A 262,916-nucleotide genomic window follows, 5' to 3' on the forward strand; every position below is an offset into this window, starting at 1 on the left:
AGCTCCGTGGGTGGAACGAGGCATGAACAATGGCTCCAGGTTGAGGGTGCAAAATCCCCAAGGGGCCCTGCCATCTGGGCACCGCTCACGAGCGTAAAGTTGGATATACCTTCACTGAAATGAATCTACACGAAACTGAAGAATGGGAAGAGGTCTTACCGCCTGGGTTGCGTCTGAGAATATATCTTCTGGCTTCATCGTAGAGGAAGATGAGGAGGGAGTAGGGGAAGGCGCAGAACCACCAGCACGGCCTGAGGAAGGAAAGAGAAGCAGAGGGTGAGCCACAACTGGATGAAACTTCAGAAAACTCAATGAAAGTTACGATTTGAATGAAATCAAAAGCAGCATACGGGACACAAGTTCGAAAGTCTTCATGTTTTCAAATGAAGTTTTCTTTCTGTTTTTGAAAGTCCGTTTCCATGACGACCAGGTTGGAGCCACTGAAAACGCAACTCTGTGTGCATCTTTTTGAAAACAGCTCACAAGATGGAACTTTTTGAATTTCTAACCTGCAAAAATGACGAAAGCAGTGGACTTTTTCTGCCTGTAAGACTCCTCAGATCCTGAGGGCCAGATGATATAATTTGAATGCATGCTACATAATCTTGCTGCAAACTTGAGTCAAAAACAGGAATTCTGTTTATTTTGGTTGTTTCAACAATTTATGGATGAGCTATATGCTACTTCCCGAGCATTAAGTAGCTAGCTTTCACTGCAGATTTGTGTCCTTGATGAAAAATTAGTGTTTATCCCTGGAACCCCAAGCTGAAACCAATAGATTCAAAAAGTGAACGTCATCGTTTGTAATTTTGACACAGATTGCAAGGTGCATGTTTGGCACCACTTATCCAAATGACAGTTTTATATAAGCTTTTAACTGCACCAGTAGATTGTTTGAATAAACCTTGTACCATTATCTATAAAATAACATGGATTTTTAGATTTTTCACTCTCTAAATTTATATTTTAAATCATCAGTTTGTCCTATTATTCCTCAAAACTGCCAACAACATTATGCAGACGATTGCATAATTTACAGCAGATGCTGTATTTGTCTCGGCAATCTGCATCCGGATGTAAACAGAAGCAAAGATGAAAATAAGAGAGAAAACAAGACAGAAATAGGTGGGAAGGAGAAACCAGAGTTAGTTAAACATCAGCAGACACCAAGAAGAGAGAGGCGAGTGGGCGGGCGATGAAGGTGAAGAAGCAGAGAGGAAGAAGAAGTGAAGAGATGAGAGGCGAGTGGAGAAGAAAGGAAAAGGAGGAGCAGAGGAGGAAGATGCAGAACAACAAGGGGAGGAAGAGTTTTGTGCTGGATGTGAAACTCCTGAGTTAATGAGCTTAACGTGTCCTCACCGCTGACTATTTTATCTCTGCTGGGCAAAGAATCTCATTAGTAAACTCGGTCTGGCTCTTCAATCTGCCTCTGATGTGGAAATTATCAGTGACACCGGATCGTAGCCACCTTTTAACACATCTTACAGAAGACTGACCTAAATTTCCTCCCCACATCATAACAAGGGAACTGTGATTGGTGACAAACCCGAGGTCTTATTTCCCTGCGGAAGAATCCCAAAATGTGTTTCACTCACTTGAGAGGGAACATTCTGAGGGCAACATCCATGCCCGGGCAGTATGACAGGAAAGCAGCCAGAGCTGTTTCCTCAAAGAGTCCAAAGATGAGGATACGATTCCTGAGGGAAGAAAAAGAACAAATTTCCATTACAAAAAAAAAAAGTCAAGGTTATTAAATAAACTCTGATGATGAAACTGAATAATCTTGACCTCAGGGTTATTGACCATAAGGCCCCACTGACTATCTTTTTACTAGTTCAGTCCAATTGAGATCAATTGTTTTTATTGGACCAAACAACCAAATTACACCCTCATCACACTTGTATAATCCCTGTTTGAGTGTGCCCAGTACTTTTGGGTGAATGGGATCTTGCAAATTCTAGATCCTTAAATGAATGAATTTTTTGGGTTTGGAGTTAATGTTTCAAAATACAATCTTACACAGACATTCCATCGCTGGAAAATTAACAAAATGCATAAGATTGGCAGATTGTGATGGTAAAAACCTGATTTCAACTGTTTCATTGGGCAAATCACTGAAAAGCGCTTCATATGAATACTCTCGAGATCCCATGTGTTTAATTGTGTACATACTTCATTCCTTGCTGGAGAATGGAGTTCCTTCTGGTCTTGCAGATGATCAGATCGGCCCACTGCACGATCACGATACTGGCGAAGAAAGCTGTATGGCAGGTGAACTCTACGATCTTTCTGCGTTCGTATGTCTGCGGAATAAAAAAAAAAGAAAAAAGTGCTTAGCAAGTCTTGATGTAGTTTAGACTTAATGTAGTCACATGATTGGGACTTACCCACTGCTGTCCGTAACTGTCTTCCAGGTCATTTACATATTTGTTGTCCCAACGCATTCGAAGACCCAAAAGGTCCATGGGGAGGAAACCATTTTCAGCCAGGATGACAAAATATGTGAAGAAGCCAGCTGTGGCTTGCATCATGCCTGACAAGAGGAAAAAAACAGCAACGCTTGAGAGAGGCTTCATTACACACACAGTGATGTTGGTTTCCTGAGAAGTATCTTCTTACCGATCTGGCCGTAGGCTATGCTGATGAGCCTCTCGTTTACGAGTTTGTCTGTTTTGGGGTTTCGGGGCTGCCTCTTCATGATGTCGCTTTCAGCTGCTTCATAAGCCAGGGAGATGGCGGGGACCTGGGAGAGAACACACTCGTCAACAGAGGTTGATTAAAAAGGCCAAGAAATCAGTTTTAAAAAGCTCTGAATCCTCACCATGTCGGTTCCCAGGTCGATACAGAGGATGGTGACGGTTCCCAGGGGAAGGGGGATGTTGGCGATGATGAAGAGCAGGAAGGGAGAGATCTCGGGGATGTTACTGGTCAGGGTGTAGGCGATGGACTTCTTCAGGTTGTCAAAGATCAGGCGGCCTAAACACAGCAATGTCAGTATCCGGAGGAGGGAATCCAGCATTTAGAGGTATGAAACTTTGATTTCTACCTTCTTCTACTCCGGTAACGATGGAGGCGAAGTTGTCGTCCAGCAGGATCATGTCGGCGGCCTGCTTGGAGACGTCGGATCCGGCGATACCCATAGCGACGCCAATGTCGGCCTTCTTTAAAGCTGGAGAGTCATTCACACCGTCGCCAGTCACAGCCACGATAGCTCCCTGTCAAAAGTAGGAAGTAACTTTAGGATGTCCCCATTAAACCGATAGGCGAAACAAATACTTTTTTTGCCATTTCACTCAGTTGCTGACCTGTCTCTGGCAACCTTCCACGATAATCAGCTTCTGCTGGGGAGAGGTTCTGGCAAACACAATTTCAGTGTGGTATTTCAGGACATCGTCAAGTTGATCTGACGTCATGTCTTTCAGTTCGCCGCCGTGGACAACGCAGGCCTTGGCATCCCTGGAAAGGAAAAATGAGAGTTAGGAAAATAGACGGTGACTCAACATTTTCTACATTTGAAACTCAACCTGCCGAGAAGGAACTGGCGAGTCCACTGGCTCAGACACACATCTAGATTTATTTGTCTGCAGTGAATTAACGGTAAAAGCTTTTTTGGCTAAGTAGATTGGAGGAACCTTGTTAGCCAACAGTGATTTAATCCTGCACTTATCAGCACTGATAAACGGCAGATTGACAGTTGTGCCACTTAAGAGCCGCATTTTGAGAAAACGTCTTATACTTGTGCTCAGAAGCTGGTCTGAATAGGCGAAAGATGGCGACTAACCTTGGGTTGACCTCCGATACTGGAACATTTAGGCGTGCGGCGATGTCTTCAACTGTCTCGTTGCCTTCAGAGATGATTCCCACACCTTTAGCAATAGCCTTGGCGGTGATGGGATGATCACCTGTGACCATGATAACCTGAAAGGGGAAATGGTAAGACTTAGTAACAGGAAGTGAGAGAGATCAGTTTCCCAACATTCAAAAGGTAACATTTTCCTACTTTGATTCCGGCGCTCCTGCATTTGCCAACGGCATCGGGCACGGCGGCACGAGGAGGGTCAATCATGGACATGAGACCGATGAAACACAGCTTCTCAGTGGGGAAGTTCACTTCGTCAGTGTCAAAAGCAAAGCCCTCGGGGAACTGGTCGTCGGGCAGGTGGAAATGACAGAAACCTGAAGAAAACAGACAAAACGTGGTCATCAGGAACTCAAATATTCCCCGAAACTCCATCGGGTGACTCATTATCCAAGCGTGAAGCTGTCGTACCCAGTACTCTCTCTCCAAGTCCTCCCAGCTCAACGTAGGCATTCTGGAAAGCATCTTTCATCTCTTCATCCAGGGGCTGCTCTTTTCCCCCGAGCATGATGGAGGAGCAGCGGTCCAAGATCCTCTCTGGGGCTCCTTTCATCACCAGCAGGTGCTTTGATTCTCCAGGAGTGTTGTTCTTATGGATAGAGAGCTGTGGGGAAACAGAAAGATTGAGTCTGAATGTTGATTTTTCAGATTTCTTTAAAGGTACCTAATCAAATTTGTGTCAGTCATGTACGGACCTGGCCACTAGAGGTCCTCGTTTTGCAAATACACTTAGCTTCCCAAACAATGACACATGTTCTCACTATGCGTGGGTGGTGTGGAAGCTAATTTTAATTGCCCCAAGCTATGGATGTGTGTGTAGTGCCTCCACCCATCGTGAGCTGGATGAATCGCTAATGGAGATGGACGGATGGACTCCAGCTGTGTTCCGTTGGATATTTACCTGGTATTTGTTGGTGGAATTGAACGGGATCTCTGCAATCTTCTGGTATTGATCTCTGATGGCTGAAACGGACCCGCAGCACAGTTCAATACACTTCAGTAAGGCAGCTTCCGATGCATCACCCGCCACGTCTCTCTGTGGATTTCAAGGAACAATACACAGCTGGATTAATGAAAGTGAAATCATGCATGTAAAAAAGTGTTTTTATATTATCCTGCACTAGAATACTTTAGTAACACATTTAATTCCCCACATTCCTTATTGATAAAGTAATCCACTAGAGAGTTCTCCGTTTATATGACAAATCAATGGCTCTGTCAAGCTTTTGCAATAGCTGCAGCCATATATTTCTGAGGTTGCCTTCAATTAAGTTGAGTGCTTTTTATAAAGATTTACAGTACAGTTTGGCTGCTTTTGGAGTCTCTTGGATCCCAAAATGCCTCAGTCACTGTTCCTCATGATTAATTTATGTCCAGTATCGAATTCAACTGTTTTCGTGGGCACAAAAGATCCCACAGAGTAATTAGCTGTGTGTTTGTTTACACCCAGAGAGGGGGAACACCAAATGGATAATGTTACTGATATGGTTTTCGAGTGATTAATTATTAAAAGTCTTTATAAAGGATTAACTAGAGCAAAACGGTTGGTGCTTTGTTAAAACTGGTTTCACCTTCAGAATGGGGACGTTGTTTTGCTCGGCCAAGAAGACGGCGCGGTTGCAGAGCCCGGCGATCCTGGCCAGGCCGGCCCACGTGGCCGAGCTCCTGTCGAAGGAGGTCCCGCTCTGATTCTCGGTGGTGTCGGCCTCGTGGATCTGGTTGTCGAACCACATGTGAGCCACGGTCATCCTGTTCTGGGTCAGGGTGCCGGTCTTGTCTGAGCAGATGGTGGAGGTGGAGCCCAGGGTCTCCACGGCCTCCAGGTTCTTCACCAGGCAGTTCTTCTTGGCCATACGCTTAGCGGTCAGGGTCAGACACACCTGGAGACATGGAGAGTGTCAACACATGGCACCATTTCTGGAACCTGGATTGGATTTCATGTCAAAAACCAGGACTCACAGTGACAGTAGCCAGGAGACCTTCAGGCACGTTGGCGACGATGATACCGATGAGGAAGATGACAGCCTCCAGCCATCCGTACCCGAGGATGAGGGAGAGGATGAAGAAAGAAACACCCAAGAAGACGGCCACTCCGGTGATGATGTGGATGAAATGTTCGATTTCCTTGGCGATGGGAGTTTTACCGCCCTCCAGGCTGGAAGCCAGGGTGGCGATACGACCCATGACGGTGCGGTCTCCAGTGTTGATGACGATTCCTTTGGCAGTACCTGGATTTAGAAGAGACATTTTGTGGGTAAATGAACAGTTTAGACTACATGTTTGGTAAAACATATTTCCTTCACTGTTTCTGTTTACTGTTGTCTTGACCTCTGACTCATTGTGGTTTTCCAACTGTATCAAACATCTTCCCAAAAAACAAAAGAATGGATCTCCCAAACACAAAATTCCTAGCATAGTTTCTCATCTGTTTTCATCACGAGTTGTTTGGTACCTTCAACACAGTTGGTGGAGAAGAAAACAATGTTCCTGGTCTCCAGAGGGTTGTCATTGGAGAAGTCGGGAGTTCGAGTCTGGGGCTCGGATTCACCAGTCAGGGAGGAGTTGTCCACCTGAGAGAGGAAAAAAAAGCAACATCAAACTAAAAGATTGAGAAACTCTAACTGCGCCATTGTGATTGTGTAATGTTTGAGCAAACGCTGAGAAAAAACACACTTTAAAACCAAACTTGGATATTATTAAAAAGTGAACTCTTCAAGGACCAGACCTTGCAGCCGTGAGCAGAGATGATTCTCAGATCAGCGGGGATCCTGTCACCTCCTTTCACCTCCACCAAATCTCCAACCACCACCTCCTCGGCGTTGATGCTCTTCTTCTCGCCGTCGCGGATGACCAGGGCTTGCTATGACATGTAAGACACCAGTTTGCTTTATGAGAAACTTTTTGGGTTCAAGAGGTCAGATGACAAATGGAGAACTGTGCCGAAAGATACTCCTTAACATTGTGCAACACGTTCTGGTGTTTCTCACAGTTTCAACATATAATGACCTCGACATGGAGTTTCTGCAGAGAGTGGACCATTCAGGGTTTGGAGATCTCACCTGCGGGACGAGGTTCTTGAAGGAGTCCATGATCTTGGAGCTCTTGGCTTCTTGGTAGTAGGAGAAGCAGCCAGTGATGATGACGACAGCAGAAAGCACAACGCCCAGGTACAACTACAGGACGAAAGGTATTTGTTTTCACTCGATTTTGACATTTTCCCTTGAAAACAAGGTCTGGCGTGCCACGAGCTCCCTTACGTTATCATTTGCGGGTTCGTCTTCGTAGGCAGCCTGGATACCGTAAGCCAAGAAGCAGAGGATGGCGCCGATCCACAGCAGCATGGAGAAACCGCCAAACAGCTGGAAGCAAGATCAACAAGTTTCAAGCTTACAGAGAATCTTCAGGTTTGCATTTTTGAAATTTGACTATTCAAAAACAGTGTTTTTTTGCATTGAGCGCGTCGCTGCGAGTTTCACCTGTTTGCAGAACTTGACCCATTCGGGCGTCGTCGGGGGAGGTGTGAGGGCGTTGGGGCCGTCTCTGGCCAGGATCTCTTTTGCCCTGGAGGCGGAAAGACCCTAAAAACAAACACAAAAGACAAAAAGAAACGTGCTCAGCTGTGCACATTCACGGGAGTTCCTGAACAATAAATCACCACGTACGCCGACGATGAAGGTCTGTGTAAACAAAGACAAACCAGCTTCATACCTGCTCTCTACAAATGTCTCCACACTGGATAAACAGTTTCATTTAGTAAACGGGTACACTGCTATTAGGTGGATTAAAGGAAACCACCAGCACAGGAAGAAGGATTTTTAGTAATCCTACAATTACAGCCTCTTCTTTTCTCTCATACGGTTCAATTTGACAGAAGAAAATACAACTTTTGAAAGTGCGTGTATCTTGATTTTAAGATCAGATTTTTCTGCAGTGCATGGAAAGTGGAACTGGAGTTCTTTTAAGGGGAATACCTAAATTTAACACCCTGTATTTCTACTTTTTTTTTTTTACTCCTGCTTCTACTTTTGCTCAGGTCAATAAGACCAGTGTTCCTGTGTGAATGTATAAAGCCTTTGTTTTGGGGCAAACTTAGACAGATCAGATTTCAGCAGATAATCAGCATCAGTCAAGCATTTGGCTGCTGTGTGGGTTGCAATGAGTTGTGTAATGAGATTCAGTGTGTGTGCGGAGTTTTATGAAGGCCAAAAGGGGCAAACTGTACATTCTCTGGCCTCGCTTATACAAAACACAGCAACAAAACTGCGTAACCGTTGATCCAGCTGGCCCAAGATCCACACAATCTGAGTTTTAAAACAACTTGGAGCTGATTTAATCTCTTATCAAACCTCATATGTAACCGATTCATCTAATTTACACAACATTTTATTGTCGAGTAAATGTCATTTGAGCCCTTTGACAAGCCTGTGAGCATGAAGTATTTAAGTACATTCAAGAAATAGCTGGAAGTGCATGTCTTTTAAGTTTTGTTGAGATTTTTTTAACCAAATCAGGCTTTTGCATGTATTATACTTGTTTTTAAATTATTTACTTCATTTCAAGGGCTCACAGGCTACATTAAAAGAAGCATAATTTATGGCAAAAAAATTTAAATTTTTAATGGTTTTAAGTATGAAAAACAAAGAAAACTCATCACAAATGAAGCAGGTGTTTGCACACAAATGCTAATAATATTTGCAACCGCTCCTCTTTGAAATCTGACCCTTTTAAAAGTTTCACATGCATCCAAATCAGAAGCATCTGTGTTGTTCTGCTCTGGGATTGTTCACTTTAATGCACGAATAATCTCCTCGCTGCAAAGTGCATCCCCGCTCGTGTGCAGCTTTTAACCCTCCAGGCTTTGTACTGTACGATCCCCCCCCCTTCTCGTTCGTGGGCTTATCTGCCTCCGTGGCCGGTTTCCCAAAGTTGGCGTCACATGGAGAGACTCGCACTCCCCTGTGAGTAAAGACAACACACCCACACATGCAAACACACACACACTGGTGGTAGTAGTGCTCACCCTTGACAGGTCGGTTCCATATTTCCTGTGAAGTTCATCCAAGGTTAACTTGTGATCATCCTGTGGAGAAAGAAAGGTAGAGATTGTGTAAAAAACAAGCTGAAATCCTTTCAAAAGTGATATTATCTCCCCTGGGGATTGAATTAATGTCCTCCAGCGAGAGAACGTAAAGATGACAAGGTGGAATTCTGCATCTGATTGAGATTACATGTCTGAGAATTCACATCCATTCGATATCAGGGCTTGTTTGCAAAAAAAAAAAAAGCAGAAGGTGTTTTTGGTGAATTTCTGCATCCAGATGACAGGAAAATGTAAACAGAGGTGCTCCAAAACATAAAAGCTGACAAATCCACGGGCCTACGCTGTTTTTCTTTTTAATATCGCCCACACCGAGTGACTGGTTCTTCTAGTGCAATTTCACCGATCCGCAAACAATATCTGACTCCCACTTTTTTTTTCTTCAATTATGCATCCTCGTGCTGGACGCGAGAGTGTGACACATCGCGTGTAAAGATGCCCACACTGGCGAGAACAGACTCTTTTTTTTGTGCTGGGTACAATAAAGGATTGTGCAACGTCTGAATGGCGAAAGCTAATGTTTGGAATTGTTATAATGGTGTGAAAGCAGCAACGGTTCAATTCACAGGATTCCACTTATCGGGGGTTTTTCGTGACATTAATGTGACTGTGGCTCCAACCGACACCCACATAATGGAATCGTCAGCGTAACGGCGCAGATTTGCGACTGCTGGAGTGGACCGTGCCAAACGTGGCATGCATGACGCGCCGTCACATGTTCCCAGCTCCTGCTGTTAGACAGGAGTTCTCTTCACGCCGGGTTTCCACTGTCTACATGAAGACGGATCCCGAGTGTTGCATTTTTCCAGCCGTTTCCATGACGACGGAGTATAAATGGACTCATAAAAGGTAACGTTTTATGTTTTCACTTAAAAAAATGTGTAAATTCATTCATTAAATTGGACTCAGTCTGCTGCGGGAACCTTCGTCATCGTCTCAAACTGAACTTTGATGTCTCGGTTAAACTGCAATATAATCATTAACACACTGGCTCCACATAGGTCTGCCGCCACTTTTACTACTGTTTCACCTTCTGATTATTATTTAACTATGAAAATATGATGATTTCAAAGCCCGTCCAACTTTTACATCACGGAAAGAGTCCATGAAGACGGGTGTTGACCTTTCCGCGCCGCATTACGCCCGACGGCGGCCTTTAATTGCGGTAAAACAGACCGGCGATATGGTTGCTATGGCATTGAGACGTCCTTCAGCGTTGGACTTTGAATCCCAGTTAAGATGTACAAAGGACAATAATCATTAATGTGTCACCGAGGTGAAATTTTTATTACCTAATGACCTGCCTGATGACTTTAGATAGAGATTTTCTCCAAGATTTCAAAGAAACTCGCCGCGGTTGGAGTATTAATTAACTGGCATTGAACCGTCGCGTTAATAAGATGCAGTTTGACCTTCTGAAAGTCATATAAATCCTTCATTATGTAAAATAATCCACAATCAGCCCAACATTTGTGCAAATTCTTGGATTTTTTTCACTAAAACTTGTTAGATTGAAGTTTTTATAAGTTGTCTTGACCTTGTCAAGGACTTTTTATGATTTCCAAAGACGAGCAAAGGAAAAGTTTTGGAAATTCTTTCAGCGTATATCATCAAGAGGGTTGATTAAACTTATGCTTCCCCAACCGAATCCATCATCGTGCTCAGTTATTTGGCGTTGAGCTCAGAACAGGAGCCTCGCTGACCTTGGGAAATGACCTCAGCAGAAAAAAACAAAACAGCTGACACCAGTGGAAATTAGTTTATCTACACAAAACTTCAAAACTTAACGGGAAACGATCGGAGTGCAAAAGGAAGCAGATTTCTATACGTAAGAAGGAGAATCGACATGTGTTTTCTTTCTTTTTCCGATGACACCAGAGTGAAACGCCCGACACTTGTGCGCTGGAACCCAATCTAGATAAGCATGGCTTTGCAGGTAATTACAGCCGTGCGGCTCCTTAATAACATGTGACGGCGGTGGAAGCAGTAATCTTCACGAAATATGGGGTAAGACGGCCACATCTCATGTGAGCAAGGCCATGAGGTCAAAACAAGACGGTCACCGACGGGACCGGGGTTTTTCGGCGTACTCACCAGGTCCACTTCTTTCTTCAGGTCGTCCATGTCCTTCTCGCCCTTCCCCTTCTTGCCTTTCTTGTCGCCGCCGTCCGAGGTGGCCGCCAGCTTGTAGTCATCTTTCCCTCTCTGGGTTGGAGAAAGCGAGACAGGAAAGTGAGCGCGGACACGTGCGAGGAGCCCCGCTCGGCGGGTTTCCTCATTCTGACTCGACGGAACCTCACTGTTCAAATAACGACACTCCCGTTAATCATTGTAAGAAAGATAAAAAAAAAGAAAAAAAAGAATATAACTTTTTTTAAATGCTCACACGGAAGGTAGAATAGCGTTTTCAGGAAATTCACAAAGCTCTTTTGCTTTAAACCGGTAACTTGTGACCAATGCTTGAGCTCAAGAAATGAAAGAACATAAACAGCCTCGGCTTAACGCTCTTAGGAAACCAGGCCAAAGCATGTGACAAGAAAGAAAGAGAAAAAAAGTTCCAATACTTACTCCCAGCCCCATGGTCGCACTGCAAGTCTGGGATCAGTCAATCCAATTGTCTTTTTAAATTGAAACTACTCCGCCTCTCTCTCTCTCTCTCTCTCGCTCTCTCTCTCTCTCTCTCAGCCTGGTGACTTCCTCTGTCCTCCACACTCCCCCAGAGAAGAGAAGACGGCCCGTCTCACATTGACATACCTTTATAGAGGCTGTGGGCCTACCTGCTGCTGCTCGGGGGAGCAGGGGGAGGAGTTTCAGGGGGGAGGTGGGGGGGTTGAAACTGGACAGGTGAGTAGTAAAGTTAAAGTGGAGGGTGGGGGGGGGGAGGTTACAGCGTGAAGGAGCACCGGCTGAGAGGGAGGGCCCAGTCTTGCTTAACTTCCCTGTTCAGTTCTCTGCGTTTCCTTTCTCTCTCGCTCTCTTAGTTCCCCTCTCTCTCTCTCTCCTCGTCTTCAATACGGTTCCACAGTTTAGACGTCTTTAAAAGAAGAGAAAAAAAACAACAGCTGTTATCTCATCGAACGCCGCTGATGACGCTTTTCTTGTGACTGAGCAGAAAAGAAGGAGGCGGGGGGGAGGAGTTGGTAGAAAAGTGTAGCTGTTAGTAGAGATAACATGTGGAATGTAGAAGGGAGTAATCCAGCGAGCTGCGAGCTTTGCCTCGCCGTCTGGGGTCAACGTGCCCGAAACAAACCCGCCTCGCAGCCGATTGAGAAAGTCTGACACATTGTTTGAGAAACGTTCCCCAACGGAATCAAAATATGTCAATGATTTACAGAAAACGACTCTTTTTGTCACCTAAACTGTGGCCAAGGTGGCAGGAAACGCATGTTTAATTGACACAAAACCCAACGGTTGAGCAGATTCTGCACAATGTGTCCTTGAGCAAAGTGACCTCCCGGTCGTAAATTAAGACCAAAGACTTCCAGACTATTGTTAGGAGGCTGGACATGTCTGAAATGACACCCGTGACCCCGATGCCCTTCCCCGTGAAGTGCACTTCCTGTTGGTTCCAACCGGCAGGGAGGAGGTAAGACTGTCCTTGGTGGTGGAGGGTGGGGAGGGGGGAGGGGCGGGGGGGCTCGGTGTGTTTGTAGTAAACTCCTGGCTGTTTGTAGTCGCTCCACTATGCAGGGAGGAAGAGGAGGAAGAGGAGGAGAAGGAGAGAGAAACATGAGAAATTAACGCGAGGCGAGATCAATCAGAGTACACTGAACCCAATTCTGCTCCGATCGTATTAAGATCCGGGAAGAAAGAGGACGGTGATGTAAGAGATGGAGAAAAAAAGAGAAAGATGAGAGAAAGCCAAATGAAAGCCATTTCCTCCACACGCCATTGACACACTTCCATTTCTTTTGAAGTTCAAGACCTCTCGTGACCGCTCCTTCAATTCAAGCACCCTGAGGATCGCTGTTTGCACGGGATTTGTGACTCGAGTAGGTTTAAGTCTTCGCCTCCCACGTCGAGACAGTCATTCATACATCAATAAAAAGGCAAAACCGGCTGAGTCGGAGTGGCTCCCCTCAGGGTTTTTACCTGATGGAGGACAAGGAGGTGGTAGTGTTGAGGGTCAATGTGTTGCTTCATTCATTGTAAAGGCGACTCGACGGACGTTAGCATAACAAAAGCTCGCCCCTGTTAGCTCAACAAACAACGGAACATCACAAAAGCGGCGTCTCCGATCATGCGGCTATTGATCCGCTTGATAAAACATCGTAGGGAAGCACCCCCGTCATGTAAACGTGGCCCGTCCCCCACGTGGCCCTGTACGTCCGCGGTGGTACAGTATGGCTTCTTGTTTAGCCCCAAACAATGTTGTACTGTCTGTAAACAGCGTAGGGAGCTGGAGACCTTTGGAATGTGGACGTAGTAGCCGGCACAGGGGGTAATAGTAATGTTATTAGGGGAAACACACGGGTGGAGGCCTTTTCAGAACCAAACCAAAGACAGTTCTGACATTCCAGGCCTGCAGAAAGCCTATTGTAAATGTTTCACCGGCTGCCCTTGTCAGACTCGCACCGTCCTGAACTTTGGACCAAGAGCGGCGGAGGAGCGTTTTAAAAAATGTTTAATGATCAAACCAACTGGGCGGAGGGGGGGGGGGGGGGGGGGGGGGGGTGGCTCACTCTTAGGACTGTCGCCGTTCGACGGGAGTTGAGCACCAATTGACCAAAGGAAAAAACCGGAGAAGGGCAAACAGTGTCTTTCCGAGCAAATAAATTAGCATTCAAATGCCTCATAAGGGGGGTTTCTATTGTCGTCCTGACCCCGACAACAATCTCACGCTTATCTGGTGAGGGAGAGTAAACACGACTGAGTTCGCCTGATTTGCGCCTCCGTCCTGTTGCCGTGTGTGACTCTTTTATTGCCTTTTGGCAAACATTCTGAATTGGACAGGTAGAAAATGGAAAAAACCTGAAAGTGGTGCCACAAAGATCAACAAAATGAGACTCAATGAAGAGGTACAAATCCATTACTCCACCAAAATGCCACAAGTATGGTCAATTTAAGAGCAGTCGTACTTCAAAGTCCTCTTCCTTCATTGCCATTTTGGTGGTTGAGTTGGCGGCGGAGCTTCAGCGGGGGGGAAACTTTGCCTTGTTAGGTCATTCCTCGTCCTTCGGAGGAGCCTGAACGCACAAAGATTTATTGTTTTCCTTGCAGGATGATCACAAGACTTCACTGAGACGTGGTTGCTACACTGTATTCTCCCACTGAAATAACTTCAGCATGGTCAAAAGGTACATGAACATTGTGTTTCTCATCCCACTCAGATTGTACTGTGACGTCTAAAACATGCTTTTAAACCCCCATATCAGCTTTCCTACTTCCTATCTAGTCTAATTCCTGATTAATGTCATATAATGTAATTTGCTCCTTTAAATAAAGCATTATCTGGGAAAATACTGACCGTAATGACGCATTTCCGAAATCTGAGCATTCGGAGCCACTTAAAACGCAACTTTTTGAAAATATTCTAACTCTGTCTCCATAGAAACGGGAGAATACGAATCTTTACAGACACATTTTGTCAACTTCATTAAACAAAAACATGGCCTTAACTTGAAGTGCTGTTGTGTAAAATTGCCCTAACTGAGGGAGACAGTGCCTGTGTTGTGTTTTTTCTTTTGTGGGTGGGGGGCAGTTTTCACACTTCTAATTTACCTCTCAACTGAATTCCCTTCCCGCAGACACCCGGGGATTTATCTCCTCCTGCAGCCACCGCCAGCCTAATAGAGCGGGAAACCACAAAAAGAAGAAGATGTCATCTCTGGAAATGTCAGAGCCGGAGTCGACCAATTTGGAGCGACCGCGGTCGAAAGCAGAACCTGTCAGGAACAGGCGGGGGGGGGGGGAACGCCGTCGGACGAGAATAACTCCGCCGAGCGCTCGCTACCTGTCGGAGAGGTGCGACTCCGGGTTTTTTTTATTCTTTCCGCACTTGTGGAAGTGTGCCAAATCAAACAGCGTGTAACTGACAGCACCCAGAAGTTAATTCTGCTTACGCTAGTGCCTTTCGTCAGACTAAACCATTTCTGAAATACTGTCTTCAAGAGGGCATTTTCTCCCTTGATGAGGAGGAGGGCTTCACACAGTGACTCCAAATTTCCAACTTAGGTGTTTTTCTCCAGCTTGGAAAAAAATACAGAAAAAAGAAACGACAGAAGGAATACTCTCAAACTAAACAGCAGATACGAAATGCCTCAGTATCATCACCGACTGTGTCAAGGCCGAATCTCCATCTATCACAAGAAGATATGAGGCGACAACAAAAAGAGAAATATCATGCTCATTCTTGAGATTGGAGAGTGTGATAAGATGTTTTTCTCTCTTGACTTGATTTACATCCTTTTTTTTTTTCTATCTGCAACAAGCTGGGGTCAGATAGAGGAAGCAGTGTTACTAAATGCCACCAAGCTATTTATGGACATTCCTGAGGAAAACTCAGAGCTAGTCATTATAAACTGACCAGAGATCAATGGAAGTGGGGAAAAAAAGAAAAGAAAAGATGAAGGTTACAAGTACATTTTTATGTTTCTGAGTCCAATGTGTCTTTTTAGAAGCTTTGCAGTTAAACGGCTACTGTGAAACAAAACTTTTCTGCTGTGCGTGCAAAGTTTGAAGCTCATGATTCAAACGCATTGTGCCTGCTTTATTCATTGACCCTTGGATTAGTTTTTTTTTTTTGGATTTGAAAGGTGCAACATGTACTGATATAAAGATACAAGTAAAAGCACGAACAAACGATGTCACACAAACTGCCTTTCTAATGATTGGAGCCTTTATTCCATGGACAATAGCTGGCATCTGATTGATTGGTGGTGTAGTACGCAAGCCTGGTCTTGCTCTCGAGACCAAATTTTCTAGGTCTTGGTCATGACTCGGTCTTAGGCCATTAAAGTCCTGGTCTTGGGATTGTCTGGTCTTGGTCTTGACTCAATTTTGGCCCCTTAAAGTCTTGGTCTTGGGATCGTCTGGTCTTGGTATTGGCTCAGTCTCGGCCCCTTAACGTCTTGGTCTTGAGATCCTCCGGTCTTGGTCTTAACTCGGTCTCAGGCCTTTAAAGTCTTGATATTGTCTTGGTCTTTAGATGCTCTGTTCTTGGTCTCAACTCGATCTTGGCGCCTTGGTTTTGGTTCTTTCTTGGTCTTGACTGGATCTCGGTTTAGAAACATACTTAAAATTTGAGAACTTCCTGTCAAGATGAAAACATATTGACTTTTGGTGATAACAGTGCTTTACACAGACTATTAAGCACCATATCAGGATGACTTACAATATCTGATCGTCCTCTCAACAAGTCTGGCTCCCAGAGAGGCAGGATTCAATCATGCATGGAGATAGAAACAGTGTTTACATACACTCTCTATTTCCCATGCACGGCTCTTACGAGTTGGTTGTCTGCTCAAAGCGGAGGATCTCCTGTTCGAGTCCAGGCGCTTAGAGGCCAGCATGAGTTTTGCTTCACCGGGAAATCTGGTATTTCCTTACATTTTAACAAAAATATATACAAAAATGTGCAAATCGGCTCCATTAAATGGAGAAAAACCGATGACCAGCCAATGACGATGTCTCTCTTGCTGGTGAATTTGGTGACTGTGATCGTTAGCGACCTCGCCGGCGACCTCGCCACGGTTTACACATTACAGTATGTGTGCGTAGCTGCGTGAGACGGGCCGGGCGGAGACAGTGGCTCTTTGTTGCAGTTGCCAGACCTCTGGATCAGCCAGACTGGCAGTGCCTGCAGTCCTTCTCTTTATCCTTTCCCTGGTGCTCTGCGCCGTATGATGCAGAACTTCAAGTTAAATATAGGTTTGTACGTTGAGGTTTATTTATTTCAAACAGGTTTCCAACATAGCTCCAAGCAAAACTTCCCAGCCAACACCCAAACCTGCTTTTGGAGAAAGTGTAATTATCAAACTAACAGCGACTGCATGAATAGAGTTGACACATATAAACCCGCTGTGCCCGCGGCTAAACAGTCGCACGTGTAATTTTACGAAACATCTCATCCTCATTCCTCTAATTGCAGCCGTTAATCCCTCGCCAGATTATGTGTCTATGTGTGTGTGGTCTGAATGAACGGCATGGAGATCCGAGGGGGGAGATTACACGATCGCTGTCATCATCGCACGCGCTGAAACTGACAAGAATCCCAAATCCAATTTACTCTCTGGTGACATGTACGAGGAATGTGATCCGGCAGCCCGTGAAGCCGCCTGGGCCAAACAGCCCGGTGTTTACTTCACACTGTGGTACGTGTTGTTTTTTTGTGGGCTCGCATGATCACAGCTTGGAGCAGTTGGTTAAAAACTGCTCTCTGACTCAACATAATCTCCATCTTACATTCAGAGGCTTCGTATGTCGACGGTCACCATGTGGGAAATATGTCCGCGGCGGTGTGTCAGCACAATTCTACGACAACGCTAAGAAATTGAATGTAGACACTTAAAAGAGGTCAGTTAGATCCAGTGCTGTACTCAAGACCACTACTGAAATGGTCTTGGAAACCAAGACCAGAACACTACGCAATCTAGACAAAGACTTTAAGGGACTGAGATCAGGTCAACAACAACAGAGCACCCTAGGACTATGAAAAAATCATGACTTTAAGGAGTCGAAATGGACTGAAGACCAAAACCAGAGCATCCCAAGACCAAGACTTTCAGGGGCCAAGACTGAGTCAAGAATAAGAGCAGAGGATTCCAAGACAAAGACTTTAAGGGGACAAAAATGAATCAAGACCAGAGCATCCCAAGACCAACACTACCACATCTCAAGACCAAGACGAGACCAAGACTTTCCTGGGCCAAGACCACAACCAGATGATTCCAAGACCAAGGCTTTTAAGGGTCTGAGATCAAGTCCATACCAGGACCAGAGCATCTCAAAACCAAGACTTTTAAGGATCTGAGACCAAGTGCAGACCAAGACTAGGGCTTCTCAAGACCAAGACGTTAAGGTGCCAAGACTAAGTCAAGACCAAGACCAGAGTATCCCAAAACCAAAACAAGACATACTTTACTTTAAAGGGACAGAGACAGAATCAAGACCAAGATCTTGAAAATGTAATCTTGAGACCAAGACCGGTCTCACGTACTACAAGACTCCCTTTCCAGTGACAAATTTAGCATCACGTACCACAAGAAATCCTCCAAAAAAAGCCTTCAGATGAGTTTTATTAAACATGTTTGCTGTAAAAATTGATTTAGCTGAAGCCGCAAAGTTTCATACGACGGAGACAAACTGGCTTGATTCATTCAGGCAGAATGAATGTGAACGTCCAGATCTGTTATGACCGGACAGAACAGTACGACTCGTGAGACGAAGTGACAGCATAACTTATGAATGAGTCACTTCATTCCCGTCCTGACCACTCATGCAGTATTCACGCTGGAGGGGGGGTGATTAAAAGCTCTGCCGGTCACTGCCATTCACACCCAAGCTGTTTTCATTCCCGTTAAAAAAGGGAAGCTGCAGCCGGACCCTCGTTCTGGCAAATGGGTCAAAGGTCAGCAAGTTTGCAGTAACTTTTTCTAGAGGTCTTCGACTTCCAATCACGGTTTCTGACGGAATTGTTTCACTTCGGCTACATTTTGAGGAATCTATAATCTGAATGAGCTCATTTCACAACGCCGCTCAAGATCCTGCAGGACAGAGCGCTACCGCCGGTCCTTCATCCCCACCGCTGTCAGACTGTACAACTTCACTGTGTAGAATATGAGCAATAACCCTGGACATTATAATATCCTACAACCATGGTCACTTTAACGCCTTAAGAAATTCAATGACACTTTAAATCCATTCACTCTGCTAAAAACATATTCTATAGCTCCTGTTATGTTTTAAGATTGATGTTGTACATACAGTTAGATGCTGTGTTTAGTGTTCTGTTATCATCCTTACTACAATTTGCACTGTTACCTGTTCTTCATTGCACCTTTCATGACTTCATGCCCCCCCCCCCCCCCCCCCCCCCCCGTTCTATGAGCCTCTTGTACCTGTAAATTTCACCACTGTGAGATTAATAAAGTCTATTCTATTCTCTTTTTTTTTTTTGTTCACTAGCACAGTCTTTTGGATTTCTTTACGCTTCCTCATGATCAAAGGAGAAAAGGCCTCAAGTGATGCATGAAACTCTGCATGCCTCCAAAACAGCTCTGTTCTGATGCTCTTCCACTTATCTACCAACTAGTGGTGCACATAAAAAAAATCAATTCTTTTACGATGTTAATCTCTGATTAAATAAAAGATGCCAAAAAAATTTAAATAAAAGGAAAAGTTCATTTATTTGAAATTTTAAGAAAAGGTCAAGTTTATTTTGGCACTAACATGTTATTATTATGAATAATAATAATAATAATAATAATAATAATAATAATAATAATAATAATAATAATAATAATAATAATAATCAGAGTAATTAAAACTTGACCACTCTAATTAACTAAACAAACAAATAAATAAATAATAAACAAATAAATATATTTGCTTTGAATTAATGTTTTGGTGAAAACTTAACTTGACCTTTTTCAAAATTATCATCATTTATCTAATTATATGTCCATTTATTTATCTATTTATGTGCTTTTTACATTTATGTTCTTTCACAGACACAAACACACACGCAAAATCACCTACTAGTTAAAAATCACACTTCACTGGTTTTTTTAGACGCTGCTTTAACTCTCCTGCATTGAATCTACAGTTTACTAATTAATATGAAAATACTAATAAATAAATAAATACATACATTTTCATACCTAGAAAATACCAATTCAGATATCCTCTATTTCTTCTGTACAGCTGTCTTCCAGACCACATGCATGGTTTCACAGCTGGAAACAGTAAACAGACAATTTATGCAATAAAATTAGGGGCAGTTTCTGAATCACCTGAAAACCTTTTATGATAGTTTCTAACTTTCAGCTTCACCTTCTCATTCACCTTCACTGCTCTCTGCAAAGGAGGAAGTCGAGGGAAAACTCAGAGCAGGAGGAGGAAGAGGAGGAGTCGAACCCGGAGAGGAGGAAGAGGAGGAGGAGGAGGAGGAGGAATCCTCACATGACGAGAACAGCATGTCTGCCTGTCCTTGGAAAAGGACAGGGCCGTCTCATAACAAGACGTCTCTTTGTGTTTTACTCTCCTTCCTCCGTCCTTATCGCTCATCTGCTTTCCCGCCGTCTCTACCCACACACACACACACACACACACATGCATGCACACATTCACACGAGTGACAAACACACACACACACACACAAGTGACACAAACACACACAGCTCCTATGCACTTTGGAGTTTTCAGCCTTTTACGCTCCACTGCAGTTACTGCCCAATAGGAGTGAACACACACACACACACACACACACACACACACACACACACACACACACACACACACACACACACACACACACACACACACACACACACACACAGAATTCCTTTGCTGACTCCTCCCCCTTGTGAAGACTTTCCCCTGGGGCCCTCACTACCTTCCCTCATGGAAAACTACCAGTGCACACAGAACACACACACACACACACACACACACACGCACACACAGCGACACAAAGTAACATCTATGTTCCTGGTGGAAAATCATGAGGCAGGAAGTCGAAAGCCACATCTTGCGACCCTTCCATCGTCCCCTCATCTGGTGAAAACTTGTCGAACATAAAAGCAGCTTCTGCTCCGTGCACGTGCACGCCGTGCACACCATGCACGCCGGCGGTGAAACATTTAAATGGACACGGCCAATCCTACGCAACACCACCCCCCGATGGACTGATCCTCCACTGACCCGGCTCTGCTGTATTAATTACCCATTCCTACTGGATTGACCTCCCTGTCATCAGCAAGCTCAAACGCTTAACTTTAAAGTCTAAATGATAAAAAAAAAAAAATCTATATTTTAACAAAAAAATTAACATTTGCAACCGAAAATGATGAAAAACTCATCACATAGCCAGTTTTAATGGCGTAAAATGCAATGAAACCATCAAAGAACTGTTGCATTGTGGGTGTTTTTAGATCCTGACAGTGTGGCTTTTAATGCATTGGTAGTTTCTTGACACAGAAAACTTTTGGAAAACCCTCCCCTCCATCAACACTTTTTACCTCTGTAGATCGTATTTACCTCGCTGTTCGATAAGGAAAAAGTGAATTAGCATCGGGAAAATAGTGTAAAATCTGCATTTCCATGATGCCTGCGAGTGAAATCGCGAAAAAAAAAAAAAAAAATTGTTGCATTTTGGGTGTTCATTGATGCAAAAATGCTGCTTGGAGCCACTGAAAACAACTTTTTTAAAACTTATTGATTTCATACTTATTTTTGAATGAATGAATGAATGAATGAATGAATGAAGGAATGAATGAATTTATTTTTCGAACTTGTAAAAACGTATGCAGCTAATTTGTACATACAAAAGAAAAAATGATAAAAAAAAAGTTAATACAAATCAAAGAAAACAAAAGAAAACATCAACATAGTTCGAAAAAAGGAGTAAGAGGAAGTAAAGACTTTTTTTAAAGATTCCTAGCCCTTTTTAAGTTTTAAAGTCATACTTCAAGGAACATCCTGTAATATAATGACATAATATGACCAAATATAATATGCATAAACCGTGCAGATATCCTTATAAATACACAAAATAATTTTAATTAGCAAACTGCAGAAAAAACACAAAATTAGGTTTTTGAAGGACTTTAAGTGTTTTTTTTTAACACGTAAAGGACCAAAATTGCTAAATAATCAGTTGTTAAAGGCTGTAATTTTCTGTTTCCTTCACTATTTTGAAGAAACCGTGCGTCTCGTGCACGTGTCTCCATATCTGCCGCCGCCACGTATTTTAAACCGGACTCGGCAGAATTCGACACCAGCCACAAAGGACATTATTCTAACTATATTTAGATGTAATATTTTAATTCCTGATTGTTCCCGCTGGTCGTCTTTGCGCCGTAGCGTCGAATCCACATGCGTGGACATGTGGCGCTCTGAGCTGCACTCCGGAGCTTAAACCCTAGGATTACACATTGTGGGAAATACATAAGGAGCATTGTCCCGCCTCCCTTAGGATCCACTCACGTAATCACAGCGTGGAGGATTCACTCATTTTGACATCTGGAGTCCAGGAAAAGACAGAAGCGGGTTTGGTTTGGTCCATACAGGCAGGTGTCGTCAGTGAAAGTGAACCGCGTCAATGCATGAAAAAAGTCTTTAAGATCCCGTCTCACTCAGATGTTACAGGAATCAATGAAAGTACAAAGAAAAAGTCTGTATTTTAGAAATATTTAGACGTTTTTTCCATTGCTGCTCTTAATAAAATGTCACTTTAAGTCCTTTAAAAAAATTCATTAAAATCTATAAATAATAACAGTAAAAATAATAATAATAATAATAATAATAATAATAATAATAATAATAATAATAATAATATTGATGATAATAAAATTAATTGTTATTATTATATTATTATTATTATTATCTTTATTATTCAAAAACATCATCTTCACTTAAAAAAGCCTGAAAATAAAAATATATTAAAAAAAAAATTGTAGCATTGTATTAAAGTTAGAAAAGTCAGCCTTTTAACTGAAAAATTCATAAACAGATATTTTGTTTAAAATATTTATCATTGAAATAATTTGAAGCTAAAATTAAATTTAAAAATTAAAAATATGCAGCCTTGTATAGTGATGTGTATTTAATAGATAAATCAATAGTTTTTTGATTAAATAATATTTTTTTCTCTTTTTTAAGATAAACTAAATAAGTCAAATACTTCAAAAACCAAAAAAAAAAAAAAATTTCTTAGTTTATTTCTTTCAAACTTCTTTTTCGAAATGTAACTTGACAAAAACTGAGAAATAATTGCGCCGGAGTATGATTTTGACTATTTTGTGCCAAAAACAGGCTGAAGAAGAAATCAAAGCGAGGAAACACGCGAACAATGACTGCAAAGAGCTGGAAAAAGAAAACGCGGAATGTAGAAGGAAACGTGGGACAAACAATAAGAAATTAGCAGTGGAAGTTGTTGGAAACTGGCATAACTTCAGTCAGAATTAACTTTTATTTTAAACCAACATCAGCGTTTCCACCTTTTCATATTGTTATCCGGTGTAGTTTAACCTTATTTAGCTGCGATTTAAAGCAAACAGAAAACTTTAATTGCACTTGTCAAAAAAGAAATACAAAGAAACTCGGAAGGTAAAAAAACATGAATTATGAGACTCCAGATTGAGCACAGGTGAGATAAAAGATGGAGGAAGTAGGGAAACTTTGAGTGTGTGTGTGTGTGTGTGTGTGTGTGTGTGTGTGTGCGTGTGAGCGTGTGTGTGTGTGTGTGTGTGTGTGTGTGTGTTGTAACTTTTCAGTGAAAGAATGCAAGGAGGAGAGGATTTGAGGCCCTGAGGGGCCGAGCAGATGGACCCACACACACACACACACACACACACACACACACACACACACACACATACACACGGATTTGGAAACCTCCGGGGGCCGATATGATGCTGGACAGAGTGAAATTATCCCAGAAAGAGCACAAGCGTGGATTTGAGAAAGAAAAAAAAAAAGAAAAAAATAAATGGAGAAAAGGCCTGAGGGAGCCGTGTGAGCCTCTTATTGATGACAGAGATGGTCAGATGGATTTACTGGACACACTCGATGGACACTTGTCCTTAAAAGACAAAAAAAAAAAAAAAAAATCAATAGTCATCTTTCTCCACACACACACACAATCCCTCGCCATCTTAGCCCCATTACTTGGTTGCCATGGCAACAGTCCACACCCCATCGACCGGGCCTCCCTGACGCTGTCGTGTGCGTGTGTGTGTGTGTGTGTGTGTGTGAGAGAGTGGGATTAGCGGCGTCCATATGATGGCGAGATTAAGTCCAATCTGAGCAACCGGAGGACGAGACCTTTGCTTTGAGGGCGGCCATCCGAGGAACGACCGGCAACACTGGCGAAATCTGCTTCCTGTCCAACGGCTTGACTGGAGGAACCCGTTTCCACGACGACGTTTTGGAAAAACGGCGTCCGTTTACACAAAAATGGCAACAATAAAAACAAACCAAAAAAAAACAACAACTCAGAACTACAGTGAGCCTGCCGGGCCACCAGGAGGCGCTGTTGGTTTTTTTTACTGCCACTCCTGGAGGCCGCCATTGTTGTACTTTCAAAAGGTTCCACCTTGAGAGACATTTTGTAAAAGTTGTGCTTTCAGTGATGTGAAGCACTGCTTTCATATCAATGGACCAAAACAAAAAAGTTTTGCTTATTTCTGTAAAAGTCTTTAACATTTTCAATGAGGATGCGGAAACATCTTGTGCCCTGAAGTAGAATTGAACATTTATCAAGACCTACGCTGCAGAGAAGTGATTCCCCGGGTGTCAAACATAAGGCATGTGGGCCAAAACTGGCCCGCAGGAGGCTCCAAATCAGGTCAAAAATACAAAAAAAGAAGGTAAACTGTAAATGTTTGTAAGAAAACGGAAACTTTTTTGTAGCATTGTGAGGGTTGGTTTACACCACAGCGCTGCTTGGGGCTGCTGAAAGCGCAACTTTTTGAAAATGGCTCCCAAAGTGGAACAGTTGCCATGGAAACATGGGAAATTGACATTTTTTTGAAACGCTACTGCTGTAATAGTTCCTGTTAACATGTGAGTAGCATGAGCGTAGGATATAAAAACATCCATAATGCAACAGTTCCATTGACATTTCACTGTATCTTAAATTGTTGAAATACACTTTATATTGAAATTGTCATTATTTTTACAAAAAATATTGACATTTTCCTCAGATTATCATTATTCAGGTTATATCATTATTTTACTGGTTCAATAAATTCAGCTCCTGAATTAGAACCAGTCATGCAGTACCGCCTCATACCACCAGGTGGGATCATGAGCAGTGAGCCACAATGTATTTATCCTAATCCCTTTGAAAACGAGGCAAACAAAACAAAACAAAACAAAAAAAAACAAGACGACATTGGTGGATTACCACTGCCTGTTTCCCAAAAGCCTCATTTTTTTGGAAAACTTGTCCAATCTGATCATCGGCAGGATTTATGGGAAGCTTTTGCAGCTTTATTTGTTTATTTATTTATTTATTTTTCACTTTAAGGGGACGTTTAATGAGGAGTGAACCTGTGTGTGACACTCTGGATTGATTTTTAGTCCCTCCCCCTCCCCCGTGCTCTACTCCCATCTGCTTGTCTGCCTGTCACTCTCTTCACACACACTTGTGAATGAACACACACACACTCAAACACACACACACACACGCGGCGTATCGCTGGGTGTGGGCAGCTGACATTTCACTGCGAGCAATCTGCCAGTCAGAGTCGGATGAGCACACACTCGCTCACACACACAAATCTCATCAGTGAATGAGGGATTTTTACTGTCCCAGATCAAACACACACACACACACACACACACACACACACACACACACACACACACACACACACACACACACATACACTGTGTGTGTGTGTGTGTGTGCAGACATTACATAACTCCTCACATCCCGCTCTGACTTGATGCCATTTAGTTCTCCATGTGTGCGATGAATCAGTTTCATATAGCAACACACGTGTGAGGCGTTACGTAACAACCGAAGTGCCGTGCATGCAAAATGAAGCATGCACGCGCACACACACCCACACACACACACACACACACACACACACACACACACACACACACACACACACACACTGATTTGACGCATGCATGCATTGTTGCATGATTTCGCTCATGGAAACTTCCCACGATGCATAACATCTGGAGGATAGTTTCCATATTGGAAGTTCGAATTCTTTCAAAAAGTTACCTTTTTTCCCCGCCAGAGCATTTTTAAAAAGATGTGCCTCGTTGGCGTTTCCAAAAAAGCTGCTCCAAGCTCCACCAGCGTTCAAACGGCATTCTAACTTGAGAACGATGGTGTGTAAACGTCGCCATGGTGACGCAGAGCTGTTGAAACTTGACTTGTGGTTTCCTTTTTTCTTTTTCTTTTTTTTTTTTTTTTAAATTCTCCTTTCAAGCTCATGAATGAATCCACTCTGAAAGTTACCATGAGGGATTTAGGGCTAATCTGTGTGAGATTAAGATATTTAACGGAGATCAGTGGAAGTTTAATCAGAAGGAGCGGCTCGTTCGTTCATTCATTCACTCATTCACACCTCACCTCCATTCAGGAGAAGGAATGCCATTGCATCACTGCAGTCGTTTTTAACAGATCGGGGTGTGCTGCATTGATGCAACACAGTAGATTTATGAGTTCAGAATTTTTCTGCACATGCATGTAGTAAAAGTCCAACTAAAGCATCCAGGAAGTAACTTAAGATGTGCAAAATATTTGCAAAGCAGGACTTTAATTTCTGCATTTTTCACTATTTTTTCACATTTCTTTTTTTTTTTGTTGCATTTTATACTTTGTAGATGCTTTTTGTTCATGCTTTCACTAAAAAACTTTTATGTTAATGCAGTTTTTAACTCATTTGTGCTCAATGATTTGATTGTTAAAGAAGGATTTCACTTATTGAATTTTCTTTCCCTGTTTATATCGACATATTCGTTTTTTCCCATTTTATTTGTTATTTAAAGAAATTCTTTAAGTACTGAACTTTTCTTTTTTTTTTTCAAAAGAACATAAGTATTTTTCCACTTCGGAGTTTTATTTATATTTCTTCTTATACTTAGATTTTTTCAGAATTTTTCCTCTTATGTATTACGCTAGTACTGAATCTTATAGTTTTAAGATTTGTTTACTGAAGAATTTGATATTTTTCATTTTCATGTTGCTCATTAGTCACAATATAGAGAAAACAACTGAAACTCAAACTACATTTCTTTTTTATTTACATATTTTTTGGCCATTTTGGGGGATTTGTTAATGTAAAATTTAAAAGGAACTTTTAAACAAATCAAGAAGAATAGAAAAACTTTTTAATAAACTTTAAGTATTTCATTGAATATGCTCGACTAGAAAAAATATATTTAATTAAATATAGATTTTTAATTAATTATTAATTCAGAGTAATTGTAACCCTGTTTCATCCAAATGACAACAGAACTCGATCAGAGGCCAAGTTTGGGGGGTTGACGAGCTAAAAAAAAACCCAGGATGTTTGTTTCTCAGGTCTGAGAGATTTGAGACTGTGTGTGTGTGTGTGTGTGTGTGTGTGTGTGTGTGTGTGTGTGTTGTGTGACAGGCGAGGAGGTAACTTCGATGCTGAAAGATGTTTTTAGAAACCGTCACCTGCAGCGATCTGTCCTCGTAGTGGAAAGTCTGATGATGCTTCCATTCATTTTTCTGCTGATTGAACAGTTTTCCCTCAGATTGCATCAGTTCACATCATCAACATGTGCGTTTCCCTTGTGTCAGAGCAAAAATGACGACAAGGCCATGTGTGCATGTTTAACCGCAAGACATCACCGAGAAATTAAACATTTTTCTCCAGATCTCGAGGTGTTTATTTGATCTCATTTTAAAGTTTTGTCTTTGTTTTGAGCAAATAGCTACAAGTAGATTCCGAAAAATTACAGTTTTCAGATAAAAATGGAAAGTTTTCATTTGTATTTTGGGTGTTTGGAGCCACTGAAAATGTAAACTGTTTGAAAGTGGTTTCCGAGGTGAAGCTTTTCAAAATGCTGTGACTCCGTATCCATGGAAATGGAGAAAAATGCAACTTCTTGAAAACGTGGATTTCGGGAGGAGGAGGAAAACGTAACTTTCTGAAAATGCTGTGACTCCGTCTCCATGGAAACGGGGAAAAATGCAACTTTTTGATGCACGAGGACTTTGTGGGAAGGATGAAAATGTAACTTTTTGAAAATGCTAAGACCTCATCTCCATGGAAACAGGGAAAAATGCAACTTTTCTGAAATGCTCCGACTCCATGCAAACGGGGAAAAAAAGCAGCTTTTTGAAAACACGTGGACTTTGTGGAAAGGAGGAAAACGTTACTTTTTCAAAATGCTCCGACTCCATCTCCATGGTAACGGGGGAACGGGCAATTTCTCTGAAACGGTCCAACGGTCCATCAACCAACAGCGTCAACTGACCCCAACCTCATTTTCTGCATCCCGCATAAACAGACATCGTTTTGAAAACGTTGCCGTGAAAATGCAACACTTTTCTGAAATTTGCACTTGAAATGTTAAGGGCTCAATCTTCACACAAATACTACGAAATCTGAACAAAAACCACGAAATTTCAACTTAATTCTAATTTTTGAAAAGTTGGTAGTCCTGTTTTTTTGTGACATGGGGTGGAAATCCTGCAAATTTTCCAGTTCCTTTTGTAGGTTTTATCACATAGACTCCCCCACAAAAACAATATCCCTCAATTTGTAGTCTTATGTGGAATTTGCATGTTCTTCCTGTGCACATCCACATTTTCTTGGACTATTTTGAGATTTTTCTTGCTGGAATCAGTTTGGAAGCCAGACACTGCAGCACAAACACTTGAAACCAGCTATTTACTCTCGCTCACAGACAAAACTGAGTTCACTTTCAGAGCGCTGTGTCCTCTCAGCAACCTACGTCTTTATCAGGTCTGAAGTTAAACTTTGACCTCATGGCAAAAGTCTTAAATCCGATAAGAAAAATGTCGTCAAACATGGCTAAAAATACACAAAACTCATCTTTGCTCCACATTTAGCCTCCCGGGTTACCTAAGTTCAAGCTTTTCTACTTGAATTTTAACTATTTAACTAAAAAAAAAAACATTATTTTGGTTTGTTTTGTAACAGCAACCACTTTTTTAAATTTACTTTAGAATCGGTTTCTCCAACAAAGGACATATAAAGTGAAACGGGGTTCACGAGGAGGACACGTGCACGCTCGCCCAAATCGGTTGCCACGGTAACAGTGGCTCCGGCATCCGGATGCGAGCCTTAAATAACCCTCGCCTGTCTGCATCCGAGACGCTCAAACACGCTCCGTCAATGCAAATCAAATCAAAACGTTTGCAGCGGACCTGACCACTTCTACCTGATTAAAATGGTAATATTCTGATTTACAACGGGAAGGGGGGGGGGGGGGGGGGGGGGGCTTGCAACCCGGTTTATGATCTGAAAATGACTCAACAGATGTGAAGTTAGGTTGACTTTTGAGGTGAGTCTGAAGCCAAGAAATGAATTTGGATCGTCGGATTGACTCATTGGATCTGTTTACATGAAAACACAAAGGTTTTGGAGATCTGTTCACATGATAATGGTGCAAGAAGAAACTGCAAACGCGCCTAAACCCGCTTGTCAGTCAGATGAGGAACCCCTGCGGCCGGTTAGATAACCCTCCACTAATTAGAGACGCTGGTTAATTAAGGCCAACTAACCCACATGAGCAGATGTGCTGTGATTGGCATGGGGGAGGGGAAGGGGGGGGGGGGGGGGGGGGGGGGGGGGGCGACCCGTTGACCGAGTCGGTGAGAGCGTGAAAGAGTGAAGCCGTGGGTCGGCGTGTATGGCAGATGGCTGCCAGCGGCGACCCGGTGACGTGACGGCATCTCCCGTGTGTGTGTGTGTGTGTGTGATCATATGCAATTTACATCCACATCTGCCGCTTAAGCCCGTCCTGAACGTTACGTGACTGCTTTTAAATCACTCTCATCCCTGAATCGCCCAGGACTTCCACAAATAAACGCTCTATTTACAGCTGGGTGACATCAAGAGCAACGTTATTATCCGGATAACTAAATAGACTATATCAATCGATATACAGATGATACGCCGCTCTTCGTTACATGCTTCACTTCCACAAATAAATATTCTATTTACAGCTGGCTGACATGGAGTCATATTATTATCTGGATAACTGAAAACACCATTTACCGTATTGGTCCGAATATAGGACGATGTTTGTTTTCCCAGAAATTGTATTCTTCAAAAATGGGGTCATATTACGTAAATCTATGGTCACAGTGATCTGATGAAAAATGGAGGAACGTGACATTCTGGAATGAAAGGCCTCGAACGCTGGACAAGTGAGCAAACAACAGAGGCGAAGTTTTGATGCCAACTTCAAACTGATGGTTCAACGCAGCCGAGTCAACAGACAACTGCCAAGCAGCCAGGATATATTAGACTGAATTATTAATGTTCATGAAGTTCAATAGAAGTTGAATGTTTGATGGTTATAAAGTTATTTACATCATTAATGCAGTCATTTAACCTTTGAGGCTACTTATTTGTTGCTGATTCAGAGTCACAGCCTCAGATTTTGAGAAAGGGAATATAGTTTTTTTAATTTAATACTGCAGTATCGCATTAAATGTTATCTCTGTTGCGAGTTATCCTTGAACAACTGTACAATGAAAAGTTGTTTTATGAGTAACCTTATTGTCTTCAACATATTTTTATTTTCACAAAATGATATTTGAAAAACAGGGGTCGTCTAATAATCAGAGTCGTCCTATATTCGTGCCATTATGGCTAATCAGTCGATATGCAGATGATACACCGTTCTTAGTTACATGCTACAAGCTGAGTGTAGACATTTTTTTGACATCTGGACCAAATTATAGTCTGTATGTAACTCTGCTCACACCAACCATCAGCACTTGAAAATCAAAGCTTGTCTCGCCATCAAAATTCATGAACCGTTAACAGAAATTCAACTTTTCTCAGGGAAACGTTCAACTTTTTATCAAAATTTTATAGAGTAGCCTTCCTCCTGATCCACGTTCACCGACTTAGTCTGTTTGAAATGTTCATGAAAGTTAATTTCACACGTGAAACGGGAAAAATAATGCAGTGTATTGTGCCTGTAAATCATCATCTCTGTTTCTTCAGTAAAAGTGTGTCTGCTGTCTCATCGGGGAGCCATTTCTCTCGCCCCACATCTGCTCCCGATCATGAACCGTAACGCAATATTTATCCCACACAACATCTGACTCACATTATTAAAACAAATACGGAGCTGAGAAGGGCCCAGATCCAGCTCTGCGCTGGCCAAACACTAAAAAAAAAGGCCGGAGTTTACACACGATACAGACGAGGAGAGGTTTGGAGTGAACAAACGCCGGCGTATCTCTGACATAAACCACCTCAGGTTTAGGTTTTGATGAAAAATAAAGACGTGTAGATACTCTTCATTGATGTAGAATGAAGCAGTGGGAGGGGGGAACTGTTCAGGTGGAGCTCAGGGACACTGACTTGGCTCCTGAAGGTCACCGGGTGGCGCTGTAATGGAACGCCAGTGAACTAACCTCCAACTGTTCAGCAGTTTGAAGAGTTAGAGATGGATGATCGAGGTGAGATAAAGAGGAATAACCTTCGTTGTTATTCTCTTCAGCATGGGATAACATCTGTGTGTCCCTGCATAGCAATTAAAGCCACGACACATCTGATAAAATCCCTTTAAAACACACACGACTGAAGGCAGCATTTGGAAAATGCAAAACTTTTGCAGCATTTTGGGCCGTTTTGCTTACAAGACAAACACCCAAAATGCTACAAAAGTGCTCAGAGTCACTGAAAACACAAACGCTAAACTCAGTTTTCAGGTTCAAAATAGCATTATTGAAGGGTTTGATTTGAGAAATGTGTGTACACTGCAAAAATTCAAAATCTGATCAAGTTTATTAAACTTGTTTTGAGTGAAAATGTTGAATTTTTGCAGCGTATTTTACTTCATTTTTTTTTTAATTTAAATTCTCCCTTCCATTTTCACCATACCTTAAGCTTCAACTGTCCATTAAAATCTGCCTTAGCATGAAAGTTTTCTACTTTTGAAACCCTAATTCAGCATTATGCATAAGATTTGAATTATTTTCTCTCATTTACGCATCAGAGATCTGCAGTCACTCAGTTCCCTTCCACTGTAACAGTAAACGCTCCTCAGGCGGGAGTCGCTACAATTAAAGTCTCGCTCTATTTTCAGCCGAGAAACGAAAACAAACATGGAGTTTTTTCGGTGGCAGAAGTGTGTGGGAGGAGGATGACAAGTCGGCATATCGTGTTTGTCGGGCTATAAAAAAGTAACGACAGCGAACAAAGGAGACGAGTGACGAGAGTTCAAAACCGTCCCCGTGAAAAGTCTCAATAATCTCATAAAAATCTGGTCCTTGAATGAATCCTCCCCACATATGTTGTTTTTATTGACAAAAAGAAGAGAAAAGCCCTCCTCCTGTCTTTCCCAGAATCCCTTGTTGTTTCTCCCAGCATGCTCGCAGGTTGCCTGAAGAAGGAGGAGGAGTTAAAGGGTCAAAGATCACCTGTTTGATCTTTTCTTTCCTCCCTCCTTTAAGTCCCCATATCAACTTCTACAAGTCTCTGTACTTCTTTATCTCCAAGCGAATGCAATCTATTGCACTGATTATTGATTACAGCACTTCATCAGGTTGAGTTATGAAACCCGGGTTCTGATCACACAACACCTGAGTGCTATTGACTGATATATGATGCAAATACTCCAAGCTTAAAGCTGGTTTCTTGTTTATGTTCTGCAGGCTGAAGGGCTCTAAACTCTGCAGATAAATCTCCAGCTCCATCTGGTGGACAGCTCCAGATACCAGCAGTGTCAAACTCAGTATTGAGTGGGTTTAAGAGTGCAACAGTAACTTCTGAATTTAAACTATAAAGGTTTTTTTTAAGAGTGCACATGGTCAAAAATGTTAATTTCTCAAAAAATAAATAATTACTCCGGAAAATGACGACAATCTCAACATAAAGCCAATTTTCATGATCCGAATTGCAGTGAAATGTGGCAAAAAAACTACTACAGCTGTTGCATTATGGGTGTTTTGCAGACTAACAGCATGGTTTTCAGGCTTCAAGCCCATTTAAATGACAACTTTTCAACTTTAGTATCATTGTTTCTGAAAAGTTGCGCGTTCACGTCATCATGTTTTTGAAAGCGATGTCAGAAGTGATTGTAGTTATTCAGCATGTTGGTCCACGAGTTGAACTAGCTGTATTAGTAATAAAACACACACACAAGCGCGTGCAGAAAACCAAATGCTACCATCATTAAAAATGATGAGTACACGGAGAAGTTGGATTGTTGTTACAGACTCTTATTTTAATGAAATTTTTAATGCATTTTCCTCTGTTTCCATGGAGATGGGTTTGGAGAGTTCTTAAAAAGTTGCATTTTTACAGTGTCTGAGCACTGTTGTAGTGTAAACAAATCAATTTTCTTTGAAATTTTTACAAATAGCTTGGTGGTTTTGGCCGGATCGGAGTGTACTCTGGGCTGGTTTTGGCGCACGGGCCTTACGTTTGACACCCCTGCAAACATACAGTCTTTAAAGCAATTCTCTCATACTTGCATATTTATAATAGAACATAATGGAGTCATCTGCAAAGAGTGAAAAACATCACTTTATCCAACTCAGGGGTCTGCAACCTTTATGACCAAAAGAGCCATTTTTATGACTTTCTGCCCAAATCAAGTTGATCTAGAGCTGCAAAGCACATTTAACCTATAAAATGAGGCCAATGCAGCTCATGGAGTTTAATAATAATTTTGATGCACAAACAAAAACTATATCTAATGATGTATTAAAGGTTTTAACTTCAGTTAAAATGATGACGGACATTTTTTTTCTACGTGATTTTAACAGTTTCGTTCATCTTCTCAAGCATATTTTTTTGTAGACAATTTTCAAATTTTAGCAGTTTTAACTCTTTTAAGTAGTTTTGTATGCACTGTCTTCTTTCAGAAATTTTAAACATTTATGCTTTTTCAGCCATTCTGTAATTTTTCACCCATTATTTGCAGTTTTAGTTTCACTTTTACCTTTTTTGAATCCTTTTTGAACCAAGAGTGACAATTCTTTCGTAAAAGTACTCAAATATTTATTCAGATTTCATATTGTGAAAGCTTCATGGAGTCGCTACACAGAGACTAAAGAGCCACATGTGGCTCGAGAGCCACAGGTTGCAGATCCCTGATCCAACTCAGTGCTGGAGTGAAGAGAAGCTCAAAACCCGCAATATTAAGTCTTTTGGACTAAATGGATCAAACTCAGATAAAACCACCAGTCACCTTTCAGCCGTACAATCGAGCTCCCACTAACAAGCAGAGGAGACAGCGTCTCTTCTTTCCAACAGTTGCTCGCCTGCAGCTGCCAGTCGAAGTAAAACAATTTCACCTCAGCAGCAGGAAGGATGCGCCGACCGAGGAATGCGAGCTTCCAAAAAACCCACTCAGGGTCACCTCAGCGGACTCTAAAATGCTTAAAGCTCTGCTTCTGCGAGCCTCAGACCCAGAAGAAGCTCATCATGGACTCATTTTGTTGAAGGTATTCTTCCAACCATGTGTCGAATCCTCCGCGGCTTTTCAAGCTGAAACCTGACCGGAGGACAAAAGAGCGGCGGCGCTTTCCCACTCCCGCTGCGAGTCGTCTCACCGAACAGCTGAGGGATGACCGCCCGGATGAGAATGTACCGGCAGACACCGACCGGAGCCGGCAGAGAGCCCTAACTGTGACTCATCAACAACATGTGATCATCGGCATACAGCATTTGTGTTTGAAAGTTAAATTTTCAAGAAGTTTCAGGATCCAAAGGTCATAGGTCAGATAGTTCACTAGCTGGAGCTGTGACTGTTGGATAGAGTGAGGCAGAATATAGACATATGGATGAAAGACACAGCTGTTAAACTAGGAGTGTCAAACATAAGGTCAAAAACTGGCCTGCAAGAGGCTCCTATCTGGTCATGCCACCTAGAACATAAGAAAAAAAATTCAAAGAACTTAAATAAATTTCTAAAGAAAATGGACACAACATTTCGGTAATTCAGCCATGACAGCTAGTAAGGTGTAGAAACACCCATAATGCAACAGTTATAGAAGTTGTTTGGACATATCTCTGCATCATTAAAATTGATGTTAATTTTTTTTCTACCATTGCAGACCATACCATTTTTTTTGGTGGCAATTGTTTTATTGTATTTATTCATTTATTTATTTATTTATTTATCTATTTATTTTTGGTAGTAATTGGTTGTTTATCATCTGAAGTCAGTTTTCAGTCCAGAACGTAAAGCCTTCATCAGTCCAATCAGTTCAAAAGTTGAATTAAAAGTCATTGTTGAAGTTTTAGCCAGGCGACTTCCTGACTTCAGACACGGATTTGTTACCAGTGCGTCTTGATTGGGAATAAAACACAGAGAAACCATTTCCTTTTTCCCTTTTATGTTGGATGTTATTTCAAAATGAAAGCACCATGTAGACCAAATCAATACAATGTCTGTGTTAAAAACACAGTTTTCAAACTGAAAAAAGTGTAATTTTGTGATTAATCCCCATTAAAAAAAAGTATCTTTAGTCATCCCTACATTAATTAATCACGAATAAAATGATTAACTCTGACAGGCCTAGTTGTAATACCAGTTTGTACCACAAGAGGTCATCATGAGTAATAATTTGAAGATCAGAGGTTTAGAGTGACAAAATAGAAGTATGTAAAATAACAATATGGCTATTTGACATTGTGTACCTGTTCATATTACCTTTCTCCGACTTCTTTCAAACACATAATGACCTTTCTTGTGGTCTTTAGTGTATATTTTTTCTTTGTTTGCTCTTTTCATGTAAAATAAATTCCAAAAATCATCAGATCATCTCACAAGTATTATCAATAAACCAAACTTTCTCCTTGATGGTCATTTACTTTTGAAGTGCCGTAAATCCTGTCTGAAATGCCAATGTGACATTAAGCCTGTTTCCAAACAGCCCGACAGCGACGATTTCCCCCCTTTCCAGATCGTAATGACCTGAAATGCTTCCAGCACTCCGGTAATCTTTTCCTTATCAGTGTCAAATATATCACCAAGAACCGTCTGGAACCAGACGCATGCCGGCCACCCAACTGGTGTGGCGTGACTTCTCCACTCAGTCTGTTAAAAACATTTACACAAAAGGTACTGGAAAGAAAGACGGCATTACATGCTAAATATACAAATAAATCTCTTGAAAAAGGGGTTGAAAACTGATCAAAATCAATTAAATTTGAGCATTTCTGGTTCAAAATTTCATTAAATGTGTTACTTACTGAAAAATACATTAGATAATATGATTGTAAGTATATTTAGAAGTACATCCAATTCATTTGGAAGATGTTTAAGAACAGTTTTTCAAAATAAATCCAGAAAAAAACCCCAAAAAGAAAAGGTTCAACCCAATGGAGTTCATGCAATTGGGAGCAATACTACAAAACTTAAAAATATCTCAATAACTACAAGGTAATTATTTTATAATTGTGGGATATGTTTAAACTGACAATTGCTGTGAAGAAAATACGCTTAAGTTTAGAAGTATGGCTTGATAAAAGGTAAATCTGATCACATTCAACACAAGTCATGCTGTTTGTCTTCTCTCGATCACAGCTCAATATAAACCATTTTCTCATGCTGTTGTGACAGTAATCTGATCGTATTCCTAATCCGCCATGACTCATGAAACAAGGAGCTCCGGCAGGCGGCGTGTCCTTTCTCTCCTGAGGTTGAGCTCAGGATATCTGTTGAGCTGAGTGATCCATCGCACTCCCCTCTCTCTATCTTTAGTGAATGGAGAGCCCTGACTTTATCTGGCCCTCCGTCATTGAAGCTCGGTGGTATTTTTAGGGGGTGGCTTGCTGTGGCAGCAGCTGTGAAAGCAAGTCAATGCCGTCCCCTCCTCCTCTTCCTCCTCCTCCATACAGCCTGCTTTCCAACTCCTGAACTGTTGGACAATGATGCACAAGCCCCCTCAACCTTCAGTCCACGACCACTGAATGGCATCTGTGAGTACAAACCACCTGAAGTGAATGGAGTATCCAACTTTACCTCCGACAAAATACGAGGACCAGCAAGAAACCGACACCTGAGATCTCCAGAAGACCAATGTAGAGAAAAGTCAAAGGACGTCCGAGTTACCTGATGAAATCCTTGAAGTAGAGAATGCTTTAAAGAGGATAATCATTGAAGAGAGAGGTGAGTAAGTTTCAGAAAATGTCTAATGCCATGGTTGGATGGTAGCAAAATCAATACAGAAGATCTCTGTCTCCCACATGAGGAATCCAGTCTTAGATAATGGGTACTGTTGGATATATCTGCTCCATATGTTCACGTATTTGTGGGTTAGTTTGATCCCAGAGTTTGGGTGCTATGCAGCACATGGAAGCCAGCGTCTTTTTTTGGACAGACTACTTTATAAATACACTCTTCAATGAGTTACAGCACCAGCTGGGAGACAACCAGGAGTGGTTTCGGTTTGCTGGAAAACCAAATTCAGTGAACAAACAAAAACGCATTTAGTTCGGTTCAGGTTTGGAAAACAACCTCCATGATCCATGTGTTTGAATTCAAACACTGGTTGTTAGAAAGAGGAATTTGTCATTATTAATTTGTTTTTCTTCATTTTACAGCTCCTTCATTGAAGATCAGAGGTTACTTCTAAGAAAGAAAGCTTCTTCATTACCAGCCAGACAAAACTCGTCATCGCCATGGATATATTTGGTGGTGCGCCTCGTGTTTTGGGCTATCCACGCCCCGTACTGGCACAGTGCGGCACCAACGCAACCCTGAGGTGCCAAATCGGTGGGGACCCTCGTCCGGACGTCATCTGGGAACGTAAAGGCATCCAGATTTTGTCTGATGGACGCTACAAGCTCTCAGAGGAGGGAAAATCCTACATGCTGACCATTACTGGAGTGACTGAGCAGGATGCGGGCCAGTATATCTGCAAGGCTAGAAATAGCGTTGGCGAAACCTACGCGGCAGCCTCTCTGAAAGTGGAAGGGGAGGCCCTGGCTCAAAATGGGGAGCCGAGGCAATTAGAGGTCAACGGCGTGAAGCAACCTTCGAAGGAAAATGGAGAACTGGTAGAACATATGAATGGCTACAGCAACGAGCAAAATGGAGGAGACAGGAAGGTAAACGGGGAGGTCACGGGCGGTGAACGCAAGTGGAAGTTAGAGGACGATCTGACGACTGACGATAAACCGCGATTCCTCATCAAGCCCTTGTCTCTGCGAGTGGATCGGGGAGAGGACGCGGCCTTCTCCTGTAAAATCTGGGGCACGCCTTTGCCTGAGGTGACCTGGGAGAAGGATGGGAAGAAGCTGAACGACATCTTCGAGAGCTCACACTTCAGCGTGGGTATTCAGGATGGAGGCTGGTTCCAACTCAAGGTCTACAGGACACGCATGCCAGACAAAGGCGTCTACACCTGCAAGGCGGTGAACCGCCACGGTGAGGCCCTGGCCGGGGCAGTCCTTCTTGTGGAACCTGTGCCAGAGCGGGAGGACAGTAAACGGTCTTCGAGTGGCCACACCAGCAGCCAGTGGTCACCCAAACACCGGGGACGGCTCAGTCTGTCCCGGCTCGCCGAGGAACCATCTGTCAACTCAACCAAAGTCAAGAAATTCGCCGTGGCAGAGGGAAAACACGCCAAGTTTCGCTGCTTTGTGACAGGGAAGCCGAAACCCGAGATCATCTGGAAGAAAGACGGGGTTCCCCTGGAGCCTGGCAGGCGTCATTTGATATTTGAGGACAGAGAGGGCTACTACACGCTGAAGGTCCTGTACAGCAAAGTGCAGGACACAGGGCTGTACGTATGTGCGGCATCCAACACACTTGGAAACACCCTGAGTGCTGTTCACCTGTCGGTCAAAGGTAGGTGATGCTTTCCAGCAAAAGTAATAATCTATTCTCAGTTCCAAAGTGATTCCCTTTGCAGTCAGTACCTCCGATATGAGCTCGTTTTACCAAAAACAAACTACATCAATCAAAGATGAAGATCTTGAGCCGCATTTACAAACGGTGAGATAACGACCTGCTCTTCAGCACTCTAATTGGATTGCATACATGAACCGAGTGCCTGGCGTCACCTTTAAAGTGGATGATTACTTTATCCTAATCCTTTCGTAATGGTCGGATAATTCTCAGATTTACATGGTGGTTTCATGTGTGCAGTTCCTCACCGTTCCAGCTGCCTTTGCCACGAGAGTCAATTTCATGTTGGGATCAACATGCCACCAACTAATGGACAGATAATATGGAACAGATTTAGGGAATGAACACAGCTTTCTTGGTACTTAGTAGTGCCAGAGGAAGAAGAGCTTTCATTACGTTTCATTTGATGCCTTGGTGGCAAACTTGTAACAGATGTTTGAAGCTGTACTGATCAGCTAACTGCGTTGACTTGCTTTATAGGCCCGACCGTTCGGTTCAGACGTCCGTTAAAAGACATAGAGGTGAAGGAGAGGGATGTCGCTGTGCTGGAATGTGAGGTTCCCGATGAGTCGGTCCCCGCTGCCTGGTACTTGGAGGACCAGAGGCTAATGCCCAGCAGTAAATACGGAATGGAGCAGAGAGGAACCAAACGGAGACTCACAATCCAAGATGTGGGGATGGACGACGACGGTGTCTACCTCTGTGAAATGCCCGATGGAGGAAAGAGTATTGCTGAGCTGTCGGTTAAAGGTAAACTGATGTTAGTCAGTGTATCCTGTAATGAAGAACACCATCCACCTTTTTGATCATGCTAAGCTAAGCTTAAAATTTCAGGTACAATCGTTCGTAAACTACCCCGGAAACTGGAAGTCCTCGAGGGTGAGAACGCGGCATTCTGCGTGGAGGTGGATAACGACGACCTGGAGGTCCACTGGTTCAAAGACGGCTTAAAGCTACACGAGACGCACCAAACCATCCTGAAGTCCTTTGGTAAAACTCACATTCTGGTCTTTGTCAATGTGGCCTATCACGACTCTGGAGTGGTGACGTTCGTCACGGGACGATCGAAGACTTCATCACGCCTCAAAGTCAAAGGTATATAAAAGAAAGAGATGGTTACAGAGTTGAGTCTTTGAGAGTTTATGTTTTCAGGAAACCTCAAGAGACAAATTCTGAACTAGTATTGCCTCTCTGCCCTCAAGCCGCACGACACTGTCCCCCGATCTGTCCCGTGGGAGTAAAAATGGACGTTGACAGGCCCAACAGCGCTCTACTCACTTGGGATCCAGCCCCCAACAGTCAGACCTCCACCCGCTCCTTCTTTGTGCTGGAGAGGCAGGAAGTGGGATCTCAGGAGTGGCAGAAGTGTTTCACCTCGGAAACGGCCACATCGGCGGAGGTCACCGGTGACAGCGTACCGTGTGAAGGAAACTATCGCTTCCGTGTCTGCTGCATCAACAAGTACGGGCGAAGCGGTCATGTGGAGTTCCCCAAAGCTGTTCATCTGGGTGAGTGAAAACAAAAGTACAATTATGTCTACTTCAAGTTTCATCAAGTAGTCTGTTAACTGATATATCTTTATTTTAGTTCCTGGACCCAAGATCTGCACTCGCCTACGAAGCTGTGAGGTCATGGAAGGAGAGGAGGCTCGCTTCGCCATCGAACTCTCTGCCAACATGGTCGGTACATGGTTTTTAAACAGTGCTCAGTTGCAGAATGGTGAACGATACTTGATACAACACACCCAAACGAAGCACTCGCTGGTGATTCGAGAAACCCACACAGCCGAGGACACAGCCGAGGTCACGTTCATAGCCAACGGTGTCCGGGATTCAGCTGTGCTCAAGGTTAAACGTAAGTAAAAATTTTTTTTTTGTATATGCAAAGTAGCATTCATGGGAAAATCCCTTATTTTTGTGTTCATTTTCTTGCAGCTGCTGTGATAAAGTTCAACCCTGTGTCAGAGTTGGACAGCAACAAGAAGGTGGAGACAGGCGACGCCATTGTGCTTTACTGTGAGGTCTCACACCCGTCCGCTAAAGTATCATGGTTCAAGGATGGAGAAGAGCTACATGTAAGAGAGGGATTCAACATCCAATCAGAAGGCAACATGAGGAGAATAGTGATCCACTCTGCTGAGCATTGCCACTCTGGGGTTTATACGTGTGAAACTTCGGGAGACGTCATCAAATACAATGTAGATGTCGCAGGTAAAAGACATTTGAAGAATCCTTTGACTTCTTTATTGATTGTTAGACATTGTTGAACCTTACCCACTTCCTGTTTCTTCCAGGTCCTCCAGTGGAGTTCAGTCCTGTTCGAGAGGATGAACTTCATAAAAGCAGCATGGAACTGGACCCCGTGGTGTTGCTCTGCCATGTGTCTCGAGAAGATGCTGAAGTTGTTTGGTAAGATGACAAAAAAACAAATCCATTTTCATTTGCCAGTCCTTGACTTTTGGAGACACGTCAGGACATTTCTCACTTGTATCTCAGGTATAAGGACGGATGTGAGATCCAGCCCGGTGACAACATCACTCTGCAGGCGGAGGGAACCATGAGGAGGCTAATCATCCGCTCAGCAGAAACCTGCAACGCTGGAACTTACACTTGCAAGGCAGGAGACAACAGCATGGAGTTCACTGTCAATGTCAGAGGTACGCTGACCTTTGTGCCTTCTGTTTGTGTAAGTATTATTTAAATACAAATGGATTCGCATTGAGAGAAATTCCTCTAGAAACAGTGGAGTTAGGTCAACTGGACCTGGTCATATGCCTATGAAGACATTTCATCTCTTATCTACCACAGAACCACCAGTAACCATTGTGGAACCAAAAGATGATGTCGTGATGGAGAGAAGTATTGGCGAGCAGATCGATCTGCAGTGCGAGTTGTCCCGTTCTCGAGGGAAGGTGCGCTGGTCTAAAGACGGCCAGCAGGTGGAGGAGGGTGGAAATGTCCAGCTGATATCGGAGGGTCCCTACAGGAGGCTGACCATCCTCTGCGGCTCGAGGGAGGATGGAGGAGAGTACGTCTGCGAAGCCGATGGAGACTCTGTCTTTTTCCAGCTTACTGTTAAAGGTGAGACCTTAGTGTTCATCCTCGTTCGCACATCCAATGATTTTTTTTGTCAATTAAATTGTTGTAATTTTACATATTCTCCTCCTGGACCAGAGCCACCGGTACGATTCATTTCCCCCAGTGAATCAGAAGTGGAACTGATGCATTTGGCTCCTGAGAGACTTGACCTCAGTTGTGAGATCTCACAGGCAGACGCTCCAGTCCGATGGTACAAAGACAACTTAGAGGTAGAGGAGTGCTGTAATCTGATCCTTGAGGTCGACGGGACTAAACGCCGCTTGATTATACCCATGACAACGATTGACGACACTGGGGAGTATATATGTGACACGGAGGACGACTCAGTGGCCTTTCTGGTCACTGTTACAGGTTAGCAAACCAAAATTTAAAGAAACCATTAATTGTCTTGATAAACAAGCACAAGATAAAGTGTTTTTTTTAAATCTCCTCTTCCCTCAGAGCCTCCAGTGACACTAACTCGTCCTGAAAATATACCTGGCAAACTGGAAAGTGTTGCCGGAAAACCAATCGTCCTGGAGATCGAGGTGTCCAGGCCGACTGCAGAAGTCAAGTGGTGCCTAAATGACACTGAACTAGAGCAAAGCAGCAACATAACCATCACAGAGGATGGGCTCATTCGACGTCTGACCATCCATTCCCCCACTCCAGAGGATTCAGGGAAATACACCTGCGATGCCTTTGATGATCAAATAGACTTTGTGGTTAAAGTTTCAGGTAAGCAGGCGAGAGGTTTGAAGGAGGGTTTTTTTAAGTCCAAAAAGCAACTTTCCAAATTGATATGAATTTTTGCCATTTTTCAGAGCCACCAGTGAAAATCTTAAGGAAGTCAGAGATCAACACAAATTTGAAATTCTTGATTTGCGATGACATTGTGCTCGAGTGCGAGCTCTCCAGAGCCAACGCTGCTGCCAAGTGGTACAAGAACTGCTGCCGTGTTGAGGGCGAAAGATTCTGCGAAGAGGAAGAAGGGGCTTTCCGATCATTGGTCATCCTCAATGCTGAGCTGGAAGACTCAGGAGAATACTTTCTGGATGTTGGGAATGACAGCATAAGCTTTCAGGTTACAGTGGAAGGTAAAATCCAATTTTCCCATTTTATTTTTGAAAGAATTCTCTCCAAGCTATAAATCTAAATCTGTCATTTTCATTATTTTCCCTCAGAGCCTCCGGTGAAAATTGTTGGGAATTCAGGTGACGTCGACTACCAAGAGATGATGGCAGGAGATGAATTGATCCTGGCCTGTGAGGTGTCCCGTGCTAATGCTGAAGTTCACTGGTACTGCAACGACAAGCTGCTCACCAGTGATGACCGAACGAGCATAGAGAGCGCCGGGACTCTGAGGAGAATTACGATCTCCTGTGTGCAGTCCTCAGATTCTGGAAAATACGTTTGTGACGCTGTCGATGACAAGATGGTTAGCATGATCCGAATTCAAGGTAGTTGGAATTCAAGACAGTTGGAATATTCAGAATAAAAAGTGAGATCATGAAGCCATCTCAACATGTGTGTCTCTTTCCCTTCCCATCAGAGGCTCCAGTTGCATTTGTGAACAAGGAAGAAGACATTGTGATGACTGGTTATGAAGCAGAGAGCATAACACTGACAAGCTACGTGACCAAGGAAAGTGCTGTGGTACGGTGGCTGAAAGACTGGACGCCCGTCGAAGGGGAACGTTTCCGGGCACTCATGGAAGGTCACAAACGCACTCTGACCATCGAGCCCTTGAGACGCTCTGATGCGGGAGAGTACACCTGTGATCTCAACACGGACCAGATGCACTTCAGTTTACTTGTAAAAGGTTAATTTCTAGCATTTTACCAAAGTCTTCTCAGGAAACCACAATTTTGCCGATAAAACTCAATAAACATTTATTTGTATTTCAGAGATGAGGATAAAGTTCGTGAGCCCCCTCAGAGACACCGTGGCCCACGCTGACAGCATGGTAACCATTCGCTGTGAAGTGTGCAAGCCCAAAGCAGATGTCCAATGGCTGAAGAACGGCACAGAAATCGTTCCCAGCAGAAGGTTTACCATTCGTGCGGACGGAATCGAGCGGAGTCTAACCATCCACCGTTTGACCAGAGAGGATGCCGGAGAGTACGCCTGTGAGTCAAGAGACGACCGAACTGCCGCAACACTCAGAGTGGAAAGTAAGTAAAGCTTGAAATCAGATTGTAAAGATGCCTTTCACACTGTGTAGCACCCTATTAAGTTCCATCCGTTTGTTAAGTGCCCCGAGTGGTGGAGTTCCTCACTGAGCTCCACAACACGACCGTGCTGGAAGGAGAAGACGCCACCTTCAAGTGCGTGGTTTCTCCCGATGACGTCCAGCTGGTGTGGCTCATGGACAATGAGCCGGTGACGCTGGGGGATCGTTTCCAGGCGACCCAGAACGGCTTGTGCCACACACTGGTCATCAAAAAGTGCCAGATGTTGGACTGTTCGAGGATTACGGCAGAAGCGGAGGGGAAAATAAGCAAAGCTAGTCTCAAAGTTCAAGGTAATATGATGAATTAAGATACAGGTTCATTTGTCAGATCAGTAACTGGCAACTTCTCAGTGGGCAATCGATGGACACAGTTTTTGTCATTACTATCCGCAGAGGCTCAAATCATGTTTACAAAGAGGATGGATGCCGTCATGGCAGAGGAGTTTGACGATGCCACTTTGGAGACGGAGATCAGCCTGGAGACAGGAGAGGTCCAGTGGATGAGGCAGGGGGTGGTCATCCAGTCCGGACCCCGACACACACTGGGCCAGGACGGCCGCAAACGTAGTCTGACCATCCGCAACCTGACGCTGTCCGACCGGGGGACCTACCGCTGTGAGACTCTGCACGACCGGACGCAGGTCAAACTTAATGTGGAACGTAAGTGGCGAAATACACATTGGAAAAAAAGAAATCAACACGATCAGCCAACGGAGTTATTCTTGCACCAGTGTGTCACTGCCATATGATTGACGTAACGGTGCACATCGTATGCGTTTTCACAGTATGTCGCAGTGCAAAGCTGTGCTAAGAATAGATGGGCTAGACCTGAAGTGTGAAAAGGTTTTTGAAACACAGCCACACAATAGCATACTGGGTGACTGTGTTGTTTTTCCAGTGTGAATAACCGCACCGTGTCTATATCTGAAACACCTTCACTTGTCCTTGAAACACACCATTATATCTCTGAGTACTTCTGGTCATTGGAAGTGGAGCCATCGTGTCAAAGATGAATAGTGTTGCAGTACTGATGTCTTTACAAAACAATCCTTTCACTCGATTTCATCATCAGCCCGTAAAATCTCCATCAAAAGAGGCCTGACAGATCAGGAAACCTTCGAACGGGAGACGGCCTCCTTCGAGGTGGAGCTCTCCCACACTGACGTGGAGGGCGTTTGGCAAAAAGATGGCATCCGAGTGAAACCCAACAACCAGTGGCGGGTGAGCACCAACGGACGAATGCACGGCCTCACCCTGTCCAACCTCACGATGGAGGACACGGGAACCATCGCCTTCTCGGCCGAAGGGGTGCGCACCACGGCAAGACTCACGGTCAAAGGTAAATACCGACACATCTCGCCGGCTACCGCCGAATCACAACACATTGATGACATGGATGTTTGTGACTGGCAGAGACGCCGGTGTCCATTCTGAAACCGCTGGAGGACGTACGAGTGGAGGAGGAACTCCCCGCCACTCTGGAGTGTGAATTCTCCAGACAAAATGTCGAAGTCAGATGGTTCAAGGTAAAACAGAAAAGCTGAGGCCATGTTTCACAACATTTTTTAGTAGTGCTGTCAGTTTTAATCACATTGATCGCAATTAATCGGGATTAATTCATGGAGAGCTGTCAACAGTTAACTTTTTTAAAGTTGAGATTAATCGCAATGAAGAATCTAATCCTTTTTAATCAGTCCCAATGTCAGGAAAAAGACTATTATCCTCTAGTTCTTTTCTTTGACCCAATTGGCAGACCTCAATGGATTAATCGCGATTAAAACTGACAGCACTAGAAAATAGAAAACTTTTGTAGTATATTGTGGTTACGTTTACATGACAGTGATGCTCAAAGCTACTGGAAAGGCTATTGATTCTTTTCCAATGTGCAAAGAAAGTCGCGGTTTTAGTGGAAATAATAAGAATAGTACCTGTTTTTCTTTTTCTCCCTCTTGTGGCTCAGAATGAGACGGAGCTGAAACCGGGGAAGAACTGCCGGATCTACTCCATGGGTCGGAAGCGGTTCTGTCAGATCCTGCAGTGCGCTCGCACTGATTCGGGCTCCTACACGTGTGACGCAGGGGAAATCAAGACGTCGTGTTCACTGGATGTCTATGGTAACTCATCAAAACCTAGAAAACTATTTTTAGAGTCCAGTCTTGCTAGTCTTGCTAGTTTTTAGGGTCTATTTTTTTTTTAGCATTGTATAACTGATTAGCATTGCTATGATCTTGACTTTTTTAGCAAATGGGTTCCGACTTTTCTTGGCATTCCTCAATTTCTTCAATTACCTTTCAGAGCATGAGCTGGAGATCGTGCAGGACCTGGAGGATCTTTACATCCAGGAGGACCAAAACGCCGTCTTCATGTGCGAGGTTTCTCTGGAGGACGTGACCGGGGAGTGGTACAAGGACGGCCACAAGATCCGAGCCAGCAGCACCGTCAAGATCCGCACTGAAGGTGAGAAGTGAAGACTCATTAGGGACAGCAAGTCAGCGAGAACTGGACAACCATATGGAATTAATCAGGAGAAATGTATCCCAGTCTAGTAATGTGTGAGTGCCTCTGGTGGACAGATATAGAACTACAGGGCAAAATGTAGTCAACTTCTTCCACAAGTAGCGACTTTTCTTAGATCTTACAAGTGTCTCCAAATATCCTTCTCCTCTTCCAGGGACCAAACACTTCCTGCTGATGTGTAACGTCAAAGCTGAGGATGCTGGAGAAATCCGCTTTGTGTCCCGGGATGTCGAGTCGACAGCCTACCTGGAGGTGGAAGGTGAGAACAGTCTCTTTACCTGGTCATCACCTGAACACCTTCAAAACGTAAGATGTCAAATTTTCTCCACGCAGAGCTCCCAGTTTCCATCGTGAAGCCCCTTCGGGACCGGACAGCCCTGGAAAAGCACCGGGTGATCCTGGAATGCACCGTCTCCTCTCCTCACTGCGCCGCCACCTGGTACAAAGGCAAACGGGAGCTGGTCTCCTCCGATCGGGTGGAGCTATCAGTCGACGGCTGCTCCCACAAGCTGGTGATCCAGCAGGTGTGTGTGGAGGACGAGGGTACGTACCGGATCGAGGTCGGGGAGCATACATCAGAGGCCAAACTGCTGGTGGAAGGTAAATCGTTGGCTTTAACACTCTTCTTTGAATCGAACTCTTGTCTAAACGGCACCTTGCCTTTCCTTCCTGCAGCCCAGGCACTGGTGATGGTCAAGGACCTGGAGGACGTGGAGGTGATGGAGTCGGAGGCGGCGACCTTCCAGTGCGAGGTGTCCGTGGCCATCAACAAACCGCCCATCTGGATGCTGAACGGAGAGAGCCTCGTCCCGGGGCCCGCCGTCCGCCTGGAGGACCACGGGACGGTCCACAGACTCACCCTGAGGGACACCAGCCCCGGCATGAGTGGGACGGTCAGGTTCACCATGGGCAAGGCCAAGAGCAGCGCCACACTGACCGTCACCCAGAAGTGAAAGAGCGGAAAACTGACGAGAAATCCCAGGATGAGGCACACTGAACATTTTCCTTCATTTTTTTTTTTTTTTTTTACAGTGTAGGATATATTTATTTATCTAGTTCAGTTGACTGTACGTTCTTGTATTGTTGACTTATTGGTGCAAAAAATGCAAAAATAAAAATTAATCAAATCAAGCTTGATAATTAATTTGATATGTTTGAAAATATATGTTTTTGCTGTAAATGGTTCAATGTGCTGTTGGTAGTGTGTTCGTGAAAATTGGGAGGAGGGAAATTTAAGACTGAAGCATTCCAGAGCATTTCATTGGAATTCTTTTTGATGCATTCCACAGTGTTTGAACCAAATTTGGAGAGCATTTCTTCATAAAAGGAAAAGTGGGAAAATTGCTGATAATCCCAAAAACAAACATGGCAAGTTTTGGAGGGATTCCACTCCAAAAATGGGAAATTTTACAAACGATCTCGCTACAAAGGAGGGACATTTTGAAGAGCATTGCCTTTTGGGAGTGGGAAGATTTGGGAAGGATTATGAAGTCTGATGTTTTGGGAAGCATTTCAGAATAAAAGTAGGAAAATCTTGGAGAGTGTTGCATTCCAAAAGTGGGAACCATAACTCTACAAAAAACAGAAAAGCTGCAAATCATACAACTTCAGAAGTGTGAAAAGTTAGAGAACGTTCTTATCGGGAAATTGGAAATTTTGGAGAAGCTTCCCAACACAAAAGCGGTAAAGTGTTTTTTTTTTTGTTTTTCTTTTTGTTTTTTTTTTTGGACACATCCATGTTGAAACTTGGAAATCTTGCTCAAATCCAAGCAGTCGAAGTTGAAATTTTGGGATGAAAGTGACAAGTTTAAGAGAGCGTTCCATTTCCATTTCACAAAAAAGAACGCATCAAGCAATGAAATTAGGAAATTTTGCTTAGAATCCCAACGGCACAAATGGGAAGTTTCAAAAACACTCAATTGCAAATATGGAAAGTTTTCAAAATCATGCAACTACAAAAGTGAGAAATTTTTAGACAGTGTTCCACTGTACAAACAGGATTTTTTTTTTTGATAATTCCAGCTGTGGAAAATCGAGAATTTTGGGAAGCACTCTCAGACAAAAATGACAAATTCTGGAAATTATCCAACTAAAAAAAGGGGGAAACTTATGGAAGTTTTCCAGCTACACAAACTGGAGATTTCACAGAGCATTTCAGGGAACAAATGAGAATTTTCCAGAGTGCATCCCAGTGTGAAAGAATATCATTTCTCCGAGGATCCCACCTGCTAGTTTAGCAAATGATTCAATTGGTGAAGTAGGAAGTCCCATCCTTTTCAAAATAAATTTTTTAAATTAATTTTCTTGCAATCTGTGCTCCTAACTTGTCAGTAATTCACAAGTAGTCATTTTTAAGTGGTCAAAAACAATGAATGACAAAATTTAATTTCCCAACTAGGTCTATTTTATCCTAACAGGCTTCCTCTAGAAACATTCACAATGTTATGGCGCACCCATGTGGACAAACTGGTGTACTACAAGAACAAACCTAATAACTGATAATGATCATAATAATAACAATTAGAAAATAAGCATCATTATTTGCTCAATTATGTCACTTTTAACAGAATAAACCTAATTTTCTAAGAAATATCCAAGAAACCAGAACGTGGATCATTTTTCATTAACATTTATGGGGGGGGAAAAATGACATTATTACATACAGTTCATACATAATTTGGTATGATAAAGGAACAAAACAAAACAAAAAAAATTAGGTTACATCTATTGAATCATGATTACAGTAACATGAATATTCCATATATTAATGAGAATTTGCTTGCTTTTATTACTGTGCAAAACAACATATACAAATCTACTGAATGTGTAAGAAGTACAGTATCAGTGAACGGCCCCCCTCCCCCCCACGGTGACACAATACTTGTCGTAAATGCTAAATGACTGAATGTTCCTATAAATACTCGCGATGATGGCTTCCGTATAACATTTTTTCCAAAATCCGTTTAGTGCTGGTGTCTCTGCTCTACCTAATGTACATGAGGTAAACGACCTGGCATGGAAAAACAGCAATGTGGAAAACACGGAAAAAAATCAGTAAAATATCTAGAAAAGAAAACGAGAAAAAAAAATAGATCTGATTGACTTGTTAAAACGTGGAAAAGAAAATGCGGTCCAGGCTTTCAGTCGAATCTGTCGTTCATTCGTCGGGCGGGTATTGTCGAAGCAATGGGTGGGGGGTAGGGGGATTGGTGGGGGAAGCAGGCCCCGTTTACACGACAACGGCGCTCTAATCCACTGAAAATGCAACTTTTGAAAAACATTCCGTCTCTGTGGAAATAGGTGGGAAAACGCCAGTTTTCAAAAAAAAAAACTGCTCAAAATCTGTCTTCATGGAAACAGGTGAAGATGCAACATTTTGATAATGTTCAAAATCTGTTCCCATGCAAACGGGTGAAAATGAAACATTTTGATAACGCTCAAAATCTGTTCCCATGGAAACGGGTGAAAATGTAACATTTTAATAATGTTTAAAATCTTTTTCCATGGGAAAGGGAACATGCCACTTTTCGACATCACTCCGACTCCGTGTTCATGGGGGCAAAGAGCAACTTTTTAAAAGCACACCAAATGTGTCTGGTAGAAATGGGTAAAAATGCAACTTTTGGAAAACACTCCAAATCTGTCTTCGTGGAAACGGGTGGAAGCGCAAAAGTTTTGAAAACGTTCAAAATCTGTCTCCATGGAAACGGGTGAAAATACATCTTTAGAAAAATGTTCAAAACATGTCTCCACGGAAACGGGCAAAATCAACTTTTTAAAAACGAGCGACTCCCATCTTCACCGAAATGGGAGAAAATGCAACTTTTCAACACGGTCCGTGGAAACTGCACCTTTTGAAAATACGCCGACTCCGTCTCCATGGAAACGGGGGGGTGGGGGAAACATAACTTCCCCCAGTAGCTGGATAATAATAACATTCACCTTGAGGGTCAGGACTGTTCTGGACTCGGTAGTTTTAGAACCGACAGAGACGTCGTGTGAACGCGGCGAAACCACAGCGGATTTGGAAAAAATGGGGGGAAAAAAAAAATCCACCCTTTATCAGTCTTCAACGGGAAATTTTCTACTGGCAGTGGTGAATTCCAGCCTGTGTACCGCTTGGCGGGGAGAGAAAGGACTCGGACTCGGAAGTCTTTCAAGGCAGTGAGGAATCCCAGGCAGGGGATTGTGGGTAAGGCTTCACAGTCGCTCTTCCTACGTCCGGTATTCTTCCGTTAGTGTCATCTTCACTTGGCAGCTTCATTAAGGCTTGTCGTTGTTGGATTCAACCATATGTCTCTTGTCAAAAATGGAACTTAAATACCAAAAAAAAAAAAAAAAAAAAAAGCAAAAACACCCAAATAACAACCCAGAATCATTGAGACTTTGTATAAAGTATGTGCTGAAATCTACAAACCCACTGCGTGTAACCAAAGACTGCGTACAGAACTGGTAAAGTGCCAATCATTTGTTTATTCGAGTCAGTGAGAAAAAATATTTGAGCAGATTTTACAGCTATGAATTGAACCATTTGTTCAATTTTGAGCATTTAATTGAACCATTTGCTAATTTTGGAGCTATTAACTGAACCATTTGTTCAATTTTGAGCTTTATTTGAACCGTTTGCTCATTTCAGACATTTTAATTGAACTATTTGTTGAATATAAGAGCTTTCATTTGAACCATTTGTTCATTTAGAACTTTTATTTGAACCATTTGTTCAATTTTGAGCTTTTATTTGAACTATTTGCTCAATCTAAGAGGTTTTATTTGAACCATTTGCTAATTTTGCAGCTTTTATTTGAACCGTTTGTTCATTTTAGAGCTTTCAATTGAAGCATTTGCTCAATTTTACAGTTTCTGTTTGAATCATTTGCTAATTTTACAGCTTTCATTTGAACCATTTGTTCATTTTGGAGCTATTAACTGAACCATTTGTTCAATTTTGAGCTTTATTTGAACCGTTTGCTCATTTCAGACATTTTAATTGAACTATTTGTTGAATATAAGAGCTTTCATTTGAACCATTTGTTCATTTAGAACTTTTATTTGAACCATTTGTTCAATTTTGAGCTTTTATTTGAACTATTTGCTCAATCTAAGAGGTTTTATTTGAACCATTTGCTAATTTTGCAGCTTTTATTTGAACCGTTTGTTCATTTTAGAGCTTTCAATTGAAGCATTTGCTCAATTTTACAGTTTCTGTTTGAATCATTTGCTAATTTTACAGCTTTCATTTGAACCATTTGTTCATTTTGGAGCTTTTAATTGAAACATCTGATCAACTTTTAACATTTAATTGAAGCATTTTGCTCATTTTTGAGCTTTTAACTGAACTTTTTGTTCATTTCAGAACTTCTGAACGCGTTGCTCATTTTAAGGGTGCACATTATGGATGTGAATGTCAATTTCAACAAAAAAAGAAACTTTTCTTATCTTTTGTATATTAAATCTGTTTAAAATGAATCCAGAAAGATTGTTCCTGTCTTGATCAGTCACTGACCCCCACAGATCCCGTACGTTTTTTTCTTCAGATTTACCCCCAACACTGGTCTCATGGACCATAAACACCTCAGATGAGTGTGGCAGAGAGATCTCTACCTGCGGCAGGCGTACGCCGCCTTACCGTCGGTGAAACCTCTCCACGAGTCTGGAGTCTAAACGTCGAGTCTCCCGGACAGCGGCGCCGAGGGGGGCGCTCCAACATTCATTCGTTCATCCTTTCGTGTGTTCGCTTCGTTGGCAGTTCTGGAAGGAGGAAGGAAGGTACATCGAGGAGGGAGTATGGGCGGGCTTTGTTCGGTCTGCCGGCGGGAGGGGGGGCGCCGTTAGCTGCTGGTGGACTGGTGCTTGAGGACCGTGTAGACGTTGTCCACCTTGCTCAGCCTCTCGAAGAAGGGGATGAGGTCCCGCAGCTCGGTGTCGTGCATGTCGTCGAACCACGAGGCCACGGGAACCTGGAGGGCGGCGACACGCGGCGTCAACGGAACCGTCAGAACCGACCGGTGTCTCATAATTATCAAGAAACGAGAGACGCACCGATGTTGGTACTGAGTCAGACACTACAGGGCGCATTGGTAGAGGGCTCACACACCAGCCATGCTATATGCTACTTGCTCAAGGGTTTCATATATCGTATCACTAGCGATGCTACCTGCTAGATACCAGAGAGTTTCAAGGCTCACACAACAGCAAGGCTACGAGCTACAAGCGAACGGTGTCGGGTGTCACACAACAGCAACGCTACATGCTAAAGGGTTTTGGGGCTCACATACACCAATGATGCTACATGCTAGAAGCTACAAGCTAAAGAGATTCTGGACACGCACACCAGTGATGCTACATGCTACAAGCTAAAGAGATTCTGGACTCTTACACCAGCAATGCTACATGCTACAAGCTAAAGAGATTTGGACTCACACCAGCAATGCTACATGCTACAAGCTAAAGAGATTCTGGACTCTTACACCAGCGATGCTACATGCTACATGCTATAAGCTAAAGAGATTCTGGACTCTCACACCAGCGATGCCACTGTTGACAGTCGTATTCTGGGACCTACTATTGTGGCGGAATTGTGCGTATTATTGACATAGAGGCTGTGCGAAAGTGGTTTTTGGAAATGCGTATCCTTCAAGTATCTTCTGGAGTACAAATTAGACTTTATGGGATTGATGAAGTACTCGGTATCAACGACAATCTAAAGGTTAGAACTCAAAAGTTGAACCCATCCTCGGTCATCGGTGCATCCCTACTTGAAGCACTACACTCTTTCTCCTCACCGCATTGTCGGGGTGGAAGACGTAGGAGGCGGGCGAGTTGTCCACGATGATGACCTTGTTGAGGTCGCGGCCCAGGCGGCTCAGGTCCTTCACGTAGTTCCCCCGGTGGAAGACGCAGGACTCCCGGAACAGGCGGCTGCGGAACGCCCCCCACTTATCCAGGAGATCAGAGACAGGATCCGCATACTATGGATGAGAAGATTGGATTCACTGAGGCTCCATTTAAATGATGTTTTGGGTGTGGCGTCACGTTAACGGGCAATGTCACCTTAGCTAAACTGGCAGTGAAGAGGACGCACTCAAACAGCTCCCCCATCCTCTTGAGGAACTCGTCGACGTGCGGTCGCTTCAGGACGTACACCTGGAACGCACAGCGCCGTCTGAGCTCCGCACAACAAGTCTCCACAAGGCTGGCTGCGTGCTAACACACACTTCAAACCATATTCGACACTTGGAGGTAAGACTGATGTTCCCCGTCCTCCGTCGCTGAGGGCAGCGTTCCTGAACCAAGTCATCCGGAATAGGCTGTGCTTGTCTGAACAAACCTATCCTGGATTACTTGAATTAGGCCCGGGCCCGAGGTGCGCCGTCAAATCTGTCAGCAAAGAAACGGTCGAGCAGGAGTGTTACCTGGTGTACTGTTCCATCTATTTCCACAGGAATGATGAAATCTGCATTGTTCACAGGCTGGAAGGGAAGTGAAGACGCAGATTTTAATCAAAAGAGGCCGACGCATGAACCTTTCCCGTCGCACATCTCCGCAATCCTCACCTTGAAGGAACTGTGAACTAACGTCTCGTCCAGATCAATCACCACGCAGATCTTTCCGGAGTCTTTCGACTTGACTGGAGGCAGAAGTGGTTTCACCTGTATCTTAAAAAAGAAGGACGTTCAGGTTTTGGACACGTTGGATCGTTCCGCCCATATCAAAATCCGTCTGAACTCACCTTGGAGATGGTCCCGTTCTCCTCCACTAAGAGAGGTGCGTTGTTGTTGACCGGCTGTGGTTCGGCCTGCTGGTCCCGGCACAGGCAGCAGAACAGGCTGGAGAAGAGGCCTCCGCTCCGGGGCTTCTTGGACGACAGAGAGGGGGACGATCCTGCAGAGGAGGGGGGGCAAAAATATGTGTAAGAGATCAAATATGTCAAACTATCTGTACCAATCAACCCCTAGAACTTTAAACCCTCACTGAGGAAGATGGGGGCAAGAAAGACCAAGACGAGAGCAGCCCAAGGCTAGTCATCCCAAGGCCATGACAAGTCCAAGACCTGAGAATCCCGAAACCAAGACAAGTCCAAGACTAGGGCATCCCAAAACCACAACAAGTCCAAGACTAGAGCATCCCAAAACTATGACAAGTCCAAGACTAGAGCATCCCAAGACCAGTACAAGACTAGAGCACCCCAAATCCAAGACATGTCCGAGACCTGAGCATCCCAAATTCAAGGCAAGTCCAAGACTAGAGAATCCCAAGACCATGACAAGATCTAAACATTACTTTAACGTTCAAAGAACCGAGTCAAGACAAAGATCATAAAATCTCGAGACCAAGACTAAGGATTCGAGACCCAATCAAGACCAGGACCAGAACACAAAAACACCAAGACCTGCTCAGTTCTCACTACCTGCTCAACTTTGTAAGAAGTGAAATGTGAACTGTCAGGACAAGCAGCCGTTTAAGGGCCCTGAGGCCGAGTCAAGACCAGGACCTTGAAAATTCCATAAATAACCCAAAAACCTAATTTCTTAATCACGATTAATCACATTAAGGATTTCATGTTTAGATTTACATCATGTTTTTCATTTTTTCAATCCATAATCTGAAGCATTTCTTACTAGAGTGTCTTAATCCGTAATAAAATAAACAAAGAATGCACTTCTTGTCAGACTTTTCTTAACTGCTGCGTTCACTGTTATTTTAGTTTATTTGGTGTCGGATCTTTCTCTTTGTCCCGTAATTACCGAGGCGTCGCTCTGTAAACAGGTTCAAAGCAGCACGCCGCCATGTTTCAGACCCTGTGGCCACACAACACGACTCGCTTCGCCTCCATTCAGGACGGACCGGTTTTTCTTCACCTCTGGAGGGAAGAAGCTCCGCCCGCTTCCCGTAGGGCTTTCAAAATAACCACGGCACCTGAAGGAGACACAGGACGACGGAGGCTCGCAGGTTTCTCACCTCAAAAAAAGATCGACTCAAAAAACACACCTGATGACCCAACAGGAGCATTTCGATTCAAGAGGAATTCAGAGAGAACTTACTGCTTGATTCTGTTTGACTGGAACAGAAAGATAAACTGTGTGACACAAAAACAATCTACTTTTCCCAAAATATGCACATAAAAAAATAAAAAAATAATTAAGAATAACATGCACAAACAATGTCTTCTTGGAATTATTTAAGGTAACAAATAAAAATTAAATAGTCATAAATAGGATAAAAGCAGACAGAAGAAGAAGACGACGCGCGATTTCACAGACATATCTATCATATATATGATGTCTGTGTGAAATTTCTTCCTCCTTCTTCGTGTCTGGTTTCTTCCGCAGTGGATTGAATTTGCAGCGTTTTTCGTTTGCACTTGTTTTGTGATTTTGCAAGTCTGCCTCTGCATCGTTTCTGTGATTGCAGCTTTTTTTTCTTGCATGTGTTTAATGTTTTTGTGAGTTTTTGGGGTTTTTACATCATTCCTGTGTTTGCATTTCGTTTGCACCTGTCTGCCACTGTAAAACATCAATTAGAAAAACCAAAAAAAAAAAAACAACATGCGTAAGAACAAGGATGCCGATATAAGTAAAAAAACTCAAACATCAGCCCGATGCGTCGGTCTATCCTGACTATTCAGTCATAAAAACATAAATGCTCCTAAAGCAGCGTTCTCCACAAGCTATTAGGTTCATTACGAGGGTTTGTGAGCAGCTGCACAACTATGAGGAGAAATGATCATCCTTCTGATCCAAAGTCCAAAAACATTCTCCTGTGTCCACAGCGCCCCCCTCTGACCGTGTTACCAACACTCGTCCTATGTTGTCCGTCTTTCACTCCCCCCGTCCCCCCCACCGCCACTCGGGCCAAAACAGGAAGAGGAAACAGACGGAGGAAACCGTCACACTGCCTCCTTTAGAACGCTGGAAGCCGGTAATTTGACACCAGCATCACCGTGCTTCCGACGACTGCTGCTTCAGATCAGTGTTGTTCTTTTGCCACGTTTACGCAAAGTTTTTCAACTAAAAGCGCACAACTTCCACAGTGTTTTAGGTTTGTGTTTACTTAGCGACGGAGCTTGGAGCGAGTGAAAGTGCAACTTTAGAAAAATAGCTCAGATGGTGGAGCTTTTTGGAAACAAAAGTGGAAAAATGAAACTTTGAAAAACTCCAACTTCTTGGAAGTGCATTAAAAACAATTTTTTTTATAAATACTCTGACTTCAATGTGAAAAATGGGGGCTAAACGCAACTTTTTGAAAATGCTCAGATGCCATCTAAATGGAAACACGGGAAGACGCAACGTTATAAAAACACTAGAACTCCATCCCTGTGGAAAATGCAACTTCTTGAAAATTCCTCGTCTTCATGTAAACGGAGGGAAGCAACTTTTTGAAAATGTTCCGTCTCCATCAAAACAGAAGAAAACACTACTTTTTGGAAATGCTCCGTTTTCAGGGAATCCTCCGTCTCCCAGGAAACTGGGAAAAAAGCACAACTTTATGAAAACCCTCTGTCTCCATGGAAACAGAGGAAAGTGTAACTTCTCTGAAACGCTGCTACTGCACATGCTCAGTAGAACCTTCTGTACTGTGTAGTTTTGTCGACCGTCATTATACCATATTTGCCCTAATATAGGACAATGTTTTTTTTCCAGAAATTGTATTCTCCAAAATGGGCTCGTACTATAATCGAGGACGCTACACATCTGCGCCGCTAGAGGGAGCCAAAGTACTGGTGGCCAGGTGTAAAATAAAAAGTTGTTTTATGAGTAACCTTATAGTCTTCAGCATATGTTTATTTTATCAAAGATATTTAAAGCATCAAAAGCAGCATGAGTGTTGGTTCAGCTCATCGGGCAAACTGATATAAATATTTTCACATGATTTAATTATGAGAAAACTTAAAAAAAAAAAAAACCATGTTAGAATTCTGCCGATTGAGCTCAAACAAACACGTCCGGTCTCGTCCTGGAGAGAATCAGAAATGAATAATTTTATTTCAGTTACTGAAATTGACTCAGAGCTACAAATGAAAGCGAAGGCAGCCTGGAAGGAGCAGAGATTGTTCTGTTCACGAGGATCTGAAACAGCTGCGAGACTTTCATGTGACTTTTAAGGTCCCTCCATAAAAAACAGTAGAGAGAAATTAAGACATGGTAAAAGCAGAGATACAGAACGGCGAGTCCTGTGGGTTTCTGACATTAAATGACTTATTAAACAAATAAAAATAAAAAACAGACTGGTCTGATAATGAAAGTTTGGTGTTTTCACTGAAATGGGATTCCTGTTTGCCTTTAAAAAATGACAATAAAGTGTTATTTTTAGGCTATTTTCAGTATAAACAAAACATTTAATTATGACCAAAAAGGGGATTTTAGAGTCATTTGCAGTTATGAAAAAAAACAATAAATAAATAAATAAATAAATAAATAAATAAATAAATAAATAAATAAATAATAGTGTGACCAAAAGAGAAATGCAAGTTTTAGAGGTATTTGTACTGGGGGGAACAAATTCTTAAAACAATAAATGAAGAAGAGAAGTCAGTTTTAAAACCTATTTGTGGTTTAAAAACTGTTTACGAAAAAGTTGCCATTTTTAACTATTCACAGATAAACAAAAAACAAAAATTAAAATAATGTTGTGACCAAAAACATGCATTTTTCAGAAATATGCATGGCAAGAAATGTTTTCAAAAATACATATAGACAAAGCAGAAGGTGGTTTTTGTAACTGTTTGAAGCAAAAAAAAATTAACATATATATAGTCATGGTTGAAATGATGTGTAATGAAAAAAAAACTGTGACAAAAAATATTTTTTTTATGAATGAAAGGAATAAATGAATATATAAATAAAATACAAAAATTAAAATAACAATGTTGTGACCAAAAACAGGCATTTTTTTTACAAATGTGTGGCGAAGAAAATATTTTGAAAAATACATATAGATGAAGCAAAAGGTAGTTTTCATAATCGATTGAAGCAAAAAAAAATTAAAAATAAAATAAAATAAACATATACAGTAACCCTAAGATCATTGTGGAAATGTGTTATGAAAAAAAATTATTAAAAAAAATAATGTGGCAAAAAACGTTTTTTAAACTATGCAGTACAAAAACAAAATAAATGAATAAATATATAAATAAATAAAGAGCCAAGACTGTCAAAGAAGTTATTTTAGAAATGGCATAAGAAAAAATTATATTGAGACCAAAAAGTTAAGAACTGTTCACAGTATTACATAGATATTTTTTTCCCCTTTTCGGAGTAAATAGATACAGTAAAAATGTGTCGGAACCAAACAAAGTCTTCGTTGTACAACTATCTCCAGTGAAAAACAAACAAAAAGTCATAATATTGAGTCTAAACAGGGTCAGCTGTTTGTAAACTGTGGACCTTCATGACAGCTCACCTGATTACTCAGTAACTTCTGCGTGCGCGCGCGCGTCTGCGTGGGCGTGAATGCGTGTGTGCGCGCGTCAGACCCACAAATCCATGTGTTTATACGCACAAAGTGAAGTTTTCAGCCACAGGATTGAAAAAAAAAATGTTTAAAAAACGTGCACGTCCGAATGTGTCAAAGCCAAAACAAGTCACGTCATTTCCTCGACGTTCGCCTCGAGCCAGAAAGAGGGCCGCGGCCGCGCGCTTCGTCCCACTAAACTGACAACTTCTGTGGCGCTTCGCTTTTTAACGCATTTTCCTCGAAACTTGTGCGGTTTGATCAGCCGGATCGGCCCTGGCGCGCGCGCGCGCGCGCGCGTGATCGCCGACTGATCCGTGACTCCCGTGCAGTAAAAAAAGTTTAACTTTCTTTTTATGTTTGTTTTTTTTAAAGTAGAAAATGAAGAGACTCACCCCTCTCCGCTGAAGCTTTCCCCCCTTCTTCATCCCGGCTGACTTGTGTGATTATAGAGGACGGATTGTCCATCACATCCAGGTCTGGTCCAGAGCGCGTGCTGACACACACACTTTTTGTGTTTGCAGGAAAAAAAAAAAAAAAAAAAAGTTTGTGGATTTCTGCGCTGGGATTGCTCAAACCGAGTTTACCGTGAAGGTGAACCGAGCCGAGGCGCTCCAGGAAACATCGCAACACTTTCTCCACTCGTTCACGCGTCCATCTGAGCCCCCGATCCGCTCCTGGGAGTTGGAAAACATTTGGTAAAAGGAGTTAAAGGAGTTGGCAACTTTGATTCAATATGGTGCTCGACTCCGCTCGCAATTTCAAGATACAAACATGGAGGTTTCAAGGCTTCCCCTTTTTTTCCGCTTAAAGGGATCGGCGTCGCGCTGCAGCGACGCTTCCCTTCTCCTTGGAGGCGACGAATTTCACCGCGGTCCCTAAAGAAAAAAAAAGTAAGCCCGGCGTCAAAGTTGCTGAAAAGTCGGCGGAAACGCGGCGGATTTGCGTGGGTGTGGGTTCCCGGCGCGGCCCTCGTCGTGTGAGACGTCCACTCGTCGGAGAGCGCAACTTTGTTTTTTTCTTTCTTTTTCCGAGCGGCAGCTCAGAAACGCCCAGTTCGGGTCTCCTTGAAACCGCCCCGCACTGAGGGAGCGTCGCGCAAGTGTTGCCCTGTGTGTGTGCGTGTGTGTGCGTGTCATCTCTTTGGAGGTGACATTTAAAAAAAAAAAAACAACAACAACTTTGGATTAAACAAAATGATAGTCCACGACAGCTTTAAAATAAATACTGTCAATCCGTGGATTTTTTTTTTACTTTTGAAAATGTTTCCATTGTTCATGGTGTTTGTTTAAAAATGTTGAACGTTGAATATTTTCACATCTACTATGCTTTTATATACCATATAAAAAAAATTCCAACTTTAATTGCTAGTTTGAGTGGTTCATTTTTTTCATTAATATATTCCAGACATGTCAAAAATATTTACAAAATAGAGGTACATGTATTTATTTATTTATTTATTATTATTATTATTATTATTATTATTATTATTATTATTATTATTTACATGTCTGTCAATATTATACAACTTATAATTATATCAAATTATTGTAGAATAACATTATTTATTAAATCTTGAAGAACATGCAAACAAATGTATATTCTGAAAATAAAATATATTAACACAAAAATCAATCCAGTATGCGCATGCCTATCAAGATTATATAGATTCTCATTCAATTTTACATTTATACCCACATACACATTCTTCTAGAAATTGCCAGATGAGACAGTAATCTTATGCTGATTGTACATTTTTTAAATGAATTTTAATGAATTGTGTCATTTTGATGAATTATTTTTCATGATTTTATTCCAAATTGCCTTGATTGAGAGGAAAATCCATATTAAAATGAATAATAACGTTGCACCCATAGGTAAAATATTCAATAGTAATGTTGATTCAATGATGTTATGGCACAACAGTTTGTTAATTTGAGTAAAATTTTCCTTTTAGACCAATTTTATTTATCAATGACACTGAAATATAAGAATAAAAAAAGTATTATCTACATGAAAAATGCAAAATTCAAGATTCATTATTTGTCAAATACATGTTCAACACAGAGTCGACAGTGCAATGAAATGCTTAGGATAATAGAACCGTTGACTCACTGAGAGTAAGTACTAATACCAGGATAGTGCAAAAATCAGGGTACATGGCTTGGGTGCTGGGGGGCACTGGCCTGGAGTGGGTAGCTGCCCATGTGGGCTAGTTCTTCTGGGTATGGTTAAGACCCTCCGCTTGAGTGGGTGGGGGGAGGGGGGTTGGCTCTTGGGCTCTTGGGTCATGGGCTCTTGGCTCTGCCCGCCCTGGGCGTCGGGTGCCCGGGGGTGGGGGGCAGCTCCCGGCCGGGGCTTTCCTTTGCCCTCTTCTGGACCGACGCAAGGTTGTCTGCCTGAGGGAGTGGCTCAGATCTGGGCTCAGGGATGGCCGCCGGTTATCTGGGCCCTGAGGGCCTCTCTGGCCTGCTTCTGGTCTTCTCAGGGGTCAGAGGTCATATATGCGTGATCACTATCACTATCACTATTACATTTGCATGATCTCATGATCTTTAATGACTGTTGACATTCTACCTTTGAACTCAGTTATCTTTTTTTTCCTGTGGTGGGTTAAACTAATGGTGATCTGTAGGAGGCCTCTCCTGATGCTCTGCTGTAATTTCATACTTGAATCCTTAGCTTCAAGCCCCAGTTCACTACCAGCTGTATTCTCCAACAATAAGTCCGTAAGATGCCCTCTGTCACGTCTTTATGTAGCTGTAGTCGCCCATTGTCTGGAGTTAAAAAAATAAATAAATAAAAATAAATAGTGCAGCAGTAAACATATAGTGCCGGGTCGTTTGGTGCAGTGTGGAGAATCCAGTTTTATTGGGAGTATTGTTGGGAGTTTAGTAGTCTGACAGCTTGGGGGTAGAAACTATCTTTGAGTCTTTGAGTCCATGCTGGAAGGCTCCGGTACCGTCCACCAGAGGGCAGCAGATGGACAAGTCCTTGTGCTGGGTGAGTATGGTCCTTTATGCAGACCCCTGCTGAGGTAGATGTCCTGGATGGAGGAGAGACTGATGGCAGACCTGTCCTCTGCCGCTCGCACCACCCTCTGTCGTGCTTTTCGGCTCTGAGCAGTGCAGTTCCTGTACCACACTGTGATGCAGCCCGTCAGCAGGTTCTTGATGGTGTGCCTGTAGAAGTTTGTGAGGATGCTGGTGTTCATACCAAACTTCCTCAACTTTCTCAGGAAGTTTCGTCTCTGTCGGGCTTTCTTTACCTGATATGAACGCCGAGGAATTTGAAGCTGCTGACCTGCTAAGATGGTGGTGTCATCAGCAAACTTGAGGATGACGTTGGGGCTGTGCCTGGCAGTACAGTTGTGGGTGATAGTATAACTACAATTGGCAATGTTATCTTATATATTAGTGAAGTTTATGGTGCAATTTGCATCAGGAAACTTTTAAAAACCTTTAAAATTAACACAGATGTACAAAAAAGTCATTTCTTGGCACAAGCTTGTTGTTTGCTGGTAACCCAAAAGACACGGACACGATTAAACACCCCGAATCGTTTCAATAGTTTTATTTATTACATACTATCTCATAAAAACATCTGAAACTGTTTTCTGACATATAAACACCGCAAATTGGTACATTTACAAATCTCCAACCATTCGAATCCATACAAAAAGAGAGGAAACACTGTGAGAGAGCAAGTAACACCAGACGGCCTATTGTTACATGTGAGTGTGGCGATCGTGACGTCCAAATACCATCACCGGATGTTCGCTTTGAACCAATGGAGACACTTTTACAAGATCAGGGGTCTGATTGAGGCACTAGCTGGGCGATCTGAGAAATATTGACGAAAGTCATCTACTTTACAGACTGTGTTTTCGTAGCTGCTGTGCTATAAAAATCCTAGCTCAGCCATGTGACTCCCAACACCGACCAAAAGAAGACACTCCGTGCACACTCGCGTACGCACGCACACATGCAAATAAATTAACATTGAAAAAAAAGTAAACAATCGCCAAAGAATTTGTGTGTTTTGTTTTTTTTTGATTTTGAGTTTTCAAAACGTGTCGACTAAAATAAGTTAGCAGCGTAAATCGTCATGGTACATTCACGTGACCGATACACATGTTCCAGGCTGATCGTGCAAGAGCGGAGAGACCGACGGACGAAATCAAAAATGTGCAGAATTCACCGTGTGACGGAGGAGTTGTGCAATCAAAGGAAACCGAAGAACATCCCGTGTCCTTTTTCACTGGGTTTCGAGGATATAATACACTCGTGTTTTCAGTCTGTATGTGTCTCCCTGTGCCGTTAAGCCACGCCCTCTTTTTAGGAGGAGTTGAACTTCAGCTCAGGCCTCGTTTACACGACAACGTTTCGAATGAAAAACCCATCATTTCAGAAAAGTTTATACACAAAACTGCAGAAATGCTGCAAAACAATGTAGTTTTCATATGGGGCCACTAGAGGGCAGTGTTGGTTGTTTTTGTAATGAAACCACACACGGGAGAACAAAACAATACCAATAGGGTTAACACAGACATTTGTATTGACAGACGACCAAGTTGCATTGCTATTACTACCAAATCCAGGAGAATCTGGACCGGGAGTCATTACAACCTGAAGGAAAACATTGGTATTGTCTATCTACTGATGTGCAGAAAACTATTTACTTTGTCGGTAGTGCGCACACAACAGTTGCGTTTTCCCATGTTTCCACGGAGACAAAGTTGGAGCATTTTCAAAAAGTAGCTTTCCCCTCGTTTTCTTAGATTTGGAACTTTTCCAAAAAGTTCCACCTTGGAGGCCGTTTCCGGTGGTTCCGAGCAGCATTGTCGTGTAAACACTATGAGACTATGAGAGCTTTGCGTAATTTTTCTCTCGGTTCCCGCCACCCTCTCACTTGTGGACGTGCGGGGACTGCGGCGAGCTCTGGTAGGTGCGCAGCAGCACCTTGTGCTTGGTGGCATCCTCGGAGCGGCAGCACTGCCGCTCCACCAGAAACTCCTTGAGCCGGCCGGAGGTGAAGGTGAGCGTCTGCCTCCGGAGCTTCATCAGGTAGGAGTCCTGCAGCCAGGCGTTGGTGAAGCAGTCTCGTGTGGTCGGACGGGCCCTGGAAGCACACATTCCAAAGAAATTAGCATTTCATGCTGTTGTTGCTCCATTCTTTCATATAAAACATCCGTTACCATGGGTAACTGCTCAACATCTTCTTGAGAAAGGTGGAGGCACTTTGGGACACGTTGGAGTAGAGTTTGGTCGGGTCGAACTTGGCCATCAGGATTTTGGATTCAACTCGTTGAGGGTCTTTATCTTCGAAGGGTAGCCGACCGCTGAGCCTGGTCACAGAAGAGAAAATGTCAAGAGGATTGAAGAAGTAACCTGGCTATTTTATTTTAAGTGGTGTGGGTCTGTGGGATGAGCAGCAGAGCTGAGTATGTGGGGCGCTCTGGACCTTCACCTAGAGACAGTCAAGTCTCTGGTTGGCATTTCACGGACACAATACACTGACCTCTGCTGCTCTTTCCACAAATTACATTCCTAAATAAACTGTTCTCTCTAATGATACAGGAGTTGCTGCCAAGAAGCATCCTGAGAACAACGATGCCGATGTGTAGGCAACAAAACTCACATGATGTAGACGACGACTCCGATCGACCAAATGTCTGCCGGTGGACCGACCACTTCACCTTTGACCATCTCAGGAGCTGCCAGAAGAAATGTCGATTAGTTATGAATTCTGGGTTACCAGCATGGTACAACAAGGAAATAGGCTTTTTTTTAATGTTTCTCAAATTATTAAGGATTTTGCATTTGTGGGATGAGCAGGACACCTTAGAATTTGGTTCCTCGCAATAAGCTGAGCACTTCTACAATTCTGCTCTTAACACGGCATTGTAGCTCATCCCACAAATGCATGACCCAATAATCCACCTAAAAGTCTTTACCCATGTATTCCAGTGTTCCCAGTCCTGAGTCCTGGTGCTTGAGACTGAGGGGGTTAAAGCTCTGAGCGCTCCCGAAGTCCACAATCTTGATGGCGTTGAGGTTGGTCACCAGGATGTTGTCAGGCTTCAGGTCCAAGTGGAGGACGCGGCGGTTGTGCAAATACTCGACTCCTTGGAGAATCTGGACCAGGTAGCCCACCACGTCATCCTCTGAGTATCGGAACCTTTTGGGCACGAGAAAACTGGTTCAATCCACGTGCTGAGGGGTGTACTCTAAGAAACTGCTGCCTATCCGGCACTGTACCTGTCTATGAGGCTGTAGAGCAGCTCCTTCCCGGTGCAGTACTCTGCCACCAGCACCAGGTACCGCGGTGTGACGTAGGCCTCGTGCAGAGCCATGATCTTCTCATTGTGGAGGGACTTCAAGATCTCGTACTCTTTCAGGATTGCCTGCTTGTTTTCCTGAACGTAGGGAATGATCTTTGCCATGTAGATTTTGCCCGTCGAGTTTTCTCTGCACTCCCGAACGACTCCAAATCGGCCCCTGGAGATACAACACAACATACAACTGTGTAGCTGCAATCTGCGGCTGTTTTGTGGTACTTCAGAGGGTCGCACGCCGTCTCACCTGGCTTTCTCATCGAGGAACGTGTACGGTTTCTGAGGGACTCCCTGTCGGAGAGCCGTGGTTGTTCGCCCGGAAGGCGTTCCCCTGTTGGGAGTACTGGCTCCATCACCGATGGGGCTCAGGCTGGAGGTCTGCAGTACTTGCGGGGAGAAGGACACTGGAGTCGGAGCCACGCGTGCAGTGGTCGTGGGGACGTACGTGGGCACTGAGGCCACCACTGGTTTGGTGGGAGTTGGGGGCGGGGTTACAAGGAGTGGAGAGGGTAATGTGGGTGGGACCTGGGTCATTGGAGTCACCACATTTACTGGACTCTGCGGTTTGGGGAGGATGAAAGGCGGAGATGCTTTCAATGTGGTTGATGACGGCAGAGGGGAAACTGTCGCTGGGGACACAGGTGCAGTTTGAGGCGGGGGTTCAGCATCTTTGACGGACGTGGTCGTAGACACCGTGGTCGATGGGGAGATAACCGCTCGTTCTTGTGGAGTTGGAGCTGTTTTCACAACTGCAATGGTGGGTGAAGCTCCCCCAGCTGCAACAACACAAAGATGGGTTGAATATTTTTCAAGACTCTGAGGCTGGTGCCAAATTACACATTTTTTGTTAACAGCACTTGGGGTACCTGTTGAGTCCAGACGGATCACATCAGAGCAGTTGCTGTACGGTCCCTGTCCGGCCTTGTTGACACAACACACCCGGAACTTGAAGGCGTCCCTTGATGGCAGGTCTGTGACATTGTAGTAACAGTCTGTAATGCCCGTGGCAACTGTCAGCCAGTTTGAATCACCTGCAGGAAAGAGGGGAGATAAAACATCCGTCCCTGGAAGTGATTGTTGATGGCATACTGGTGAAAAACCCAACGTATGCACAGGAAGAACACGAAAAATTTATCAAGAAAAGGAATCTCAAGCATGAATATGCTTGCTAACCACTACACTACAGTGGTGATGTCTGTGAAATAAAGCCTCTAGTTGTAGTTCATATACTGAACAGCAGATGGCAGTGTTGGAAAGCTCAAAAGCAGACGATCTGGCTGCACAGATGGAAAACTGAATGCTGTAAAGTGATCTGTCATAGCCTCTCTTTTTCCTGTGGAGGCATGATGAGACAGACCAGAACGAAAGAAAAATGTAAATCAGGCAGCAACACAGTGTTTTTTATCCCTGCTGAGCCCAGAACGATGTCTATCACATCAGAAAGTTTTAAAAACATTGACTAATTCTGCCACTTTAAGCCTGTGTGACTGTGTTATAAGAAATGATGATTCACTCTGCATAATGACAGAAGACCTCGCTGGTCCAATCACAATTCCCACGTGGACTGACTCATTTTCTCTATCCTGGTAGTGTCAATGGGTTTAACGTCTTATTTCCCTTGAGGATACTTCATCGAAGTGAAGTAGCTCAAAAGCCCTCCAGATAAAATGGGACAGAGCTACGAACCACAGTGGGTATTTACTCACCCTCTGTCTTTCGTTCTAGGGTGTAGCTGCATGGGGATTTGTTTTCTGCTGGCTTCCACAGCACCAGGGCCGTGTTATTGTAGGTCTGGGGGACTTCAGGGGTCCCTGGACGTTTTGGGATACCTTGAGCGGGATTAGAGAGGATAGAGGAAAATGACAAACCATGTCTAAAACAGAGGGCAGGTCAAACACATTTTAGTTCAGCCAATTTTCATCTTGAGTGGGCCGGACCAGTAAAACAGTTTCAGATAATGAAAATCTCTCAAAATGCTGCAAAACAACAAATAACTATGACCTAAAATGACTACAGTCTCAGCGTAAAGTCAATGTTAATGATATTATCTTGTGCAAAATAGAGTTAAATTCCTTGCATTATGCATATTTTTCCAAACTCACTCTGACAGCATAGCTTTGCTGGTGCACATTTAAAGTAGCAGCATTTTCAAAAACTTGCATTATCCCCCGTTTGCAAGGAGATGGAGTTGGAGCATTTTTAGCTTCAACTTCTGCCAGGTAATGGGTTCTAAAGCTAGTTTGATAGCAATGAGGGAAATATCTTTCATGGAAGCGTCATCAATATCTTGGCTCGTGTCTCAACATTGTGTTGTGTCCACTACTCCTGAGAAAGTTTTGACAAAGAATCTTTCAAATTGGATTGGAGCCTGCTTGTGGTCCGGTTTTGCCCAATGGGCCTTATGCTTGATAGACTTGTGCTAAAAAGTCAATGCATTATTGTGTCTGTCTCTACCTACAGAGTCACAGCTGCCCCAATGTGAATGTTTAAATATGCCACACACTGTCTGAATTTGCAAGGAAAGAGAGACAAACTAAAACCAGATAATGTGTCCGAGTTCTGTCAATCCAAAGCAAGCCTGGTCCAAACCTCGCCGTTCTCCAGTTTCACAATGTGTTCCCATTTAGCCGAGGCGCTGGCACGGTCAATGAAGACAGAGCTCCAGGCAAAAAAACAAGCCGTCTGAAGTCATTTTTCAAACTGTGCGGATCAAGTGGTAACAAATGGCAGCAGTGCTTAACGTAAGTAATGGTACACGTCCGGAGACATAACAGATGCAGCTACAAATCCACTCCATTGCACCTGACACCTGAGAAATATATTATCCATGCGAGTCTCGGCAGGCAGGATCCCAGCATTACACAAGGCACGCTTCAATATGACGTACTACGACTATAAAGCTGCAGGAAACGTGATTTGCTCCTATTAATTTAGAAATATGAGAAAATCTCAGAAATCCATTAAGCTAATCTCCTGCAAAATGATCCTCGTGACATTAATATTAATTTTCATTTGTATTAATATTAATTCTTGCGGCAGTTAAAACTCAATCATGTAAAATTCATCACAGAATGAAAACCGCTGTGAAGGGAAAATTGCGCTGATGACTGTAGAAGGATTTTGTCTTTTTTGTAAGATAAATACTTGAGCAAGTAAAGGTAAAAGCAGAGCAAACTACTTACAGGCAATGGAAAGTGTGCAGGAGGTAGTGATGGTAGCTATGGGGTTGGTGGCGACGCATTCGTAAACTCCGGCGTGCCTGTGACTGGATTTCACGATCTTCAGAAGCTGCCTGCCGTCTGTGTGGGAGATCAGGCTGATCCAATCATCCTCCAGCGGTTTCTTATCTGGAGTACGCACAAGTAAGAGGCCAAATTAGCGTCAGTTTTTCTGCGATTTGGCGTTTCGCTCCAACGAACGCTACCTTTCATCCATGTAATCTCTGGATGCGGGCTGCCAGCCGGAAGGCAGCTCAGGGTGACGGGTTCCCCCTCCAGTAAGACGTGGTCTTTCAGTTTGATGTGGAACACCGGAGCGAAATCCGAGGCTGAGCGGATAAACTGTTGGGATTTTGTCAGAGCTTCTTCTTTGGGGACAGCCGAGGGCAAATCGGGCTGCGAGGGGGTTTTGTCTTTCTTGCTCCTCGTTAAGCCCCATCGGTCCCACCTGGACCTCCTCTCGCTCTCTGTGGCTTTCTCGGACTGGATGCTCGAAGTGGATTCGATGGACTCTTTCGACGCAGTGGTGCTGGCTTGCTTGGCCAGCTGGTTCTCAGGGATGCCCATTCCTTTGAGCCCACGGCCTTCCGATTGGGAATGACGGTGACGGGTGAACAGCGGCGTGCTCTTTCCCTCCCCATCTGCTTTTCTTTCCTCGGACTGACTGCGGATTTTCGCAGATATTCCCGCCACTTTGTTCTCGAACTTCTGTCGCATGGCTACCACGGGGGAATCCGTGACCTTCTGTAAATCCTTCTGACTCCTCTCTGTGTCTTTATCCTTTCTCTCTTCAGACTGAGTCCGTATTTTGGCAGAGATGCCCGCCACTTTGGACTCAAACTTGCGCCTCATTGCAGAAACCGATGACTCCTCAGCTTTTTTCTCTTCCAGCTGCTTGCGAGCACCGTTCAGCTCTTTCGTATCCAGAGACTTGCTGCGGCCCAACGCCCATGAAACTCTCTTGCTCGCAGCTGGCTCCTGTGCCTTCATCTGCTTTTCGTCCTTTGATTTCTCACTTTTCTTTTCAGTGGAAGTTGACCGCCTGCCTCGCAAGGAAAACCTCCCGATCAGACCCATGCCGGCTTCTTGATCTTCTCCTCTTAAATCCTGAACGGACTTGGATTTCTCCTGCAGTCCTTTAGATACCATTTCAAGAGGTGCCCCCCTCGGTCCTGGCCTGTAAATCTCTTCTCCCCCTTCGACAGCCTTCCGGCTCAACACCGGTGATTTTTCCTCTGATTTGTTCCTGGTCAGTTTCCGAAGCCCGCGGGTCAAAGATGACTCGCGCTTTTTAAACCTGGCCTCAAACACTTCCTCGGAGTCGATGTCTTTGATGTCGGTTCTGAGGACTGGCTGGCGAGGCATGGCGGGAAGATCGGGGTTCGATGCCGAGGAAACGGAACCAGATCGGTCAGTAGTAGCTACTTTGGCAAACACCGCCGGGTGTTTAGGTAACGTAGGTGAATCTGTCGTGTCACTCGGTTTTTGCTTCAAGGTTTTGGATGCAACACTCTGAATGATACTTCCCCCATTTTTTTGTGGTTTTTCATTAGGTGGTGCCTGGTTTTCTTTCCCCTCCTCTTCTTCATCATCATCCTCCTCAATTACAATGATAGGAGTAATAACAGAAGGAGATTTCCCCTCAGATTTTTCTCCCTTTTCGATCGGGGTTTTGGTCCTGTTCTCTGTTTCTCCACCTCGGTCCTCATGCTTTTTCACATTATCCTGTTTTTGCTGTTGGTCCAGTCTCGATGGTTCAGGCAGGACAAAAGAAATTCTCTCCGTGGGTGACTCCAGAGTTGTTTGCTCCGTTAATGCAGACATGGATGTTGCCTCCTGGAGCTTCTTCCCCTCCATGCTGCTGTTACCACCAGATGGGATCTCCAAGGGGGCTCCGAACCGGCGGTGCAGAGGCATGGGCTCCGAGTCCTCCTGGGTGAAGGAGGCACTCTTGCGGAAAACTTTGGTCTTTGGCGTGTCCTCTCCGGGACTCTCCGAGGACGCCGCTCTAGTGAGTGTCGACTGCCCCGCTCTGGACTTCCTCAGATTTCGATCGAGAGACCCAGTCTGCCTTTCATTCTCCATCCCGAGCGTTTCAAACAGGGGTCCTCGCAGGCCGCTCATCTTTTTGTCCACGTTCCCCCCCCTGAGCAGCCGCTGCCTCATCAGTTCCAGCTTCAGGGCGTAATCCTCCTGGCTTAACTTTGCAGCTCCAGGGCTTGGGCTGCGATTGGGTAGCTCCATAGAAACAGCCTTTTTCAGAGTCTTGCTACTGTTTTGTGTTTCCTCATTTGCATTTCCCTCCTCTGGGTCAATGTGGAGAAGCAGTGCTGAATCAGCAGAGCTGCCTCTCCTCATTGTGGCTCGACGGCTTTTTGTCTGAGATTCTTCCGTCTCCACACTTGATCCCTTTTTAAGGGGCGCTCGCTTCACTTCTGTTTTCTCCTCGCTCGAAGTCTCCTCGTCGCTTTTCGACCTTTTACCTGCGATGGGCACGGGGCTCTTCCTTGTCCCATCAGTAACAACGCCGGGCCATCCAGTCCCGTCGTCGTCCCCGGGGATCTCATTAAGCGAGACCCTGGATCCAGAAAACACCATGGACAGAGGCATGGGAATAAAAGGAAGCTCGTCCACGTCCGCATCCGAGTCCGATGAAGAGGAGGGTGGTGGGGAACCTTCCTTGAGGTGCCGCGCTACAGCAATGGAGACGTGGCTGCAGGCGTCATTCAGGAGCTCTGGGATGGAGCGCATCACCATTTTAGATTTGTAGTTGACGAGAGACCTCTAAAAAGAAGACAACAGGGATGATTCCGATTAATATTGGCAACTTTTGTTAAATCTGCTTTATGCTTGGTTTGTCAGTGCCTCTTAGTCTTTTTACTAGAGACTGGAGAGTACCTATAAGAGGACTTATTAAATGATATTCAACCTAATTAACATTCCATATGCAAATGAAATGCAAATTGTAAATCAGCTGCTGTAAATTGCTTCAGCACAGCATCTAAGTTGACGATACACAAACCTCCAACAGCTCGGCAAAATAGCTGCAGGGCGCATAGTGTGGATGCAGTGGCAGCCTTGGGATGCAGGACTGTGCGCTGTGCACACTCTATAGCTCGCTGCTAATGAGCGTATCAGTCATTATCTTTAACATGTAGCATTGCTGGTGTGTGAGCCCTGAAACTGCAGCACATAGCATTCTGGGCTAACTATCCTGGGCTAAATGTCATTGCTGGTGTTGTGCGAAGTAGCTTTTGCCTCCTTTTTATATTTTGGCAGAACATAATTTATAGTCCATTTTGCTTTTGTCATTCTCATTAATATTGAAGACTGTCCAAACGGCTGTTAGTATTAGTTTGTCAACCTGGCTTACCTGCCATCGCCTTCTTGACAAGACTTGCTTCAGCATTGCTGTGCTGATACTCTTGTTGGTTGGTGACTAGAAGACAAACAGGGCATCAGCACCATGGTTCAGGAATATCTACAACCACAGGTTGAACTTCTGAATGAAGGCTCACCTTGAACCAAGGATGTCGCAGGCACTCCACGGCGCTCGGCCTCCTAAGTCGCCAAGATTTCAAAAACATCAGACAATCACAGGATGACGAAACGGATCAAATGAAGTGTATTTGGTTGGACGCTTACAGTCTATCCACGACCAGAAGCTTGATGACGAATCCCTTCGCTTCTTTGCACAGGTCAGAAAACATGCTCTCCTCGAACGCCACGTTGTAGTTGCGGATGTTCAAGGCCGTGGCTCTGTCATTCTCCCCAGCGAAAGGAGACACTCCAGTCAGGCTGAAACGCAACATATACCGTCACCAGCTGCAGAATCATCCACACATGCATTGTTATTTATAGAAAAACATACCAGAGATAAGTGATGACGCCAACAGGCCTGCAGAAGAATGACATAGATGAATTTCCATTAAAAAAAGACGGAGATTTGATTTTTTTTTTTAACCCTGCCTGCAGGATGGACCCACTCCTGCATGCTATTTAACAGGTGGCTCACCATATGTCTGTTGCCGTGGAAACAGGAGTTTGGTTAACAATCTCCGGCGCGACATATTCTGGCGTGCCGTATTTGCAGTAGTACTCCTCCGACTTCTCCAGTTTTAACGCGTTCCCGAAGTCAGCAATGCGAATGTGGTCGTTTTGCGGACTTGACATGAGAATGTTTTCAGGCTACAACAAAATAATAATAATAATAAAAAAGAAGCCTTTGAGGGACTCATACTTTTGGTTTTGTGCTCATGCTGGTGTGGATATGTACCTTTATGTCGAGGTGAGCGATGCTTTTTTGGTGCAGATAACGAAGACCCTCCAGAATCTGCTGCACACTGCTGCGGATCTGTAACGGGAAACATCAGGAGGCTGAAACTATAAAGTCCCGTTACGTAATGACAGCGCAGTGCAGTCAGCAGAAGCGCACCAACCTCCACTTCCATCACTGTCGTCTTCTTGGCGATTCTCTCCAGCAGCTCCTCGTGACATCTTCACACAACAGTTGAGGAAGAAAGAGGAAAAAAAAGAAAAGGTGCTGCGACTCGACTGCATCGTCCAAGTGGTAGATGCATGAGCAATGAATTATAAATGAGCAACAACTCCCACACATTCGAGCTCTCGCTAATTCCACTAAGGGGGTGATGAGTCAGAGAGAAAAAGCTGTGCTGCTTCATTCATGCCTCCAGGGGAAAAGCAAAAAGACATTAGGATTAATGCTTTGGATCTTGTCCTTGAGATGCATTTGAATGCCTAATGTTTGGAAACGGAGACAGCTGCGATCAGCATGGAGGAAGGATACAGCTCGGTGATGAGCACCACCACGTTCTTCTTCTCAAACGCGTCGTGGAAGTAGAGAATCCTCTCGTTGTCCAGATCGGACAGCAGATCCATCTCCCGGATAGCCACGGCTTTCCTTTTCCCTCGGGCGCTGATGAACTTCGCCGCAAACTCGGTCTTTCCCTTCTTAAGCGACACCCTCTTCACGTATGAGAAGGCGCCCCTGCACAGAGATTAGGTTTCAGTACAACTGATTCTTCTTCTTTCCTGATGGAAAATAAGTCTTAAGCTTTCATCTGATCTCTACTCTTTCTTCGGTTGAGCACGAGTGGCCCGAACAGACAGATCCTAGAGTCACAAAGACTACCCTACCTGTGATCCAATCAGGATCAATATTCAACCAGAGACAATTCTTACTGAAACCCTTCTGTGCAAAGTATTTTTTTCTCTTTGGGTGCCTTTCTGTCACATTTGGAAGATGAAATGAGGACATGAATTACACTTTGGCGGGTCTTGTTTTGCTCCCTGATTGGTAAACAGATTTTCCCGTCTGCCCGATTCGCGGCGAAATGCCCATCTCCACCCAGACGGACCAAAACAAATCATTTGCCAGGATCATTTTTTTCTCCATTCTGTCCTCTCTGTCACCTTCAAACAGCGATCAGTGTCTGAAGCGAGGCGCGCTCTCACCTCCCAATCTCTTTGTGGATGTCGTAGTAATCGGTCAGGCGCCTCATCTTCCTCAGGATGGTGCCCTCGTCCTCCATTGGCTCCGCCGTCTCTTTTCTCTCTGCGGGGAAAACACCCACACAGGCAGCTTTACTCTGCCTGCCAGCATAGTGACAGATGGTTTCATATTGTGGCTTGTGCTCCCACACATATGGCATGCCCAAACAAGCTGATATACTCTTAACTTGAAGACGAATGTCAGCAAATAGACAAACTGGAGTTGGCTGTTGGCGTTCTGTTGAACTACGCACCTGTGTGAACCGTAAACTCGGCCTTGCAGGAGTTGGAGCCGGCCAGGTTCTTGGCAGTGCAGGTGTAAACACCGGAGTGTTCGGCGTGGGCGTTGAGGACCACCAGGGAGTATTCCGGGTCGTCGTACACGAAGGTGAAGTGGTTGCTCTCAGAGAGTTGCAAGTCATCCTGCGACGCACAAAACTGGTCAACCGTTCAGCCAAGGTGTAGATCCAAGAAAATTACGTTTGCATGATTGATGAGCACACCTTATACCAAAAGATATCGGGGTCTGGCTTCCCCTCGACGACAACAGCGAGTCGGGACGTCTCCCCAACGTCCACGTCCACGTCCTCCATGATGGTTTCAAATTTAGGAGGCACTACATGAGAAGAAAACAACGAAGATGGTCTATGATTTCAAGTGAAAACGCAAACTTTCAATGCATTTTAGGGGCCCGTTTACATGAGAACAGAGCTTCAAGCCTCTCTGGAGTTGCATGACTTCCAGTCCATGTTGTAGTTTCATCATCCATATTAGTAGTTTTAGAGCTGGAAGTCACCCATAAGAGAATGAATTAGTTATTTGTCCAGACCAGGGCCCTAGAGTCATATGTGGCTCTTTAGCTCCTCTGTATTGGCTCTCTTAAAATAAGAACAATTTTCATCCTAGTATGATCTTTTTTTTGCATCCCTGACTTATTCTTAAAAGACTTTCCTGACTGAAACGGTTAAAAAAAATGTTCCTATAAAAATGGCAATGTTCAATTACTTTAAAAAGCCAGATTGCCAAAACCAGGTCAGTTAAAGAACAGCTAAAATAACTAATAAATAGAAACAAATGACCAAAAGTCAAAATAGTTATAATTAACTGAATAAAATGGCTAAAATGGCTTCACAATCTGAAACAGTAAAATGAATTTGGAATTGTATTCGGGAAACGTCTTGAATGCATGTTTAGAAAAACTACATAAAAACCTTCATCAGCTGTTATGATTAAATGTGTTTTGTATGAATTTGGTAGAAAGTGTAAAAAACGGTTCTTTGATTGGACATGTTGCAGAGGCCTGGTTCGGGTACTTGCCACTGTATTATTCTCTAAATGCATAATTGTGGTTTTGCTAGAAAAAAATAGTCATGGTAGTGGTCTGGAATGGTAATATCATTTTCACTGTTTCTCCCCTTGCCAAAATGGACAATGTTTTCAGAAATCTGCCGTGTAAAGATGAAACTCTTCTATTTTAAAAAAAATCTAAACAGAGCCTTCGTCTAAGACTAGCTGCCAGGACTGAGCTGTATGTCCTTTGGATTCTCCATAAAATTCTAAATTTATCGTGTGAGCCGACCTGCCATGGCCAGCTGCAGGGTGCAGAGATCGCTCCCGAACTGGTTGCTGGCCGTGACCACGAGCTGCCCGACGTCGGTGCTCCGGACGCGCTGCAGCTTCAGGGTGTGCTGGTCGTCGTCGGGCATGCTCATCTCGTACACCCCCGGCTTACTGGCGAGCGCCACACCTCTCCTGAGGAGAACACACAGTCTGAAACCTCAGAGGGAAACTCATGTTTCATTACTTCCTTTCATTACTAATCTTACTGACGATTTAGCATCCCTTTCATTAAAAGTTAAGGTTATACGATGATGATCACATGTTTTACAGGACTGACCTTTTCCAGGTGACCACTGCATGCACGTGGTTCAGAGTGATGGTGACACTTGCAGGCTGGTTCTCAACCACGTACACAACATCAGGTTTGTCCAGAATGACCGGTGTTTTCCTCAAATATGGCCCTAAATTGAAATGACACATAGAAATAAGTATATTTTCCTGAGTGGGAATTCTTATGGCTCTTCTGTCCATGAGGTACCTCTGTCCAGGAGCTGGACTAGGTCAGTGGATGGCGATGGTTTGCTCAGCGTCTTCCCGGTGGAGGAGAGCACTCTGAAGGCGTAGCGGACTCCTTTGGAGAGTGAGGTGACGGTGTAGTTGGTGTCCCTCAGGTTGGACGCCACAACGGACCACTGGATGGACCCCAGAGGCTGCTGCTGGACCACGTACAGCAAGGAACCCACATCTGCAAATACACAAGATGTTCAATGACGTGCCAAACAAAGGCGACGGATAAGAAATCTCAGATAATCGAAAAAGCTGAATGAATACGGTGGTGAACACTACCATGTGTTTCAAGCTTCTTTGGTTTCTTCCAGCTGAGGCTGATCGTCTTTCCTGTAATCGCCTCGATCACCGGAGGGCCATCAGGAGGGTCCGGAACGATGTCTGTTTCAGGACGTCGGCAGATGGTGAACATCTCATCATGGATCGACGACAGTGTCAAAAATCCGGCGTCTGTACTGACCTGTGACGTACAGGTGAGCGTAGCACGCGGCTTTGCCCACCTTGTTGGAGATGACCGCCTTGTAGACGCCCCCGTGAGCGTGACACGCGCTCCGGATGGTCAGGTTGTGGACATCCCTGTCTGGAGAACAGACATAAATGTCACATAAATCCTGCCGAAGACTTCTCAGCGGGGTTTGTAATGTGTGCTTACGCTGAGTCATTTTCCGCTCCTCGCTGCTCTCAATGCGTTTGCCCTTGTGGTACCAGGCGATGGTTGGGTAGGGCAGGCCCGTCACCCTGCACTTCAGGACGGCCTCTTTGCCTTCAATGACTTCCACGTCTGCCAGGGGTTTGACGAAGTCTGGCATGGTCCTCTTTTCCATCTCGCTCTCCAGCACCTCAGGCTCCTCGGGGATGGATGGCATCTTCTCCAACTTTGCCCTGAAGGAAGTTGAGAATTTTTTCTTATTATTTTTTACTTCCTGTGATTATAGTGTTATTCATCCTCTTTGAAATCACTCGTCCTACATGTGCGAGGCGATGGCAGCCCGTGGTTCCTGCATGTACAGCTCAGCGGTGCATTCAGCCTTCCCGTGAATGTTTTGGGCGACTGACGTGTAGAAGCCTTCCGTGTCGCCGCTAACGTGGGCGATGACGAGCGAGTGCCGACCCCCCTCCTGAAGGATGCGAATGTTATCGCTCTCCTCCACCCGTGTCTCTGAAAGAACATGAAAGAATCCGTCGTGAAGAGCCCAGAAGAGTCATTCACTTGGGAAAAAAAAAAAAAAAAAATCCCAAACGCCCCCGTGCAGATTCTTACCGAAATGCATCCATGTGACTCGCGGAGCGGGCGATCCGCTCACCTTGCAGTCAAAACGCGCGGTGCGTCCTTCGATCACTTCCAGGATGTCCAGCTTACGAGTGAATAGAGGCTCTTTGGAGGGGGTGACTTTTAGGCTGGCACTTGAGGTCAGCTCCTCTGTAAATCCAAAAGAAAATGTCTCACTCATAAACCACTGTCTCTCTTGTAGTCTTTGAACTCTCCTGATCTTGATCCACCTGCTTGAGTGGATCATTGCTGAGTTGATACAAGACCTTTATCTGTCTGTCCTATCTCTTTCTATTCCCTCACCACAACCGGAACAGCAGAAAGCCGCCACCTCTGAGCCTGGCTCTGCAAAGGTTTCTTCCTTTTGAAGGGGAGTTTTTCCTTTACACAGTTGTTTATGCTTGCTCATGTGGATCTGTTGGGTTTTTTTTTACAACGGACTGTACTCAACATAGTCCTAAGCTTTACTTCTTGCTGTCTCATGCAAGCTGTTGCCAAAGCTGTCTGTCCCTGGGAGTGGGATCCCTCCATACTGTGGTTCTCCCCAAGATTTCTTCTTTTCCCACTGTGTTTTTGGAGTTTTTTCTTGCCGGATGTGAGGGTCTAAGGCGGTGGTTGCTTCGTTTTGTCTCGTTACTGTGAATTTGACATATTAACATTATGCTTATTCACTGTTTTTATTTTTACCAACCAATGTAACATCTTGAAGCCCTCTGAGGCAACTGTTGTTGTGATACTGGGCTATACAAAAATAAATTGATTGATTGATTAATTTTTTATGTTAAGATCAGTAGCGGCCGGTGGTGGAAGAGCTTGTTTCGTTCGCCTACACCATCAGCGGCGGGCGATGTGGCGTTAATTCACTTCCGCATTGGCGGAGGCGCTCGTTTCCATACCCGCGCATTCCAGGCGGGCAGTGTTGAAGAAACCAGTTTATTAAAAATAATCGTTGCCTACTTTTTGTGTTGTTTGGAATGCGCCTTGAATGCGCGGATGTGGAAACGAGCACTCCCGTCAATACGGAAGTGAATTAACACCGCACCGCCCGCCGCTGACGGTGTAGGTGAACGAAACAAGCTCTCCCACCACCTGCGCCCCGCTCCACCAGCCGCTACTGGTTAAGATGTCTAGAAAATCTGGTCCAATACTGCAGCGTGTAATTGTAAAAGATCCCCAATGCAGGGATTACTGTTCATGGAATTTGGCAAGTACTCATATCAATACTTAGTTTTGGCAAGTAGCTAAAGGGAAGCACTTGTCCTAGCATCGGTGCATCTCTAGTTATTAGCAGTGTTAGTGCTTTACCTTTAGCAGTGCTCAGCTTGCAGGTATATGTCCCGCTGTCATCCTCGTGAACGGAGTTCAGCATCAGACGGCACCTGAAAAATGAAGCAAAACCTTTACTTTTCATCATTCAGATACAGAAACAATGTGGGAATTACAGTGCACGAAGAGCGTGTGGGTGGCTAGCTTTTGATGCATGCGGAGTCGGATTTCGGTTGAGATTTGCCTCCGAACCCTGTCAAAGGCTCTGTTGAATCACAAACACCTGAAACTCCTACAGATGCAGCTGAATCTAGTGCACATGTCATTGTAGTCTTTAGTCAAAAACAGGGAGCTATTTCATCTTTGGAAGGTTTCACGATCAAAATATTTCTCCAGCATATCGAGGAAGCTATAAGGCCAACATCAGAGAGAACGTCTTGGAAAACGAGGCAGATTTCAAAGCAATGAAACATTTATGCCGCACTAATTGATGGCAGAGATTTTCGGAAGTATTTAAAGTGGAGGACCACATGGAGAGACTCCTCGCTCAGTGAGGACCTCGTTTCCAGCTTGGCTCCATCTTTAAGGAATTCAAACCCCTAATTTCCCAGGAACTCCTCCATTAGAACGCCTTTAAAGCAACCACATGACGTCAGCCCACCTCCTCCCGTCGAAGTGCATCTTGCAGTTGAGCAACGCCGGCTGGATCAGCTTCCCGTTGGACAGCCAGTCCACGTCCATGTCCGGAGGTCCCGTGACATGACACTCAAACGTGGCAGACTCCCCGGCCCTCACCGCCACGTCTTTCACCTGCCTGCTGATTCCCAGAGCCGTTTGTGCTGCAGCTGCGGAGGTGAACAGAAACCCGCGGTTTATTTTCATCTCGGCGATGAAACCCGACGGATTCGGTGGTGCTTCACTCACCTCTGAGCTCCACTCTGCACTCTGCCTGCTCACTCCCGTACTCGTTGACGATCTTGCAGACGTAGCGGCCCGTGTCAGATCTCTGGGCGGAGCCGATGACGAGCTCGCTGGTGTCGTCCTCGATCTCACGCACCGCGAAGCGGCCCGCCATTTTCACCGGGACTCCGTCCTTCGACCTGGGTCAGCGCAAAGTGGCTGTCAGAATCGATTACGCTCCAATACTTGAAGCATCCCCGGAGACTTACCAGTACACCATGGGTTTGGGCTGCCCTCTAACTTTGGCCGATATGACAACATCTTGACCTTCAGGCACCAACTGGTCACATGGCGCCACCTTGAAAAATGACACAGCATTATTAGTGATTTTTGTAGTTATATAGTGGATCTGTGGCTCAGTTGGCAGAGTCTCTCAATGAGAAGGTTGTAGGTTTGATTCTGAATCTTGTCCTGTCCACATGTCAAACTGTCCTTGATCAAGTCACTGAACCCCAGACTGCTCCTATTGACCACCTTATCCATCCAATGAGATTGGGTTTTCCAGTCTCATTGGTTTAAAGAATTAGGACCGCAATTAATAATGAGATGCACAATTAAATTTCTCAATCTGTGAGGAAAATTGGGATAAACAAGCAAATATGGACCCAAACAACAAGTTACTGCTTAAATATTTAGTCAGTTCAAGATCAAGATATATCAAATGCTTCAAAGAAACACTGAATAACTTTTTAAAAGTTTTAACAGTGAAATGATTTGCTTGTAAAGTCATACAGCATCTGCAAATTAACAAACGATGCATTGATCTCACGACCTGACAAATCTGTAATTAAATTCACTTTTATCAATACCTTGTTTTAGAGTTTGTTTCTTGGCCGATGACACACTAATATATATTTTAGGTCAAAATTTAATTAACTTCCACAACAAGACTTGAAACTGAACATTTCAACCTGATTGTGTTCTTAATTCTTGATAACTATTATATTGAAGAAAATCTGTTCGATGTGGAGCAGATCTATGTATAGCTTGAATTTTTCTCAAGATGCCATAAATGTGACTTTAAATGCACATCAGGGACATGTTAAAAGCAATGAACCATGACTGGATCTTATCTGACTCGCACCTGAAACGAAGGAGGCTCTTTGAAGTGGACTCTCTTGCTCAGAGATGGCGACTCGCCGAGCTCCATGACCTCCTGCTGAGGGCTCAGGCAGTCCTCATCGGACTGGACCGGCGCTGTTTTCCCACGCCGTGTGATGGACGGCTCTGGAAGGAGAAGAGAGCAACGCTGACAAAAGTGCAAGAGAGATAGTTTTTTTTTTTCTTTAAAAAAACCTACAAACTGCTTTTATATGCGTTCATCTTAATCTGGGTAATTAATAACAAATGAAAGATGGTCAACGTGGCACCAGGGTAGCTCGTAAAATCCGGCTATAAAAAAACAATCTGTAAGATGTTTACAGCCTTCCTGACTGCTTCGGTGCCAACACGAGCTGTTGGCAACACGGAGAGGTGGGCCACGTGCACACACATGCACTGAGCGTGCTCTGAAGTGACCAAAATGAACAGATAATCGATTAATCCCTCGATCCCCAACCCAATCATTCACTTATTCCCATGAGTTGCCAAGTAGACAGTGCGTCTGGACTCCTGGAATCCAGGAGTTAATATAAAGCAACCAAACGCAGGCAGAACGAGGAGAAGATACAGTAAAATCCATCCAGTATTTTCAAAATCCAGATAGGAGAAACTCAACGTGGATGTGAAAGGAGTGACTAATCGCAAAAATAAAAAAAATAAAAAAACACCTTGGGTGCCTCTGTACAGAAAAACATCATCCGTGCCAAATCATGAAGTCACGTAGGTGGATATTAGGTTGATATTTGGCACTGAAAAGGAAACACAAAAAACAAAAAAACTAAATAACCTACCTAGAGTCACATCTCTGAGCAGCGTCTGTGCACCGGGGGATCGCTCCCCCGAGTATTTATATGTAAACCTGCCAACTCTTACACAACAGCCAGAGCCAGCTAACCTTCCTCTTCAGCTTCTCCGACAACGTGTGCATGAAAATTTGACAGACTTGGGAAGCTTGCAGTCGCAATGAATATGGGATCTGTAATATTGAAGTGTTACAATATAGGCTTGATCTCCTTTGAAGCCTTCAAATCAATCGCTCTCCCACAATTTTGCTTTGCCTTGCCAGAAAAAAAAAAAAAAAAAAACCTTCTCCTTTTCCCAGCTTAAATGACTCACATGATCTCCCACCACATTTCACGGCTCCATCTCTGAAGCCTGTAAGCGTGAAATCGCGGGGTGATGAAAAAAAAAAAAAAAAACTCAAGTAATCTCACAGAGGGACATAAAGCAGACGGCAATTACCCGGGAGAACAAGAGGACGGCTAAAAATACCCCCGCAAGTTGGACTCCGCTGGCCTAATATGGCAAGAGAGGCCGCGTGTGTGTGTGTGAGTGTGTGTGCGACAGCGTGTTGCTGGTGAGACAAAACCGGGGAAGAGCAAGCCGCTGAATCAACACGGCGTGCGGTATAAACACTTCCCTGTGTTGTTCACCCCGTCGTTCTTAATGCCACAGCTGCCTCCGAGACTCAGGAGACCTTTGTGTGACGGGGCAGGACTCCATTTTTTTTTTTTTTTTTTTTTGATCCCCACACCGAAGGATGCTCGGCGCCTTCAAGAATTAATGGGTTGCCATGGCAACCATCGCTGCGAGGAGCCGGGGCCGGGATGCTGAGCATCCAGCAAGGCCTTTGTAGTCATTAAGACAGAATGTCAGGCGGAGGAGGGCTGGCAGCAGATTAAAGCCAGTTTTTGAGTCAATGTGTTTTTTTTTTTTGTTTTTTTTTCCAACGTTGTACCGGGGCGCTCTCCTCGGCTCCGGTCACCTGATTGGATGTAGAGCGTGGCGCCGCGGGACGCTCGGCCCGCGGCGTTGACGGCCGTGACGCAGTAGGACCCGGCGCTGCTCGGCCTCATCTCCTTGACCACCAGGCTGTGGTGCTCGCCCTCGGATCTAACCGCATGGAAGGCGTCGGTACGGATCTCCACGTTATTCTTCCTCCATGTCACTGAGGAGGCGGGAAGAAAATGGAACAAGTGATGCTTAGCAGGGATTGATTCAGTTTTTTTTTTTTTTTTTTAAGCGAACATGCGGATCGCACATGCACGAGTTCAACTATGATCAAATCTGAGGGCAAAAATGAGCTTGTGTGTTCACTTAAATTACCACAACCCTAACCTTAACCCCGTTTTCAGTCTACTTTAAAACATTTTGAGATGGCTAAAGCATGAAAAAAATGTGTATATGAGTAAATTCCATTGACGTTATACCAATGAAAGCAGCAATGAAAGAATCAGCATTTACCTGTCGGCGGTGGACTGCCTGAGACAATGCACCTCAGTGTGACCTCCGACCCGCGGGGTGCTGTGGTGTCCTCGGGAGCCTTTTTGAACCTCGGCACTTCGGCCGGCTCGTCGTCAGACGAAGCTCCTGAACACAAAAACAAGTCGTGGTCCTGTTTATGTGGGACTGGGTGTCATCCGCTGCCTGCTTTTAGCAAATGGGTCAAAACCCAAATTTACTCCTGCGTTCCCTCGGGTGAGTCCGGGAAGTCGGACAAGATCAAACCCCTTAAAATAAAACTTATTAAAGAGGAACTGCAGGTTGCGTCAACTATCGATTCAGTTTTTATCGGCAATAATTATGAAATACCTCCTACCTTCGTCTGGAGACGCATCTTTCTTGCTTTTATGGACTTCCCCCTCCTTTCGTCTACTCTTCCTTCCGTCGTTGCCCCTCTGCGCTATGCTCTCCTCTGCCTCCATCGGCTCGTCCTCCACCAGGATCGTGGGGACGCTCACGGCCTTTGAGGCTGGAGACGTCCGCCCCCCTTCGGCCTTCCTTCTTTTCAAGAGGGGGCTGATGGAAGGGACGGGGGAGGACGAGAGCCGCGGGGGCTTGGCGGGACACTGGAGGACAGATTCTCTGGCTGATACAGGGGAAGCTCGCTTCGTTGAGGTGTCTCTTGTGTTGTCCATCTTTGTGTCTCTCTTTGAATCAATGCCCAGGTCAGTGGACAACGTAGAGGATTTGCTTGATGTAGCAACAAGGACTTCCTTGTCAGCTTCCCTGTGTGCAAAGACAATAAATCTGTTTCGTACACGGACAAGAAATACAATTTGCCTTCTGTGAGCAAACTCAGATATTTTGCTTCCATGTGGTTCTAAAACGTGAAAATCAATGAGTCAAGATATTCTCCAAACCTGCCGAGGCCCGTCCTTGTGGCTGTTGGCAGTGGTTGCCCTGGTAACTGGTGAACTGGTGCTGTCTCCATGGCAACAGAGATTTTTCCTGTGCCTCCTGGTGATGAGCCGTCCGCCGGTTTCCCCGGTGAATCCGACCGTGTCGTCTCATTCCTCGCGGGCCGGCTGCTTTGATTCCCCGGACCTCTGCCCTGAGCCTGCGGGGAAATTGGCAGCATCCCGTCTCCGTCTTGCTCCCCGGCCCTCTTCCCCTCCAGGGCTCGCTCCCTCGCCTCCAACTTCTGAACCACTTGCGGAGGGATGGGCTCCAGCTTCCCCGTGGCCAGCCTGTCTCTCTGCGACAGCTGCTCGGTGGAGAATGCCTTCTTCAAGCTCGGCTTGCCCACCAGCTTCTTGATCCTCTGGAGCTCCTCGGCGAACTTGCTCTGATAGCCCTGCAGCCTCTGGGAGTAGCTCGTCTTGTCCTCTAACGAAGAGGCTCGCTGCTTGAAAGCCCCCCTCTTCTGGGCCGCCCCCCCTCTCTCATCCGAGTCAAAGGAGGCTGCCCCTCCGGGCAGATCCACGCTGGCCCTGCGCTGCTCATACGCCCGGACCTTCTCGAAGATCTTGGGTCCGGCACGAGCCAGTTTGGGCGTCATGGTGACACCGGATGATTGGGGAGCTGTGGCCTTGGCTTCATCTGGGTCTCGTTTTGGGGAGTTGATGCTGTTTCTGTGTGTGCTGAGAGGCGGATGGGGAGATTGGGAGGATTCATCGACAGTTTGAGTCCTAGAGGGGTGAGGATTGAGGGGGAGATGGAGGTGTGACGTTAAAACTCGGATGGGCAATGCACGATGCAGGCGAAGGTCCATTTGTGTGGATTTTTTGTCTCGTTAGGTGAGTTCCTTGTGTTTGTCTGTGCTCTTTGTGTCTCGTGAGCAAAAACACATCAAATGAAATGGAGAAACAAAATCGCAGATTTTGTACAACAATAGAACTCCTAGAAAATGCCAGAAAAAAGTCCCCTTCATATACAAAAACGTCATGCCTAAAAAGAAGTCATGAGAGCACTCATGCTAAGCACCACATGCATGCCAATGCAAACCTATAAAGACGTGGCGTTAATCCAAAAAAGTGAAGGGCTGCTCTAGAAAAACATGCAGTGGAAAGGAAACAGTTTCCAGAGGTGGTTAAGGATAGATATCAGCGGGTAACAAAACCTCTCTCTCATGGCTAAAAGATAATTGTTAGAGATTGAAACCACATCCACAGAAACACAAACCGAGTCAAAGGAAAGTGTGGAATAAACCGGGAGATGATATGGATGAACAAAAATACAGTTCTCGTGAGCTTGATCTATGGAGGATTTAATGTCTTGCCATGTGAGTCTTGCAATTTTGGGTTTGCGGAGTCCTGGAGAAACGAAGCCATGTGCTATAACGGCATGGAAAATGTTCTCCCTCTGTAGAGGCTGAACATGCTCCCATAGTAGTCGCTGCCTACGGAGACACTTTCCTCTGACCCCTGAACAGGCCGGGCCAGGTTAGCGTGAGATGCCCGGATCAGTGGCTCCACACCCAGGTGACGGACGGGAGGGGCCCCCTCGGCGGCGGGACCCCCACCGAGGGCTTGCCTGGCCGGGTTCGCGGGGTCCAGGTGGGACCCCGGCGGGCGGGAGCCCAGAGCGCGGAGCTCACGCTCCACCACGGGGTCGTAGGAGCCCGGAAGGGTGGCCCGGCGATCCGGAGCATCCGGGTTGTAGTCCATCATCCGTCCTCCCTCACCTGAGAGACAGGAAGAGAAACTTTTTGAATCTTAAAATCACTCTTTTGTTGGTTTGCTTCCACGACAATGATGCTCGGAGTCCCTGACAATGCATCTTTTTAACAATGTTCTGACTCTGTTTCCATGGCAACGAGAGAAAATTAAACTGAAATTTGTTTGACGTTTGGTTGAAATTGTTTTTTTTTTTTTTTTTTTTTGTCAATTGCAGCAGTTTTTTGGAAATTACTCAAAGAGCGAATGGCTCAACGGCTAAACTATTGATTTCATGAGTAGAGGAATTGAAACAGGGAAGGCTTCATTTTAAAGAGGGGTTTTGGGATTGAGATGAGCCACTTAAGGAGATCCTCCCCCACCCTGTGGCGAATCGGGCGGTGATTGACGTTTTAGTGACGGGGGGTTAGTGCTTCGACAGCGAAAAGAAGGTCGCAGTCAGCATCTGGAGTTAACGGAGGAGGGGGAGGAAGAGGCCTCGGAGCGTCGGATATAAAACTGATGCGATTGAACAGAGGCTGAGTCAGCGTCGCCAATGAGATCCGTTTCGCCGGAGAGGCTCCGAAAGACCGAGCTTCCCCGCCGCCATCCGCCTCGCAGGTAGGTAGCAGATGGAGCCGGCCCGAGAAAAACAAATGATGTATCACCTCCTCCCCTCCCTCCTCTGATATTTTCTTCTCGGTTTGGTCTCCGGTGGGAAGCGACGAGGGCGCAGTCGGCCCGCCAACACGGGGAAACTGCAAAAGCACGAAGCGGAGGGAAGAATCCGAACTGTCTTTGTGGCGGAGGAAAAGGAGCGTCGATATTTCTGATCTATATTCAGACATCCTGTTGCCTGCAGATTCTGTGTCTGCAGTGCACCAACAGCACTTTAGCAAATTAGCAAGTGCTTCTTTTAGCAATGAAAAAAAAACCTCTCCGGGGGGTCGGCGTGGGCCAATCAGGACCGCGTCTGCACATCTGTACGTTTAGAAATCGACAACGTGTCGGACGGTTAATCCTTCGGTTAATTTTAGCTGATGAGAAATGTCAGCTTGACGCATGTGTGTTTGCCACAAACAGCTTTGGAAAGATTGAAAATGTCAGAACCAACCATGAAAAACCTTCATCCGGAGAAAAAAAAGCAAATTCTTTATATTTAGGAAGCTTCAGGAGTTCCATTTTTAAGGACTTGTGTCATCTAAAATAAAAGACCTTTGAGACCTAATTGCCTTTTGTTTTTTTTTGCAGATGACACCAAACTATATTGGAAAACCTTTGCATCTCATTTCAACTGATTACTTTATATGTTTCAGATTCTGTGAATGCATGATTGGTAAAATGTGATGTGAAACATTTTAACTCCCTTGAAAATACATATTTATAGTATATTTATTGCAAAATACTGACCTTTCCAACTAAAAATGGTGAAATATGTCAAATTCTGGTTTGTATAGTGCATTTCTGTTTTTTTGCATGCATAAATGGAGCAAATATGGATTTTAACAATGTCTTCTGTGAACAATCTGCATAATTTCAGTGTATTTTTTGGTTCAACAGATAAACAATGAATAACAAAATGGCCTTAAACTGATGGATGCTGTGTGGTATCAGCCCCTGTTCTCCTGCTCGGAGAGATCCAGACCTGAGACAGGTTCCCCACTGGAAACTGGGGCAGTGTGTCACGCCGGTTACATCACGTCGCGAGCTGCCATATCGGATTTCAGCCAGCGCACGTCTGGAGCCAAGCTGATAACCACCTCCATTAAAATCCGTCAATCAACACCCTGATCACGGTTCTGCGTTCGGTATGATGATATTCTGGCTGCTGCAGCGAAGCATCCTGGGAGAGGATTCTGCCCCATAATGGCAGAAAGGAGGAAAACGCTGCAGTTTTCATGTTGGGGCCACGAGATGGAGGTGGTGATTGTTTTTGGAAATGAAAATATGTTTTTTCAAAAAGTTGCCTCCCCCCCCCCCCCCTTTCCATGTAGATGGAACATTTTGAAAAAGGGGCATTTTTCCTTATTTCCACAGAAACTGAGTCAAATTTCAAACAAAAAAAAATGCATTTGTCCACATTTCCATCGAGGAGGAATCAGAGCATTTTCAAAAAGTTGCATTTACCACCCATTTGCACGACAACAGAGTCGAGTCATCTTCAAAAAGTTCCACCTTGGGAGCCATGTTCAAAAAGAGTAAATTTCCCCTCCATGGAATATTTTCAAAACATTGCTTTTGACTGCATTTCCATCAAAATAGTGTCAGGCTGTTTTCATAAATTTGCATTTGCCCCCATTCCCACAGAGGAAGAATCAGAGCATTTTCAAAAAGTTTCATACACCACTCATTCACATGACAACAGTCAGAGCATGTTCAAACAGTTCCACCTTGAGAGCCATTTTCAACCCCCCCCCCGGTTTCTATGGAGACGGAACATTTTTTTTAAAAAAAATTCCCACATATTTTCAAAAACTTCCATTCTTCCCCATTTCTGTGGAGGAGGAATAAGACAGTTTGCAAAAAGTTGCATTTGCCCTACCCCATTTGCACAACAACAGAGTGAGAGCATTTTCGAACAGTTCTTGGGATCCATTTTTAAAAGTTGCATCCCCCCCACACACACACATTTCATGCAGATGGAACATTTTCTGCATTTCCATGGAAACAGAATCAGACTGTTTTCAAAAGTTTGCTTTTGTCCCTCCCTATTTACATGACAACAGAGTCAGAGATTTTTTCTTTTTTTAAAACAGCTCCACCTTAGAAGCCACTTTCAAAAAGTTGCACACGCAGCCCATTTCCATATAAATGGAACATTTTCACATTACCCGCATTTCCATGGAAACAGAGTCAGGCTGTTTTCAAAAAGTTGCATTTACCGCACCCCATTTACACAACAACAGTCAGAGCATTTTCGAACAGTTCCACCTTGGGATCCATTTTTAAAAGTTGCATTTTTTCGCCCGTTTCCATGCAGATGGAACATTTTCTGCATTTCCATGGAAACAGAATCAGACTGTTTTCAAAAAACATACATATTCTTCGCCATTTCTGTGGAGGAGGGATTGATTTTTTTTTTTTTTTTTTTTAAGTTGCACCCCCTCATTTACATGACAAGAGTCGGGGCGATTTTAAGCAGTTCAACTTCTAGAAGTTACGTTTCTATGGAGACTGAATCTTTCATAGAGTTCCATCCTGTTTTTTTTTTTTTAAGCGATTCAAGCACTGTTGTCATATAAACAAACCTCCAAAGCGGAACCAAACTTCCGCGCTCCTCTCACCTGGGGGTGCTCTCCGTCCGGCCTTGTCCTGGTGCCTCCCCGACCCCTCTTTGGTTTCCATCTGAGGCTCGGTGGTCTCATCCTCTGTGGTCTCAGAGTCTGGAAGACAGACGACAGAATTGGCGATCAGATCGGGGGAGGGGGGAGAAGGAGGACGAAGACAGACTGTCATGGAGGACGAAGTGGGAACGTTTCAATGCCCCCCAACGGTGGAACAAATGGGTTGAAGCTGGAGCGTGACATGAAGCCAGCTGTGGCTTAAAGAAATACATGGCGGGAATGGGAGGATGCAGCGACGATCTGCTGAGAAAAGAACAATTTTTTTCCGTTTAAGTTTGCAGGAAAACATCAAAAAAATGGAAAGAGGACAAAATAAAGCACATCTCTTGACGGATGGGGGATTTAAAGAGGAAAAGCAGGCAGGTTTACCATAGCTTTGCTTTCGGCAGGAGCGGAAAACTTCGCTTCCATAGTGGCAGCAAGAGAGGGCAGACGGGAGAGCACCGTTACTATGGAAACCAGCATCCCTCTCACCCACACGACCAATCCTCTTCGTACCCATTAGAGTCTAAAGAGCCGGCAGCCGAACTGCCGGGGCGGCTGACAGATATGTTTACTGGTTAGAGAGAGAGTGGTGGGGGGGGGGGGGCATCTAAACATCCAGACAACAGCCAATCAGCAAACAGCGTTAGTCTTTGGCGGGCGCGTGGATCCGCCAGCATCAACGTCCAATGAGGGCCGATCTATCTCATGTGACGCACATGCTTTTCCAGAAACCACGAGGCTACGGTGGAGTTTTTTTTTAATTTTTTAATTTTTATTTTTTGAAAGCCAGAACAGAAGAAGATACAGAACTGGAGTGAAAAGCTCATACTGACAACACACCATGGGTGAATCGGCCAAAAGTCCGCGTGGAGTGCCCGGTCCTCTGAAACAAGACACAAGAGTACAATCCGTTATTGAAATAGAAACGATAATCTGAGATGGCTCATTTCGGTACTTTTCTGTAAAAATTGTCATATTTTTCAATTTTAATAGAATTTCCCTTGAGATTAATATTTCATTAATAATTTTAAGTAATTCTGTTCTGTTCTTGACTCCACATTCCCATTACTTCTTCAATGGCTTACTTTAGTCTCGACCATGGGTGTCAAAAATAAGGTACGTGGGACGAAACAGGCCCACAAGTTGGCCCGACGCACCACCATATGTAAAATAATCCCACAGGTTTTTCAAAAGAACGCCACAACGCAAAAAAAAACTGAGATTTAAGTTGATGTGTTGGTGATGCTGCTAGGAAAGCTAGCTACCTCGTTGCTAGCGAGCTAGCATCAAGCCTCGTTTGAATGTTTTCAAGTGAAAACTGGTTTGAAAGTGAAACTTTTGGAAAAAAAATATGCACCAATTCTATCTCCATGAAAAAGGTAGAAAGTGCTACTTTTTGGAAAAAAAAAGTGCCAACTCCATCTGCATGGAAAAGGTGAAAAGTGCAACTTTTTGAAAAATGTGCTGACTCCATCTCCATGGAAAAAGTAGAAAATACAACTTTTTGAAAAAAATGTGCCGACTCCATCTCCAGGGAAAAGGTGGAACGAGCAACTTTTCGAAAAATGCACTGATTCCATCTCTAGGGAACAGGTAGAAGTGCAACTTTTCAAAAACCCGCTGACTTGGTCTCCATTTAAATGGTGGAAAACAACTTTTAGAAAACGTGCCGACTCCATCTCCATGGAAACAAAGGAAGATGCAGCTATATTGAAATGCTGCTGCTCATTTGGATTGTGAATGCTAGCTACTACTTTACTAGCAAATTAACCTCATGCTATCGGAGTATAAAAACACTCATAATGTAACAGCTATAGGAGAAATTTACTGGACATTTTACTATATTTTGCACGATTAAAATAGCAGTTTTAGTAGAAAATGCCTGTTTTTTTTGTGATATACAGAATACGTCATCATCTGCATAAACTGAAACTTTAAAAGTTTAAATGTAAAGGTTCTTTTTGGAAGTATTTCAAGATGGAATACAGCCGTAAAATGTGTTTGACACCACCGGTCTGTACTTTACGGTGGCGTTCGGGATTATAAAGAGAGATCCATAAAGAGGGAAGAGCGGCGTCTGACAGGCAGCGCTGATGAAGCAGATGGCGAAGCCGCCTGTCAATCAGGACGGCGCTCTTCAACGGTGACTCACTGCTTTGCAGAAAAAAAAGTCGCAAAAAGTGAAGTGAGTCATTTCGATCGGGCCAACTCTCGCCCGCCTTTTAGGAAAATTTGGCAGATAGTTTAAAACAAAAACCATTCAAATCCGACGAAAAAGAGGCGAAAGCCACTGACAGAAAATTGGCTTTATGAGCGTCTGCCCTGATTCTCAGGTCTCCGAGGACCGTAGCCTACTGACACACTTCTGTGAGACATGAATTAGTTATTATACGACAAAATAAAATCTACATCCAGATATTACAGGATGTGAGATTCGCCAACAGAATTCAAGTCAACAGATTAAAAAAAAAAAAAAAAAAATAGGGTGGGGCATTTCATCCCAGAATGGAAGCAAACTCACCTGAAATCGCTTCTTGGACCAGATTTTCTTCATCTTCCAGCTTCCTGTCAGGAAATTACCTGTGGCATGAGCCGAGGAAAAACAGCCCTGGGGTGTGGCGTCAACAGCCAGGAGACGATGGTGGGAGAAAGAGATCTGAATTCAAAAAGCTGGCGTTGGAGCGTGGGTGTGTTTACTGTCCAGTTAAAAAAAACGGAGAGCGGAAGAGAAGAAAGAGAGAGACGGAGGATGCAAATAAAGCCAGGTGTCTTTGTGTCTGCATCCGCTGATGTGAGCAGCATCCGTCCGTGACGTAGAGGCGGAATTCAGACTCGCTTCTCAGCTGGTCGCTCTTAACTCTCAGAGCGAGGAGAGAAGGAGAGAAACGGGGAGAGAGAGAGAGAGAGAGAGAGAGAGAGAGAGAGATGGGGGTGGGAAGTCTGAGCCGGTCCTGATTGCAGCGATGAGAGAGAGGAGGAGGAGGAGGAGGAGGAGGAGGCAGAGATGGGAAAGAAAACAACTGGGTAGGAGGAGGAGGAGGAAGAGACAAAGAGATGAAGATTCACGAGGGAGGAGAAGAAATAACAAAAAAAAAAAAAATGGGAGAGAAAGCCAAGAAACCCTCGATGTCTCGTCTCTTTTACAGTCCGTGAGCTTTGATAGCAACAATCTGGTCGATTAAATGAAATAAAATGACAATATGCATGAGAAAAGGTCACAGTTTTGGTGCCAACTCCGAGCACAAATTATATAAAATTTGAAATTGCAGACCGAGGTCAACATCACTGATTAAAATATAGAAAAGAGCAATAAGAATCACGTTTATCTCAATTTTTGTAGTAGAAATCAATTAACTTCAAATATAATGCTGAAATATAAAAACAAAAAAATAAGATGAGTAAGTTTTTCACTGAAATATGAAACAATTTTGGAAAAAAAAAAGGCAAAAATGTAATATTTTTGAAATTGCATGACTAAAATGAATATCAATATGTTTTCAGACCAGAAATTGGTTTGGTTTTGGTTGAAAAATGAAAGACTGCTTTAAAATAAGGTTTAAAGATATGATATTTTCTAACTACATGGATAAAAACAGCATAAATAAGGGATGAAGTAGCTCTATATTCCATTAAATCGAAGTGAAAATATATTAGAGAATCTAAGTACAACTGCAAATGTCAAAACATTTTTTAAATATTAAAAAAAAAATCATTCTTCCACTCTGATTTTAATTAATTCAAGGTTGATTAATTTGCTCTTGATTTTTAAACATCTTCATTTATTCTGTTTTACAAGCCGTTTTCATCTTTTTTGCTCTCATAACTGTTGTTTCTCACTTTTTCAAAACACACAATCAGTCTTGAATAAAAATTTATCACATGAATGATTCAATGAATCGTCAACATTTTTTTATTTCTTTTTTTTTTTACACAATTTCAACCTAATAAATGCAGAGTAAATCAAACTTTTTAGAACTGTTTAAACCTCAGTGCTGTTGAATTTGGCATGTATACAACTCATAACTCCAAGATTGTTGATGATGCCTGGAAAATTCTGGATCCACATCTGGACCAACGAAAACAGTTTTTTCCTTTTTTTTTTTTTTTTGCAGATGATGAAAATGTCTATATTTTCACAAAACCAAACGATTGCTTCCTGAAATTGACGACAATCTGAACATAAAGTCAATATAAATTATACTTTCTGGTGAAAATACAGTGAAATGTGAAACAGTTGCATTATGGGTATTGTTACAAACTCACGGTTTTGAGGCTTACGCAGCATCTACATCGCTTTCATTTCAGAAAAGTTTCACGTTGATGTGGCACTGCTTTGAAAATGATGTCAGTTTGCAATTGGTGTCGTGGGTTTGCTGGTCCGCTAGAGACCGCTGTATCATTTCCATGGAGACGGAGCGTTTTCAAAAACTTGCATTTTCACTGGCATCCATCATGTAAATGAATCCCCAATTCCTAAAGTTTTCTATTTTCGCTTAAAAATGAGGCCTAAAGCTAATTTTGATAGCTACCTTTCATGGTAGCTTCACCGAAATCTCAATTTTTAAGAAATTTTATCCCAAAGAAATCTGTGTAATATCTTTTAATTTTTTACAATTTGCTTAATGGTTCGGCAGGCCGGATTTGACACCACTGATTTAACCTCTTCTGTTCTCCACCTGATCGCCCCCATGAAACTTTTCTTCTTTCTAACGGCTCCATATCCAACATTTATCCAACCGGACTCCTTCAGCTCCGTCTTCCATTACTTTCAGACGTTTTTGTGAACTCTGCACTTCTCCCAACACACAGATCTTTATCCTCAACATGCTTTCACCAGACATGCCTTGTAAACACAATCGATATACGAGATTTAGTCCCTTCTCTGATTGTGGTCCGTAGATTTTTACTTCCTGCAAGAAATGAATAAATCTGAATAGATACTCTGTATTCCCCCTTCGCCTGCCTCTTCCATCCATCACCAGTGACAGGCATCGCCAGGAGACAGTGAGGCGATCAATACCAGTGCTTTATGTGTGATATGGGATACACCCCCAAGTAATGGTTCAAACACCCCCCACCTGATCAATAAACCCATCATAACATCAGGTTCCATGACCACCGTCCAATGAAAAGCCAAAGACATCCCTTTTTTTTTGGGAATAAAAGCCATTAGGAAAAGATGATTCAATTTGATCGGTGGACGTCGTTTATCTTCCATAGTCTGGAGTCTTTTCACGCATCGGGCGGCCGCAGACCTCTTTGACTGAAGCCCCGGTTCGTCACGCGTGGATTAAAGAGAAACCCGAGCAGCAGCAGGAGCAGGTGGGGAGCAGGACGTAGTTTAATTAGCCCCAAAACAACCAGAGACGTAAGCAGGCTTCACGGAATGCCATCGATTTTGTGACGGAGGCAGCTTTCAGTGATGGATGCCTTCCAGACACACGGCTTTATCAGCAGGGAGTCGGGCATGAACAGATTCTGCTGCCGCTCGATCGCATGGTTTCTATTGGTTAGAGGCCGACCAGCACAAAACAGACATTTCTGGACTTGTATGGTTTTGTCGTTTGCTTTTAACCAAGGTCGTTCAAGAAAAGCAGAGAACTGTGAGACCGTCCAGTGAATATCTACCTTGCCTTGGCTTTGCGATCATGATCTTGGGTCGGGTAAAGGGAGCAGGTATTGATCTCAGAGGTTTGGATGTGGGGGTGGGTCTCCTCTGGTTTTTGTGTGTCGATTATCCTCCCTTTCCTTTGATTACCATCCAAACGTGTGTTATGTTAATTGGCTCTGTGTGTGAGAATCACAGGCCGACCTGAGAAGCTGAAACCACACCGTTCATGAAAAACCCTTTGACAAGCAAACGGCGGCATTTTCAGTTCGCATCGCCGAGGTAGTTCTGGAAATCCCGAATGACAGCGGCCAGTGTTGACAGTCACAAGGCAACATGATCCTAGCACCTAATCCCAACCAAATCCCCAGAGGGTTCCTGTGAATGACGGCGTACCGCAGCAAACACGCCGTCCGCCAGGCCAAACACTGGGGAGACAGCGCCGGCCATACGTGTTGCCTCAGCTGTCTCGTGAGCCCCCGACGACTCAATTCATCGTCCCTAATCCACTTGAACTTAATGTCTGGAGAATGTGAAATCATCAAGCGGCTCCGCATCGACGAGGGGTTCGCGTTTCGTGTTTGGTTTTGATACCAGATTTTCCTAATCAGGCGCTATCAGCCTAGGCCTGAACTCCGTTACCTGACTCTAAGTCCCAGTACTCTCAATCCCCACCGCAGAGCTCTTCAACAAACCGCAGCTTTCTGCTGTCATGACACACACTTTGTGTTTCTCCCAGCTCCCACTCACCTCTCTGCTTCTTGCTTCTCGGCCCACTCGCTTCTTCCCTGACGCTCCTCAAAGACTTCCGAACGTCGAGCAGCTCCTTCCTCAACATGCCTGGTGTTTTTTTCTTTTTCTTTTTCAAATCCCTTTTAAAAAGCAACTGGATGACTGATGACTACCCCCCCCTCCCACCTGCGCCAGAGAGCTACCCCACCGATGTGGCCAGGCAGAGATCTCGCTCGGGCAGAGTACGAATCCCGGCCTCATCGTGACACGAATCAAGGATCTTCAACCCATGTCTCGGAGTGTTTTCTATTTCAAGTCCTGTAGAGTACAACCCCTGCAGGAGTACCGTACTCTCTCCTCAGCACCCCCTTTCAGTAAAGCCCCTCAGTCCCCCACCCCCTCCTCCACCCTCCTCGCCCGGTTATAGCAGGAGATTAAAACCCGCTGTGGCACAGAAACCAAACGACCTTCGCTGTCGTCTCTGGGTCACTCGGCTTGGACCGCGGGGGGAGTTTTGAAACTCTAGCACAAGTGTGATATGTTGTAGTAACGGCGCTGGCGGTGGGATTGAACGTACGTGAACAATCGGGCCGGCCTCATTTCAGAAGGTAGACCTTGGAGCTACAGCAGCCGAATGCAGCAATTTAAGATAAAAATAAAGTCCAAAATGAGGGGAGGCGCTGAATAGAGATGAGTCTTCAGTTTGAATCTGATTAAAGATCAGGGACATTGATTCAGACGGCCTCATGAATAAAAATATTCAACATATTTCTTTCTCTCTCCACGGCCATTACCATCTGGCACCATCAATATCCTGACGATAAAACTGGAGATCATGAACTCAATGAATCAATTGTTAAATCTCCACAAAATCTGCCTCAAGTCAGAATATAGGAGCGTAGCTTTAGGGCCGACGAATTGGAGGAAGACTGTGCTTAAAAACAATATGTTACATCATTTTGTAGGCCTCTTTCAATGTATTGCTTTTCCTCTACATCATTTCGTACCAGTTTGACACCCCGTTTGTGTGACATTTCAAAGGGAAAATGCAAAAACTTTTGCTTCCGTGACAACGGTGCCACTAAAAATGCAACATTTCGACTCCGTCTCCTTGGAAACGGGTAAAAATGCAACTTTTCTGGGACGCTGCTGTACGTGCACAGCATGGCCACAGTAAACAGTTCTTCCTAAACCTACAGCGGGATTAAATAAAGGCTGATAAACATGTTTCGAAGCCTATCTGTGGATATACATGATTGGGCCCAAATGTTCGTTGCTGCCGACATCCTGATCGGACCCCCCCCCCATCCCCACCGTCACAGAGATCTCCCTCCGCAATGCGTCAAGAATGCACACATCTTATTTTAAAATCGAACGAAAACGGAGTCGAGTGTCAAGTTCGGGTGAGAACTGCTTTTGAAATAGCAGAAGGGCTGGAATACCGCGGCAGATACAGGAGCAAATATCCAGGGAGCACGAGCGCTTGGGCCGTTCTGAGTGGAGTTTGCATGTTTGACTGGTTGATTTGTGATTCCAGCAGTGAGTTTGAGAAACGTTGAGTCATGACAGTTCTCACACTATCCGTCACAAGAAGGCCAGACTGAAGATTGGAAGACTTCTTACAACGGTAAATCTATCTTAAAAGCCTTTTCCTTCAAGGTTTCATAAAAAAAAAAAAAAACGCTGCCTCTCTGGCCTTCTGATATGCTAATCACCGGAGGCTGACGTCAATAAAGCTGTCTGGACCCGTGACACAGCAGAAGTCTGGTTGGTCTGATCCCTCCGCTTGATATCTTAAAGCGACAGTCGGCGCTCTAAAGCAGCTATTCGCACAAAACACACACACTCTCACACACACACACACACACACACACACACACACACACACACACACACACACACACACAATCCCGCGGAACCCGTCTCTTTTCCACCGGGCCGGTGGTTGATTGAGTGTGACAGTGCCTCGTCTTGACCGCGGCGGTGCTATAATTATCCGTGATTTCGGTTCGGTGCAATCGGAGAAGGGGGGCCGGCGGCATCCACACACACACACACACACACACACACACAAACACACGCACACGCACGCACGCACGCACGCACGCACGCACGCACACACACACACACACACACACACACACACACACACAAGTGGAGCACGAGCCCCGGGGCTGGCATGGCACATACCGGGGCCATAAATAACCGCAAGGAGAGCGAGACGTAAGAGGAAGGCAGAGGTCAGGAAGATAAGACAACAAGTAGGAGCTAGGAAAAAGACGATCGACGCTTATCTAGGTTCTGACCGTATTTCAAGTGTATAAAACTTTAAAAAAATGGCGACGGTTCCTGAAATTTGCTGAGACAAGGTGGAAGAATAGGTGAAAACAGATTTGCAGAGGTGCTGAGTGATTTGCCAGCTGGACCGTGCCGTGTGAGAACTGGTGACATGAGAGCTTAGCTCTCTCCACACGGCGGAACGATGATCTCACTGTGGGCCATGATGCAAACCACCACCGGCGGTGTTGAGTTTCCATTTTTTTTTTATTTCCCCCCCTTGTGTGGTTTGTTGGAGATGGTTTACCTGAATAAACCTGAGTTTTCACATTTTGACAAAGAGGTACGTCCAAATTTTTTAAGGCACCCCATCGTTTCTCGGCAGTTCTCGTTTGAGACGTACCTTCGCCGAGGTCCATGACGGCCAGCACGGCACTGCAGCTGGCCTCCCCGACCTCGTTGGACGCCGTGCACGTGTACAGGCCGGCGTCGTCGGTGCGGCAGTCCCGGATCCACAGCCCGCCGGGGTCCTGGGCCTCCGAGGGGGGGAGCAGCTCGTCGTTACGGAACCAGGCCAGCGAGGGTCTGGGGTGTCCAGACACCGACACCCTCAGGCGGATGTCGCAGCCCGTCCCCACCGCCGCCTTGCGGAGCTTCCGGGTGAAAACCGGCGCCGAGGGTTCGGGACTCGACCCCGGACCGTCGGCCATCTTAGTTCCCTTCCTTCACGGTCTGTCTTGTTGTCTGGTCCCGGATCAAATGGATTTATTGAACGCCTCTTCCAGAGGGTTCCATCGGTGAGGCTACTGCAGGGCGGAGGACGTTCAACCCGGGTCCTTACAACAGGAACTGAAATCATCAAAAAAACAAACAAACCAAAAAAACGTCAAGACCAGTGATTGAAATAATTTGCCCAACATCAACACATACGATGACTCAACAAATCCATTTTCAGCTTCATTTAAACAGAAAAATACAGAAAAAGATTAAAAACTTTAGAAAAAGACTTCAAGAACACCGTCTGACTCAGAATGCGATCACATTTTCACAAATGTCATAAATTTTAACAAATTGCATTTTTTTTTTCTATTAACTCTGCAATAAACATGCTTTTGGTCTGTTTTGTGCTTGTAATTTGTTTTTTGTTACATATAAATGACTTTAATTTGCATTTTACCTTTAACTTTATAAGCACAGAAGTGAAAAAAAACTCAGTTAATAACTCAGTTATATAAAATATTCTAAAAACATTCTTGAAATGAAGGGGTTCAATGGGATTTTTTTTAGATTTCCAGATTAATCTTCTGCGTGTTGCACTATTTTAAGAAAAATCTTCAATGAAAGTTTGAATTGTGCGAAAAGATGTATGAAAAATTACTCAATTAGACGTTCAGCTTAAAACAATTGAGGTTCTCCATAATTTTTGAAGGTACTGATATTTTATTTTATTAAACGAAAGGGAAAATGACATTTTCACATTATAATTTAATTTTTTTTTTTTTCTTACTGGTTTAAACCAGTTTGGCTCAAAATTGGGGGAAATTGATCGATCGCACTTAAATGACGTTTCACACTTTAGTTGCAGCAGAAGAAATTCAAACTTTGGATGAGCTGCAAGTTTTGGCAGCCACAAAGAAAGAAAAAAAAAAGTGATGAACCGTGGAGACATGGAGGCAGGAAGGAGACAGATCCTGACACCTGAACCCATCGTATCGCATGCTAAAGACGTCCGCTGGAAGCAAAAAAAAAAAAAAAATCTGCTTCTTGGTGCTGAAAAAAAGTTGAGGAATAGAATTGGAGCTTAAAATAGACCAACAAAAAGACAAGCGACCTACCTCACTTCTGCCCCTGAAAGGAACCCCTGGACGATCCCCGCAAAGCCCAGGTGACAGCAACCGGATCCGGGGACCCAGAATCCTCATCTCAGATGGTTCTGAGAGTCTCGCCGTCCTTTCAGCCGGAGGTGTAAAGTCCGCTCCGGATCAGGAGGCGTTAGCGGCTCCCGCCATGGTCCCTTCTCCACGGCGGTCCGCCCTCCCCTAAAAGGTCAAAGTGCACGGGGCCTTGGTCTCGGGAGTGTGAACAGGAACGGGGTTTTCTGAAAACTCTACTTCTGGCGTGTTTGGGGTTCCCGGAGACTGGAGGAGGAGGAGGGTGGTATCCGACGAGTCGCTGCCTCACCCCCACCGACAGCTGCACCGCTGCAGATAGGTCGCATTCCTCGGCCCCGCCATGTATGACCTATTCTGGCACGCGCACGAGCCCTCGTGCACTAGGAAGCACTGACGGAGTGGTCTCAGTGTGTGTGTGTGTGTGTGTGACATTCAGCACTATTAATTTCTTCATTATGGACAATCTGTTAAAGTATAGACTGAGATTAGAGCTACAAAAGAAATTTGAGGCCAAAAAATACAAACTTAAAGGCCACGGAATAGTAGTTTAAGGTTACAGAATAGTAATCTGTCGACACGAAATTGTAATTTGAGGCCATGAAACACTAATTTAAGGCTACGAAATACAAATTTAAGAGCATGAAATGGTAATCTGTAGCAACAAAATAGTAAATTGATGTTATTAAATAGTAAGTTGAGTCTATGAAATAGTAATTTGAGGCCACAAAATATTCATTTCAGGCTATGAAATTGTGATTTTAAGCTACAAAATGGCAATTTGTATCAACAAAATAGTAATTTCAAGCCACAAAAAAAGTCATTTCAGGCTACACAATACTGATTTAAGGCCACAAAACAGTCGTTTAAGGTTACAGAATAGTATATCTGTACCCATGAAATTGTAATTTGAGGCTATGAAATAGTAATTAGCATCCACAAAATAGTAATTTTAGGCCAGAAAATAGTCATTTATAGCCACAAAATTGTATATTGAGGCCACAATATAGCAATTTACAGCCACAAAATAATAATTTGAGGCTATGAAATAGTAATTTAAGGCCACAAAATAGTAATTTAAGGTGACAAAATAGTAATTCATAGCCACAAAAAACTACATTGAGGCCACAAAATAGTAATTTGAGACCACAAAATAGTCATTTAAGGCTATGGAATAGTAAACTGTAGCCACAAAATAGTCATTTGTTGACACATAAGACTAATTCGAGGCCACAAAATAGTAATTTATAGCCACTAAATAGTAATGTAAGATCACAAATTTATAATTTGTAGCCACAAAATACTTATTTAAGGCCACAAAATAGTAATTCAGGGCTAAGAAATTGTAATTCAAGACAATAAAATAGTAATTTGAGGTCATAAAATCACAAAGTAGTCATTTGTGGCCACAAAGTCCAGTCTGGTTTCATGTGAAGCCTGAATACTTGAGAATATCCACATTAATTAGGGACCGAGCCCCGGAGGGCATGGTGGCCGCAGGCCACCATGCCCGTAGGGCAAGGTCTCTATTGTTATTCGTTCGTTTATTGTCGTCGTCGTTCTCTATTATTATACTAACGCCCAAATAAACGCGAATTTGACCCCCTAAACATGCACGAAAACTCACCAAAGTTGGCACGCACGTCATGACCGGCGAAAAATTTTATAAAATGGAAAAATTGACCCCATCTGCTCTCTAGCGCCATCTAGAAACAGTAAAACAGGCGCCACGGCCCACAGGAATGTCGCAGAGAGATCAAACCAACGTCGACGCGTTCGTCTCATCGAGATCTACATTTCACGCGCTGACACCTCTGACCTAAATCCAACAGGAAGTCCGCTATTTCCCTTTCAAAGTAAAATTTTGCTCAAAATCACTCCTCACGAAAAAATTATCTCCTCCGAGACCGTTTGTCGTACAGACATAAGAGTCACACGACGTGAAAGAGGACAAATTTCTCTACAAAAGTTGTGAACAACTTTGTCAAAAGTCTAACGGTATGGATTTTATTAGCGTACAAAGTTGGAAGTCTGAAATCCTGCCTTGCTCCGGCCCTCATCCGTTATAATGGGGAAAAAAGGAAAAAAGTCGCCTTTTTTCAGCACCTCGAACAAGTGGCGACTGTGGCTAAACCGTGACTCCTATCAACAAACCGAGCACACGCAAAGTTCCAGCAGGTTCTCCCGAACAAGATGATGTAACATAAGTGGGGAAAATATCATGTTATATGTATGTTTTCACAGGTAAGAAAAGGTGTGCGCTCTGCATTTTTTGTGCTCTCAGTTATAATGGAGCCGGATGGGGAAAAATCTCGCGCTTCTCACAAGCTGAGGCCTCTGGGGTCCAAACTAAAAGTCTGACTGCTCTGAAAGCCTCACCAACTGAAAGACAACAAATTTTCCTATCAAACGTGATATTTTTGGTTCAGTTATGCCAAACAGCAAAGGAACAAGGAGCAGTTGTTTCCCCAAAAAATACTTTTATTTTCTCCTCTCTCCACTCTAAATCACATTACCATATATGGGCATGCATTGCAGTTACACAGCTGACAGCAGCTGCCAATCAAACTCTGACACTGATTGCCTTCATTCAGTGACTGTCAAAAGCAGCTGGGAGAAGCTAACAACTCCATGTTATTTGATGACTGATGCCACCAGCTCCATGTTAATGGATGGAACATGCTAACAACTCAATGTTAGTGGATGGGAGATGCTAACTACTCCATGTTAGTGGATGGGAGATGCTAACTACTCCATGTTATTGGATGGGAGATGCTAACTTCTCTATGTTAGTGGATGGGAGATGCTAGCTACTCCATGTTAGTGGATGGGAGATGCTAACTACTCCATGTTAGTGGATGGGACATGCTAACAACTCCATGTTAGTGGATGACTGATGCCACCAGCTCCATGTTAATGGAAGGAACATGCTAAGAACTCTATGTTAGTGGATGGGAGATGCTAACTACTCCATGTTAGTGGATGGGAGATGCTAACTACTCCATGTTATTGGATGGGACATGCTAACTTCTCTATGTTTGTGGATGGGAGATGCTCGCTACTCCATGTTAGTGGATGGGAGATGCTAACTACTCCATGTTAGTGGATGGGACATGCTAACAACTCCATCTTCGTGGATGACAGATGCCAACAGCTCCATGTTAGTGGATGGGAGATGCTAACTACTTCATGTTAGTGGATGGGAGATGCTAACTACTCCATGTTAGTGGATGACAGATGCTAACTACTCCATGTTAGTGGATGGGAGATGCTAACAGCTCCATATTAGTGGATGGGAGATGCTAACAGCTCCATGTTAGTGGATGGGAGATGCTTACACCTACATGTTAGTGGATGGGAGATGCTAACTACTCCATGTTAGTGGATGACACATGCTAACTACTCCATGTTCGTGGATGGGAGATGCTAACAGCTCCATATTAGTGGATGGGAGATGCTAAGTACTCCATGTTAGTGGATGGGAAATGCTAACTACTCCATGTCAGTGGATGGGAGATGCTAGCTACTCCATGTTAGTGGATGGGAGATGCTAACAACTCCATGTCAGTGGATGGGAGATGCTAACTACTCCATGTTAGTGGATGGGAGATGCTAATAACTCGCATTATAGGGGTTGGACGTCTCAGTCCTGGGCCAGCAAGGAGGCTCGGTCCCGACCAATGCCGCTTGCGGCTTTAATTAGGGACCGAGCCCGGAGGGCATGGTGGCCGCAGGCCACCATGCCCGGAGGGCAAGGTCTCTATTGTTCTTCGTTCGTTTGTCGTTCTCGTTCTCCTCCTCCTCTATTATTATACTTACGCCCAAATAAACGCGAATTTGACCCCCTAAACATGCACGAAAACTCACCAAATTTGGCACGCACATCATGACCGGCGAAAAATTTCATGAAATGGAAAAATTAACCTCATCTGCTCTCTAGCGCCACCTAGAAACAGTCAAATTGTCGCCACGGCCCGGAGGAATGTCGCAGAGAGATCAAACCAACGTTGACGCATTCGTCTCACCGACATCTAGAATTCACGCGCTGACACCCCTGACCTAAATCCAACAGGAAGTCTGCTATTTCCCTTTCAAAGTAAAGTTTTGATCAAAATCACTCCTCACGAAAAAATTATCTCCTCCGATACCGTTTGTCGTACAGACATAAGAGTCACGCGACGTGAAAGAGGACAAATTTCTCTACAAAAGTTGTGAACAACTTTGTCAAAAGTCTAACGGTGTGGATTTTATTAGCGTACAAAGTTGGAAGTCTGAAATCCTGCCTTGCTCCGGCTCTCATCCGTTATAATGGGGAAAAAAGGAAAAAAGTCGCCTTTTTTCAGCACCTCGAACAAGTGGCGAGTGCGGCTAAATGGTGACTCCTATCAACAAACCGAGCACACGTAAAGTTCCAGCAGGTTCTCCCGAACAAGATGATGTAACATAAGTGGGGAAAATATCATGTTATATGTATGTTTTCACAGATAAGAAAAGGTGTGCGCTCTGCATTTTTTTTGTTCTCAGTTATAATGGAGCCGGATGGGGAAAAATCTCGCGCTTCTCACAAACTGAGGCCTCTGCGGTCCAAACTAAACGTCTGACTTCTCTGAAAGCCTCACCAACTGAAAGAAAACAAATTTTCCTATCAAACGTGATATTTTTTGTTCAGTTTTGCCAAACACCAAAGGAACAAGGAGCAGTTGTTTCCCAAACAGAAGCTTTGATTTTCTCCTCTCTCCACTCTAACTGAAATGACCATATATGGGCATCCAGTGCAGTCACACAGCTGACAGCAGCTGTCAATCAAACTCTGACACTCAGTGCCTTCATTCAGTGACTGTCAAAAGCAGATGGCAAAAGCTAACTACTCCTTGTTAGTGGATGGGAGATGCTAACTACTCCATGTTAGTAGATGGGAGATGCTAACTACTCCATGTTAGTGGATGGGAGATGCTAACTACTCCATGTTAGTGGATGGGACATGCTAACTACTCCATGTTAGTGGATGGGAGATGCTAACTACTCCATGTTAGTGGATGGGAGATGCTAACAACTCCATGTTAGTGGATGAAAGATGCTAACAGCTACTTGTTAGTGGATGGGACATGCTAACAAGTCCACTATTACAGATGCTAACAGCTACATGTTAGTGGATGGGACATGCTAACAACTCCATGCTAGTGGATGGGAGATGCTAGCTACTCCATGTTAGTGGATGGGAGACGCTGACTACTCCATGTTAGTGGATGGGAGATGCTAGCTACTCCATGTTAGTGGATGGGAGATGCTAACTACTCCATTTTAGTGGATGGGAGATGCTAACTACTCCATGTTAGTGGATGGGAGATGCTAGCTACTCCATGTTAGTGGATGGGAGATGCTAACTACTCCATGTTAGTGGATGGGAGACGCTAACTACTCCATGTTAGTGGATGGGAGATGCTAACAACTCCATGCTAGTGGATGGGAGACGCTGACTACTCCATGCTAGTGGATGGGAAATGCTAACTACTCCATGTTAGTGGATGGGAGATGCTAACTACTCCATGTTAGTGGACGGGAGATGCTAACAGCTCCATGTTAGTGGATGAAAGATGCTAACAGCTACATGTTAGTGGGTGGACGTCTCAGTCGCTGGCCGGCGGGGAGGCTCGGTCCCGACCAATGCCGCTTGCGGCTTTAATTAATAATTTATAATTTAATAATTAGGGACCGAGCCCCGGAGGGCAAGGTCTCTATTGTTATTCGTTCGTTTCTTTTTCTTAGCTATTATTAGGGACCGAGCCCCGGAGGGCAAGGTGGCCGCAGGCCACCTTGCCCGTAGGGCAAGGTCTCTATTGTTATTCGTTCGTTTGTCGTTCTCCTCTATTATTATTAGGGACCGAGCCCGGAGGGCATGGTGGCCGCAGGCCACCATGCCCGGAGGGCAAGGTCTCTATTGTTTTTCGTTCGTTTCTTCTTATTATTATACTAACGTCCAAATAAACACGAATTTGACCCCCTAAACATGCACGAAAACTCACCAAATTTGGCACGCACATCGTGACCGGCGAAAAATTTTATAAAGTGGAAAAATTGACCCCATCTGCTCTTTAGCGCCACCTAGAAACAGTAAAATAGGCGCCACGGCCCGCAGGAATGTCGCAGAGAGATCAAACCTACGTTGACGCGTTCGTCTCATCGAGATCTACATTTCACGCACTGACACACCTGACCTAAATCCAACAGGAAGTCCGCTATTTCCCTTTCAATGTAAAATTTTGATTAAAATCACTCCTCACGAAAAAATTATCTCCTCCGAGACCGTTTGTCGTACAGACATAAGAGTCACGCGACGTGAAAGAGGACAAATTTCTCTACAAAAGTTGTGAACAACTTTGTCAAAAGTCTAACGGTGTGGATTTTATTAACGTTCAAATTTGGAAGTCTGAAATCCTGCCTTGCTCCGGCCCTCATTCGGTATAATGGGGAAAAAAGAAAAAAGTCGCCTTTTTTCAGCACCTCGAACAAGTGGCGACTGCGACTAAACCGTGACTCCTATCAACAAACCGAGCACACGTAAAGTCTCACCAGATTCTCCCGAACAAGATGATGTAACATAAGTGGGGAAAATACCATGTTATATGTATGTTTTCACAGGTAAGAAAAGGTGTGCGCTCTGCATTTTTTTGCCTCTCAGTTATAATGGAGCCGGATGGGGAAAAATCTTGCGCTTCTCACAAGCTGAGGCCTCTGGGGTCCAAACTAAAAGTGTGACTGCTCTGAAAGCCTCACCAAGTGAAAGACACCAAATTTTCCTGTCAAACGAGATATTTTTTGTTCAGTTATGCCAAACAGGAAAGGAACAAGGACCAGTTGTTTCCCAAACAGAAACTTTTATTTTCGCCTCTCTCCACTCTAACTGAAATTACCATATATGGGCATACAGTGCAGTTACACAGCTGACAGCAGCTGTCAATCAAACTCTGACACTCAGTGCCTTCATTCAGTGACTGTCAAAAGCAGATGGCAAAAGCTAACTACTCCTTGTTAGTGGATGGGAGATGCTAACTACTCCATGTTAGTGGAAGACAGATGCTAAGAGCTCCATGTTAGTGGGTGGGAAATGCTGAGAACTCCATGTTAGTGGATGGGAGATGCTCACTACTCCATGTTAGTGGATGAGACATGCTAACTACTCCATGTTAGTGGATTGGAGATGCTAACTACTCCATGTTAGTGGAAGACAGATGCTAAGAGCTCCATGTTAGTGGATGGGAGATGCTAACAATTCCATGTTAGTAGATGGGAGATGCTAACAACTCACTGTTAGTGAATGGGAGATGCTAAGAGCTCCATGTTAGTGGATGGGAGATGCTAACTGCTCCATGTTAGTGGATGGGAGATGCTAAGAACTCCATGTTAGTGGATGGGAGATGCTAGCTACTCCATGTTAGTGGATGGGAGATGCTAACTACTCCATGTTAGTGGATGGGATATGCTAACTACTCCATGTTAGTGGATGGGAGATGCTAACTACTCCATGTTAGTGGATGGGAGATGCTAGCTACTCCATGTTAGTGGATGGGAGATGCTAACTACTCCATGTTAGTGGATGGGAGATGCTAACTACTCCATGTTAGTGGATGGGAGATGCTAACAGTTCCATGTTAGTGGATGGGAGATGCTAACTACTCCATGTTAGTGGATGGGAGATGCTAACTACTCCATGTTAGTGGATGGGAGATGCTAACAGCTCCATGTTAGTGGATGGGAGATGCTAACACCTACATGTTAGTGGATGGGAGATGCTCACTACTCCATGTTAGTGGATGGAAGATGCTAACGATTCCATGTTAGTGGAAGACAGATGCAAAGAGCTACATGTTAGTGGATGGGAGATGCTAACAACTCCATGTAAGTGGATGGCAGACGCTAACTACTCCATGTTAGTGGATGGGAGATACTAACTACTCAATGTTCGTGGTTGGGAGATGCTAACTACTCCATGTTAGTGGATGACAGATGCCAACAACTCCCATGTCAGTGGGTGGACGTCTCAGTCGTGGGCCGGCAAGGAGGCTCGGTCCCGACCAATGCCGCTTGCGGCTTTAATTAGGGACCGAGCCCGGAGGGCATGGTGGCCGCAGGCCACCATGCCCGGAGGGCAAGGTCTCTATTGTTCTTCGTTCGTTTGTCGTTCTCCTCCTCCTCCTCCTCCTCCTCTATTATTATACTAACGCCCAAATAAACGCGAATTTGACCCCCTAAACATGCACGAAAACTCACCAAATTTGGCACGCAAATCATGACCGGCGAAAAATTTTATAAAATGGAAAAATTGGCCCCATCTGCTCTCTAGCGCCACCTAGATCCCAAAAAACGTCTAAAACAGTCGCTACGGCCCGCAGGAATGTCGGAGAGAGATCAAACCAACACTCATGCGTTCGTCTCATCAAGATCTACATTTCACGCGCTCACACCCCTGACCTAAATCCAACAGGAAGTCCGCTATTTCCCTTTCAAAGTAAAATTTTGATCAAAATCACTCCTCACGAAAAAATTATCTCCTCCGAGACCGTTTGTCGCACACACATAAGAGTCACACGACGTGAAAGAGGACAAATTTCTCTACAAAAGTTGTGAACAACTTTGTCAAAAGTCTAACGGTTTGGATTTTATTAGCGTTCAAAGTTGGAAGTCTGAAATCCTGCCTTGCTCCGGCCCTCATCCGTTATAATGGGGAAAAAAGGAAAAAAGTCGCCTTTTTTCAGCACCTCAAACAAGTGGCGACTGCGGCTAAACCGTGACTGCTATCAACAAACCGAGCACACGTAAAGTTCCAGCAGGTTCTCCTGAACAAGATGATGTAACATAAGTGGGGAAATATGATGATATATGCATGTTGACACAGGTAAGAATTGGGGTGCGCTCTGCATTTTTTTAGCTCTCAGTTATAATGGAGCCGGATGGGGAAAAATCTCGCGCTTCTCACAAACTGAGGCCTCTCCGGTCCAAACTAAAAGTCTCAATGCTCTGAAAGCCTCACCAACTGAAAGACAACTAATTTTCCTATCAAACGTGATATTTTTTGTTCAGTTTTGCCAAACAGGAAAGGTACAAGGAGCAGTTGTTTCGCAGAAGGAAACTGTAATTTTCTCCTCTCTCCACTCTAACTGAAATGACCATATATGGGCATGCAGAGCAGTTACACAGCTGCCAGCAGCTGTCAATCAAACTCTGACACTCAATGACTTCATTCAGTGACTCAGCAAAGCAGATGGCAAAAGCTAACGACTCCTTGTTAATGGATGACAGATGCTAGCTACTCCATGTTAGTGGATGGGAGATGCTAACTACTCCATGTTAGTGGATGGGAGATGCGAGCTACTCCATGTTAGTGGATGGGAGATGCTAACTACTCCATGTTAGTGGATGGGTGATGCTAACTACTCCATGTTAGTGGATGGGAGATGCTAGCTACTCCATGTTAGTGGATGGGAGATGCTAACTACTCCATGTTAGTGGATGGGAGATGCTAGCTACTCCATGTTAGTGGATGGGAGATGCTAACTACTCCATGTTAGTGGATGGGAGATGCTAGCTACTCCATGTTAGTGGATGGGAGATGCTAACTACTCCATGTTAGTGGATGGGAGATGCTAGCTACTCCATGTTAGTGGATGGGAGATGCTAACTACTCCATGTTAGTGGATGGGAGATGCTAACAACTCAATGTTAGTGGATGGGAGATGCTAACAGCTCCATGTTAGCGGATGGGAGATGCTAACAGCACCATGTTAGTGGATAGTAGATGCTAACAGCTACATGTTAGTGGATGGGAGATACTAACAGCTACATGTTAGTGGATGACAGACGCTAACAGCTACATCTTAGACAAAGGGAGATGCTAACAACTTGCATGTTCCTGGGTGGACGTCTCAGTCGCAGGCCGGCGGGGAGGCTCGGTCCCGACCAATGCCGCTTGCGGCTTTAATTAGGGACCGAGCCCCGGAGGGCAAGGTGGCCGCAGGCCACCTTGCCCGTAGGGCAAGGTCTCTATTGTTATTCGTGTGTTTCTCGTTCTCGTTCTTCTTCTTCATTATTATACTGACCTACCAAGTAAACGCAAATTTGACCCCCTAAACATGCACGAAAACTCACCAAATTTGGCACGCACATCATGACCGGCGAAAAATTTTATAAAATGGAAAAATTGACCCCATCTGCTCTCTAGCGCCACCTAGAAACAGTAAAATAGGCGCCACGGTCCGCAGGAATGTCGCAGAGAGATCAAACCTATGTTGACGCGTTCGTCTCATCGAGGTCTACATTTCACGCGCTGACACCCCTGACCTAAATCCAACAGGAAGTCCGCTATTTCCCTTTCAAAGTAAAATTTTAATCAAAATCACTCCTCACGAAAAAATTATCTCCTCCGAGACCGTTTGTCGTACAGACATAAGAGTCACGCGACGTGAAAGAGGACAAATTTCTCTACAAAAGTTGTGAACAACTTTGTCAAAAGTCTAACGGTGTGGATTTTATTAACGTTCAAAGTTGGAAGTCTGAAATCCTGCCTTGCTCCGGCCCTCATCCGTTATAATGGGGAAAAAAGAAAAAAAGTCGCCTTTTTTCAGCACCTCGAACAAGTGGCGACTGCGACTAAACCGTGACTGCTATCAACAAACCGAGCACACGTAAAGTCTCACCAGATTCTCCCGAACAAGATGATGTAACAAAAGTGGGGAAAATGTCGTGATTTATGTACGTTTTCACAGGTATAAGTTGGTGTGCGCTCTGCATTTTTTTTGCTCTCAGGTATAATGGAGCCGGATGGGGAAAAATCTCGCGCTTCTCACAAACTGAGGCCTCTACAATCCAAACTAAAAGTCTGACTGCTGTGAAAGCCTCACCAACTGAAAGACAACAAATTTTCCTATCAAACGTGATATTTTTTGTTCAGTTTTGCCAAACAGCAAAGGAACAAGGAGCAGTTGTTTCCCCAAAAAAGACTTTTATTTTCTCCTCTCTCCACTCTAACTCACATTACCATATATGGGCATGCATTGCAGTTACACAGCTGACAGCAGCTGTCAATCAAACTCTGCCACTGATTGCCTTCATTCAGTGACTCTCAAAAGCAGATGGGAGAAGCTAACAACTCCATGTTAGTGGATGACTGATGCCACCAGCTCCATGTTAATGGATGGAACATGCTAAGAACTCCATGTTAGTGGATGGGAGATGCTAACTACTTCATGTTAGTGGATGGTAGATGCCACCAGCTCCATGTTAGTGGATGTGAAATGTTAACTACTCCATCTTAGTGGATGGGGGATGCTAACTACTCCATGTTAGTGGATGGGAGATGCTAACTACTCCATGTTAGTGGATGGGAGATGCTAACTACTCCATGTTAGTGGATGGGAGATGCTAACTACTCCATGTTGGTGGATGGGAGATGCTAACTACTCCATGTTAGTGGATGGGAGATGCTAACAACTCAATGTTAGTGGATGGGAGATGCTAACAGCTCCATGTTAGTGGGTGGTAGATGCTAACAGCTACATGTTAGTGGATGGGACATGCTAACTACTCCATGTTAGTGGATGGGAGATGCTAACTACTCCATGTTAGTGGATGGGAGATGCTAACTACTCCATGTTAGTGGATGGGAGATGCTAACTACTCCATGTTAGTGGATGGGAGATGCTAACTACTCCATGTTAGTGGATGGGAGATGCTAACTACTCCATGTTAGTGGATGGGAGATGCTAACTACTCTGAGTTAATGGAAGACAGATTTTCAAAGCTTCATGTTAGTGGGTGGACGTCTCAGTCGCTGGCCGGCGGGGAGGCTCGGTCCCGACCAATGCCGCTTGCGGCTTTAATTATTCTACTCACCCGGTGTTTCAAGCCAAATTTGACCCCCTAAACATGCACGAAAACTCACCAAATTTGGCACGCACATCATGACCGGCGAAAAATTTTATAAAATGGAAAAAAAAAAAACATCTGCTCTCTAGCGCCACCTAGATCCCGAAAAACGTCTAAAACAGTCGCTACGGCCCGCAGGAATGTCGTAGAGAGATCAAACCAACACTCACGCGTTCGTCTCATCAAGATCTACATTTCACGTGCTCACACCCCTGACCTAAATCCAACAGGAAGTCCGCTATTTCCCTTTCAAAGTAAAATTTTGATCAAAATCACTCCTCACGAAAAAATTATCTCCTCCGAGACCGTTTGTCGCACAGACATAAGAGTCACACGACGTGAAAGAGGACAATTTCTCTACAAAAGTTGTGAACAACTTTGTCAAAAGTCTAACGGTGTGGATTTTATTAGCGTTCAAATTTGGAAGTCTGAAATCCTGCCTTGCTCCGGCCCTCATCCGTTATAATGGGGAAAAAAGGAAAAAGGTCGCCTTTTTTCAGCACCTCGAACAAGTGGCGACTGCGGCTAAACCGTGACTCCTATCAACAAACCGAGCACACGCAAAGTTCCAGCAGGTTCTCCCGAACAAGATGATGTAACATAAGTGGGGAAAATATCATGTATCTGTACGTTTTCACAGGTAAGAATAGGTGTGCGCTCTGCATTTTTTTTGCTCTTAGTTATAATGGAGCCGGATGGGGAAAAATCTCGCGCTTCTCACAAGCTGAAGCCTCTGGGGTCCAAACGAAAAGTCTGACTGCTCTGAAAGCCTCACCAACTGAAAGACAACAAATTTTCCTGTCAAACCTGATATTTTTTGTTCAGTTTTGCCAAACAGCAAAGGAACAAGGAGCAGTTGTTTCCCCAAAAAACACTTTAATTTTCTCCTCTCTCCACTCTAACTGAAATGACCATATATGGGCATACAGTGCAGTTACACAGCTGACAGCAGCTGTCAATCAAACTGTGACACTCAGTGCCTTCATTCAGTGACTGTCAAAAGCAGATGGCAAAAGCTAACTACTCCTTGTTAGTGGATGGGAGATGCTAACTTCTCCATGTTAGTGGATGGGAGACGCTACCTACTCCATGTTAGTGGATAGGAGATGCTAACTACTCCATGTTAGTGGATGGGAGATGCTAACAACTCAATGTTAGTGGATGGGAGATGCTAACTACTCCATGTTAGTGAATGGGAGATGCTAACTACTCCATGTTAGTGGATGGGAGATGCTAACTACTCCATGTTAGTGGATGGGAGATGCTAACAACTCCATGTTAGTGGATGGGAGATGCTAACTACTCCATGTTAGTGAATGGGAGATGCTAACTACTCAATGTTAGTGGATGGGAGATGCTAACTACTCCATGTTAGTGGATGGGAGATGCTAACTACTCCATGTTAGTGGATGGGAGACGCTAACTACTCCATGTTAGTGGATGGGAGATGCTAACAACTCTATGTTAGTGGATGGCAGATACTAATAGCTACATGTTAGTGGATGGGAGATGCTAACTACTCAATGTTAGTGGATGGGAGATGCTAACAACTCCATGTTAGTGGATAAGAGATGCTAACTACTCAATGTTAGTGGATGGGAGATGCTAACTACACAATGTTAGTGGATGGGAGATGCTAACAACTCCATGTTAGTGGATGGGAGACGCTAACTACTCCATGTTAGTGGATGGGAGATGCTAACAACTCTATGTTAGTGGATGGCAGATACTATGAGCTACATGTTAGTGGATGGGAGATGCTAACTACTCAATGTTAGTGGATGGGAGATGCTAACTACTCCATGTTAGTTGATGGGAGATGCTAACGACTCCATGTTAGTGGATGGGAGATGCTAACAACTCCATGGTAGTGGATGGGAGATGCGAACAACTAAATGTTAGTGGATGACAGATGCTAAGAGCTACATGTTAGTGGATGGGAGATGCTAACAACTCCATGTTAGTGGATGACAGATGCTAACAGCTACTTGTTAGTGGATGGGACATGCTAACAAGTCCATTATTGCAGATGCTAACAGCTACATGTTAGTGGATGGGACATGCTAACAACTCTATGCTAGTGGATGACAGATGCTAACAGCTACATGTTAGTGGGTGGACGTCTCAGTCGCTGGCCGGCGGGGAGGCTCGGTCCCGACCAATGCCGCTTGCGGCTTTAATTATTATACTAACGCCCAAATAAACGCCAATTTGACCCCCTGAACATGCACGAAAACTCACCAAATTTGGCACGCACATCATGACCGGCGAAAAATTTGATAAAATACAAAAACGAAAACCATCAGCTCTCTAGCGCCACCTATATCCCGAAAAACGTCTAAAACAGTCGCTACGGCCCGCAGGAATGTCGTAGAGAGATCAAACCAACACTCACGCGTTCGTCTCATCGAGATCTAAAATTCACGCGCTCAGACCCCTCACCTAAATCCAACAGGAAGTCCGCCATTTCCCTTTCAAAGTAAAATTTTGATCAAAATCACTCCTCACGAAAAAATTATCTCCTCCGAGACCGTTTGTCGTGCAGACATAAGAGTCACACGACGTGAAAGAGGACACATTTCTCTACAAAAGTTGTGAACAACTTTGTCAAAAGTCTGACGGTGTGGATTTTATTAGTGTTCAAAGTTGGAAGTCTGAAATCCTGCCTTGCTCCGGCCCTCATCCGTTATAATGGGGAAAAAAGGAAAAAAGTCGCCTTTTTTCAGCACCTCGAACAAGTGGCGACTGCGGCTAAACCGTGACTCCTATCAACAAACCGAGCACACGTAAAGTTCCAGCAGGTTCTCCTGAACAAGATGATGTAACATATGTGGGGAAATATGATGATATATGCATGTTGACACAGGTAAGAATTGGGGTGCGCTCTGCATTTTTTTTGCTCTCAGTTATAATGGAGCCGGATGGGGGAAAATCTCGCGCTTCTCACAAACTGAGGCCTCTGCGGTCCAAACTAAAAGTCTGAATGCTCTGAAAGCCTCACCAACTGAAAGACAACTAATTTTCCTATCAAACGTGATATTTTTTGTTCAGTTTTGCCAAACAGGAAAGGTACAAGGAGCAGTTGTTTCGCAGAAGGAAACTGTAATTTTCTCCTCTCTCCACTCTAACTGAAATGACCATATATGGGCATGCAGAGCAGTTACACAGCTGACAGCAGCTGTCAATCAAACTCTGACACTCAATGACTTCATTCAGTGACTCAGGAAAGCAGATGGCAAAAGCTAACTACTCCTTGTTAATGGATGGGAGATGCTAACGACTCCATGTTGGTGGATGGAACATGCTAACAACTCCATGTTAGCGGATGACTGAAGCCACCAGCTCCATGTTAATGGATGGAACTTGCTTAGAACTCCATGTTAGTGGATGGGAGATGCTAACTCCTCCATGTTAGTGGATGACAGATGCTAGCTACTCTATGTTAGTGGATGGGAGATGCTAACTACTCCATGTTAGTGGATGGGAGATGCTAGCTACTCCATGTTAGTGGATGGGAGATGCTAACTACTCCATGTTAGTGGATGAGACAAGCTAAGTACTCCATGTTAGTGGATGGGAGATGCTAACTACTCCATGTTAGCGGATGGAAGATGCTAACAACTCCATGTTAGTGGATGGGAGATGCTAACTACTCCATGTTAGTGGATGGGAGATGCTAACAACTCCATGTTAGTGGATTACAGATGCTAACAGCTACATGTTAGTGAATGGGACATGCTAAAAACTCCATGTTAGTGGATGACAGATGCTAACAGCTCCATGTTAGTGGACTGGGCATGCTAACAACTCCATGTTAGTGGATGACAGATGCTAATAACAACTCCCATGTTAGTGGACTGGGCATGCTAACAACTCCATTTTAGTGGATGACAGATGCTAACAACTCCCATGTTAGTGTATGGACGTCTCAGTCGTGGGCTGGCACGGAGGCTCGGTCCCGACCAATGCCGCTTGCGGCTTTAATTAGGGACCGAGCCCCGGAGGGCAAGGTGGCCGCAGGCCACCTTGCCCGTAGGGCAAGGTCTCTATTGTTCTTCGTTCGTTTGTCGTTCTCCTCCTCCTCTATTATTATACTTACGCCCAAATAAACGCGAATTTGACCCCCTAAACATGCACGAAAACTCACCAAATTTGGCACGCACATCATGACCGGCGAAAAATTTTATAAAATGGAAAAATTGACCCCATCTGCTCTCTAGCGCCACCTAGATCCCAAAAAACGTCTAAAACAGTCGCTACGGCCCGCAGGAATGTCATAGAGAGATCAAACCAACACTCACGCGTTCGTCTCATCATGATCTACATTTCACGTGCTGACACCCCTGGCCTAAATCCAACAGGAAGTCTGCTATTTCCCTTTCAAAGTAAAATTTTGATCAAAATCAGTCCTCATGAAAAAATTATCTCCTCCGAGACCGTTTGTCGCACAGATATAAGAGTCACACGACGTGAAAGAGGACAAATTTCTCTACAAAAGTTGTGAACAACTTTGTCAAAAGTCTAACGGTGTGGATTTTATTAGCGTTCAAAGTTGGAAGTCTGAAATCCTGCCTTTCTCCGGCCCTCATCCGTTATAATGGGGAAAAAAGGAAAAAAGTCGCCTTTTTTCAGCACCTCGAACAAGTGGTGACTGCGGCTAAACCGTAACTCCTATCAACAAACCGAGCACACGAAAAGTTCCAGCAGGTTCTCCCGAACAAGATGATGTAACATAAGTGGGGAAAATTTCATGATATATGTATGTTTTCACAGGTAAGAAAAGGTGTGCGCTCTGCATTTTTTTTGCTGTCAGTTATAATGGAGCCGGATGGGGAAAAATCTCGCGCTTCTCACAAACTCAGGCCTCTACGGTCCAAACTAAAAGTCTGACTGCTCTGAAAGCCTCACCAACTGAAAGACAACAAATTTTCCTATCAAACGTGATATTTTTTGTTCAGTTATGCCAAACAGCAAAGGAACAAGGAGCAGTTGTTTCCCCAAAAAACACTTTTATTTTCTCCTCTCTCCACTCTAACTCACATTACCATATATGGGCATGCAGAGCAGTTACACAGCTGACAGCAGCTGTCAATCAAACTGCCACTGATTGCCTTCATTCAGTGACTCTCAAAAGCAGATGGGAGAAGCTAACAACTCCATGTTAGTGGATGACTGATGCCACCAGCTCCATGTTAGTGAGTGGGAAATGCTAAGAACTCCATGTTAGTGGATGGGAGATGCTAACTACTCAATGTTAGTGGATGGGAGATGCTAACTACTCAATGTTAGTGGATGGGACATGCTAACTACTCCATGTTAGTGGATGGGAGATGCTAACAGCTTGATGTTAGTGGATGGGAGATGCTAACTACTCCATGTTAGTGGATGGGAGATGCTAACTACTCCATGTTAGTGGATGGGAGATGCTAACTACTCCATGTTAGTGGATGGGAGAGGTTAACTACTCCATGTTAGTGGATGGGGGATGCTAACTGCTCCATGTTAGTGGAAGACAGATGCTAAGAGCTCCATGTTAGTGGATGGGAGATGCTAACTACTCCATGTTAGTGGATGGGGCATGCTAACTACTCCATGTTAGTGGATGGGAGATGCTAACTACTCCATGTTAGTGGATGGGACATGCTAACTACTCCATGTTAGTGGATGGGAGATGCTAACAACTCCATGTTAGTGGATGACTGATGCCACCAGCTCCATGTTAGTGAGTGGGAAATGCTAAGAACTCCATGTTAGTGGATGGGAGATGCTAACTACTCCATGTTAGTGGATGGGAGATGCTAACTACTCAATGTTAGTGGATGGGAGATGCTAACTACTCAATGTTAGTGGATGGGACATGCTAACAACTCCATGTTAGTGGATGACAGATGCTAACAGCTACATGTCAGTGGATGGGACATGCTAAAAACTCCATGTTAGTGGCTGACAGATGCTAACAACTCCCATGTTAGTGGATGGACGTCTCAGTCGTTGGCTGGCGGGGAGGCTCGGTCCCGACCAATGCCGCTTGCGGCTTTAATTAGGGACCGAGCCCGGAGGGCATGGTGGCCGCAGGCCACCATGCCCGGAGGGCAAGGTCTCTATTGTTATTCGTCCGTTTCTTTTTCTTAGCTATTATTATTATTATACTCCCCGCGCCTTTGACCTCAAATTTGACCCCCTAAACATGCACGAAAACTCACCAAATTTGGCACACACATCGTGACCGGCGAAAAATTTTATAAAATACAAAAATAAAAACCATCAGCTCTCTAGCGCCACCTATATCCCCAAAAACGTCTAAAACAGTCGCTACGGCCCGCAGGAATGTCATAGAGAGATCAAACCAACACTCACGCGTTCGTCTCATCATTATCTACATTTCACGTGCTGACACCCCTGGCCTAAATCCAACAGGAAGTCTGCTATTTCCCTTTCAAAGTAAAATTTTGATCAAAATCACTCCTCACGAAAAAATTATCTCCTCCGAGACCGTTTGTCGTACAGATATAAGAGTCACACGACGTGAAAGAGGACACATTTCTCTACAAAAGTTGTGAACAACTTTGTCAAAAGTCTAACGGTGTGGATTTTATTAGCGTTCAAAGTTGGAAGTCTGAAATCCTGCCTTTCTCCGGCCCTCATCCGTTATAATGGGGAAAAAAGGAAAAAAGTCGCCTTTTTTCAGCACCTCGAACAAGTGGTGACTGCGGCTAAACCGTAACTCCTATCAACAAACCGAGCACACGAAAAGTTCCAGCAGGTTCTCCCGAACAAGATGATGTAACATAAGTGGGGAAAATTTCATGATATATGTATGTTTTCACAGGTATAAGTTGGTGTGCGCCTTGCATTTTTTTTGCTCTCAGTTATAATGGAGCCGGATGGGGAAAAATCTCGCGCTTCTCACAAGCTGAGGCCTCTGGGGTCCAAACTAAAAGTCTGACTGCTCTGAAAGCCTCACCAACTGAAAGACAACAAATTTTCCTATCAAACGTGATATTTTTTGTTCAGTTATGCCAAACAGCAAAGGAACAAGGAGCAGTTGTTTCCCCAAAAAAGACTTTTATTTTCTCCTCTCTCCACTCTAACTCACATTACCATATATGGGCATGCATTGCAGTTACACAGCTGACAGCAGCTGTCAATCAAACTATGACACTGATTGCCTTCATTCAGTGACTCTCAAAAGCAGATGGCAAAAGCTAACTACTCCATGTTAGTGGATGGGACATGCTAACTACTCCATGTTAGTGGATGGAACATGCTAACAACTCCATGTTAGTGGATGACTGACGCCACCAGCTCCATGTTAGTGGATGGGAGACGCTCACTACTCCATGTTAGTGGATGGGAGACGCTAGCTACTCCATGTTAGTGGATGGGAGATGCTCACTACTCCATGTTAGTGGATGGGAGACGCTCACTACTCCATGTTAGTGGATGGGAGACGCTAGCTACTCCATGTTAGTGGATGGGAGATGCTAACTACTCCATGTTAGTGGATGGGAGATGCTAACAGCTCCATGTTAGTGGATGTGAGATGCTAACAACTCCATGTTAGTGGATGGCAGACGCTAACTACTCCATGTTAGTGGATGGGAGATGCTAACTACTCCATGTTAGTGGATGGGAGATGCTAACACCTACATGTTAGTGGATGGGACATGCTAATAACTCCCATGATAGGGGTTGGACGTCTCAGTCGTGGGCTGCCGGGGAGGCTCGGTCCCGACCAATGCCGCTTGCGGCTTTAATTATTATTATACTCCCCGCGCCTTTGACCTCAAATTTGACCCCCTAAACATGCACGAAAACTCACCAAATTTAGCACGCACATCATGACCGGCGAAAAATTTTATAAAATGGAAAAAAAAACAACATCTGCTCTCTAGCGCCACCTATATCCCCAAAAACGTCTAAAACAGTCGCTACGGCCCGCAGGCATGTCGTAGAGAGATCAAACCAACACTCACGCGTTCGTCTCATCGAGATCTACATTTCACGTGCTGACACCCCTGGCCTAAATCCAACAGGAAGTCTGCTATTTCCCTTTCAAAGTAAAATTTTGCTCAAAATCACTCCTCACGAAAAAATTATCTCCTCCGAGACCGTTTGTCGTACAGATATAAGAGTCACACGACGTGAAAGAGGACAAATTTCTCTACAAAAGTTGTGAACAACTTTGTCAAAAGTCTAACGGTGTGGATTTTATTAGCGTTCAAAGGTGGAAGTCTGAAATCCTGCCTTTCTCCGGCCCTCATCCGTTATAATGGGGAAAAAAGGAAAAAAGTCGCCTTTTTTCAGCACCTCGAACAAGTGGCGACTGCGGCTAAACCGTGACTCCTATCAACAAACCGAGCACACGTAAAGTTCCAGCAGGTTCTCCTGAACAAGATGATGTAACATAAGTGGGGAAATATGATGATATATGCATGTTGACACAGGTAAGAATTGGGGTGCGCTCTGCATTTTTTTTGCTCTCAGTTATAATGGAGCCGGATGGGGAAAAATCTCGCGCTTCTCACAAACTGAGGCCTCTGCGGTCCAAACTAAAAGTCTGAATGCTCTGAAAGCCTCACCAACTGAAAGACAACTAATTTTCCTATCAAACGTGATATTTTTTGTTCAGTTTTGCCAAACAGGAAAGGTACAAGGAGCAGTTGTTTCGCAGAAGGAAACTGTAATTTTCTCCTCTCTCCACTCTAACTGAAATGACCATATATGGGCATGCAGAGCAGTTACACAGCTGACAGCAGCTGTCAATCAAACTCTGACACTCAATGACTTCATTCAGTGACTCAGGAAAGCAGATGGCAAAAGCTAACTACTCCTTGTTAATGGATGGGAGATGCTAACGACTCCATGTTGGTGGATGGAACATGCTAACAACTCCATGTTAGCGGATGACTGAAGCCACCAGCTCCATGTTAATGGATGGAACATGCTAAGAACTCCATGTTAGTGGATGGGAGATGCTAACTCCTCCATGTTAGTGGATGACAGATGCCAGCTACTCTATGTTAGTGGATGGGAGATGCTAACTACTCCATGTTAGTGGATGGGAGATGCTAGCTACTCCATGTTAGTGGATGGGAGATGCTAACTACTCCATGTTAGTGGATGGGAGATGCTAACTCCTCCATGTTAGTGGATGACAGATGCTAGCTACTCTATGTTAGTGGATGGGAGATGCTAACTACTCCATGTTAGTGGATGGGAGATGCTAGCTACTCCATGTCAGTGGATGGGAGATGCTAACTACTCCATGTTAGTGGATGGGAGATGCTAACTACTCCATGTTAGTGGATGGGAGACGCTAACTACTCCATGTTAGTGGATGGGAGACGCTAACTACTCCATGTTAGTGGATGGGAGATGCTAACTACTCCATGTTAGTGGATGGGAGATGCTAACTACTCCATGTTAGTGGATGGGAGATGCTAACTACTCAATGTTAGTGGATGGGAGATGCTAACTACTCCATGTTAGTGGATGGGAGATGCTAACAACTCTGTGTTAATGGAAGACAGATTCTAAAAGCTTCATGTTAGTGGGTGGACGTCTCAGTCGCTGGCCGGCGTTGAGGCTCGGTCCCGACCAATGCCGCTTGCGGCTTTAATTTTGATTAATTTCACTGACACTAATTTCTAATCTGATTGATGATTTAAACACTCTTGTTTCTTTAGCTTTGATCTTCTCCACATCACTCCACATTTCACCTCTTCTCACTAAAACTTCTTGGAGCCGTTGCCATGGCGACGGCCTCGGGAAGACTTCAGTCCCAGTTGTGATGAACGAGTGATATATAATAAAAACACATGTTATTGAAAAGTCTGTAAAAGCAGAAAACCTCTTCTCTTGGGTCATTTCAGGCAAACATACAGCATTATTATTATAATTTTTTTGTTTTTTTGTTTTTTAAATTCAAAATGAGTGAAGTGTTTCCACACAAAATTCATACTTGCTCATTTACCCTCGTAAAAAGTCAATTTAGTTTGGTTTTTTTTAGGCATCAATGCTGTTGCAGTTAAAGATTCATCGTGAAATTCGCACTTAGAAATTCAGCGTCTGGTGGCAAAACAATGAAAAAGGAGTGGAAGAATCAAGGCCAGACTGATAAGCGTCTCCTTCCTCCAAACAAAGACTCCTGTTCGGTGGGAAAACAGGCGTGTGTGAGAGAGTGAGCGATGGCGTCTGGCTTGGTCCTCGGTCTTCTCTGGGTCGCCGTCCTGACCCGGGTCTGCGGGGTAGAGGATCTTCCCCACGGCGTCCTGCTGATCCAGTTCAGGGAGCGGGTTCTGGACGGACTCGGGCTGGACGGGCCTCCCCCCACCGTGCGGGTCCAGAGCCTGGAGGTCCTCCATCGCCGGGGTCAAAGGGCACGGAGGGCAACCGGAGAGGATCGGCCAACCGGGAAGGAGGATCAGGATGAGTCCGAAATTATTCTGTTCCCCAGTTCAGGTGGGAGGCTTTTCAATCAAATGCATTAAATGCATCCAAGGTCTGATGATTTTAATGTATACGAGCCTCAAAACAGCACTTCAAAACCACACATTAACATTTAGGGGCATTAAATCAATAATTTGTGGTGAAAAACTGAATTTATTGGCCACGCTTTGGAATTTTGTGATCTTAAATGAAGATATCATGACAAGAAACTAACATTTTTTTGCAGTAATTTATATTTTATGACCACAAATTAACATTTCATAACATGAAATTTGTTTTTTGGCCACACATTAACAATTGATAGTATTAAATTAGTTTTTGTGACCACAAATTAACATTTAATGGAAGTAAATTAATATTTTGTGGATATAAGATAAAGTTTTATGAATATAATTAGTTTTTGGTGGCCCCAAATTAACATTTAGGGACATTAAATCAATTTCTGGTGAAAAAACTGAATGTAATGGCCACATTTTTTCTTTACAACTACTTTTTTAGCCACAATTTGGAATTTTGTGATCTGAACTTAAGATGTCATGACAACAAATTAACATTTTATGGCAGTAATTTATATGTTGTTGACACAAATTAACATTTCATCGTATTAAATTAGTTTTTTGTGGCCCCAAATTAACATTTTATGACATTAATTTAGCATTTTTTGGCTACAAATTGACATTTTATGACACTAAATTTGTTTTTGTGGCTAGAAATTAACATTTTATAACATTATTTTAGCACTTTGTGGGCATCAATTAACATTTATAACATGAAGTTTGCTTTTTATGGCCTCAAATTGACATTTTATAACATTAATTTATAATTTTGTTGCCACAAATGACCATTTTATGACATGAAACTCATTTTTCCAAAAACTTATATTTTATGACATTAATTTTGCATTTTGTGGCTACAAATCACCATTTTATGGTATAAAATTTGTGTTTTGTGGCCCCAAATTAACATTTGAAAATGCAATAAATATAAATGAATATAAATGTATGAAATCTAGAAACTAACACTATTTCAGCTGTTTTTTATTGCAAGGTTAACGATTTGACTATTTATAGGTTGCTATTTGAAGTATTGAAGATATTTTTGTGTGTCATCGCCATAAAATGATGCTCACTCAGTGAAATATGTTCGAAAGAAATATCTAAAACTGCAAAAAAAAAAAAAACTCAAAATTGCATAAGCAGGTAGCCAGAATCAGACTGAAGTTGACTCACTTCTGCCACCGAGTGCACTCCTGTGGTATTGCTGGAGTTGTGAGCATTTGCTGGTTCGATTCCTCTTAGGTTCACCCTGCGAGTCCTTCACGTACGGCTTCCATCCATCTGTCGCCGTCCGGGACGCCGCCGTCACGTCCGCCCACTTCTGGTTCCCCTCCAGCCAGATGACGAACTCCTCCTCCTCGCTCTTCATCCTTGCCGCGGCGCGGCGCCTCCTGGCGGCCGCCACTCCGTCCGCCTCCGACCCGGACGGGTGGATCACCTTCCGCCTGGACGGAGCAGCGTTGGGCCTCGTGGCCGAAGGTCACTTCCTGCTCCAGGTCGTCTGCGCTTCCTGCAGTTGCCAATGCTATGAAGACCAGACGCCCTTCCTCCACCTCCTCCTCATCCGCCATCGAGGTCAAGCCCGACTCCCACGGACCGCCGCCGTCCCCTGGTCGCCCTCGGCGGTGGACGTCCTCCAGCGTCCGTCTGGGGAAGAGCGGCACTGCCAGCGGGCCGCGGTGGACATCAGCTTCCAGGAGCTGGGCTGGGACAGCTGGATCGTCCAGCCCGAGGCGGTGGTCTTCCACTACTGCCACGGGAATTGCTCGGTCCAGGATGGCGCCGCATCCCCGCTGGACACCGTCGCCCGCTGCTGCGCTCCGGTCCCGGGAACCATGAGGTCCCTGAGGGTCACCACCACGTCCGACGGCGGGTTCTCCTTCAGGCATGAGACGCTGCCCAACATCATGCCCGAGGAGTGCGCCTGTATCTAAGAAGTCTAAACTACATAGTCTTCATCTCATCAGGCCTTGCATATATATATATATATACACATATACACACACACATATTTGAGATTGTCCAACTTATTTTGTTCCTTTAGATCAAACCATAACTGAATTATTCTGTGTAAACCATAATTGAGTTCATTCTACTCATTTTTTGTCAAATATGTCAAATAAATTGGCCGCCCACTTGTAAGTAGTTCAAATGGTTAGTTTTTATTAAACCTTAATATTGCGATTATTTGGAAATACAATACTGCCATCGCCCATGTGGACTGACAAACCACAAAACCAATGTTCAAATCTTGAACATCTCAAAATAAACTCCCATGATGCATTGCTATTCATTTTGGGTTGAAGAGCGGTACAGGGGGCCCAGTGAATTACTGTTAGGTCACATTCGAACATATTTAGGCTTTGTTGGATATAATCTGCTTTAATTAGGGAAACAAAACGTTAATGTGTCAACTCTAAGAGGGGCTTGAATCCGTTTGAGTTTATTTAGAGTGTGCAAATTAGATTTAGAAATGCCGATTTTCAAACTATTTCAACACATGCATAGTTGATGCATAGTTTTGCCCTTGCACATAAATAAAAGTAACTTTTACGGTTTGATTAAAAGCCTTACTTCATTTGTACACTGCAAAAAGTGTTGCCCAATTACAAGGTATCAATACTAAATTACTAGTGAAATGTGGTATCCATGCAGCAAGTACATTTTGAGAGATCCTGACAAGAATTTTAAATCAAGAAATTAGTCTCTTATATTCATTTTAAATCAAGTGGGATGAGACATTTTGACTGAAAACAAAATGAACTTGGTAAAATTGAATTTTTGCAGTTTTTGCAGTGTAAACCTTCATGCATGGCAGATAACCATGCAATTGTTTACGTATTACTGAAGATCCCCACAACACGGAAATTAAAAGCTCCTACAAGTATAATTTTTACTCGAATGAAACATTTGAAGTATTGTAGGAAGAATTAGTGTAAAATTGACCCCAAAAGTCGATTTTATCTTAAACATAACATCTGGAGGTACATACTTGCACAGCCTGACATGTTTTACCTATTTACGGCCTGTAGAGGGCAGCACAGCTTCACTTTTAAACCAGAACTGTCATGTTGGGAGGAAGAAGACCTCAGGTAGGCTTGTAACTTTCCAGCTCAGGTCAAAAGGTCAATTAAACTCACTTGAATAGAAATAGCCTCATTCTTCCAAATGCAAATTCAAGAGAAACTCGCAGCTTCATTCAAATATATTTATTTACTCTGAAGACAAAATAATCTCTACAGTTACAAAACTACAAAACTTGCAATACAAAAAAAAAAAAGAAGCATGAACCATTGAAGGAGTACCATATTCAGAACGGAATGTCGTACCTTTGCGAGAAAAAAAAAAAAAAAAAAAAAAAAACTGGAAGTGAGATGAATACAAGGATACAGCATCGAAACGGCTCGTTCACTGTTTCCAGAGATGTGTGCGAGCGCTGACGGATCCAGAGGGTTTTCTGTTTACACGGCGCTGGGCCGTGCGTCAGCATCTTTTTTTTTTTTTTTTTTTTTTTAAACTTTTCCTTTTACAGCCCCAGGGAGAAACACGAAAGGCGTCCGTGTTCCGACACAGAAATGAGATGGAAAACATGTCTCACTGAGCAAGAATGTCCATTTCTGAAAGCCGGGGATGGAATTTAATTATTGATCAGAGTCCAGAAAACTAATTTAAACTTGGAAAAAAAACAAAACAAGATGAAAGATCTTGAGGAGGGGGCGTTCAAACAGCTTCAGGAGCACGGATTATTGGTCGATGAGCAGTTCAAGCATTTCCCAGGTAAAGATTTGGGGTGAACGTACAAGGCTTCAAATAATCTCTGAAATGGCAGGACCTTTGGCTAATCCCTAATCTGTTTAAATTAAACATCTAGCGCAGGTTGAAGCCCCGAGACGTTAACAGCCACTGACATTTTAATAAAAGAGAGAGAGAGAGAGAGAGAGAGAGAGCGCGCTGAAGGGAGGAGGGCGAGCCGACAATAGTCCTGAAAGGGTCTGAAATGGACACAGATTTTGTTGCACGGGCCACAAAGGAAAAGTGGGATTTAAGCCGGGGTTTGGCCGAAGGCGCAGTGAGTCGGGTTTGTTTGCTTTGTTTGTTTGTTTGTTTGTATGTTTGTATGTAGGTCAGCAGGCAGGGGGAGGCTAGACACGTGGCGGCCTTTCAAGTCCAGAGTCGTGGAGATGAACCATTTGTGACAAAAAAAAAAAGAGAGAAAACACGTAGCGCAGTCAGGATTTTCGGCCGACCTTGAATACTGAAAGGCACGTCGGTTTTTTCGGGTGGTTTTTTTTTCTTCTTTTTACCCCCCCTCCCCCTCCCCTCTCGTCCACACACACACACACACACACACACACACACTCTCACATGCGCCGGTCTCCCTCAGTGGTCTGACTGCATTCCCATATGTGCGTTCTTCTTCCCCCGTGTGTTTAAGGCCAGCAGGAGCGGGAGGACAGACGGTTTGAGGCAGGAAGCACGCTCAGGCATGTATTCCTGAGGAGACAGCAGAGGCACAGGCTTCAGTTTAGACGTTCCACTTCAAAAAAAAAAAAAAAAACATCTGCTGACTTTATCACGTACAAATATGAGGCACTGAAAAAGGATGTTCACTCTGATCAATCCCAGAATTCAATGGATGAGACGCTGATCTTGGAAGTCCGAACGTTTTTGGGCAGAACTATTTACCCTTTTCCATGGAGACAACACGTTTTCAAAAAGCTCCAAGCACCACTGTCGTATAAATGGAAATTCACAACAGGTCAAAAGTTTTGACTTGTGCTAATTTGCATGTAATGAGTTAAACCGTAACCACTGCCCGATAGAAACTCGGGACGTCCCGATCTGATCACGTGTTTGCCGACTCGATCGGAATCAGGCGCTACCTCCCGATCCGGACTCAGATATCTGGAGAGTTATTTACAGCAGCTAGTAGCGCGAGCATGTCTAATCGGATCGGGACTCGGTATTGGTTCAAAATTAAATGAATCGCAACTGGGGGCAAAAAGAACCCGATAGAAACTGCACAAAAAGTAGTAGAGATACCTTCAGGGGGACTTCCTGAGGTGAAACCATGCAGGATTTCTCAGTGAAACTTCACTGCTACAACTCCACCCGCTTTCCGATTGGCTACTTTAGCTGCAAGCTTCTGATTCGGGAACAGATCGATGGGTTCTTTACCTTTCTCGCTCGCCTCTCCCTGCTTCTCCTGGGCGAAGTTGAGCCGGTTCTGCTCGGCCGCCGTCTGCGCCGCCGCGTTGACCTCCGGGCTGCTGCTGCGCGACGGGCTGCCCTCGTCCAGCTGGTAGGCCAGGCCCAGGTGCTGCTGCGCCAGCTTCAGGTGCCTCCGGAGCCGCTCCAGCTCACGGGACGACGGGCCCTCGTCCCCGAAGCTCTCCCGCCCGGAGTCGCCCATCGGCAAGTCCCTCATCTCCCCCTTCAGTTTCTCCTTCTTCATGGTGGCGTGGTAACCCGGCGGCGCCGTGGGCATGGCCCGGGCGGACGGCGGTGGTGGCGGAAGCGGATGGCGGCCACTGCCGCCGCGCGAGCTGAGGGCGGCCCGCCGCCGGAAGGCGTCGCGGACGCCGCCGATGCCCAGGTGGATGATCTCCAGGACGGTGAGGAGCAGGCAGAGGAAGGACACCACGTACATCACCAGGAGGAAGATGGTCTTCTCGGTGGGGCGCGACACGAAGCAGTCCACCATGTGCGGGCACGGCGAGCGCGAGCACTCGTACAGGGGGATCACCTCGAAGCCGTAGAGCACGTACTGGCCGAAAAGGAAGGACACCTCGAAGGCCGAGCGCCACAGCAGCTGGCACACGTACACCTTCATGAGTCCGTCGCGGAGGATCCGCCGCCGACCGTCGTGCTTCTTCTCAGAACCTTGAACGTTGAAGGAAATTCACTCAGAAACCATCCCAACGCCGTCTGGACATTAAATCTAGCCAACGACGTACCTTTCTCGGCCTTGTCTGGCTTGTCCGGTTCGATTTCCTCGGCTATCATGGGGTCTTCCTCGCCGTTGTCCTCAGCCTCCTCGTAGTCCCGCACGGCGCCGCGGCTCACGATGGGCATCCTCTTCTTCCGGTTGCGGATCGGCCGGTACTCGCTGTCGTCCATACGGGCGATTTTGTGCATGGCGAAGCCCAGGTACATGATGGTGGGTGTGGTGATCATGATGACCTGGACAAAAACACGCCAACATGACCATCACGGCCATGCACACGCCTCAAGGTTTAGGCATACAACGTCATTGTTCTTGGTTTGGAAAATGCTGAAAAAAGTCAAAATCTGAGCAAGTTTTTTTAATTTGTTTTTAGTGAAAATGTCTCATTTTTCCCTGATTTAAGATAAATTCACTTAAAAATTCTGTTTCAGCAAGATAAAGACTTGATTTAAGAGAAGTTCTCTGAAATCAAGATGATTTGCACTTGTTCTATTGGCAATTTGTTTTTTTTTTTACTTATTTCAAAGCAAAAGTATCATTTAAGAAAAAAATATTGCCAATAGAACACGTGAAAACTGTCTTGATTTCAGAGAACTTCTTAAGTCTTCCTATCATAATGAAATATTTTTTTATAATTTATCTTAAATCAAGTAAAATGAGACATTTTCATTCAAGAAGTTTTAAAACTTGCTCAGATTTAGACTTTTTTGCAGTGAAAGATCCAAGTTTACACGGCAAATTTTTGAAAATGATGTTCATTCCCATGCCAATGGCAAAAACTGCCACTAGTGGGTGCTGTTGAACTACTTGGGACAGTTTTCAAAAGAGAGTTTAGCATTTTCAGTTGAAGATGTTCAGAAAACTAAAAACTGACCTGGAAGATCCAGAATCGGACGTGGGAGAGCGGCGCGAACGCGTCGTAGCACACGTTCTCGCACCCGGGCTGCTGCGTGTTGCACACGAACTTGCTCTGCTCGTCATAATAGATGGTCTCGCCGCCAACGGCCGTCAGCACGATGCGGAAGATGATGAGCACCGTCAGCCAGATCTTCCCCACGAAGGTGGAGTGGTTGGAGATCTCGTCCAGCAGGCGGGTCAGGAAGCTCCAACTCATGGTGCCGGGGTTGAGCGGAGCACTAGGTCAGCTCTGAATCCACAAAACCACACCAGAGAGAACTTTTGAGAACTGTTTTTTCCAATTATGTCTGGAGAAAACCATGCTGTTTGGGAAAGTACACTCTTAAAACTGCTGGGTTAAAAGGAACCCAAACTGGGTGAAATTGCCAACACAGCGCTGGGTCCAAGCCAATGTTGGGTTATTTATACCCAGCACACTGGGTTGAAGGGCTGACCCTGCGTACTGCATCAAGATTTTGACTCAAAAACGGGTAAAACTTACTGGAGCTGGGGAGTTAAAGCTACCAAGAAATGGGTTATCAGCAGGGTTAGGAAGGTCACAACAAAAATGTAATCCCTTACAATTCACATGCCAGTGGAGGCATCTGCCAAGGCGGTCAAACCACCCTGACTGGGGTTCAATGTCTTGCTCAAGGATACTGCAGCTCATTGACGGGGGGAAGCTGGAGAATCGTACGAACAACCAAAAAAATTGCAAGACAACCCGGTCTACCAACCGAGCCACAGCCCCTTTATTAAAAAAAAAAAAAATAAAATAAATCCGATTACCACATTGGCCCGAATATAGGGATTTTTTTAAATTTTTTTTATCTTAAATCACGTGAAATGTTCTGTTGTGAATTTTCCTACAATAGTTGTACAAATAGAAAGCCGTTTCCTTATCGTCTTCAACATATTTTTATTTTCACAAAACGATATTTGAAAAATAGAGGTCGTCTTATAATCAGATTGGTCCTATATTCAGGCCATTACGGTACCTGCCATCTCTAAAATGATAAAGATGTCAGATGGAGAAGGAGGTGTCCAAAATGGTGATTCTTCTCATCTCTTCAGCCTGGGAAGCCATCAACCCAATCTGATGGGTCTAAATAATTAACCCAATTTTAGGTAACAGTGACCCAATCTGCGCAAAATCGAGGGCTACCCAGAAAGTTTTTAAGAGTGTAATGAAAAGTCTTCATGACTAATTGGAGACACTCGGACTCGTCAAGAAGTGTTCGGCGAGGTTTTACGCCTACCCCGAAAAATGCAAGTGAAAACCAGCGAGTGCAAAGACTTCGAGGTAAACCTCAACCGCAGGGGGATAAACAAAGCCACATGTCGGCTTCTAATCGGACACAGAGCTCCCAGACCGTCGGGTCGAAACCCAACCTGCCCGTCCAACCTGGCAAGTCGCAGCATCCAACAGCTGGGTTTTTGAGGAATGCACTTCCTGTCAACTGGTGTTCAGACACTCATTTAAATTCTTCAGGTTTGCCAAGGTGTCTAGATTTCCTCTTTTTTTAAAAAAACAAAACAAAAAACGTCTGTTGGACTCAAACCAAAGGCATCTGGAGCCGGTCTGCTTCAGCGCCGGCGTGGATCCGTTCCCTCGGTAAAAACCAAACCCATTTAAAAGGGGAAGTAAACGACTTGAAAACAAATTACACAACAACACACAAACCAAATAAAAAAGAACTCAATGAGTTTTCTTTTTTCTTCTTTTTCTTTGGTGGACAGGGTGGAACTGAGAAAACAAACCCAACGTTTCATGACTCAGTGGAACAGAATCGAGCCCGTCTCCTCCACCGACGAGATCCGACGCCCTCGTGAGACAGGTCGATCGGCCGAGATGTCGGGGAAACGGTCAGGCCGACGAAACAACATTCCACTCAAAAAAACATCCACCTGGAGGAAAATCACAGACCTGGAAACACTCCAAACCAAGAGGGACCAGGTGAACCGTGGGGTTTGGATCGTGGGGAATGTGATGGAGCTAGTACAGACGTGAAGAGTACGTCTGTTCTGGCCCCAACATACAATTACAGCACTGCCTTTTCACGTTTTCCCCCTGAAGGCTGGGGAATCTGCGAAGATGTGACATTCGACCCTCGACTTTAACCGGCGACGGACGTCAGTAGAATTAACCAAAAGCTTCAAAAAGACGCCGCAGAGCCAAAAGAGTCATTCAAGACTCCGGGACCGGTCCAACTTTATCGGCTTTTTAAACAAACTGCTGGAAAAGCGAACACACGCACACGTCATGGAGCAAACCCCACCACATCACACACATGCAAGAAATCAGAAGTTGTCTGGAGTTTTTCGGGTGGAGGGTTCTAATCCCTAGACACTTTGAAATCTGCAAAAATCAGAAGTTGGGGGGGGTGGGGGTTCGGCCACTGTTTCAGCTCCATAAAAGATGTCAAAACAGACCAGATCCTTGACAAAACGTCCTCATCTGAAAAGCTTTAACCCCCCCCCCCCCCCCCCCCCCCCTTGTTAAATGCCACCGCAAACATTTCTCCAACCTTCCCAGCTGACCAAAGACAGCTTTTTAAACAGTAGCTTATTTGCTCGATCTGATTTAAAGGCTTTTCTGCTTGAGAAGCCACTTCAGGAAAAGTGGGGGGGTTTGTTGGAATTAGGAGTTTTTTTTCGAGGGGGGGTTAAAAAAAAAGGGATCAGGACAAAGCTAAAGGCGAGTTAACATTCCTGTCTAACCAAAAGCAGAAAGCTTTGGATTTTTCGGGTTCACAGAGCAGACAGGAGGGCACATGATACCCCTGTGTAGTCTGCGCAAGGAGAGGCACGCGATCAACCAGAGCCACGCTGTCACATCCGAACCCCTCTTCAGATAGTAATCACAAAAAATAAACAATAAAAAGACATTTTTCAGGAGCGAACACGCTCTGCTGAGTCAGACTGGACTGTTTTGGAAATTGTGGCGGAAAACAAAGTGCTGCCAAAAAAGGAAAGAAAAAAAATATTTTTCAAAACCACAATTAGTAAAAAGAATGAGTGATTAAAAGATAGAGAGAAAGACAAAAGGGCGTAATGCGTAAATATTTTGTCTCTAAGCATGAAAACTTGAACTTTTCTGGACTGACGCTGCTTTTTTTTATTTATTTATTTATTTTTACTTTTTGGAGTTGAAACAGAGGAAAATAAGAACGACTCACCGCTCTCCGGCACGCACGCTCCCCAACAACAAAAAAAAAAAAAACAGAAAAAAGATAAAGAAATAAACTCTCCACGCACTTTTTCTACACTCAAACTCGTCTCGAGCGGAGTTTCGGGACGAATCCTGCTTTTTCTCTCCCTCAGACCTTCTCTTTTCTTTTCTTTTTTTTTAAGAACAAAAAAAAAAAGCGCCTCACCTTCTCCAGTCCTCGCGTGCTAATTGCTTCACCAGGTTTTCCTAATTAGCGCGTGCTCTCATTGGCGTCTTGCGTCCGCGTGAACCCATTCACAGCCCGTGTTGACCCCGCGCGTCGGGGTCCCGAAAAAAAAAAAAAAAAAGAAGGGAGAGAGAGAAGAAGGGAGGAAAAAGATCCCGCTGGCTCCTGGTTCTCCTCCTCCTCTTCCTCCCTCCCTCCTCAGGAGGAAGGTCTGAAACATGACACCTGAGACTACCGTTCTGCCCTCGCGACTAAACACCGTGACGTCACAGCCCAAACTCAATATACATGCACTATCTGGATCTCGTCAATAAACCACCTCCCCTTTAAGAGTCGACATAAAAAGTTACGGCGCACAATAAAACGCGTCCCTTCCAGCTGCACGCGCCCCTAATTGCCACTGTTCCGAGATTCCACGCGGCTGTAATGTTCGCTTCTCCTGCTCCATCAATCCCCACTTTACGGTGGTGGAGGCTCAAAGTGCGGGGCGGGGGCCGCGCGGAGGGCGTCAGAGGGGTTTAAAATCACGGAGAATGCAAGTTTTTGAAACGGCTCAGACTCCGTGTTGGAATGGAAGAAATTGCAGATTTTTGAAAATGATCCATCGCCGAAGAAATGGGGACGTAAGTTGTTTAAAACGGTCTAACTCCATCTCTGTGAAAAAGAGACAACGTGGATTTTTTTTTTAAATTGCTCTGACTTCATGGAAACAGGGAAAAACACAACTTTTTGAAAAAGTTCTGACTCCGTCTCCATGGAAACTGGGGAAAAATGCAACATTTTGAAAATGCTCTGGCTCCAAGTAAATGGCTGAAAATGTAACTTCTTGAAAATGATATATGATAGATCTCCAAGTGAATGACCGAAGATGAAACTTTTTGAAACTGCTCCTACTTCACCTCTGTGGAAATGAGACAACATCCAACTTTTTGAGAATGCTCCACAAGGAAATAGAGAAAAAAAATGCAAGTTTTTGAAAATGCTCTGATAAAAACGGGGGAAAATGCAGCTTTTTGAAAATGTTCCAACTCCATCTCTGTGGAAGTGGGAGAAAATGCAACCTTGCAATTTTAAGAGACCTGTTTCCAACTCCAGGGAAACAGGGGGGTGAAACTTGTGGAAAATGCTCTGTCTCCATGGATGTGGTGGAAAATGCAACTTTATGAAAGCGCTCCAACCCTGACTGCATGGAAACGGAGGAAAATACAACTTTTTCAAAATGCTCCAACTCCGTGGGAATGGTGGAAAATGCAGCTTTTAAAAGTGCTGCAACTGCAAGTTTCTGAAAACGCTCTGACTCCCGTTGTTGTAGAAACATAGAGAGAATGCAACTTTTTGAAAATTCTCTATCTCATAGAGATGGGAGAAAATGAAACTTTAAAAAAACAGTGTGCTTTCATTCCATTAACACCTGTGACAACACATCATTTTCAAAATGTTTCCATGTAAACGTGAAACTTTTCGAAAATGACACATTTCCACCTGAAACGTGGTGGAAATAGGGCTTTTAAAAACTTGCTCACATAATCAACAGCAGGAGAAATCTCCCGTTTTCCCAGCGAGAGCATGTTTTGAGAAAATCAACACGACATCCACTGAAGTTGATTAAACACAGAGCCCTTGCAGGTGTTTCTAATCTTGCGTGCGGCGGATTAGAGAACTCAGAGGCCGAGATGTCCTGAGTCAAGTTGCAAAAATGTGGGTTGCGTTGCGTCTTGATAGGATCTGTCAGCGGAAAGATCCTATCCCTTCCTCTCGGACATCACGCCCAGTTTGAAGTTGGAAAACTGTTTCTAAATCAGTCACGAACGCTTTTATCTGTTTACATTCCTGCGTTTCCTATATGTACGCCTGAACGGTTGCCCGACAACAACAGCAGATTTCTCACCCGTCGTTCACGGCGGCGCAGCTGTATAAGTTGTGTAAACGAGCGAACGCGTTCTGTCTCCCTGGCAAGTAGTTGAAAAGCAGCTTTTCAATAATGCTCTGAATCTGTCTCCATGGAAAACGTGTAACTCAACTTGTTGAGAAAGGGCTTTCACGGTGAAACTTTTTTGAAAATGTGGAAACGGGAGAAAACTCAAGTTTTTGAAAACAGCTTTGATTCCGTCGTGAGTTTTTCAAAATGTGACAGCGCGAAACTTTTCTAAAACGCCGTGGAAACAGGCTTCAAGCCTGGTTGAGTAGCCCCGCCCACTCCATATATGGATTGTGGAGCTTCGGGTGGGTCTGTGGACAAGGCTATACAAACTTCCTGCAAGGGGGCGTCGGCTAGTCCTTTGACTGACAGCGCACTTCAGCCAATCAGCACTTCAAAACAAAAACGTCATCAACACGCGCTAGCGAAAACATCCTTTCCTGTTAGAAACTCAACAAGCGCAGACTCCTGCTCTTGCTTGATTGTTGGAATACTTGGTATTTTGGCTACAGACTGTGGTTAATCTTCATCATGTCCGCCATGTCTGTTTTGGAAGAAGCCACGCGCAGTGACGGCATCACTTCCGGGTTTTTGCCGCCGGAATTCCCCAAAGAAATTTGAAAACAAAAAGCGGCAGTGCCGATTGGCTCCGTCCCATTCTCTTGCGCTGTATTTCCACCGGACGCGGCGAACGCAAATTCATTCACGCTGCAAATGAAATCTTGCCGCGCTACACGCTTGCTGGTACAAATATGCAAAAAAAAAACCAACAACCTTTTGTCCAAAGCGTCGTACAACACAAGCGCGAATTCAGATATAAGGAAAAACTTTTAGTAAGTGCAAAAAGTGCTTCAAGTGCGACTGGTCAAAGGTGTTGCCATCAAGTTGCAGAAGAAGTGCCAACCACCACCTCCCACACACTTTTTTTTTTTTCCCACCCCCGCCGCGAAAATATGAACTCCCGCCCACCTGTGAGCTCTGCAGCCTCTTCCTACCGAACAAACCCATGTTGCGGTCACGCTTTAGCGCTCATTTCCTCCCCAAACGTAAAACTTTGCGACACAGATTCGGAGTCAGGATGACTCATGAATTTTTCAAGCCTGAGCGTCGGGGATCATTCATTCCGCCACGTTTCTCCGTCCCAGACTGTAAAGGAGTTAACGTCCGACAGAAAACAGCTTCCACATGCAGAGAGACCCTAAAAAAAAAAAAAAGGAGAAATGCCGCATGTGAAAGTGAGAGGAATGGCTGCCAGACGGAGAATTAATGATCTGCATTATACTCCGCCATTAATGTTTTATGTGCCTCCTTTTCTCTGCTTCCATGAACACTTGATTTAAAAAAAGGAGGAATGATGATGTCATTTTTTTTAAGAACTTCTTGAACCCGCCTGAGCTCTGACCTTTGACCTTGTTTAACAGCTCAGATTGAGAGAAAAAAGAAAAAACAAAGAAATAAAAAAATCAGGAACAAAAGGAAAAAATGAAAAAGAAAAACAAGAGAAAAATTAAAAAGAAATGAGAAAAAAAGGGGAAAAAGAAAAAAGAAAAAGGAAAAAAGAAAAAAAGGGGAAAAAAGGAAAGAAATGAAAAAAATAAAAAAGATAAGAGAAAAAAGAAAGAAAAGGAAAATAGAAAAAGAAAAAAGGGGAAAAAAAGAGAAAAAATAAAAACAGCTCAAATCGAGGGAGTTGTGTGTTTGAGCAGCGGCATGTCTTCCACACAGTTGAATCTGGCAGGGCAACCTGAGCGTGGTCGAAAAGAACGCGCTGCAACCAAAAAAGCGCAACTTAGTTGCAGCGCGTTCTTCTTTTCGATCGGAACGAGATGGAATGTAGCAATTAGGCTAATCTATTAAAACACATGCGCCGGTTTAACCGGAACCCCCTCCATTTCACAGTATTCTGTCACAAAATGTGAAACGTGACACTTTTTATCAACACACAAATAAACCATCACAAAGTCTGTTTTTGTGACTGTCATTTGACTCCAGTCTCACTTTGGTCTCTGTCTGAGTTGCTAATTTAATAGATTTCCCTCCCCAAAAAATGTGAAAGGACACATTTTTATTTTTACCACTGATGGTTTTGGTGGGCTGGACTGCAGCCTCTTGAAGACCAATTTTGGCCCCCCGGTCTTATGTTTGACACCCCTAGATTAGATCATTCCTTTTACAGGAACACTGACTGGTCAGATTGATATGTGGGTTTATAAATGAGTGGAAGACCGCACGACTTTTGAACCGGATTACACTCCTCTCAGTCAATCAGATCCAAACTAATCTGATTAAAGTGTTTACATGACACACGACTCCAATCAGATTCCATTAATCAGATTAACCATGAATCAAAATCACACTTCCTTTCTTCAGATTTTTATTGTATATTATGTAAACGGTTTACAACAATTTCAACAAAACAAATAGGCCATTCAGATATTTCTCGTAATTTGACACCAGCCTCATCATACTGTGAAACCCCGCCCCCGAAAACAGCCGAGTACGAGTCACACAGTCGTTTTCAATCATCCGCCAACATCTGCTTCAGTTCAGACAGATTCAAGTGGCATGGAGCAATTAAGCTAGGGGTCAGAGGTCACCAGGGGAGCCCCGTCCACAGCTTAATGTGGATTTGTTTTAAAAACTATACTTGACTTGAAACTGCAGGTTTGCAAGCTAAATTGATGATCAGAAATTTAAATGTTCTGCAAAAAACACGTTAGCATCGCGCGTTTGTATAAAAATAAAGAGTTCTGCGTGAGTGGGAACAGAAAAACAGCAAAGAATTAAAGCCGCAAGCGGCATTGGACGGGACCTCGCCCTCTGGCAAGGTGGCCCGACTGAGGTCGTCCTCGTACCTTGATGACCGAAGTCCAAGTCACTGGGAACCTTGCTCCTGCATAGACTTCCAGCACCCTCTCACCCACTAACATGGAGTTGTTAGCATCCCCCATCCACTGACGTGGAGCTTTTAGCATCTGTCATCCGCTAACATGTAGCTGTTAGCATCCCCCATCTGCTAACAGGTAGCTGTTAGCATCTCTCATCCGCTAGCAAGTAGCTGTTAGCATCTCTCATCCGCTAGCATGTAGCTGTTAGCATCTCCCATCCGCTAACATGTAGCTGTTAGCATATCTCATCCGCTAGCATGTAGCTGTTAGCATCTCCCGTCCGCTCACATGTAGCTGTTAGCATCTGTCATCCGCTAACATGTAGCTGTTAGCATCTCCCATCCGCTAACAGGTAGCTGTTAGCATCTCCCATCCGCTAACAGGTAGCTGTTAGCATCTCCTATCCACTGACATGGAGTTGTTAGCATGTCCCACCCACTAACATGTAGCTGTTAGCATCTGTCATCCGCTAACATGTAGCTGTTAGCATCTCCCATCCGCTAACATGTAGCTGTTAGCATCTCCCATCCGCTAACATGTAGCTGTTAGCATCTCGTATCTCTCACCCGCTAGCATGTAGCTGTTAGCATCTCCCATCCGCTAACATGTAGCTGTTAGCATCTCTCACCCGCTAGCATGTAGCTGTTAGCATCTCTCACCCGCTAGCATGTAGCTGTTAGCATCTTCCATCCGCTAACATATAGCTGTTAGCATCTCCCATCCGCTAGCATGTAGCTGTTAGCATCTCCCATCCGCTAGCATGTAGCTGTTAGCATCTTGCATCCGCTAACATGTAGCTGTTAGCATCTCTCATCCGCTAGCATGGAGTTGTTAGCATGTCCCACCCGCTAACATGTAGCTGTTAGCATCTGTCATCCGCTAACATGTAGCTGTTAGCATCTCCCATCCGCTAACATGTAGCTGTTAGCATCTCTCATCCGCTAGCATGTAGCTGTTAGCATCTCCCATCCGCTAACATGTAGCTGTTAGCATCTCCCATCCGCTAACATGTAGCTGTTAGCATCTTCCATCCGCTAGCATATACCTGTTAGCATCTCGTATCTCTCACCCGCTAGCATGTAGCTGTTAGCATCTCTCACCCGCTAGCATGTAGCTGTTAGCATCTTCCATCCGCTAACATGTAGCTGTTAGCATCTCCCATCCGCTAGCATGTAGCTGTTAGCATCTTCTATCCGCTAACATGTAGCTGTTAGCATCTCTCATCCGCTAGCATGTAGCTGTTAGCATCTCCCATCCGCTAACATGTAGCTGTTAGCACCTCCCATCCGCTAGCATGTAGCTGTTAGCATCTCCCATCCGCTAGCATGTAGCTGTTAGCATCTCCCATCCGCTAACATGTAGCTGTTAGCATCTCCCATCCGCTAGCATGTAGTTGTTAGCATCTCCCATCCGCTAGCATGTAGCTGTTAGCATCTGTCATCTGATTCAGCAGGGGCCACGGCAATGGATTGCAGTGCGGGAAGCTCCATTGCCGTGGCCCCCGCTGAATCGGTTGGATTTAAATAACTTCTTAAGGAATCCAAGCTGCACCATGTTTGTCTGAGTGAGTATATGAGCAGGCACACACCTATAAATAAGGTCCAGGTATCAAAAAAACGGGAGTTGCCCTTTAACACTGTTGAATTTGAAATTATCCCTGTGCTTTGTTAAAAATGTCATATTTTGCAAAAATATGGGGTGTGAGGCTCTTATTTTGATAGTCATGTCTGCTCCACTATGTCAAACACCAATATATCCATGTGAGTGTGATTCCATACATTCATTTGCCTGTTTGAGCAGCAATCCATCACTCGTGTGATTTATGGTCACGGAGCGCCATCTACTGTGGAAAGCAGGGACAACATGCAGAATGTTTTACAGCAGCTCTCAGATCAGCCTAGAGGCTCAATGCCCATATATGGCATAAGTAGGTCACATGATGTTAGAGTGTGACTCGGCAGACACACAGTTTCTCTTTGGTTAAAACAGCTGGGGAAATGCATTTCCGTGGACCAAAGTGAGCAAACAATGTCAGAAAGTGATAGGAAATTTAGTTGTCTTTCACTGTAGAGCTTTTCAGAGCAGTTAGACTTATAGTTTTGAAACGGGAGGCTTAATTGATGAAGAAGGTGAGATTTTTGAGCAAAATTTGAGCAAAATTTTGAGCAGAAAGTGTGAATGACGGACTTCCTGTTGCATTTAGGTCATAGGCACGAGTGAGAAAGTTGTAGATCTCGATGAGACGAACGCGTGCATATGTTTCTTTTCTCTGTACGACACTGTGAAGGGTGAAACAGTCCATATTAGTGGTTTTTGAGTGAAAAGTGTTTTGAGGCACATTTGATTTGACAGGAAATAGCGGACTTCCTGTTGGATTTAGGTATAGGTATGTCTCTTGGTAAATTGTAGAGCTCGATGAGACGAACTCATCCATGTTCATTTTATTTCTCTGCGACATTCGTGCGGGTCGCACTGTCCATTGTAGTGTTGCAAGTGCGTTTTCAGACTTCAAACTTTAAGGGTTAATAAAATCCACACCCTGAGACTTTTGAAAAAGTTTTGAACAACTTTGTGAGAGAAACTTGTCCTCTTTTATTTGGCACTGCTCTGACGTCTCCACGACAAGCGGTCTCGGAGCAGATAATTTTTAAAGGAGGAGTCATTTTTTGCCAAATTTTACACTGAAAGGGAAATAGTGGACTTCCTGTTGGGTTTAGGACATTTTTGTCAATGAGAGATTTTTAGATCTCGAGGAGACGAACGCATCCACATCGATTTGGTCTCTCTGCGACATTCCTAATGGTTGCTGTGGCTATTTTACTGTTTCTAGGTGGCGCTAGAGAGCCAATTGGGTTATGGGGTTAATTTTTCCACTTTATAAAATTTTTCGCCAGTCTGGATGTGCCTGCCAAATTTGGTGAGTTTTCGTGCATGTTGAGGGGCTCAAATAAGCAATTTACTTCCGGGCAGTAAAATAATAAGAAACAGACGAAGAACAATAGAGGCCTTGCCCTCAGGCAAGGTGGCCTCAGTTGAGGCCACCTCGCCCTCGGGCTCGGTCCCTAAATAAATTAAGTCAGAACAGTTGATGTGAATTCTCATTCGTAGTGGCTGCACGGCAGCCGCAAAACCATGATGCTTCCACCACTGTGCCGGGAAACATTACATGAAAACTGGGAATTTCACGGTTTTAATGCAGAATCAGTGCAGAAGTCGGACTTTCTCCATTGACATGGAAACATCCAGACACTAATCGGATGGCGCCGGCAGCAGATTTCCAAACATCTCTTTATTTCCCCTCCATTAAGGTGCATTTTAATAAGAAAATAAACAAAAGAAAAGAAGGCACGGTCCATTTCCTGGAGGAGAAATGAGGCAACCAGTGCTTTTAGAGGCTGCTGGGTCCGAGGAGTTTTTGTTTTCCCGTCCTTTGTGGCGCTCCGGCCCCGTTACGCCGCTCCGCCCTGCAGGCTGGTGTGCAGCCGGACGGAGAACATGGCCTCCCACTGCGCCCGGACCCAGCACAGGAGGCCCTGCAGCAGCTCGCCGCTGTCGGAGCGCACACTCCACGTCTGCTCCTGCTTCACCGTCTGCACAAAAGAACACAAAAAGTACAATGTGAGGAGGCAGGGGGAAGGACCTGTCGCTCCTCACATCCATGAAAGTTTCAGAAAATGAGACTGAACTGAAGATTTTGTTTGATTTTCATTCACAGCTGGTCTCATCTCGATGCTACAGACAGCTGAAGAAGGTGAAAAAGAAGAGATGGGTTTGGTAAAAATAGAAATACGTAGATTAATAAAAACTACTGCCAGCAGGTTTTCATGAAAAGGGGATAAAAGGAGAAAAAAAATGTTCAAAAAGACAAAAACTAGAAAAAAAAGGGAAACAGGAAAATTATTAGAGAGAAAAAAGACAAAGAATAGAAAAAAGAAAAAAGTAAACAAAAAAATTACTAAAAAGACAAAAAATAGAAAAAAGGATAAACGAAAAGTAAACAGGAAAATTATTAAAAAAAAGAAAAAAGAAAGAACAGAAAAAAGAAAAAGTAAACAGGAAAATTATTAAAGAAGAAAAAGATAAAGAATAGAAAAAAGTAAAAAAAAAAGTAAAGGGGGTTAAAATACAAAAATTGAAAAATGGGAAAATAAAATATGAAAAAGAAAAAGAAGGAAAAACTAAACAGGGAAAGCAAAAAAAGAAACTGAAATTGATGAGAAAAAAAGAAAAAATACAAAAAGGAAAACAGAGAAAAAGAAAAAGTCAAAAAGAAAAAGAAAAAAAAATACAAAAACAAAAAAAACAAAGGAAAAAAATTTGAAAATATTATTTAAAAAGAAAATGATTAAAGAGAAAAAGGGGTGTATCCAAAAAAAGGGGCAGGCAGCTCAAACAATTCAGTGGTTGTAAAAAAAAGCTGGAGTAAAATCCATGTTAAATCTACAAAAGTAATAAAATCAATCTAAATTGTACCTTCATGAAAGCAGCCTCGGTGTCTCTGTGTACAACTATTTCTCTAGATTTTATTATTATTTCTTTTTTAATTTCAGATCAGTAACGTGTTTCTGACGAGGACCCGGCGGTTTCCCCACCGACCTCGTCGTACAGCCTGAAGTCGAGCCGGCGCCGCTCCTCCGGCCACAGCAGCACGGAACTCAGGCAGCTGATGGGCAGCGTCTCCAGGATGGCGTGGCAGCCGGCCGCCGGGCTGCCCCGGCTCCACTGGTGGTCCTCCTCCAGCAGGTGCAGCGTCTTCCGCGTGGCCAGCACCGTCAGCGGCGCCCAGGCGCCGTCTGGAAGGACACGTCCGAAGTCAGGCAGATCCACGCCCGGCCACACGGCGGCGCTTCACATGCCTCCAGTTGTTTTCCTGCTCGTCATCCCAACATTGTTTTTTTTTTTGCAGAACAAATATGAAGCGCATGACCAGTAAAAACATCTGTCTTCGCCATCTCCATGGAAACAGAGCCCAGGAAATTCAGAATAGTTCCATTTTTGCCCCGTTTCCATGGAAACAAAGTCGTGGTGTTGTCAAAAAAATGGCATTTTCTAAAATTTCCACAGAGATATTTTCAAATAGCTGCATTTTTGCCCTGTTTCCATGGAAACGGAGTTCTGGCGTTGTTGAAAAAATTGTGTTTTTATCCGTTTCCATAGAGTCTTAGGTTAAATAGTTGCGTTCTCCCAAGTTTCCATGGAAACAGGGTCAGAGTGTTTTCAAAAAGTTGAGCTTTCTTCCCCCCCGTTTCTATGGAATTGGAATTTTCAAAAAAGATATGTTCTCATAAATTCCCACAAATGTTTTTAAAAAGTTACATTTTCTCCCGTTTCTGTGGGAGGCGAAGTCAGAGTGTGTTCCAAAGGTTGCCTTTCAAAGTTGTGTTTTCCGAAGTTTCCATGGAAACAGTTGGAGTTTTTTGTAAAAAGTTGTGTTTTCCTCCATTACCATCTAAACAGGGTCGGACTGTTTTTCAAAACCTGTCCTTTCCTAAGTTTTTGCGTCTGCATTTGAACTTGTTGTGGCATATTTTTCCTTTTTTTCCCCCAACAACTGGCACACAGTCGTCCCGGCCCAGCGTGACGGAGTCGGATGCTCTCCAGACCCAGGTTCGAAAACCTAAAGAAAACAAAAAAAACGGTCCTATGGAAAAACGCTGCGTGGTTAAATCGGCGTCTCTCCTCGGATCACCTCGCAGGACGAAGGCCAGGATGTAAAAGAACTGCAGCTGTCCGTCCTCCACGTCCGCCTGGTTGTCCTCACACACTAGAGGCCTGTGGAGACAATATATATATATATATGTGTGTGTATATACACACACACATATATATATATACACACATATATATAAAAGCATGGCAGAGGAAGCATCATGGTTTGGGGCTGCCTGGTACCAGAGGTGGTGTTCGGGGGTCAGCCTGGTGGTGGAGATGGACTGCAGCTTGCTGTCGGATTTGTGTGCCATCTTCCGGACGATCTCTGCAAGAAACGACAACATTTAGCCACTTTAAAAACAAGTTTTTATCAACCATTTTTATTTATTTTTATTATTAATATTGCTATTATTATTATTTATTTTAATTTCTATTTTTATCAACATTTTTTTAATTATTTCAAAGTAAAAGCATTTTAATTCAAGTACAAAAGTCATCCAATAGAACAAGTGAAACTTGTCTTGATTTCAGAGAACTCTTAAATCAAGCCTTTTTATCTTGATGAAATATAATTTTAAGTGAATTTATCTTCAATCCAGTAAAATTAGACATTTTCACTCAAAAGAAGTTTAAAAAAAACTGGCTCAAATTTTGAATTTTTGCTGTGAAGTTGGTCAAAACGTTTCACCTCTACGCCGATGACACCTTTGTATATGCATAAAGTTTTTGACACTGCAAAAAATCAAAATCTGAGCAGGTTTTTTAAGCTTATTTTATATGAAAATGTTTGATTTTTACTTGATTTAAGATAAATTCGCTTAAATATAATATTTCATCAACATAAAAAAGTCTTGATTCAATGGAAGTTCTCTTAAATACAGACAATTCCCACTTCTTCTATTGGCAGATTTTTGTACCAATTTCAGAGTAAAAGTATCCCAATTAAGTACAAAATTCCATCAATAGAAGAAGTGAAAACTGTCTTGATTTCAAATTTCTCTTAAATCAAATGTTGATGAAATATAGCTTTTAAGTGAATTTCTCTTAAAGTAAAAATAAGGCATTTTCAGAACAAGTTTAAAAAACTTGGTAAGATGTAGAAATTTTTGCAGTGTGTCCCGGTGGTTTCTCTTTAACTGGAATTTCACACAAAATCTCTACATTCCTCCTGAAAACGACGGCAAACAGACGTTCAGAAGGGAAGCCCCGCCCCCTTCCCTGAGACATTCATTGGGGTCAAGCCCCACACGGGAGGGACGGAGGCGGGGGAGGAGGGTGTGGTCACCTGGAGAGAAGGTCGCGGCAACAAAAGAGGAGGAATGGGAGAAGAGGAGTGAGGAGGAGGAAGGCCTCCGGCGGCGGGTGCCAGGTTTCATCCCCATTGAGAGAGAAGGGTGGGAAGAACGGCGGCGAGTCATCGATCGCAGCGTGACGACAATGGGGGGCTGAATAGACGGGACTTTAAAGAATTTAAAGGGACGGTTCTCCTCACACAGCTTGGATTTATTGTCTTTACAAAACAGGGTCGTTTTTTTTTTTTAAGTTGCCCTTTTTTCTGTTTCCATGGAAACAGGGTCAGATTTTGTGTTTTTTTTTTTCTTCAAAAGTTGCCTTTTCCTCTATTTTTGTGGAAACAGGGTTGGAGAGTTTTCCAAAAGTTGTGTGTTCCTCCGTTTCCACTGAGATGCTTTCAACAAGTTGAAATTTTCGTTGTTGCGTGAGTCTCAGTATTTTCCCATTTTCCTGCATTAAAATATCATGAAAACACATAATATAAGAAAAAAAAAAAGATTAAACTTATTTAAAAATAAACAAATAAATGCAGCAAGGACTCAAATCAATGAAATGTGTTGAAAAATCTTTAAAAACCTTCAAATTAAAGATCATTTTTGCTGATCTGTGAGGGCTGCGAGATGCTAAGGAGAGTTTTGAACGATCAATTTTACGCTTTATTTATAATTAGAGAAGATTTCTCCTCAAAATGGGGCAAAAAATAAGAGAAAACTTCAAGAAATCACTGGAGCTGACATAAAAACCGAAGCACGGCGGAAGAAGCATCATGGCTTGTGGTTGCTTTGAGATCGAGAAGGCTTTTTTCACCCCATGCTGTAATAAAGTAAAAATCACACCCGGTTTTTTAAACTTGTTTTGGGTGGAAATATCTCAATTTGACTTGATTTAATGATAAATTCTCTTAAATATTATATTTCAGCAAGACAGAAAGTTTTGATTTAAGATTTTTTTTCTTAAACTGAGATACTCTTACTCTGAAATATGTAAATTATACCAATAGAACACGTGAGAATCCTCTTGATTTCCCAGAAGTTCTTGCTGAAACATAATTTTTAAGTGAATTTATCTGAAATCAAGTAAAATGAGACATTTTCACTTAAAAAAGGTTAAAAAAAAATTGGTTTGAATTAGATTTTTTGCAGTGCAAAAATGTGTAAAAAGACCACCATGTGCAGGATGAAGCACGGTGGAGGAAGCATCACGGTTTGTGGCTGCTTCCGGATCGGGGTTGAAACCCCGGAGTGACCCGCGGCTTCAGTTAGGTAACCGAGAAGAAAGAAAGAAAGCCAGGAGCGGCGGCGCTGGACGGCGATCAAAGCGGCGGACGCCAAGACAAACGGCGGGGCTGACGCACACCAGCCGCCCGCTTCCAGTCTGGAGGCCAAAGGCCGCCACTGCATTACGCTTCTCACGGTTTCCACTTTTTCCCTGTCAAGCTTCCGCTTCTCACTCGGGAGCCTGTTATCTCTCACGTTTCAGTGACGGAGCTGCAGAAAGCCACATCCTCTCTGCCTCATTCCACTGGTGGCTTCTCCAAAGCCTTTCAGGAAGACAGAAAACTTCAAGATTTTCTTTGACGTTCAGCTTTTTTCTTTAAGCGTCGCTCATCTTTAATTAAGGGAACTTTGCGCAACCTGGGAGCCAAATGAACTGTGGCAGAAGAGGACAAGAAAGTAAATGAGCTGTTTATGGGGTTGACACCGAAAGGAACAGGGGGTTGGGGGGGGGGGGGGACGCTTGGAGCAGCTCGAAACATCTGTAAAAGAGCTTCTTCTCCTCCTTCGTCTTCCTCTTCGTCTTTCTTGACACACTCAATATCTGAGCAAGTTTTTTTAAACTTGTTTTGAGTGAAAATGTCTTGATTTTACTTAATTTAAGATAAATTCACTTAAATATTATATTTCAGCAAAATAGAAAGACTTTTCTCTGAAATCAAGACAATTTTCACTAGTTCTGTTGGCAGATTTTTAAAAATTATTTCAAGGTAAAAAGCACGTTAATTTGAGTCAAAAAAACTGAAATCGAATCTTTCTATCTTGCTGAAATATAATCTTTAAATGAATTTATTTTAAATCAAGTAAAATCAAACATTTTCACTCGAACAAGTTTAAAAAAACTTGGGTCAAATTTGGATTTTTTGCAGTGAAGTTAGTCGAAACGTTTCACCTCTACGCCGATGACACCTTCGTCTATGCATCGAGTTTCTATCGACGCTGCAAAAAATCAAAATCTGAGCAAGTTTTTTAAACTTGTTTTGAGTGCAAATGTTTGGTTTTACTTGATTTAAGATAAATTCACTTAAAAATTATATTTCATCAAGAAAATAAGACTTTATTTAAGAGAAGTTGTTCTATTGGCAGATTCTTTTTTTTTTTACTTATTTCAAAATATCTTAATTTAAGAAAAGAAAAGAAAATGAAAAGAGAAAAAGAACATTTTCTTGATGAAAGAAATCAAATCTTTCTATCTTGATGAAATAGAATTTTAAGTGAATTTATTTTAAATCAAGTAAAACGAGACATTTTCAGTCAAAACAAGTTTAAAAAAACTTTGTTGGATTTTGAATTTTTTGCAGTGTTAAAGGGCTGGAAATCCATTTTCCAGATTTTTCCAGACATTCCAGGCAGTGGACGAGGAGCCCCTCCCCCCCTCGTCTAATAAAAAGCCTTGGCAGTATTAGAGTGTGTGTGTTTGTCTGTGTGTGTGTGTGTGTGTGTGTGTGTGTGTGTGTGTGTGTGTGTGTGTATCTCTACCTGTGAGGGTGGAGTAGAAGCGTTTGCAGCGGGCGCTGTCCCGGACCAGCAGGGTGTAGGCCACGCCCCCCTTCTGGCCGAACTCCATGTGGATGGTCTGGGAGGCCAGGCCCACCTCCAGGTGGCCCAGCTCCAGGAGCGGGTAGCCGGCCCGCTTCTGCAGCCGCTCGCCCAGGTGACCCCTGCAGGGGGCGCAGCGTTTGAAAGCTCAATTTTAGGCCAAAGAAAGACTAATGTGAGGCCATAACATACTAATTTACAGCCTGCAAAACTACTTTTTTGGTCACAAAATACAAATTTGAAATGATATACTTCCATATGTCTCAAGTTGGCCCGTCATGGGTGGCGGGCGATGTGGGCCTGACCTCCGGCGGACCCACCACCCGCCGAGGGACCCGTCGGGGCCGGACGCAGCGTGGATTGGGTGGCAGCCCAGTTTAGATTTGGTTGGCACAAATTCATATTTTTTCGCATCCACAAATTAGTATTTTGTGACCTAAAATTAGCGCTTAGTGGCCAAAGTGTACCTCAAATTCAAATTTTACAGCTGCAAATTTGTATTTAGTTCCCTAAAATGTACATTTTATAGCCTCAAATTCACTTTTATAGTCACAAATTAGTATTTAGTGGCCAAAAATGTACATTTTACAGCCTCAAATTCATACTATACAGGCACACATTCATATTTTACAATCACAAACTCAGATTTTACACCCAGAAATTAGTATTCAGTGGCCAAAAATGTACATTTTACAGCCTCAAATTCATATTATACAGGCACAAATTCATATTATACAGGCACAAATTCATATTTTACAATCACAAACTCAGATTTTACACCCAGAAATTAGTATTCAGTGGCCTAAAATGTATATTTTACAGCCTCAAATTCATATTTTAAAGCCATAAATTTGTACTTAGTGGCCTAAAATATATCTTTTGAGGCGTCTTATTTATATTTTGTGGCCACAAGTTTAGATTTTTTTGTGGCCAGATGTTCGTATTTCATGGCCTTGAATGAATATTTGGTGGATTCGAACTTTCGTCTCTGTTCTGATTATGGACTTCAGTTGTTTCCAATTTCAGAAATTCAATGCAAAGCCTTAGCGAACACCATGTTTTGGTTTTCCAGACACACTAAAGCTTGGAAGACACGTTTATTCTTCACTTACGTTGCGTCCGAGGTCATCTCCAGGAAATAGATGCGCCGGTTCGACACGACCAGCAGCGAGGGGATCTCCCCCGGCTCGCCGAACTTCACCGCCGACATCTAGACAGAAAGACAAACACGGCAAATAAACAGGAATATAGTTTACCGAGAGGATTTAACAAGCATTATACACTCAATAGGTCATTATACAGATAAATACTTAATCAAAAGTCACATTTTCTAATCAGAATTTGCCGTATTTTTCATAATAATTAACTCAAGATATTAAATATGTTTTATTCTAACAGTTATGGCACAAACAGACTGGATATTAACAGACGTTAGCAACTTTGACATAGATAATTTCAATAAAAATAAGATTTAATAGAGGTGAATTAAAATGTGGTAAAAATGAAAACTGTGGTCACGTTTTCAATTTCTTGTGGAAAAGGGAAAAATGAAAAGAAAAAAAAGAGAAAAAAATACAAAAAGAATTTGAAAAAAATACAGAAAGAAAGGACACAGATAAGTGGAAAAAGGAAATAAGAAAAAAAAACATTTTAAAAATGTAAAAAAGAAAAGAGCATATTGGAAAAAAAAAGAAAAAGAAGAAATAAAGAAAAAAGGAATTAAAAATAAATTAAAAACAAAAAAAATTAAAAAAGGAGGGCCAAGGAAAAAGAAGATACGGAAGAAAACTATTTCAGAAGAAATAAAAAAAGAAAGAAAGTCTGTTTTATTGTTTTTTGTTTTTTACTGTTTCAGTTTTCCTGTTAATCTCTGGGGAAAAAACAGAGGTTTGAAATAAGTGAGCGACCTGAACTGTCAGAAAACTACCGTGACACAATCTGACGTCTGATCTTACTCATTAAAAAGTGAAATTATGGGATGTTTTTGTGGGACTTCTTGCAAACACACCTTGAGGAGGCAGCTCAGCTCCTCGTCTTCATCTTCAAAAACCTCCACGTCCAGGAAGAGCTTGAGCCGGTGGTCCACCGCCTCCGAGTCCTCCGACAGCAGGTCCAGGAGACCTGCAGTAGATTAACAAACAAACAAACAAACAAACAAACAAGGAATCGTTTACAGACATTATTGATCCAATCAAGTTACATTATGCAATAAAATCACTCATTAGAATCAGCAGCAGGAGGACAATTACAGATTTATGACTTTAAAATCAATAACTTTCAATAAAACCAGCTTTAATTCAGCTGAATTTATCTGAGAAGGTAAAAAAAATGCAAAAGAAAAAAAAAACTATAGTGATGTATTGAAATTGTCTTGGTGTTTTGTTTTGTTCGTTAGAAAAAAGATCAAATGAAAAAAACAGAAGTATAAAGAAAAAGGGGAAAAACAAATGGAAAAGGGACAAAAGAAAACAGGGGAAAAAAGTGAAATGGAAAAAAATGGAATACAAAATAGAAAAGGTGGAATAGAAAAGGAAAAAAGATAAAAAAAAAAAAAAGGAAAAAAAATTAAAGGAAAAAAAAGGAAAAAAAATAGAAAAAAGAAAGGAAAAAATGGAAGAAAAAAGAAAAAAACAGAAAAAAGAAAAAAGGGAAAAGTGAAAAAAACAACGAGGGAAAATAAGAAAGAAAAAGAAAAGCTAAACCACAGGGAAAGTTTTTAAACGGCTGGTTTAGTTTAAGAGCAGTTCGCACGTCGGTTTGACCCTGAAAGCCTCCATCTGGACCCGGGGAAAGTAAATACATTGTTTTTTTGGCCGCTTTATTGATTCTTAAAATCATATCTTGCATTAAACCGTAGTTTCTTGGCAGAGCGGCCGCATTTCTTGGCCGGACGTTTCAACCGCCAGCAGAAAGGCATTTACAGAGCAATAAAGCCGCCGGCGGGCTGCGGCCGCTCGGACGTGACGGGCCGAAACTAAGTGGGTGTATGTGTGTGTGTGTGTGTGTGTGTGTGTGTGTGTGTGTGTGTGTGTGTGTGTGTGTGTGTGTGTTCTCTCTGTGATCTATGTGAAAGTGAGCACGCTCCTAAAATTTCGCGTTCTCACTTGAAAATGTTAAGGCTGCGTCAGAATCGGCTTCACGCCGGGCTCACGCTGCGTCTGCGGTCCGCTGGAGGAGGTTGCCAGATCTGTCGTGCTTTCAGCCAAAAACCTCATTTTAAACCCGCCCAACAATAGAAAGCAGCCCAAACCTCCACCTCTGTTGAAAATGCACGTCAAAACCGTATTTGTCTAATAAAAATCACGTCAAACGCGTAACCATTTCATCAACCCGCCCGACGGGTTCGAAAGAACCCTGATTTGGCAGAAACCCGCTCAATCTGGCAACACAGAGCCGCTCCGGTCAATAGAGCTGTTTTTGGTGTATTCTGACTTTCCTACAGTGACCAAGTACAAAATCATTTATCCTTGTAACGTGTAAAATGATGATATTGCGTTGTTTGTTCTGTATTCTATCAGAAGAATTCAAAAAAATCGAATGTTAAGGCAAAAACACGACACGGATTTTATTTTGGAAAATGTATCGACGTTCGTTTCGGCATTGATTTTAATGACTACTGAATGGTTGCAGTGTCCCGACCGGAGCCGGATCGCGGCCTGTGCCGGAGCCGGATCGGAGCTGCACCAACATCCAGTGTGATTCTCAAGCTTTTAAAAAAAAAGTGGGGAAATGAAAAAGTCTCACTGTCAGGGCTGGGCGGTGCCTCCGGCTGGAGGGGAGGCGGCGTGCCGTCGGCGGCGGCGTAGCTGTAGCTTCCCGCCAGCTCCTCCTTGCTGAGGCTGCTGCCGTCGCCGATGAAGAAGGAGCTGCCCTGAGCAGTGACGAACTCCGGCTCCTCCTCGGCGGCGGCGGCGGCGGCGGCGGCGGGGTCAGCGGTATTTTCTCGGACCGGGCTGCCGCTCACGCTGGCGGTTCGGGGGAGGTCGTCCTCGGACGATTGATGGACGGGGGTGCTGCTGTACGGCGGAGCCGACTGCAGCGCCACCTGGACCACGTGATCGCCGCCACACTCTGGACAAATATCAGCTTTTTCTGAAAGACACAAACAGAAAGATTTCCTTTATGCAGATGATGAACTTGTCTATATTTAAAAAAACAAACTTAGAGGATTCCAATGTAAATTGAGATGCTTTCACTTTGAAATAAGATAAAAAATCTGGCAATAGAACAAACACATAAATGTATATAAACTAATTTCAAGAAGTTTTGCTTGAGTTGTTTATTTTAAAAATAACAAAACAGCTACAAACTGCAAAAAGTATGGTGACGTATGGAAATTTTAATCATTTTTAAAACTTTTTCTTTAAATAAAAAAATGACAAGAAAAAAAATGGAAATACAGTAAAAAAAACAAAAATTAAAGGAATGACGGGATAAGTAGAAAAAAAACAAAAATTAAAAAGACAAACGGGCAAAATGAAAAAATTGAAAAAGGGAAACATTAAAAAAAAATAAAAAAGGATTTAAAAAGTATGGAAAAGAAAGAAAGTCTTCTTGATGAAATATCATTTTTAAGTGAATTTATCTTATATCAAGCAAAAACAGACATTTTCGCTTAAAACAAGTTTTAAAAACTTGCTCAGACTTTGGCTTTTTGCAGTGAATGAATTATTAATAAATTATTTCATCAAATGTCACATTTTCAGAACAGAATCCATTGGATTTCTAAAGCAAGACTTGTAACAGTTACAGACTGTGTACGGAGAGATATTTATCATTTTTAAGTTAATTTCAGGAAATTTTGACTGAGCTGTTTATTTTGAAATTATTACTTCAAAATTATTTAAAATATAAAATTATTTCAAAAAGTTGCAAACAACAAAACAGCTACAAAAGTGCAAAAAGTAAGGTGATGTATTGAAATTTTCATTATTTTTAAAATTTTTTTTTCCTTAAATAAGAAAAAAAGCAACAAAAAAAAAAAAAGAAAAAAGTAAGAAAAAAATGTGAAGATTAAGGGGATAAGCAAAGAGAAAAAAATACAAAATAAAGAAAAGGAAAAAAACTAAAAAGACAACGGGAGAAAATTAAAAAAAAAAAGGAAAAATAGGAAAAAAAAAGGATTTAAAGCATTATTGAGCATTTTTTCAGGGGTCGGTGGTTTTAAGTCTGGTCTGTTTTCCTCTTAACTTTTCTGTTTAGAGTAAATCCTGTTTAACAGAAATAAATGGAGGCTGACACTACTTATCCTTTCATTCTTCTTCAAAGCACATTTTTTTGACTGCGAGTACGTGGAGCGAAGAGAACACTTCACCCTGACGTGAAACAAAAAGCACGCCTGTTTTATTTCATGGACGTTTTTTTCTTTTTTTTCTCCTCCTCCAGGCGTGTTTTCCTGTCAGCCGCTGAAAAACAAACCTCACTCCAGGCACGTGGGGATGAACAAAAAAAACAAAAAAAAAACAAAAAAAAGAAGAGCCTGAAAAGTCTCAAACAAAAGGAGCAATTTGAGAAACAAGGAAAAAAAAATCCACCAAACGTGTTGAACAAAGCCTGGTGTGTGTGTGTGTGCGTGTGTGTGCGTGCGTGCCCGGGCAGGTCGGTCTAATGTGGGGTTTAGATGCGGGGGAGGGGATTACTGTCTCCTGCTGATTACAGAGTATGTTGGTGTGTGTGTGTGTGTGTGTGTGTGTGGGCCGCAGTGGAGATGATTCACAGATAGAAATCTCCTTCACAGTTGTTTTTTTTTTTTTTGGGGGGGGTGGGGGGTGGAATTGTGAGAAAACATGCAAACTCCACACAGAAAACCCGCCGAGGAATGCTGACTTGAAAATAACACCTGCAGATTAAAAAGGGAACGATTTGGTGCAATTTGAGGGTCCGTTCACGCGACGTCTCCGTGGAAACGGTGGAAAAAGCAACTTTCTGAAAATACTGGCGGTGTCTCTGTGGAACAATGCGACTCTTTGAAGAAAAAAAAAAAAAAAAAAATGTAGGAAACGTAACTTTCTGAAAATGCCCCGCGGTCCGTATCCTCGGAAATGGCAGAAAAACTGCACTTTAAAACTCCCAACTCCATTTCCGTGGAAACAGCGGAAAATTTGACATTTTGAAAAAGCTCGGACTTTGTTCCTGTGGAAACGAGGGAAAATTTAAATTTTTTGAAAATGTCCCCACTCGGTATCCACGGAAACAGCAGAAAAACGTAACTTTTTTTTTTTTTTTTTAAATGCTCCAACTCCATTTCCATGGAAATGGCTGAAAATTTTACTTTTTGAAAAAGCTGACTGTTTACACGGAAATGGCTGAAAACAAAACTTTTTGAAAACGCTCTGACTCCGTTTCCATGGAAACAGGGATATGCAACGTCCTGAAAACACTTTGAGGGAAAAAAAGGCACTTTTTGAAAATGTTTGAATCCGTTTCCTGTAGAAATGGTGGAACACGGAATTTTTTGCAACACTGGGCTTCTATGAAAACACTCTGACTCCGTTTCCGTGGAAACGGTGCAACTTTTTGAAACTGGCCCGCTTCAGTGAACACAGCGAAACGTTGAACTTCTATGAAAACACTCTGACTCTGTTTCCATGGAAACAGCGGAAACCTTGACATTCTGAAATCACACCGACGCCGTCTCCATGGAAAAGCGCAACTTTTTGAAAACGCTGCGACTCTGCCCCTCAGGAAACGGGGAGAAAACGCAACTTCTGGAGCGTCCATTTGCAGCTCGGCCACAGCAAATAGTTCTTCTACCCATAGAGCCGTGACAGCTAGCTTCCCCGCTGCTACCCAGCTAGCCTCGGCGCCGTGGCGTCACGGCGGAGCGATGTTTTGGAAACGGCGGTGTGTTCTGCACCAGAGGAGCATGGGAAGGCAGAAAGAACACGGCGTAACCAAAAGGCAACATGCTGCACGGAATCAAAGACTCCCTCTGCTTTCAACCAGAACCAGATGGAATGTAGCAGTTTGGCTAACGTTAAAAACACTCACTGGGTGAACCGTTTGCAGGGAAGAAAATTCAAAACTGCTCTTCAGATTAATACCTCTGTTGTCTGAAATGTTATTTTCACAAAAACCCAAACCATTACTACTATAAACAACTAAAATATCAATATAAAGACAAATTTAAACGGCAGAATATATTAAAATGACTAAAAAGCTTCTGTAACTGTTGCATTATGGGTGTTTTATGTTTGCCAGTTTTCAGAATGTATCATGAAAACACAGATTTTTCTTTAACTTTACCTTAAAGGTTTTCTTTAAGTTGAATATGTCCGACCTAGAGAGTAAAAATAAAAGGCTTCGCTTGTGTTTTTCCTACTTTTGTTCAGAGTTTCTACTGAATTCCAGTAGTTTTTACAGTTCTTTCAGTGGACTTCATAGTGCTAGTTATTAGTTTCACAGCACTTTTGCTGGATTTTTATCAGGCTTATAGTGGATTTTACAGTGCTTTAAGAGGACCGATAATGATTTAAGAGAATGTTACAGTGCTGGAAAAGGATTCGATGATGCTTTTGGTGAATTTTACAGTACTTTAAATGGATTTTACGGTACTTTAAGTGGATTTGGTCATGCTTTAAGTGGGTTTTACAGTACTTTAAGTTGATTTTACAGTGTTTCTAGAAGCTTTTATAGTGTCTTCCGCGGATTTCACCGTGCTTTTACTGGGTTTTATGTGGATTTTCGTAAACTTTACAGTACTTCAAGTGGGTTTTACAATGCTTTCACGGTGACTTTATTTGATTTTACAGTGCTTTAAGTGGATCTGATGGTGCTTTTGGTGAATTGTCCAGTACTTTAAGTCAATTTTACAGTTCTTAAAAATGATTCGATCATGTTTTTAGTGAATTTTACAGTACTTTTGGTGAACTTTACAGTGCTTAAAGATGATTTGATAATGCTTTTAGTGGATTTTACAGTACTTTTAGTGGCTTGTATAGTGCTTTTCGTAGATTTCACAGCACTTTTCCTGGATTTTCTCAGGCTTTTAGTGAATTTTACAGTGTTCCAAGTGGATTCGATTGTGCATTTAGTGAATTTTACAGTATTTCCAGTGAATTTTACAGTACTTTTAGTTAATTTTACAGCGCTTCTAGTGGCTTTTATCATGGTTTTCGTAGATTTCAGCGCACTTTCTGTTGGTTTCTCAGTGCTTTTCAAGGATTTCACAGTGCTTCTGGTGGATTTTATGCATTTTGCGCCGATCGGACGGCAGCTCTGATGTTCTGTTCCATCTGCCTCAGGTGTGGATCGGTTCAGAGGAGTGTGAAACATTCCTGCTCAGAACGGTTCTCTGAAAGTTTATTTTGTTCCATCCATGCAGCACAAGCCTCTTCTTGACTTCCTCTGCGTTGGCGGAAAGCTCTGAATCCCTCCGTCATCGCCCTCACCTTTCCTGTCCTCTTCATCCTCCTCCTCCTCCTCCTCCTCCTCTTCCTTCCCGGCTCCCTGGCGGCTGAACTCCGCCCGGCAGCGGAGACACTGCAGCCGGACGCGGCTGGCCGACAGCTCCGAGTCGCGCCGCCGGTTCTCCTCCGCCACGCTTGACAGGATGTCGATCAGAGCCTGGGAATCGACGACGACGACGACAACAACACAAAAACATCACTTCATTCAGCTCATTCTGCTGTTTCAACACAGAGTGTTGCACAACACGAGACCGAGATCATAAACAAGGCCGTAAACATGGTACAGACTGTACCGCTGGGTGTGTGTGTGTGTGTGTGTGTGTATTTGTGTGTGTGAGCTCGCCTGCAGCGCCGCCGGGTCGTCGTCCAGCAGGACGTAGCGCCGCCGCTGCTTCTCCCTGCTGATGTAGTCGAAGCCGAGCTCCAGGGCCGGCAGCAGCGTCTCCCCCGAGCCCTGGGGAGGACAGGAAATTACAGATATCGACCGGAATCAACCGGACTTAACGACGTCCGTTTCCACGGAGTTTTGCATTGAAACGGCACGCAAACGTGCACAGAGAACAATATGTAAACAGTTGTTGTAAACATGGCGGCTAGAGCCTCTCCACATCGGTGTTTGTTTTTTTTGTAATTTTTGCAAATTTCTTTGTCTTTTTCCTTCCCTGTTCTTGCACGAAAAACGTCAAAGCTAACCGAACATACAGCAACTCGGAACCGTATGACTGCCAGACCCCTGTTAGCAAGCGAGGAGTGGGTTGGCAATGGGCTGCCGCGTGGGTTGTCGGCTCTGCCGATCAACGGAAGGAGCGTAAACAGAAGCAGGGCTGCCAATCAGGTCAGCTAGCCCGGCTACAAAAGGCAGCCATTCCGACCTCCGCTCAACAGCGTCTTCCTTCGCCAACGCACGGTCATCTGTCGACAAGACCGACGGACTGGATCCGCTACTTGCCGGACGCCCGCTCGTCCGCGATTGCTGCTGCGTCCTGAGATCCCTTGCAGCCTTGATGCTAGCAGGCTGCTAGCAGATGCTAACGCCGGCAAGAGCATCGACGCCCACAACAACCGGTGCCCTGAACGGTAAGACCGTCGCCACAGTCTGCTCCCCGGACCGAGAGGCAACGTCTGTGATGTGCAGACCAGACGCTAACGTTAGCACGGCGCTAGCCCAGTATATATCACCATCATCACTGAATGCTGCGCCTCCATTGTCATGGAAACGGACACAAAATTTTGGATCTTCACTTGTGAACGAGGTCTTATTTTTGTTTTTCAACATCTGCCCCCCCCCCTCGCGGCGTCCTCACCTCGCGGCTCCACGCCTGCTCCGCCCGCTCCACCCGCAGCAGGCTGTCCAGCTCTAGGCGGCGCCGCTCGCGGCCGCGCTGCACGTCCAGCTCCAGCAGCAGGCCCTGCTTGACGCGGAGGAAGACCTTGCCGTGGCCGTCGCCGCTGCCGCCGCGGCGGCCCGGCCCCGCCGCCGCCTCCTCCTCCTCCTCCTCCTCGCCGTCAGGGAGAACGGCGGCGAGCAGCGGGTGGCACAGATCCACTGAGGAAGGAAACAAGAGATATTCAAGGGATCTAATCGATCAGGTTGATCTGATTTTCTCGATCGCCTCACCTCCCAGATCCTCCTCTTCCTGGTTGGTTTCTCCGCTGGCGGCCCGGCTGGACCGCCGCGACGCCGGGCTGGAGTTCTTCTCCTCCTCCTCCTTCTTCGGCGCGGCGCCGTCGACCGACGCCTCCTCCAGGGTGGAGTCGGTGAGCTGGGTGTTGGAGCCGGGCCACTGCAGGGTGGACTCTGTCTCCAGATCGCCGTCCTTCTCCGGTATCGCCTCCGTCTCGTCGATACCGTTGGCGATAGTGGGTGGCGGCGGCGGCGGCGCCGGGTCCTCCAGGTGGTGCTGGTACCGCAGCCAGTCCTCGCCCAGCTGGTCCCTGAAGCTGGACATGCGCTCGATCTCCTGCTGGTGCGGCAGAACGATGGCTGCCGGAGGGAATGGACACGGCTCAGCGTCTTCAACGCCCGATTTCAACGTCCGACGGGAAATTTAACCCATACCTTGAGAGGATGAAAACGATCTGGGGACGTAGTCCGTGTCGCTGGGCTCCGAGATGCTCGCTCTGCGAACTTTGACCTTACTCTGAAAAACAAAAATTAAATAAATCGCATTATTTCCTCAATTTTAACAAACCGTCAAGAATAAAGCGAAATGTTTCTCTTACTCTGGATTTCTTCTTGCGGAAACTCGACACCGCCGCCTCGCCGTGAGACTGGCTGTCGCTCAGCTCCCCGGCGCCGCTCGACGCTTCCTGGTTACCGCGCTCGGTCGCCGTGGCGACCGGGGGCGGGGCGTAGGCCTGGACGACGTGCTGGCCGGGTTTAGGCAGGATCTGCGGAGAGGTTTTGTTTCAGAAAGCGGATGGAGATCGTGCGAAATAAAAGCGATGTCAAACATAAGGCCCGTGGACCAAAACGGGCCCAGAAGAGGCTGAAAAATGGCCCACTAAAGCTTAAATTTTGAGACCTTTTTTTAGAACGCTGACGTAAAACAATTTTTTTGGGGGGGAGATTCAAGTGTAATTTGTACCAATAAAAGTGTCTTTTAGTTGAACTTGTGGCCATTTTCAGACATAAATGTTTAGTTTTTTGTAAAACGCTGACATTTTCAACACGTACACTTTTGAAAGAGAAACTTTAAAATGTAAATTTAAAGTCTATTACGACACTATTTCATCGATACACTCTACTAAAGACAGAACTCAGCTGAACTAAAATGACTTAGACACCCGTGTTATATCTATATATCTACCATCCATATCTATATCTATCATATCTGCATGCATATAAACATCAATATCTACATATCTATCAGATCTTCATAAATATCTAGATACACAGTATACATATCTAAAATACATCTAAATATCATATCCCCATCTATACAAGTACATCTATATATCCATTATATCTACAACTATACAGTACATCTATACATCTACATCTAACACACATCCATATCTACAACAGCTTTACATAATACATATACACATCCATATCTATATATCTATCAGCTCTATATCTATATACGTATCTATCAGCTCTACATCTATATATCTATCAATCTACACATTTGCATCTATATATACACTGTATTTACATCTATATACACACATCTATATATCTATCAGCTCTATATCTTTACATCTATCATTCTACAGCTATACATCTATACATATCTACATCTACATTTAGATACCTATCAGCTCTACATCTATATACACAGCTATATCTACATATCTATTAGCTCTACATCTATATATTTATCAATCTACACCTATGCATCTATATATATATCTACATCTACATACACACATCTATATCTATATATCGATCAACTCTATATCTATATATCCATCAATCTACAGCTATACATCTATATATATATATATATATATATATATATATATATATATATATATATATATATATATACACACATCTATATACACATATATATTTATATATCTATGAGCTCTACATCTATATTTCTCAGTCTCGCATCTATGCATCTATAGATCTACATCTATATACACACATCTATATATCTATCAGCTCTACAGCTGGGCAACGATTACATTTTTTAATCGCGATTATTCGCAAAATGTTTCTGCGATTAATCGCAATTAATTGCTTTATGAGCAAAATACAATAAATGAATTCAAAAGTACGCTGTAATGATCATCCTGCCCCCAGCTGGGGACAGGAACTTTTTTTTTTTTTGCCAGAATTTTGCAAGAAGTATATTTTTACAATTCATCAAATATATTTAATAGCTTAAAATACCAAGATTGCCACCCCCGACCCCCCCAACAGAGAGAGACACACACACACACACACACACACACACACACACACACACACACACACACACACACACACACACACACACACACACACACACCAGCAAGAGCAGAGCAGATGAAAAACAAAGTTTGTTATGAGTGCACATTTCCTCAAACTTCATTCTGTCTCTCACCCTAATACAGAGAAGACAGGATAAATTCAGTCACGCCGAATTGTGCCTCATTAAGCCAGATGGTGTGTTGAAGGGAAATTTACTTTGTTTTGCGTGTTTTCAGCGCCTGAAGACTGCCCAGCGGGCCAAAGCGTTCTGCCGGTAAAAGACGCGATTTAAGTTTCACTTTCATTTTCGTCATATTTGCGCTCCTTATTTCAGTTTGTGCCTCATACCAGCGTTTTCCTCGTGATTTTTATGATAATTCGGCTGAGGTCATTATGGCAAATAATGAGGAATGGACCGTGTTTCACAGCAGAAAGTGCTGCTGCTGTGTGTGCTTCTTTGATAGTCAGCTGGAGCGCAATGTGTGTGTGTGGGGAGGGGGGGGCGTGGGGGGCGTTAACGCCTGATGAAGATATTTGTCGGCGTTAAGGAAGCAGTGCGTTAACGCGTTAGTAACGCGTTAGTAACGCGTTAGTAACGCGTTAGTAACGCGTTAGTAACACGTTAGTAACGCGTTAACGTGCCCAGCCCTAATATATATATAACAGCATCTATATACACATCTATATTTATATATCTGTCAGCTCTACATCTATATATCTATCAATCTACACCTATATATCTGCATTTACATTCACATCTATATCCAGTATCTATTAGCTCTACACCTATATATCTATCAGCTCTACATCTATACATCTGTCAGTCTACATCTATGCATATATATATATATATATATATCTCCATCTATCTACACATCTGTATCTATATATCTTATCAGCTCTACATCTATAGATCGATGACGGTGCTATTGATGAAGAGCCTCACCGACAGCTCCGAGGAGAGCAGCGTGGTTCCATCCAGCTTGAACTGCAGAGACAGAGGAGACAGCAGTGGGGTCAAAGGTCGCCGCCGGCGGACATCCATCAGGAGGAGAGGCCTGGAGAGGCTGAGAGCCCGGAGAGCTGCTCAGGCTCCGGTCCAGACACCTCAGCACATTCAGGCGCTGCTCCTGACGGAGAGCAGGCCACCGCTCTAAGTGGAGGACATATATCATCGCCGTTTTTTTTTTTCTCTCTCTCTGCTCACTCTGGGGCCGGCGGCCTTCGGCGACAGGTGGCGGACGGTGCAGGTGCGGTGGGTCTTCTGGAAGAACAGCGGGTTCCCCTCCAGGGTCAGCTGCATGAACGAGACCGGACGGGACGTGGAGGTGAGAACCAGGCGGCGGGCGAACGTAGCAGCGTGCGGCGGTGGCGGCGGCGTCTTTACCGTGGTGAGGCAGTGCAGCAGGGCGAGCGGCGCCAGCTGCGAGTGCTCCAGCAGCAGGTTGTACGCCACGTCCAGGTGCCGCAGCGACGACAGCTGCTCCACGCCTTTCAACGAGAGACAGGGAGAGACGGCGAGGAGACGGACCCCGGATCGTCATTCCTTTCTCATGCCTCACGTCTTCACACTCATTCCATGCTCCGCGCCAGACGGAGAAAAAGATATTAAAAAAAGAAACTTCCTGATCGGCGGGAGGCGTGGATCACTGCCAGAAGAGTCTCTTTTACACAACAACACCTTCAAATGGATTTACAACAACAAAACCGTATTCTGAAGCCACGAATTAGTAAGATGTGGCCACAATTTAGTCATTAGTGGAAACGAAACAGTAATTTATGGTCATAAAATAGCAAACTGAGGCAAGGAAACGGTGATTTGTGTCTACAGCGGTCATTTACGGCCATGATACTGTAATTCTGGACACAAAATATTAATTTGAAGTGCATGAAAGAGTAATTTGTGGCCATGAAATATCAAATTGTTCCAAGAAAATGGGAATTTGTGGTCAAATAAACTGTAATTTGTGCCTAAAAATAGTCATTTCTAGCCACGGAACATTAATTTGAGGCCATAAAATATTAATTTACAGCCACAAAACTGTCATGTGAAGCCACAATTTACTATTTCAAGACCACAAATCGGTCATTTAGGCAATATAGGAGTAAATTGTGGCTTTGAAAACATCATTTATGATCACAAAATAGCAAATCAAGGCCGTGAAATATAAATTTGTGATCAAATCAATTGTAAATACAAAGTTGTGGCCACAAAATCTAAATTTACGGCTACAAATTAGTCACTTGAGGCCATAAATTAGTAATCCGTGGCTCCAAATGGTCATTTATGGCCACAAAACACTAGTTTGTGGCCATGAAATAGTAATTTATGTTCACAACCTAGCAAAATGTGGCTAGGAAATGACAATTTGTGGTAAATTAACAAGTCATTTGTGGTTACAAATAGTTATTTCTGCTCATGAAATGGTCATTTTTGCACACAAAATCTTAATTTGAGGCCACAACATTAATTTATTACTTTTTAATATTAATTTGAAGCCATAAAATATTAATTTGAAGCCACAAAACTATCAGGTGAAGCCACAATTTACTATATTGTGGCCGCGAAATGGTAATTTGTGGAAAATTGTGACTACACAATAGAAATTCATGGCCATAAATTAGCAAATTATGGCCAGGAAATGTCAATTTGCAGTAAAATAAAGTGTAAAAAGTAATTTGAGGCAACAAATTAGTCATCTGTTGCTCCGGAATAGCAGGAAATGACAATTTAAGGCCACAAAATGCTCATTTTATGGTTCAAATTAGTCATTCATGGCCAAGAAACACTAATTTGTGACCATGAAACAGTAATTTATGGTCATAAAATAGCAAATTATTGAAGGGAAATGATGATTTCTGGTCAAATAGCAATTTGTGGCAAAAAATAGTCATTTCTGGACATGAAATATTAATTTGAGGCCAAAACATTAATTTGTGGCTATTAAACTGTAATTTGAAGTCATAAAATATCAATTTGTAGCCACAAAAGAGTCATGTGGAGCCTGAATTTACTATTTCTTGGACAAAAAAAGGTCATTTTTAACAAAAAAAGAGTCAAATGTGGTTTTGAAGGGACAATTTAGGGTAAAATAAATAGTAAATAGTAATTTATGGCCACACACGAGTAATTTATGGTTCCAAAATAGTCATTTATGGCCATGAGATGTTAATTTATAGCCCAACAACATTAATTTAAAGTCACGATTGATTAATTTGTGGCTACAAAATGGCAATTTGCAGCCACTAGATATTAATTTGAAGCCACAGATAATTCATTTCTTGCAACAAAAATGCTTATTTTTGCCAGAAATAGTCATTTATGATCATAAAATATTCATTTGTGGCCTCAAAATTCTCATTTATGGCTTCAATTATTCATTTATGGCCACAAAAACTGAATTTGTGGCCGTAAAATAGTAATTGGAGGACGCAATTTAGTTTTATTTGGGACGTCATGTCATATATGGATCGACTTCCTGTCCAGACTCTGGAACTCTACAGACAAACCATTTAAATATCCTGTTTTTTGGTCCTTTTTAAAGCCAAATTGAAGCAGTTTTGATGAGTGTTTCTGATAACTGTGGCGTATTTTGATGAAGTAAACCGAGAAAAAAAAGAGCACCATTGATGGTCTCCAGCTCGTTGTTCCTCAGGATGAGCGTGACCAGCTTGGCCCGGGCGCCCGGCCCCAGCACCGGCGCCCTCTGCAGGCAGTTGTAGCCCAGGTTCAGGTGCTCCAGCTCGCTCAGGGGCTGAAAGGGGAAAAAAAAATCTAAATAAATATGCAAGAAAAAAGTAGGGGAAAAAAAAATTCTCAGAGGTGGGAATCGGACCGACCTTCAGGAATTCGGCACACTCCTGAATCTTGTTGTGACTCAGATCCAGAGACTTCAGGACGTTCAGTAAACTCTGGAGAGAAGGAAAAGTCCAAATCTGAGCAAGTGTTTTTTTAACTTGTTTGAAGTGAAAATGTCGCATTTTACTGGATTTAAGATAAATTCACTTCAATTTTAGATTGCATCAACATAGAAAGACTTGATTTAAGAGAAGTTCTGTGAAATCAAGACAGTTTTACCTTCTTCCATTCATAGATATTTTTTTATTAATCTACAAAACTTTTAGTTTGAAATAAGTAAAAAAAAAAATCTGCCAATACAAGCGAAAATTGTAGATTTCTTTACTTTATTTCAAAGTAAAAGCATCTTAATTTTAGTTTAAAAGTATGCCAATAGAACAAGTGAAAAATTGTAGATTGTTTGTACTTATTTCAAAGTAAAAGTATCTTAATTGAAGTAAAACAGGAACATCTGCCAACAGAACAAGTGAAAACTGTAGATCTCTTTACCTTATTTCAAAGCAAAAGCATCTTAATTTTAGTTTAAAAGTATGCCAATAGAACAAGTGAAAAATTGTAGATTTCTTTACTTTATTTCAAAGTAAAAGCATCTTAAATTTAGTTTAAAAAAATTGCTAACAGAACAAGTGAAAACAGTAAATTTCTTGACTTTATTTCAAAGTAAAAGCATCTTAATCTAAGAAAAAAAAAATCTGCCACTAGAAAAAGTGAAAAATGTAGATTTCCTTAATTTATTCAAAGTAAAAGCATCTTAATTTTAGTTTAAAAGTATGCCAATAGAACAAGTGAAAAATTGTAGATTGTTTGTACTTATTTCAAAGTAAAAGTATCTTAATTGAAGTAAAACAGGAAAATCTGCCAAAAGAACAAGTGAAAACTGTATATTTCTTTACCTTATTTCAAAGCAAAAGCATCTTAATTTTAGTTTAAAAGTATGCCAATAGAACAAGTGAAAAATTTTAGATTTCTTTAATTTATTTCAAAGTAAAAGCATCTTAAATGTAGTTTAAAAAAATTGCTAATAGAACAAGTGAAAACAGTAAATTTCTTGACTTTATTTCAAAGTAAAAGCATCTTAATCTAAGAAAAAAAAAATCTGCCACTAGAAAAAGTGAAAATTGTAGATTTCCTTAATTTATTTCAAAGTAAAAGCATCTTAATTTAATCAAAAAGAGAAATCTGCCAATAGAAGAAGTGAAAACTGTCTTGATTTTTTTTTTTTTTTTGATTTCAAAGTAAAAGCACCAGCGACTGGTCGAGGCAGACGAGGGCGTTGTAGCTGAAGTTGAGGGTGTGCAGCTCCAGCCAGGGCAGCGCCGAGCTCAGGTCGCCGCCGCACAGCGAGAGCAGCTCCTGCACGGACGGATCGCACCGAGGTGAGAAAACAGGGTGGACGTGAGGGAGAAAGGGGGGCGGGGCGGGGGCGGGGCTTACCTCCAGAGAGCTGAGGCTCCTGGAGCAGGTGAAGACCTCCAGCTGGGAGTAGATCCCCCGCAGGCCCTCCAGGCAGTGCGGAGGGATTCGCTTCAGCTGGAGCGAAACGAACGGAAATTCAGTTAAAACGGTTTTGAAAAAAAAAATATGACGAAGAGAAAAAGAACAGAGCGAAAATGTCTCATTTTACTGGATTCAAGATCAATTCGCTTGAAAACTATATTTCAGCAAGATAGAAAGACTTGATTTAAGAGAAGTTCTCTGGAATCAAGACAGTTTTACCTTCTTCTATTAGTGGGGTTTTTTTTAAACTAAAATCGAGATGCTTTTACTTTGAAATAAAGTAAAGAAAATCTACAATTCTCACTTGTTCTGTTTGTAAATTTTTCAACTAAAATAAAGATGCTTAATTAAAAAGAAAAAAAATCTGCCAATAGAACAAGTGAAAACTGTCTTGATTTCAGAGAACTTCTCAGTCAGTTTTATACCACACTGTAATATTATCAATTAATGTAGTTAATTAAAATTATTATTATTATGAGATACATTACTTTTTGATTGCGAAGAAAAAAAAATGATTACTGTCTCCTGGAAGAACAAACTGAAGGAAGTGTGTCACCTGGAGCAGATAGCTGCAAGATTTCAAATGAAAACTGACAATATTTAAAGATAAATGGTAATCAATTCACAATTATATTTGATTGAATTCTTGTACATAAAGAAAGAGAAAAAAACATTTTTGTTCATGTTTAATTTTGTTTACGTAAAAAAAACTGTTTTCACTGCAAAAATTAAAAATCTGGGCAGGTTTTCTCAACTTGTTTTGAGTGAAAATGTCTCATTTTACTTGTTTTAAGATAAATTCACTTAAAAAATTATATTTCATCAACATAGAAAGACTAGATTTAAGAGAAGTTCTCTGAAATCAAGTCAGTTTTCACTTCTTCTGTTGATGGATTTTTTTCCACTCATTTCAAAGTAAAAAGCATCTTAATTTTAGTCACAATATCTGCCAACAGAAGAAGTGGATTTTTTTTTATTATTATTATATTTTTTTTTTACTTATTTCAAAGTAAAAGTATCTTAATTAAAGCAAAGAAATCTGCCAATGGAAGAAGTGAAAACTGTCTTGATTTTAGAGAACTTCTCTTAAATCAAGTCTTTCTATCTTGATGAAATATAATTTGTAAGTGAATTTATCGTCAATCAAGTAAAATGAGACATTTTCACTCAAAAAAAAAAAAAGTAAAAAAAAAAACTTGCTCAGATTTGGAATTTTGTAGTGTAGAAACTTAGTAAGTTTTCTCATCACCTCTAAACATTTGAGGGACTTGAAGGGGAAGATTTTCACCACAGACTGGATCTTGTTCCCCGGCGGGTTGACGAGCTGCAAGAAAACATCTAAAATTAGATTTATAATTCAAAAGATTTCATCCTAAAAGGTTTTTTTTTTTTCCCCCCCCCCCCCCCGGCGGCGGGGCCGACCTTCAGGGAGACGGTCTTCTGCAGCACGTCGAACAGGAACTGCAGCTGCAGCAGGGCGGCGGTGTCGGCCGGGTGCGACGGCAGCGCCAGGAAGCCGTGCTGCTGCGCCCGCGGCAGCAGGTACTGCTCGAACAGCCGCGTCAGCTGCTGCAGGCCGGCGGCCGGCAGCGCCAGCGTGCTGCTGCCGTCCAGCACCACGTCGCCTGGGGGGGGAACACCGCTCATTTACACAACTGTCTGGATCTACAGGCTGAAGCGGCTTTTACCGTATTACCCCGAATACAGTACTATAATCGAGGACTAGATTGTCGTTACACATCCGCGCCACTAGAGGGAGCCAAAGCTTATTGAAATGCATCTTGTTTGCGGATGATACTACTTTGTACTATGCTGGAGACAATATAAATGAAGTATTAGAAATTGTAGAAAAAGAGTTTAAGAATGTTTTAAAATGGCTCAACGCTAACAAGCTATCTTTGAACATCAGTATAACCAAATATATGATTTTCAGTTACAGAAGGAAAGATGTTGACACAACACTGACAGTGGAAGGTATAGAGATCGAAAGAACAAAGGAAATTAAGTTCTTAGGTGTATTGCTGGATGAACAGCTAACATGGAAATCCCATATAGAGTACGTTAAAACAAAGATTTCTCAAACCATTGCTGTTCTGTACAAATTGAAAGAGTCACTTCACAATAATTCTTTGTTTCTGTTGTACAATTCATTGATTATACCATATCTGACCTACTGCGTTGAAGTTTGGGGAAATGCTTGTAGGACCTACACTGAACCACTCTTCCTTTTACAGAAACGAGCGATTCGTGTGGTGAATGGAAGTGGTTACAGAGACCACACGAACCCAATATTTATAAAATTGAAATCCTTAAAAATTAAGGAATTGGTAGAACTCAACCTTCTTAAAACAATGTATAAAGCTCACCGGAAAAAGTTACCACTTAATTAACAGAATAGATTTGCAAAGCGAGACAGTCAATATAGATTAAGAGGAACTGAAGTTTTCAAACTACTGGAGTCAAGAACCAAATTGAAGGAAAGATGCATCACAACAAAAGGAATCAATTTATGGAATAAACTTGACAGTGAAATTAAGAGGTCTCAGTCCATTTACATCTTCAAGAAATGTTTAAAAGCACAGTTATTGGGAGGGTACGATTCTGCTTTAAAGAATGGTCAAAATTAGAACGATTGTTTCTTTTTGTAAATATTTCATGATGGTTTTTGTATTTTGATTTTGTGAAATGGTTGCATTTGATCTGTAATTATTTGTCAAATGGTCGTATTTGTATTCTGATTTAGTGAAATGGTTGTATTTGATTTTGTAATTTTTTTTTTTTTGATTTGTTAACAAATCTTGACAAATTGTCATTTATTTTATGTTGACAGGGGCAGACGTTATAAGTCTCACTTCTTTCTGTTCCTTTTCATTTCTTTCTTTGAAAAAGAATGAAACAAATAAAATCAAAGTACCATGGCCTCAGATTTTAAAAAAGAGAATATATTTTTTATTTATTTATTTAATACCGCAGTAATATTCTTGATCTTAAACCACATGAAAAGTTATCTCTGTTGTGAGTTTTCCTATAATAATTTTACTGTAAAAAGTTGTTTTTATGAGTGGCCTTATTGTCTTCAATGTATTTTTACTTTCATAAAATGATACTTGAAAAATAGGGATCGTCTTATAATCGGAGTGGTCCTATATTCCGGCCAATACGGTAATTGCTCTGCTTCCTACCTGTGGAACTAACTTCCTCAATTCGATCAAACACTATTTTCTGTTCAGATTTTAATTATTTTGTCACGTTTGTCTTAATAAATCTCCTTTTTAGGTTGATCATCATGTAAAGCACATTCAATTTCCTTGTATCTGAAGAAGTACATGAGAAAATATGTGGAGTTTGCATGATTCCCGTGTGTGTTCTTCTCTGATTTCTTATCAAATCCCCCCCCCCCCCCCAAAAAAAAAAAAAAAACACAAAAAACACAATAAAAACTCCTACATAATTTTAGGGTAAGCCTCAAAATAACCCTAATCCTACCTTCAATATCAGGGGAACTATTCAGACACAATTCTTTACCAATAAATAAAGGAAAAACTGATTATTTTTGATTCAATTCAGTTCATTTGAGCTTTATTTATATAGCGCCAATTACAGCATAGTCGTTTCGAGACACTTTATTAAAGAAAAACCAACAGTTCCAACAATTTAACAAATTAAATGTGGTAAAAAGAAATGAAATCTATAGTCTATTAAAAGTCCTGAGCAGGTAATGGTGTTTCCAGGCATGATTTAAAAAAAAAAACGAGTGTGCTAGGAAGTTGTTTCCACAGGTTGGAGGAACAAATCTTGCAAAAATACATCAAATTAATATTAAAAACAAGAAATGCAGGTTAATGATGCATGTATTTGCTCCCCAAATTATGGCAAGTTAGGCTTTGAGAGTCTCCTTCTTGAGTTTGCATGTTCTCCCTGTGCATGCATGACTTATAGACTCTAAAAAAATATTCATTTATGGAGAATTTGTGACTGAATGTGATGTGAGTGGAGCCACGGGGAGTGGCAGCATTCTGCAGACATACCGTCATTTCTGAGGAGTTTGGCCAGGCTGTGCACGAGGGAGGACTGGCCCGTGTGAGATGCAGCCATCCTGGAAGACATCGAACGAACACGATTTTTAAAAACCTCTATAAAAGGAGACAAACTCGTTCTCAAAGGCGAGGAGATGTTCAGGGCTAAACTAGCATTAGCATTAGCAGTAGCTTCGCAGATACAACTCGTTTCCTTGCGGCTTCAGATAAACCTACCTGAACGAGAGCAGACAAACACATCAAAGTCCGACTCCGATACAAAAAGCGCCGATTTACGTTGGTTTATTTCCCGAAAGAGAGCGGAAAACTAGAGTTTGAGACGGTCCTAACGCTAATGTTGACATTTTCCTCACCCGTCACATGACTGGGGAAGACTACGGCGGCTCAAGTAGGTCAAAAAAGACTGCTTCGCGTTTTTCACCGTGGCTTATTATTCGCAATCGCTTTTCTTAAAAACACTTGCTTTTATCTACTGAATAAGATATTTACTGTCTAGATTGAAACCTGGGAGGTTTAAAATTATTCCACTGTCGCGAATTGGCCAGTTTATGTGATCACCAATTCAAAATGCGACATCACGCATCTGCAGCATTTCCTTTGCACGTTCACTGGATCACTGCAATCACATAAACTGCTTGATCGTGTGATCCCCATACCTGATAAGCAAAAATCCCAACAAAACAAGTTATTATTTCTGCTGCTTCATCACGGATTTGGAGTCAGTTACTAGTTTTTACCACAGGGTGGTGCTCTTGCAGCAAGAATCCCAAACTCCCAATGCTGGCAATGAAAAAAAAATCAATTATATGCCTGTTTGTAATATTAATAAAGCAAATATAGAGCTAACAGATTAAGCAAATAGTTATTTTGGACATTGTTGACCCTAAAAAAATAATCCAATCCAAGCCTTTTTACTCTTTGCAGACTTTGCAACATAAAGTACCATCCTGAGATGTGAACCACATCTGCCTGTTGGCCCAGCTTCACGTGAGTCTGGAGCCAATGAAACAATAGAGCTGGTTGGTTGGTCACAGAGGTATTGAACTTCAAGCCAGTGTTCTGATCCTTGATTAAAGCAGATCGATCCAAGCCTGACGTTCATTTGTGCGCTCAAGAGAAAATCTGCAAACATGGTTTTGACAATTGTGTTTGTTAATATCATGTTGCAGAGTGAAAACTGCAGGTCAGAGTGATAAATAACAGGTTATGAGCTTTGACTTTTGGACTACAGAACTGCAAACTGGTGCAATAAGTCAGTACAGAGGAAACGTTTTGAACTGAGGAAAACTTTGAAGCAAGATGCTTTCTTTCTTTTTTCTTTTAATAGAAAAGAAAATACAGCATAAAATCTTCACATCACATATGAAATTCTTGATCATTAAATGTATATATATATATATATATATATATATATAAATATATATATATATATATATATATATATATATATATATATATATGTTTATTGGAAAATACATCAATTGACAAGTTGTGATTGTGCAATACAGTTTTCTTATTCTCTAGATGTTTTTTTTCTTTCAAAGAAAAGGAGAAAACAAAACAAACAGAAAAAAGAGAGAAAAAACCCAGAAAACGCAGACAAAAGTAAAATAAACAAATAGCAAACAAATAGTGTTTAAATTTTCAGAAGTTCGCAGTTGGCCAAGAGGCTTTGGTTTGACCAAATCTGGTGGAAAAGAACAAATAAACTGCAGAAACAGACAAATAGACTGTCAAATCAGACAAAGATGATGTGCAAAGAGGAAAAAAGCATGAATGTGGGAAAATAAGCAGCAAAAATAGAGAATTAAACTGTGAAAGAAGCAAATGAAATGTGAAAATAGAGAGAAGTGAAAGACGAAAAGGGAAAAATAACTTAATAAAAGAGATGAACAGAATGTGATAATAGAAAAATAAAAAATGAATGTAGGCAAATAAACTATAGAAAGAGAAAAAATGCTGTAAAAGCTGCAAATAAAATGTGAGAATAGAAAAATTAGTTGCTAAAACAGACAAGTGAATGGCATCAAAGGACACATAAATTAAAAATAAACTGGATGCCGGTCAATAAAGTTTGAGGATAGAAAAATGACGTGTGAATGAGGATAAATAAACTGTGAAAACAAACAAATAAACAGTTAAATCAGCCAAAACAATGTGGAAATGGACAAATAAGCTGTGAAAACAAACGAAAACAGTTAAAGCAGCCAAAATAATGTGAAAATGGGCAAATAAACAGTGAAAACAGACAAATAAATGGTTAAAGCAGCCAAAACAATGTAAAAATGGACAAATAAACTGTGAAAACAAACAAACAGTGAAAACAAACAAACACTTAAAGCAGCTGAAGCAATGTAAAAATGGGCAAATAAACAGTGAAAACATACAAATAAATGGTTAAAGCAGCCAAAACAATTTAAAAATGGACAAATAAACAGTGAAAACAAACAAATAAACAGTGAAAACAAACAAAGGAACAGTTAAAGCATCCAAAACAATGTCAAAACGGACAAATAAACTGTGAAAGGAGACAGGAAAGTGTGAAAAACAAACTGAAAAGAGACAAATGGAGGGTGGGAACAAAGCTTGACAGGTGTCTAAACTTTGTAAATATGGATTTTCATGAGCGAATAAGGGGGAAAAAAACAAATACAATCTTCCTTTATATGCATCACTTGTTGCTAGGCAGCAAACAAACACACAACACACACACACACACACACACACACACACACACTGTTTTTTTCCATGTAATTCGTCAACATTTCCATTCATACTCGGGGGGGAAAATGAGGTCTGACAGTCAGTTAGTGACAAAGTTTTTCGTCCGGATCCAGCTGGTCGTGTTCCGGATCCTCTAATCAGAGAGTAACTGACTCATTTACTGTCGGAGCGTTTCTCCCAACACGCTCACATCCATCATGATCTCAGAATAAATTCTATTTTCTTCCCACAAGCGCGCTTTAAGGAAAAACTCCAGATGCCGTGAGGCCTTAACGGCTAAAGTTAGACGCATATAAACGGCTAAAATCGGAGGTTTGAGTCACGGGTTGATTATTTCGTCCATTCTGAGACGGATTTAAAGTATTAATTGGGTGTTTACGCCGCGTTACACGATATAATGGAGCGTTAAAGCAGGGACGCGGCGTGCCGCACACAAACCTCTGCTGTCAGTTTATCCAGAGTTTGCTGTTTGCTCAACGGCTCCACGGGGAGGAATTGGAGGAAGTGACCTTGGCGGGGATCGCTCTGCACACACGCTCGTTAGCCGGCTCGAGGTTCTGCGTGCAAACAAGGCCAGCCAGGCATCCTCCGGACTCGTACCCCCAACCCCACCACCCCTGCCTCTTCAAATGTCATTAAATCACCCACAAAGCAGAATAATCTGCATTTATACCAGCGGAGGAAGGTCACACACACACACACACACACACACACACACACACACACACACACACACGGCGGTCTCTGTGAGGTTTTGGGTAAACAGCGAGGGGACGGCGGGTTTACGGGAGTTTGTTCGGGCGGTTTGGGGGGGTTGACACCTCAAGGCCCCCGGCCCGGCAGATCGATGGGAAGCACACCGCCGCTACTGTACGCCGGTTTTAAACAGATTGAGCCAGACAGGACACACTGGTCCCGTTTACATGGGAGTTTTTTTCAATCCGACTGAAAACAGTCGTGTTAAGCGTGCGTGTATACATGGACGGCAGACAAAGCGGTCCACGATGGATCGTCGTTTACAAAGACCCCCGGGGTGTTTCGAGTCTTTTGTGAGTCTTATTTTAACATCTGCTGTTCCCAGCATGCGTCGCCATCACTCATTAACACGGGGACCAGTTAATCCAAAACACCCGACCGTTCGATTCTTCTGCCACGGAGCTCTTTGGACAACTCGCTGTTGCGTGATTTGCGGCCATCTCGGCGCTCCAGTGTTTGTACTCTCGGGGTTTTTATTCTGCTTCCTGTTTACTGCGCACGTCATGACGTCACGACGTGCGAAGGGAACGGATGCAAGAAACGAATAATCCCCCGTTTGGTCAGGCGGCGTTTGTACGAGACATTGAGCGGATTATCGATCGGCAGAGACCACCTCGTACAATCGGATCCGAAATACAATCCGCTCCGAGTGAATCGGATCCACTCAGGTGTTTATATGACAGATTTACAATCTGCTTCGCCTCACGATCCGATTATATGGACACCATGTAAACGTGGCCAATGACAGCTTTACATTTCAACTTGAAATAGTTTTTTTGTTATCAGGGCCATCATCTTTTCCAAAAAAAAAGAAAAAAAATCAATCTCCATCACATTGTGCAGACTTCACAAAACCGCATTAACAGGAAAAGAACATTATCCCAGATGTTTCTAGACTTTAATTTTCAATATTCTGTGTTCTAGTGCAATGTCACACCATTCCATAAAGAAATATTAGTCAAAATAAAAGCATTTGCACCATTTTCTTGGTGGTTTGACTGCCGGCTTTGGTCCACGGGCCTCATGTTTGACACCGCTGATTGAAAACTTGCTTTCCTGCTGCACACAGACAGCAAAATGACGCCCCCATCCCCCCAATTCCAGCCTAATCCAGTCTGATAATAGCGTATTGATTTCTCATATGTTCCATGTTTCTGCCCCATAATGCCTTGCGCCTTCATGCATGGTGGATTTGTGAGTCTCCTGCATCAAACACTTCTGGTTTCTACTGTTAAAATCAAATTGTTCCAATTTATTTTGAACTTTTTTTTTTTATTTGCAGTTTGCAGAGTGCAGATTTCTTTATGTTAAAATCTGGAAATAACTGTTGAATTTCTCGAAATAGAAATAAAATTGCAGTAAATTTCATCTTATTTCTTATTAAGCTGAAGCCAGTGGGGTGATTTAGGTGAGAGCGAAGCTCTGTGCGCTTTTCTGCGGCCCTGAGCGCAAAAATCTGGGAATTTGTAGGACCCAGCAGAGCCGCCGGCCCCCGGGCTTCACCTGTTCTCCTCTCAGACACATTTCTTCCCCTGTTTTCTCTCTCCCCTCACTCGCGATCGCCTCCTGGAACAATGCTGCGGCGGCTGCCCTCCGCGTGCTGCGCCCTGCTGCTGCTGCTGCTCTGCTGCGCGTCGCTGGCCGACATGGTGTTCCGCTGCCCGGGCTGCACCGCGGAGCGCCAGGCGCTCTGCGCCAGGACCGCCGGCGTCGAGGCGTGCGCGGAGATCGTGCGCGAGCCGGGCTGCGGGTGCTGCCCCGTGTGCGCCCGGCAGGAGGGCGAGGCGTGCGGCGTGTACACGCCGCGGTGCGCCACGGGGCTGCGGTGCTACCCGGCGCCCGACTCGGAGCTCCCCCTGGAGCAACTGGTGCACGGCCGGGGCCAGTGCCGGCGCAAAGTGGAGCCCGAGACGAGCACGCCGGCGCGCGCCCAGGAACACCGGGAGCACCGGGAGCAGAGCAGCGGTCAGTCCTTCCTCATCAATAATTCACCAGCCATGTCTAGACGGTGTCTTTGTGATCGGTTCGTGCATTTTTTTTTTTTTTTTTTTATTGTTTTCACGCACAGATGTGTGAATCATGGCTGCAGCAGCTCCAAACAGCTGGTGCTCAAGTCTTTCCCAATATACACCCCAACCCCCTCCTCCCTCCTCTTAAAAAAAAAAAGAAGAAGAAAAAATAGAAAATGTGCCTGCAGAATTCCCAGAACGCAGTAGTATTGACACATTGATCAGCAGAGTGGACTTTAGGCTTTGACCGCTCTGAGCCTCCCTGCACGTGCAGCCAAGAAAAAGCAAATAGCCTCATTTAAAAAAAAAAAAAAAAAAAAAAAAAAAAATCCTCCACTCATTTGCAAAATCTTTCACCTTCTTCCACACTGACGAATGTTGATTTTGGCTGCAAACACAGAAATGATGTAAAAAACCCAAAAACTCACAAACAAATAAAACACATGCAAGAAATAAAAAATGCTGCAAGAGAAGAAAGCTGCAATCACAAAACAAATGCAAACGAAAAACGCTGCTAATTCAATGGAAGAAACCAGAAATGAAGAAGAACAAGAAGAAGAAGAAGGAGAAATTATGGGTTGTCATATATGATACATATGACGACTGCATATGATATCTATAAAATTGCGCATTTTCTTCTTCTTCTTGTCTGGTTTCTTCAGTTGTGGATTGATTTTTTTTGTTTGCAGTTGTTTTGTGATTTTGCAAGTCTTTGCTTCTGCATCATTTCTGTGATTGCAGTTTTTTTATTGCAGCTTTTTTTCTCCTGCAGCTTTTTTCTCTTGCAGTTTTTATTTTCTTGCAGCTTTTGTTTCTTGCAGCTTTTATTTTCTTGCAGCTTTTGTTTCTCGCATGTGTTTTATGTGTTTGTGAGTTTGGGGTTTTGGATCATTCCTGTGTTTGCAGCTTTTTTTTTGCCGTTTGCAGCACGCTTGCACCTGTCGCCACTGTACCTGACAAAATCCCTCCTGACAACAGGCGGATTTTTTTCCAAATCAGTGCTGATTCTTTAATTACAGCAGGGACGGTTCCAGGAGGACCGGAGGCCTGAAAGCAACCGCCGGGTCGTGTGAAGGCTTGTGGAGGAGCATTTCGCTGGGTGTCGTTGGTTTTTTTTCTGCCCCCGGGCCGTGTTTGGTCCTGCAGGGAGGTTGGGAGTTAGTTTTTGAAACAGACGGAGGGATTTCTGATAAAAGAGCATTCAAGAGTCTGACGTTTATCGACGGAAACAGACGTGAAACTCTCATTATGGATGAAATTGAGGTTCATGTTGATGTTTGAAAGCGAAAATGCAAAAGTTTCATTGCGTTTTGAGGGTCGGTTTAAATGGCAACGATGCTCTGAGTCTAAAAATGCAACTTTTTGAAAATGGTGGAACTTCATGAAAATGGTCTGGGTTGGACTCATTACAAACACGGGGAAAACGCAAGCTTTTGAAAACACAGACTCTGCAGACACAGAGGAAAATGCTACTTTTTGAAAAAGTTCAGAATTTGTCTCTATGGAGAAGGGGGAAAATGGAACTTTTTGAAAAACACACAAAAAAATTAACATTAATTGTATTCATGGGAAATGCAAGTTGCGTCAAAACGCAACTAGAGCACTCCAATTTCATCTCTGTAGAAACAAGGGAAAGTGCAACTTGTCTAAAAAAGAGAGTCTCCGTGGATGTAGGGGAAAATTTAACTTTTAGAAAATGCTTCATCTTCGTGGAAATGGGGAGAAAACAACTTTTTGTTCATAGGTCAAAATGCAACTTCTTGAAAACACTGCAACTTTATCTCTGTAGAAACTGGGAAAAATGAAACTTTTTGAAAACACTCCACCTGTGAAAATGGGTCAAAATGCAACTTTATGAAAAAACTCCATCTCTGTTTAAAAGGGGTTAAACAACTTTTTGTAAACTGGTTTTCTCAGAAAACTCCAATTTTGTATAAATGGGAGACAGCACAACTTTTGAAATACCTCAGGCTTTGTCTCTGTGTAAATGCTGCTACTGCTACTATTTGGATGTTTTAGAACAGCAAACCTCTGGCATCGTCTTCTCTTTTCACAAACTTGCCCCTTTTTTCATTGAGTCCTTCCGAAAAGTTTTTCACAAAACAATAACCAGAAACCAGAAGGTCATTTTGTCATCTTTCTACAATGTTCTACCTAATGTTGTCCAAGAAACTCTTAACCTAAAGATGTGCAACGATCAATCAATGAAACCATAAGCAGACATTTGAGAAAAGATCCGCAAAATTACCTCAAATTTCAGGTGATTCTCGATAGAATTTTTATTTTTCAGCTACAGAATTATTCATGACGGCTGTGTTGCGCATCAGCAGCAAATCTATTATCTAGACGAAGCCCAAGGATTTTCAAAAAGTTGCATTTTCCTGTTTCCATGGTGGCGGAGTAAGAGTGTTTTCAAAAAGCTCCACCTTGAGAGCCATTCTGAAAAAGTTGTATTTTCAGTATTTCCCAGCACTGCTGTTGTTCAAACATATTCGACAAACTGCTCTGAAAGTTTTTGACATGTTTTCTGATGTCTACATGGACTACATGGACTAGGAGAGCTTTCCAAAAAGTTGCGCTTCCCCTTGTTTCCATGTAATGTTTTGGAATTGTTGAGTTTTCTTCCGTGTTGATGCAGATGGAGTGTTTTTAAAAAAGTTACATTTTCAAAATGTTGTGGTTTTCTCAGGTTTCATGGAGACAGAGTCAGAACGTTTTCAAAAAGTTGCATTTTCAATGTCTCCGGTCAGTTTTGTTTAGAGGAATCCCCAAAAGCTGCAGAAGTTTAGCATTTTCTCTTAAAAATGTTGTATAATCAGGCCTGATAACAGAAAGGCCAGACAGCGGTCGCTCAGAGCAAGATGGCCCCTGGTTCGAGTCCAGACGTATCTTCCCGCAGTCGAGTGGATTGTTAAAAACTTCTTAAAGGATGGATTTGAAGCCAGAGACTGTCCTAAAATAACCCTTCCTTGAGCATGGAGAAACTCGTTCGAATTACTTATTTTAGAATTTTAATGAGATTTTTTTTTTTTTTTAAACTCGTCTGAACTGTTTCCCACCATGCTCTCTGTTTATGTACACTATCACTCCGTATTCCGTTCCCACGGAAACCTGGACCCAAACGAAGGTTCTGCTTTAATCAGATTGGACGGGCGTTGAGTTGTTTTGACTGGAGCGGCGGCGAACGTGACCTCCGAGGAGAACCGGGACGATTATGAAAACCCAGACAGGGCCCAGGTTTTCCTGCTTACATAAAGTGCAGCAGAAACAACAGCCCCCCCCCCCCCCGCTTCCAGCGCGAGATTTTCCTAATTGTTTATTAATCCTCGGGTGTTAATTCGGCCCTGACGCGTCCAGAATCAACACTTCGGGCGGTGAGAAAGGAAGAGCTGGAGATTTTTTGTTTTTGCTGTTACAATATTGGTATAAATGTGGGCAGAGAAAATGAGGTGGAATGAAAAAGGGGGAGCTAAGATGGGGGGGGTGGGGTGGGGAGAAAAAAAACCCTCTTGTACCATTTGGTCCCTGAAATAACATTGTTAGCTAACAAGGGGCATTCCTGTGTACCTGCCGAGGCGAGGGGTCCAGACGGAGCCCGCGGGACTGAAATAGCTCGGAGATAATCCTCCCCCAAGTCCGGGCTTTTCCAAAAGTGGGTGTTTGTACCATCTGGCACATCTGCCCACCCCCCGCAACCCCCCCCCCCCGGCGTCCACTTCACGCAGATCCGTGCCAAGAATCTCCTCGAGCCTACTAAGATCCAGAATAACTTCCCTGAAGACAACGCAAACAGTGTCTGACAATGACACTGGGGGGGTGGAGGGGGTTGGGTGGGGGAGGTTTTTTTTGGGGTGGGGGTGGGCGGGTGGGGGGCAGTACATGAAAACAAGCAGTAACCATAAAAATCCAATCCTGGTTCCATTTTCTTTTTCACCCCAAAGCGTGAGAGTCTGCCCAGATTGAAGGTATGTGGGTTCAGTCCCCAGTCAGCGGCACCAGCAGGTAACCAGCGAATAGTGGGAGGAAGATGCTCTATAATCTGAAGGGATCAGTAGGTTAGGGTAGCGCTAACCCCGAGACCCTCTTTAAATGACGATTTCAGGTGAAAATGCAAAACTTTCATAGTGTTTTGGGCATCCATTGACCCGACAGTGGTGCTCAGAGCTATCGTGGTAAAGCACCCCCGCTCATTCCACATCTGGATCGTGGAGCTAGGGTAGGTCTGGAAACCCAACGGAGCACTGCGACTGACGAGCCATTCAGCGCTTTTTGTTTTCAAATTTCTTTGGAGAATTCCGGTGGCAAATACCAGAAGTGACGCCAACACTGCACGTAGCTTTGAACATCACGTGTCTTTGCGACACATCCTGAAGGCGGAACCTTGTCAAGATGCTTTAAAGTGTCATTAATTGCACAATCTTTCAAAATTTGACACAAGCAGCACCGCATTTTAATATTGCCTGGCTGGAATTGAATGCCAGTGGGCTCTTTCATATTTACCTCAACAATTTCTTGAAGATTCTTCTGAAAATCAGCAATAATTAAACTATAATCATGGAAAGTCTGCAACTTTTGGGGTGTTTTTTTACAACTTTTAGAGCTCCTCTGCACATACAAGTGAAAAGAGAAAAAAAAAAAAAAACTTTACTCTGAGTTCAGTGAAAAATATTTACCCAAAACTGAACCATACAATCAAATGTCGGCACACGACGGCCACCTGAAGGAGGCGTTCTGCATGGGCCCATGCACGTACGTGCACGCCGTCCACCTGGGCAAACCCCCCCCCCGAGGGCGACCGCACGGGACCCAGAGCACGCTGCGACACGCCGATCCTGCACAGCTTCCACTGACTCAGATTTACAACACCACCTTCTAGTTCTGCATTTTTGAGCAATGCATTCTGGAATTGATGCCGTGTTGAATTCCCTGAAGGTGCTAGCAGGTGCTAGCATCGCTAGGTCGCATTGAACTGAGTCAGGAGCTGAGGATGACCACAAACACCGGCTTTCAACGGTTTCCATGGCAACGTTTCAAGTGAAAACACATCGTTTTCTCCATTGCCATTTCGGAACACTTTAGCACTTACACTGCGATTTTTGAAAAAGATGGCTGTTCCAAGAAAATAGCAAAAATACTGAAAACAATGCAGCAATGCAGTAATATGTCTTTCCTTATTTCAAAAGAAATGAAGCCCAAGCATTTTTTAAAGGTTGCGCTTACAAAATCTTGCATTATCCTCCATTTCCATGGGAATGAAGCCAAAGCCGTTTTGAAAAGTTCTATTTTTCTAAAGTTGCATTTTCCCATTTCCATGAAAATGACGCTCGAGTATTTTTAAAAAGTTGGTTTTACCAACTTTTTCACAGAAATGAAGCTAAATCATTTTTATAAAGTTACACTTTCCCCACTATTCCATGGTAAAGAAGCCCATGCATTTTCAAAAAGTTGTATTTTTTTCCCCCCATGAAACGAAGTTAAATCTGCCCCTTTTTTCTTGTAAAACCACCAAATATGATGAATGGGACACTGTATTAAATTGAGGTCACTTTTGAACAAGTTATCCTAGATAGAATGAGAGAAACATGGAAATTGATGTTTTTACGATTATAGATTTCACATTTTTGGAGAAAACTTGAAGTTTTGGACCCTTTTACCCAACATTTTCAAGTGAGGACATAAACCTTTTGTTGCCTTTTCAGTGCTCATTCACACAACTGTACCTGGTACCAATAAAAATGCAACTTTTTGAAAACGTCGTCGTGTATACAGGGCTGTTGGCTTCTGTCAGGTTTTGAATTCTCGTGAAATAGCATGAAGAGTGCTTATTCCTTCAATCCCTGCGATGTTCTTCAAATGAACCCTGTTGAGGAAAGCAGCGACGAGTCTCTCCTTACAAAACGTGTTTGTATCTAGGAGTGGAGACGGAAACCTGCCGGCATGTCTGGATCTTTCCTTCCTCAAACCTTTCCACTGGCCAAGTCGGTTTTTTTCTCAGTTGACCAGAATCCGGACGACTCCCATGTGCCACCTGGGAATTCGCCGTGGATGAGCCAGGGAGGAGGGTGGAGGGGGAGAGCCTTGGGCGCCGTTGTTCGGGGATTAGTCCGGGCGGTGGACTGGACGGTAGGGCCTGCCGCTCTGTTGACGTTGCTGATCCCCAGCCCGCCGCTCCGCTGCCCCCTTGGAGTGGGGTCTTGACCCTCGGTCGCCGTTCCACTCCGTTTGCGCGCGCATCTCGGGTTTCGCCCGGCGGAAGGATTACGTAAGATGGTGGGGAACAAAAGATGCCGGTGCGTGTTTCGCACACCTGATTTCATTTGACTTTTGCCCCCGTCCGCCGAGTCTTCAAAGAGCACCCAGCAGAGCATCCTGGAGGGAGCCGGAGTCCAACAACACTGCGTCTATCTGCTGGCGCCTTGTTTTTGCTCCGTTTTGGAATTCCCTTCTCCTCGGCCTTTTTCTAATCACATTCTGCAACCCAGGATTGTCAAATTTACCTCTCACGGGGTCACCGAGAAAGCCCGAACAGACACACCTGACGATCCCGATTCCCAAAAGGCGAAATTCCCAAGCTCCAAAGCTACGTGCTTGTTTGGAGAGTCGCTCCTCTTCCACTCCCTCAACCGGCGAAGTATGCCGTGTTGTCTCTGACAACAGAGGCAGGTTGAACCTGATGGCCTCTCACATTGCTCGCCTGCATCTGCCCGAGCGAGGGGAGACAGTCGGAGTAAATCAAAACCGCCTGCGAGGAGCCGTCCGCTCTCTCCCTGACGCACGAGACGGGGATCCGTGGGGATCGGTTCGATTGATCTGCGAGGGCCTTCGGTCGAGACGCAAGAGATTCCGGTCATGAAGCGCATGAAACGCAGCAGCTGCAGATGTTTTTTCACACCCGTTCACATGCGGTTCGTAAACATGACAGCGTGTCGACCTTTGAATACCATCAAGGTACGAGTAGTTTCTATATCTCGCAGTTTCTTAGATGCTTGGTTCGGGTTCAGGGGTTAAAGTAGGGTCGTGTGGTTTTGGGGTTTGACTCAACTGTATTAACTGTTCCATTTTTGGTTTTTTTTTTTCTCCACTAAAACCTCAATTGAGCTCTTTTCCACTTCCAATAACTTCAGTCCTGAAAACCTGCTTTTCATTTAAAATCAATTGTCTTTGGTTTATTGTTCCTTTCTTGGCAATAAATTCAGTTTATTCTCCTTTTAAATTGAACCATTTTTTTTTTTTGGAAGGGAGATGCATTCTTCGGCTGAGCTTGTCTCTTTATCAGGATTTCTCAAAAATATATTAAAATAAATTAAAAAAAATTTCTGGTGTGTGAGCTCTGAGACTCATTAGCATGTAGCATGTAGCATCGCTGCTGTTGCTGCTGATTTCACGTAATAGTCATCCTCACAAGTACATTTACATGAAAGTAAAACAATATTTGCATCAGAAAAACTAAATATATCTAATTTATTGACTATTTTTAACTAATACATGAGCTTAAAACCTAAAATCAGCCAATTTTCGACTTGTGCGACAGTGAAAATGCTGACTCAGCATTTCTTGCAGGTGCTCAAAATGTTGAATCTTGTTTCAAATATGCATCAAATCCACAAATTATTTGTAATTCAGGTCAAAAGTACAAGCGGGAGGAGTAGAAACCGCTCATTTCGACACTCGTCACCACGTCTCACATGCGCTCCCTGTGCGTGACTCATTTCTGGAGCCTCGTTAACGTGAGAGGAAAAGGATTCCTGGTGACTCACTGGATTGAGCCAATACATTTCAGTGGTTTGGACACTTTGCAGTGTTTTTTTTTTTCCTCGACATTGTTCTTTCTGGTGAAATGTGACGGAAAAGACACGGCGTGTAACAGAGAGGATGCCAGACGGCTCCCAGGTGAGCCCAGCTGTTTAATTAGGACCAATCAGGAGTCGGTTTCCTTCCATGAACATCATTTCTTTCCCCTCGTAAAATAAATCTGGACAAAAATAGCTCAGGTTGAAGGCTCGGATTCAAAACTGTCTATTTAAAGCCTTTTAACGCACCAAGATATGAAAAAAATTATTCATGGCTTTCACAATTTTTTCCCAGCATGCCTTGGGCCCTGTTTAGACGAACACTTTCCGCACAAGAGCGGAAATTTTTGAAAACAGTCCAACTTCATGTCCATGACAAACTGTGAAATCACAACTTCTTAAAAACCCTCTGATGCTGTCTCTTTGGAAATGTTGGGGAGTGCAACTTTTTGAAAAGTCTTCCAACATGGTTGTCATGGAAACGGGTTTGAATAAAGTTTTCACCGAGAAAGATCTAAATCTTAACCTAGTTTTGAAACTTCTTTTGAGTGAAAATGTATCATATTTAAGATACATTCACAGAAATGTCATATTCCATCAAGATAGAAAGGCTTGATTTCAGAGAAGTTCTCTTCTGAAATCATAACAATTTTCAGTTGTTCTGTTGGTAGATTTTGTTTTCTTGAATTAAGATACTTTTACTTTGAAGCAAGTAACAATTCACCAATAGAAGAAGGGAAAACTGTCTTGATTTCAGAGAACTTCTCTTAAACCAAGTCTTTCTATCTTGATGAAATGTAATATTTCTGTGAATTTATCTTAAATCAAGTAAAATGAGACATTTTCACTCAAAACAAGTTTAAAAAAACTTGGTCAGATTTTGATTTTTTTGCAGTGTTCCGGAATGCCACAACACCAGCGCCAACTCGTGGCTCAATGCGAAAAGTATTTTTTCAGCATTTTCTGAAAAACAGCTTCTGTTTTAAGTGAAAATGTCTCATTTTACTTGATTTAAGATAAATTCACATTTACGTCTTTCTGCCCTCTGAGAATCCTCCAGGTTCTGTGTTTCTGACCCCTCCCTACTCGCTGACCGCCAACTTCCTGTCTTCCAGCTGAGGCTGCCGAGCCGCCGGCGGAGCAGGACGCCAGCGAGATCCCGCCGGTCCGGAAGCCCGGCAAGGAGGCGGCCTGGCTAGGGCCCCAAGGAGAGCGCCGTGAGGCAGCACCGGCAGGAGATGAAGACCAAGATGAAGACCAACAAGGTGGAGGAGGCCAAGCCCGCCCGGCCCAAACAGGTGAGGCGGACGGCTGGAAAACCTGATCAAAGACCAACGATCTCTGGGGTTTTGGGCAATTGCCAATATCCCCATAAATCCCTGTTATTGCTTAAAACCAGAAACTCGAACGGTCTCAACAGGTAACCTGAGGTGACTGAAGAGGTTTTATTCATTTCCAGCAGGTGGCGCCATTTGTTAAATCGGAGACTTTAAAATGTGACACACTGGAAGATTTTCCTCTAAAATATAAGGCCTTGTTTCTGATCCAGATTCAATAAATTGAATTCAGTTGAATTGCAGCACAGAGAAAAGAAATATAAATAGAATCGAAATGTGAAATGTGAAAAATTCACAAAGCCCAACCGTACATAGAAAAATTAAATATAAATTTAGGATGTATATATATATATATATATATATATATATATATATATAATTAAATAACAGACATAAACTAACCGAGATAATTAAATATAATTTAAATATAAATTTAAGACAGATATAATTAAATAACAGATATAAACTAACAGATATATTAAATATAATTTAAATCTAAAGATGGATATCATGAAATGAATAACTGATATAAATTAATTATATCGACATATAAATCAAAGACAGATAAAATTAAATAACATATATGAATTAATTATAATTTAAATGTAAATCTAGGACAGATATAATTAAATATAATTTAAATTTACATTTAAGACAGACACAAATGTACAATATAATAGAAAAATATGAGAAACAAAAAAGATACGTATATACATAGGACTGAAATGAAGCATTTTGTGCAGAAAACACTGGAATTAAGTGCAACATTGTTCCTGCTGCTTTTAATCATTCTTTTTTCCAGACTCAGTGTCAGCAGGAGCTGGACCAGGTCCTGGAGCGGATTTCCAAGATGCCCTTCAGAGACAACCGGGGTCCACTGGAGGACCTGTACGCCCTGCACATCCCCAACTGTGACAAGAGGGGGCAGTATAACCTCAAACAGGTGACTTCAGGAGGCTGCAGTGAACACATTTCTACTGTGCACATTTTAAACATGCACCCAGGAATGCTGGGAATTCATAAGTGCTGGACTTCTTTAGTAAATAACACATTTTAATGTCAGATTACTTCCTTTTACAAATATAAATGGGAGATAAAGCTCATTTAAATGTATGTTCTGTGAATTTAAATGGTGATTTATGTGGAATTTGGTTAGTTTTTCTTGTATAATGGTGTATTTATAATCAAAAACAGATTAAAATGTGAATTCAGCACATATTTTCAAAGATAACAGACAAAATATCTGAATATTTCATCATTCATTGCTCCGGTTTGACACATTTATGCTAAATTTTCAAGCACATTTACCATTAAACACCATAATTTTGAGTTGTCAGTAGCATACAAGGCAAAGTTAAGAAAAATTAACCCTTTATTTAAAAAAATACATAATTATAGATATATTGTACTTCTATACATATTATAAACTTAGTTATTCACAAAAGTTGACCATAAAAACAATGAAAAAGTCACAATTTTTATAATTTTCATGCACTTTTTGCAACTACAGTGTGCAATCACACATTTTTGCAAGAAATGTGACCAGTTCTGATGATTTATTTGATTATTTTTGCATGAATCCTTAAGAAAATCCTGTGTTTCAGTAAAAGATGTCCCTCCACAGTCTGTAAATATCATATCTTATTGTCGAGATTCCTATTACTACCAAATGTGAGGAACAGCAAATTTACCAGTTTATTTGTTGATTTTATATGGTGCAATACATGTGATTTGGTGACTTTTTATTGCATAATGCTGTATATAAATGTTCTTGAACAGAATCTTGGGCTTAAAATGTGAATTTTGCAGATTTTAGTGAGTATTTTGAAAATAACAGACAAAATACGGCAGAATCTGTCAGTTTTTGCTCCAGTTCGACACATTTTTGCTGTTTTATTCTCATTTTACAAGGATATTTAACAATAAATACTATAAATTTTCATTCTCAGTTTCCTATAAGGCAAATTTAAGTCAATATTTTAGCTTTTTTTAAAAAAAACATTGCATCATTATAGACATATTATACTGTCTTCTGTAAATAGTATAAACATAGTTGTTCACAATAAAATAAGTTTTTTTTTTTTCATTTTCATGCACCTTTTTGCAGCTACATTGTGCAATTATGCATTTTTGCAAGGAACGTGACCACTTATTCCTCATTTATCTGACATATTTCTGCGTCGCAGTGCAAGATGTCTCTCCACGGCCAGCGGGGGGAGTGCTGGTGCGTGGACCCCCACACCGGCCGCCCCATCCCCTCCGCCCCCACCGTGAGGGGCGACCCCAACTGCAGCCAGTACCTCAGCGAGCTGGAGCTGGAGCTGCCCGAGACGGCCCAGATCTAGACGCACACACACACACACACACACACACACACACACACACACACCTAAACAAACTGTAAAGTACAATCTGAGTAAGCTATACATCATTTCTGTAAAAAAAAAAAACAGGATAGAACGCGTAGATGTGTATCAGCTGGAGGCCTGATCGTGCTCAAACTGCTTCGTTTTCAGTGTTTTGTACTGTATTCTGTATTTGTTTAAGAAAAAAAGATGGAGATCTTCCAATATGTTCTATGTTTTTTAGGTGTGTTTTCATGCTGGAGCTTGCAGATACTAAACTCTTACACCCGGCTTTTAATATTAAAGGTAACGCACGCTGGCGAGTAGCGCACGTCGAGCCGATGACGCCATTAAAAAGATACGACATTCACTTGGTGGAGTTTTTTTTTTTTTGTGTCCTGCATGTTGGCGCACGACGGATAATCCAGTTGAGTAAACAGTTTGATCCTGATGTGTTTTATTTTATGCATGATGCACCGGCAGATGTTTTTATTGCAACACACCTCTTTTTTGCACAACATAAAAAAAAAAACTGTTGCGCAATATGCATGCATGCACACATAGATGTCTTTATGTAGGTGAAATCATTGCCATAAAGACATGCAGATGATGAAACTCATCTATATTTTGCGATTACTATGGAAAATGGTCATCGAAATGGTGCAAAATACAGTGAAATGTCCTATAAAAACTGTTGCATTATGGGTGTTTTTCTACATGGACAGCATGGATTTTGAAGCTAATGCTATTTTAGCTAGCTTTCACAGCAGCGTCAACAATATCTCAGCTCTGAACTGCCGCTCTTTTTAGAGTTTGCTTGGTCTTTTGACGCTCGCAGGCCATTTCTAGGCCCACAAACCTCATGTTAGACAATTCAAATCATAAGATTTACTCACAAATGGTCTTGCTTTTGCTACGTCAAGGTCAAATATTGAAGCAGCTCTCAGCACTGAGGCGGAATCTGACATAAAACCTGCTGGATAATGTGCTTTCAGAACATTTGGTGGGGAAAAAAAAAAAGACATGCAACCTTCTCTCAGACTTGCTTTACCTTTGTCGTGAATGCTCCAACACATCTGGCTGAAGAGGAAAGGCTCCTGGAAAGTCACATGATCAAGAAAATCCTGCAGCTGGTGCAGAAAATTAAGGTATTTTCCTCCAAAATGGAGATAAAAATACACATTTTTGTATTAATGTGAAGGAAATCCTTGGTTTGGGTCACTTTTATACTAGATTTCATGTAGAAGTTTCCTCACAAATGTCAATAATTGTCCTAAATTGAGCAGATAAGCTAATATTTTAATCAGAAATTGCATTCTACCATCAAGATTTCCACATTTATTTTGCTTTGCATGCATATTTAATTGGAAAAAAACATTCCGAACCGACAAACCCATGTCACGTCAGGTCATACAATGCAAAGGAAAAACCCTCATAAAACAAGTTCCTCTGTCAGCAGCTCCAGAGCACCTGCATGGAGAAGGTGTTTTCAGTACAGCTTCCAGCTGACTCCACAAGTTTACCCACACAAAAGAAGTGCAGACGTGTTTTTTTTCTCTTCGTGAGTACAGGAACTTTATTTAAATAGTGATTTGCCTTAAAGAAAAAATAAAGGAGTACATCGTTGATAAATATTTGACCATAATGTTCACATTGAATCTCTCCGAGGGGGCGAACTGAGATTGCTTAAATGTGTTTTAATCATCAGAAAAATCAAAAATTATGCGAGGACGCACAAGATCAGCGACAAAAAACAGGGTTTTTTCTTCTTTTTTCTATTTTCCCATCGTTTTAGCAGCACTCGATTGGAAGATCGCGATCGTCTCGGCGTCCCCTCGGTTCAAAGACATGCAAATCGAGATTCAAAGCCGGCTCTGGGCAGAAGGCACTTGGATTTACATAGGAACTCGGTAACCTGGCTCCTCGCAGCGTGGGGATTTGCCTGAAGACCCGCCGCACGGGACAGAGGAACTCCAACGTTTGCATCCGATTTGCGTGCTAGGCCGCGAACGGAGGCAGCCTGAGGAGGCAGGACGATGCTTCTGGAACACAAACACACACACACAAACACACGCACACACACACACACAGGTGTCTCGAAAAGAAGGCGGGTCTTCGACAGTACCGTGGGTCCGGTTTGTGCAAGAAGCTCAAAAAAAGGTGCCGAAAGTCAAACGGGACTTTACGAAAAGTGCCGTCGTCTGAAAAACCCCAACCTGAATCTCGGAGAACAGCTACAGTAACGGCAATGTGCCCTGTGAGGATTCAGGCCCCGTTTCCACGACGACCGTTTCAAGTAAAAAAAAAAAAAACGCATCGTTTTGGAAAAGTTTGGCTTTTATACGGCGATGTTTTAAAATTGGCTTGGGGTTTTTTTTTGGAAAGAAACCACACACGAGTGCAGAGAAACAATATGTGAACAATCTGAGGGCATGGATATTCTCATGGACACACAAAAGTTTCAAAAAGTTGCGCTTCCCCCGAGATGGACTTTTTGAAACGCTGGTTTTTGATTGTTTCCACGGAAATGGAGCATTTTCAACAAGTTGCGTTGTCCCCAAGGAGAAAATATGTATTTTCCCTGTTTCCATGGAGACAGAGTCACAGCATTTTCAAAAAGTTTCGTTTTTCTTCTATTTCCATAGAAAGTCTCGTTTTCCCCTTTTCCATGGAGACAAAGTCTAAGCATTTTCAAAAATGTACATTTTCCCTGTTTCCACGGAGAAGGAGTCGCAGCATTTTCGAAAAGTTGTCTTTCCGTTACAGAGACCGAGCCTTTTCGGAAAGATGCGTTTCCTCCATGTTTCAAAGGAGACAGAGTCGAAGTGTTGCCCAACCGTTGCATTGTCCCCCGTTTCCATGAAGATGGAGCATTTTTGAAAAGTTCCAACTTCGACATCGACAGCTTTGCTTTTTCACTTGAAAACGTCACCGTGCAAACGTTGCCTTAGATTATATGCTGATTGAGATGACTCGCCGTGACATCGTCTTGAGATCTCGTTTGTCTCGGTCGCGGCGGTTTTTAAATCTGGACCAATCGTGGCTCGGTGGGATCATTTCGAACCCAACTTCATAAATAATCATTCGCCTAGTGAATCATGTCGTTTGTGCCATTTTTTTGGGGGAACAAGCCCCGAGGGGTTAACGTCACGAGCTCTCTGAAGGCTAAGCTAACCAGACGCTAGCAACATCCAAATATTTCATTGAGTCAAATGACTTCAGTATGTTCAGAGTACCCCACTTTTTAAACGACCAACAACATGCGCTCAATGAAAATCGACATATAGCCACATGTCTTGTCTCAGAATCTCTTGGAATAACTTGACCAAGACTCATCACACAACATCACACCACATGTTATCAGTATCATACAAATATATATTTATATATCTATATATTTCTATTTAATCTAGGCTATAGAGAAATGAGGTGTAAGCTAACCTCAAACATTGTACACAGTCATTGGGGAGCCACGGTTAAGACCTACATGTGCAAGCTTTTCGGTTTTGGCACCACAGAAACGATGACGCGGTCCATCACGCCCGGCAGGACTGTGAAGGTGATTCGTGCCGTATTTGTCCCGATCGCCAGCCGCGACGCGATGCCGGCTCGGCGGAGGGACGAGATTCACTCGTTGCCGTTGCTGCCGCTGTCCAGTTCCTTGCACTGCAGGTCACCTCCGGCGTAGCTGACACCGGGGATCTTCACGCCGAACCGGTCGACGCACCAGCAGATCCCCCGCTTCCGACCGCGGGACGGCTTACACTGCGGGGGAAAAAAAAACAGTCGGAATCAGTCTTCTGGATTGGGATTCCATTGATAAAACAACACCAAAACATGCATTGGTACCTGTTTCCTCTTGAAGAAACCCTTCTTGTCGCAGTTGGGGATATAGAGAGAAAGAGCCAAGACCCGAGACGTGTCCTTCATGCTCTGGATGAGATTGTCTAGTCTCCTCCTGCAGGGACCCTTCACAACACAAAAGCAACAACATCATGTCGATTCTCGACCCCCTTCGGATCTCCCTAATCTCTGCATCACTTACAAATTCCGGCTCCAGTTTGTCGAGGCTGAGCGGCGAGAAATCCAGATTGCTGGCGGGTCCCAGCCTGGCCAGCTGCTTCTTGCGGTCCTTGGCCTGCTTCATGGCCTGCGCCTTGCGGCTGCTGATGTGATCACCATATAAGGGCACCTTGGTCTGGCCCGACTCGGCGGCACGGAGCAGGGCGTCGGATTGGCCGTCTGTTGGGGAGACAAATACACGAGAGGAGGGAGACGATCACTGAGATGTCTAAGTGTTGCAGACACTTGAATTAACTCAAAATATGACACAAAATAATGTCATTTCTCATATTTGGACCACTGCCTTGTGCATATCCTTGACAGCCTGGGGCTTCCATCATGGCCAGAATATGGGCAAAAATCAACATTTTTCTGTTGTATGGTACTTATTGCTGTCTTTTCTTGGGAAAACTAATGATATTCTTTAAATAACGTTTCATTTTTTATTGTCAAGAACCCTTCGGTAGGTTTAATGCTGTAGGTTCAAACCAGAGATATGGAAATGTTATAGATGTATTAACCTTTACGCAGATGATGAAAATGTTTATATTTTCCCAAAAACCAAAGAATTCCTGAGGAAAACGACAACAAGCTCAAAATGAAGTCAATTTCTAAGATGCAAACTCCAGTGAAATATGCAAAAAAAACCCTTCAGAATCCTATTCTTTTACAAACTTATTCCGACAACATGGCTAATGCTAGTTTGTTCAAAGAAATTTATTTTAAAAAGTAAATAGTTTTTTTGAATTTTGTACAATTTGCTAGGTGGTTTGGCCGGATTGGAGCCTATTGTGGGCCGAATTAGGCTCAAGAGCCTTGCGTTTGACACCTCAGGTCTAGACAATATGACAAATAGTAGATGAGCTATAAAAAAACAAAGGACCTGAAGGGTGAGTACGGTTGGATTCATGTCCAAGTCCAGGCTTCATGACAAGTACAGACTTCAATGACTGCACGGATGCATGCCATGTCTTCTAAAGTCCCAAAGCTTGTTTCCCACAGGATTACTATGATCAGATGAGTATTTTCTCTGCAGCCTGCTTGTTAATTTGCGGCGGAACTCAACAAATTACAGGATTAAAATAACCCGCGATACCAATCATCGCAAATGTCCACGTGCGTAATATTAGTCTTGTGCGACTTCAAAGCATTTTTGCGTTGCTTTAATGTTTGAAGGGAGGCTTCAGAATCAACAACTGCCACCTGGATTTGAACCTATCAGTTGCTTGAGATTAAAATACAGCCTTCTGAGAGTCGGAGGATTCTCAAAAAGTTGCGTTTTGCCCCGTTTCCATGGAGACGCCGTTTTCAAAAAGTTATGTTCGTCCCTTTGTTTCCATGGCAACAGAATCAGATAATTTTCAAAAATGTAAATTTTCCTCTTGTTTCCTTTCAGTCTAAGCCTTTTTGAAAACGTTGTCCCCGTTCCCATGGCGACATAATTAGCAAATTTTCAAACAGGTTGTCTTTTCTCCCATTTTACACGGAGATTTGGAAGAATTTCAAGCGTCGCGGCACGTGACAATTTTTACCGCTCCGGCTAAATGCTTATTTAGCACAGTTAGTGGCCGCCAGCCAGTTTTCAGATCGGACGTGTTGACATACGAGACAACGTAGCCTACATTTATGGCGAGTTCGGCTGCCACTTTGGGGTATGTGCAGACCGGGGTTTTTTAAAACTTTTACAGCAAGCGACCTAAATGAGATATTTAGTCTCGACACTGGCACCCAGGCCCGTGGAAACATGCTATTACCCCTTGTCATGTGGCGAGCCACCAGAAACCACCGCAAAGCCGTATTTATCTTTCATCTGTGCAAAAAAAAAACAAAAAAAAAATGTATATATGTTTTTGGGGGGAGTCGGAGCTTCTCTTGTATCCCTCGAACGCGCATTAGCCCGGTACGTGTCCTAAGCCAGCGTTGGCCCACTTCCAGCGCTGTGTCACGCACTCCTTTTCATTTTGGCAGATTGCGAATTCCGCATGTAAAGCCTCTCCGTTTCTGCACTGACGTGATCGCTAAGCTACCACGCTAACTGGGTAGTGAAACAAGGTCATGCTTAACCCCCCGCCCCTCCCTCCCCCCTCCCGGTGATGATGAAGATCATGATTTCATTCATCCCTTCCTCTTAATGACAGGTTCTTGGAAAAAAAAAAGAAAAAGCAGGAGATTCCCTTGCAGTTTCCTGCTGACACAGTTTCTCTCTCTCTCTCTCTCTCTCTCTCTCTCTCTCTCTCTCTCTCTCTCTCTCTCTCTCTCTCTCCAATCAAGTCTTCACTTGCTAATCCTCCAGCTTGTCTAATCTGACCTGTGCTGACTGATATTTCTTCTTTTTTTTTCCTTTTTCTTTTTTGGTGATCCTTGAAGAGCCATTGACTTGAAACTCTTTTTTTTCTAATTTCTTCTGGGAATACCGAGAAATCTGTCCAGATGATGTCAGTGTTACATAATCCGGCAAATCTGAGGTTTAAGGATTTTGCTGACATGTGATGATTTCCAGTGAAAACTTTTGTTTGTTCATAGGCACTGAAAGTGGATGTTTTTGAAAATGGCTCCCAAAGAGGGAATTTTTGAAAAATGCTTGGGAATGGCCAATGACTGGAAACAGCGGAAAACGCAGCTTTTTGAAAATTGCTCTGACTCCGACTCCATGCAAATTCGAAGAGAAAGCACATTTTTGAAATTTCTCAGATTTATTTTGAAAATAATCCAGTTTTAGAGTCGGCAGTCACCAGAATAGCAATGCAACTTGGTGAGTTGTCCATGCAAATGTCTGTGTTCTAACATTTATCAATGTATATGCTGACGACATCGCTTTTAACGTTTCTAATGTTTTTGTGGAAAAGGAAGGCCAATTTGAACACGTCACCACGTAAGTGCAAAACTTTTCTAAAATGATGCATAAATTGGGTATTGATTGACAGTTTGTGTCACTGTTTTTCCCAGTTTTTGACATGCATGGCGGTTATGCAGATTTAAAACATCCTATATTGGTGATAAATCGGAAAGTATCTGCAAGGCCTGATAACGGGGATGTAATGATCAGGTGCAGGTGACAAATGAGTTAAAATTGCAGCATTTAATGTTTTTTTGAAGTTAAATTTGTCTTAATATTCATTTATTTGATTTTTGTTAAGAGAAAACACATTTTAAGTAATTCTTTTACGAAGAAAAATAGATAAGTCTCCGAAGACACCAGGATGGGAAATAACAAAGAGTGGCGAGAGGGCAAGAGCGTGGGAAAAGGGAGGGAAAGGAAAGAGGAGAACCTGCAAAACTACACAATGGCCCGAGCATCTTTAATCAGAAAGTCCCTTTTATGGCCGTTTTGTCAGTCCGTTCGACTTGATGCCAGAAAATCGTCGATTCTTTGGTTTTGACAGCGGCCAAAGACTCCATGAAGAATGGGAGATGGAGGAGATGAAGAGGGACGGTCGCCAGGCAGGGAAAGAGGAGAAGAGAGAGAGAGAGAGAGAGAGAGAGAGAGAGAGAGAGAGAGAGAGAGAGAGAGAGAGAGAGAACAGAGGGACGGGTCAGGTGTGGGAAAGGGGACGGACAAAAGGCATTTTAAAAAAAAAAAAAAAGGATGGGAAACCGTAGAGGAAGGGAACGGGGCAAAATGCGGTCCTTAACAGACATGAGATGATAATAAAATCTTATGCCATGATTATCTCGAGAGAAATAATTGTGATTGCAGATCAATTTTTTCATCGCCGTGGACGACACCATCGTCCCAGCCCTCGTCCTCAGAGCTCCCCGGCAGACACTCAGACTTATTCAGAGGAGCCAACTCTCAGAGCAGCACCTGTAATCTTCTCCCTTGTTTTATGTTGGAGCCCCAGAGGGCAATGAGCCGCTCACACGAGAGAAAAAACAAAAAACCTGCTGATTTATAGGCTCCCAGACGCACGAGGGCCTCGCAGATGACAGGTCCGATCGTCGCGGAGGAGTTCACGGGGTCAGAGGCGTTTTGAGCCAGACGGTCCACATTGGCTCTGCTGGCTGAGAACAACCCGCTTTACCGGGAAGTCATGCAGTTTCAGCATGCATGCATGTGCATTTCCACTGCCTGGATCACTTCCTGTGTATATTTGTGATCATTGACTCATTCAGATTATGTGGATGAACTTAAAGAGGGGGAAAAAAAAAATCAGAGTTCCAGAAGAGTCAATTATGTCAATTCAATTGAGATGACAGATTCATTTGAGCTGGGAGTGACTGCAGGATGGATGGATGGATGATAGATTGATGGATGGAATAATGCAATGATTTGTCTATGTTTTCACTTCCACCAAAACAAATTCCTTGTAGGCTACTGTACTTGGGAATAAATCTGTTTCTGATTCTGATTCTGATGGTTGGTTGAATGGATGATAGACGGATGGATGGATGAACGATAGATAGATGACAGATGAATGGATGCATGGATGGACCGAGCGATGGTTGAACTGATAGAATAAAAGAATGATGGTTGGTTGGTTGGATGAGTGGAAGATGGAAGGATGGATGGATGGATGGATGGATGGATGGATGGATGGAATAATGCAATGATGGTTGGTTGGATGGATGATAGATGAAAGGATATATGGATCAATATAATGACCGATGGTTGGATGTACAGAATAATGGAATGAGAGTTGGTTGGTTGGATGGGTGGCTGATGGATGGATGGACAGGTGATAGATGGTTGGATGGATGGATGGATGGATGGAATAATGCAATGATGGTTGGTTGGATGGATGATAGACGGATGGATGACAGATGAATGGATGGATGGATAGATAGAGCGACCGACGGTTGGATGGTCTGAATGATGGAACAACAGTCGGTTGGAAGGGTGGATGATGGATGGATGGATATACAGCATATATGTAAGGATAGACGAATTGATGGACGGAATAATGGATGGATGGACAGAGGCACAGATGGATGTACAGTATCTATGCATGTATGTTTTTTTCTTTTTTATGTCTTTTTTTCTTTGGCTGATTGATTGTTTTGTTTCTTACATGATGGAAATAAAAAAAAAATGTAACAATATAGCAATGGATGGATGGATGATGGATGGAGGGATGAATCTGTGCGTCATGACGCCCTCTCTCCCCTACCTTTGGACGCATGCAGCAGCTTGTACAACTTCTCGTTCTTGCACGCGCCGCGGCCGTGCAGGAGCGCGTGCAGCGGCTTCTCCTCGCCGATCTTGGGCAGGCAGCGGAGCCCGCGCGCGCACGGCCCGGTGTACACGCCGCACGGCTGGCCCTCCTCGAGCGCGCACGTCAGGCAGCAGCCGCAGCCGGGCTCCTTCACCAGCTGGCAGCCGAGCGGCACCGGCGGGCACAGGGAGCGCGCCTTCTGGTCGCACTGCTGGCACGGCACGTAGGACGCGCCGCAGCCGGTGAGGCTGAGCAGCGGGAGCGCGAGGAAGGAGACGCACAGCAGCATCTTCTCTCTTCTCTTGTCTTCTTTTTTCCTTCCTTTCTTCTCAGTCAAACTATAATCCTAATCCCCCCCCTACCAAAAAAAAAAAAAATCAGCTGCTGAATCCGAACATCAGGGTGTTATAGTTGCATCCACAGGTGCCCCCCTTTTTTTGGAAAAAGAAAAAAAATGTAATTTTGCGTGAAATCTCACAGCATCCGATAGCCCACAATCCACGATCTGCGTTGCTTTCTCCACTTAAATGTAATAAATTAAATTATCCACCGCGTCTGTCTTCTCTCTTTTCTCCGTTTACGCGCAAACGGAAAATAAAGCGGATCCGCCGCTTGTCGCTCCCTCTCTCTCTGTCTCTCTCTGGATTGTGAGCAGAATGTATAATCTGTGGCTTTTGAGCTCGCCTTAAAAAAAAAAAAAAAAAGGAAAAAGAAACTGTCAGAGGCGAAGCCTATAACGATGGGTATGTCAAACAACGTTTTGGAGGGGGAGGCGCACTTGTCAACTCCTGCGCGTTGCGATGCTGGTTTTTTTTTTCTCTCTCTCTCTCTCTATTTCTCAGGGCGGGTGCTGGCATGTCTCCAGATCTGCCAGATACGAGACGATGCTCCTGAATGAGACCTTTTCTCCCCCTCCCTCCCTCCTCTCTTCCTGAACACTGGCCACTTTAGTTCTGCAGTGGCTAAAATCATTCTTACCTCTGCGCGTAAAGGTCACACTGCATCACGTGGAGACCATTCTGATCATGCACTGCAAAATCTGAGAATTATTTAGGAGTGCTTTCATCAATCGCACGATTTTAGTCTGACAGAAAGTGTTTTTCCACTTTATGATCCCAAAACTCACCTTGCACTGTGTCACAGATTTTCCAAATCTCCTCTTTAGCCGGAATATGGTATCAAGTACAATAATTTTTGTTTGCGAGTAAACAACAGGTAGAAGCACATTAAAATTTCACTGTTTTGACTCGTTTTCATTGGCCTGAGCTCAACCATTAACAATGCCGGATGCACTAATTGTCACTGGAATAACTGTAGTTGTGTTTTGGAAAATCTTATATATTGAAAATGTGGCAGAGGCGTACAGAATCAATAGAATCATTAAAAAAAAAAGATGCTGTAAATGAGTAAACATCAACCACCAAATAAAACGAAGAACTTGAGATACATACATACTCTGACACATTTTTATTAAAAATTAACAAATGTAACACTGATTTCTAGTCACATAATGAAAACATTTTCAAAAAGTTTGAAGATTATCTAAATGAAAAGCAGAGAAAGTGACATAAAACAGAGAAATCATGGGTTCAGCGATGAAATGGTATACGGATTCAGATCCTGGGCTAAGCTAAGTTTAGTCTAACGTCTAGATTCACAGCTGGACGTTACGATCACGCCTTCTGCCAACTCTGCCTTTTCGAGCTTTTCGCCTGGCAAAATCACCAATACTGTCTTTGTCATCTGTCTCTTGGCCCTCTTTGTTTTAAACTTTTAATAAAAAAGTTCCTCTTAATATAGGCAGAATCCTAACGGCACATACTCTTGGGGGCCCTCTGGTGGTCACTGGGGACTTTGGACTTTGATTTCCAGGGGAAAAATGATACTCCAACACAAAACTTCATTAAAGAAATAACATTTCCTGTTTATTCCTTAACGTAATATTTCCTCTTTAGCCTTTGAAATATTCATATTAAATGCTTGAAATCTGGTTTCCAAAAATCCAACGTCATCAAGTCCAGCACTCAGTTTTCTGTCTTTTACCGAAGAATCACTTGACTCTGCTCTAAATATAACAGCTGCATGACTTTATGCTGCAAATATGTCCCCTGCACTCCGATCGACCTTGTTTCATGTCTCAGTGAGGTCAGTGTCCCCGGGATAAGTGGTCAGCTCTCGCAGGGAGCACGGCGCTCGTAAGTCACTCGGTGTTTTGGCAGATTGCGTTTTTACACCGCGACCATTTCGGACGGTGTTTACATCTCCTTGCTCTTCCATTCAAATGCAGCCCCACATGAAGCGGAAGAGCTGAAACTGACCTTTTGGGCTCCATCTGATTAAAACACTGGCTCCATTCCCGCCTCGGGTTTCAGTCTTTGTCAAACGCTGTCGTCATATTCCATTCAAATCCCGCCTTCGCCCTTGACCTTTGATCAGGTGTCGGGTGACGTCAGGTGTGACTGAAAGGTCGCCCACTCGCCCCTCTATCTACTGGAAGAAAGAGCACCATTCACACTGAGACACATCTGTGCTCCACAGGGCCTGAACCTCCACACTGCTGCACGTTTACGACTCGCAAAGCGTCGATTTACGACCCGGAGACAAATTGGCACTGTAAATGTGTCGATACTCGTTCTGCTTCTCCAGATGTCATTCTGAGATCAGAGCGCTCTGACGGAGTTCGAAAGGCCACGATCGTCAAGGTCCGGCTTCCGCCGGTCGGAGTTTACGCGCCATGTGACGCGCACATGGCGTCAGCGGCGGCTCTCGGATGGAGGTGTTAGGTCTGGATCTCACCTTGGGTTGGAGCTCAGGAGCCGAGCATGCTCACAGGTTTCAGCAACAGGCTCCTTTTCCAGAATGAAATCAACTGTCAGATTTGTCGAAAGCCTTTCCGAGAAGGAATTCTTCTGGATTTTGAGTCACTGATTTACCCAAAATGCATGTAGTTGGATGGAGGAATCTGGAAAACCCACACATGCACATGGAGGACATGCAAACTCCAACACAGAAAGGCTTAAAATCAAGTTAACGTTTTGTAATTTAGCCCCGTTTTCACAACTTTTGCCTAATTCTTTAAATGGCAACACTCTTTCAAGGTCTGAGGATTTCGCCAAGTGTCCTATAAAGAAATAAGGACGGGTAGATTATTTTTATGCATCTCTCAGGGACTGAAGTTTGGAATAGTCAACAGCAAAGTCAGAGAAAGACTTTCTGCGGCTCTCGGCACCTTGAACTCCATCAGATCTCTGCTATCAATAAGGACGCGGCTCAGACAAGAAGAATCTCAAGTGCTTGTAAAAATGGAATTTTAAACATCCACAGAAGTCCGTCTGCCGAGAAAGAATATGCAAGTGTGGCTAAAAACTGCAGAACAGCTTCGAGGCGTCTTCTCTGCCGAGACTGTTTATGGAGCTGTCATTTACAGGGAACAGGATTGATCATGAGAAACTCGATTCGTACAGGACGTCCAAATTACAGCGTGGTGCAATCCCAGTGCTAAAGATAACAGCTTTATTGATATTTACATTGAGGCTGTGATTTTAGGACCATCTCCAGATAAAGGACTTGTTCTGAACTGTCATCCAGTGAAGTGATCCAGGTTCTTGACGGAGTGTTAAAACCGGTAAACCAAGAATCTCTCTGATCATGTACTTCCCAGATGAAACCAAACCAAGGCAGAATCCTCATCCCAGGTTTTGTGATTCACTACCAGAAACTGAAAGGTAGTGACAATTCATGCAAACATAAGAAAACATACGAGAGTTTAAAGCCCTCCTGAAAAAAAAAACAAAACAGGGAATTCAACCCCTGGTTCTAGAAACAGGTAAGGATTCATACTTTGGCTGGGGTTGAGGGTAGAGATTCAAACCTTGGTTTGGGTCGAGGGTAGGGGATTCAAACCCTGGTTCAGGTCGTGGGTAGGGGTTCAAACCCTGGTTCAGGTTGAGGGTAGGGATTCAAACCCTGCTGCGGGTCAGCGTAAAGGACTCAGACCTTGGTTCGGGTCGAGGGTGTTGAGTCAAACCTTGGCTTAGGTCGAGGGCAGGGATTCAAACCCTGGTTCGGGTCGAGGTTATGAATTCAAACTCTGGTTTAGATCAAGGGTAAGGATTCAAACCCTAGTAGATTGTTGGCAGGGATTCAAACCCTTGCTCAGGTAGGTTAGGGTTCCAAACCTTGGTTTGGGTTTAGGATAGGGATTCAAACCCTGGTTGGGATTGAGGATAGGGATTCAAACCGTGGTTCCAGTACCAGGTGACACCAGCAAAAAAAAAAACCAACCAAATCATAAACATTTCCTGTCAGACAGTAAAAAGTTTCTGAGTCGGTGATTCCTTTCCCTTCCTCGGCCATTGTTCGTCCCTCGCAGTCGCCGACTTGGCTTTCATATCCTGACCTACTTTGTTATCAGCGGAGAGACACCGAAGCCGCTCGCCGCACTGGTCCTGAAAGAGATAATGGAACCGACTGGAGCGACGCTCCGATCCGGGGAGATGATCAAAAGCGAAGTAAAAAGAAGCAACTTCAGCACAAAATGCTTGTGTGGAGCCATGCGATCTATGGGAAACAGAGCCCCGGTGTCGGGTTCCCCGCCCCCAGTCCCCGGGACCTGGGGCTACCGTGCAGCGTTACGCCAGACAATGAAGTAACACTGGTGAAAGTGATACCTTGAAAGGCCCAGAGATATTTCCAAGGAGATGAATCTTTGTCAAAAGAACCACTTTTTTTTTTTTTTTTTCCCAAATTGGGATCGTCTTTACAAACTTATCACAGAGAAAAGGAAAAGTTCATGTTCGATGTCATTTTATCTTCCAGAACTACTGCTACAAGTGAGATTAATGCCAGATGTAAAAGGTGAGTCAGTGTCGATGCCAGGGCGTCGATCCTCTTCACAGTTGGACTTACGTTTCACAGACACGCAAATCATTTCCCGGAAAACATTTTTAGGTCACAAACAGCAATGGAGGCAGACGGCTTTCAGAGGAAACTTCTATTTGGGGAATACGCGACTCCAGAAACAGTAAAATAAACTGCATCAACATATGTGTGCGTTGACATCTGGGGAGTGAAGAAAACAGGCCGACTCCGACTCGAGGTTCTGACTGAAATAGCAGGAGTTATGAAGTTTAGCATCACGAAGCGGCGAAGCTAATTGATTCTCCACAGACAGATGATAATGGTTGAGTTATTTAACAGCCAATACACTGGATGCAGAGGCCTCTCCTGTTCTGTATGGAACTGCGAATATCTGGGGGGAAAAACTGATTCTAGAATCATGGAAATATCCACTAAAAGAATAATTTAAACGCTTTTTCTTGCATTCATTCGAATTTATTGGCTCGTGTTTTTGCCCACTTTGAAACTTGTGACATTCGGTATATAAAGGCGGTGTCACGCAGCATTTTCAAGTGAAATTAAAGAACTGTAGCATTTTATCGGTTGGTTTATACGACAACGGTGCTGAAAACACAATTTTTTGAACAATCTCGAACTCGGTGCAAATGGGGGAAATGCTATTTTTCGAAAAACTGCTGTTGTGTCTGTGCATCAAGGCTGTGGTGAAAATTCTTAATCTCCATGGAAACAAATAGATCTTTGTCTTTGTGGAAACTGCAACTTTTTGAAAACAATGACTGTCTCCGATAAACAAGGGAAAACATCTTTTTGAAAACGCTTGGACTCCGGCTATGTGTTAATGGAAAAATGCAACTTTTTGAAAACACTGTGTCTCACGCGGAAATGTGCAAAAATGCAACTTCTTAAAAAGATTCTAACTCGGTCTCTGGAAATGGAGGGAAAGCAACATTTTGGAAATGCTCCAATGCGAGGGAAACGGGGGAAAACAACTTTTTTTAAACTCTGCAACTGCGCATGTAGACCAGGGCTGGTTTGAATATTGCGTCTCCATGGAAACAAATAGTTCTTCGTCTTTGTGGAAACTGCAACTTTTTGACAACCATCACTGTCTGCGATACACAAGGGAAAACATCTTTTTGAAAATGCTTGGACTCCAAAATATATGGGAATGGAGAAATGCAACTTTTTGAAAAAACTGTGTCGCATCTGGAAATGTGCAGAAACGCTTTGGAAACGGGGGGAAAACGCAACTTTTCTGAAACGCTGCTACACCTGCACCACGGCCAGAGGAAACAGTTCTTCTGCACATGCTCAGTAGATGTGTGTGTGGTTTCATTACAAAAACAACCAACAGCGCCAACTTGTGGTCCAACAATCTAACTAAACCGTTTCCAGTGTTTCTGTGGAACTCTTGACGTGTAAAAGCCAAACTTTTCTGAAACGATGCATTATCTTGTAATCAAGTAGTTTTGCATGTTCTCCCTCTGCATGCTTTGGCTTTCCGCCTTCACCCACAGCCAGATTAGATCCTGACCTGGATAAAGAGGAGATGGTTTGAATCTGTCTCTCGCTGGTTGGCCGTGCCTTACTGAAGAATGCGTGTTCTGTGCACATCACAGCGCATTATTGAGGACTATGGAGAATCAATCTTTAAGCCACGAGTTTCATTCTGGAGCTCTGTCAGGAATCTTACCCCCCCCCCCCCCCCCCCCCCCCCCGCCCCCCCCCCCCCCCCCCCCCCCCCCCCCCCCCCGCCCCCCCTTCCCCCGGTGTGAAACTCAGCCGGGGGGCGTCTTCACCCCGCCGATCCGTCTCTGCGGAAGCGACGGCGGATGAAAAGACGAGTGGTTTGTGTAAGTGAGCGCGACACAGTCAGAGCTTACTGTAAAGCGACAAAGCAAACCGCTGGAAATGTGCTGAGGCAGCGTGCAACACCGCCCCTCCCCCTCCCCTTCCCCCTCACCCCCACCCCGCTCGATTCCCAGAACACAGCCAGCGCCTGATTTTCAGAGGAGTCCCTGATGAATGAACCCCCGGCTTGGATTTCCAAGCAGCGCCGGCGTGTTTGCGTGGGCCGAAGGTGAAGCGCAGGTGGAGCCTCTGATTGCCGACTTCCCGCAATGCGGAATTATGGAAGAAAATTGTTGAAAAAAGCTTAATGAACCGTGTGTTTTCCAGCCCTCAAACCCAGCATTTTTTTTTTTTTTTTTCATTTGTTTATCCCTGCAAAAAATTTGATGGAAACAGCTGAGCGGGAAGCTCCCGCCGTCGTTCGGCGTTGTTTGTTTCGAGCGAAGTAAATGAGCGGTCATTAAAGCTGAGCGCCACCTACGAGACGCTGCAGTGACATCAGGGGGGGAATTCCCGTGAGTAAAAAGGAAGTCGGGGTCACGGCCACACGGAAGTTAATTGCACAAATCCCACATCACAGAAAAACAGAGGAACTCTTTTTGCTAATCGATATTCTCAGCCTTTTACTGTAAAACCTCCTGGTTTGATCTCATTCACTCAACTTGTCACACGGTGACCTTTTTGTTTTTTTTTTTCCATGACACTGCGATTTCAGCACCGAAATTACACACCAGATTGGGAAATGCAAACCGCACATCAACATTCAAAACTAAAGCGCCGAAAGGTAAGAAGGAAGGAAAGAAACAAACACACACACAGAAAAAAAAAACAAGCCGGGGTGAGGCGTTTAAGGGTTTCGTTAAAGGGAGGATTATTATAGGAAGCACTCGGTGAGATGGCAGATTGGCTAAAACCCTGTCAGCACATCTGTGTGGCCCTGGCAACTGCGGATGGGACAAAGGCAGATCATTGCATCCAGATGTTGGAAAAGCTCTGGCGCTCCTGTGCCATAAGCAAATCTATTCAAAGAACAAGTAGGGTTTTTTTTTTTTTCTTATTGAATTCATGGAAGCTAAATATTCAAATCTGTCGGCAAACCATTTGTCTTCTGAGCAGCGGCGGAGACAGATTGTGTCAGGTGGTCTCTGGTTCTCTCTCTCCTCTCAGAGGGAGGGAGCTTGGATGGGATTCAGGGCAATTACGCTGACACATGGCGAGCGGATTTACGCCGACGCTCTTTAGGAATTCATGAATTTCCAATATCTCGCGCTGAAAAACGATGTTCGGGTAGGTTTGGGGTCGTGTTGCTCCGTGACCCCGTTACCGCACCTGCAGAGCGCAGAGCTGGAAAGCAGCAAGAAAGAAAGACAGGAAGAAAAAAAAAATTTCTTGGAAATCTGATTTTTTTTTTTTGGCGTCTCATTCGCCGTCATCACTCAGAGAAAAATGCTCTCTCGGAATCGACGGGTTTCTGTGGACCTCCAGCAGAAAACGTGGACGGGTCTGGCAGGAGGACGGTCCACCCCCCTGGGGGCCCCGACCGGCCCGAGTCTGCGGTCGCTCCATCCTTGCATTGTTGGCGTCGGCGGCACAATGCAATGAGTGATGAGTTTGAGTCTTCACAGAAAAAAAACAAGGTCTTTCTCAGAATACGCCCCTGCTGTGGCTTTCGGGGTCACAGTGACTTGGAGAGGCTGGACTGAACGTCTTCTGGATGCTCATGTGTGCATCATCTGTGTCAGTGTGTCTTCGAGGAAGCGCCAGAGGAGCGTTTCCGCCGGTTAACGGCCCCGCCGTAGATCACGCGGCGTGGAGGGGGCAATCACTCCCGGGTGTGTGGGCGTCGCACCAATTTGCTCAGAACAACATGCAATTCTCCAAGGCAGGGTAGGTTTATTTGTATAGCAAAAAACACGTAGAATTACATTAAAATCAGAGAAACAAAACAAGATATCAAGAATCTAAAAGAGCATGTTGTGTAAACAGGGTCTGAATAACCTCAAATGAATGTTTTCACACTGATGGTATCATTTCAGAATGGACTGATATCCTGATTATAAAATTGTGAATTTTGGGGACAAAGAAACAGAAACAGAACTTAAACTCGAGCTGCATGAACTCCATAAACATTCCAGAGCGATTATTGTGGCTCTAAAAGCTAACATGTAATCTCACGTCTTCCGTAAACAAAGTAGAAAACCGGTGGTCACTGTTTCACCAACTGGAACAATGGCTGGAAATGACTTTCCCCCAGCGAGATTTTCTGTCATTACCCACATTTTCTGCACTGGTTCTCTCAACCGTGAGATGACGGTGCGAACCGCTATGCCGCCATGCCGGCCCAGTTACCTAATCACCGCACGGGGCACTCCGTGTGTAATCCGTCTAAATCATTCAGTGAAATCTGCTGACGAGGTTAGCGTTCACACGCCGCCCCTGCACCCTTCAATCAAGCCGTAAATGTGTCAGATTCGAAGCAACACCTTTAATTTCGTCTCGTCAGCCTGCAGCGCGGTATTCTCCACGAGGCGTCTTCCCTCGGCTCCCTCAAAGGAAAGAATGCGTGCCGAGGTGAAAGACGCGCTTTGGGGCAGATGGGAATTCAGCCGACACACTCGTGCATGCTCACAGCAAACTTTTGTACTTTTCACACTGTACGACGACGACAAGCCGCTTTCTGCCTGCAAAAACATGGCAAGGATGTCAATATTTAGTGACCAAAATCAGATTTGCAAGACTTTTGTTGGGCCTGTTTTGCAGTAAATCCAAGTCCCTCCAAACACTGCAGTGTTAAATCAGCTTCCCTGTGAGTGTGGGCTTGTATAAACACCGGTACACTTGTTTTACACCCTCAGAGGTAAATTATCTTCTGCAGGTTTTTGGCATGTGTACAATGATGTGTTAGTATGTGGGGAATCTGCGGTGGGAGTGCAGATCTAAGGGGGATTTGTTTTACGACGCTGGCACGGTTCGTGTCAGGTAGGTTATCTACACAATCCCAGAAATTTGGCTTTTGTCAATATCCTTGGGGATCTTATGTATCGTAGCAATGTGAGAGGCCAAGGACGTGACAGGAGGGCAAGAGAGAGGGAAAAAAAAAAAGTTTCCACGAGTCTTGCAGATTCCTATCAGACGTGCTGAGCTCTGCATTTTTCTGGAGATTGTACACTGATGAGAATCGTGGAAATGTGCATGATGAAGACTACTAACAAACCCTACCTGCTCCCTGTTATTCTGCGTCAACTTTCAAAGAGCGCAGCCGAACTGTGGCCGGCGTTCTCGTGTCTGGAGACAAACGGGCTGCTGCCAGAACCTTGTCTCTTCGCGGGACATTCGATACCAAAACAGGACGGCATTGTGATGCTGGGATGAGTCAGAGGGGGTTATGTTCAGAAGACAGAAACAGGGATTGAGGCACAGCTTCGGCTTCGGCTGTCGTCTCATGTTTTACGAGCTCTATTTCTCTTTCTGAAGTCAGAAAACTGGCACCTCGACTGATTGGCTTGGCTCAGGTTCAAGACCATCTGATTTCTTTTGGCAATACTCTCTCCGAATATTGGGAATCTTTCTCAAAGCAGGTCTACAAAGTCATAGCAACTAAATCTGGTCTTGGACAGCCATGTTTTTAAAGGCTGCATCCAAAAATTGTCTGAATATATAGTGATAGCCAATAGTGATGAATCCATCCATTTGTCTTCTAGATCCGCTACATCCCAGTTATGGTCATAGCTGTCTGAAAACCATCCCAGCTGACACTGACCACCAGTCCATCATATAAAACTCCCCAACTATAGAAAATGTAGAGACACTAGCTTCTAACCTTTCTTGCATGTCGTTGAGTTGCAGGAGAGCAAAATGATACCAGACCAACTTGTTGAATGGTGTGGTGAACCACCTGCATTTCCTGAATAATTGAGCTAGAATTTGGGGTTTTTCATGCATCACAGAGTTTTTAAGAACTTATAATATCTTAAAAAACAAAATAAAATAGGGCGCAGTGGCTTGTAGTCCTGCCTCATAGTGGGAAGGTCCCGGCCCGTCTTGGGCTTGGATTTGAAAAGATGGATGAGCAAAAAAATCTTTAAAAATCAATCAAAAAACTATTTTTTAATATTGGTATTAATGGTTTCTGGCCAGATGTTTCCATTTGAACAATTGTCCCAACAGAACATTCCCTTGAGTGAGTCATATAATGAAATCAAATCAATGCAATCAGATCAGGAAGTCGACACTGGTCCTCAAGGACCAAAACTGGACAACCCTATTGTAAATTATTCCTACATCCGGTTTACATGAGTGACTCTCAGCACCTGCTTCATCACATGTAATTAAATTTAATGACACTGGCTGAAAGAACCAAGTATAAAATTGTCAGATTGTATTAAACCAAACACTTGTTCCTTTTTTTTTTTTTTTGGTGAATCATCAAGCTCCCCTCTGACTTGCTTTTCTTTCAACTACAGCTGTGAAGACCCAATTTCCCAACTCCCGTCAATCCGTTCCCCCCGAAATAGCCGAGCTGCTGCACTCCCCGTGAAAAGAAAAACAATGCAAAGTAAACCTTTCACTAAGCTGTCACTGACACGTCTTAATACCCAGTGCAGATTTAATGACATGCCATAAGTGGGGCCTGAGTCACAGTTTCTCCTACAGGCTCCTACAATCACACTTCAGGAGTTGATGGAAATGTGTCGGGGGGACACGTCTTCTTTTTTTCTTCCCCTCGCTTCGCACACAGAGTCACTCTTGTGTTTTGCCAGAGCCGGATGTGTGCCATCTGCATGTTGATGTTCGGGCCCATTGCATAAAGGACTTATTCTTTCTAAAAAGTTCTAAGAGATTATTCTTTTTTTCATTAAGGGTTTAATGAGCAAACTCAAGGTTGCTTTGGTGTCTTGAGGAGGCAGCCTCACCTGGATCCTGCAAATCGTTCCTGAAATGTTTACTTTCAGGATTAAAGTGATACTTAAATCTCTGGTTTTTTGTTTGTTTTACTGTGTTTGCATGGAGAGTCCCAAAGCCCTCCAGGATTATGGCTTTAGACAGTGGCATTTCTCTGGGATTATGCTGCATGCACTGCTTGTACTCTTCTTGATGCCAGTTGAAGGGGCGCTTGTGCCAAAGTTAATGAACCCATTGACATCAGGCAACAGACAAACGCAGCTGAACATCAAGCCTTTTCACCCCTCTTTCGAAAACATGTGACGTAGCTTTGAAACTTGCTGGCAATTTGATTAAAGTCAAAAAAGTAAAGAAAAAAAATCTTTCAGATTCTGCAGGGCCAGGAGTGGAAGGTAATCAGTCTTCTGCAGAGTGTTTGAGCAGGGCAGGCCCTCGCCGCCACGGGGGCCCGGACCGGAGTTTTTGCAGATGAGGGTAGCTCTTCCTGCTGCTTCTATCCAGCTGCTCCAACTCAACCACGGCCAGCGAGGAAGCAAAGTTTCCATCTCCCTCTGTTTGCAAACCAGCTTCCTTCCCCCAGCCAAAAGACAGAACAGGCTGCAATTAATTACAAAGAAATATTATCCTCTTGCGGGAGGCTCGCAACAACACCAGTATCCAAAGCAAACAGATACGGTGTGCTTGGAAGCTTGGTGCCTTGTACAGCTGCCATGCCAAATCCAGGCCCACAGATCCTCTTACAGCAGATCAGAGAGAGGGAGGAGGGGTGGTTTGTTATCATGCACTCTGCAGCATCATAATTCCCATTTCATCTCCACTTCTTGACTACTGAACCGATACGAAAAGCCATCGCAGCATATTCCCCACCGCCATCCCCAACTTTCCCCAATCCGCTGCGAGAGAAGTTATCAGTGCAAAGAAAAATAAATAAATAAATAAATTGAACTTCCGCTGGATCAGAAGCATCTGATTATGAGACCACTTTTTAAGATGCTTTGCAATGTGCAAGCATGGTAGCAGATGATTGTGTGGGAGGACCGCGAGTTCCTGAACATTCATAATGCCATATCAACCCAAGGAGGAAGAAGGAAATTGCACTCATTACATGCAAGATGTTACATTTTGTTGCTGGCATGGGCCGAGAACCACTCACATGTGCTGATAAAAAAAGAAAAAAAAGAAAATGCAGTATATTTTTAGACTCTGTGATGGAAGCCTTCAAAAGAACTGAGGCAGGTCGCCCTTATTTAGACAGACAGGCGATTCGGTTCCTGAAGTCCTTGAAAACTGTCAAATTACAGTTGGACCTCCAGAGCTAGGGGCCCCGCGACAACGTCCCACAGCACCACGCATAAACACATCGTAAACAGCCATTATTCCTCCGGCGCCCCCACCCCCGCCGAAACCTGCGAGGAGATGACATCCTGTGCAGTCAAAGGGAGAACACTCAGTGTCAGGATGATGGATGAGGGTAGCCCGTTGTTGTTGTGATGGAAAGATGTAGGGGGGAGAAGAGCCTGTAGAGGAGGGGGGGGGGGGGGGCGATACCCAGCGGGCCGCTTGAGTGACGGCCGAGGTGCGGCTGTTTTTGTGAGAGAAACTGTCCCGGCCCGCTGCGACGCTGAACAACTTTGCAGAAGTTCGCCAGAGACGACGACAGCTCGGCTCGGAGGCGTCGAGCGTGCGCGTTTTAAGCTTCGAGGGCGGTCGCATAATTGATCGCGTGACATCAGGGTAGATTTTCTTTTCGGAGAGTACATTTCATGCTGTCAAACCACATGCAGCAACACTGCTCTGCGACTGCAATTTATTGACTTCTTGCATGTATTTCCAGATGGAAGCTTGATTAAATCTCGAGACGTCCAATTCAATAAACCAACCTCTACGCCGATGACGCCATCCTAAATCAGTGAAGCGTTTTTCAAGACCATCGAGTCCAACCCTGAGTAACTGTTTTTAAAAATTGTCACAGAGTGCGTGCGTGAAACATTTGCAGCACTGTCATTACAGGCTCTGTCAGCAGCTTCTTCACACAGGAGGCAGAGGGGAAGGGAAAACAGCCGCAGCACGCACGGCTCATCGGCGAGCTGTTGCACGGAGCCCTGTGATTTTCTGCCTCCCTTCACCTCACACGACGCTCGCTGGACACCGAGGGGGGGGGAAAAAATCTACATTCCTGTACCTCGGATGAGCTGGAGTTAAAAAATATTTTCGTGCCACGCCACGTAGCCTGCAGGCATCGACGAGACGCCGTTCTCCCAAAGTGGGAACTGTTTTAAAGTCCCATCTGATTTTGTTTATGTCGTCCTTTTCATGGGAGCCATATCTAATTCCTACGTCTACATCGGCACTCGTTTGTTTACATTACTAACAGCCTGCGTGCATTAGTGACTGCACACATGTGGCTCGTAAACAACTATATGGCCAATCCTCAAGAGCACGGTCTCTGCAGAATTAGCCGCACACAGAGGACAGAAGCTCTATATTAATGTTCTGAGAAAGATGCCTGAAGAGATTCCTGATTGTAGTCTTGGCTTGTACTGAAACTATCCATTCACTCCAAGTTCCAGCATTTATTCTGCATGTATAAAAGCGCGCAGTGTAAGGCTCTCTCCATTGGGATGGTATTACGCTCACAGGTTGACCTGTAGGCAACAACTCAAATGCTGAAAAACTGAAAATGGTCATAGACATACATTCAGAGCTCACATTGAATCCATTAAAAATGACAAATTATCTACATCGTTCCACAAATTGTTTTGGTTTCTTGTTATCTGGTTGTTTAATTCGTCACACAAGATCACAAAAAAAATTATGCTGCTTGGAAAGAGAATACCGGACAGGAAGCGACAGAAACAAGTGTAAAGTAAATTTAATCAGGATCCTTTTTCCTAAACTCCCATCAAAGCCGAGATTTCCTGATTCAATATGTGCACAGGGTTTATTTTCTGAAGTTAATCTCTTGCAAAACAACCCAAGGATTCATATTCTGGAAAGCTAACATTGCATAACGCGGTGCTTCCCGATACGGTGCTTGAAGTGGTTGTGAAATAAATGTCAGGTGCTGGAGGATGAGAAACAGAGCAGGAAATCGAACAAAACGTATTTTTGCAATGTCTGTTTGGTTTGTGAATTACAGGAAGATTTTACTTCCAAAATGTCAAAGAATCAGAGAATTAAACAAATCAATCTTTTTTTTTTTTTTATGTGTGTTTTAACCCAAGTGCTGAGGGAAATTACAGAGCTGTGATTGGACACTGCGCACACAAACTGGCCTCAGGAAATTGTGTGGAGTGAGTAGTTTAGGTGTCATATTGATGTCTTTATCCAAAGTAATACTGCTCTGACATTTTTCCCCAGGACAGAGAGGCTGATTCAAAAATGGCTGGGAGACAGGCTTGATGTGAAAACCCAACGCTGCGAACCGTCAGCTCAGGCAACATGCGGAGTTTGAAACTCGCCACAGCCATTCAGGATCTTCTGACTCTGACTTCGATGGCCCTCATGTTTCTTTTCTCACCCTTATCTCTCTCGAGTTTCTGCTGAGCTTGCACACGATCCCACTCAGTGAAAACCACAGGCTTCTGCCGAGCACTGCGGTGGGTTAAGTGTTGCTCAAAGGCACCTCTGACATTCACTAAAAGAGAGTGAATTATGCTTTTTCACTTCCTTTACACAGACTTTTCCAGGCAGACTTGGGATCTTTGTGTGTGTGTGTGTGTGTGTGTGTGTGTGTGTGTTTGTGTGTGTGTGCGTGCGTGCGTGCGTGCGTGCGTGTCTGTGTGTTTCCATGCAACAGGAGTAGTTTGTATCGTGTGTCTTGACAGGCTTGACGACCGATGCCAGTGGTTCATCGATTACTTTGGCAGGTGTCGACACGACCGGCTCCAGAAGCCTCTGCTGGAGCGCCGCTCGTTTCGGAAACAATACGTCTGCTCTCCTTCCCCCCCGGCAGAAAGAATTCAGTTTGAGCCACATCAAGTCTTCACGTTGCATCTCAGCTGAGCACGTCTTCATTTTGAAATAACAAGGCAGGTTCTCTGTTAACTAACAGACACACAAGGAACCAAAGAGAAGCAACTCAATCCCAGAAAAACAAAAAACAAACAAACCCAGAAGCACAAAATTGTCAATGATTATGAGAGTAAAACATCCCTGGGATATAGACAAACCAGCAGCAAGACACAGAACAGAAGCCGGAAGACTTTTTAGTGCAGCCACCAGGTGCCGACAATCACACAATCAAGCGCAGGTGAAACACGTCTCCACTGGATTACCAGTTCAACATAATGGGGGATATGTCCAGATGAATGCCAGGTGTCATCTGAGGTTAAGAATATTTGACTGATAGAGTGAAGCAATAGCTGCATCAAGAGTGAGAGAGATGATATATTGTTACTGCTTCACCCCATGCAACCTGTTGGCCCAGTGTTTTTCCTCTGTCGTAAAAATCTGATCTGACTGGTATCGATTACAGTCTTCTGTAATTGAAAGCACACGAAGAGAGAGTGCTGATACTGTTGGAGAGATAAGGGGAAACAAGATCTTTGCTATCAGAGCTGCCCGCCAGGTCCAAAAAATCAGGAATCCATGTAAACCCCTTTACTGTTGATTGTGAAAAAAAAAAAAAAAAAAAAAAAAAAAAAAAAGCTTTCCAAAAAGATTCTCCTCCTAAAACAGGACTTTAAAAAGGGGATAAAAGTTTTCTGGCATCATTCATGTAAACCACACAAAATATTTTGAAAATTGTTTCCAAAAATATTTTTTCCTTTGAAACTTTTAATGATAACAATAATGACAATTTAAGATGATTTAGAAATTAATTAGTGCAAAGCCAACCGACAAACCAACCAAAAAAAAAAAAAGTCCCTGAACCAAGTCCAGTAACCAACCAACCAGATACCGAACCATTTCCAAGTCCATAAACCAACTGCCCGACCAGTTACCGAACCAAGTCCAAGTCCATGAACCAACCAACCGAGCGACTGACTGACCACGCAGTCAACCAACCAACCAAGTAACCAGCCAACCAGTTATCAAACTAAGTTCAAGTCCATCAATCGACCAACCAACCAACCAACCAACCAGTCACGGAACCAAGTTCAAGTCCAGAACCAACTGACTGACCGACTCACTGACTGACCAACCAGTCACTAAACCAAGTCCAAGTGCATAAAGTAACTGACCGACTGACCAACTGACCAGTTGCTGAACCAAGTCTATAAACCAACCGACAGACTGAAAAACCAACTAACCAAACTAAACCCTAACCCTAGCCAAGTCCAAGTCTATAAGCCAACCAACCGACCGACCGACCAACCAACCAACAAACCAACCAGTCACCTAAGCAAGTCCAAGTCCATAAACCAACCAAGGGACCGACTGACCACCTAACCAACCAACCAACCCACCAAACAAGTCCAAGTCCAAGTCCATAAAACAAATTATGACGGCTGGCCAAGTCAGAGAACAGCAGGAGAATAAATACTCAGATTTCTACATTTCATATTGAAACCAAATCGCCTGCTTCCATCACCTGAGGATCCAGTTTGGGAGAATCATTGCTGTTCGGACTCCCACACTGGTCTGCATACATCTTTCAGCACTAAATGAATAATTATTCCACTGAAAAAGGCTTTGATATGTTCATTTTTTTACACTTTACCTTCTCCTAAAAATGAATGGAATGATGCATGGTGGGAAAGAAAATACAGAGTGAGAAAGAAAACGTTATGAATAAAACACAGGCACATACCATACTGGAGATACACGGTATCACGCGTTCGATATCCTTTTAACGCCGAACTCCTCCGACCCTTAAAGAATTCTAGCTATGCCGGACTCCAGCAGATTTACAAGGTGCTGGATACGTGCTTTTTATGCATTCAGGAATTTACTGCACGCCGTGTTCCGAGAGCGTGAGGGAACATATGCTCCGATTCCTTAAACAAATCAGTTTGTCACAGTGAAAAAGACCGAAGGTGTGTGAGGATAGAGGAACTTTCTCCAGCATTCTGGCAGTTTTGTATTTGAATGAATGTGTGGAGGAGATCGTCTCAATTTTTATTGCCGTTGGCAAAGCCGACAGACTAAATAATGGCTGTGTAATGGAACCAGTGCTCCCTTAAATGCAGGAAATAAATGGTGGTGGTCATGTTCATTCATGCTGGTAATTATCGCTGCCTTTTCAAAACCAACTCAAAGCAGGGAGGTTATTAACTTTGGAAAGACCGTTGATTGTCTCACATCAATCCAGGATTTCGAACCGGTTTCAAAATCTTCTGCCTTGGGAGACTCAAAGATAAAAGGCACTTTATCTGCCCGAATAAAAAGAACACCTGAACCGAATTAAGCTTCATACGCTGCGACCGTTTTGGGAGATTCTGTCCGAGGATGAACCCGTTCCAAGCCTCGTAAAATGGAGCGCCACATGGCTCACGTCTGGGGTCCTCTGGTTTTTTTTTTCTTACAGTTTTCTCTCACACATGAAGTGCTGTAATCATGTGAAGCAGGCGACCCCCGTCCACTCTGAACTCCCTCCGACCACCGAGACCTCATTCCTGCCGCGGTTCGGATTCTTTCGCGTCAGTGCGAACACGCACACTGCAGGCTTGAAGGTTTTATATCTCTTTTATGACGGCGAGGATCTGAATAGCAAATCATTTTGGCAATGCATGGCCGTAAAAACTGAAAGAGTTGTAAGAGGCCATCTTTTTTTTTTCTTCCCAACTCTGTAGCTCTCAGGAAAAATATGAATGGCTGTAAATGAAGCCATGAGATCATGAAGACCCGGGACTGCTGGAATGATTGACAGGATACAGGATAATTCATGTTATCGAAGCAGTGAAAATAATAACTCCAAGTAGGAATGTTTGGGGGTTTTGAGGGCTGTTGGCCAAAGAAGCCTCATACTTCCTTTCTCAGGGCCTCCATTTGCTCCCCGGGACTGTTTTTTTTCATAGCTATACAGATGTTAGCTTGAGCATTAGCTTCATTTAAACACCGGCTTTTGTGCCAAATCAAACCTGACCAACTCGAACAGAAACATTTTGAAGCATTTTGAGCTTCCGTTTGTCGGATGAAAGTGCAACTTTCTGTGGAACTTTTCGCAAATACACCAACTCCATCTCTTTAAGTGTGATGGAAAACACAACTTTTGAACACGCGAGGACCTGGCCAATGTGTAACGGTGGAAAACCCAACTTTCTGAAAATTTTCCAACTTCGTTTGCATGGAAATGGGGAAAATGCAACTTTTCTAAAATGCTGTCACTCCATATATATTGGAGAACACGCAACTTTTCGAAAATGCTACTAATGTACATGCGCACCACGCCTGTAGTGAATAGTTTGACTTCAGTTTTTCTGCCATTTCCATGGCAACAGGCATTATTTTCAAAACTGTGTCAATACAAAACATTTCTTGAACAAAAAAGTAAAAGTGATAGGTTTTCATGTCAGCCTCAGTCCTCCTGACCAACTGCATGAGCATTGCTAACTAGCGTTAGCATTAGCTAGCTTGTTTTGCATTAGCAGGCTTTGTGGAAAGTCAGCTGTTTTCTGGCTGCTTTTTGCCCAAAAGTTCCAATTGCTTCACACAGCCTGTCAAAGAGTGTTATTCTAAAATCAGCTACAATGCTTCTTCGCTCAACGTTTGCCTCATTTTCTGTGAACCCTCACGTGACGGGACCCGAATGCACGCTCGCTGTTCCGGAGAGATTTCACACGAGCGTGAAGCCGTCGCGGGGACCAGGGGGGGTTTTGCTTCGCCGGGTTTCTGCCGCCGTTGGCCGGAGGACAGCTGGCCTCTCTCAGAGGAGAGCGCTCCGACAGCCTCTTCCTGACCAAAAAGGCGAAGGAGAAGCCCAGTTTCCACCTCTAATAAGCTCCAACCCGCTGCTGTTATCTTAAGGAAACCCTCAGGAGCTGTGAATCAGGCAGACTTGCGGATATGACAAGAGTTAGGAGTGTTTTCCTTCGCAAATGGGCTAAATCAAGCTCTCTGCTGAGAGGATAATCACAGATCGCCGACGTCACCCATGAACTTTGAGCACTTTCATTTTTATGATCGACCTCTGCTTGTCATACATGGGTTTAGAAATCTAGAAGTGGGAGGAGATGGAGTGCAAACCAAAACAAGCAGGTTGATCTTTCCATGCGATAAGAGCGGAGTGGGAATTTTCCCCTTGTTTGAATATTTACAGTCCAGTGGCATCTGCATGTTTCAGGGGTCAGGTTTTTCCAAAACCAGCCCGGCTGTTGTGTGGGAAGGTCATACCTGGGTGAGATGCCTCTCACACACTGCACACATTTCCATTACACTTGTTTTGGTTCAGGTGTTGCGTGAAAATGGCAGGGGGAAAAAAAAAGAGGTGTAGTCTTTTTCTGTTCAGAAATAAAATGGATTTAATTGAACTTTTAAATGTCAAATATGATATCCATCAAAGTAAAATGCAAAAACAATGCGTTCTGTCATGTAAACAGTGTCTTATTTTAGTTCAAAACAGGCCAATTTCATCCTGAGTGAGTAAAATACTGCGTGTAAATTTAAATTTAGGAGTCTTCTGCGGATGAAAATGTATATTTTTGCAAAATCAAACAGTCACTGTGAAAAAAATGACTGTGATCTCAACATAAAGGCAAAGTCATGCATCTGACAGCTGTTGCATTTTGGGTATTTTACAAACAGCATGACTTTGATGCTAGTTTTGCAACAACAAGGTGGATATTTTTCAAGACTCAGGGTTCAATAATAATAATAATAATAATAATAATAATAATAATAATAACAAAAATAATAATAATAATAATAATAATAATAATAATAATAATAATAATAATAATTAAACAAGAAGAAAGTTTTCTTTTAAAATTTTAAGCTTGATGCCAGAATAGAGCCCCTTGTGGTCCAATTTTTGGCCAGCAGGCCTTGTTTCACGCCCCTATATGAATATATCCACATCGAGCTGATTTCACTGTCTTATCTTGAACGCTAAACATACTGGTTGCTCTCATAACCCCTCAAAGCGTGTTGCAGACGGACTGAAAACCAGATATTCGGTCTTGTCCTTGACTCAGAAAAGAAATGCCATGTCAGGCACCTTCAGGCCAGAAACATCTACGTTGTTTGATCCCGGGTGTAGAACTCCACCGCTGCATCCATTTTTTTGGCCCGTGGTTGTTCCTTGCCCCCCGTCGGTCAAAGTGCCAGAAGGCGTCGGATCGAATTAGATCAAACCGCTGGTTACCTTCCAGCAAGGTGATGCTTGTGTTGTCACTCGCTAAATGTGCTACGAAAACTCAGAGGGCGACAGTGTGCACGTAATCTGATGTGTCATGCATATTTGTGCATTTGAACGCCGTCTGCAGCCATGAGAACCTCGCACTTCGCCTGATCGTGCCTCTTTATTGCCCGTCTCTGTGTTGGCGGTGGTGGTGGTGGATCGTGCTAGCGGTGGCTCGGCGCCACACGCATGCGATCAGTTAGCCCGAGTTGTGCGGGGGTAAACAACTTTAAAAAAAAGAAAAAAAGAAGGCCAAAGACTTCTTGATATGATGATTTACACTGATTGGGTAAAGCTGAAAGAAAATACAGAATGTGACTTTAATGGAATCACAGTTTGCCTAAAACATAAACCTGGAATGAACAGTTACTGTTATTACTTTGAAATTTTAAATTTTACATATATTTTGTACATATTTTGTGTCTGTTTTTGCAGAAATTGTGCTATCGATGCTTCTGGAGTTTGCATCTATCTATCAATCCCTCTCTCTCTAGCTCCGTATCTCCATCTACAGTGCTATATCAGTGTCTAAAGATGTCATCTCTATCGCACTACATCTACCAAGAGCTCTATCCATCCATCTAAAGCACTACATCTAGAGCTCTCTATAGATCTATCTATAGCACTATATCTATCTAGACTAGAGCAATCTATCAATCTAAAGCACTATATCTATCTAGGGCTCTCCATCAATCTATCTATAGCACTATATACATCCAGAGCAATCTAGATAGCACTAAATCTATCTAGGGCAGGGCTCTATACCACTATATCTATCGAGAGCTCTATAATGACCTAGCTATAGCACTATATCTATCTGGAGCTCTGTTTAGACCTATCCAGGGGTTAATTTGTGCTGGATCCTGCCGGAACAGGATCCGGCACCTCTTGATTTTTATCTGTTTGTATTCCGGGACCTCTATGGGCGGATCCGGCACCTCCGTCACAGGACAAAAAAAAATCATCACCTTAATTGCATAAAATAATATATATATATTAAAATATTAATTCACAGAGCAAATGCCGCTAATTTCACGTTGTTTAATACAATTAAAAGTTAAAAAAATAAGCCATTTAAAAGAGCCGCAGATCTGCCGATACACTGGATCAAACCCCGCCTCTGACAGAAAATTGTCGCATCTGAGATTATTGATGAAGAGAGTAAGCAAAGGGCGAATGAAACATGTCGAAAAGACCGTTAAATTTACTGTCATTTTAAAAAAGAAGGAAGGGGAACGCAATGATGGCTCAAAACGAGTCCAAATAACACCAGCAAGTGACACCAAGCCGAAACAGGGAGGAGGAGTACAATCCGGACATGGCCGTGATGTGGAGTGTTTTGGACTTTTAAATATGGTAAGAACACTGACTGTTATTAGGCCGCTGTGCCAGATTTTAAATGATAACAGAAGATTTGTGTGATCCATTGTAAGCTCCGTGTCTCAGTCAGCTGTTAGCTTAGCTGTTAGCCACCGACGAGCTAGCTGGCTTTGAACGATTCCTTCATGCTCCAAAATCAGTCGACAGGAAGCGTCTCAACTTCTGAGACGGTGGAAATAGGATTTAAACGCTGAGCATCTGGGAGAGAACGGGACAGGTTGTTATTGACAGACAGTGCAGTTCTGAGAGGAAGTGTCTGAGCTAGTCATCATGGCGGCTTAGAGAGAACGAGGGAAACATTGTTCTGGTAGGTTTCATTTCTGGGTTTAGCGTGGCTGTTTACCGTTCTGTTGTTGTTTTATCTTCATCTGGTTGTTCAGTGATCATCCCATAGTTCTCAGTTGTGAGGAGAAGTGTAGCTGAGGGTCACAAAAAAACCCAAACAAAAATTGGCTCGATGCCAAATGAAGTTGCCCCCTGCCCTATTATTATAATAGTAAATAATTGTCAGAACATTTACCATGGTTGCTATTTGAAATTTAGGCTTGTAAGTCCCACAGCATGGTATGTGGGCATTTGCATGTTCTTTTCTGCACGTTTTTTTTTTTTTTTTCAGCACTGTTTTTTTGTATGCGTTCGGGGACCTATATCTATCTTGACATTCCCACGCTGTCATGTGCACCATGCGTTCCGGGACCTTATGATTTACAAATTAAGCACTGGACCTATCTATAGCACTATATTTGTCTAGAGCTCTATATAGACCTATCTATAGCACTATATCTATCCAGAGCTCTCTATAGTTCTCTCTATAGCACTATATCTAGAGCTCTATATAGACCTATCTATAGCACTATTTCTATCCAGAGCTCTCTATAGTTCTCTCTATAGCACTATATCTAGAGCTCTATATAGACCTATCTATAGCACTATTTCTATCCAGAGCTCTCTATAGTTCTCTCTATAGCACTATATCTAGAGCTCTATATAGACCTATCTATAGCACTATTTCTATCAAGAGCTCTCTATAGACCTATCTATACCACTATATCTAGAGCTCTATATAGACCTATCTATAGCACTATATCTATCTGGAGCTCTACATAGACCTATCTATAGCACGATGTCTATCTAGAGCTCTATATAGACCTATAACTATCTAGAACTCTCTGTCCCTCTCTCTATCCTTTTCTCCAAAGTTACTGTCAATAAAGTAGACAAAATTTGTGATCTGCAAAGTTTTCCTGACGCAGCTTTAAACAGTCTGGAGTGACGTCATGAGAAACTACACCATTCAATACACAAAATCAAGTTTTCCCATCAGTCTTCATGCCTTGGACTTGGCAGAGGGCTTTAAAGGGAACAACAAACTGGCATGATTCCTACTTTTAGCATTATCTGAAACTGTGAGGAGGGGAAGACGGATCCAGACTGTGATGGTAGCCCGCCGTGGCGGTTCAGATGTTCTCCAGGTGAACCCGCGGTCACACGTGGAGATGAAGAGGGTTTGGTTTTCAAGCCAGCTTTTCCTCATTCCCCTCCTACCAAACACCTGCTTTTATCTCCCAACGCTCTTTAAAGTAACTCCCTCAAGCTGCTGCTCCACGTCAGAGAGGGAAGGACTTTCACCACAATGAATGATCTGTATTGCTTTAATGTCTTGTTTTTTTTGTCTTCTTCTTCGTCTCTCCTTAAGAACAGGTAAGCCATGACAATATAATGTAAATGAGAAGCGCAAACAGAAATCCGAGACCCTTTTTTCAGTACATCCATGAGTAGCAACATTCACACGACATTCAGATCCCACCCCAACAGAGAGTCGGTCCGTCTTTTCCGCTTTCTCTCACTGCGACAGGGTGACGCTCGCCTCAAAGCTGACGGGTACAACGCATTTCGTTTTTTTGTTTGGTTTTGTGTTTCACTCTCTGAATGGAAGCAGTCCGTTTTTCAGTGCGCTGTACCTCTCCGGCCCCGTTTACACAACAACGTTTCAGGCGAAAACGCATTCGGGCGTTTAGAAAGACGACTTTTTTTTTTTGCGATGAAACCAAGATCGCAGACAGTTGGATCCTTTAACAGTGGCTCTTGATTATAAAAAAAGGAACGAAAACTTCATGCAAGCGCAGCCAGAACTTTCCCCACCGTTTCCACGGAGACAGAGTCGGCGCATTTTCGAAAAGTTCCACGGACAAACAACGGATGGGATGAGTCTCAACTACAAAACTACCAATATGGATTTAAAAAACGAGATCACCGCCGCCATCTTTGATATCGTCCGACGTCCCTGTGGTGCAGTAGCAGCATTTCCTGTTTTCCGTCCGTTTCCATGACGACGGAGTCGGGGAAAAACTCGCACCCCCTCACAATTTTTTATTTTTTTCCAAAAGCGTTTTCAATTCCAAATCGCCGCGGTGTAAAAAAAACGGGGCCGTCAGCTTTTGAGAAAGCGCCACCGCACATTCCGACAATGGAGAACTTAAAACAATAAATAAGAATAAATAAAGACTTGGAGGCTCTTATTTTGAAACCGAGCATTTGTCAAGCCATCCTTTGGGCGTGTTCTGTCTTGATGCTATTTTTTTTTAATAAACAATAAAAAAAAAAAAATAAAAAAAAAAAGCAACATGCAGCCTGTTTAGCATAGATGTTTGAATCTTTGGCAAAAAAAAAAAAAAAAAATCATGGGTGCTGTTTTTTCATATTGCTCCTGAACTTCTGTTTATTTTATTTTTTAATTCCTCCTTTGATTCTTAACTTTTAAAAAGTCTACCCAGCTACGATGTTTCGGACAGGGGAGGGAGAAAAAACACTCGGGATGCTTCTGTCCATGCAGTTTCTATCTCATCCATGCCTTCGCCTCGCTCAAAAATAAACAAATGAACAAAAAATAAAAAAATAAACTGAACTCAAACATGAAAAACAAACATGTACAAAGTAATGTACACCATATATTCAAACACATTTCAAAATCCTTCAGATTTTGAAATCATTAGCCAAAATAAGTTTTGTTTTGTTTTTTTCTCTCAACCCATTTTAAGGTAATCTTCTTTATCTAAACTGTACAATATATGTATATATGGGTAATCATGAGGGGACCAAAGCAACAAAAATAAATACTTTTTCGCTATGTCACCTTTTTCAAAGTTATATCTATGTACATTTATATGAACTTTTTCTTTTTTTTTAGCTTATCGTGAACGGTTGAGCAAGCAGGCGTTTGCACACAGTGTGAAAATCTGTCTTTTTTTAAAAAAAAAATTGTAATCAACAAGTTTTAAAAAAAAAAAGAAAAGGGAAAATGAAAAGAAAAAAGATAACCCTGGCTCATGTGGATCTAAAACCGAAAGGTAAAAATAGAGCATCTCACCGTCATGTGGCTACGTCAACAATGTCTAAAGGACTCCGAGAGGAGCGGAAAAAATCTAAGTTCATGCAGTCTTGAAGGTCTTTTTTGTTTTTTTTCTTGTCATTTTTTTTTTCATAAAGTACACAGCAATAAGAATGACTTCAGTGATGAGGGGGATGGCGGTGCATTCTGGGAAACAACAGCATGCTTTTTAGAGAACAGTGCATAGGTCCAGCTCCTCTGGGTTTTGTTTTTTTGTTTTGTTTTTTTCCAGTGTGTTTTTTTCAAACTTGCAAAAAGCAGCGAGAGGAGCCCGAATGAGCGGCGGCGCCATCTGGTGGACGAACAGTCTTGAGGTGATGCGAGTGGCTTTTTCTTTTTTCTTCTTCTTTTTTTTAATCTTCCTCTTCTTCTTGTATCTATATATTCATACCGGTGGCGATTGCTCTCAGACTGCAAGGGAAGCTCAACTTCCCCTAAAATATCAAAAAATAAGTGGTCCAATATTTACTGTTGTGTGAACATTTCATTGACTAAATATGCGCTACAACACGTTCATCTTTTGTTCAGAATCGGCTACTTATCTCAAGTAATTGACTCGGCTTTTTTCTCACTCCTCCTCACAGCGGCACGGCGCTTTAAACAGCCGGACGCTGAGCGTCCATGCGGAAGCTGGAGTGGGTTGTTCTGCCGCAGTGAAACTGGACGCTCATTGGATAAAATACTGGGCTGGTCCCGCCCACGGACGCTCAGCGTCTCTGGGGGTCTATGGGGCAGTGGGCTGGCCTGGACGCTGAGCTTCTGCGTGCTGATTGGATGATCTGTCTGAAGCTTGATTGACAGCGAAATGAGCAAATCAGCGATCTTGAAGTAAAAAAAATGCACCAAAGCGCTTCTGAAGTTTTTCATTCTGTTGTGCTGAGTTGATTCGGAGGCTTTGCTGATCCCTGGAGACTTTGTGTTTGTGAAAAACGACTAGCGTTGTGTTTGGAGACTCGTTTCGGTCTCTCTGTGGTTTCTGTCCTCGACTAGCAGCTGTGGAGCTTCTCCCCTTCTCTCACACAGCCTCCAGCCTCCAGCAGCTCCAGCTGCTCGCCAGCTGCACACAACGGCAGACAATGTGAATGTTGTGGACCGGATTTTGGCGAAGCCATTTGATAGCCTTCCTTACGAAGAGAAAATTGGTGTTAAACTGCAGGACAGATCAACTCCTGAGACTGAGCTGGTGCCGAAAGGTGGGGAAAAGTAACAGGTCCTTTCAGCTGTCCTGGTCTGACCAGGTGAGCTGCTGACTGAAGCGCTGTCACCAATAAAATGTACTGCTGGCCATGCCTCTGGATGAAACCATCTCAGGGAGGTGTTGTCTGGTCACAAGTGGGCTTTGAGGATCTGTCTAACTTTGACAGGGCGTACAAAAGGCATGAAAGCTAATAGAATTTACATACAAAAAACAGATTACACATATTACAATGTATGCTGAAAATGAGCTTCCCCTCTTTGGAAGACCAGCAGCCGCCACTGATTCATACATGTTTTAAAATCTGGTCTGCCATGCGCAGTTTTTAATCACTGCAAGAGCCCTTTCCAAAACACAAAACAGACCCAGAAATCGGCCGCTCCAACGCTTTCGCCACTTCTTTTTTGTTTTTTGTTTTTTTTTTTCTTTGTGCCTTTGAGGAAGAAGTCAGAAGAATCGAGCTTAAAGATCAAGCTAACATGCATAAAGTCTTCAAAGCCGTTAAGGCTCAACTTTTTTCCTGAAGATCGAGAAGAAAAAAAACACTTTTTTTTTCCTTTTCTTTTTTTCCCTCCACTTCTTCGTCCTTTCAGAATAAAATAATAGTAACAATGGCTTAAGTAGCTACATCATTCTTGCACTTTTGTATTGCGACTACCTTTGGTCAGTCAACGAAAAAAACAAAAAACTAAAAACGGAGAAAACCCTGAAACGTACAAAGTCCCCTTTGCATCTGATCTCCTCCCAGCGGGAGGGCCGGCGACCCCGGCGGACGCCGTTTCTCCTCCATGTTTGTCACGTGCACAGCTCCACTCTGGATCCACACTGATGCCTTCAAAAAAAGGACAAACCGGGCAAGGCGGAGAGGACAAGAGAGAGAGAGAGAGAGAGAGAGAGAGAGAGAGAGAGAGAGAGAGAGAGAGAGAGAAAGAATCGATCCATGCCGTCTGGTCCCGGCGAAAAAGAGGGGTTTTCCGACGACATCGCCGTCGCCTTGACGCCGGAGAGGTCTCCTCGCTTCATCACCTTGGAGACGAAGCTGACGATGGCGGAGGCGGGCTGGTCGGGGTCCAGCTCGGCGAACAGGTGGCTCACGTTGTCTGTTGTGCTTCCTTGTTTCCGGGCCACGAATCCGTAAAGCCTGAGGGGAAAAATACGGCGACGACGACGACAAATCAAAAGATCAATAAAGTATCGGCATGAGCTCGTCCCGATAATAACCCCGTCTCAAACTTACCTCACTGAGCCGCCTCCTTCTTTACCCCATCTGTGAAGAAATTACAATCTAATCCACGGTTCCATCAGCCCTGACCCGGAAGAGATAGCGAGTTGTTGCTCTTATGGTCACCGTTCCATCTACTGGTGGTAATAAAAAGAACTCCGCTTAAATAATAATACGAGGGGGCACCCAAAAGTTTCCGGACTGATTCGATTAATAAAAAAATACAATGAAGTTCCGCCTTTGGCCGCTAGATGTCACTACAGGATAACCTCATGCATAACTGTGCCAGGTTTGGTCTTCCCCCGTGATGCGGTCAGCTGACAGTCACTGTTTGTGTTGACAGAGTGACACCCCGCTCTTTGATTTTTCAAGATGGCGGATATCCACGGATATGCGCTCTGTCAAAACATTTTGTTTTTTATTGGGAAAACAGCGGCAGAAACACTCACCATGTTGCAGACATTCTTTGAGAAGGATTCTTAGGGTGTCTGAGTGGTTTGGGCTCTTTAAGAGTAATCAGATTACATCACGGAGACCAGGCACGCAGAGGACAACAATCCACTTCCAGAACAGAGGAAAACGTCACAAAAACTGAAGAAGACGTCCTGGTAGATCCACGCAGGACTTTTGGTGACATTGCAGATCTGATGGGAGTATTGTAGAGATCCAGACAGATGATCCTCAGGCGGTTATTAGAAGCAGTGAGACGAAGGCACCCGGAAATGGCGTCATCATAGCAGACAGCAGACCACAGGACGCCCCGTTACGCACAGAAATAGCACCAAATGTTGTGCGTAAAGCATATTTTTGGACTAAAACCGTGACCAGCCAGCCTCCCCACCGCCATATTCACCTGATCTGGCCCCAGGCGACTGCTTTTTGTTGTCAAAGATGAAACTGGAGCGGCAGCGGAAAGGTAAGAAATCGAAAATCGAAGTTCTATCTTTCCGGCACAGTTACGCACGGTCATGGCGACTCTTCTGAACAGTGAAAATCTCGGGTGCAGCGTTGTATTCAAGCCAAAGGAGAGTATTTTGAAGGTGACAGTTTCAAATAATTGCGAAGATTAAAAAATAAAAAGTTATAACTACAGTCCGGGAACTTTTGGGTCCACCCTCGTATTTTGGTTGCTCTATTTGCAGTCATTGTAAAAGTAACGATTGTAGCGTTTCAGTCGTAACGCTAGTTTAACTACCAATCTAGGAGTGGTGCCGTTACACTACTCGTTCCCATCAAAAGTAATTTAACTACTTGTAACGTTCGTTACTTGTCGTTACATAACCAACTCTGGTTATTGCATAGAAAAGCATCTAAAATGATACATTACTGGGTTTATTATGTAGAAAAATCACCAAAATAATTACATTACTGTGTTTATTTGATCGGAAAATGGTAAAATTATGACATTATTATTGGCTTTACTATCTGAAGAAAATGACATTACATTGAAAAGGGACATAATTGTACAATATTTTGTTCATCAAATCAAAAACTGACAAAAAATAATCCTACATTGCTGGGTTTATTTTGTGGAAAAATGACAAAATTAAGACAATTTTGGCTTTTTAAAACTTAAAATGACTAAAAATATGACAATGCTGGGTTTGTTTTATTTAAAATTATGAAGATCATTAAATTTTTGGTTGTTGCAAGTTTTTTCTTGCCAAATTTAGACACTCAAAAGGTTTTTTTGAGGGCTTTTTTGTCAACAGATAAATGAGTTCTTACTTCCTGTCCTGGGGATCGACGTCGCAGAAAGTGCTGATGGGATAATGCCGTCTGAAGAAAATCCTGCAGGAAAAGGACAAAAGAGAGCAAACAGATATTAAAAACGTCCTGTATTTACAGCTCGCGTTGATTTTATTCATGGAATCCTGTTTATTTTTCAAATAACAGGGAAGAGTTGCTAAAACTTCTGCGATCATCCCAACTGAACGACGATTTGATTGAAGAAAAACGTCTAAAAGAAACAGTAAAAATGGCGGGCGCTCACTTCCTCTGGCTGTCGGTGAGCGTGATGCCCTGCGCCGACACTCTGAAGTGCACGGTGGTGGCGGCGGGCAGCGGGTTGCTGGCCAACGTCTGGCTGATGGCCTTGGCCACGGCCTGAGGCCCCGTCAGAGACTCCATGTCCACCGAGCTGATGTAGAGGACGTTGCACGCTGCAAAAAAATAAAGAAAAACCACTGTTTAGATCAAATGAGACGTTCCTCTTGCTTTTGAACAAAATGGCGCAAAGAGGCCTTTACCATGAGCTTCTTCTGGAACCTTCTGAACTGTAAGGTAAAAAGGTGACAATGTGATGATTATTCAACCGCCAAGGTTTTCTCCAAAACGGGATGATAAAGTAAAAACACGGTTCAAGCACTGCTCCGACTCGACCAAACATACACACCACACACACTCTCCTAAATGTCAAGACAATCATTTATCTCGTGCAATAATCCATCATCCATTCAGTTCTGTGAAACTGCTGTGTATATATCTTTGAGTTTCTCACATTTTTTATTATATTGTATATATGTGTCTGTATTAATTTTTTATTTAAATTGTATTTAATTTGTGTCTGTTAGCTTCTATCTGTTATTTAATTATATCTGTCTTAAATTTATATTTAAAAATATTTAATTATGTCTGTTAGTTTACATCTATTATTTAAATATATTTGTCCTACATTTTCATTTAAATTATATTTAATTTTTTTATGCTTGGTGGTGCTTTGTAAATTTTTCACATTTCACATTTCTTTTCTATTTATATTTCTTTTGTCTGTGCTGCTGGAATACTGCAATTTCAAAATAAAGGACTTTCAATTCAATTCCTTTCCAGACGCTCACCTGCTCCCTGCTTGAGAAGCTCCAGGACAGGATCAGTGGGCGTGGCCAACTCCAGTGCTTCTTCGTTTGGGTCTTTGGTTGAGAGAACAGAGTCAGAACACAGTTTTGTTTCGTGAGAGCAAGTCGCCGGGGGGGCGGGGCCGACCTTTGGTGGGGATCATCAGCTTGCAGGGCAGGGCCAGCGGGGTCATGGAGTGTTGGTACACCAGGGCCGAGAGGCACCCTGCAAACACAGAGACGCCTCCGTTAAGCGGGGATCAAACCCGAATCCACGACGCCGGCGTCCAGAGCGGTGCTCACCAAAGTAGGGTTCGTTGGGGCAGCCCTTCAGGCGGACGCCTTTGGCGCTCGTTTCGATCAGGAAGTGTCTCACCAGCTCGTTCGTCATGTCTCCGACTGGGTGACGAGGAAAGAGAGTTAGGCTTTATATGATGCTTCAAGTAAAAAAATGCATCATTTTTCTGTTCTTGTTTCCAGAAAGTTTTGCGTTTACACGGCAATGTTTTGAAAATGACGTCTGTTTCCACAGAAACAGCAGGAACGTGAGTTCGCTTGTCGAGGGGAGTGCTGTCTGACAGGAAGTCATGACACTCTGGAGGCAAACACTGTTCTTATGTGCAGAAAAACGGTTTACTACGGCCATGGTGCGCAACAGTAGTATTTCCAAAAAGTTGCATTTTTCATCTGTTTACACTGAGAGAGAACCAGAGCATTTTCAAAAGGTTGCATTTCCCCCATTTCCATGGAGATGGAATCACAGTTTTCAAAAAGTTGCATTTTTGTCATTTACATGCACATTGAGTTAGCACACTCTCAAAAAGCTGTGTTTTGACTGAATTCCATGGAGAAGAAATAAAAGACTTTTTTTAAAAAAAAGTTGCGATGTTGCCTGTTCCCACGACAAAGGAGCATTTTCAAAAAATTGTGTCTCACCCCGTTTCCAGGAAGACCTTCAGAAGTTCTACATTTTCAAAAGTCGCACTTTCTAACCCTCAAAACTTAACGAAACTCTTTCACTTGAAAACATTGTCACGTAAATGACAGAACGAAAGAGATTGTGGGATCTGAGGGAACTTTTCTTGTTCTGCTGGACCGTCGGCGGCGGGCACGCCACCTTCATGGCCAGGCCGTAGGTGCCACGGAAGGAGTGGCTGTCTCTGATGATGAAGGTGCCGGGCTCCCGGTCCTTCAACAGGTTGATGGCTGAAAAGAGTATGAGACGATGAGGGGTGGGTAAAACTCGCGTGAAAGTTATTTGAGGCGTCCTCGTCTCACCTTGTTCTCTGGAGATGTCTGGTTTGTACCAGAACCTGGAGGTGTCCTGTACAAACTTCACATTCATCTTGATGTCGGGATACCCATCTGTAGGGACGGAAACCGACAAGTTACCTCCAGCAAGTCCAAACGCGGGTCTCGTCCTCCGGATCCTCACCGTATATGGACTTGGAGACGTCCGGCAGTGCGCCGGACAGGTTGGGCGTGCTTCCGCCGCTGACTGGCGTCAGCGTCAGGTTCTTGTTCTCAGCGTCTCCGCTGGACAGGTGTCTCATCTCGGGCAGCTGGGGGGTCACGGGGAAGGCGGGGGTGACGGGCAGCTGGGTGCTACCCTGGCGGGAGGCGGCGCCCAGCTCGTTGGGCGTGCTAGTCGTAGCGCGGCGCCGCCTCCAGGGGGCTGGGGGGCACACCGGCCAACGCCATTTTTGAGCTCCTCCCGATCACAGGGCTTGATGGGACGCCGCCCGAGGGCGGGTGTCTCGCCAGCGAGGGGCTGGCCTGACCCAGGCGTCTCTGGAGGGCGGAGCTTGGCGGCGTGTTGGTGGCCACCGTGCGGTGGAGCGTGTTGGGGCTGCCCGGGACCGTGTGGATGCCCATGATGTTGACCTGGGAGCCCTCGGGGGAGGCGGGCCGGTTGGCGTTCATGGGAGAACCAGTCCCTCGACTGCAGAAGAAAAAGTAGTTGAAAAATGATTGAACAAGGCTCCAAAGCATGTTTGACCTCGACCCCGACTCGTTCTGGGAATGTTCAAGAAAGTCAACGTCTTCTAAAATCATACCCATCAGCACTGTGGATGGGACTGCTGGAAGACAGAGGAGCACTGAACTGCTGAGCTCCAAGACCACGATTATCTACGAAGCACAAAGACATCACAAAATCACATTAGCTTTCACTCAAATTCACTCCCTCTTTTTCTTTTTCTGCCTTGAAACAGGAGATATTAGGAGTGATTTACCTTGGTCTCCATCATTAGAATCAGAAGAGTCTGAAGCGAAGAGGAAAGAGGGGGGAGGAAAATGGGGAGACACACTTGAGCGCAAAGCATGATTTGGAGCAGATGGGTGAGCTGTAAAGCAGGACTGGCTTTTGAGCACTTGAGGGCAGCAGAGACTAAAAATGTTCATCTGCAAGAAAGACATGCTCTGTACATGACAGGGGCTTGAACTTTCCAGAATCTGACCTGATCCTCTCTCCTGATGAGGCTTCAGTCCCTGCACTGACAGGGGAGTCTTGGCCAAACCCGGAGGGGAGCGAGCTGCAAAGAAAGAATCGATGACACCGATAAGAGAGCCAGTGGAGGATGAACACAGAGGCATGAAAGCATGCGATTTGCCAAAGATGACTGATGCAAACATTTTAAACCTTATTTATTCCATATGTGTTCATGAAGTCCATTTTTCAGCCAAGATGTACATTTGCATTCCTCATTGGGTTAAATTCAAGCTGCAGAACAACTGGTGTGAGTTGGACGATGGGACTGCCTTGGCGAGTGATGTGACGGATGAACACATGCCATTCGGGTTAAGAATGAAGGACTTTTTGGGTTTGAGCTAGAATGAGACCGATGACGTGGATTTGGATGCTTCCTCCAATGGGCATGCAGTGACGACTGGAGGGTGAAAATGAAGTTCTCTGCAACAGAACAGCTTCTTACTGCAATGGTTCAGGACTGACCGCAGGGAGGTGGGAGGGAGACAAAGGCTTCTTTTCCAAAGATGTGCCACACGGGGGTGTGCAAACCGAAGCTCAGGCAAGAGTGACGACAGTCGGTGACAGAAAGACTAAGAATGCGTAAGTGTTCACAAATACAATTTGCTTTATGCAGTTCTGTTGGATTTTTTTTAGAAAGTCTCCACCATTGAGTCTGGCTCTGCAGGATTCTTCCTATTCAAAGGGAATTTTTCCTTTCCACCGACTCCTCTGCTTGATTATGTGTAATTGTTGGGTTTTTCCTCTCTTAAAGTGTCTTGAAAGTACTGCGTTGTATTTGGCGCTTGTCTTTTTTGAGCTGACCATGAGGAAGGTGTTGCTTTTTTGGGGAATTGAACCTGTATTAAAGCCATATTTTTCCAAGGAAAATTCTCTCTCAGTCACTTAAAAAGGTAAAAAAAAAAAAAAAAACCCTAAAGTGAGCAAATTTGCATTCAGATCTTAACCCTGGCGCCATTCGGGACTTATTTTCCAGATACGCGTCACTTCTCTGCTTTGCTTTGGTGACTGTGTAAGCTCCTGGATTCAGAGAAGATCACTTCTTAAAATGGCCCGCCCCATGCAAATCTCTCAAATGCTTTGATACTACTTTATGTGACAGAACAAACTGGTCAAAAACTCCAGACGCATCACGGTTCTCTCTTCAACAGCAATGGAGGGAACCTTCTGCTCTGTGCTGCTCCTGCTGAGCTTGTCTCAGATATTTGGCAAGTACGTTCTCGTTGACGAACGGAAGACCTGGCCCGAAGCTCAGCGGCACTGTCGGCTCTTCTATACGGACCTGGCTACCCCCGGCGACAAACACGAGATGAACAAACTGCGTCAGGACAACCCGGGCACCGAGTGGAAATTGAGCTGGATCGGTCTGACGCAATCGCCCAAGAACTCGATGGTCTGGATGTGGTCAGGAGGAGGACAAGTGACAAAATTTTTCTGGGCATACGGTGAACCAGACAATAACAATTACAGACAGGGCGGTGCTATCTCCCGAGATGTTTGGTACGATGTTTCAGAAGAACATCGCCTCCCTTTCTTCTGCTACCGCGCCATTGTGGTGAGGGAGAAGAAGACCTGGGAGGAAGCTCTGGACCACTGCAGGGAGCACCACCGCGACCTGGCCAGCGTGGCGTCTGACACCAAGATGCTGCTCATTCAGGGGGAGCTGAGGAAATCCTGCACCACCGAACGGGTCTGGATTGGCCTGCATTTCCTCCCCGACAGGTGGCTGTGGGTGGACCAGCAGCCTCTGGGCTACTGGGCCTGGGGCGGCGAGGGGACGGAGGCGTGCCCAGCGGGCCGCTGCGCAGCCATACAGCTGCCAATGGGCAAGACACAACGAGGGGAAGCCTTCAGTAACTGTTCAAACGTTCCACTGAACCCTGAACCACTCGCTAACTGGGTACCTCTGAACTGCAGAGAGAGACTGCACTTCATCTGCGACTGAGCTCAATTAGAAACTATTTTTAGCAAATGTTAATGTCTTGTCCTGTAATTTTCACTTGTGACTGATCCCCTACCCAAGCCCCGCCTGATCTGCAGGCAGTGAGTGTGAACTTACGCATGTTGAACGAAGGAGTCTGTGGAGACACGGGGAAGCCGGGGTTCGGCAAGGAACTCTCACCACCGCCAGCAAAGGTGGGGCTGCCGGCGAGTCGGTCTGCCTCGCTGTCCTCGAACGCCTCCTGGTAGCTGTGCACCGTACCCTGGAGAAGAAACCAAAGACTGAATATTTACAGATACAGCAGACATACAGTCTGATTTAGCAAAATTTTGTGCTTAAAATATTGTTTCCATTTCCATTTGTGTTTAGTGGAGAGATTTCTTAAAATAGTTGAGTATAATTCAAACTTAATACAAAAACTTTGTGCTTGATTTCAGATGAGCCTCAGATTTGCTTTTAAACTACTTTCAAGTGTGATTTTAGACATAATCTTCAAAAACACAACATATAAAATGACAGAGTTTCAGTGGTCTGATAGATATGAAATAGTGCCACGCTTTCTGTATTTGAAGGTTTTCAGCAATAAATGTGCTGTAAAAATCACTCTGTATCACGTCAAACTTTTTTTTTTTTGTCCCCAAAAACACTTCAGGGTGATGGCGGGATCCCGAAGGTCAAGTTACTGGATCATTTGCAAAGAAATGGAAATTTTCTGTAGGATCATTTACATGGTGAGGAGGTACGATCTCAATGAAGAGGACAGTGACAGTTTATGAGGTTTAACTAAATTTGTCCCAGCTGCTTGTAAATTCCTTTTGTTTCATTTTTTACTCTTACTGATTTCAGCAAATACTGACAGATGAATCACAAAACATAACAATTTGTTTCTGTCAATGAATGAATGAGGGAGACAATAATACATAAAAAATTTGAATGTCATGAAGCAAAAAAAACAGATAAAAATTTATTTTATATTTTGTCTTATTTGATATTCAAATTTCTATTTATTCTTTGTGGAGCAATACTTGAAGGAAATTTCCTTTTGTGATTAAGTAATTATTTATATTCTACTCTAAAATGTCAAAATTGTCAAATAAAAGCTGTAAAAGGAAGATGAAACCATTAAAATCAGCTGCAAAGACAGATGACAATGTAGGAAATGTTCAACATCTGAAAATGTGACAGAAATTTCAGAAAAGCAGCATCAGAGAGTTTTATGATATGCAATACTGCGTATATGATAGACCCTCCAGAAAAACGCGATTATACGATCGCATGAATTCACGCATAAATCACCGTTTTGTCGCTGATTATGCAGGGGCCACATATTTTCCAAAAGGGCGCATAATTTCCGCAATAATCTCACATTTACCGCAAAAAAAGAGAAATGGTCTCGCCTGAAGTGCTGTGACGTTCAATGAACGAGTTTGAACGGCTATTTTAAGTGAACGACGAGAGCCGGTTCACAGCTGTCTTAGATGGCGGATTGGAGACCCTTGTGGTCCAATGTTTGGCCTGTTGGCCTTATGTTTCACGCCCCTATATGAATATATCCACATCGAGCTGATTTCACTGTCTTGTCTTGAAAGCTAAACACAGTGATTGCTCTCATAACCCCTCAAAGCGTGTTGCAGATGGACTGAAAACCAGATATTCGGTGTTGTCCTTGACTCAGAAAAAAAACGCCATGTCAGGCACTTTCAGGCCAGAAACATCTACGTTGTTTGATCCCGAGTGTAGAACTCCACAGCTGCATCCATTTTTTTGACCCGTGGTTGTTCCTTGAAAGTGGCCGAGCTCCCCGAACTCATATCGCCCCCCGTCAGTCAAAGTGCCAGAAGGCATCAGATCGAATTAGATCAAACCGCTGGTTACCTTCCAGCAAGGTGATGCTTGTGTTGTCACTCGCTAAATGTGCCACGAAAACTCAAGAGGGTGACAGTTTGCACGTAATCTGATGTGTCATGCATATTTGTGCATTTGAACACCGTCTGCAGCCATGAGAACCTCGCACTTTGCCTGATCGTGCCTCTTTATTGCCCGTCTCTGTGGTGATGGTGGTGGTGGTGGATCCTGCTAGTGGTGGCTCGGTGCCACACGCATGCGATCAATTAGCCCGAGTGGAGGTGGGGGGGAATTCATATGACTTCTTCATATGATGATTTACAGTGATTGGATGAAGTTTATAGAAAATGCAGAATGTGACTTTAATGGAATCACAGTTTGCCTAAAACATAAACCTGGAATGAACAGTTACTGTTATTACTTTGAAATTTTAAATTTTACATATAGTTGTTGTATAGTTGATGTATTTTGTGTCTGTTATTGCAGAAATTGTGCTATCGATGCTTCTGGAGATTGCATCTATCTATCAATCCCTCTCTCTCTTGCTCTGTATCTCCATCTATAGCGCTATATCAGTGTCTAAAGATGTCATCTCTATCGCACTACATCTACCAAGAGCTCTATGCATCCATCCAAAGCACTACATCTAGAGCTCTCTATAGATCTATCTATAGCACTATATCTATCTAGACTACAGCAATCTAGATAGCACTAAATCTATCTAGGGCAAGGCTCTATACCACTATATCTATCTAGAGCTCTATATACACCTATCTATCGCACTAAATCTATCTAGAGCAATCTATCTATAGGACTATATCTATCTAGAGCTGTCTATAGACCCATCTATAGGACTATATCTATCTAGAGCAATCTATCTGTAGCACTATATCTATCTGAAGATCTCTATAGACCTATCTATAGCACTATATCTATCTAGAGCTCTATATAGACCTATCTATAGCACTATATATATCTAGAGCTCTCTGTAGACCTATCTACAGCACTTCATTTATCTGGAGCTCTCTGTAGACCTATCTATAGCACTATATCTATTTAGAGCTCTATATAGACCTCTCTATAGCACTATATATATCTAGAGCTCTCTGTAGACCTATCTACAGCACTTCATCTATCTAGAGCTCTCTATAGACCTATCTATAGCACTATATCTATCTAGAGTTGTCTATAGACCTATCTATAGCACTATATATATCTAGAGCTCTCTGTAGACCTATCTACAGCACTTTATCTATCTAGAGCTCTCTATGGACCTATCTATAGCACTATATCTATCTAGAGCTCTCTATGGACCTATCTATAGCACTATATCTATCTATAGCTCTCTATAGACCTATCTATAGCACTATATCGAGAGGTCTATATAGACGTATCTATAGCAATATATCTATCTAGACCAATCAATCTAAAGCACTATATCTATCTAGAGCTCTCCATCAATCTATCTATAGCACTAAATCTATCTAGACCAATCTATCTACAGCACTGTATGTATTTAGAGCTCTATATAGACCTATCTATAGCACTATATCTATCTCGAGCAAACTATCTATAGCACTATATCTATCTATAGCTCTCTGTCGACCTATCTATCGCACTATATCTATTTAGAGCTCTCTATAGACCTATCTATAGCACTATATCTATCTCGAGCTCTATATAGACCTATCTATAGCACTATTGTAGAAAAGGCCACAAAGTTTGTTTATATGTTTAGAATGGGTGTATTTAGTTGTCACGGGGTTATAGGTCACAGAGGTGTATATGTCACGCCGTCTCGCCGCCACGCCCCCCTCTACACCTGTAGCTCAGTGCCGTCACGACGGAGCAGCAGCAGTGCACGGGATGAGGGATCGATAGATTGTGTGCGTCAATGACAAGTAAGTTCACCTATCACTTATTTTCCACCGTCGGCTCATAATGTCAGCTGTTGCATGTTATGTTGGGTTTCGGTTTAATAGCTGGCGAGTGGGCGTCTCTGTCAGGAAGTCGGGTTGGCGCTGGGCGTATCGCGGCTCCGGTGGGGAAGTTGGGTTAGCGCTGGGCATGTTGTGGCTAACTATTAGCACGGCGCGGATGGGCTGCCGTTCCCTGCCGTCGGTTAGTCTGCTATTGACGGTGGTCCAGTCACAAGCTCACGTGTTGCACAGCTGGCAGAACCTGGGCATGACTGCTTCCCCATTATTACTTGTGTCGAGTTATTCACCATTGCCGTAGATGATGAGCAAGCTTCCGGTGCCCTTCACAATAAACCACAGTGCCTGGGTGATCATGAACGCCAGTTTATTTTTGCATGATTACGTTTCCTGTGGCGCTGTAGAAGTGGTAACCTGATGTTTATTCTGTACTGTAGTTACCGTCATGTCAGTTTATTAATTGATTGTTTCTTTCCTTTGTTTAGGAAACCACACACACACGCACACCCACACAGACCCACATTATCCACGCTCACGAGTACAGTTTGTATGCCTGCTGAACTGTGATTAAAAGCCTTCGTTCACCTGCAACCTGCCTCCCTCCTCATTACTCCACCTGAAGTGGCCACAAGTGGGGTTCTGGCCGACACACCGGACATGAACAGAAGATAAATCCTGATTAAGAACTAGTCCTAACCCCAACCAGGTTTCCTCCGTTACAGTTGATGGTCCTTCGAGCCGGATTATCATTGTGTTTATGTCCAATATGGATCGAGGTCTGGAGTATGAGGAGTACGGCGCGCGCCCAAAACGGACTGTTCGTCTGCCTGCCCGCTATGCTGACTATGAAATGGGCCCACCATACAGAAAGGACGCAGAGACGGCTCCCCTGAAGGGCGCGGCCAGGAAGGCCCCCTTCACCCCCCCCAGATGGTTCTTCCCGGCCGAGAGACTGGCAGAGGCGGGACGATGTTCTTCAAGAAATGGACATGTGCTACGGAGCTGAGAGCCAACTACACAGTCAGGAGGACGAGCTCGCCCACATGCCATCCCTCAAGAGCTCATAACAGGAGCAGCTGCATGAGCACTTTACGCCCTTACCTTCTGCATGGCCCCGGAGAAACCGACTGGAGAAATGTAAAGCAGAGTTAGATGACATCTGTCGTGAGAGGCATTTGCTTCAGCAAACACAGTGGCACATGTCATCGGATGTGACGGAAATGAGGACGACACGCCAGGAGACGAGGCAGCTAATTCACGCTGTCCAGAACCTGCAGAGCCAATCGCCTCCTCCTGCCGGTAGACCGGAATCGGCGGCAAACCCAAGGGCGAAGGGCCTATTGTTTCTGCAACACAGACGACTAGTCGAGCGCGCAGTGCTCGACCAAAGGCCTTTCACACGCTCAAACGTACAAAAATGACAAGTCGAGCGTGCAGCGCTCGACCTCAGACACAGGCCAACATGTCCAGACACACACACCCCGACATGCACTCAAACACACGTGTACAAATACAAAAAACACGCACACACTCTCACACACAAACATGACTTGTGGAGCGCGTAGCGCTCGACCACAGACATTCATACTCTCAAACACCTCACAGACGCGCCGAGCTTGTCGAGACCTTTCCGAAAATATATAACATGTGGGCAAAATAACGGCGGGAAAAAAAAATCGTATATTGTTTTTGCAAAAAATATTATTCTTTCTTTCTTTCTTTCTTTCTTTCTTTCTTTCTTTCTTTCTTTCTTTCTTTCTTTCTTCTTCTTCTTCTTCTGCTCTTTAAACAGGAATTTGACCCCCTAAACATGCTCGAAAACTCATCAAATTTTGCACAAAATTTAGTTCCGGCGAAATTTTTTTTTAATATGTCTGAGAGTCACATATTGTGATTGTCGTGCAGCCACAAAATTCGGTATACACATTCGCCTTGTAAGGATAAACAAAATATACTATTATGACCCCACCCTCAGAACAGCAGGAAAGCAGCTATCTGGGATTGAATTTTAAAAAATGCTGAGTCGGAGTTTTCCAGGGCGTCGTACAAAATGTTCGTTTTGATCGCGCGCTTCTCCAAATGAGCTGAAATTTGGTGGACACCATCTACACAAGTAGACAATTAAAAGTTATCCAATTCACAAATCTTCAGATTACGGTTTCCGCGTGGCAACGCCACAAATTTGATGACAAATTTTGCCATTTTTTCAGTGTGATAAATAGCTGCCATTTCTACATAATGACTCCAATCCAAACCAAATTTTAAACACTGATTAATCCTTCCTTCCTGGACACATTGACAGTGAAATTTTGAAAATCGGCGTTACAGCGCCCCCTACAGGATCAAAATAAAATCTGTATGGGGTGTAAAATTATTAGGTCTCGACAAGCCCGACGCGTTTATCAGAAATGAATGGAATTTGGGGGATAAATTCTTCATGTGGTCCCGATCAAAAAAGCAAATGGTAACCATATTGTAATATCAACGGTGTTGCCGTGGCGATGGCTGAAGTTCCCTATGTTATTCTAATGGGCCCAAGTGAAAAATCTCCCATCAGCTCAAATGTACTTGTTGCCATGGAAATGTGCCAAATTTGACAAACATCAATGAAAGAATAAAACAGGGCGGGTCAGGTTAAGCAGCCGGCGAGGGCCTTTTGACGCCGCTTGCGGCTTTAATTGGATTTATTATTACAATCAAAAAAGGAAACATTTGTTGCATTGTTGGCTTTATTACAAATAAAATGGCAAAAAATGACGTGATTGGCTTTATTATATTAAGAACATCGGAAAATAACTAGAGAAATTGGAGTATAGGAAAAAAATGCACATTATTGGATTTATTGTGTTTAAAAAAATGACAGAACTATTATAGTGTTGGATTTATTATATGAAAAACAATAAGATTATTGCATTACTGGGTTTATTTTCTGGAGAAATTACAAAATTATGAGATTATTTGTTCAATTATATCAAGAGAATCTCAAAATAATAAGATTATTTTTAGTTATTACATTGAAAAGGGTCTAAATTATACATTATTGAGTTTATTATGTAGAAAAATCACCAAAACAATTACATTACTGTGTTTATTTTATGGGAAAATGGTAAAACTATGACATTATTGGCTTTACTATATGAAGAAAATGACATTACATTGAAAAGGGACATAATTGTACAATATTTTGTTTGTCAAATCAAAAAAATGACAAAAAAAAAATCCTACATTACTGAGTTTATTTTGTGGAAAAATGACAAAATTATGACATTATTGGCTTTATAAAACAAAAAAATGACAAAAAATATGACATTTCTGGGTGAACTAGAAATTGGCACTCAGAGAGCGCAGATCTCCGCCACAGCTCAAATCAGTCACCAACAAACATAAGAACACCATATCTAATCGAACAACATTGTGATCGGGGGTGTGATCGGAGCGGGGCGCTGCAGCGTGCGGTGCCTCTGTCTGTCACCCTCTCTCCCTGTGTGTGTGTGTGTGTGTGTGTGTGTGTCTTTATCTGAAAAGGAAAACCAAAAAGCAACATAATTTGTTATTTTACTTCATTTTAATTTGAAAATTTACCGGATTCTGTCGTATTTTCCGTTCCCGACTTCCTGTGTGGTGCGATCTGCTCTGTCCAGCTTTACAACTGGCAGTGCACGGCACGCGCGGCTCGCAGAGAAAACAGAGAGGAGCAGAGCGGCCACGGTTCACGACGCGAGCCGCGATGGATGCGGCGGTCCCCCGCGTCTCCTGTATGAACCGTCAGATCGGTTAACAGGGGCGCCGATCTGACAGTTGGTGTACGGCGCTTCCCACTTCCCCCTGTCGGCGGGCCTGCCCAACCATGTGAAAGACTCCCTATGTCTCAATGATAAAGAATCCTTTAAAAAAATTCCTGGATCAAGACAGTGACCCGGATCATCCCCAAAATTTAATCAATTCTAGGTTAGCCCAAGACCCACCTTCCACAAAGTTTCATTGCAATCCGTCAATTACTTTTTCTGGGATCTTGCTAACAAACCAACCAACAAACCGACATGATTACATAACCTCCTGGCAGAGGTAATTATGAAGATCATTACATTTTTGGTTGTTGCAAGTTTTTTCTTCCCAAATTTAGACACTCAAAAGGTTTTTTTGAGGGCTTTTTTGTCAACAGATAAATGAGTTCTTACTTCCTCTCCTGGGGATCGACGTCGCAGAAAGTGACCGTGCTGATGGGATAATGCCGTCTGAAGAAAATCCTGCAGGAAAAGAACAAAAGAGAGCAAACGGATATTAAAAACGTCCTGTATTTACAGCTCATGTTGATTTTATTCATGGAATCCTGTTTATTTTTCAAATAATAATGAAGAGTTGCTAAAACTTCTTCGACTAGCACAACTGAACGACGATTTGATTGAAGAAAAATGTCTAAAAGAAACAGTAAAAATGGCGGGCGCTCACTTCCTCTGGCTGTCGGTGAGCGTGATGCCCTGTGCCGACACTCTGAAGTGCACAGTGGTGGCGGCGGGCAGCGGGTTGCTGGCCAGCGTCTGGCTGATGGCCTTGGCCACGGCCTGAGGCCCCGTCAGAGACTCCATGTCCACCGAGTTGATGTAGAGGACGTTGCATGCTGCAAAAAAAATAAAGAAAAACCACTGTTCAGATTAAATGAGACGTTCCTCATGCTTTTGAACAAAATGGCGCAAAGAGGCCTTTACCATGAGCTTCTTCTGGAACCTTCTGAACTGTAAGGTAAAAAGGTGACAATGTGATGATTATTCAAAAGTAATCAAAGTTTTCTCCAAAACGGGATAATAAAGTAAAATACCACTGCTCCGACGAGACCAAACACACACACCACACACACACGCCTAAATGTCAAGACAATCATTTATCTCGTGCAATAATCCATCATCCATACAATTCTGTGAAACTTCTGTGTATAGATTTTTTTGAGATTCTGTCATTTTTTTTATTATACTGTACATATGTGTCTGTAATAAATGTATATTTAAATTATATTTAACCTATATCTGCTATTATTATTATCATATTGTACATATCTATCTGTCTTGAATTTTTATTTAAATTATATTTAATTTATATCTGTTACTATATATCTGTTATTTAATTATATCTGCCTTAATTTTATATTCAAATGTTTATATTATATCTGTTAGTTTACATCTGTTATTGAAATATATTTGTCCTACATTTTTATTTAAATTATATTTAATTTTTTATGCATGGTGGTGCGTTGTAAGTTTTTCACATTTCTTTTCTATTTATATTTCTGTTCTCTGTGCTGCTGGAACACTGCAATTTCAAAATAAAGGACTTTCAATTCAATTCCTTTCCAGACGCTCACCTGCTCCCTGCTTGAGAAGCTCCAGGACGGGATCAGTGGGCGTGGCCAGCTACAGTGCTTCTTCGTTTGGGTCTTGGGTTGAGAGAACAGAGTCAGAACACGGTTGTGTTTCGTGAGAGCGAGTCACCGGGGGGGGCAGGGCTTGCAGGGCAGGGCCAGCGGGGTTGGTACACCAGGGCCGAGAGGCACCCTGCAAACACAGAGACACCTCCATTAAGCGGGGATCAAACCCGAATCTGCGACGCCGGCGTCCAGAGCGCCGCTCACTGAAGTTGGGTTCGTTGGGGCAGCCCTTCAGGCCTTTGGCGCTCGTTTCGATCAGCTCGTTCGTCATGTCTCCGACTGGGTGACGAGGAAAGAGAGTTCGGCTTTATATGATGCACCATTTTTCTGTACTTGTTTCAGGGCAGTTTTGCGTTTACACGGCAATGTTTTGAAAATGACGTCTGTTTATATGGAAACAGCAGGAACGCTAGTTCGCCTGTTGAGGTGAGTGCTGTCTGACTGGAAGTCATGACGCTTTGGAGGCAAACACTGTTCTTATGTGCAGAAAAACTGTTTACTACGGCCATGGTGCGCAACAGCAGCACTACCAAAAAGTTGCATTTTTTCCCCTATTTACACTGACACAGAAGCAGAGCATGTTCAAAAAGGTGTTTTTGTCATTTACACAGAGACAGAGTCAGAGCATTTTCAAAAAGTTGCATTTCCCCACATTTCTGGGAAAAGGATTTTCCCAAAAGTTGCATTTTTATCATTTGTATGAAGACTGAGTTAGAGCACTTTCAAAAAGCTGTGTTTTCACTCGGTTCCATGGAGAAGGAATAAAAGACTTTTCAAAAACCTTACCCCAAACCTTATCCCAAAAAACTTACCCCATTTCCAGGAAGACAGAGTTGAAACTTCCTTAAAATTTTCTAAATTTTCAAAAAGTTGCATTTTCTGACGAAAACTTAATGAAACTCTTTCACTTGAAAACATTGTCGTGTAAATGACAGAACAAAAGAGACCGTGGGATTTGAGGGAACCTTTCTTGTTCTGCTGGACCGTCGGCGGTGGGCACGCCACCTTCATGGCTGGCCACAGGCGCCGCGGAACGAGTGGCTGTCTCTGATATGAAGGCGCCGGGCTCCTGGTCCTTCAACAGGTTGATGGCTGAAGAGTATGAGACAATGAGGGGTGGGTAAGACTCTCGTGAAAGGTATTTGAGGCGTCCTCATCTCACCTTGTTCTCTGGAGATATCCGGTTTGTACCAGAACCTGGAGGTGTCCTGCACAAACTTCACATTCATCTTGATGTCCGTATACCCATCTGTAGGGACGGAAACTGACAAGTTACCTCCAGCAAGTCCAAACGCGGGTCTCGTCCTCCGGATCCTCACCGTATATGGACTTGGAGACGTCCGGCAGTGCGCCGGTCAGGTTGGGCGTGCTTCCGCCGCTGACTGGCGTCAGCGTCAGGTTCTTGTTCTCACCGTCTCCGCTGGACAGGTGTCTCATCTCGGGCAGCTGGGGGGAGACGGGGAAGGCGGGGGTGGCGGGCGGCTGGGCGCTATCCTGGCGGGAGGCAGCGTCCAGCTCGTCGGGCGTGCTCGCTGTTGCACGGCGCCCCATCAGGGGGCTGAGGGGCATGCCGGCCGACGCCATTTTGGGGCTCTGCCCGATCAGGGGGCTACACGGGACGCCCCCCGGGGACGGGTGTCTCGCCAGCGAGGGGCTGGCCTGACCCAGGCGTCTCTGGAGGGCGGGGCTTGGCGGCGTGTTGGTGGCCACCGTGCGGTGGAGTGTGTTACGGCTGCCCGGGACCGAGTGGATGCCCATGATGTTGACCCTCAGGAGAGGCGGGCCGGTTGGCGTTCATGGGAGAACCAGTCCCTCGACTGCAGAAGAAAAAGTAGTTGAAAAAGGTTTGATCGTGGCTCCAAAGCATGTTTGACCTCGACCTCGACTCCTTCTTGGAATGTTCAAGAAAGTCAGCGTCTTTTAAAATCTTACCCATCAGCACTGTGGATGGGACTGCTGGAAGACAGAGGAGTATTGCACTGCTGAGCTCCAAGACCACGATTATCTAAGAAACACAAAGACATCACAAAATCACATTAGCTTTCACTCAAATTCACTCCCTTTTTTCTTTTTCTGCCTTGAAACAGGAAATATTGGGAGTGATTTACCTTGGTCTCCATCATTAGAATCAGAAGAGTCTGAAGCGAGGAGGAAAGAGGGGGGAGGAAAATGGGGAGACACACTTGAGCGCAAAGCATGAATTGGAGCAGATGGGTGAGCTCTAAAGCAGGACTGGCTTTTGAGCACTAGAGGGCAGCAGAGACTAAAAATGTTAATCTATCTACAAGGAAGACATGCTCTGTACATGACAGGGACTTGAACTTTCCAGAATCTGACCTCATCCTCCCTGCTGATGAGGCTTCAGTCCCTGCACTGACAGGGGAGTCTTGGCCAAACCCAGAGGGGAGCGAGCTGCAAAGAAAGTATTGACGACACCGATAAGAGAGCCAGTGGAGGATGAACACAGAGGCATGAAAGCATGCAATGTGCCAAAGATGACTGATGCAAACATTCTAAATCTTATTTATTCCAAATGTGTTCATGAAGTCCATTTTTGGGCCAAGATGTACCCTCAATTTTACACTGCTGATGTATTGAATGGTGAAACACATCGGGTATTTGCATTCCTCACTGGGTTAAATTCAAGCTGCAGAACAAATGGAGAAAGTCGGGCAATGGGACTGCACTGGCCAGTGATGTGATGGATGAACACATGCCATTCGAGTTAAAAATGAAGGATTTTTTGGGGTTTCAGCTGAAAAAGAGATGGATGACATGGATTTGGATGCTTCCAATGGGCATGCAGTGACGACCGGAGGGTGAAAATGAAGTTCTGTGCGACAGAACAGCTTCTTACTGCAATGGTTCAGGACTGACCGCAGGGAGGTGGGAGGGAGACAAAGGCTGCTTTTCCAAAGATGTGCCACACGGGGGTGTGCGAACCGAAGCTCAGGCAAGAGTGATGACAATCGGTGACAGAAAGACTAAGGCTGAATCCCATTTCACCCCTTAGCCCTTCCCCTTGGCCCTTCCCCTTAGCCCTCCGCCTATGAAACGGAGTGCTAAGGGGTAGGGGAGAAAGTCAACCCCTCCGAATTGGGACACCCCTCCGACAATCGCGTACGTCATCAGTAGTCGCCGCTGCCGATGACGTAGGCAGATGCGACAATTATCTGCCGAAGAAGAATGTTTTTCTTACATTTTAAAACTTTATTAATTGACAAAATACTGACATTTATGAACGTCTTTCGTTGCGGACGCCGCCATTTTGCCGATCTTGGAAGGCTTTCTGAGAAATCTGTCATCCAGTGGCGCCGGTGGCGAGGGGCGCTTGTTTTGTTCGCCTGGACCGTCAGTGGCGGGTGGGGTTAGTTCACTTCCGCATTGGCGGGGGCGCTCGTTTCCCACCCGCGCATTCCAGGCGGGCCGTGTTGAAGAAACCAGTTTATTGAAAATAATCGTCTATCTGTTGTGTTTGGAATGCGCCTGGAATGCGCGGGTGTGGAAACGATCACTCCCGTCAATGCGGAAGTGAATTCACCCCGCCCGCCAGGCATGACCTAGGCTGAAAGAACAAGCGCCCCTCGCCATCGGCCGATACCCCTCCGTTTGGAGTGTGCCTCTCGAGAATCTCCTTTTGGAGGGGTGACTGGCCCTCTTTCTTGGCCCTACCCCTCCGTCATAATGACAATTGGGACACTCCTACCCCTCCACGTGAACGCGCAAAACGAGGGGTAGGGCCAAGGGGAAGGGCTAAGGGGTGAAATGGGATTCAGCCTAAGAATGCGTAAGTGTTCACAAATACAATTTGCTTTATGCAGTTCTGTTGGATTTTTTAGAAAGTCTCCACCATTGAGTCTGGCTCTGCAGGATTCTTCCTGTTCAAAGGGAATTTTTCCTTTCCACCGACTCCTCTGCTTGATTATGTGTAATTGTTGGGTTTTTCCTCTCTTAAAGTGTCTTGAAAGTACTGCGTTGTATTTGGCGGTTGTCTTTTTTGAGCTGACCATGGGGAATGTGTTGCTTTTTTGGGGAATTGAACCTGTATTCAAGCCATATTTTTCCAAGGAAAATTCTCTCTCAGTCACTTAAAAAGCTAAAAAAAAGAATAAAAAATCCTAAAGTGAGCAAATTTGCATTCAGATCTTGACGACGCACGTTACATCTTAACCCTGGCGCCATTCGGGACTCATTTTCCAGATACGCGTCACTTCTCTGCTTTGCTTTGGTGACTGTGTAAGCTCCTGGATTCAGAGAGGATCACTTCTTAAAATGGCCCGCCCCATGCAAATCTCTCAAATGCTTTGATACTACTTTATGTGACAGAACAAACAGGTCAAAAACTCCAAACGGCTCACGGTTCTCTCTTCGACAGCAATGGAGGGAACCTTCTGTTATGTGCTGCTCCTGCTGAGCTTGTCTCAGACATTTGGCAAGTACGTTTTTGTCGGCGAGCACAAGAACTGGCTCCAAGCTCAGCGGCATTGTCGGCTCTTCTACACTGACCTGGCTGCCCCCGGCGACAAACACGGGATGAACAAACTGCGTCAGGACAACCCCGGCACCGAGGAGCAAGTCGCCTGGATCGGTCTGATGCAATCGCCCAAGAACTCGACGGTCTGGATGTGGTCAGGAGGAGGAAACCTGACAGAACTTTTCTGGGCAGACAATGAACCAGACAATGACTTTAAAAAAAAAGGCGGTGCTATCTTTGGACCCTCGTGGTACGATCTTCAAGAAACCTATGTCTTGCCTTTCTTCTGCTACCGCGTCATTGTGGTGAGGGAGAAGAAGACCTGGGAGGAAGCTCTGGACCACTGCAGGGAGCACCACCGCGACCTGGCCAGCGTGGCGTCTGACACCGAGATGCTGCTCATCCAGGGGGAGCTGAGGAAATCCTGTACCACCGAACGGGTCTGGATCGGTCTGCAATTCCTCCCCGACAGGTGGCTGTGGGTGGACCAGCAGCCTCTGGGCTACCGGGCCTGGGGCGGCGAGGGGACGGAGGCGTGCCCAACGCGCCACTGCGCAGCCATACAGCTGCCAATGGGCAAGACGCAATCAGGGGAAGGCCTCAGTAACTGTCCAAATGTTCCACAGAACCCTGAACCACTCGCTAACTGGGTACCTCTGAACTGCAGAGAGAGACTGCACTTCATCTGCTACTGAGCTCAATTAGAAACTATTTTTAGCAAATGTTAATGTCTTGTCCTGTAATTTTCACTTGTGACCGATCCCCTACCCAAGCCCCGCCTGATCTGCAGGCAGTGAGTGTGAACCTACGCATGTTTAAGTAAGGAGTCTGTGGAGATACGGGGAAGCCGGGGGTCGGCGGGGAACTCTCACCACCGCCATCAAACGTGGGGCTGTTGGCGAGTCGGTCTGCCTCGCTGTCCTCGAATGCCTCCCGGTAGCTGTGCACCGTACCCTGGGGAAGAAACCAAAGACTGAATATTTACAGATACAGCAGACATACAGTCCGATTTGGCAAAATTTTGTACTTAAAATATTGTTTCCATTTCCATTTGTGTTTAGAGGAGAGATTTCTGAAAATAGTTGAGTATAATTCAAACTTAATACAAACACTTTGTGCTTGATTTCAGACGAGCTTCAGATTTGCTTTTAAACTACTTTCAAGTGTGATTTTAGACATAATCTTCAAAAACACAACATATAAAATGACAGAGTTTCAGTGGTCTGATAGATATGAAATAGTGCCACGCTTTCTGTATTTGAAGGTTTTCAGCAATAAATGTGCTGTAAAAATCACTCTGTATCACGTCAAACTTTTTTTTTTTTTGTCCCCAAAAACACTTCAGGGTGATGGCGGGATCCCGAAGGTCAAGTTACTGGATCATTTGCAAAGAAATGGAAATTTTCTGTGGGATCATTTACATGGTGAGGAGGTACGATCTCAATGAAGAGGACAGTGACAGTTTATGAGGTTTAACTAAATTTGTCCCAGCTGCTTGTAAATTCCTTTTGTTTTATTAGGGACCGAGCCCGGAGGGCATGGTGGCCGAAGGCAAGGTCTCTTTTGTCTTTCGTTCGTTTCTTCTTCTATATCAGTATTAGGGACCGAGCCCGGAGGGCATGGTGGCCTTTGGCCACCATGCCCGAAGGGCAAGGTGTCTATTGTTATTCGTCCGTTTCTAATCATGAGCCCCCCCCCTTTGACCCAAAATTTGACCCCCTAAACATGCACGAAAACTCACCAAATTTGGCACGCACATCATGACCGGCGAAAAATTTTGTAAAATGGAAAAATTAACCCCATCTGCTCTCTAGCGCCACCTAGAAACAGTTAAATTGTCGCCACGGCTGGCAGGAATGTCGTAGAGAGATCAAACCAACACTCACGCGTTCGACTCATTGAGATGTAAATTTCACGTGCTGACACCCCTGACCTAAATCCAACAGGAAGTTTGCTATTTCCCTATCAAAGTAAAATTTTGCTCAAAATCACTCCTCACGAAAAAATTTTCTCCTCCGAGACCGTTTGTCGTACACACATAAGAGTCACGCGACGTGATAGAGGACAAATTTCTCTACAAAACTTGTGAACAACTTTGTCAAAAGTCTTACGGTGTGGATTTTATTAGCCCTCAAATTTGGAAGTCTGAAATCCTGCCTTGCTCCTGCCCTCATCTGTTATAATGGTTGAAAAAGGAAAAAAGTCGTCTTTTTTCAGCTCCTCAAACAAGTGGCGACTGTGGCTATACCGTGATGCCTATCGACAAACCGAGCACACGTAAAGCCTCACAAGGTTCTCCCAAACAAGATGATGTGACATAAGTGGTGAAAATTTCATGATATATGTATGTTTACACAGGTAAGTAAAGGTGTGTGCTCTGCATTTTTTTTGCTCTCAGTTATAATGGAGCCAGATGGGGAAAAATCTCGCGCTTCTCACAAACTGAGGCCTCTACGGTCCAAACTAAAAGTCTGACTGCTCTGAAAGCCTCACCAACTGAAAGACAACTAATTTTCCTATCAAACGTGATATTTTTTGTTCAGTTTTGCCACACAAGAAAGGAACAAGGAGCAGTTGTTTCCCAAACAGAAACCTTAATATTCTCCTCTCTCCACTCTAACAGACATGACCATATATGGGCATACGGTGCAGTTACACAGCTGACAGCAGCTGTCAATCAAACTCTGACACTCACTGCCTTCATTCAGTGACTCTCAAAAGCAGATGGGAGAAGCTAACAGCTCCATGTTAGTGGATGGGACATGCTAACAACTCCTTATTAGTGAATGGGAGATGCTAACAAAGGTATGTCAGTTGGTGACAGATGCTAACAACTCCATGTTAGTGGATGACTGATGCTAACAACTCTATGTTAGCGGATGGGAGATGCTAACAGCTCCATGTTAGTGGTTGGGAGATGCTAACAGCTCCATGTTAGGGGACGGGAGATGCTAACAACTCCATGTTAGTGGACGGGAGATGCTAACAGCTCCATGTTAGTGGATGACAGATGTTAACAGCTCCATGTTAGTGGATGGGACATGCTAACAACTCCATGTTAGTTGATGGGAGATGCTAACAACCCCATGTTAGTCGATGGGACATGCTAAAAACTCCTTGTTAGTGGATGACAGATGCTAACAGCTACATGTTGGTGGATGGTAGATGCTATCAACTCTGTGTTAGTGGAAAACAGATGCTAACAGCTACATGGTCGTGGATGGGAGATACTAACAACTCCCATGTTAGTGGATGGGAGATGCTAACAAGTCCCATGTTAGTGGGTGGACGTCTCAGTCGCGGGCGAGCGGGGAGGCTCGGTCCCGACCAATGCCGCTTGCGGCTTTAATTAGGGACCGAGCCCAGAGGGCATGGTGGCCTGCCTGGAGGGCAAGGTCTCTATTGTTCTTCCGGTCTTTCTCCTTCTTCTTCTTCTTCTTCTTCTTCTTCTTCTTCTTCATTCGGGACCGAGCCCGGAGGGCAAGGTCTCAATTGTTATTCGTCCGTTTGTTCGTCTATTATTTCACTGACCTCGTATTAAAATGCAAATTTGACCCCCTAAACATGCACGAAAACTCACCGAATTTGGCAGGCACATCGTGACCGGCAAAACATTTGATAAAATGGAAAAATTGACTCCATCTGCTCTCTAGCGCCACCTACACAGCTGACAGCAGCTGTCAATCAAACTCTGACACTCAGTGCCTTCATTCAGTGACTGTCAAAAGCAGATGGGAGAAGCTAACAGCTCCATGTTAGTGGATGAGAGATGCTAAAAGCTTCATGTTAGTGGATGACAGATGCTAACAGCTACATGTTAGTGGATGGGACATGCTAACTGCTCCATGTTAGTGGATGGGAGTTGCTAACAGCTGCATGTTAGTGGGTGGCAGATGCTAACAGCTACATGTTAGTGGATGGGAGATGCTAACAGCTACATGTTAGTGGATGGGACATGCTAACAATTCCATGTTAGTGGATGGGAGATGCTAACAACTCTATGTTAGTGGATGGGAGATGCTAACAACTCCATGTTAATGGATGACAGACGCTAACAGTTGCCGCTTGCGGCTTTAATTTTTTACTCTTACTGATTTCAGCAAATACTGACAGATGAATAACAAAAAAATTACAATTTGTGTTTCTGTCAATGATTGAATGAGGGAGACAATAATTCGTAAAAAATTTGAATGTCATGAAGCAAAAAACAGATAAAAATTGAATTTCTATTCTGTCTCATTTAATATTTAAATTTCTATTTATTCTTTGTGGAGCAATACTTGAAGGAAATTTCCTTTCATGATTAAGAAAGCAATAATACTCCACTCTAAAATGTCAAAATTGTCTAATAAAAGCTGTAATAGGAAGATGAAACCATTAAAATCAGCTACAAAAACAGATGACAATGTGATGAAATGTTCAACATCTGAAATTGTGACTGAAATTTCAGAAAAGCAGCAAAAGAGAGTTTTATGATATGCAATACTGCATATATGAAGCTTTAGACTCTGTGTCGGCTTCATTTTAAAGGTGAAGCGTGTTTTGTGGATCCTCCTAAATTTGATTTGGAAATTGGAAAATCATAAATATGGCTCTTTCTGTTTAAAAGTTTCAGATCACTGGTGTAGTAGAAGTCCAAGTTATTTTATGAACCAACAACTACTGAGCTGCAGTTGCTCAAACAAAAAAACCTGCTGCGGTCAACCCCGGCCTCCTCTGCCTCTCTGGGTCGTCCTCTCGGATTCATCGCCAGATTGTTTGCAAAGTCCGCTGAGTGCACGGCCGCCGTGGAATCAGGGCCGCTCTGGTAATGGCCCTCGCTCGTGGTGCGGCGCCTGCCCGTCTCCTAATAAGCTCCAACCCGCTGCCGTTATCTTAAGGAAACCCTCAGGAGCTGTGAATCAGGCTGACTTGCGGATATGACAAGAGTTAGGAGTGTTTTCCTTCGCAAATGGGCTAAAACAAGCTCTCTGCTGAGAGGATAATCACAGATCACCAACGTCACCCATGAACTTTGAGCACTTTCAATTTTATGACCCACCTCGGCTTGTCACACATGGGTTTAGAAATCTTCTGCTGATGAAAATGTATATTTTTACAAAAATCAAACAGTTATTGTGATAAAATGGCTGTGATCTCAACATAAAGGCAAAGTCATGCGTCTGACAGCTGTTGCATTTTGGGTATTTTACAAACAGCATGACTTTGATGCTAGTTTTCCAACAACAAGGTGGCTATTTTTCAAGACTCAGGGTTTAAAAATAATAATAAAAAAAAAATGAATGACTCAGAAAAAAATCGCCATGTCAGGCACTTTCAGGCCAAAAGCATCTACTTCGTTCGATCTCGAGTGTAGAACTCCACAGCTGCATCCATTTTATTGACCCATGGTCATCCCTTGAAAGTGGCCGAGCTCCCCGAACCCATATCGCCCCCCATTGGTGAAAGTATCAGAATTCGTCGGATTGAATCAGATCAAACCAAATCACTGGTTACCTTCCAGCAAGGTGATGCTTGTGTTTTCACTCGCTAAATGTGCCACGAAAACTCAGAGGGCGACAGTGTGCACGTAATCTGATGTGTCATGCATATTTGTGCATGTGAACACCGTCTGCAGCCACGAGAACCTCGCACTTCGCCTCATCGTGCCTTTTTATTGCCCGTCTCTGTGGTGGTGGTGGTGGTGGTGGATCCTGCTAGCGGTGGCTCGGCGCCACATGCATGTGATCAGTTAGCCGAGTGTGTGTGTGTGTGTGTGTGTGTGTGTGGGGGGGGGGGGTCATATGACTTCTTCATATGATGATGTACACTGATTGGGCGAAGTTGATAGAAAAAACAGAACGTGACTTTAATGGAATCATAGTTTGCCTAAAACATAAACCTGGAATGAACAGTTACTGTTATTACTTTGAAATTTTAAAGTTTACATATATTTTGTACGTATTTTGTATCTGTTTTTGCAGAAATTGTGCTATCGATTCTTCTGGAGTTTGCATCTATCTATCAATCCCTCTCTCTTTAGCTCTATATCTCCATCTATAGCGCTATATCTATGTCTAAAGCTAGCATCTCGATCTATCGCACTACATCTACCAAGCGCTCTATCCATCCTGGAGCTCTCTATAGATCTATCTGTAACAGGTTGAAGAATGACCTCATTTATGATTGTGAAATTCCTGCTAAGATACGTAAATAGTCTCTGTATACAGTTTGTCCTGCAATGAGTAATGAGTTAGCGCCATCTACTGGCAGCTGTCAAATCTATAAATGTGACCGGAAACCAGAAGCTCAGCAGTCCTGTAGCCCGCTGCTGCCGGTAAGACAGACTCCGGTCCTTCTCTGCAAAACATTGTTATAAAATGCTCTAAAGCTAACATGACAAATCATCCAGTGTATTTTCGTTCTGTGTCTGTTGTAACTCATGAGTCACGTTAGTGTTATGGTCTATTTTGTTACTTAAAGCGATACTTCAACATTTTGGCAAATTGGCCCATCTAGGGCAATTCGGTAGTCATTTAGAACAGCATACTTACTTTTTTTGTGAGGGCGAGCTGTTGTTTATTCAGCGGTGCGTCTGAGGAGAGCTTCACGGCGGACATAATGGAAGTGGACGGTACAGTTGCTTTCCCTCGTCAAACTCATCAAATACACAATCCAACAACCCCAAAACACACTTTGGTGGACACGTTATAATCCGCACATTCACTACGCTGCGGAACACCAACAAATAATATTGTAGCATTACGACATTGAAGCAAATATTGGGAACTACTTTTTCTTTTGAGATCACTACGCCCAGACGCCATGTTTAGTAAGTAGTTCCGTCTTAGCAATCTTCGCAAAAAAACGCTCAATCTCGTAATTTTGCATTAATATTTCACAGCGTAGTGAATGTGGGGATTATAACGTGTCCACCAAAGTGTGTTTTGGGGTTGTTGGATTGTGTTGGATTGATGAGTTTGACGAGGGAAGCTACTGTGCCATCCACTTCCATTATGTCCGCCGTGAAGCTCTCCTCAGACGCACCGCTGAATAAACAACAGCTCGCCCTCACAAAAAAAGTAAGTATGCTGTTCTAAATGACTACCGAATTGCCCTAGATGGGCCAATTTGCCAAAATGTTGAAGTATCGCTTTAAGTCAACTCTATTCTTTCCCAGTAGATGTCACGTGCCAGTGGAGGTGCTAACCACATGCTTTTTGTGTTTTCATGTGCTCATTGCAGGTAAATGTTGTTGCATTAAATGTTTTGTATTCATTGTAATTAGTCAGGCATTCAGAAAGTTGTATTGTTTGTTGCGCCGTCCACCATTATGGAAAGAACGTGCACTGCAATATTTTCTAGTCACCACGAGGGGGTACTGTAAGCCGTATTATTGATTTGATTCTGAATAGTGTTTGTTCTCTTGTATCTTCCATTTACTTACATTTTCTGTCTAAAAAGTATAATAAGGGATGATGATGGTTAAAAACAAATTAAGATCAATTGTATGAAATTCATTGTAAAGCATTAATGTTAAACCCACTATACGATCACCTGGTAAAATGTCTACTGTTAAAACCATTATATGAAGTGATGTAAAAATCCGATCTTGCGATGTATTTCATGATAATGTAAAAGACTTCCGTGTTATGTATTGGAGCAGTCCTGTAGCCCACTGCTGCCGATGTCACGTGCCAGTGGAGGTGCGAACCACATGCTTTTTGTGTTTTCATGTGCTCATTGCAGTGCTCATTGCAGCGACTCATAAAGAGTCACATCATAAAGAATCACATCATCTCAGACGTGCCTCAGAGTATGTTTTTGCCGGGACGGGTACAGAACAGTTACTATATCTATCGAGAGCAATCTATCAATCTAAAGCACTATATCTGTCTAGGGCACTATTTCTAGAGCTCCCTATAGCACTATATCTAGCCAGAGCTCTCTATAGATCTGTCTACAGCACGATATCTATCGAGGGCTCTCCATCAATCTATCTATACCACTGTCTATCGAGAGCTCTAAGGACTTTCACCACAATGAATGGTCTGTATTGCTTTAATGTCTTGTTTTTTTTTCTTCTTCTTCTTCTTCTCTCCTTAAGAACAGGTAAGCCATGACAATATAATGTAAATGAGAAGCGCAAACAGAAATCCGAGACCCTTTTTTCAGTACATCCATGAGTAGCAACATTCACACGACATTCAGATCCCACCGCAACAGAGAGTCTGTCCATTTTTTCCGCTTTCTCTCACTGCGACAGGGTGACGCTCGCCTCAAAGCTGACGGGTACAACGCATTTCTTTTTTTTGTTTGGTTTTGTGTTTCACTCTCTGAATGGAAGCAGTCCGTTTTTCAGTGCGCTGTACCTCTCCGGCCCCGTTTACACAACAACGTTTCAGGCGAAAACGCATTTGGGCGTTTAGAAAGACGACTTTTTTTTTTTGCGACGAAACCAAGATCGCAGACAGTTGGATCCTTTAACGGTGGCTCTTGATTATAAAAAAAGGAACGAAAACTTCATGCAAGCGCAGCCGGAAATTTCCCCACCGTTTCCACGGAGACAGTCGGCGCATTTTCGAAAAGTTCCACGGACAAACGACGGATGGGATGAGTCTCAACTACAAAACTACTAATATGGATTTAAAAAACTAGATCACCGCCGCCATCTTTGTTATCGTCCGACGTCCCTGTGGTGCAGTAGCAGCGTTTCCTGTGTTCGCCCGTTTCCATGGTGACGGAGTCGGGGAAAAACTCGCACCCCCTCACAATTTTTTATTTTTTTCCAAAAGCGTTTTCAACTCCAAATCGCCGCCGCATAAAAAAAATGGGGCCGTCAGCTTTCGAGAAAGTGCCACCATACATTCCGACAATGGAGAACTCAAAACAATAAATAAGAATAAATAAAGACTTGGAGGCTCTTATTTTGAAACCGAACATTTCTCAAGCCGTCCTTTGGGCATGTTCTCTCTTGATGCTATTTTTTTTTCTAAAGAATAAAATAAAATGTTTTAAAAAAGCAACATGCAGCCTGTTTAGCATAGATGTTTGAATCTTTGGAAAAAAAAAATCATGGGTGCTGTTTTTTCATATTGCTCCTGAACTTCCGTTTATTTTATTTTTTTTAATTCCTCCTTTAATTCGTAACTTTTAAAAAGTCTACCCAGCTACGATGTTTCGGACAGGGGAGGGAGAAAAAACACTCGGGATGCTTCTGTCCATGCAGTTTCTATCTCATCCATGCCTTCGCCTCGCTCGAAAATAAACAAATGAACAAAAATAAATAAATAAACTGAACTCAAACATGAAAAACAAACATGTACAAAGTAATGTACACCATATATTCAAACACATTTCAATATCCTTCAGATTTTGAAATCATTAGCCAAAATCAGTTTTGTTTTGTTTTTTTGTTTTTTTTCTCTCAACCCATTTTAAGGTAATCTTCTTTAACTAGACTGTACAATATATGTATATATGGGTAATCATGAGGGGACCAAAGCAACAAAAATAAATACTTTTTCGCGATGTCACCTTTTTCAAAGTTATATCTATGTACATTTTTTTACACTTTTTCTCTTTTTTTTTAGCTTATCGTGAACGGTTGAGCAAGCAGGCGTTTGCACACAGTGTGAAAATCTGTCTCTTTTTTTAAAAAAAAATTGTAATCAACAAGTTTAAAAAAAAAAGGAAAGGGAAAAAGGAAAGAAAAAAGATAACCCTGGCTCATGTGGATCTAAAACCGAAAGGTAAAAATAGAGCATCTCACCGTCATGTGGCTACGTCAACAATGTCTAAAGGACTCCGAGAGGAGCGGAAAAAATCTAAGTTCATGCAGTCTTGAAGGTCTTTTATATTTTTTCTTGTCATTTTTTTTCTTAAAGTACACAGCAATAAGAATGACTTCAGTGATGAGGGGGATGGCGGTGGATTCTGGGAAACAACAGCATGCTTTTTAGAGAACAGTGCATAGGTCCAGGTCCTCTGGGTTTTGTTTTTTTGTTTTTGTTTTTTTTCCAGTGTGTTTTTTTTCAAACTTGCAAAAAGCAGCGAGAGGAGCCCGAATGAGCGGCGGCGCCATCTGGTGGACGAACAGTCTTGAGGTGATGCGAGTGGCTTTTTCTTTTGTTCTTCTTCTTTTTTTTTTATCTTCCTCTTCTTCTTGTATCTATATATTCATACATGTTTTAAAATCTGGTCTGCCATGCGCAGTTTTTAATCACTGCAAGAGCCCTTTCCAAAACACACAACAGACCCAGAAATCGGCCGCTCCAACGCTTTCGCCACTTCTTTTTTTTTTTGTGAGTGTCTTTGAGGAAGAAGTTAGAAGAATCGAGCTTAAAGATCAAGCTAACATGCATAAAGTCTTCAAAGCCGTTAAGGCTCAACTTTTTTCCTGAAGTTCGAGAAGAAAAAAAACACTTTTTTTTTCCTTTTCTTTTTTTCCCTCCACTTCTCTGTCTTTTCAAAATAAAATAGTAACAATGGCTTAAGTAGCTACATCATTCTTGCACTTTTGTATTGCGACTACCTTTGGTCAGTCAACGAAAAAAACAAAATGCTAAAAACGGAGAAAACCCTGAAACGTACAAAGTCCCCCTTTGCATCTGATCTCCTCCATGTTTGTCACGTGCACAGCTCCACTCTGGATCCACACTGATGCCTTCAAAAAAAGACAAACCGGGCAAGGCGGAGAGGACAAAAGAGAGAGAGAGAGAGAGAGAGAGAGAGAGAGAGAGAGAGAGAGAGAGAGAGAGAGAGAGAGAGAGAGAGAGAGAGAGAGACAGAAAGAATCGATCAATGCCGTCCGGTCCCGGTGAAAAAGAGGGGTTTCCCGACGACATCGCCATCGCCATGACGCCGGAGAGGTCTCATCGCTTCATCACCTTGGAGACGAAGCTGACGATGGCGGAGGCAGGCTGGTCGGGGTCCAGCTCGGCGAACAGGTGGCTCACGTTGTCTGTTGAGCTTCCTTGTTTCCGGGCCACGAATCCGTAAAGCCTGAGGGGAAAAATACGGCGACGACGACGACAAATCAAAAGATCAATAAAGTATCGGCATGAGCTCGTCCCGATAATAACCCCGTCTCAAACTTACCTCACTGAGCCGCCTCCTTCTTTACCCCATCTGTGAAGAAATTACAATCTAATCCACGGTTCCATCAGCCCTGACCCGGAAGAGATGGCGAGTTGTTGCTCTTATGGTCACCGTTCCATCTACTGGTGGTAATAAAAAGAACTCCGCTTAAATAATAATATTTTGGTTGCTCTATTTGCAGTCATTGTAAAAGTAACGATTGTAGCGTTTCAGTCGTAACGCTAGTTTAACCACCAATCTCGGAGTAGTGCCGTTATGCTACTCGTTTCCATCAAAAGTAATTTAACTACTTGTAACGTTCGTTACTTGTCGTTACATAACCAACTCTGGTTATTACATAGAAAAGCATCTAAAATGACACATTGGGTTTATTATGTAGAAAAATCACCAAAATAATTACATTACTGTGTTTATTTGATGGGAAAATTGTTAAAATTATGACATTATTGGCTTTACTATCTGAAGAAAATGACATTACATTGAAAAGGGACATAATTGTACAATATTTTGTTCATCAAATAAAAAACTGACAAAAAATAATCCTACATTACTGGGTCTATTTTGTGGAAAAATGACAAAATTAAGACAATTTTGGCTTTATAAAACTTAAAATGACTAAAAATATGACAATGCTGGGTTTGTTTCATTTAAAATTATGAAGATCATTACATTGTTGGTTGTTGCAAGTTTTTTCTTCCCAAATTTAGACACTCAAAAGTTTTTTTTGAGGGCTTTTTTGTCAACAGATAAATGAGTTCTGACTTCCTGTCCTTGGGATCGACGTCGCAGAAAGTGACCGTGCTGATGGGATAATGCCGTCTGAAGAAAATCCTGCAGGAAAAGGACAAAAGAGAGCAAACAGATATTAAAAACGTCCTGTATTTACAGCTCGTGTTGATTTTATTCATGGCATCCCGTTTATTTTTCAAATAACAGGGAAGAGTTGCTAAAACTTCCACGATCATCACAACTGAACGACGATTTGATTGAAGAAAAACGTCTAAAAGAAAGAGTAAAAATGGCGGGCGCTCACTTCCTCTGGCTGTCGGTGAGCGTGATGCCCTGCGCCGACACTCTGAAGTGCACGGTGGTGGCGGCGGGCAGCGGGTTGCTGGCCAGCGTCTGGCTGATGGCCTTGGCCACGGCCTGAGGCCCCGTCAGAGACTCCATGTCCACCGAGTTGATGTGGAGGACGTTGTACGCTGCAAAAAAAAAAAAAAAAACAAACCTAAAAACCACTGGTTACATTAAATGAGACGTTCCTCTTGCTTTTTAACAAAATGGCGCAAAGAGGCCTTTACCATGAGCTTCTTCTGGAGCCTTCTGAACTGTAAGGTAAAAAGGTGACAATGTGATGATTATTCCAACGGCCAAGGTTTTCACCTGCTCCCTGCTTGACAAGCTCCAGGACGGGATCAGTGGGCGTGGCCAACTCCAGTGCTTCTTCGTTTGGGTCTTTGGTTGAGAGAACAGAGTCAGAACACGGTTTTGTTTCGTGAGAGCGAGTCACCGGGGGGGCGGGGTCGACCTTTGGTGGGGATCATCAGCTTGCAGGGCAGGGCCAGCGGGGTCATGGAGTGTTGGTACACCAGGGCCGAGAGGCACCCTGCAAACACAGAGACGCCTCCGTTAAGTGGGGATCAAACCCGAATCTGCGACGACGGCGTCCAGAGCGGCGCTCACTGAAGTTGGGTTCGTTGGGGCAGCCCTTCAGGCCTTTGGCGCTCGTTTCGATCAGTTCGTTCGTCATGTCTCCGACTGGGTGACGAGGAAAGAGAGTTCGGCTTTATATGATGCACCATTTTTCTATACTTGTTTCAGGGCAGTTTTGCGTTTACACGGCAATGTTTTGAAAATTACGTCTGTTTATATGGAAACAGCAGGAACGCTAGTTCGCCTGTTGAGGTGAGTGCTGTCTGACTGGAAGTCATGACGCTTTGGAGGCAAACACTGTTCTTATGTGCAGAAAAACTGTTTACTACGGCCATGGTGCGCAACAGCAGCACTACCAAAAAGTTGCATTTTTTCCCCTATTTACACTGACACAGAAGCAGAGCATGTTCAAAAAGGTGTTTTTGTCATTTACACAGAGACAGAGTCAGAGCATTTTCAAAAAGTTGCATTTCCCCCCGTTTCTGTGGAGACAGAATCAGAGCGATTTCAAAAAAAGTTGTATGTTCGTCTGTTTCCATGGAGATGGAATCAAAGCATTTTCGGAAAGACGCATTTCAGCTTGGTTCCACGGGGACCAAGTCAGAGGGTTTTCAAAAAGTTGCATTCCCCCCATTTCTATGGAGATGGATTCAGAGCATATTTAAAAAGTTACATTTTAACCCGATTCCATGGAGACAGTATGAAAGAATTTTCCCAAAAGTTGCATTTTTATCATTTACATGAAGACTGAGTGAGAGCACTTTCAAAAAGCTGCGTTTTCACTCGGTTTCATGGAGAAGGAATAAAAGACTTTTCAAAAACCTTACCCCAAACCTTATCCCAAAAAACTTACCCCATTTCCAGGAAGACAGAGTTGAAACGTCCTTAAAAAGTTCTACATTTTCAAAAAGTTGCATTTTCTGACACTCAAAACTTAAAGAAACTCTTTCAATTGAAAACATTGTCACGTAAATGACAGAACGAAGGAGAGCGTGGGATCTGAGGGAACCTTTCTTGTTCTGCTGGACCGTCGGCGGCAGGCACGCCACCTTCATGGCCAGGCCGTGGGTGCCACGGAAGGAGTGGCTGTCTCTGATGATGAAGGCGCCGGGCTCCCGGTCCTTCAACAGGCTGATGACTGAAAAGAGTATGAGAAGATGAGGGATGGGTAAGACTCTCGTGAAAGTTATTTGAGGCGTCCTCGTCTCACCTTGTTCTCTGGAGATCAGGGGGCTGGACGGGACGCCGCCCGGGGGCGGGTGTCTCGCCAGCGAGGGGCTGGCTTGACCCAGGCATCTCTGGAGTGCAGGGCTTGGCGGCGTGTTGGTGGCCACCGTGCGGTGGAGCGTGTTGGGGCTGCCCGGGACCGTGTGGATGCCCATGATGTTGACCTGGGAGCTGTTGAGACTTGAGCAAAAACTTGAAGAAAAGAGTAATTAAAAATGCTCGAAACGTAGAAGTCTCTGCACAAGATCTTTAATTCAATAGAAAGTTGATCAGACAGGGAGATAACCTAAATGCTAGCAATAAAAGAAAAACAGGAGTCCTGGACCATGTCCGTGACCTCTGACAGCATCAGAGTCTCCAGCAGAAAATGGCATCGAGCTCTCCTTTGCTCGAGAAGTTAAACCTTCAGTTTGCATGATTCAAGCGAATTGATGGTTACATTTTGATAACACTGATCGTCACAGGTTGTTTTTCCCGGAGACCAATACAGACAGCAATTGTTTCATGAGACACAGAAGCTTTTTTCTCATATGGGGAGAGAACAGGGAGGAGATCTACTCCCTGCTCCTAACCTTGAAACCGGCCTGGGACCGTCAGAATCACACAGAATGAGCTTTCAGTCACAGCCTGTTATACTGAAGGCCTCAAAATCATGAAACAATCACAGAATACGTATATATGAAGTAAAAATATAGTGAACAGTTGAATCAGTACATAGTCATTAGAATGTGATTAAAACTGTATATAAACAAGTGAATCTCAGCATAATGATTTAGAATGTGATTAATATGGTAGATTAATGAGTGATCACAGCATAGTGGTTAGAATGTAAATGCATTATATGACAATCCCCTCTCTTGATCGCAGTCAACCTGCGATCACAAAATAATAGGAGAAATGATACTCCCTCTCTTGATCGCAGCCAACCTGCGATCACACAGCAGTAGGAAAAATGATACTCCCTCTCTTGAACCCAGTTAAGCTGGGTTCACTACACTCATGCGTTTTTACAGCAGAGTGTGTCCTACTGTACTCTCACGATATAGCTGAAGCGGTACATCATTAACAGGCAATGTGGCATAAGGTGGAGCATCATCAGTGGCCAACATCTGATAGGACGGGGGTGAGTTTTTCTCAATCATGGATGCAATCATTTGAGCAATAAGAGATCTGAGCAAAGGAACACAGCAACAACAACAGGTAATGAGAAGAGCAAGAAAAACACAGATCAATGTGAAGACTGCCAGGAAGAATCCCTTGAATATCCAAAACCATCGACCAAACAGGTCTCCCAACCACGAGCTCTCTGGTGACTCCTGAGTGGTCACAGGACCAAGGGCGTCGAAAATTCTAGTTTTACCCCAGTGGTTGTCCGACTCCCAGTCCGTGATGTTGTGATGACAGGTATCAACAGAAACAGACAAACCAAACCCTTCAATCTCTGTTACAGCTTTTGATAGTTTGACATCGGGTAGAAGCTTATGACCGTTTCTGGTTAACCTTGCACCGTCACACGTGGGGGCCCAGTCCGATTCTGTGTCAGCCACCACTTCGTCCCAGGAGTGGTTGGGGACGGTCAGATAGTACTCTGCATCGTCTCTCATTGGGCAACGAAAGGTAAAGCACAGATCAATAAAGAATGTGACATGCTGATTATCAGGTTGCATAATGCACGGTCCAGGTTGTCCAGGTGCACAGCTGACATTCAGTGCGATGGAGTTCAGGTCCATGGGGGAACTTGTTTGTCTCCTGACTGAGTGAGCTCGATGTGGGGTTTGGGGTGTCAGTTCAAAGTCATGCAGTGTGGGTTCATCAGGAGATAGGAATGGGTTTGGGCGTGTCGTGTGTGGCCTTGGGGGGTCGTCGTGGGTTGCTGTCAGGACTGCATGTGTGGGGCGTGGCACATACAATGCCCATATCAGTAGGGGTGGGATTGCTGCTAGCAGAAGAAGGCCGCAACAGAGGACACCCTGCGGGTTCCGCCTGTAGCGCCATCTCCCGCCGTCGGGGAAGATCGGTCTTGCACCGTGTCTCCCCTGGACGAGTGATCCTAGGTAGGTCCAAAAGGCCTCATCATCTCCGGCTCTGGGGTTGGCTTCCTGGTCTGGCGGTCCTCCGTGGCTGCTGGGTGGCTCAGCTCCTCCAGGTTCGGTGCTGGGGCACACTGGGATAAGTTGAACCATGTCGAACCCGTCCCCTCCAGCTGGATCGCATGAGACGTCCTCTCCGTCACCCTGAATGGACCCATCCATCTGGGCTCCGCCTACTTCCGCTTCAGGAGATTCAATGCTGGTGGGGACCGTTGAGTCGTCTCCCACGGCTCAGGTTGGGTTGGTGGGCCTGGGTTGTCTTTCCTCTGGATCTGGAATCCTGCAGCTAGAGCATGGAGAGACTCGAGATAAGTTTTTTGGAGTACACTCACCTGGTCATGTAACGGAGACAGGTCTGTTCCTGGTCCCGGAAGAGGTTGTCCGTGTTCCAGCTCGAACAGGGTGGAACCTGTGGTGGACGAGACTGAACAACGAATTGATAACAGAACCATAGACAGTGCGTCAACCAAGTTCAACTTGGTAGAAGCCAACACTTTGGAAAGTTTTTTTTTTTTTGATTGTCTGGTTCATGTGTTCCACCAGTCCTTGGGACTGGGGATGATAGACTGAGCCAAATGAATGTCGGAGCCCCAACATGTGTTCTGCTTCTTGCAGATTTTTGTTTTTGAAATGTGAACCATTGTCTGACCGAATTCTTTTTGGAAAACCATGTGTTGGAATTTAGTGATTAGCCAATGATTTGATCACAGACAAAGCGTCCTCTTTTCTAGTGAGATATGCTTCTGGCCATCTGGTGTATGCATCCACCATGACCAGAAGATATCTTTGTCCTCCTACTGTGTTGATCATGTCTGTACATACCTGCGTCGTCTTTCACTGCCTTCCCTAGAGTACACCAGCTGGCTTTCTCTTCAGGTGAGGCTTTTGCTTGGTCTTTCAGGATGAGGTCAATAGTGATTTCTTCTGGTTTTTCTTCTGTAGTGACCACTTGATTTGAAGTTTTGTAGCCTGCAGCCTTCTTAGCTGCAGCGTCTGCTGCATGGTTGCCTAAGTCCACATAGGAGGTCCCTCCTGTGTGTGCTTTGCATTTAATGACCGCTACCTGTTTTGGGAGCAGTAGGGCAGCATGCAGTTTGGTAATATCGTCTTGATGTTTAATGGGGGTTCCGTGTGATGTTATGAACCCATTTCTTAGCAAACATGGGAGTTCCACATGCGCTACGCCTGCAGCGTATGCTGAGTCAGTGTAGATGTTGACTCTTCAACCATCCGCCCTCTCTAGAACCCTAGTGAGAGCAATGAGTTCAGCCCGCCGGGCTGACTGTGTACCTCCGAGGAGGTCTGCTTCCTGAACATAATAAGTCCATTGGCCAACGTCTGCCACGACTGCGTAAGCAGATCTGAGGAGTAGTCTGGGTTCTGTATGGGTGTCCATTACAATGTGATCGATTTTGAGTATGACTTTTGTCAGACCTGCAGCATACCTGGCACAGGGTGGCTGTTTAGCTTCCACTGGGTCAGAGAAAAGCTTACATGTGTCAAAATTTGTCTGTCTCCTGTCCCCTCTCTTTTCTGAAAAAGAACGGCAGCAATGGAGCCGGATTTTTCAGAAACATCCATAAAGATAAACATCCATAAAGAATGGTCTAGAATTGTCAGGTCGAAAAAGTGGAGTCGGCCAGAGGAACAAAATTTAGTTTTGCATTCAAATTATGCAACCCTTGTCCAGTCTTTAGTCACATGATTAATAAGTTGGAGGTCATGTACCATATTCATGTGTCAACTTACAGACTGGTAGAAGTGATGTGTTCCACACATTGTCAGATGCGGGTTCCAGGACTCCTGAGTACAAGAGACCTGTGATTGTGTCAGCAATTCCTAAGCATTCATGTTGTGGGCGAAGATACTGTGGGACATGGATTGGGTGAGAGTAGTCAGCGGTTATAGTCACAGGTGTAATGTTGCACAGTCCAACATCTGTCGGACCTTGTGACCACAGAGAGTTAGGAATGGATTGCAGAAGCACCGCAGCCCCATCAGAGTCAGACTTTTCACAACCGTGAGAGCGGGTAAACCATTCTTCTTCTGCCACCGCAGAATCAGTGGCAGACTGCTGAATTTTGTACAATTCGGTGGATGCATAGTAGAGCAGACCAGAGGTTCCCGTTGAAGCCCAATCAGTGGCCTCTACTGCTCGTTTCACCATAGGGTCTGAATCTCTGGCTTGGTGGTTGGGACTGAGTGCAAGCGAGATGTGTGGGTAAGCTGTGGATGACATCATGTACCAACTGAGTGTATCAGGTGTGAGTGTGACAGCTGAACCAACATCCTGAGGGCCAACCACAATGAAGTCAGACTGAACCACATGGCAGGTCCCTGCCAAGTCCTTTTGAAAGGCGTCTTGATAGACTTCATCACCTTCCCTGTCATAGAATAGAGTACAATGCGGAGGATCAATCGGGGGGTGGTCGGGGTGCAGTGTCGAGATCCAGGGCCACCAGTCGCGAAACACCTTAAGTACCAAGAGTTCACCAGGAGTTTCAGCTTCAGGCAGGAGCAGCCAGTAGATGTTATCTCCTTGGTGAAGAACGGCTGGGTTGGGCTCATCCGGGATGTGACAGAGGTCAGTTCCATGTCCCAGAGGGACAGACACTTGTAGCATCTGTCCTGAAGGAAACATTATTTCCAGTCCATCTGGCGAGCAGAGGATCGAGGCTTTGGCTTTGATGAATAAGTCTCTTCCCAGGAGGTTCACTGGGCAGGAGGATTGTAGAACAAACTGATGATCACAGCAGGTGGTCCCAGTTGTGTGGGAAGCGGATTAGTAAGAGGTACGATCATGGGTTCCCCAGAGAAGCCGGTGAGCGTGACGCCGTCACCTGACAGTAGTGATCCATCAGGGAGATCAGTGAGGGTGGAATAGCGAGCGCCAGTGTCCACCATCATAGGAATAGTGTGGTCGTTCACCTCAGTGTTCATCATGGGCTCTGACTGGGTCCAATGATCGGCTCCTCCTGGGCACCCCTAGGCAGAGTAGTACTGGTTTCTGGATGACCATGTAAAGGTGGGGCATTCCAGTGCACCTTGATTCGGTGGGAGCTGGTTGTGTGGTGCTGGTGCCTGTTGAGGAGGCTGCTGCTGGTGTTGTGGCGGGCCTGTTGGTGGCACAGCCGTCCTCCCGAGTGGGCATCTGGCAGCCCAATGATCCAGCGCACCTCAGTTGAAGCATTCTCCTGAACAATATTGAGGAGGGTACTGGTGTTGGCTGGGTGGCGGACCCGGATACCTACCACGCTG

General features: G+C 43.6%; 11 protein-coding genes and 1 pseudogene across 15 annotated transcripts in view; 3 read left to right on the forward strand and 9 right to left on the reverse strand.

Annotated features, from left to right (window-relative positions):
* The window catches only part of LOC115383962 (sodium/potassium-transporting ATPase subunit alpha-1), a 36,972-nt gene extending 25,276 nt beyond the window's left edge, over positions 1–11,696 (reverse strand). The window contains exons 1-22 of one of the 2 annotated variants that reach the window (XM_030086193.1): positions 11,526–11,694; positions 11,052–11,162; positions 8,880–8,939; positions 7,336–7,437; positions 7,117–7,218; positions 6,919–7,032; positions 6,585–6,719; positions 6,312–6,429; positions 5,819–6,087; positions 5,431–5,739; positions 4,761–4,895; positions 4,271–4,463; positions 4,001–4,176; positions 3,782–3,918; positions 3,306–3,456; positions 3,047–3,215; positions 2,822–2,976; positions 2,620–2,743; positions 2,388–2,533; positions 2,173–2,303; positions 1,596–1,697; positions 160–251 (exon numbers count right to left, since the gene is read on the reverse strand). In XM_030086193.1, the coding sequence (XP_029942053.1) occupies positions 160–251; positions 1,596–1,697; positions 2,173–2,303; positions 2,388–2,533; positions 2,620–2,743; positions 2,822–2,976; positions 3,047–3,215; positions 3,306–3,456; positions 3,782–3,918; positions 4,001–4,176; positions 4,271–4,463; positions 4,761–4,895; positions 5,431–5,739; positions 5,819–6,087; positions 6,312–6,429; positions 6,585–6,719; positions 6,919–7,032; positions 7,117–7,218; positions 7,336–7,437; positions 8,880–8,939; positions 11,052–11,162; positions 11,526–11,537 (3,043 nt within the window). In that variant the 5' untranslated portion in view covers positions 11,538–11,694. Of the gene's footprint in view, positions 1–159; positions 252–1,595; positions 1,698–2,172; positions 2,304–2,387; positions 2,534–2,619; positions 2,744–2,821; positions 2,977–3,046; positions 3,216–3,305; positions 3,457–3,781; positions 3,919–4,000; positions 4,177–4,270; positions 4,464–4,760; positions 4,896–5,430; positions 5,740–5,818; positions 6,088–6,311; positions 6,430–6,584; positions 6,720–6,918; positions 7,033–7,116; positions 7,219–7,335; positions 7,438–8,879; positions 8,940–11,051; positions 11,163–11,525 lie in introns of both variants that reach the window. The other variant, XM_030086192.1, reaches the window with a different exon arrangement.
* A 25,147-nt stretch (positions 11,697–36,843) lies between these two features.
* On the forward strand, positions 36,844–47,624 carry obsl1a (obscurin like cytoskeletal adaptor 1a). The gene is made up of 25 exons (XM_030086190.1): positions 36,844–36,953; positions 37,388–38,636; positions 39,177–39,446; positions 39,531–39,791; positions 39,899–40,204; positions 40,284–40,550; positions 40,631–40,906; positions 40,990–41,104; positions 41,192–41,352; positions 41,504–41,776; positions 41,870–42,145; positions 42,236–42,511; positions 42,598–42,870; positions 42,958–43,233; positions 43,326–43,595; positions 43,681–43,947; positions 44,028–44,297; positions 44,400–44,666; positions 45,079–45,345; positions 45,420–45,532; positions 45,967–46,120; positions 46,302–46,463; positions 46,678–46,782; positions 46,857–47,123; positions 47,199–47,624. The coding sequence occupies exons 2-25, from the start codon at positions 37,466–37,468 to the stop codon at positions 47,474–47,476; spliced, it is 6,621 nt and encodes a 2,206-aa protein (XP_029942050.1). The 5' UTR covers positions 36,844–36,953; positions 37,388–37,465; the 3' UTR covers positions 47,477–47,624.
* A 1,512-nt stretch (positions 47,625–49,136) lies between these two features.
* On the reverse strand, positions 49,137–59,983 carry LOC115383964 (carboxy-terminal domain RNA polymerase II polypeptide A small phosphatase 1-like). 3 transcript variants are annotated; one of them, XM_030086195.1, is made up of 8 exons: positions 59,748–59,983; positions 59,369–59,650; positions 54,253–54,404; positions 54,077–54,178; positions 53,936–53,992; positions 53,574–53,666; positions 53,306–53,491; positions 49,137–52,480 (listed from the first exon to the last, which is right to left on the reverse strand). In XM_030086195.1, the coding sequence occupies exons 2-8, from the start codon at positions 59,439–59,441 to the stop codon at positions 52,352–52,354; spliced, it is 792 nt and encodes a 263-aa protein (XP_029942055.1). In that variant the 5' UTR covers positions 59,442–59,650; positions 59,748–59,983; the 3' UTR covers positions 49,137–52,351. The 3 variants fall into 3 exon arrangements, with proteins under 3 accessions (XP_029942055.1, XP_029942056.1, XP_029942054.1); XM_030086196.1 differs by having other exon boundaries at positions 54,077–54,172; positions 59,369–59,983; XM_030086194.1 differs by having other exon boundaries at positions 59,369–59,983.
* A 3,304-nt stretch (positions 59,984–63,287) lies between these two features.
* Positions 63,288–91,546, reverse strand: LOC115383840 (striated muscle preferentially expressed protein kinase). The gene is made up of 43 exons (XM_030086030.1): positions 91,491–91,546; positions 89,810–89,852; positions 89,354–89,512; positions 88,925–89,023; positions 85,519–85,669; positions 83,907–84,674; positions 83,363–83,772; positions 83,008–83,133; positions 82,529–82,711; positions 80,747–80,889; positions 79,872–79,960; positions 79,627–79,802; positions 79,364–79,547; positions 78,742–78,815; positions 77,428–77,586; positions 77,136–77,325; positions 76,819–77,048; positions 76,627–76,746; positions 76,443–76,547; positions 76,138–76,344; positions 75,937–76,060; positions 75,619–75,791; positions 74,543–74,655; positions 74,294–74,462; positions 74,004–74,103; positions 73,336–73,536; positions 72,968–73,025; positions 72,805–72,882; positions 72,544–72,716; positions 72,400–72,426; positions 72,174–72,326; positions 72,047–72,089; positions 71,902–71,967; positions 68,735–71,312; positions 68,493–68,657; positions 67,017–67,139; positions 66,177–66,341; positions 65,558–66,086; positions 65,234–65,473; positions 64,930–65,153; positions 64,614–64,689; positions 64,171–64,320; positions 63,288–64,094 (listed from the first exon to the last, which is right to left on the reverse strand). The coding sequence occupies exons 3-43, from the start codon at positions 89,484–89,486 to the stop codon at positions 63,881–63,883; spliced, it is 9,489 nt and encodes a 3,162-aa protein (XP_029941890.1). The 5' UTR covers positions 89,487–89,512; positions 89,810–89,852; positions 91,491–91,546; the 3' UTR covers positions 63,288–63,880.
* Positions 91,547–121,584: 30,038 nt separating this feature from the next.
* Positions 121,585–123,836, forward strand: inha (inhibin subunit alpha). Its single transcript, XM_030085736.1, has 2 exons — positions 121,585–121,858; positions 123,145–123,836. The coding sequence occupies exons 1-2, from the start codon at positions 121,585–121,587 to the stop codon at positions 123,834–123,836; spliced, it is 966 nt and encodes a 321-aa protein (XP_029941596.1).
* Positions 123,837–125,333: 1,497 nt separating this feature from the next.
* LOC115384128 (gap junction gamma-1 protein-like) lies at positions 125,334–132,245 on the reverse strand. 2 transcript variants are annotated; one of them, XM_030086458.1, is made up of 5 exons: positions 132,124–132,245; positions 128,724–128,996; positions 127,860–128,085; positions 127,081–127,785; positions 125,334–126,396 (listed from the first exon to the last, which is right to left on the reverse strand). In XM_030086458.1, exons 2-5 carry the CDS (start codon positions 128,961–128,963, stop codon positions 126,383–126,385), a joined length of 1,185 nt encoding a protein of 394 aa, XP_029942318.1. In that variant the 5' UTR covers positions 128,964–128,996; positions 132,124–132,245; the 3' UTR covers positions 125,334–126,382. The 2 variants fall into 2 exon arrangements, with proteins under 2 accessions (XP_029942318.1, XP_029942319.1); XM_030086459.1 differs by lacking the exon at positions 132,124–132,245 and adding an exon at positions 131,926–131,965.
* Positions 132,246–140,219: 7,974 nt separating this feature from the next.
* stk11ip (serine/threonine kinase 11 interacting protein) lies at positions 140,220–168,780 on the reverse strand. The gene is made up of 25 exons (XM_030086281.1): positions 168,630–168,780; positions 168,405–168,472; positions 165,799–166,001; positions 165,626–165,700; positions 164,314–164,409; positions 164,125–164,232; positions 162,861–162,932; positions 162,646–162,775; positions 160,408–160,511; positions 160,228–160,317; positions 159,967–160,008; positions 157,340–157,507; positions 157,176–157,257; positions 156,735–157,100; positions 156,421–156,662; positions 155,460–155,570; positions 155,099–155,273; positions 150,453–150,800; positions 148,717–148,829; positions 147,821–147,918; positions 146,649–146,830; positions 142,843–142,927; positions 142,640–142,722; positions 141,547–141,743; positions 140,220–140,540 (listed from the first exon to the last, which is right to left on the reverse strand). The coding sequence occupies exons 2-25, from the start codon at positions 168,469–168,471 to the stop codon at positions 140,400–140,402; spliced, it is 3,378 nt and encodes a 1,125-aa protein (XP_029942141.1). The 5' UTR covers position 168,472; positions 168,630–168,780; the 3' UTR covers positions 140,220–140,399.
* Positions 168,781–173,454: 4,674 nt separating this feature from the next.
* Positions 173,455–185,481, forward strand: igfbp2a (insulin-like growth factor binding protein 2a). Its single transcript, XM_030086283.1, is given in 5 exon segments — positions 173,455–173,858; positions 182,808–182,890; positions 182,892–182,990; positions 183,832–183,972; positions 185,216–185,481. Coding segments are annotated over 5 exon segments (873 nt in total). The 5' UTR covers positions 173,455–173,467; the 3' UTR covers positions 185,375–185,481.
* Positions 185,482–187,689: 2,208 nt separating this feature from the next.
* On the reverse strand, positions 187,690–195,245 carry igfbp5a (insulin-like growth factor binding protein 5a). The gene is made up of 4 exons (XM_030086398.1): positions 194,545–195,245; positions 189,420–189,616; positions 189,224–189,343; positions 187,690–189,139 (listed from the first exon to the last, which is right to left on the reverse strand). The coding sequence occupies exons 1-4, from the start codon at positions 194,876–194,878 to the stop codon at positions 189,002–189,004; spliced, it is 789 nt and encodes a 262-aa protein (XP_029942258.1). The 5' UTR covers positions 194,879–195,245; the 3' UTR covers positions 187,690–189,001.
* Positions 195,246–222,243: 26,998 nt separating this feature from the next.
* LOC115383604 (tensin-1-like) lies at positions 222,244–227,205 on the reverse strand. Its single transcript, XM_030085737.1, has 13 exons — positions 227,201–227,205; positions 226,940–227,148; positions 226,783–226,869; positions 226,582–226,710; positions 225,808–225,903; positions 225,653–225,730; positions 225,508–225,579; positions 224,920–224,946; positions 224,664–224,832; positions 224,399–224,461; positions 222,686–222,715; positions 222,428–222,589; positions 222,244–222,280 (listed from the first exon to the last, which is right to left on the reverse strand). Exons 1-13 carry the CDS (start codon positions 227,203–227,205, stop codon positions 222,244–222,246), a joined length of 1,164 nt encoding a protein of 387 aa, XP_029941597.1.
* Positions 227,206–237,890: 10,685 nt separating this feature from the next.
* On the reverse strand, positions 237,891–240,893 carry LOC115383606 (tensin-like; annotated as a pseudogene).
* Positions 240,894–244,373: 3,480 nt separating this feature from the next.
* LOC115383607 (tensin-like) lies at positions 244,374–259,172 on the reverse strand. Its single transcript, XM_030085738.1, has 12 exons — positions 259,069–259,172; positions 257,552–257,748; positions 257,351–257,479; positions 256,372–256,446; positions 256,217–256,294; positions 256,072–256,143; positions 255,722–255,890; positions 255,451–255,519; positions 254,689–254,718; positions 254,478–254,592; positions 244,482–244,563; positions 244,374–244,393 (listed from the first exon to the last, which is right to left on the reverse strand). Exons 1-12 carry the CDS (start codon positions 259,170–259,172, stop codon positions 244,374–244,376), a joined length of 1,140 nt encoding a protein of 379 aa, XP_029941598.1.
* Between the last annotated feature and the right edge of the window lie 3,744 nt (positions 259,173–262,916).

Source organism: Salarias fasciatus (assembly GCF_902148845.1).
Source record: "Salarias fasciatus chromosome 23 unlocalized genomic scaffold, fSalaFa1.1 super_scaffold_20, whole genome shotgun sequence".
Lineage (NCBI taxonomy): Eukaryota > Metazoa > Chordata > Actinopteri > Blenniiformes > Blenniidae > Salarias > Salarias fasciatus.

Coding starts and splice junctions, on each gene's coding strand:
- LOC115383840 (XM_030086030.1), bottom strand. CDS start 89,486: ATGGGTACGAAGAGGATTGGTCGTGTGGGTGAGAGGGATGCTGGTTTC. Junction 72,883..72,967: donor CGACAGTGATGGAAGTGGAG/GTTGGTGCGCTT, acceptor TTCCCGTTACAG/ATCCGCAGCAGTGTGCAGCA. Junction 72,717..72,804: donor TCGCTCACCTCGACATAAAG/GTACATATCCAC, acceptor ATTTTGTTGTAG/CCTGAAAACATTCTCATGTC.
- stk11ip (XM_030086281.1), bottom strand. CDS start 168,471: ATGGCTGCATCTCACACGGGCCAGTCCTCCCTCGTGCACAGCCTGGCC. Junction 160,318..160,407: donor TGCTGCACTGCCTCACCACG/GTAAAGACGCCG, acceptor TCGTTCATGCAG/CTGACCCTGGAGGGGAACCC. Junction 157,508..159,966: donor TGCTCTCCTCGGAGCTGTCG/GTGAGGCTCTTC, acceptor ACCTCTCCGCAG/ATCCTGCCTAAACCCGGCCA.
- LOC115383604 (XM_030085737.1), bottom strand. Junction 225,904..226,581: donor GGTCCAGCAGAACAAGAAAA/GTTCCCTCAGAT, acceptor CTCGTCACCCAG/TCGGAGACATGACGAACGAG. Junction 225,731..225,807: donor CCCCAACGAACCCTACTTTG/GTGAGCACCGCT, acceptor CTGTGTTTGCAG/GGTGCCTCTCGGCCCTGGTG.
- LOC115383607 (XM_030085738.1), bottom strand. CDS start 259,172: ATGAGAGACGATGCAGAGTACTATCTGACCGTCCCCAACCACTCCTGG. Junction 255,520..255,721: donor CTCACCGACAGCCAGAGGAA/GTGAGCGCCCGC, acceptor CTTTTCCTGCAG/GATTTTCTTCAGACGGCATT. Junction 254,593..254,688: donor GAAGGAGGCGGCTCAGTGAG/GTAAGTTTGAGA, acceptor TTTTCCCCTCAG/GCTTTACGGATTCGTGGCCC.
- inha (XM_030085736.1), top strand. CDS start 121,585: ATGGCGTCTGGCTTGGTCCTCGGTCTTCTCTGGGTCGCCGTCCTGACC. Junction 121,859..123,144: donor TATTCTGTTCCCCAGTTCAG/GTGGGAGGCTTT, acceptor GATTCCTCTTAG/GTTCACCCTGCGAGTCCTTC.
- LOC115383964 (XM_030086195.1), bottom strand. CDS start 59,441: ATGGACAATCCGTCCTCTATAATCACACAAGTCAGCCGGGATGAAGAA. Junction 54,179..54,252: donor AGAACGGGACCATCTCCAAG/GTGAGTTCAGAC, acceptor TTCTTTTTTAAG/ATACAGGTGAAACCACTTCT. Junction 53,667..53,935: donor TAGATGGAACAGTACACCAG/GTAACACTCCTG, acceptor TGTGCGTTCCAG/GTGTACGTCCTGAAGCGACC.
- igfbp5a (XM_030086398.1), bottom strand. CDS start 194,878: ATGCTGCTGTGCGTCTCCTTCCTCGCGCTCCCGCTGCTCAGCCTCACC. Junction 189,344..189,419: donor ACAAACTGGAGCCGGAATTT/GTAAGTGATGCA, acceptor TGTGTTGTGAAG/GGTCCCTGCAGGAGGAGACT. Junction 189,140..189,223: donor GTTTCTTCAAGAGGAAACAG/GTACCAATGCAT, acceptor TTTCCCCCGCAG/TGTAAGCCGTCCCGCGGTCG.
- obsl1a (XM_030086190.1), top strand. CDS start 37,466: ATGGATATATTTGGTGGTGCGCCTCGTGTTTTGGGCTATCCACGCCCC. Junction 40,907..40,989: donor ATACAATGTAGATGTCGCAG/GTAAAAGACATT, acceptor TGTTTCTTCCAG/GTCCTCCAGTGGAGTTCAGT. Junction 42,512..42,597: donor CTTTGTGGTTAAAGTTTCAG/GTAAGCAGGCGA, acceptor GCCATTTTTCAG/AGCCACCAGTGAAAATCTTA.
- LOC115384128 (XM_030086458.1), bottom strand. CDS start 128,963: ATGAGTTGGAGCTTCCTGACCCGCCTGCTGGACGAGATCTCCAACCAC. Junction 128,086..128,723: donor TCCGATTCTGGATCTTCCAG/GTCAGTTTTTAG, acceptor GTTTTTGTCCAG/GTCATCATGATCACCACACC. Junction 127,786..127,859: donor GCCAGACAAGGCCGAGAAAG/GTACGTCGTTGG, acceptor TCAACGTTCAAG/GTTCTGAGAAGAAGCACGAC.